Consider the following 288,358-nt stretch of genomic DNA (forward strand, 5'->3'; position numbering starts at 1 on the left):
GTTGTGGCTGAGGTCAAAGAGGTTGCTACCTGTGTTCTCCTCTAGGATTTTGAGGGATTCTTGCCTCATGTTTAGGTCTTTCATCCATTTAGTCTATTTTTTGTGTATGGTGTAAGGAGATGGTAGAGTTTCATTCTTCTGCATGTGGCTGTCCAATTTTCCCAACTCCATTTGTTGAGGAAACTCTTTTTTATGTTGAATATTCTTTCTTGGTTTGTTGAAGATTAGTTGACCATAGAGTTGAAGGTCTATTTATGGGTTCTCTATTTTGTTCCATTGGTCTATGTATCTATTTTTGTGATAGTACCATATTGTCTGTCTTGATGATTACAGCTTTGAAATAGAGCTTGAAGTCTGGAATTGTTATGCTACCAGCTTTGGTTTTCTTTTTCAACATTCCTTTGGCTATTCAGAGTCTTTTCTGGTTCCATACAAATTGTAGGATTGTTTGTTCCAACTCTGTTAAAAAAAAGTTGATGGTATTTTGATAAGGATTGCATCGAATGTATAGATTGCGCTAGGTATCATAAACATTTTAAAAATATTTGTTCTTCCAATCCATAAACATGGAATGTTTCCCAATTCTTTGTGTCTTTCTCGAATTCTCTCATGAGTTTTATAGTTTTCAGAGTACAGATCCTTTGCGTCTTCAGTTAGGTTTATTCCTAGGTATTGATGGTTTTTGATGCAATTGTAAATGGGATCAACTCCTTAATTTCTCTTTCTTCTGTCTCATTGTTACTGTTTAGAAATTCAACTGATTTCTGTGCATTGATTTTATATCCTGCCATGATGCTGAATTCCTATATGAGTTCTAGAAATTTTGGGGTGGAATCTTTTGGGTTTCCACATACAGTATCATGTCATCTGCAAAGAGTGAGAGTCTGACTTCTTTGCTGATTAGGATGTTTTATTTCTTTTTGTTGTCTGATCGCTAAGGCTAGAACTTCTAATACTATCTTGAACAATAGTGGTGAGAGTAGACATCCCTGCTATGTTCCTGACCTTAGGGGAAAAGCTCTCAGTTTTTCCCATTGAGAATGATAGTCGATGTGGGCTTTTCATATATGGCTTTTATGATATTGAGGTATGTCCCCCTACCCCTACACTGTGAAGACGTTTAATCAAGAAAGGATGGTGTATTTTGTCAAACGCTTTTTCTCCACTTATTGAGAGGATCATATGGTTCTTGTCTTTTTTTAAATTAATGTATTATATCTCATTTGATTTGTGGATGTTGAGCCACCCTTGCAGCCCAGGAATAAATCCCACATGGTCATAGTGGCTAATCCTTTTTATGTACTTTTTGGTAGGGTCTTTGTCTGGTTTTGGGACCAAGGTAATGCTGGCCTCATAGAAAGAGTTTGCAGACCTCATGTTTTGATCCATAGGCCACTACTGCATCTGTGTGTCCTCAGCTGAGTGGAATAATCTATGTCTACATTGCCATGCTCTGTGCTTATGGACAGATGTGATCAAATCAACATGGACATGTGACCTAGAACACAGTCAAAGGTCCAAAATCTCTGCCTAAATGGGGAATGGACTGACCCAATGAGATTCTCTGCCTCTAGAATTTCAGCTGGAAAGTCAGGGAGAATTGGGAGATTGGCAGAGGGAGTAGAAGTTGGACAGATCCACAGGGAGAGATAGTAGCAGCATAGGTGGAGCTGTGAGTAAGTCATGGTGATAAATCAGCAGAAGATGTGAGAGCAAAGTTTGGAAAGTAGATGCTATTCCCAGGCAATGAGAGAATTGCCTGGGAATACCAGGAAGCAGAGAACGAGGGAAGAGAATTAACATGAAGATCTACAGATCCCTGCTGCTAAGAAGTAACAAGTTACTGTTAGCCCTAAGCCTGTCTTGGATCCATTTATTCATTCATTGTTTTCTACCATTTTCTGTTGAACATCCAGCATATGCCAGACCTCGTTCCAAGCATTAGATGAAGTCCTTGCCCTTATGGATAAAAAAGTAAAACAACCTCATAGATACAGAGAACACATTGGTGGTTGCCAGAGATGGGTGATTGGGGGAGGGCAAAATGGGTGAAGGAGGTCAAAAAGTACAAGCCTCTAGTTATAAAATATATAAGCCATGGAGAAGTAATGCACAGCATGGCAACTATAATTCAGAATATTGTATTGCATATTTGAAAGTTGCTAAGAGAATAAACCTTAAAATTTCTCATCACAAGAAAAAATTTGTCACCATGTATGGTGATGGATGTTAACTAGGCTTATTGTGGTGGTGATTGTTTCATAATATATACAACTATTGAATCATTATGTTGTACACCTGAAACAAATATAATATTTCATGTCAACTGTACCTCAATAAAAAAATAGACTAAAAAATATATGGGACAGTTTGACATTTCTTACAAAATTAAACATACTCTTACCATACAATCGAGCAATCACACTCCTTGGTATTTACCCAAAAAAAAAGCTGAAGACTTGTGTCCACTCAAAAACCTGCACATGGATGTTTACAGCAGCTTTGTTCACAATTGTCAAAACCTGGAAGTAATCAAGATGTCCTTTGGTAGGTGAGCGGATAAAAAACCTGTGCTACTTCCAGACAATGGAATATTATTCAATGCCCCAAAAAATGAGCTATCAAGGCATGAAAAGACATACTGAAGAAAAATTTGAGTGCATAGTACTAGGTGAAAGAAGCTCATCTGAAAAGACTACATACACGTGATTCCAACTATTTGACATTCTGGAAAAGGCAAAACTATGGAGACAATAAAAAGATTAGTCATTGACAAGGGTTAAGGAAGAGGGAAGGCTAAATAGATCCCAGAGAAGGTTTAAGGCAGTGAAAACATTTTATATGACCCCATAAAGATGGATACATGTCATTATATCTTTGTCCCCACTCATGAAATGTACCACACCAACAGCGAACCCTAAGGTAAACTATGGACTTTGGAGATAATGAACTGTCATTGTGGGTTCATAGTTTGTGACAAATGTACCACTCTTATGGAGGATGTTGATGATGGGGGACACTGTGCATGTGTAGGGACAGGAAGAATATGAAAACTCTCTGTACTCCTGCTCAGTTTTGATGGGAGCCTAAAACTACTCTATAATATAAAGTCCAATAAAGAAATTCATGTTTTACAAAAAACTGGAGGAGAGATGACTCCAGATTAAAAGAAACTAAAGAAGCATTCCATAAGTAAGCAGGTAAGCAAGTATGTAAAGTAAATGAATGAATAAAGTAATGGAGTCATGAGTTCTAGGAAGCAAAACAGAGCTGGGTGTAGGGGAAACTATTTTTACTTAGATGTCAAAGAAGGCCTCCTTGCGAAGGTGACAGAAACCTGAATGAAGAGAAGGGGAAACCATGTGAATATTTTAAAAAGGATGAACAATCCAAGTGGAGGGTGGAGGGACTATGAGTGCGAAATCGCTGAGCCCACAGTGAGCTTACTCTTCAAAAACAGTAAGAAAGCTGATGTGGCTGAGGGAAGTAAGCAAAGGAGACAGGGAAGGAAAATTAGGTCACAAGGGTAGCCAGGCAAGAGCACTATGCCATGGGCCTCACAGGATATGAAGGACTTAAAATGTTACTATGTGTTGCCTTGAAGGGGCACATGAACCCCACTGTTTATAGCAGCATTGTCTATAATTGCTGTAATATGGAAAGAGCCCAGATGTCCATGTACAGATGAATGGATAAAAAAGATGTGGTACACATATACAATGGAATATTACTCAGCCATCAAAAAGAATTAAATCTTGACATTTTGCAATGACATGGATGGAAGTAGAGGGCATTGTGCTAAGCAAAATAAGTTAGTCAGAGAAAGACAATTATCATATGATTACACTCATATGTGAAGTTTAAGAAACAAAACAGATGAAAATAGGGAAAGAGAAGGAAAATTAAAATAGGAGGAAAATAGAGAGGGAGGCAAACTGTAAGAGACTCTTATCTATAAGGAACAAAGTGAGAGATGCCGGAAGGGAGGGGGGCAGGGGGCATGGAGTCACTGGCTGATGGACATTAAGGAGGGCACTTGAAGTAATGAGCACTGGGTATTGTAGGCAAATGATGAATCCCTGAATTCTACCTCTGACACTGATAATACATTATATGTTAATTTAAAAAATATCACTGTGCGTGTGATGGGGAGCAATTGGGGGATCCCTAGCAACCTTCTTAATTCCAGTGCCTTCTGGGAAGTCCAGCTGCTCTGTGGTTTCCATTCTATAAATTCCTGTCTCCCTTACCTTATCTATAGAGCCCCATTGTTTCCCATAAACCCTTTTTTCAGAAGAGCAGAAATGAGTTTCCTTTCTGTCAAAAAAGGAGGCCATCCCCAATGCTGTCATGATTTTACCCTGAACACCCCTTTCAGCTTTGCTTTCTTCCTCTACTCCATTTCTTTTTTTTTTTTAAAGATTTTATTTATTTATTTATTTGACAGAGAGAGATCACAAGTAGATGGAGAGGCAGGTAGAGAGAGAGAGAGGGAAGCAAGCTCCCTGCTGAGCAGAGAGCCTGATGCGGGACTCGATCCCAGGACCCTGAGATCATGACCTGAGCCGAAGGCAGCGGCTTAACCCACTGAGCCACCCAGGCGCCCTCCTCTACTCCATTTCTTCCCTCTCTCTAGAATGACTTTCTCCCAAGAGATTCTTTCCTCCCTCCTTTCCATCCTATTCTCCAAGGAAATTTCAAATCCCATTTGTGCAAGGGACATTGCCATGATCACTTGATGTGACATGGACTCTTCTCTTCTAAATTCCTGTTTGGATTATTTTTGGCCATATAACTAGTTATCCCAAACTGACTGTTTAAAAATTTTAAAGACAATTTATTATCACTCAGAAATCTGCAGATTTACTAGGTGTTCTGCCTCACAAGATGTGCCTGGGGGCTGGGACAGCTGAAGTCACCCGGAGGCTTAACTGGACTGAGCCATGCAAGATTCACTCCCATGGCTCAGCTGGAGCAGTTGACTACAACAGCCATTAGTGACATCTCATAGCATGGAAGCTCTGCCCATGAGGGAGCACCCCAAGAACATCTGAAGGAAGACATAAGTCTTCTGATGGCTTAATTTTGGGAGGCACCCAGAGTCATTTCAACTGAATTGTATTGGTCAAAGACCAGATTGGGGGTCAGTTTCAAGGGGAGCTCTAGCTCTTGATGGGGGCACTGTTGAGAATTTGCAGTTCTCTTTAATCCACCATAGCTCCTATCGTGCTTTTTCCCAAATACTGATTATAGCCTTTGTCACCTTTTGCCTCATATTATAATGATTTGAGTGTCTCTTTATCTTACCTAGTAGATTTTCAGCCCCTGATGAGAGATTACATGTTACTTAACCCAAATCAGTCCATGTAATAATAACAACTACCACCACCACATTTATTTATTAAGTGCCTACTATAAGTCTGACCTCATCTCATCAAACACATGATCTCATCGTATCTTTGCCCTGATAGGATAGACATTATCCCCACTGTCCAGATTGGGAGGCTGAGGCACAAAGTGATTCAGCCTTACCTAAAGCCAGATAATTGGTAAGTGGTCAAGCCGGGATTTGAACCCATTTAAAAGCTTATGTTCTTATTCCCTATCTTCTATTGTCATCTCACAATCTGTCTCGGCACCAAGGAAATGGGCTTAAGTCCATCTGTGTTGGTGTTACAAAAGCGACACTGAGCCGAAGTACAAAAGGGAAAGAAGAAAGCAAGCTGTACAGGAAGGGGGGAGAGGGAGGGGGGATGGAGTGGATGTCCGATGCTCTAGGTGGCTCCACACGCGGTCCAGAGGATCAGCACTGAGTGTCCTTCGCAGCCTACTAGACAGAGCGCAGAGCATTTGGGAGCTCAGCAAGAGTGAGAGTATTTATTGGGTTTGAGTGCCTGATTCGAAACTTTCCTCCCAGATTCCAATTTTCTATCTGCCAAGATAAGTGATGGAGGTTTATGGTTCATGTTCTAGCATATCCACCCAGGCCAGAGAACTACAACTTTGAATTTCTGACCTGCTTTCTCCCAGCTCAAAGTGAATCTAGATTTACTTCTCATCAGGAATAAGCACCATGAGATCCTAGTTTTAGAAGATTCTGCCTTTGTTCTGGGTATATCCATCTAAGTGCACATGGCCCCTCTTTGCAGAGAGGGAGATACTTAAACCTACCATAAGCGGAAATTTCGTGTCTGGGCAGATGGCAACTAAAATCTCAATGCTTTTTTACCTTAAACCATCTCTTATACTTCTATCCTATTAGAAACGTAAGGGCAGTGATGGGGTGGAAGTCTGAAAGGTCACTTCAGGTCCTGCCTGAGATCATTTGGGCTCCCACAGATTGGGTAGCTTACCACAGATTGGGTAGTTTATAAACAACAAACATTTATTTCTCACAGTTCTGGAGGCTGGGGTGTCCAAGATCAGAGTGCCAGCTTGGCTAGGTATGGGCTTTTTTTTTCTGGTCCACAGCCTGTGCCTTCTTGCTCAGTCCCCACCTTGTAGAAGGGGCAAGGGAACCCTCCCAGTGCCCTTTAAGAAGGCATAAGTCCCATTCATGAGGACCCTTCCCTTATGACCTTAGCATTTCCCAAAGGTCCCGTCTCCTAATACCAACACCTTTGAGGGTTAGGATTTCAGCATATGAATTTGAGGGGAAGACAGGACATCCAGGCCACAGCAGCTCCTCCGTGCACATGTGTGAACAGTCAATGCAAAAGATGCAGCCGAGATATTTTGGCTGCTCTCCCCCATAGCCCTCACACTCACAGGGCTGACCATCCTCTGCCCACATATGCACCATTCCTGAAGGACATCACCTCTGAATGGTGGCCACATTCTTGGCCATTACAGAGCAAGTGTGTCCTCACTACTTCAAGGACATAATTACAATACCTTTACCCACCTTGGGAACTACAAAAGTATTTCACTGGTCAGCCTACATTCTTAATTCTTTGTAGTCAATTCTCCTTGCTTTAGGTACATTCCTGAGACCCTAGAAGGGTATGATCTAGTCAGCTCAGGTCTGGGGACCCAGAGGATGTCCTTGGCTTAGTGCAGGATAGAAATCATAAGTCAGCTAGGAGAAAGTGAGAGCAGAGTTTTTTAAATAGTGTAAGTGATAGAGTAGAGTGGACGGAGTGTCTAGGAGACTCAGAAAAGAAGCAAGTCTTATTGTGGTTTGGGGCCAGGAGTTATATTGGAAAGGGGGTCCAGGGTACGTCTTCTTTTGGACATCCAAAGTACGGTCTGATCAAAAGCAAGTGTCAGGTATTATTCCATGAATCACTGAAGCTAGGGGGTGTTGAGGCCAGTGTCAAATGAGGTTTGTTGGAGGCTAATGTCCTGGAACATGCTTGGGATCCAGTTCTTAGATGTTATCATCTGTTGTTATCAGGTGTATAGATGGGGCCTAGGACGAAACTCAGAGAAATACGAACTTTCTCGCCTTCCCCTTGAGGAGGAGCGTAGCTTCTCTGGTTTACTTAGATGCGAAGTGAGATAAGAATGTGAGTAAATGGGGTATCGCAGAAAAACAGCAGAAATACAGCCTTTCTAGGGGCACTTGGATGGCTCAATAGGTAGCAGATCAGCCTTCGGCTTCCGTCATGATCCCGGGGTCCTGAGGTCAGGCCCAGCATCGGGGTTCCTGTGTAGCAGGGAGTCTGCTGCTCCTTCTGCGCCTCCCCCTGCTGTGTTCCCTCTCCTGCTGTGTCTCTCTCAGTCAAGTAAATAAATAAAATCTTGAAAGAAAGAAAAAAGGAAAGAAAGAAAGAAAGAAAAAAAAAAAAGGAAGAAAGAAAGAAAGAGAAATGGAGCCTTCCTAAAATGGAGTCCTGGGGCGCCTGGGTGGCTTAGTCATTAAGCTTCTGCCTTTGGCTCAGGCCATGATCCCATTGGGTTCCTTGCTCAGCGGGAAGCCTGCTTTCCCCTCTCCCACTCCCCCTACTGTGTTCTGTCTCTCGCTGTGTCTCTCTCTGTCAAATAAATAAATAAAATCTTAAAAGTAATAAATAAATAAATGAAATGGAGTTCCTTTTGTTTCTCTATCTCAGGCAAAAGGATACATCAGCCTATAAAAATATTGCCTCAAGACCCTAGAAAGTCTGAAATGATAGAACTCTGCCAAACAGCAGAGAAACCCATTCTGAAAAATGCCAACATTTTGTGTAGTAAGGTCAATAAATGTCATTGAGTCATATTAACAGCAACATTATCTAATGTGGACATTAGTCCTACTGAATATTTTCTCTCCGCTACTCCCTGCCACCTACCCGCATAACCACACTCCACACAGCAGCCAGGGCTAACTTTTAGAAATCAAAATCAGATTGTAGGACCCCTTGATAACGCATTCCAAATGTCTCCCAACACTTAGAATAATACCCAAGCATCTTACCATGTCCCAGAAATTTCTAGATGATGTGTCCGTGCCTATCTCTTCCACCTCCTTTCCCTCCCTTCTCCCACATTAACTGGTCCCAGCACACATGTTTCCAGTTTGTTCTTGAACACATCCCATCTGATCTGGCCACTGGGCCTTTGCACTTGCACTTCCTTCTGTCTGTTAATTCAAGCATCTGTTCAGGCAGGAGGCACCTCGTCAGAGTGCTCTCCACCATCACCTGGAGACCCTAGTCTCCAGGAGCTTTCATTCCCCTTTACTCTCCCATTTGTCTCTCAACCCGCCTTAACCTTCACTCTAGAATATAAACACCATGAGTGCAGGAGCTTTCTCTGTCTCCCTGCTGTGTCTCCAGGACCTTCCGGAATATTTGGCACACAGTAGATGCTCAGTAAATATTTGTTGACTCACTGGTGATCCTAGCTCCTTAACATTTTCCATGCATTTTAGAGACACTTTTGCATGGGGAAGATACTCAGAAACTTAATCTTACTTGGGAGGCCAGGAAAAGACTTGCTTCTCCTTAATTATTTAATTATCTTCAAAGCATGGAATTTCAGGAAGATTAAAAATCTTCCTTATTCCAGTTGTCACAGCTCCATGCTTCCAGGCCCAAGGGCGGGAGCTGTGACTCTGATACTGAGAGCTGGTGTCTGGCCTTGGGGTAGGGTCTGCATAGCAAGAAAGCATCCTCAGACTCTTACCACCAGCACCTTTGGAGCTTTTAATTAACAGGGTATTTTCTGTTTCTTTCTATTCATAGTCAGGATTTTGATGAACTTGTAAGAGGGAGCTTTGTTATGTGGAGGAGGTTGGAGGAGTGCTTGGGGCTGAGAGGGACCAGGGCTGCCCTGAGCTGCCCGGTGGAAGAATCAGTGGTGTTCCAGCTGTCTCAGTCAGGATCTGTGCTGGCCACACCCTGTGCAGGAGGACGGGGATGCACCGCTTGTTAGCTGCAGTGCGTAGCTACACTTGCTGGGATGCTCTGCCTACCAGACATTTCTGTCTGTCTACAGCATCTTTATGGACATGGGGGTCCCCACGTTTTCAGCAGGGGAGGTCAGCAGGCAGCAGTTTGCTCTGGTGTTTCATCATTTGGGCACCTTCATGTCAGCATTTGGGCTGCATCCAGGCTGTCTCAGCACTTCTGAACAACCAAGGTCTGGAAATAGTTCATGCACAGAGCTGGCTTGTGAAGGCGAGAGAAGGCTTCACAGCCAAGCAGCCGTGCACATCTGACCACTCTCCACTCTGTGGCCTGAGGTCCAGGCCTGGCTTCTCACAGCCACGTGCTCTGGACCTTTCAGAGCCAGGGAAGGTGTGGAGCAAAGTTCAGCATTTAGATGCAACAACACAGTGAGAAAGATTTGGGTTTGAGTCTTTACCGATATATAGAAGCCATCAGGCCTTAATATCTTTATTGTAAAATGATAAATATTATCTACCCCACAGCCTTTTTGAGGAGAATTAATGAGACGCTGAGCACAGTGTTTAGAATAGTAGATCTCAGCTGTTATTATTTGGGTCCAAGTGTGTATATGACACCTTAACAAGCTCTCTGGGCCTCAGTTGCCTCATCTGTAAAATGGGGGTAATGCCTCATGGTTGTGTGACCATGAAATGAAAGTCTGAGATACATGGTCAAGCACTGTGCAAACGCCAGCACGTTCCATCAGTGAGCTGTTTTCTTTCCCATCCAGCCTCGCCATGAAGTTAAGTTGACATTTTCTCAAAACCCCACACATGAATATGTCATCTGTCTTACTCATTAACAAACATAAAAGTATACAATAGGGAAGGTTGTATGCAAACGTGGGGAAGCTAAAAAAGAAGCAGAAGAAGAAGGAGAAGAAGCAGCAGCAGAAGCAGCAGCAAATAGCATTAAAATAATTACTGCATGAGTGACTGGACTATTGTTCCTCAGGGGAAAATATTTCCCAGTTTGTTTAGAATAGCAAAAAGAGGGGAAAAAAGACTTCATGGTTATTTCTAATCTGTCTCCCCCAGGGAAATTAAACCTGAGTTATGGGGTATTTTTCATAAAGCCAGAGTCTAGTATAAAATGAACAAGTTAAAGAACTTCTGTGAGGCGAGCCTAAGGGTATTGGGATGGGCCGTCCTTAGGGTACAGATGTCTGGACTCATGTCATTTCTGCCACAGAACTTCCTCTTCCTTGTGCCCCACCCCACCACCATGGCCCTCTGGCACCTGGTTATGCCCATGAGGAGTTACCTCACCTAGCTATGTTCCAGTCCCCTTGCAAGGATGTCCCAAGCTCATAGATGAAACGCTGACAACTCTCTCAGCCCATGCCTTTCCCACCAGCCCTCCTCACTCCTAGCAGTAACTGATGCTGCTAGGGGGATCACCGAGGCAGCTGGGCATTTGTATATTAAAGTCGCATGTTAATATACATAGTCTTGTTTCTGTTTGTAGATTTTTAAAAAAATTATACCAAATACTTTTACAGAACCCTGACTGTTTTTAGCTTCATCCTTTGTCTTCTGTCCTATGGGCAGTTTCAAGTGTCAGGGGCATTTCTTATCTAAATCTCTCCAGCACCCCCTTCTTGAAGGAGAATCCTCTTCTCTGTAAGGAACCCATTCCACTGGAGGCTAACACTTCCCTTCCCATTCACATGACCCAGAACTGACCACTCTCTGGATCCAGCGCTCCTGCCTATTGTGACTGGTTCCGATGATTCAGACCAAGCAAATCAGAATCTTCCTGGGACTTTTTTCTAATGTTATAATCAGCAAAAGCCATACCTTTCCTCTGGGGTGGTTGGGCTGGGAGGGTTTCGGCCTGAGGTTGCTTGTAGCCAGGGGATGAGGGCCTGTTTGAGAGACAGGAGATCCCTGATAACATTGCACACTGGATCCAGGCCTTCCCGAAGCCACCTAGGTGGGCATTGTGTGAGCTCATAAATACCTTCCATGCTGCTTTTTTTTTTTTTGAATGGGTTTCTGTCACTGCTAACTGAAAACATCCTGAACAATCCAGTCATATTAGCCTTGTGTTTTGAAAATCTTGAAGACTTTATAGGATGGAATGAATGTGGTATAAAGAAATGTGAAATGGAAGATAGCATGTGGGGTTGAGTTTGGAATATCCTTTTAAAAGAATACCTCTCATTTACTGCATACCTACTATTTGCCAAGCATTTTATATACTCTGTCTCCATGGCTTCATACTACCATCGTGCACCATTGTATAATATCCATTTTAGAGGGAAGAAAATTGAGGCTCAGAGGAACCAACAGACTTGTCAAAGACCCTCAGGGAGAAACTAGTGGAGCCAGGATTTTGCATTCAGTGTTTTGGTCAAGTAACCCATATCGTACAGAGCTAAGCCTACTGCTTACTCCTTCATCCAGCACTTACTGGACATTAGCTATTTGGCAAGCATGGTGTAGGCACCAGGGATATGAAATTAATAAGCTAGTGCCTGTTTTTCATCTGTTTACAGTCCAGCTGGGGAGACCCTCACTAGGGTCATTATTATGGATTGAATCATAGCTCACCAAAGATGTCTTGCAGTCTTAACCCTTGGTACCTCTGAATGCAAGCTGCTTTGAGACTAGGGTCTATGCAGAGGTAATCAAGTTAAGATGAAATCATTTGGGCCGGGCCTCATCCAGCATATCTGGTGCCCTTATTAAGAAGGAAGTTTAGACACAGAGACACACAGGGCGAGTGCCATGTGAAGACTGAGGCAGAAATTGAAGTCATATCCTCCGCAACCCAAGAAACACCGAGGACTGCCCGCTGCTGGCAGAAACCAGGAAAGAGGCATGGAACAGATTCTCCTTGCATGTTCTCAGAAGAAATCCATCTTGCTGGCACCTTGATTTGGGACTTCTAGCCTCCAGATACAGCCGTCCAGGGTTCCTCCTCCAGGAACCTCTATTTATTTGAAACTTGCCTAGGATTGATCTTCCTGTGGCCACCCAGCTGCTGCCGTGGGACGAGCCTCTGCTGCCAGAGTCCCACTTTCTCCGTCATGAGAGCAGGACGCACCCTTTATGACGACTCTCCCTTCACCTGCCCTCTAAACAAACTCTGGTCCTGAAGGCTGGCAGGGGCCCTCCTGTTTGCTTTGGACCAGAAAGTGCAGGGTAGCAACCGTCAGCTAATGCCAGGGCGTCAGCTGTCCTTTATATTCGAAGGCCGTCTGTTTCCAGGATGCAGGTCTCGTGATGTCGCCTTTGTGATTAATGTTGAAGCCATTTCTTGACGTAGTGTGTTAATAACACAGTGCAGGCACAAAGACTTTGGTTGCGCAATGTGACAGCCCTTTAATCTGACCGGTCCTCACCCCAGCTCCTTCCTGGGAGTCAGGTAGGCAGTGCAGATAGGCAAGAAGGTGCAAGAAGAGGGGAACAAAAGTCTGAATTAATCAGCGATTTGCCTAGGGTAGTGATTAGCTGTGATTTGGACCTGCTGCCTAGCATGTCAAGCATCGGCTCAAATTCCTAATTTTCAGCTTTTTCATAATGCCGATAGGACTCTTCTAATGACATGCATTCACCTGCTGATGTGTTTGGAGGGCAAAATACCAACTCATTAAAAGTGGGGAAGTCCCTACTACCTGAAACTTTCCCTGTGGGTGAACTTCAACTTTCCATACTCCCAAAGGGGACAGTGTCAGTCATAATTATCTGCAAGTAGGTGTCCTCCTGTCAATACCTCAAGGTCAAGACCCCAGTTTTGCTTTTTTTTTTTTCTTCTTTTCTTTTGGTACCTTTAGGAATGTCTAACAGAGTGGGGGCTTTTGGCATGCTGGTAGGCTTGAATAGTATAAAGATTTAAAATATGGCCACAGTGTCCTTAGTTTACTATGTATGGTGGTTAAGACTTTGGGTTTTGGGGGTTGGGAGCCAGACAGCCTGGATTAGGATGCTAGCTGGCTGTGTGACTTTGAGAAGGTCAGTTAACTTCTCTGAGCTTCAGTCTCTCATCTGTAAAATGAGTTGTTAGAAAACATCAATGAGGTAATATCCCTGAAGTGCTCAGCATTCAATAGAAAGGCAGCCATGTATTAGCTGGTGACTGGCAGAGGGCTGACCACCCGAGTTTGTTCGGTTTCAGAGCCCAGGCTATTTCCGACTTGAAAGCTCAGCCTGACTTCCATTGGAATTTCTCTCCACCATGGGACAGTTTGCCACAACCAGGTGCAGACCAGCAGCCACCTGCTATAGGAGCCACACTGGACATTGCTACATCCTTTCCACAGATGCCTGAGCAGAGGGCCTGAGCCCCCAAACTCACAGCCAAGAAGCATCCCCTACTCCCAACTAGTTGGTAATCCAGAAATCTTAGGAATGGCTTTGCCTCTTTGTGGGGATGGGTGGAACTAGAAGCTTTCCTGACTCCTTTCAGGTCTCTCTTCCAGGGCTTGTCATAGGCCCATGTTGTAAGGACAGGAGTGCCAGGAGGAAAGACGCATATTAGGGTTTTACTCTACTACCTCCTCCTCCCCCACCCCGAGGCACAGGTGACTGTGGTCTCAGATCTGGAAGCAGGGCTCCCAGCTACCCTTCTTCGTTAATTTCTCAGGGCTGCTTTCACAAGGTACTGTATACTGGATGGCTTGGAACAGAAATTGATTGCCTCATAGCTCTAGAAGCTGGAAGTCCAAAAATCAAGGTGTTGGCAGGACCAGACTGTCTGTGATGACTCTAGGGGAGAATCTCTTTGGGCCTCATTCAGCTTTCAGTGTCGCTGGGCGTCTGTGGCCTTATTTGGCTTGTGGTAATAGGCTGCCTGGTCACCTTGTCCCCTTGTCTCCACATGGTCTTCTCTCTGAGTGCATCTGTCCATGTGTCCTGGTTTCCTCCTTTTATAAGGACACCACTTGTATAGGATCAGGGCCCATCCTAATGATCTCATTTTAGCTTGATTACCTCGGTAAAGATTCTTTTCCAAAGAAGGTCACATTCTGAGGTTCTGGGGTGTTAGGACTTCAACCTAAGATGGGAGACATGATTCAATTCAACACACCATCTATGCTGGTTAATTTTATATGTCAACTTAGTTAGGCCACTGTGACCAGATATTTGGTCAAACTTCATTCTAGATATTTCTGTGATGACATTTTCTAGGTAAGACTAATGTTTAAATCAGTGGACTTGGAGTTAAGCAGATTACTCTGCATCCAATCAGTTGAAGGCCTTAAGAGGAAAAGACTGACTTCCCTGGAAGAAGAGGGCATTCTGCCTGCAATCTACCTGTGGACTCAGACCAAAATCCTTTCCTGGATCTTGCAGCCTATCCTGGAAGACTTTGGACTGGTCAAGCCTCCACAATCATGGAAGTCAATTCCTTAAAATAAATTCTCTCTCTCTCTCTATGATACTCTTTATATCTCATATAAAATATATGTACATATATATGTATGTACATACAGATGGGTCTATATATATGTGTATATACATATATATCTGTACTGTTTATAGACATACCTATATCTACCTGTCTATATATACACATATATAATATATGTATTATTATATATATAGCAAGCAAGAGTTAGTTAGCTCTGTTTCTCTGTTGGTTCTGTTCCTCTGGAGAACTCTGGTAGCCCATCCAAGGATCCCTGTAAACTAGAGGCCCTCCCTTCAGCCTCAGGATTTGGTGATTTGGTACTACAGTTATGGCAAGACTGGAGAAGCCTCACCTGGACAGTGGAGGAGGCCATGTGCCTCTCAACCCACCTCACTGTAGACAAACGATCCGTCAGCCATTGAACAAGCATTTCTGAACCTTCCATTTTTATTATTCCCTTAGCAAAGGAAGGTTGAACAGTTCAGTCTCAGCATGAACTGCTATAAGAGATGATGGGGAAGAAATGAGAAGAAATTTCTTAGCTTCAGAGGATAACACAGCTCTGGAAGCCTCTCTCGTATACAAGGAATTGGAGCAGCATCACTCTTTTAAAATATTGCAAAGCATTTTAAAGCCTATCACGTTGTTCAGTGTTTCGTTACCTATTGCTGTGTAACAAACTGCTTCAAAATTTGGTGTCCTAAAATTACACTATTTTATTTGTCCCTGACGCTGAGGGTCAGCCGTTCATGCTGGGCTCGGCAGGGTGGCTCTTCTGCATGATCTCTACGGGAGTCACTTATGCAGTTTCTGCCACCTGGCAGCATCTCTCGGATCTTAGCTCAGGCTTCTGTAACACAGATGCCACAGAAGTTGGGGTTTAAACAACAGAGATGTAATTCTCACCGTTCTGCACCATCCTGCAGCCTGGGAAGTCCACGATAGAAGTGCCAACCAATTCTGTTCCTGGTGAGTGCCCTTTTTCTGATTTTCAGAGGGACACCTTCTCACTGTGTCCCTTCATGGCAGACCCAGATGTTCTTCCATGTTCTTCTTAGAAGGGCACCACTTCCATTCTGAGGGCCCTACTCGCCTGACCTAACTATCTCCCAGAGGCTCTACTTCCTAATATCATCACACAGGGGGGGTTAAGGCTTCCAAATATGACTTGGGTGGGTGGGGAGGGACAAAGACTCAGTTTCTAGCACTAAGACTAGATGTTCCAAGATGGTCTTACTCACACATCTGACAATTGGTACTGACTGTTGGCGAGGCTTCTCTTTCCATTCAATCTCGTGTTTTCAACATCCTTAGCTAAGGCTTCCTCCCCTGGTGGTTCTCTGTTCTAAGAATGTGACAATGGAGACTTCAAGGTCCCTTAAGCCCTAGGCTTAGAAGTCACCAAAGCATCACTCCCGTGGTACTCCTTTCGCCAACAGGAGTTACAAAGCCTTCCTATGTTCAAGACAAGGAGGAACAGAAGCCACCATTTGGCAGGCTGTGGTGTAAAGTGACGTGGCAAAAGGATGTGTACGCACTGATGGGAGGTTTCATTACGGCCAACTTTGCAAACAACCTCCCACGTTCACTAAGCAAATTAAACTATTGAGTGTCTGGCTATGTCAGGGAAGGTGGCAGCACCATACTGATCAACCCCAGCGATCAGAGGGGCATCTCCAATGTGCCCTGACATGGCTCTATATTAGGCCATTTGATTGAGAACCCGGCATGGAAGTTTTTTTGGACTCTGCCTGATTCAGGGTCTAGTCTATCAATTTTTTTTCTTATGAAATTAGGTATTTGCTTCATCTCTGTTACAACACAGCCAGGAGCATCTGGCTGAGCCTGCTAACTTATGTTCCTAGATTTTCCTTGGCAGAAATTAATTTTTTTTCCTTAAGAAATTTTTTTTTTCTTTCTCGAGGCTGAGTCTTTGGGTTAATACTGGGGATCCACAATTCATAAATTTGTTCCTCTTGGTTCATTGTTTCAAAATGAGACTTTTAATAGATTCCAAAGACTTTATAATAAGAGTGCTGCCTCGTCACATAATGAAGTTACTGTGCACGTGGCTGACAGGTGGTAATTTATTATTATCCTTGTCCCTGATAAGAGTCATGCCATGCACAGTGGGTGTCTAATAAATATTAGCTATAACAACACAAATGAGGGAAGAAAGTTTGTCCTTTTGTGTCTCAACCAACCATTCATAACACATCTTTCTATTACTACTGTGTCTATTGTCTGTTAATTTTATCAATTATAGGTAGAGGGAGACTATAGCAGAGTGTCTTTATTATTGTTAGTTTAAATGTCCTAATTTATCCTGCCACCATGTTTTGCTTACTGTAGCAAGTCACAATATTTTTCTGTCCCTGCCGTGAAAGACTGCATGAAGTAAGTTGATCTTGCTAACAAGAGATAATTATTAGCTTCCTCAAGAATTTTACTGTCTATGCATTGCTAAGCGTTCCAGAAGGATTAATATTTCTATGAATTGTGGACAAGATGAGGTGGCAACCAAGAAAGATAGGGCTATTTTAATATTTGTCCTTGTTCCATTTGCATATCCATCACTGGCAATTTGTTAATGCCACCTGTGTTTCGGTCTGTGGTCACGTGGAGAATTAATGCCTCTCTGCCACCTAGTACACCCAATTCCAAAGTGAGAAGTGGACAAGTCAGAACATTGGACCGTTCTGGCATCACGGGGTTTGCATCCAGGAGGAACTTGTACACAGGGTGATGCTTTTCTGAAAAGTCGGCTGTGATGTGGCAGATTTGAAAGCACAGTTCATTGATGTTCAAGGATTTCTTCCTCGCATGAGCAGAGCTGTTCTGGCACTAGGAATTGTACAGGTTTTTTGTTTTTTATTTTTTTCCAGCCTATTTGTTTGTTTTTATTGTTGTTGGGAGCAGACAAGGGAAGGTGAAAGGATTTAAAATTCAGCAGAGGATTTCTGATACAGAGGTCAGTGGGGCTGGGGAGACTTTGGCAAGCTAAGGGTCGAAAAGAAGTGAAAGCCTCCTGAAACGTCCAAGCTTGTGTGTATAGCGATTACACGGGACACCCTAATCAGACTGTATATATGGGTGCATGAAACACACTGAATTCTCTGAAGACATTTCTTGTAAATTCTATTTAGGAAAACTTCAGGAAAACTGCAGACTTCAAATGTTGATCTATTAACTTCAAGTTGGAATTTGGCTGTCATTACTGAGCATTTGTGGAATACCTAGTCTGGGTATTCACGGGTCATTCACGGGTTCATTTCATCAACCAATAGATAACTGTTGAAGGTCTCCTATGAACCAGAGGTGTGGTGGGCTTCAGGAATATCAGATGATTTGCTGTCCAAAGAAGGAGAAAGACAAGCAGGCATACAGTTTCAATAGGGTGGGATTGATGAGAGGGCTCAGCACGCAGGGCTGTGTGCACGCACGGAGATGCCCCAGGCCCCCAGAGGGGTCTGGGTGGACCTCTCAGCAGGAAGGATCCTCTCTGGTGAGGCAGAAGGTGTGAGGAGAGGTGAGGCAGGAGGGATAAGCTGCTCCATGTCTGTGGCAATCAGACCCATGCTGTCAGCTTTGGCAGGTTGGAGGCTTGGCGGCCATCAGGAAGTAGCATGACCAGGGAGAGCTGTTCAACGCTACTGTGCTTATAGTGAGGAGGGTGGGGAGAGAGGTGTCTTAGGTTGGGCTGCCCAGAGGATGATATGGGCTTCTTGGGCAGGCAGTTTCCTGAGGAGGTGTTCGCAGGCAAAACCTCCAGGGGTGTGTGGGAAATGTGCAGAGGGCGGGCAGAGATGTGGTCTAACCTCAGCCTGATCCCATGGGAGCTGTGGGGCATGTAGGTCAGTCTTGAGCCTCATTCTCAGGCAATCCTGGCCATGGACTGTCTGTGTCCAGGGGTTGGTGAATCTCTCAGGGCTGGTCTCAAGACAAGGGAAATGCTATGAGCTCTTACCCACCCCAGTCAGCAGACGTAGTGGGGCACAAGGAGCAGCTACTTCCAGAGGGAGGGGTGTGCAGGGTAGGGGGCTCTTGATGTCCTCCACATGGGGGAGATTGCAGCTTGCCATTGCTGGTAAGGAAAAGGGAATCAGTTTTTGTAATGGAAAATGCATTAGGCTTTCTGAAGGGAGCCGCTAAGTACAGGGTGAGAACTATAGGACATTACTGGCAGTTTGGCTGAGGGTGAGACCTAAGAGGTGTATCTATCAATCACAAAGAAGAGAGCCCCACAATTCAGAATTAATCAGAAGTAGAGGGAGTGGGATTTGAGTAACATTGAGGGATAAGTGAGGCAAGGCCAGAATGCGGTTCTGCTAACATTCTGAAAATAAATAATTCTCTCCTATTTCTATCAGAGGCGCTCAAGGTAATTTGCAAAAATTTCAGGTAAGTTTTTCATGGGGCTGAACTGCAGGCAAAGCTCCCACTGACTTCACAGGAATCTCCCAGGGGACATGCAGCAAGGTGAGGCCTTGGTTCTGGGCAATTAAGACTTATGGCCCCCTTGTCAGAGCAGAAATCCCCACTCTTATCATTGAAATGCAGCAGCCCTGAGCCTTGTCGCTTCTCAGTGGCCAGCGGCCATTAGAAGCCCACTCAAGCCATCATTAATTTTGCTATCCTTCACTTTCTGAAATCAGAGGATGACTTCACTTTGATTAAGAGGGACAGTCACGTTATAATCAGTGGAGCCTGTGCTGGTCTGTGGCCTCCGAGCTGCCTGCCCACTGCTGGTACGACTAGTCCTCCAGGAAACAGGAGTTGGCAGAGATAGAGCCCAAATCACCATTGCTTCTGAGTCGGTGCGATTCTCCCCAGATGCCCCACCTGCACTTGTTTCTTTCAACATTACTGTCCTGTTCTACTTCCCTTCCTGGCTCTCTAAGACACCAAAGTGCTCGTTAAGTGGTCAGACCTGGACAGGAAAAAATGTCTCTAGAACACTCTTCCGATCCACGCTCTGGATCGGGGTACAGAGGTAGAGGTAAGTGATTTAGTTGATGTCTATGAGACTTTACCATGTGTAAGAGGCTGTGCCGGCAGTTAGGAAGGGGACGAAGAATTCTGTAACTTCTCCCTGATCCTCTAAGGGCCTAAAATCTTAAGAAGAGGCACATCTCTACCCAGAGTAAGATACTGACCAGCAAGGCTTAAGCAGGAGAGCTTTAGAGGCAGATAACCTGAATTTGAATCCTGGCTCTGCCACATTGGCTGAGTGACCTCAGACAAGTTATACAACCTCTCCGTGCCTCAGTTTTCTCATCCGTAAGATGGACATAACAATAACACCTACTTCATAGGGTCATTGTGAGGCATAAACACATTAATGAAAGGGTTTGAAACATGGTCATTACTCAACAAATGACAGCAAAGCAACAAATATTTATAGAGTATTGACTAGGGGTACCTGGGTGGCTCAGTCATTAAGCGTCTGCTGTTGGCTCAGGTCACGATCCCAAGCTCCTGGGACCGAGTCCCGCACTGGGCTCCCTGCTCTGTGGAAGGGCTGTTTCTCCTTCTCCCACTCCTCCTGCTTGTATTCCCCCGCTCTCTCTGTGTGTCAAATAAATAAGTAAAATCTTAAAAATGTATAGAGAGATATTGACTGTGCTGAGCGCATTGTATTCCTTATCTCATCTAATCTGTAAACAACTTACAAGGTGGGTACCAACCTTATCCCCGTTCCACCACAAGGAAGGAGAGATTCAGAGAAGTTCAGTAACTTGTACAAAGCCACAAAGCCAGAAGTGACAGAGCTGGGATTTGTACCCAGAGCCAAGGCACTTAGCCATCATTCTAGAATGTGTCTCCAATAAGAAAATAGATGAGGGCTCAATGCTTTAGGTACCCAGAGAACCAAGAGCTCCCTGGGAGCCAGGGCAGTCAAGGAAGTTTTCTGCTGAGTCTTCCCCTGGCACGTAGAAGGCTGTTTATTTAATTGGCCAATATTTGTCAAACGCTTAATGCAATCACACTCAAAGCTAGAGACACCGTGTGTAATACATGGGTTTCTACTGGTAGTTTAAAGGGGAAGAGGGAAACCATCAATTGCTACAATAGCAGGGATGAGGCTCTGTAGGGCCCATAGCAGGACCTTGAAGAGAAAGTGGCCAAACCCTTGAGAATGGGAAGATGTAGAAGAAAGGAGAGGGCAGGAGAGGACTGCCAAGGAGGTGAGGGCTTACGGCACAGGGGGAGCAGAGGCTCGGAGAGATAAGGCGACAAAAGGGAGCCCTAAGTGTTTACTTGGCTGAAGCCAAAGGTGAAAGTGGGTAGGATGGTAAGAAGTGACTGTCATAATCCACATCGCTTGAATACTCACAGTGTATTAAGCACATAGCACCATCTATTTTATTCTTTCCCTGGAGTAGGCAAACTATGGTCTGTGAGCCCAATCTGGCCCACACCTGTTTTTGTTTCTAGCCCACCAGCTGACAATGACTTTTAAGGGTGAACATTGACCATAGATTTTGATGATTGGGAACACTAACTTTGAACATTCATTAAGCAAAATGTTAACTCCCTCCTATCCTCTCCCCCAAAAAGAATTTCACTGTCTCATTAGTAGACCTGTATTATTTAAAAAGTGTCCTCGATTATTATTATAGTTTGAACTTTGTCAATAATATAAGTTGCAGAAATATATTTTCTCTCTAGTTTTAGAAGTACCTATATAATAGCCTTCATTTTGCATTTTGACCTACAAAACCTGAAATATTTATTACCTTGTCCTTTATAGGAAAAGCCTGCCAGCCCTTGTTCTTTCCAAATGCCCACAAGACATCATTTTATTTAAGGATATGGGGACTGAGGCACCGAGGATGAACTGACGGGACTCAAGTCCCAGAGCTAAGACGGGATAGGGATAGGGTTTGAACCCTGGTAGTCTAGTTCCGGGCCTGCACTCTGAACCATACCTCCTCCCAACGTTCGCAGAGCTCTGGGAAACAAGCTAAGCACCTGAACTAAGTAAGTCAAGGGGGTAGGGAATGGAGGAGGACAAAACTGCCCGGATGTGGGGACCAGCAAGAAGGAGGAGGCTCCCCTCGCTGACCTGGTGTGTGCAGGCCTGCACTCAGGCTATGGGCACAATGGAAGTAAGCCTTGTTTCCCAGAAGAGAACTTCTGATCAGGGGCATCTGACTTCTCTCTTGAATGATTGGGCTGACTCACAGGGTTGCAGGAAATGCAGGAGAAAGAGGGCTGGTGGCCAAGGGTGGGACAGAGGGGACGTTTGTTTGGTTTGGACTAGTGGCCCTGGGCCGGCTCGGGGATAAATATGTGGAGATGCCCAGGAGGAGGAGGGTGGATCTCAGGGGCCAAGAGGACAGTTGGGGGCCGTTAGCAATGGGGGGGTCGCAGCCTCCAAGAATCAGAATCCATACACTCAGGGAAGAAATTACTCCCCCTGTTAACAGGCATTGAAAAGTCTGCCTTCTTCGAATGGGGGTGGGGCATAGAGCAGCTTCTTATTTTTGAAGCCCTGGGACGGACTGGGGAGGGGGCCATGGTTCTGGTTCAGGGCATCTGGGAGAGGGAAACGAGGTTCTTTTTGAAATGAGTTATCCATGTCATCTTATGACAGCTCGCGTCACACACATGCACACACGCACGCTACAGAGGATCTTAAAAGACATTCTTTTTCAAACTCCAGTGTGTGTATGAATTTAGACGGAATTATCTGATTAGCTTCAGAGGCTGCTGACTTGAGCATGAAGATTTCCAGGTAAAAGCAGAGTGGAAATATATTCTCAGTATAATCGAGAACGCGAGGAGAATTTCCTTCCAGTGAAGTTTCAAAACACAAAGCAAGAAGCAGCCTCTGATTACATAATTCTTACCTGGGAAAGTAAAAATCTTTGATTATCTATTTATGCCCTGCCATACTCAGGGCCCAGAGGAAATCAGGCAAGCCTAGAAGAAACCAATTTCCACCTCTTCTCCCTCTCCTCTCGTTTCGTGGCCTCCGCAACCTTGACGAGCCGGCTAGCATGCACTGGGCAGATTCGCGGAGGTCCACTGAGGCAGAGGTTTCGCCTAGAGGCAAGCGCTGCCGGTGCTGGAGAGGCCAGGAGGAAGGGACCGGGGGTTGGTCTCCCTCCGCCACTGAGGGGATTCTTGGAGACCGAATGTTTCCCCAGGAGTTCTCAGCGCTGATAAAGCGAAAAAGACGAGGCGGTGTGACATTTTAGAGGAAGTGATGGTTTATCGAGGTCCAGGTGGGGTGTGCCCTGTCTTTGCAATGTTTGCCTTGGTTTTCCTTGAGGCCAGTCCTGATCTGTAAGGTGCTTGTGTGTAAATTATAAAAAGGTGGCCCTAAGAGAAAAAAAAATATTAAAAAGGTGGCCTGGCTTCCCAGTCTCCCATCCCAGGGCAAGCCTGAGGTGAAGACTAATGAATGGCAGAGCAGGGAGAGGAGGCTTGCACTTGTCTCCTTGGGTGAGCCTGGTGGCAGGGCAGACACAGCCGGCCCCGCAGTCCTGCGTGCCCTATTTATTCATTTGCAGAAAGAGCAGCATCTGGAAAAGGGATGCTGCAGGCACCTGGATGTGGCAGTTTCAACTAATAGCTTCACTTGTGTCATCTCAAACACTGATTCGTCCTTTTCCTTGGGTAACCGATGTAGAAGTCAGCCTGGGGACACCTGTCATTTCCAGCCCCCATTCTCCCGGCATTTGACCCTCGGAGGCACTTCGAGGAACTGAAGCCACACTCGGAGTGGCTCACCCACTGAATATATTATCCCTTTGGTGTTCTAAATGGAGCTTCAGATAGAATCAACAAGATCTAGGAAATTCATTAAAAGAAAGGAAAAAAAAAAGGGAGAGGCAACCTGGTCCCCTATCTAATACAAGAATGAGATTTTCATGAGATGTCTTTCCAAGAGAAAATGCATGTGCATAAATACACAACAGCTGTGTAAACTAAAACAATTATCTCTCCTGATTTGAAGGGAGCATATACGTAGGTAGAGGAGAGATTGGTATATTTACCTCTGAACCTGATTTGATTTTAATATCATTCTGTCACTTATGAAGAGTTCCCAAGTGCCTTGTCAGGAAGAGTCACTTATTAAGCCACGGGAAGTGTCTTAGAAAAACAGCAGACAGCGGAAACTGTGAGTCATTCCCCAGAACCCTGGTGGCCCCCAGCACCACCGGTTTCTGCACTGAGCTAAGAGTTGTGCCAACAGGTGTTCATGCTTTCCTGGCGGTCAGTATTAATCCCAGGGGAAGGAAGCATCACAAGGCACAGGCTGGTTTGCAAGGAGTTCACAGCCCAGTGGGGAAGGAGTAAGCAGATCCTTAAAATATGAGAGGAGATAAGGTTAATCCATTAGATATCAATTAGAAGCAGCTACCCCAAAGTTGTCCTGACAAAGTGTAGGTCTGTCTAGGGTGCATCAGACAGGAACAGAGAAGAACAGACATTAACTGAACCTCAGGACGCCAGGAAAATGTCGAGGCAGAGACATCTGAACAATGTCTTCCAGTATGAATACGAGTTTGAAAGCAACAAAGGGAGTCTTGGCACAGTCAAATGTTTGGAGACAGGACTGTGCCCAGCTAACAAGAACATAGTGAGGAATTCTGTGCAGCTGAACAGCATGGTGTATGCGAGAGGGACACAGAATGGGAAAAGGCAGGGTGACTGAGCCAGACCCCCAGGGACTGCGAGCCCCAAAGGTTTTCAGGCTGAGAAAGGCTCAGGTTGGTGTTTTGGATGAGCTCTTCTGATGCCCTCTCACTGAGATTTGCCTTAAGGGTGATATGGGGTGACGGTGTTGTTTTTCTCACTGACTCAGAAAAGTAATTCACTTCCTAAAGTGTTTGGCTTCATCTCAGGGGGTGTTTATACCCTAAAACACGCTACAAACTATGACTTGTGGGTGGTTTCTGGATGACCACCTATTTTTATAAATAAAGTTTTATTGGAACACAGCTGCATAGTTCCATTCTCTATTGTCTGAGCTGCTTTTGCACCATGACTGATTTTGAAACAGGGTTCAGTGACTGCAACTGATGACCCAGGGGCTTGAAATATTTATGATTTGATGCTTTGCAGAGAAAATCTGCTGACCCTTGCCCTGAATTCTTCGCCATCTCTCTTATCAGACCAGACTCTTCGGAGATCACTGTGAAGGCTTGCCCCATTACTTTTTGTGCTGTTCACCTCTGTCTTTATCAAGTGGCCAAATCCAGTTGCCAGTAGTGGGAAATAGAGTGGAGAATCATGCACAGAAGAGGCAGTAAGACACTGAGCACCAGGAAGCAGGTAAGTTTGCCCAACCACACCATTTCTGCTCTGCAGGGGTCCCTGAGTCTGAGATCAGGGACACCAGGTATATTGGTTTCAGCAGAGTTTAAAAACCTTTCACCATGTCCTTACAGGCAGGACAGAGCCAGCTAAGTGGTCATGTTGATGGTCAAACCACTCCCCCCGCCATATATAGACTACTGTGCGGACATCAGTCTTAGGGTGATCTCTTACGTGTTCCTGCAAGACTCCAGTCTTACTCCTGTCCCATTCAGCATTTTTATTGGCATAAATACATCTGTCCTTTAGTGTTATCAGTGTGGAGTTTGCCCATCTCTGGGGACTGGGGGGAAGCTCATAACCAGTATTGATACGTCAACGTCAGTGTTCCTAAAAATTCTAGAAAAGCTTGAGCAGTGACCAAAATATGCTATCTGCCAGAGAACCGTTTCCTCTATGGGAGGAATATGAAGCTTTAGGAGGTCCAGCCCTAACATCGATAGCCCCTGGGTCGAGAGTACAGTGAAGGTCAGCATGCCATAACCCCCAAAACGTAGAAGCTATAAATCAAGCTCACAAGCAGATAGACAAAATGTGTTCCATCCTCCTACTTTGACAAATACACTTTCTTCACCACCTAGAAGCCCAGACTCAAATTCTGATTTCTCTGATTACTGGGGGTTTTAATGCCAGAACATGGCAGCATGGGGAAAAGCAGCCCTAGCCCCCCGGCCCCCAGCTTGTGACCCATCTTCTCCTTTCTGACCTGCTCTTACAGTTCTCAGCACCTTATCTCCAGTTACTTCCTCTACACTGGTTTGCCAGTTAAAACTGTCCTTTGGTGTCATTTATTGGGCTCTGCCCTCTGGCTTCTCTACTTATACCCAGTTTCTGCCCCCATGGCTGATTAATCTGTTTCCAGTCTCTTCAGGTAATCCCAATTTAGTGCTTACATTTGGCACAGTTCCCGGCAATAGTGCTCCTGATGGATTCTTCCCAGGGCTAGGAAATAGAACCTGGCCAACTTTCAACTACCTTCTGGCTTCCAGGTCTTACAGGATAACTCCTCTCCCCCATCATCACCTGAGCTGATGCCTCTTGAGCTTAATTACAGAGGATGAACACGTACTTCTGCAAACTCAGGGCTACTGGGGGTGGGATGTATTCTTACCCACAAGTAATACATTTCTTTGAATGCTAGTGTTTTTATTTTCAAAGAGCCACTAAGAAAAGGTTTCACCGAAATACAATAACACGTTCCAAAAAATACGCAAAACAAATACAGAGCTTAATGAATTATCACAAGGCATATGACCTCCAGGTAAGCAAATACCCAGGCAGCCCTACCCTCACCTCTTTGTGCCTCATTATCTTCTTCCTGAAGGAAACCAACCATTATTTTAAAAAATATTTGTCTATTTATTTTAGAGAAGGTGTGAGCTGGGGGCAGGGGCAGAGGGAGAGAGAGAGAGAGAGAGAAGCAGACTCCCCACTGAGCATGGAGTTGGATGTGGGTCTGGATCTCACAATCTTGAGATCATGACCTAAGCCAAAATCAAGAGTCAGATGCTTTACCAGTTGAGCCGCCCAGGTGCCTGAAACCAACCATTATTTTGACCACTGATGTTATTGTTCAGTTTTGACTGTTTGGGGATTTTATATAAATGGAATCAAACACTCCTTTGTGCATGTCTTTGTCTATCTAACGTGATTTTGGGATTCATCTATGATGCTTTCTGTAGTTCTCATCTGGTAATTTTCATTGCCGGGTGTCTATTATACAATGCACCACAATTTACTTACACATTTCATTGTCGATGGGGGTGTAGGCTGTGTCCAGTTGTGGTTATTATGACCGGTACTGCCATGAATACTCCTGTGAGTACCATGGTGCTCCTGGACACAAATTTAGGATGGTTTATATCTAGAAGTAGATTACTGGATCCTGTGTTTTGCATATTTTAACTTAGTAGTTCCAAATCATTTTTCAGAGTGGTTGAACCAATCTGTACTCCCACCTTCTGACCACCTTTTCAAGGCGTTTGTTGTTGTTGTTCTTCTCCATGACATAGCTGTGTTTGTTTCCATGTTCAAAAATGTTATAAATTTTATGACCAAGATGGGAAATGATGTTTCTGGATGACATACCAACTTTATCCTGAGGTTTCCCTTGTCCAAGTTGGAGGAGTTCAACCAAGCTACTTCTTAGAGCTTCTTCATTCAGGGTCATGACTTTCTAGGCTTTCATCAAACTGTTTAATATTTATGGAACAGCTTCCCCCTCCTCTACCCGGTATAGCATCTGAGTCATATTGGCTGAATGTGAAGAGGATTCACTGTTGACCTTCAATCCATTTTGCCAAGATAGTATTTATCTGAACAATCTTATTTTGACTTACAGGTTCATCTATTTGTCACTTAGATAAGCTTCTAAGTCCTTTCAAGGAAATGGACCATATACTTCTTTAATACATACCTTTCTCATCTATAAGAATTCTTGGGACTCCATGGGGAGTAATCAGTATTTGCTAACTGACTGACTGGCTCAGTGTAGCTTAAAATCCATCTTTATTTTTATATGATAGTTTAAGTGATTTAATGAGTGGCTGTCACTAACAAGGCACTTGGGGACTATGCATAGAATGACACAATAATATAAAAATAAAGCTTTGCTTAGAGACTGATACATAGAATTGCCTTCTATGTACACATTGCTCTTTATACTAGAGGAGGCAATTCTTCGTTTGGTCAAGTGGAGTGGCTTTCATTGATAAAAGTTAAATCAGTCCACATTCCCTTTGACTGCCTTATTTGAATACTTCCCAAATCAGGAATCATATATAATATTCATTTCAGCAATGAATATGCAGGAAGTGCTGCATCTCTTTATTTAGGGATTTTAAACATTGCAGTCATGTTCATCATGGTGACTGTAGGCTTTTATATCTAAGACAGACTCATTTCTCAAAGTCATATTTAAATATCTCAAATGGTAGTGCTGGCCTTTTGGGTTTTGCACAATATACAACTGGAGAAGGAAAGTTGACCTCGCCCCAAAAATGTAAAGAAATGGCACAGCTGTGGATATTTCACGTTTAGGAATGGCGCAGTGGGATGAGGGAGAAGAAGAAAATTCTAGGAATTCTAGGGAAGCTAAGTTTGCAATGAGAATCTGGATGTTGGTTTCATCTTAGAGCAGAGTGTGGGAGTTGTTCTCTAACTTAATGATGCTCCAAGTGAAGTATACAATTTTTTTTTCATTTGCATCTTTTGTAGGCAAGGTTTCTCTTCTGCTCCTTGCAATAATCTAAATACCAAGTACTGACAGTCCAGATGCCACACACACACTTTCATATCTATGGCTCTGTTCTTGATTTTAGATCTTAGGATTGTTCCATTCATTCATTCGTTTGTTCATTTGTTCATTCATTCATTTGTTCATTTGTTTAATTAGATGATCAGGCAAGAGATACCAAGCACCAACTATATGACAAGTGTTGTGCTTGGTGCTCAGTGTACAGTGATGTGTCCTAATGGACACTATTCAAATAATTGTAAGACCTCATCAGTGTGAATACTTTGAAGGAGGAATGTGGTATGATAGAAATGTGTGTTAAAAGGATTTGACTTAGGTCTTGGAAGTGTCTTTGAGGAAGTGTTGTCTAGGCTGATATCTGTTAAATGAACAGATGAGTTCACTAAGTACAGCGGGGGAGGCGAGGGGAGTTTGAGGAAATGAGAACTGCTTATGCAAAGGCCCTGTGGTGGGAGAGAGTATGACTTACATGAAGATTAGAATGACGGTCAGTGTGGTAGGGGTAGAGTGAGCACAGTGAGGGCAGGGCCTTGGGATCTTAATGGAGACTTGTCCTTAAAAGTAAATTTGACACATGGGAGAGGATAGGTGGAGGACAGGAAGAGATCTAATTTCACAGTGGGGCCTGTGGGTCTCAGAGATATATGAGGAAGAGGGTTTTAAAAGTTCTTATTCTTGCCTTTACACAGTCCCTGGTCAGCAGCTTGACTCAATTACAGGTGTCCCCTGACAGCTGTGAGCTGTCAGGCAGGCTGGTCTCCCAGGCCTGAGTGGATAATAGGGAGGATGCTCAGGGGTGGCAGAGGGACATGCTCCACTGGTCCGGATCTGCTCTTTCCTCTGCGCACAATGAGCCATTTGGGCAGGAAGCTCCTGCTTGCTGCTTGCAGATCTGAATGTGTTTAACTGTAACGGCCTGACAGGGAAGCCTGGTTTTAACTTTAATAGAACACAAGGCACCCAACCAACTGGCATAATCTCTCCCCTGAAAGGTGATGTGTGGCCTTTGTGTGCTGGGGCTTCAATTTACAACCGAGATGAAATACAGATAAATTCAAAATATAAACTTTTTGACTCCATTTATAATGCTAATAATAAAATGCATCATAATAGCCTTCTCAGCCTCCAGGTAGTCAACATTTGGAGATGCAAAAGATCTGAAAAAACATGTTTGGTTCAAGCTATTACAATGCCTAGTGTTCTAAGACAACAATAAATCTTGAAGGGGCAGAATTCGGGCAGGGGAAAGGAAAGGGAAAGGCGACTATTTCCTGAACTTTGACCATGATTGTCATAGAGCAGGATTTCTCAACCTTGGTGCTGGGGACATGGTGGCCTGGATCATTCTTTATTGTGGTGGGCTGTCCTGTGTATTGGATGTTTAACATCATCTCTGGCCTTTGCGCATTAGAAGGCAATAGCACAGCACCCTGTCTTCCAGTGGTAACAACCAAAAATGTCTTCGGTCATTACCAAATGTCCTGTGGGGAGCAGTCACTGCCCCTCTCGAGTCCCTATAATACAAGAGTTATAACTAACACGCCGAGTGCAGAGGGTTTTGTGAAATAACAATAAGCATTGCCAAAAATTGGGAGATTTACATAAAAGCTTTAAAAAATATTATAAAGAATATGGCTAGAGGTTTTTCAATCCAGCTTTCCTTCTCACACTAGTGAGACACATAGCATATATATGAAAATGACCTATCGCAAGCCTTCCTCAGAACTCCCAACGAAGGGGCAAATCCCTACCTATTCATTGAGGGGAGCTGAGGTTGTGATTCTGCAAGTCAACTTTGAAATTTTAAGTTTGAAATGCACAAACAGTTTTCCCATTTCTTCCTTTGCAGCGGAATTAAAAAAAAAAAATGGAAGCGATTGTTCGATCTCTGTGCTCTTGAAACTTTAAACATTTCTCCCCAGCTCAGTTTTGGTGGGATATGGGAAAGTATTAAGAGCTCTAATACAATCATTCGAATGCTTAGCCAGAGTTGGGAGGAATTAGAAAGGCTCTGTAAAATTTCCCAAGAGGATGAAGTCTCTGACAGGGGTCCGATGCCCCCTCTCCTCTGTGGGGACAGCTACCACTGACCAGTGGGGTTACTACCGCCCAGCAGGACAAGGTGTTTGGCTGCAGCCTCTTTACCATGCTGTGTGTGAGTGACCTTGAAAATTGGCTAAATCTCCTTGGATCTCCACTGTCTTTTCTCTGAAAAGAGAAATAAAAGCGGTGACTGAATCCCTTGTCCGAGTGTTGTGAAGTTTAATGAGATCACAGTTGGGGAACCCGGCATTATCATTTGAAGAGTGTTACTTCTCACATTCAAGGCTGCCAGGCTTCCTCGGTATTTTGCCTATTTTCTTTTTGTTAAATTGGTTAGGTAGGCAGATGTTTCTTTTATATAATTGGAGATGCAAGATTTAGAAATGTCACGGAAGTACCTGTTAACCACCCTAAATTTGAATCTGGGGAGTTGAGATTAGACATACACAGGTTTAAACTTACTTTGTGTACATAAAAAAATAGATGAATTATGTAAATTTATTATATATGCAAAATATGTTTAAGCTCATCTCTAATATACATCATTGCTCTGTATATGCAACATATAAAAGAGATTCTATGTATGTATGTATGTTTGTTTGTTTGTTATAGATACAGCAAATGTCACTGAATAGATTTCACAGTACAAATAATAATAATAAAATACTGCCTAAAATATCAGCGATACCATGGCTTACACAATGGGAAAAAGCCTTTGGTATTTTAGTTTAGAAGGTATAAGCAATCTGTGTGAATGGAGTTAGAAGAATTTAGTTGGTGTGAATAACAGAAAGCTCCGGACAGAAGTCACTCCAGGCAACCCGCCTGTTTATCTCACGGAAGGAGAATTTATCTCTAGCCCCTGGAGGAATACAAAGAGAAGGCTTGTCTTGTTGTGCCCTCTCCTGTTTTGTGGTCTATGCTGTGGAAGTAGGAGGATTAGGCAGGAAAATGTTGGTCCGTTTATATTAAAGCTAAAGACCTATTCCTGACTAGTATTGAAATGAACCAGATAAACTGGGGTTCATCTGCAGGGGGAAAGCAAGTAATTACAGGAGATCAGCATCTCTAAAACTGGAGCATGATTCTGGAACATTCCAGTGGCAGCAGCATGGGATGTTTGTCTTATGGAAGGAGGTGGGAGGAAGAGACCTGTGAGTTTTCAATCAGACACTCAGAAGTGTGTGCCCTGGACAGTAAGTTTTTCCTCCCTGTCCAAACTGACACTAATAACCCCACATTTGTGTCACTTGCAAAGCACATCCCCGGCCACCATTTCCTTGAATCCTCAAGACAATCCTGAGAGCGGCTGTCATCATTTTCAATGGATAGAGCTGGCTCAAGGGAATTGTTCAAAGGCCCTCATTTGCAAACTGGTGGAGAACCAATTCTATCTCACACACCAACTCGCTTCTCTTTGAGAAAGAGAGATAGAGAGAAGAGAGGAAGGGAGAAAGGAAGGAAAGAAGGAAGAAAAGAAGGAAAGTAGGAAGGAAAGAAGGAAGGAAGACAAAGAGGGAGAGAGAGAAGGCAGGCAGCAGACAAATTCTTTTTAAAAAGAAGGTAAAATAAAATAAAAGTTGAAAGCCATCAAGGCTCTAGGTGGGGTTTGGAATCAATAGAGAGGTTTTATTTGCTTCTAGAAAAGCTTCTTCTCTTAGACTCCCCACCCTTCCCTTTTTCATCTTAATTTCCTGATGGTGGTCTTGGGCTGAGGCTATTTTCCATTTTAAAAAAGTAGAAGGCCTGTCTTTATCCGTGGCTCTCTCTCACACTGAAACTGGCCATAGGTCTGTTGGCCACATTTCCACGTTAGCTGTAGGGCGATGTGCTGCCAGGCTATCCGTACCTGAAAATGGCCTCTCCGAGGAACAGGCCTGTCCTGCTGCGTGGCTGGAGTCCATTCTACCAGTTTTAAGATGCAGTGACCAGAGGTCCATTCCCGTAACTGATCGAGAGCTCTTGGACCCCGGAAGGCAGGAATCTTTGCTGAGTATGGGGTTGCCCCACTCACCCCAGCAGCTGCGGTTTTCACTTCTGTTTTTGTTTGTTTTTCTTTTCTAATTCCTTTTTTTTGTTTGTTTTTTTGTTTTTTTGTTTTTAACCTCCACTGATCTGGCAGACACATTTATACTTTCCAGAAAGGTGTTTAAGCCACTTGTGGTTAAAGGTATTTTTTTTTTTTAAGTGTCCTGTCAGTGATGCAAACGATGCACTGAGGATATAATCTCAGAAAGTCAGAATTGTTTTAAAAACAACTTACTAAATGCTATTGCTCATCATTTGGCATTTGGCCTTTGCACTTTCACTTTATTTAATGCCACTTTTGATGTTCTTGATTTGAAATACTTCTTAATTTTCTTTTTTTTTTTTTTAAGATTTTTATTTATTTATTTGACAGAGAGAAATCACAAGTAGGCAGAGAGGCAGGCAGAGAGAGAGAGAGAGGAGGAAGCAGGCTCCCTGCTGAGCAGAGAGCCCAATGCGGAACTCGATCCCAGGACCCTGAGATCATGACCTGAGCCGAAGGCAGCGGCTTAACCACTGAGCCACCCAGGCGCCCCTTAATTTTCTTTTTTACTTTTATTTTAGGTGGGCTCCCTGGCCAATGTGGGGCTTGAGCTCATGGCCTTGAGATCAAGAGTCACATGGTTTTCCTGACTGAGCCAAGCAGGTACCGCAATACTTTTTAACTTTCATTTTTGTCTTGAAGGCAGTAATTTTTTTTAATGCACTCCATTTGACTTTCTTCTGCTAACACCCTCTCTCAAAATATACTGGATTTCTACATAATTCACCTCAATTTAGATGTCTGCCTGCTTGTCCCTCTATCTGTCATCATTTATCTGATTAACAAATGCTGCTTCGTCTGGAAGGTGCTAGGACAGATCACCATAGTGATCTTAGCTCCTAGAAGATGTCTCCTATTGTGTGGTCACCGGTGGGTATCACATGGGATTGCCTTTTCAAAGTGACACATTCATCGCTCACCAACCCGCTGGTCCTTTTCTGGAGTTATTTTGCTCCCTCTCCACTTCACTCAGATTTGAGACAGTTAATTATTTAATATGTTTGCAAAGCACATTGGGTTCCCAAGAGAAAGTGTGCCACATAACATATATAAATGAATAATTAATTAAAGTTTAAGCAGATTACTTGGTGAGGTTTTCCTTAACTGTCCCATTTGCCTAACGAGGTGTTTTGAAGTTCCGACTTCCTTTGGTACCTCACCCCTCCTCGTTTCCTGCGTCTTCTCCCTCTTCTTCTTAATTTCCTCCTGTTTACTTCTTGTTCCCCTCTGTCCATTCTATCAGTGCCTACCACATTGCGGACTCCCGGTCAATCGGTGATTTAGCGCCAGATCCACAGGTAAAAGCCTTCATTAACTTCAGCGGGCGTCATAAGCTCCTCAGAACTCTAGGGTGAGATTAATAATTAGATAATGAATCTAACGCGCTGTGAAAACGAGAAGCCAGGCTCATGAGATGCTGAGCACGGCGCGGTGATCAGTAGTCGAGAAAACCCTTATTTACTGACCCCTTTCCCCTGATCTGTTTCAAGTAAAACAAGAGATCCTTGATACTCTAAAAATTAATATAAATCAAATCAAATCCCTCCTGCCATCCCGAATCCTCTCAAGGGCTAGAACAAAACAAGGAGGTTGCCATTGAAGAGCACAGTTTGGAGGTTCGTTGGATTCTCTTTGAGGGAACAGCAGACTAATTTAGATCGCGTTTGAAGGAGTGGCATAATTGCTTATTGAATGTTGACGTTCAAATCCTAGTTATTCCTTTACCAGCGATTAAGGGGAATTAGGGAACAGTTCACGTCCATCCTGCTAAACCTGACCCAGTTTATTTACACTGTAATCTTACTTCAGAGCATGAGAGGTAAAATGAGCTGCTCTTATCAATTAATAGCTGGAGAAAAAATTAGATTTCAAGTTCAACATAAGAGCTATTTATTCCAAAGCACCTCAGAAATGAAGAGGGGCTCCCTGTTACACTGGAGAGAGGGGCTCTGAGTGGAGTGGAGGGGAGTGCTGAAGTGAATTTTTTTTTTCCTTTCCCTCTTAAGAGTTTGAATTACTGTGCAATCTTGGATTTTCTAGTGACCTGTGTTAAAGCCCTGGGGCTAAAGCAGACCTATAATGGATCTACTTCTGAATTGTTCAGCAGTATTGGAGTTTAAAACAGCGGTCGTGGTACATGCATATAATGAGGCCAGTGCTTCCTTCTCCATCCGAGAGGGCACTGGTCACAGCCCTTCACCACTGCTCAAAGTACAGAGGACAACAATCTCTTCCTCAGCCCCCTTCAGAATTCTCCGAGGCAGCCAGTTCTATCCTGAGCAGTCACTGAAGTTGCTCTAAGGATCTGAGATACCAGGTCAGTGAAAGACCCTACCCTCGCCCCCAAATCTCCCGTCTGGCTTTGCCCACCCCAACCTCCAGTGCCACATTCCACGGTCAGAAATTCATGTCTCTGGGTTCAGGCATTGTCTCACTTTCAAGCACCCCAGGGAAGTAGAACACATTCTCGTTATCAGTGATTAATAATTTAATGCTCATTCGACAAACATTTGTTGTTTGTTGAATTTATTCATAACATGAATTAATCAGCGTCAGGGAGTGAGAAGATGTATTGGAGTTGGGTGTTGCCTTTCTACTGGTAGACCGACCCCTCTGCACCTCGGGAAGCTCAGCTGGAACACCGAGGGGTTGGATCAGATCCTCCAAGCCTCTTCTAGCCCCAGCACTGCCTACCTCTAAGACAGTTGTGGGAATGGGCATAGACCATACAGTGGGGATGGCTGGGGATGGTCCCTGGGCATGAGGATGCTGGGGAAGAGAGACTGAGACTTAACAGAATGAGCGTAGAAACTCATCAGAGGGCTTGGGTCTTTGATGTGCTTTATATCAACCTGAACTCTTGGGTCTGAGTTCCAGAGCTCAGCTTAGAGTCTGGTACCCAGTAGGTACCCAATAACATTGCATTAAAAAATATAGGGAAAATGACAACACCTATATATTAGTTTTCTAGGGCTGCTGAAATGGAGTGCCTCAAATTGGCACAGGAATTTGTTTCACAGTTCTGAAAGGTAGAGTCCAAAATTAAGGCACTAGCAAAGTCGTGCTCCCTCTGAAGCCACAAGACAAGGATCCTTCCTTGCCTCTTCCAGCTTCTGGGAGTCCCAGATGTTCCTGGAACTCGTGGCAGCATAGCTCCAATCCCTGCCTCCATGTTCATATGGCCTTCTTCCTTCTGGGTCTTCACGCTGTCATCCCTCAGTATGTGTCTATGAGCAAACATCCATCTTCTTGTCAGGAACCCGGTCCTATTGGGTCAAGGCCTACCCCACAATCTCCTCTTCACCTGACTATATCTGCAAAGACCTTATTTCTAAATAAATATTTGTAGGCACCCAGGGTTAGGACTTCCAAAGTATCTTTTTAGAGAACACAATGCCACCCATAACAGGATTATTTCACAGGATTCCACAGGAATTGTTGAGAAATTGAACTGAAATATGGGGGATTGGAAAGCATTTACACAAATGTAGAATAAAGAACTCAGCTGGGATTTGAGCCTGGTCCTTTCTGCTCACCTTTCGGCTACCCACAGAGCAGTTCACCATAGGGACTCAGAAGTCCAGTTTAGGGGTGTGAAGATAAATAAGAGGAAGAGAATAGAAAACAAGGTCAAGGACCCAAGGATGAAATTCACTACCTCCTTAGGGTTGCCTGGGCCTCGTTCAGGTTCCAAGTAAGTGAGGTGACCTCAAATACCCCATGTGCTAACCCAGTCTTTCCAGGACAGGATCTGTAGGCAGACAACACGTATTCACTGAGGAATTCTCACACTGGAGAGAATGGAAGTCACTGATTTACACTCTGATTTACAGCTTTATGTTTTTTATTATTGTAGATTTGGAAGGTCACTTAATGAAGACAAGTTTTAATAAGCACCAGGAAAGCATTAAGCATTGCGTTATTCAGAAGGCAGATATGGTTCCTGACCTCCCAGATCATGGGTTCTAGAGAACACAAAGACTGCCATGTGTCTATTTTAAATATTTTTCTTTTCCCTTTCCTTTTTTAGGGGGGTTAGCACCAGGGAAGGGTTGCATTCTTAGGAACCACAAGTCTAATTTCCAATTCTGGGCTGAATAGTAATTTTTCCTGAAGGTTTGAATAAATCATCCAATCTGCTTCAGTTTCAACTATTTTCAGCATTTCTATTTTAATCATTAATTTTGGCTGCTTAGGACCCCGGAGACACTGAGCCCGTTTGTGACTTAATTTGGGATGGGAAGGAGGCAGGAGGCAGAAGATGCACTGAGAACCAAACAGGAGAAAATGGGCTTGAGCTACAGTGTGAAAGATTTGGGCCAGATGCAATGAACACTTTCTTGTGAGTGACAACTGCAATTCTTTGGTTTGCTCTAGCCAGGTGGATGATAGAATTCGCACAATTATAATTTGGGGAAGACAGAAGAGATTCTCACGTAAGAAAGAGAGTTTAATTTTCACTCTGATTTGACTACAAGGAAAGGAGTCTGATGAACTCTCCATCCTGGTAAATCATAGTACTCAAGATAAGAAGAAGAGCACCCAATCCATCCTGCGCTCCTTTTTGCTTTGAAAGCCAGGGAGCTCAAAGCTAATGAAACTGTTCAGTTATCAAAGTAAGATTAGCCTAGGGCACTGCTTCAGTTACCCACTGTGGTCAACAAACCACCCCTAAACTTAGTGGCTCAAAGCAACAATTTATTTTTACCTTTCATGGTTCAGCGAGTTGATGGGACTCGGCTGGGCAAGTCTTGCTTGGGAGTTTTAGTCAAACAGTGACTGGGTTAGAGTCATTTAAGGTTTGACTGGGGTAAATGTTCAAGACGATTTGTTTGTTCACATGTCTGGCCCACACGATGGCTGGAATGGCTGGAAGCCAGCAGAGCATCTCTCTCCCTCCACAGGCTAGCTTGGACTTTCTCAGAGCATGCTGGTGGTCAAAGTTGACCAGGGCAGCTGGCTCCTCCCGCCCCCCGGGAGGAAATACCCTCCCTACTCCAGGGTTAGTATGGAAAAGTGCTTCATGGGTAGGATCATCTTTGGAGGCATGCCACCAGAGGTATTTATAAAATTTTTTCTGTTTTCATAATTAAAAAAAATTATTTATTATTTTTTTTAGAGAGAAAGGGGGGTGGGACAGAGGGAGAGAGAATCTCAAGAAGACACCCTGCTGAGCCCAGAGCCCAATGCAGGGCTCAATGCCATGACCCTGAGATCAGGACCTGAGCCAAAATCAAGAGTCAAATGCTTAACCAATTGAGACGCCCAGCCGCCCCTCTATTTTTCATAATCTTATAAGGGCTGTATCTTTCTTTGTGAGCTTTTTCAGAAGTAGACAAGTGTGGATAACATACAAATGGCACTTTCTTGTCTAGGGCTTGACAAGCTGCCGTGTGCCCTCACCCATGCTTCCTTGATGGCCTTCCCAACGCCACATCAGTAGCAGGTTGGTGACTTTATCCCCAACTTAACAGAGGAGGAAACTCGGGTTCAAAAAGGGTTTGTGACCCGCCCGAGATAACATAGCTAGGAAGTGGTGGGATGGCCTTGGACAGAAGCTTTGGCATTGAAATATGTGTCCTTAACTCCATGAGGCCCTGCCAGACATCTAAGTTTGAAATCCAGATATGATCCCCCCGCCCACACATACACCTCAGAACACCTGTTGCCTCTCCACCACCGGTTGTCACACCAAGAGTGGAGCAGAGTAGTGGAAGCTGGAGTCTTTGAGCAAAGCTGCCTAAGCCAAAGTGGTTTGGCCCCCTCGTGACCATGAACCTGAAGTCTTTCAAATGACTCCGTTCCTTCCTCTGTAAAATGAGGCTGCTGCTGCCCGTGTCATGACGATTGAATGAATCAATGCATCAAAGCAACACTTGATAAGAACTTTAAAAAGAAATCTCCCAGGGGTGCCTGGTGGCTCAGTCGGGTAAGCGGCACGAGCGCTGCGCTGCCTTCGACTTAAGTCATGATCCCAGGGTTCTGGGATCGAGCCCCATATTGGAGTCCTTGCTCTATGGAGAGCCTCTTTCTCTCTCTGCCTGCTGTCATACCCCACCCCCCGCAACACTTGTGCGTGCACTCTCTCTCTCTCTCTCTGACAAATTAATAAATAAAATCTTAAAAAAAAGAAAGAAAGAAAGAAAGAAAGAAAGAAAGAAAGAAAGAAAGAAAGAGAGAAAGAAAGAAAGAAATCTGCCAGCCAAAAGCTGTAGCGATAAGTAGCTATTAAGAGAACCCTGGTCTGGTTTCCTCTTCTCTAGGCTATTCTCGATTTTATATGGACCTCACTAAGTATCCATATGTGTACAGCTGATCTTGACATTTCATTTTACTTGGTATTATTTATTACCAGATAGACTGAAAGCTCTCAGTCGATGTTAATGCCTGCCTAAGGATCACCATGTCAGCGGCAGGATGCACTTACCAAATCTGTCAGGACTTGTAGACAGCATCCGGTTCTCCAAGGTCTCACATGGACTCTCCTTCCTCAATTATTTACTCTCTATCCTAGGTGCCCAGTCAATATCCGCCCCCCCAACCCCCTTCTCCCTGTCCCAAGTGGATCTGTACATCCACACCCAACTTCCCTCCACCCCTCTTTTTCACACACATGTTCTTAACACGCTCACCCAAAGAGATCTTTCCAAGCACGGACACGTGCCCTTGACCTTCTGCCTCTCAAGGTATACAGAAATTTCCTTACACCCTCGGTATACAGATACTTCTGTGCTCACTGAGCCTAAAATGTACCCCTACCATCCCAGGTCCCCCAAGGATGGTGGGAAGAGTTTCGCAGTCACGGCCAGTGAAGCAGGGCTCAGACCTCTATACGAATGAGGAGGCCCTGGATCCTAGCTGCCCTGCCCCGGGATGCTCAGTTCACAAGTCTTGCCACCAGTAGGCTGAGGGGGCCGGGGAGAGGACTTCCCCTCTTTCTGGGCCTGGTGGCAGCACAAATAGCCGGGGTGCAGTCCAGGGCACCTGTGATAGCTGCTCCCTAAGGGGGCCAATGGTCCTGACTTGAGAGGAGGCTTGGCTAAGGAAAGCTGCCTGCTTTTTCCCAGCTCAGGGTCGGGGGAGAATTGAGCTGAATGTGCACCTATTCAGAAGGGCAAGGAGCCAAAAATAACTGGGAGCAACAGCATTTCATCTGACAGGCCCAGAAATAGAGCTCATTTAGGAGTACACCAAGGCTACAGAGTGGGTGATTCTGAGACCTTCAGCATTCCCACAGAAACGCATGGAAAAAGTCCCAGCTCACCCAAGGGCTTCCGTCCCCTCGGCACACAACTTCTCAAGGGTCCCACAGCCCACAGGAAAGGAGTCTGTAGAGTCACAGAGACATAAGGCTCAAAGGATGGGGTATGGGGATGAGGAGATGAGCATGGAATCTGGTGGAACGTTTTAAGGAAGGGAGGAGCAGAAGTACTTGGTAAATATGGAGGATTCAAAAAAGGAAGAACAGAGATAGGAATGGATTTAGGGAAGCCCAAAGCCTAGGTTTCTCAATTTTTCATAAAAAAAAAAAAAAATGGAAGTACTAAATGCTGAAAAAGGTTTTTGTTTTGTTTTTGCTGCAAACAGGATTTAACTGGATCCTGAAGGTCAACCTTGGCAGAAAAAAAGGCCATGGTTTTCCAATAGGGATGGGCAGCATGTTGCCTGACAGCAATCTTCTCTTCTGTTTTTGTTTTCTTCTCTTTTATGTTGAAGTCAAAGGCAAATGTCACAGTTCATTTATCTTTATCCCGCATATCTGAAGTTGCAGAAAGGAATGGAGGGAGTGGGAGTGGACAGAATTCCAGAGAACTCTGGAAAAGCCAGGTACTAACAGGAAGGAGATGGAGAAGATGACACTGACTCCTGAAGGAAAAAAAAAAAAAGGCAGAGAGGTGATAAGGGGGCAAGAAGAAAAGGAAGGATGGAAAGAAAACAAAATGAAAAAGGAAGATGATAGGGGCGCCTGGGTGGCTCAGTGGGTTAAAGCCTCTGCCTTCGGCTCAGGTCATGGTCCCAGGGTCCTGGGATTGAGCCCCGCATCGGGTTCTCTGCTAAGCAGGGAGCCTTCTTCCTCCTTCTCTCTCTCTGCCTGCCTCTCAGCCTACTTGTAATCTCTGCCTGTCAAATAAATAAATAAAATCTTTAAAAAAAAAAAAAAGGAAGATGATGAATCGATTTTATGGAGTGACTAAGTCCAAGAACTTTCTACGTAGAAGGCATGGGGGCAGTGCCCAGGGCTGATTAAGAAACAACCCCCGCTTCCAAGGAGCTTTCAACCCACTTGAGGAGAACAGGCCAACAGACCGACTAGAACAAGATGCAAGCTTAGCCAGCTGCCTAATGGAGCTGCAGGAGAGAGAGAAAGGACTGGTTGCTTTTTGACTGGAGGTCACTAGAGAAGGTTCTCTAGAGCTGGTGGCATTTGCCTGGGACCCAAAGGTTTCTGTGGGAGGGCAGTGGGCAGAAGATTTCCCCATTCTTATGTAGTGCCCTCCCTGCCCCTTCTTATAATTCAGACATCAGGTGTCTCTACACAGTCTCGACCTGAGACATCATTGGGACCCAGAAGTGTGGTTTCCAAGGGCCCCTGCATGGACCATGACAGCACGAAGGTAAGTTTCTACGGGTCCACAGCAAAATAAGAAAATGACCCATCAGGAGTTTTTCACAACTTATATTCAGTTTAAAGGACTTTTCTTTTACTATATTAGGTCCTTCCTAATTTTTTGGTAGTAAAAATACCCTGTCCTTTGGATGAAATAATGTTGATAAAAGACAGCATATTGGGGCAGGAGGGTTGTTTGTTTTAAATATTTTTACTTGGCAAGTGAATAGTTGCCCAAATGCATTGGTCCCTGAGATTTTACAGATTTTATTTTTAAAAACGATTTATTTATTCACTTATTTCTTTATGAGAGAGAGAGAGAGAGAGCGCGCGCATGTGTGCATGCAGGTGAGCAGGGGGAAAGGGCAGAGGGAGAGGGAGAAGCAGACTCCCTGCTGAGCAGAGAGCCTGAGTTGGGACTCGATCCCTGGACCCCAGGATCAAGACCTGAGCCAAAGACAGATGCTTAACCTACTGAGCCACCCAGGCTCCTGATTTTATAAATCTTAAACCATTTCAGCGTCCAAGAACTACTGGCTTTGGATACCATTCTATGCCCACTGAGGCAAGCACGTTCAGTGAAGTTTCTGTCTTTTCCCTGCAGCCCTAACCCCCTTCCTCCAGACCTCTGATTGCTCCAACCCAGAAGCCTTGTGGAGGGAGGCTACCACCCTCCTTCGGGACTCTGTCCTGTTCCACGTTGAAGTGTGGTGTTGCTCTCTCACGGTCTCTCAGAGGGGATAGGATAAACGGACTCACAGTAAGGCAGTAATGAGCCACACTGGATAAATACGGTCCCCAGGGACCTTCACAGTTTAGCGGAGCATTAACACTTAATTCAAACCAATAAATCGTAAAAGTGGGAAAGAATGATATTTTTGGAATGAACAGTCTTCTTCTATAATCAGACCACACCCTTCAAATTATTGATACAGACAGCTGGAGAGAAGGCAAGGGCAAAAACTGATCCCGGCTTCTGGATCGAAATGTCACAGACCGCTGTGAATAGAAATCCTGACCTTCTCTATTTCTGCCCCTCTCCAGTACAAAACTGATCAGTCAATCCCTCCACCGCCCTGCCCTGGGCCACAGAGCAAGCTGAACATCCCTTTTTGAGGACCGAAATTGTGTTATGGTTAGTCTTCTGCATGCCAGCTGCTTCTCACATTAAGGGATGACCAGTCACCTCTGGACTCTGGAGCCTTGGGTGGGGCCTGATGCACAGTAGGAGCACAGCCGAAGTCTAGTCAGTCAGAGATTTGATACACCAGGTTAAAAATAGCCCAGTGCCCTACAGGGTGCCTCCACAGTGACAATAGTCAGGGAAATTCAAACTCATAGGCTTCTAAAACTTCAATTCCATGAATCCTGATTACAAACAACTGGAGAAAACCATTTTGTTCCCTGAAGAACAACTGAATCCGTGGGCAATGAAGGGGGAGAGTACTCCAGAGAAGCCTAGGAAGACAGGTTCCAGAAATATTGTGAAGCCCCATATCCTGGAACTGGCCAACAATTTTCCTTCCACATACATTAAAATGTATAATTTATACTTTGACCTGACTCTCTTTCTCTCTGCATATATATATATGTGTGTGTGTGTGTGTGTGTGTGTGTGTGTGTACACAATCTGGGACAAGACACCAAATCTTTTATCTTCTTAGACACTCGATAGAATAAATGATTTTCCACATCACACAGGAGAATTGTTTTTTTTTTTTTTTAATTTTTTTTTTTTAATTTTATTTATTTGACAGACAGAGATCACAAGTAGGCAGAGAGGCAGGCAGAGAGAGAGGAGGGGAAGCAGGCTCCCTGACAAGCAGAGAGCCCGATGCGGGGCTCGATCCCAGGACCCTGGGATCATGACCTGAGCTGAAGGCAGAGGCTTTAACCCACTGAGCCACCCAGGCACCCCCACACAGGAGAATTGTAAGTACTTTGGGTCTATGGAAGTGTTGGAGACATCTGTCAAAAAGAAGCCCTCAGATGCTTTAAAGCGGTGGCCGCTGGATTAGGTGGGAGCAGAATGACCCTTTCTATCAGCCAGTGGTTCTGGAAATGGGGTCTGTGGACCAGCAGCAGCATCTCCTGCAACCTTGTTGGAAAGGCAGCTTTTCAAGCCTCACCAGGGCCAACTGAACCTGAATTCTAATGGGCTTATCCAGCAATGTATACTATCCTAAGTCCTCGCTGCGGTTCAGACGCACGCTGAACGTTGAGAACCACCACAGAAGACATTACCTTGCAGTGAGTGTCGGGGAGCCATGATCCTGACCCAGGACCACAGCCCTCAGGTGACTTAAAAAGAGAAAGGGATGACTTAGCTGGGTTGCTGAGTGTGCTGGGGCCTATCCTGAGATGGCTGAGGGCATATCCAGGCACAACCCCTGGGCACCCCACCTTCACTGCCAGCCTCCCCTGTCTCCTGGCTGGACTTGACCTACTGCTGTGGCATGTGCACAGGGCAAGGGCCAAATCCTTCCAGACTCCCAACTGTTCTTAGCTGCAATATGCACAAATCCACTAGTGCCTAAGGGAAGCTTTTGAGAACTTTCAAAGGTGGGTTAACTGTTAACTGTTTCAGAGCACCAGTTCCCGGCCCAGGCAGTTCTCTGAACCTCCTGACGCAGGCCAACGCTTCCCAGAGCACCGGGGAGGCCGCAAGCTGGAGGTCTTGTGGTCCAGCCGCGCCCCTCGCACTGGTGGCAGAACACATACCGCCAACAGCCAGTCCCAACCTGGGTCCCCAAGACCCAGTGCGTGCCGGGTTTATTTTTTAAAAGTGTTTGTGCACTTCACGAGCCTTACCCTTTCATTTAGGGCTTCAGTCAGATTGCATTGACCTAATTAATTCATTTTCTTTTCGGTCCAAAGTGGAAGGCGGGCCACAGCGCTGCAAATCCAATGCAAACCCGCTTTGAGCGCCGATACTCTGGACAATTAAAACAAAGAGCGGTGGCGGTGGCAGTGGCGGTGGCGGCGGCACCGCACAAAACCCTCGGGAAACATCCAGAACGTGCCGCGTACCAGCCGGCAGGGCGGGGCGCAACCTAGGTTAAAAATGTGCCCGAGGGAGGCGGCCCCACCCCTGCAGGTGGACAGGTGGAGGTTGGCAGGGGTCAAAATCCAGCCTTAAAGGACTAGAAGCGGGGCCGCCGCGTGGCGCAACTGCAGGGGGCACACTCGCCCCGCGCCCAGCGGGAATGGCGCCCTCGCCCAAAAGCAACGAAACAAAACCCATTGCACCGGCGGGAACTGGGCTGCGGGACCCGCAGGAGGAGTGGGTGGGAGCCGGAGAAGGCGGGAGGGGGCACTAGAACGGGAAAGGGAAGGAGGGGAGGGAGAGAAAGGACGGGGAGAAAAAGCAGAAAGTGGAAGGAAGAGGGGGTGAGGAAAAGAAAGGTGCGAGCGGGAGACCGGGGAGAGGGAAAAGGGGGAACGGAGGGAGGGGAAAGAGGGCTAGCGGACAGGAAGAGCGCCGAAGGGGGGCGGGAGAGGAAAGCGAAGAAAGGGAAAACGGGGGCGGGGGCGGGCGGGGAGCCGAGAGAACCGGGCGGGGGGCGGCGGCCAGGGGGGCGGGACCGGGGTCAGTCCCCACCTGCGGGGGCGCCGGCCGGCCCGGGAGGTGGCAGCCGGGATCGGGGGCAGCTGCGGGGAGGCGGGCTGGGCAGGGAGGGAGGGGACGGCACTGGGAGGCGGGGAGGAGCCGGCGCTCTGCTGGGGCTGCGAGGGCGGCGACGGCGGGAGCGGCAGTGGCGGCGGCGGCGGCGGGTCCGGCGGCGGCGGCGGCAGGTGGCCCCGCGCGCGGCGGCCGGCCCGGCCGGGGGCGGGCGGGAAGGTGGCGCCTCGGGCGGGGGCCGGTCCCTGCACCAGGTGACCTGCTCTGGCCCGGATCCGGGCGGCCTCGCCATGCAGCGGCGCGGCGCGGGGCTCCGGTGGCCGCGGCAGCAGCAGCAACAACCCCCGCCGCCCGCGGTCGGTCCCCGGGCCGCAGCCATGGCCCCCCCGAGCGGCAGCGTCCCCCCGGGCCTCGGCGGCCGCCCTGCCAGCGCGCTGCTCCTGTTCTGCTACCTGGTGAGCGCCGGACCCTACCCGGGTCCTCCCCTCTGCGCGGGGCCCCGGGGACGCGGGCGGGGGCGGCCGGGGAGCTCCGCGTCGCCGGGCGGTACGGCGCTGCTAGTTTGCTCGCTTCCTGGCCGCTGCGCCCCGGACGCGCCGGCACCTGGGATGGGGACCCGGGGCGCGGAGAGGGGTGCGTGGATCGGACTTGCAGCGTGGCGCTCTCGCTGGTCTCGGTTCCTCTCCCTCCCGAGACGCGCTCCAGAGCCGGGCGAGGTTCCCCTCGAGACCCCCCTCCCGTCCCCGGCTCCACCTGGAGCCTCGCCAGCCGCGTTTCCTCCCCACCCGCCGTGCGCGGCTCTCCAGCTCCCTCCCTCCCCGTCCTGGGCTTCCCTCACAGTCTCGCAGCTCCCTGCCTTCCCGTGCCCAACTTCGCCTCCCGCCTCGAACCTCCGTTTAGTTTCCGCCGGGTTCTCGTGGCCCGGACCGTTTTCTGCCAACGCGCTGGCGACGAACCCTCGCGTTTCCAGCGCTCTTCAACTCCTCCGTGGTCACTCCAGCCAAGTTGCGGATGCCAGAAAGAAATCGAGTTCTTTGTAACACGCTTACCGCCTGAGTGGCGACTTTAGCTGCGACTTGAACATTGTCATTTAAGAGAATACGCTTGGCTTAGGCACGTCAGTTTACCATTTGCGCTCTTCTTGGCTTGGGTTTCAGTCATCAACTAAATGGCAGTAACCTATTTTACAAAACCAGCTCATTTAGAATACCAGAATAATTTAGACCCTCAGAGAGGGGTGGGGGAATAGTCCTCAATTCCTTTGATGGCTTGCTTTCTTCTGCTTTGAAAGCTCCTAAACAATAGTAAATTTACCGGAGGCGACACCCTTCCTGTCCAGCCTACCTTATGTTCCAGGATCCTGCAGAAACCTTGGGTTATCTCGCCATATATTACTGTAAATAAATGAAATCGAAAATGCTGAATCATGAAACTGATGTAATAGGAAATTCACAGAATGCTTAAAATTGAGCAGTGTCATTGTCCAGAATTGTTCTCATTTATATGGTCTCACCGTTATTTGGAGTCTTCCTTTGTAGAGGCTAAAAACTGCTCAGGAGACATTGTCAGCCATCAGGATCTGATTCCAGAGAAATTGCCACCCAGCCCAAGTTTCTTTTAACACTCTTTACTTCTTGGCTGTTGCATTTCTTGAAGCAAGAGGGTGTAGAAATGCAAATTGTAATTCGGTTTTAGTGTCTACCTGTTGAGTAATCCATGCTTCTCTTCCCATTTTAAAGTTAACCAGCACCAAAAATTTGGTGGTTGGATTTACTTGCTGTCTTCAGAAGTTGTCAGTTAACATGTGTGGGTTAAGTATTATTATTTAATATTTATGCCATTGGGTTAGAGCTCACAGACTTATAAATATAACTGCCAAAACAAAAGACAGGGTTTCAGTTTAAACAGATGATCCCCATCCACAAGGCACTGGTTACCCACAGAGGCAGAAATGATGTAGTAGAATAATGTGTGAAACATTAATGTCCAGGTTGTCTGGAAAGTTCTACGCAGAAATCTGAAGACCTGGCAAGGAGAGACCACTTCTTGACAGTTCTGAGAAATCAGAGTAACAGGAGCAAAGCCCAAAGGCCTAGTGGTCTGTGGGAACAGAGGCAGATGAGGGAGCAAATAGAAAAGATCTGTTGGGACCGAGGGGGTTTTAAGGGGCCAGGTCACAGAGAGGGGACAGAGGTGCTATGCAGAGAATACAGTGAGATAGTGAGGTGGTGAGGTCAGGCCTCTAAAGAGAGAAATTATAGGACATACTGTAATGTGGGAACTAACCAGAGCACGTCTGAGTGTCTTGGCTGTTGGGGAAGGACTGGATTTTGGAACCACTGCGAAGAGGCAGTGTTGGTGCTTCCTGCTGTGTGTTTCCTTCAGGATGGGCTTCAGATAGGCAAGTGCACAGGAAAGTCTGGCAAACAAGCAAACCATTTTGCAACTGAATGAGAAGCTTTTGTCAAGCCCTGGGAAAGCAAAAGTGTGATTTGGAAGATGGGCTTCACCTTTTGTTCTAAAGGTCTGGCTATTTCCATAGGATTCTGCTCTAGAGGTATGTGCTATCTGAGCCTCTGGTGAAAGGTGAGGTTTCCTGACCTTGGAGAAATTCACTGTGCGAGGTGGGGAACATCTGCCTGAAGCACGAGATACAGAAAATGACAGGGAAAAAAAAAAAAAAAAAGGCATAATCGTGTCCATTCTCCTCATAGAGGAATACTGCCTAGAGAAAGTGATTGGTCAGGGGAGGTGAGGTGTGCAGTTGGAGAGTAGATGTGGAACAGAATAACGAAGCAGGATCTCAGGAACATGTAGACACTAGAGGGAGAAAGCTATCCCATAATTTGGAAACATAACTAATCATATTAGTTTGCATTGTACTAAGTTGTTTATATGCATTATCCAGTATTTTTTTAAAGATTTATTTATTTGAGAGAAAGCATGTGTGAGCGGGATGAGAGGCAGAGGGAGAGAGAGAGACTCCTCAAGCAGACTCCCCACTGAACATGGAGCCCAGTGCGGGGTTTGACGCAGGACTTGATCGTAGGACCCTGAGTTCATGACCTGAGCTGAAATCCAGAGTCGGGCACTTAACCAACTGAGTCACGCAGACACCCCCTCCATTCTCCAGTATTAGCTTTAACGACAACCTTGTAAAGTGGGAGCTGTTATGATCCTCATTCGGATGAGGTAACGAAGACTCCGAGAGGTTAAGTAAGTTGCCCTAGGCCACACAGGTAGTCCAAGATAGAAACCCAAGTCTGTCTATTTCCAGAAACCCAGTACTTAGGCACGCTGACGTACTGCTTTCTGTACGTTGCTGCGTTGTGCTCTTTCCTCTCATACATAGATGCGTGGGTCGTTACCAAACCTCTTACCATTAGCAGCCACTGTGCAGTTGGCCAGGATGTGAGGTCATGTCTAAAGGAGCCTAAAATACACAAAGCAGGAAGCACAGGCCGCACACTAGAGGCAGGATGTTAATGAGGAAAAAAAAAATAGGTGAAATCAGAAAATATTTGCCATGGAGGGATAAAAGATAGGGTCTCTCATCCGGAGGCACTGGGTGGAGGTTGGCACAAGGCATTTGTATGAATGTGTGTCTAGGTATAGAGCGAGTGTGCCTTGGAAGGCATTCTATGCATTGGCTGTGATTTGGGGGTCAATCACCACTCTGTGTCATCCCCCCCTGTGTTCTTGTTCTTTTGACTGGAGTCGAGAATGGTTTTCTGAACAGAAGCCTTTAAGCCCCTGCCCTCATGGGGAGCGTGCTTCCCAGAGCCAGGGTCCTGAGGCAATGGGCACCTTTCTTCCCCATTGGCTGGGACAGAGTCACCTTCAGTGGCAGCTCAAGAACAGTACTGTGACTGTAGCTAGGTTACTGCCAAAGCATGAATAATTGTGACGAGGCCTGAAAGATAAGTCACGGAACGATGCCAAGCAGATTTCTGAAAAGATGATCCCTGGTTCCAGCAGCTGCCAGAAAATTCTAAGGTCACCAAAGGTCAAGAGTCAGAGAGCCTCCTCACAAAGGGTGAGGGCCCGGAAAGGAAAGGGTAGCAGAATTGCTTCCACTGAGGTCCTGGGTGCTGAGTGCTATGGTCTGGGCAGGACTTGCCAGCAGACCCCTTCTGGCATTCCCGTACGTCATTGCCTCGTACCTTTCTCCAGACTTGGCCAGACCAGCGGAGGCGGCCCCAGCCCCATCTGGGATGGTGGCACTTGTGGAAGGCATTTCTGTCCTTTCCGAACGCTGGTCTCGAATGTATAATTTTTTCTTTAATGAGAAAAACAAATCTCATAATGGCTGGTATTGATGTCAGCCGTAGAGCGAAAATATTCAGAGTGGACGTTCGCGTTTGTTAGACAACCAGAGGACAAAGACGCAAGGGGGCATTAGTGGCACAAATGTATGTGGTGATTGTTAGCCGATCTCCAGTGGCTGTGACAGAATTCCCTATCAGTGGCCACAGAGCATGGGTTATCCCTCTGGTAGCACTGGTAAACTCCTTACTCTGTGTCTAACACAGGGCCTAGGAAGATCAAAACAAGGTATAGAGCCTCTCTATTATCTCGTTTGTACAAGAGTGAAAATGGATATTTGAAATACAGAGCTCAGCTTCAGACTTCCTGTCAGACAACAGAGGCCACATTCACCCTGACCAGAGCTCCTAAAAATCCCCCAAGCCATGGTGTTTGTCTCTTGCTTAGTAGACCTATTCCTCTTGGCAAAAGTGTGGGAATCATGAATTGGTTGAAGGAAGCAGGTGGAGGAGAGGCAGACGAGGCATAAAGAACCCAGGCAGTTCACAAAGATGGATAGACTTGACTAGACCATAAATAGCCTCAAGTGAATTACCCTGTTTATTGGCTCTCATCCTATTCCCCCGAGAAAGGACCCAAGGGACAGGAGGGCTGTGTGGCATGGAAGGGATGGCTGAGGACATTTTGCTTTGGCTGCTCTTATTTGTCCGACATCCTCATCCAAAGAAGAGCTTAACTGATCTGGGGTGTTGGCTCAGTGTGCTGTGAATATTTGTGGGTAAGATGATATCTACCCTCCCCAGGCACAAGGTATACCAACATGGTAGGATCTTAGCCTTCATCCTCCTGCCCTCCTCCACCTTCAAGATGAGAGTGAGCAAAGTCTCACTTCCCACACCTGTGGCCAGAAAGTGGGACTGGTGTAGAGGTCAGTTGGTGGGTCGAGGGCCTCATTTTGGGCATGTCTGGAAGGCAAGAGGGACACCATAATTGATTGTGGAGTCAGGAATTTGAATTTTGGTTCTGTTTTTGAGGAGCTGGTTGACCTTGGGCAAGTGACTCTCCCTCTCTGATTCCATTCCATTTCCTCGGCTGTGTCCCTCCCAGAGCTATTGTGAAGATTCGATTTGAAGGGAGTTCTATGAAGTTCTTTTTGAGAGGATGAAGTCAGAAGTAAATGAGAAGAGGGGCTTGCCGCATCTGTCCCAATGACCAGCTCACAGTTATTCAATGGAATTAAACCAGACCAAACCTTGGTTACCCTTGACTAGACCATAAAGAGCCTCAAGTGAATTACCCTTGAGTTAACAAGGAATAGCCTATCAAACAGTATTAAAGAGAGGAGGGGAACCGATTCAACCAGGAGTCTTCTCGTTGTCGTGATGGTATTTCTCCAGCCAGCTCTCAGGTTTGCGAAGGTATATTCATCAACTGGGAAGTATTGCCCAAGGCCCATCTTGATTTTGGTGTCCATACCGACATCACTGCCCATTCTGTTTAATTGCATGCGTTGTTGACATAAACAGGATTTTTGCTTGCTTCTAGTCAGCAGAAATTGGAAAAGTAGGCCTCTTAAGCCAATACTATGACCTTTTGACTTATGGAAAGTTGGATACAGCCAGTTTGGAGAGAAAGCACTCATGGGCAAGGTTTCCTTTGGTGATCGATGGGGTAGAATGGGCAAGAATGAGAAAAACAGATACTCTGTAATTGTTACAGGAACCCACCACATACATGTATTAGTGTAAATAAATTTCCCATGACAAGACGTGAATGATTTAAGATACCTCAATCTTTTGGTCCCTTCCTTAAAGAACAAGTGGTCCATATAGAGAAAAGAGCCAGCTTTCTCAGCTTTTTGGAACAGGGAGGGTTATTTGAATAGAATTTCTTATTGATTTTGTATAAGGGCATCAGATGCAGTCATCCTAAAAGAAGCTTAGATAGAATTGATAGATTTTTTTTTTCCATCCAGAAGATACACAAATTCATCTGTTTCTCGACTCCCAGTTTGAACTGAATGCATTTTGATCTTCAATTTGGGGTTTTTTATCACGAACATGACATCAACTGACCCATTTCTTTCTTTATAAAAATTTACAATACATACACAATTAGACAAACATGAGAGAATCTGTCTTGAGAGTGTGTGTGACATTGTCAAATTTGACTTTGATTAAGGCTTACTTCTGGTGTAAACAGATGTTTGAGGGCTCAGGCGTCTTTCAGAGCCCAGCTCCGTTGTGTGCAGAGCAGATCAGTAGCTTCCGAGGTGGAACATGTATGTGGCTGCCTAAATGGCCTAATTTGAGGGGCACAGAAATGCGCCCACTCACCTCCCAAGTCTTGCTTAAAGCTGCAGTGCATCTGGGCTTTGCTTTGAAGGCGTTATCTCCCCCAGGCTGGTAGAGAAATGCAGATATGTGACACCACTGAAGTCCTTTTTCATTATCACATTAACACTGATGAACTTGCCAGACAAACAGGCATCCAACAGGGGGTAGAGGGATAGGACATTTTAAACATTTAATTTGTATTTTTGGTGTGGAGAAATGGAAAGTTCTAGAAGATAGGGTGTTTGTCTGAAAGGTCTGGAGGGGCTTGATAGCTGAAAGAAGTCCACCCTCAATGGGTAAGCTAGGTGCCGGAGCACCACCTTCCCTGACCTCACAGTCCCCATATCAGCTGTGATCCCCTAGGGGCCTGGTGAGAGGCCAAAGGGTAAGGGTTCTTCCCAAGGACTTTAATTAGGCTAGATGAAAAAAGAGAAGTGGAGAGGGTCCCCATCACAAGAGAACTGGTGAATGTTGGGAAAGGATGGGGAGGACTCGGGATTGGATCAAGAGCCCCTGGGAGCACTGACCTGAGGCGGAACACAGAGGCTCCTGACAGAAAGGCTCATGCCCAGGATTTTACTTCACCAGGAAACACTTAACCAAACTCCTTCTGTGTGCCTCGTTCTAGTTGAGAAGCCAGAGACATAACAATGAATAAGACATGGACTCTGACCTCATGATTTCTAAGCAAAGGAACAACTGGGTAATTTCTCACTTCCGTTAATGCAACCTGGCATGTGAAAATACCTATGAAGGTTGGACACGTGTCATGCCTGTAGCTGAAACTCTTCAAGTTAATTGCCTTATTTTCCTGGCAGGAAACAGCTCATAACCACACACATGACTTGAGCCAGGAAATCAGCCTCAGCTTAATCAATATTTAGAGTCTGATGTGTTGCTAATCGGTGTTGGTTTTGTACATAACAGAGGTGGCCACAACTCATGGTGCAGCAGCTGCCCACTGGGTCCTCTCCAAGCCACAGGATGCTGGCTTCCTACATTGCATAGGAGCCCAAAGACTGAAGACCACCGTGCCTCCTTGAGGGATTTAGACCATGCCCCTATAGCCACATACAGTGAATTTGAAGTCCCGTTTGGGGCCAGCACACCCCCATCATATTACAAAAACATTGCCCGTCCCAGAAATTGTTCTTCTCCTGTATTCAGGCTTCTCCCCCTTCTTAAGTTCATCTTCCTCAGTCCATGAAATTTTTCTGTACCCAGCCTAGCACTAACTTCTCATCCCCTTAGCTCACAACTGACAGAAACAATAGCAAGATGTCAACACCATTGCGAGGGAGCCTTAGCAAAATAACAAATTAAGTGCCATCCACGGCACGTCTATGAAATTACGCCTAATTGGGTTATTCATCTCTTTTCTCTCACAAGACCATTCCTTTGGAAAGCATATTTTTCGTCATGTTGTGTTTTCTAAAACTCTTAAGTCTAGAATAAAAGCTTGGTAATCTAGAACAGTAGCCGGCAAGCTATGGCCCATGGGCATAGCCAGCTGCCTGTTTCTGTAAACAGAGTTGAGCTGGACCACAGCCGTACTCCTTTGCTTCCGAGTTAGTTGTCTGTGGCTGCTTTCTTGATACCACAGCAGAGCTAAGTAGTTTTTCACGGCCACCAAGTGGCCTGCAAAACCTAAAATACTTACCATATGGCCCTTTTTTACAGGAAAAGTCTGCTCACTTCAAATCTAGCATAGCACCATCCAGTAGAAATATAACATTAGTCACAAATATGAGCCACGTGTGTGCTCCCAGATTTTCTAATAGCTGCATTTAAAAAGTAACCAGTGAAATTAATATTAGTGATATGTTTTATTTAACTCGCTGAACCTCGATATGATCATTTCAACGTGTATTTGGGATAAGAAATATTAATGAGATATTTTGCATTTTTAAAAAATTGTCTTTGAAATCCAGTCTATATTGTACACTCACAGCAATTTGGAGCAGCCCCTTTACCAGCTCTTCCTAGGACTCGTGGCCTCTGTATCAGTGAGCATGAACCTGGATTTATTTTTCCTGCACTTGAAGCTTTGAAGTAGATAAAAATAAAATAATCTTCATCTGCATATATAGAGTTTACCTTTAGAGCTGACTTTGGAGGGAAGGGCCAGGAAGGAGAATACGGTCAGGTGTCCTATACCTTCTTTCTCACTTGTCCCTGCTGATCTCAGCGATGATGAACCCAATGTCCGGAAAGTCATGGGTCATCAAGTGAAGCTGAAACTAGTTTCAGCACGCTGCACTTATTTATGTGGGAAAGTGGACCATGCATGTTAACACTAAGATGTAAAGTAATGAACATTACTAGTAATGGTACTTTGCAATGAAATCTCGTGAAATCACGTAGCCTTTCCCCCAGAATTCTGTTTAAAAGAAGTATTAACCTGGAATTCTAGCATCAGCAATAAAAACATGATTTAAAAAAAAATACTGAAGTGGAGAAGAGGGCTGGGGCGAGTTTTTAAGGTATCATAAGAGTATTGAGGAAGAAGTGTTAAGTCATTCTTGGAGAAAGAACACGAGGTGATATTCAGTATACCACAGTATGTCCTAGACTCTGCCCTCTGTTGCCACATTAACTGGGCAAATGTGGAATTGAGTGACAGAGGCATGAGGAGCAGTTGGAATGAGGAGTGCCCCGCTTCTCTGTCTTCAGCTGGCCTCCCGGTGGGCTCATTGGCTGGATTCTCATGTTGAGAAGGGGGCCACATCTTGGCACATCTGGCTGAATGAAAAACCACTGCTTGTGGTCAAATGCTGGGGGTATCTTTAGTCACAAGAAAGCGGAATTCCACCTGGCAGCTCTTTATTGTCTTGCTGTTGTGTGCTGTGGGGTTGGGAACGTGGGAGAGGGAGTGAAAGCCAGGGGCTGGGCTCCTGGGCTTGCCTCTGGGAAGCCACCAGCTGGGCGATGTTGGAGAACATCACTTCTCAGTGCTCTTTGCCTTGGCGGAAGAATGGGGTGGGCTGGCTCATCACCAGGGGCTAGTCCACTCTAACAGTCACTAGTTCTAATTATAAGATTATTTTTATGTTTGTTTTCCCCCCTGTAATTTGGAAGTATAAATGAGAGCATAAAACAATTAAGCCTCTCATTGCGGGGGCAGAGAGTTTGGACTGTACCCACCTCTTTACATATTTCTTCCCACAGTTTTCCCATGACTAATCGAAAGCAATGGCCAGCCCTTCTCACTCCACCACTTGGAGAAGCTACATTTTTTATTTTCATCTATAGGACAGTTGCTTTTCTCTCCATCCTCCACCCCCCCACCCCAAATCTGCCACCCCCCAGTATTCATGTAGTACAAAATTCAAAAGATAAATAAGGCTATATAGCACACGTTGGTCTCTGAGCCTATCTCCTGGTCACCTCATCCTTCTCCACGTGAGCAAGCAATGCTATACATACTCAAGCAAATGTGTAGATATTTTTCCTTTTCTTAAGAAGAAACTCAAATGGCACTTCTGAACCTTGTCTAAAAAACAACAACAACAACAAAACTTCAAACTTTAGAGATCATTTCATTATCTGTCCATGAAGCTCTTCCTCGTTTGAATAGCTGCCTAGCACTCTAGGAGTGGATGTCCTATCATTTACTGAACCAGCTCTGTCTTGATGGACATATAGTTTTGCATCCTTTGCTGTTACAAACTTTGCTGCAGTGCAAACCTGCACATCCATCATTTTGCACAAATTTGAGTATATGGGTAGGATAAAATCCTAGAGGAGGAATTATTGGACCAGAGGGTGGGTGCATTTATATATTTGATGGATACTGCCTGACCACCATCTGCAGAGATCACTCTCACCATCAGTACATAAGAAGCCAATCTGGCCGGGACAGCCTGTTATCTTGGACTTTTTGATCTCTGTGAAGCTAGTAAGTTCAAACTGATTTCTTCAGTGTGGTTTCAACTTGCCTTTCTCAGACTATCAGTGGGAATTTACTTATTGATGAACTGTGTCATTTGCTTGTTTTTCTTGATTGTCAGCTTTGTTTCTAATTCGAGGTCAGTGCTTTCAAATAGAAACACTGTTCCCTCTTCCAGAAACTTCCATTGATTCTTCACTGTCCGTAGAAGGGAAGTCCGCATTCCTTGGGCTGGGGGACTCAGTGGCCTTCAGAGCTGTCTACCCAAAGAACTTTTCTTCTCTCCTCCAAGCCCAGCTGAAATACCATTCCTTCCATAAAGGCTATTCTAGACACATCCCCCCCTGCCCCGCCGATAGGATTACCTTCACCTGGGACTGTATTCCTTTAGGATTTGCTTATAGTTTGACAGGAGCCCTGATCATGTTCTGCCTGGGGTCACTGCTCTTTGTAAACACAATTCCCTGATACCCAGCTTCGTATCTTAGCCCCTTTTGCATCTCCTGTAACCCTCAGCAGGAATTGAAGAAAGGGGGCCTTATTTCTTCCTTCTTTGGGAAACTGACCTTTTTTCTTTAAACTTGTAAAAATATTCACAGCATAAAATTTACTGCTTTTATCACTTCAAAGTATACAGTTCAGGGAGTTAAGTACATTCATATTGTGTAACCATCACCACATCCCTCTCTAAACTCTTTTCCTCTTATAAAACTGCAACTCTGTGTCCATTGTACAATACTTCCCCATGATCACCTCCCCCACCACCAACTCCAGTCCCTGGCAACCACCATCTTCCCTCTGTCTCTGTGCATTTGACTGTTTCAGGTTCTTCATAGAGGTAGAATCATACAGTATCTATCTATTCCTTGTGACTGGCTTATTTTACTCAGATTGTTTCCTCAAAGTTCATCTGTCTTATAGCATGTGTCAGACTTCCTGTTCTTTTTAAGGCTGAATAATATTCCATCATGTGTACATATCTGTTTGTGTATCCTTTTATTCACTGAGGTCATTCCTACGTCTTAGCTATTGTGAATAATACTGCTATGAACATGGGTGTATGTCTATGAATGTATCTCTTCGAGTCTCTGTTTCCAACTATTTGAGGCTTTATAGCCAGAAGTGGAATTGCTGGATCATGTGGTAACTCTAGGTTTAATTATTTGAGGAACTGCTGCACCATTTTACATTCCCACCCACAATGCACCAGGAGCCCGGTTTATCTACCTCCTCTCCAATGCTTGTTATTTTTGTTTTGTTATTGTTTTGGGATAATAGCCATGCTAATGGGTGTGAATGGTCCAGAGTAATCTTTTCACTATTGTGTTTTGGATGCCTGAATCACAAAGTTATATTTAGAAGAGCTCTTTGCACCCATATATCAGTATCTTATGCTCAAAACATTGCCTTGATCTCATGACCAACTTCCAAGAATTCTTCTCCAAGGAATGTCTGTATTAAGAGGTCTTTTTATTTAGAGAACTGGAGAAATCAACACACAGATAAAATCTTTCTTGGCCCATGTAGCCCCATCCATGGTGAAAGAATCAGACAACACAGTCTGTGGTCCAGGCCTGCCTGTGTGTGATTTGGAGCAGTGGAAACTCCTGCTGGTCCATCCATCATGCATGCTTGTCCTGGCTCAGAACTCATGGGAGAAAAAGGGGCCAGGTTGGCATCCCTGTCATGTTCCCTCTTGGGTGCACTTTGAACTCTTCTCCCACACTTTGATTTGGCTGCGTGTGTCACTGTTTGAAGTCAGGACAATGGTCTGGAAATGTCTGAAGCTGGCTCATCTCTTTTTCACGCTAAGGCAGGCTCACCGCTCCTGGATTTGTTGTGAACTAGCTCCTCCATTTGGAAACCAACTCTGGAATGATTGCCACGTAGCTTTGAAAGGCCCATTTTGATCAGCAGATGCTACTAAGTCTGGGGAGAGACTTAAATGTGGCCTAATCTTCATTTGTGTGTGTGTGTGTGTGTGTGTGTGTGTGTGTGTTGGTTTTTCTCTAATTGGGAGTGGTTTTGCCGTCTCTTATGTTCCCCATTCAGTGCTTTTTGTAGAAAAAAGGAAATGATTCACATATCTGTTAATGTGATGATTTTTAAACTTTCTATACCCCTTTCTTTCTTCCTTCTTTTTTTTTTTTTTTTTCTTTCCCTTTCCAGAATGTTGTGCCGTCTTTGGGCAGGCAGACCTCCCTGACGACGTCGGTGACCCCCAAAGCCGAGCAGAGCGTGGCTTACAAAGACTTTATTTATTTCACTGTCTTTGAAGGCAATGTCCGCAATGTTTCTGAAGTCTCGGTTGAGTATTTATGCTCTCAGCCTTGTGTTGTCAATCTGGAAGCGGTTGTTTCATCTGAGTTCAGAAGTAGCATCCCTGTGTACAAAAAGAGGTGGAAGAATGAGAAGCATCTTCACACCAGCAGGACACAAATAGTACATGTGAAATTTCCAAGCATCATGGTTTATAGAGATGATTATTTCATCAGACACTCCATTTCGGTATCCGCGGTGATACTACGCGCCTGGATTACTCACAAATACAGTGGCGGAGACTTGAATGTTAAATGGGAGGAAAATTTGCTACATGCTGTAGCGAAGAATTATACTCTGCTGAAGACGGTCCCGCCTTTCGAACGCCCTTTCAAAGATCATCAAGTGTGCCTTGAGTGGAACATGGATTATATTTGGAACCTTTGGGCAAACAAGATTCCCCAGTGTCCTCTTGAAAATGGTAGGTCATTTGCCTTGCCAGGGACCTAATGCTCATTTCTTCAGATGGTTTGTATCACGAGAGGATGGCAGGAGAAGGTTCTTACACTGGCCGTGAGGAAGGGGTGGGGAATGGCGGGGACACTGAGTCTGTAGTTTAGGACTCTGGGGAGAAGGGGGGTCGGAGGTAAAAAGGTGATGAGAGAAGAAATAAAGAAGAGAGTAGACTGCATGGGAGAGTCACAGAGGTCACGGGGGGCCCTTGAGAGATTTGGTTCTGAAGTTGGAAAGGAGTGTTAATGCCACCGAAACAGACACTGGGAAAATCTTCTACCCCTCTCCCATCATGAATCCTTTGAGCGTCAGTTATTTTTAAGTGGAGCGTTTTGACCCAGAGGAGATGAGAACCAGAGGCACCTTTGTGCCAAAGGTGTTATCCCACAGTAGTTTTCAGCCCAGAGCCCCTGGGTTCAACTCCTGACTATGCCACTTTCTGCCTTGGCATTCTAGGAGCCTCAGTTTTCGGATCTGTAAAATGGGGATGATAAATAACAATTCCCTCAGAGCCATGTTGTGAAAATTAAACGAGATGTAATCGCTTAACGCATGATCAGCACTCAGCAAAAAGTAGCCACGATTCTGACAGAGTCCAAATTCTGCATCTTATCCTAAAAGCCACATGGTTTCAGCCACCGAAGGACCCATGCAGGAGGGGCTTGAGGTCTCTGGCTTGTGTGCTCTTAGTTCTCTCCATTGGTATGAAGGGCATCTTCCTATGTGGATGCTGAGGGCCTGCCGGCTCTTCTGCTGATCTAGCGATGGGGAGCTAACCTGGCCATGCTCCCAGGCATTCACCTGGTATCTGACAGTGTTTCCTGAGGTGTAGCTCCAGGACGAGCTGAGACAGAATCAGGTGAGGCTCTTGTTGTCAATGCAGATTCCCAGGCCCCATCCATATCCTTCTTGGTCAGGATCTGTGGAGTGCAGGGCCCTGAAACCAGCACTTTAAACACACTCCCATGACCCTGATGCATCTTTAAGCTCCAGGATCTCTGGAACAGCATCAGAGCTGGTGGGTTTTCAAACTTGAGTAACTGCGACTGAGCTCCCGTGGGTCTGGGATAGCAGACCCATCCGCAGTAGGTGCCTGACCCATCATGGTCTTTAAGAGGACTGCTTTGGGGCAAGATGACTTAAGAACACTGAGAAAACAATGGTGACAAATATTTCCTGAGACCACCCCAAAACAGCCCTGTATCTGTTGGGCGTTTTGAGAATCTGTTTAACCATATATTGTAGTTGGTCACAGGCCACTTGCCATAGAATGAATGCATGTGGCATTACAAAAAAAAAAAAAAAAAACAAACCCAAACCTCTTTATTTTGACATAATTATAGATTTGCAAGAAGTTTAAAAAATTGGAGAGGATCCTGTGGATTTTTACCCCAGCTTTCCCCTAATGGTGAGGTCTTTCATAACTGTAGCTCACTAGCAAGACAGTGAAAGTGACATTGACCTAGTACCTTTGAACTAGACTGCAGACCTTAAGCAGAATTCTCCAGTTTTTATGTGCTTTTGTGTTTGTGTAGTTCTATGCACTCTTACCCTGCACTTGGTCTGAATAGCCTTGTTCTGTGGCTGGCATATTCTATGTTTGTGTGGGGCTTTAAATACAGATAATGGAGAGGGAGAAGGCTAGTTCCTTTTCTGTGGGTATGTGGGTTGCTGGTAGGGTGGGGCAGGCAATTAAATGTCTGAAACCTTCAAGCTGCCAGCGTTTTGATGATTGGTGTACATCCCTCTTCCAGGAGGAACCCCATGCTGGCATCTTTCTGGAATGCCTTCCACAGGGAGACCTCATTTATTAAGGAGAAGGAAGCACAAGGCACATACGGCCAGCTTTGGTTTGCCTTCGATTTTGTCAGGGTGTAATGATTCCATTTCATGTGTGGCAAATCACATATTTCTCATTGAAGAATGACTAAACTGCAAGCTGGAAGTTTTCAAATGAAGTCGTTTATGAACTGGCTGAGGTCTTAGGGCTCTCCGCACATACCCTTAAAATACGAACCACCTTTCCTTTCTTTTGTTCTTCCTTCCCCTATTCACTGAGCTTCAGAATAGTGCGGTGGGATTTTTTTTTCTCCCCACCTTCCTCTAGGTTTTACTTTTGGGGTGAGAACGAAGCTAATAAAAGCATAATGCTGAGGAAAGCCTTCTCTAATCATTCACGTCACCTCAAATGGGGGCTGGGGTTCTCCATGCACTCTCAAAGCCAAGCCCTGTTTGCGTGGCTGTGATATGTTCACCAAAAAGGGGGACATTTCCTCTCCCTCTCTTTAAAAGAGGAATCAAAAGAGTGTGTGCAGCAGCCCTATGGAAAGTGTCCACGACCTTTGTTCTGGATACGGCTGAGCGATGGAAGGGAGCCAGGCCTCTGGCTCACTCTTAGCAGGATTTCTCTGTTCGGCTCTTGATGAACAAGAGTCAAGTCAGAACAACAAGATGGCATTAGGGAGCCAGGGTGGCGCCTTTCATGCCCGGTCCCCTTGCAGTCTGCAGCCAGCGCCAGTGTGGGGTGTGGGGGAACGTTTTCTGTGTCTAGTGCCTGGTGTCCTACGAAGGCTCCACGTCTGGCTTGCTTTCATTTTCTTTTTTCCTTTATAAAGAGAGAGAGAGAGAGCCAAAGTCTCCATGCCCAGGGCTGTTCTGTGAGTATTGTTAGAGTGCCCCTCCACCAAAGGTTCCCAAGGGGATAGCTGAGTGCACCCGGACACAGCCCTCGCCCTCACACCTGGCCTTTCTGGCCTTTTATCTCCTTTGCCAGGACTGTGCCCGGCCAGGCCATTGGTCTGATTTTTTGGTGCACACGCGGCAGACCCTTGTCTGGCCCTGCTGAGAAAACATACCCCAGATCAGAAGTCAGCAGGTCCTTTTAGGACACATGTGTGTCCAGGCTTGGCCACGTGTCCTTTTGGTGCACCTGTTCCTGCTACATTCTGGGCACATGGGCACCTGTGGCTGAACTTTCCTGGGGGAAAGGGACCGGGCATTAGCTGTTGTCCCTCACCAGTTCCCCGTGTGCCTGACTCACGCATGAGCTCATCGAGAAAAAGAAATTCACCACAAAGGCAACAAGCCTAGGTCCACCTGGGCGGTTCCCCCTGCCTGTCCTCCCGTAAGAGGTCAGCGGGTCCAGCGGCCTCCATCTTCAGACGACGTTGCATATTCAGTCATTCTTCATCTCGCGGATTGCTGTCATACTGGTGGATGTCACAGCCTGCAAGCGGCCCCCCAGCTTTGCCCTCACACCCCACAGGGCAGCCAGTGCAGACATGTCCCATTTATCCTACTCCCTGGAGGTGGTTCTTCCCACTGCAGTGAGGAAGAGCCCCCCGCACCCCCACCCTCCACCATGACCCTTACCATGGCCTGTACCAGGGGTCCCTGTCCTCTCTCTTGACGCATCTCCTGCCATGCTCGTCTTTGTCTACCTGCCCCAGCCACATGGGCCTTCCAGCTTCTTCTCATGCTGACAAGTTCATTCTCGCTTTAGGACATTTCTGTGACGGCTCCCTTCCCCTCACAGCTTGCTCACTGATGTCATGTCTCTGGGCTAACGTCATCTCAGAAGAGAAGACTTCCCTGACTCCTTTATCTCAGATGGCAGCCCCACCCCTGCCATTTCCACCCCCTTGTCATCTGTCGTTATTTTCCTGCATAGCCTTATCGTCCCCAGACATCGTAATTAAATATGCGTCGTTGCTTTGTTGCCAGTTGCATGTTTCTGGACCAGTACGCAAGCTCCATGATGCCAAGGTCTAGCCTTGTTTCGTGCAGTGCCCAGCACTGCAGTCCCTAGCACACAGCGGGCGTGCAGTGACTCTTCGTGAATTGAGTGATGAATGCTCTCAGCCAAGGGGCAAGGACCTTTTTCTCATATGCCTGCATGTGACCGTCACACAGGGACATCCCCACAGAGCTGTGTTGCCACATTAGGGAGCACACTGGGGTAGGGTGTGGCTGTGTGCCTTCTCAAGGCTCACACACACACACACACACACACACACACACACCGCAACTGCCTGGGGACCGCCCATCTGGGTTGTGCTGGTTAAGGATGCTGTCTCATGCTCAGAGATTCTCCTTTACAACCACACACAAGCCCACCTTTGCCCTCAGAGTTTGAGTCTGGGATTGCCCATACCCTGCCTTGACTTAATCAATTCCTTTTACAAAGGATAGCCTTCCCCACTGCCACACCACGTGGTAAAATCATGTCCATATTTTGGTAGCTGGCTCAAATTTCCACTGTTCCCCTGCTCACTCCCTTCCTTTCTTTTCCTTTCCTTTTCTTTCCTTAACCTTACATTACCTTGCCTTACCTCGTCTTACCTCCTCTCCTCTCCTTTCTTCTCTTCTATTCTCTACTCTTCTTTCTTTTCTCATCCCCACAATCAGAAATTAACTCTCTACCCTCTAGCCTTCCCTAGCCCTCTGTTGGTACCTGTCTTTCCATGCCATGTGTATCATGTTTAAGTCAACTAAACAAAGAACATTGAGCATCTACTATGTATCAATTTCTTTAGAGTCTGGAGGCTAGTAGATGCAGACATGGTGCCCTCTGTCTTTAGGTGCTTATGGGGGAGGGAAAGCCAGCTGCCAGTAGTAACAGCTACATTCTGTTACTGAGTACTCACCATGTGTTAGGCTCTGGGCTAAGTGCTCTATGTATCTCATTTAATCTGCCCAGTGCCTTACTATCATATTTACAGAGGGGGCTACTGACTCAGAGAGGGAGATTGACTTGTCTAAGGTCACACAGCTCTTCATGATAGAGCTGAGATTTGAACCCAGGTAGTTCCCAAACCCCACATGTAACTGTTATCCTATGCTGCTGAAGGATGTCACGAAGCTATTTATTTATTTACTTGAAGTCCTTCATTCATTGAAAAATGTTACGGAGCAGTCTTTAAGTGTTCCGAGCTTTGCTTTTTTCACAGAGGAGCTGACTTTTGAACAGAGACTTGAAGGCTGAGTAGAGTTTTCAGAGTCGGCAAAGGAGTAGGGGGAAGAGCGTCCAGGTGGAAGGGAAGGCATGAGCCACGGCACACAGAGAAGAAAATGCAGCTGAATGGCAGGATGGTGATGAGCTTGCATCTTTTGATGGGAGGGGTGACAAATAGGTTTCATCTTGCATTCCAGCTAGGAGGGATTGGGGTGGCCACCTAGAACGCGATGTTGAGAAGGATTCTGAGGCTGAGTCTGTGCTTAGTGAGAAAGAGTGGTAGGCAGATCGATTACCAGTGTCTGCCACATGGTGGAAATGCCGAGTAAAAACTTCATGCTCTGTGTTTGTTCACCCAGGTAGACTCTCAGGTGTGAGTTGGGCGATTCAGGAAATCAGACTGGAAAAGCAGGGAGGGGGCCACCTTTTGAAGTCTCTGAAATGCCATGCGGAGGTGTATTAAGCATTCTGCCCTGCTGTCCATCTATAGGAATGTTTTTCTGAGCTTCCAGCTTAGGTCAGCAACTGGGGGACATGGCAGCTTCCTTCTTTTCCACTTTTTCTTCCTTTCGCCAAAAACCCATTCTCATCTTCAGATCCAGTGGATTAGAAGTGTGATTTCTTATAACATAGTTCTATTATAACAAAGTCATGGAAGGGCTGAGTCAGATAGGGGAGCCAGGCTTTACCTGTCTCTGAGAAAGTACCAGGATGCAGTGAGACTATTTAAGTCAATGTCATGATGATACTGTTTATAACTATGGGAACAATGCATTTAGCACTTTCATTAAAAGAGAGAGAGAAAGAGCCTTAGTTCTTTTTTTCCCTCCAGTTAATCACGGTGGTCTCAATTTCTCAGTAATAACACCTATTAATGCCTCGCATCTGTGTGGCCCTTTATGATTTTCAGAACACTTTTTCCGTGCACATTGTCTCATTTAATCCTCGTGATAGTCCCGTGGGAAAGGGTATTATTCTCATCCTTTCTTTTCAGGAGAGAAAAACCAAGGCTCAGCTTCTTTTGCGGGAGTCCAAACTTTGCAATGCCGCCTCTCTGAAATATGCTAAAACAGCCCTAACCCAGGTTCTAAATTAGAAAGGAATACACTTTTTTTAAGCTGAATTTTTACTGATGTGAATCATCCTGTTTTCCTCACCCACTGGACTTTGTCTCTTTGAAGCAGATTGAATAGCCGCAGAGCCCAGGGCTGGGGAGGCCTCTGAATGTGGCTGGCCCCTGCCTGCGGCCTGCACGGGAATGCTCAGACCTTGTTCTCTACGTTTTTAGCCTAAAAAGGAATATATGTACCTGGTAAAACAAAAAAAACAAAAAACAAAAAACAAAAACAAAAAACAAAAAAACATAGAGTGTAAAAGGGATTGGAGGAAGAGCGAGCTCCCACTCACCCTGTGTTCTCGTCCTTTTCCCAGAGGCAAACGCACTCACACTAGTTTCTTGCATTTCTTCCCAGAAATGTTCTCTGCTCCTATAAGCCTTAAGTTGAGAGCCCCCATCTTCGTACATACATGGGAAGACCCTATAAACTCTGTCCCGCATTCATTAGCAATACGGCAGATTTCTCCCTAGCAGCGTGTGCCACCTGACCTCGTTCTTTTCAGTAGCTGCTTAGCTTCCTGTAGCCTGACAGCCCGTAATTTATCTCACCTGTCCCCTGCTGATGGTCACGCAGGTCATTTCTAGTCTTTTACCATTAGCAACAAGGTTTCACCGAACATCCCTGTACATGTATCTTGGTGTACACCTACGAGTATATTCGCAGGGTAAATTACTGGGAGTGAAATTTATTTTATTTTTAACACTCCTACTATTGAATATGGCACTGACTTCCTTACTCGCCCACTTCACTGCCTGGTATCCTTTGGGGGGAAGTTCTGACCTAAATCATACTTGCTAGAAAATTGAGCTTTAGTTCTCAGGCTTTTCTTTTAAAGAAAATGAAACACCTGAACACTCCTGCCTTTTAATGTCTTGCATTTGGAAAGTACTGTTGAGTTACCTGCACTCTGTCCTTTTCCAGGTTAGAACATCTTAACTTCTTTTCCTCCTGTTTCCACTTACAGACTTAGAGTTACTTTTTGCCTCAAGACTGTCTCTTCTCCCCAAATGGGTTGAGATCTCAGCTGCACCATTGTGGTTGTGTTTGAAGCACATCCCGAGTAGGGTTTTGTTACATGGACATGAAACTGTCTCCAGAGCAGGTGTCCACGTCAGAGCTCTCTCTGATCACCCTGCTGACCCAGAGAATGGGCTACATGACTGACCCCAGCCACCATGCTCGGTGGTGACGTTCAAAGTATTTAACAACCAATTATTAGACAGGGTCTCCTGGTCAGGCTCTGTAAGCGCTAGCCATAGTGCTGAAACAGGATAGTGCGGGAGCCCTTTCTACCCTGAAGGAGAGCCAGGATGGGTAGTGGTTGTGGAGTCCTGGAGGGTCGAGGCAGCACCCATCTCTTTGGGAAGACCTGGGAGATGTGATGTGGTTTAATAACAAGTCCATTGGTTTTTAGTAGGAGATCAGCTTTGACTCATTCCTGCATCTCTTACTAGCCATGCAACCTTCAGTGGGACACTAACACTGTTCTTGTCTCCAAATGAGGGAGTTTGTGCCATACAAAATTTAATGTCTCTTCTTGCTCTAAAATTTAAGGAAATAAAACAAGCAAGAATAGTCAAGGTGGTGGGTTCTAAATCTGAACCATCTTCCTGGTATTTTGTGTTTGTTGTCATGATGACTTTTTCCTACCTAACTTCTTCGTCAAAGAAGAAGAAATGGATTTGAGAGAAGCGTCTGAAGGAAGAGACTGTGATCTGATTTGGGCAGCATGGGACACATTACGGCATTGTGAAAAGAGCTGAGCAAGAGGGAGGCAGGTTCAGATCCTGACTTGGCCATATTGTGCCCATTTGTTCATGTGATCATTCATTCATTCATTCATTCCCTCATTATTTGTGGAGCCTCTGTCAGGTGTCAGGCACTGCTCTGTGCTCGAGGGATGGGATAATGATTGAAGTAATGTCCCTGTTTTCTTGGGGCTTACATTTTAGAGGAAACTGGGCAAGTCTCTTAACCTCTTTGAACCTAAACTTTGGACTTAAGTTTTTCTACCTGTAAATTCTTTCATGAGGAATGACACTGGTGCTGTTAACTCCCCATTCTAAAGCCCACGACAGCCATCACTAATCAAGCATGGTGCTCCAAGCAGCCACAATCACTTACTAGAAAACAAGCCTCTATGTTATCCTGGGCTAGCTGAATTCTAACATCCTTTCCTGCTCTGAAATTTCATTCTTATTATTTCTAACCTAAATGGAAAGGCAATATTATACTGAAGGAAAAATTGCTGTAGAACTCCAAATCATAGAACTATTCAAGCTGCAGATTTTACAAGAAAGCCACCACCGCTTTGGTTTTGTTGGGTACAAAAGGTATGTGTTTTTGTAAAATTTATTTTAGATCTTTCAGTCTAAGATTTTTTTCCTTCCACATCTTTTGCTGCAAGTTCTTCTGCTCAACCCGATTTACTTTGATCCCTGGATAAAGGAGAGGCTCATCAGCATTGACTTTTAACTCCTTTCACTTTGGAAACCTCTTTATGAAGCCTCCTTTTCCTGAAGTCAGGTTGGACAGAATCAAATCCTGCTCCTTTTGATAAATGTTTCTACTGCACACTAGGTAACTCACCAGCAATCACTAGCAGAAGGCCTCCTAGGGGGCTACCGTGGCCATCTGGTCTTTTATGTTCCAGTCCACACAGTGGAAGCCAAACCAAGGTTGGGCTGACAGCAACTGCATGGTGATTTTCTCTCTGGATTCCAGAGACACCTTTGCAGTATTTCCATTTCTAATCCCCTCTACCCATCCACATAATAGATCAGCAAGACTAGTGTCCCCAAATTGAGCTCAAGGTGTAAAAGGAAAAAAAAGTTTGCATTGTTTCTTTTGGAATCGATAGCTCTATCCTTCTGAGTTTCCAAATGCCTCTCCACCTCTCACCAAACGGAGATTTGTGGACACTGGGGACAATTTGGCTCTAGTTTATTTAATTCTATTAGGTATACACACAGGGTCTGAGATTATGAACACTTTGCTCTTGTGATTTCTAAGTTTTAATGAACCAGAGGTACCTCTCTCTAGAAGACATTTTTCTCCATTGAAGAGTGAGAGCTGGGGTCTGAAGTATCCCAGGCTGAGGCTCCCATAATTTGTGCCAATAGAGACGTTCGGTGACTTGCACAGAAGTTAACTCTTCCCTTTCCAAGAAGCCCAGGAAAATAGATGAATTCTACCATTTACTCACAGACATTTAAACCAAAGAGCATTTTAAGAAAGTTAAAAAGGTTCTTTATTCCTCAGTTGAGCTCAATGATTTTTTTTTTCTTTGAAGGGGGATGGGTATGGAAAATAAAAAATATATATATATCATTCTGGCCTCCTTTAAAGCAGTAGATATTAAATATAGATGAGATAAGTCAGTTCTCCTTTTAAGACTTATTAAGGACACCCTATCTTCTCTAGGGCCACAGGATTCTCCCACATTTGCTAAATAAAGTGGAAGGCTCTCTAGTTTTAAGGGGTTTGGTTGGTCATTTTGCCTAGGGTAGTATGGGGTGTATACTGGAAAGTCTGCACAGAAGGAAAAAATACCTTCTAAAAGCATGGATTCTGAAACCAAACTGCCTGAGTTTGAGTCCCAGCTCCATCTCTTATTACTTAATCCTCTCTAGGGCTCGGTTTTCTCATCAGTTGAATGGGGATAATAATAGCACCCATTTCATAGATGGTTGTGAAATTAAATGAGATTGCTCCTGGAATGGTATGCTTAGCACATTGCCTGGCACATTCTGTGTTATATAAACATTAGCTACCATTTTGGCAGCTATGCCTTCATTTCCTCATCTGCAGAATGGAGATAATAATGGGGATAATAATGATAATAATGAGGATAAGAATGAGGATTACGTGACTCTCTTCCTAGGTAGCTAGTTAGCTAAATGAGATATAGATCTATTTATAGCAGTGTGGAGGGTATGGAGGGCTACTCACATGATAACTGTTTCTATTGTTGCACAAATTGTGAATGTTTTCCTTAGCCTTGGAAGGGCAGCATGTGAAATGGTTAAGAACCTAGAACCAAGCTTGGACGTCATGTGGACTGGCTCTACTGTCATTAGCTGTGACCTCATGGGAGTTAGTTATCTTACCTCTAAGCTTCAGGCTTTTCATCTGTAGATTGGGACTCACACTACAATCTCCTTTACACGGTTGCTGTGAACACGGATTGAGACAGCTCTCTATAAAGGGCTTAGCAGGCACTCGGCATATCATCAGTGTTCAGTAAATGTTTGCTAATATTTTCAAATGCTTTCTTGTAACTGTTTGATGGGAGTTAGGCAGAGGGTTCCGGTAAGAACGTGATTTGGGAAGCAGCACTTTTCTGGAGATAACTGAAAGGCAGCTGTCTTGCTGTTCACAGATGTGGTCACCCTCCTGGGCTTTCTCTATGCCTCCAGTGGAGAAAACACAGGCATTGTGAAGAAGTTCCTGAGGTTTCACAACCGAGAGCTGGAGGCCACCCGACGTCAGCGGATAGATTACCCCGTGTAAGAATGGGCAGATGATGGGGGCTGGTGGGGCAGTCCTCTGTTTAATTTGAAGACAAGGCAGGCTCGTGGAATCCCTTAGGAGGTCACACCTTGGTAATATGTTTCGGGAAAATGTGGAGATCCACACAGCTTGGACAGAATTTTTGGCCCAAACCGTTCTTGAATTATTCTTCCCCCTAGCAGTCCTCAGTTTGCCTTGGACTTTCTGTGTCGGTCCCAAGAATGACACGAACAGGGGAACAAGGTGTGGGAGCCTGAGGCCTCGCAAGCTTTCGGGTGCAGCCCGCCACAGCCAGCGCCCACTGCTGCCTTCACTTTGCTCTTTTGGTCTTGAAAGATTGGATGAGCTGCTTGAAATCTCCCAACTTCTGATCTCCTCCATTGATTTCAGCAAAACCCAGATATATATATTTTTTCCTTCTGCTGAATTGAAGATGCTGAAAACAGTTCCTGGTTCACCTCAGAGTGGATGGATTTAGCAGAGTGATTTAATTCTTCCCATGCTGCTGGCTGTAGAAAGATCTTGAGTCACTTTACCGAGCGTATGTTCTTGCTAAGCTTCCTTGTAATAACTTATCTTCATGAGCTTGCTCAGCTGGGTGGGTCTGGAGGGAGCTGTGTGGCACCATCTGTTTGCGTATCTTACCAACTGATTCTGAGGCCAGATTAGAAAGCCCAGAAAATTCTAAAAGACTTGTTTGGATATATCCCCAAAGAACCTGGGGCCACGGCCACGTTAACCCAAACTGTGAATTGTTTACTGGGGTCATGGTGAGAACTCTGTGCGTTTGTTTTGACCTTGATTCCTATTTTGCCTGCAAAATGCAATTACTCCCAGCTCCACAACTTGGAACTGCTGGTCACTAAGACAATGTGTGGTGTCAAGCAAGTGTTGAGCTAATATTTGCTGAGCGACGGATGGATCACACATCTTGGCTAAATGTGTCCTAGTTAAGTTGACTACTGTTATTTTATTCTCACCCCACAAATCACAGATGTACAATACTTTTTTTTCAACTAAAATAGCCCCGGTCCAGAAATGGAACAATTAGATTAGTTGTTCCATATGGGTCAGCCGGAACTGTGATCCTGAACAACCTAATGTATGCATTAAAATAGTATCTACGTGTCCCAATTAACATATAGCGATGCCATTTGCAGATTACGACACTTTTCTACCTTAGGGCTTTTATCTTGGAAGGAAACAAGATTGCTCAAAAAAGCCTAATTATGTTTTTTTCTTTTAATCATTGAAATTAGCATAGCTTCTTATCAGATCACCTCTTACTAAAATCCAGATTTTTATTTTATGTCTGACTTTCTAAACCTTAATCAAGAATTTAGATGGCAAGCAAAAGGCACAGAAACAGAGTTTTTGGTGCAAGGCACAATATCTGCTAGTTTTGTACAATGATTTTTAACTCCTGTCTTTCGCAGTTTCAATAACTACCTCCTTTGTCTCAAAAATCAAGCTTTGCAAGCTGATCTCCCATGATGAACATGAAGGCAAATTCATCCCTTCATTGGAAAGAAAGCAATTTACTTGGTCATTGTTAACTATAATTACCTGTTCTTGGATGATATCAATCTGCAGATTTTTTTTTTCTCTCCTCACTCTTGTAGGTTTACTGTTTCATTGTGGCTTTATTTACTCCATTATTGCAAGGCCAATCTCTGTGGGATTCTGTACTTTGTTGATTCTAATGAGATGTATGGCACACCGTCTGTATTTCTTACTGAAGAGGGTGAGTATGAAATGGAACATTTAAACCGATAAACTGATATCGTGGTTTCCTTATGCTCTCTTGGCAGGTGTGTCGGGAATTAAGGAAGATACCGTCAACGTGGCGGTTCAGTGAGAGCGATGATTTTCAAATGCAGCTTCCCAGGAACGTCTTTTTTTCCTGGCAGCTGAAAACACGTGTCTTCTTTACAGAAAAATTCACTTGTGTGGTCTTTTGTTTGCTTTGTTCGTGTTTGCAGGGAGAAGGCCCATGTTCTGACTGTAGAGCTCCTTAGGCCAATTGTTGAAAACATGTAATCACTTCATGCCTTCCTAAGTTTTTGTTTTGTTTGTGTGTTTGTTTGTTTGTTTGTTTGTTTTTTTGTCATTTCTCACAAGTTTTAATTTTCCTTATAGGCCACTTGCATATTCAGATGCATCTTGTCAAAGGAGAAGATCTTGCCGTGAAAACGAAATTCACCATGCCTCTGAAGGAGTGGTTTCGACTGGATATCTCTTTTAATGGAGGCCAGGTATCTGTGTGCACGCTTGGTGAAACCCTTCATATTAGGCACTGCAGTAAAGGCAGGGAGCAGGGATGTCTGCGGGAGCAAATGTGTGCTAAAGGATAAGCTCTTTACAGCTCTACACGTCTCCGATCAAACTTTTATAGATGGAAGTTTATTTTATTTTTTTTTCTGATTTTGATAAAATCCCAGCCCATTTAATTAACTTCCAAAGTGCTTCTTTCGACCATATTGTGAATGAGTAAATAATATAGTTGCTCTCTGTCCACAATTATCTGAGCAATTCAGTTTTTGGTTTTTTTTCCCCCCTCTCAAGGGAGATAGGCTTTGTGGAGATAAATGTTAAAATAACATCAGTCATGTTTATACACTGTTATCAGATCTATGCCTTTTCTTTTTTTTTTTTTTTTTTACAGGAAATTTATTAGTTAGTTCAGCCAAGAAGTGGTTTGACTGTTTTTGGCAGTTACACAAGTGCTGACGTTTGGCATTAAACAAATAATAACCAACAAACCTAAGTGGTCGTTCTGGTGGGACAGAGGGGGTTTATCTACTGTGTACTATAAAACAGTGCACATAACTGTTTCAAACTCTCATAATGTAGATTTTATGGATTATGGCAAATCTGTTGTTATAATTGAAGACCATTCCATTTCTTGATATACTTGATGCCGATGTGCTACTTTTTTTCTCTCTACTTTACTTCCTCATCAGCTTTTCTTATTGATTTGTGATTTTCCAGTAACAGAAGTGGAAGAGACGTGTTGTTTGTCTCATGTATTAGATAATACACAGGCTTCCCTTGGTGTTTAGGTTCATCACATTTTCTTTTCCCGGGGAGACAAGAAATCAGGTCAATCCTTGTTGCCTCCCTAAGAAGAATCTGTAAAAGGTTAGCTGGAATTTTTTTTGTGTGTTTGTTGGTTTCCTTAACAATGTGAGGTGACCTAGCTCTAGACTATGGTCCAGCTTTCCATTTATATAAGGATTAGGATAGCATTAGAGCTTGGTTGCTGCTTGCTTCTGAGGTGAAGGTCAGCTCAGTACTCTGTGTCACTTAAATGGGTCTCAAATCATCAGAGCAAATCACAGATTTATTTTGCACCCTATGTATGCAAGGCTCTTTGCTCACGGAGCTTACTGACTGTTTATGGGAGAAGCATTAAGCAGGTGAAGGGATGTCATAAGGAGAGCTTAATTACCAAATGATTCATGTTAACTCAGGGAAGAGAGGTCGGGCTTTACGCTGGGATGCTCGGGGAAGGTTTCACAGAGAAGGTTCTTACAGATTGGGTGGAATTGAGTTGGAGGGGAGGGGAGGGAACATTTAGCACATCATTGGGGTTATCAGATAAACCAGGTTGGAGCAGAAATTGGCAGCCTGTAGAAAACTAATAGGAGAAAAAAAAAATGTCTGTAGGGCTAGAATGTCGGCAATCTTGAATATCAAGAAATCTGGATTTCTATTCTCAAGGTGGCAGGGCATCATGGAAGATTTCTGAGCCAGAGTAGAGCAAATCAAAGTAGTCCTTTAATTAAGGAGATGAATTTAATTTAGCAGAGTACACGATGGGGTAAGGATTAGAAAGACCAGATGGGGAGGAAAGAAAAAAGAACTAGGGTTGAGTGGGGTTTTTTTGGTTTATTTTTGTTTTTGGTAGACTTTTGCCTTTTGTCCTACTTTGTTTTCCATCCTATCTCATCTTCCTAATATATCTGTAAGTCCCCAAAATAGCATTATTGTTTTTCCACATGACATCCGCCACTCCGGTGGGACTGCCATCCTCATTGTTTGGACTAAATGGACCAGGGACTTAAAGCCGGTGGCTGGTTTAGAGAAACAACTGACTGGAGTCATTTTCTTCTCTGAGCCAACATGCTGCATATGGAGAATTGGGTTGGTTTTTATGTGTTAGTTTGTCTGTCATAGACACAGTGTTGTAGCCACACCTCTGAGTCCCTCATTAGCTCAGCACACGTTTCCTAAATCCTTGCTCTGTGCTTGCACTGGATGTTGGGGGCAGAAGGAGCTCCTTAGCTCCAGGGGCTTATGTTGTAGAAGCCGTCCAAGACACGTGAAGAATGTGTGACAGCTCACAACATTATCAACAAAAACATTGTCACCGTTGAAATGGCAGTGACGATTCTCCACGCTTAAGGAAAGAAAGTGGGGGACAGCAGTGCGTGAGGAACACTCAGCACCCACTTGTTTCTCCCCGTAAGTCTGTCATGGAATCAAAGGAAAATTTCATAAACCCCTTGTAGTATCTTACGCATTTCCTTCTCTTCCTATGCAACAAACGTTTGAGCAGAAGTACACCAAGCAAAACCATGGCTTGCAGCTTGGAAGTATCTGAACCCCACTGGGGGAAACTGTGTGATGGATATGGTTAGATGTGAAGTCATTTGGAGAAATTAAATTTCTTTAATCTTAAAATATACACAGGGCTAGTAAAGTGTTCATTTTATTTCTGCAGAAATGGATCAGGTAAAAGACTACGCAGCCCATTTTATGCGTAATTAATACCCAGGGCTGTATTTATGCTGTGAGGTGTTGGGGCCTAACTGATCTTGTGTATTTCTCCCACACAGATTGTAGTCACCACCAGCCTTGGACAGGATTTGAAAAGCTACCATAATCAGACCATTAGGTAAGGGCAATATTTTCTTTTTATTCAGCATGATGTTGGATAAGGATTAGGAAATCTTCTAACATTAGCCCTCAACCCTAATGTTCTTCCCACACTTCCTTATTCAGCTCTTGAGCGTGGACTGTGTCGCGTCTGCCCTATAGCTCAGTCTTTGCACTTTTTTTTTCCCATCTGCAACCTCCCCTCTCTTCCCCCACAACGTTTTTTTCTAAGCAAGAGGAACTATTCCTCTCTCCAGATCTCATTGTGAATTCTTCCTTTCATGTCACTTGATAATTCATTTTCTTTGAAAATTACCTCCTAGGAAGGATTCTGAAAAATAAATAACGTATTAATGCTGCTTATTGAGAATGGTTGGTAACTTTGGCCCTAGTATAAAACATAAAAGCAGACAGTCTTCATATTTATGTTCATAATCTAAATTTGAAATGCATGCCACTATTGATATTGGTGTAACTTTTCATCCTCATGTAACCATTCTCCACAAGAGTTACAGAAACTGAGAACTGGGTCCTTTGCCTTGCATTTCATAATTTTTACATTTGCTTCTACACTCCTGTCTGATAGCAGGGTTTCTAGTGGTAGAACCATGGGGCAGCCTCCTTTGGGCACTCAGGATACCTCAACATGTCTAAACCATATATATATTATATATATATATGTATATATATTATATATGCTATATCTATCTCTCTCTCTGTATATATACATACAGTCAAATGCTTAAGTGTAAAAAACAGACGCAAAAACTACCAGCTTTTATGTATAATTTAGGCATACGTGTATAATACACATGTACCAGCTTTGTCCGGGTAATTTTAAACAATGTATCAGGCACTTTGGCTGGGCATGGGGAAGCTCATGCCTCCCTATTGTAGTTACTTGACTACAACAAGCAAGAAGCTGTCTCTCTGTACAGGCTGGTTCACTCAGACTCCTCACACAATCCAGATTTTCTTGGAAACCAATTATTGAAGAAAGGAACACAGGAGAGGTAGCGACAAGGGAATGGGGGGCCGTACACCCTACTTTTCTCCACCCATCACCACCACCACCCCCTTCCCTCCCGTCCCGCCATTCCAGTTTACGTTTAAGTCAAACTAATGGCTTTTAGGCGCTGGGCCCATAGAACAATTCTTATTTTCATGGCCGGATTAAAGGATTACAGTTATAAGAAAAGGCTAAAGGGGTGTTATTCTTTAGCCTGCAAGGAGAAGGTCAGGGGCGACACTGACAGCTGTATGGGAACTGAGAGCCTGAGGTCTGAGAACAGAGGAGAAGCCTGAAAGGGGACCACGTGGACTTAGGCCAGTCAGAAAGAGTTCAATGGACATGAGTTTTGTTGTAGAACAGAGTTCAGAAACAGGAGAGGCTGGGAGTTTGCTTTGGAGAAACGATGATGCATCTGATGTCCCTGCTCTGCTCAGTGGGCCCCAGAAATTGAGGGTTTGCATTTGGGGATGTGAAGCCTGAAATAATACCTTCTCCTTTCTCTCCTGATACCCACTTCTGACCCCAGGACGTTTTTGACAAAAGATTGATTTCATAGGCTCTTTTTAATTCTCTGTGTAAGGGCTTCTTTTCACGGTGCATCCCAGGGACCTAGATGCTGGCCTGAGTGAACTGTAGATGAGAGATGAGAGTTGAGAGAACTGTAGAAAGATCACAGGGTGGGCCCAGGAGGTGGGGAGGGAGACCCAGGCCTTCCACATAGTATTTAAGGAGGTGTCAAAAAACTCGGTAATTGTATTAGTTTGCTGGGGTTGCTGGAACATAGTACCACAAGCTGAGTGGCTTAAACAACTGAAAATTATTGCCTTACATTTCTAGAAGCTAGAGGTCCAAGATCGAGTGTCGGCTGGGCCATGCTCTCTCGGAAGGGTCTGGGAAAAGAGCTGACCTAGGCTCTGAGCCTGCCAGGCCTCTCTCCAGCTTCTGACAACTCTGGGGGCTGGGGTGGCAGAGCCCCAGTCTTTGCGTCATTTTCCCTGTAACTGTGTGTATGCGTCCTTCACATTCCGCCTTATGTAAGGACACCAGTCATGCTGGACGAAGGGCCCATTCTGCTAGTGTGGCCTCATCTCAACAAATTACATCAGCAATGGCCCTCTTTCCAAATAAGGTCACATTCCGAGAGTCTGGGCATTCAGACTTTAACATAGGAATCTGGGGGTGGGTGGGGGAGGGGGAAGACACCATTTAACTCATAACAGTCATTGTGATAAATGACATTTACTATAATATTGTAAGAAATAAAAAATTAATGTCAGGAATATACAATGAACAAAAAAATAAAAGTTTTAAGTAAATACAGAATCCGTGTGATCATATAAGATCCAGAGAGGAGGACCAATGTTCAGATACAGACCAATTCAACATTCTTCTTAAAACATTGAAATGATCCCTTACCTGGTAATGGGGCAGTCCCCAGACCCAGGAGTGTCGCTGGCTACCTCCTTAGCTGCCTTTCCTGTACTCCTGGGACCTCACCCATCAATTCAAGAGCTGAAGAGTTAATGTCAGGCCTGCCTGGGATTCCTGTTGTTGGATATTTGGAATCTCATCCATCAGAGGGGTTTTAGAGTGGGCCAAACCTGTGAACTAAACATCAGATATTTCAGATGGTCATGGGTTTACTCCTTGTTGTCATAAAACGTAAGGATAGCTGCTGTCCTGCCAAGGTGGTGTGGAAAGATCCATAATTAAGTGCTCAGAAGTGCAGCGCTCCACACAAATGAAAGGCTGTCAGTGGCCCTGGGCGGGGGCAGGTAACAACTTCATGCCTGTATAGTGTTTATCCTTCCTTCATTTATCCAATATATGCTCATTCATCCAACACCTCGACCACACACCTGACCCAGTGCAGACTCTAGGAATAAAAGGATGAACAAAAAGGATACAGGCAGTCCTTACCTTAAGGAAGCTAAAAGAAAGGCAGAAAGGAAGAAAGAAGGAAGGAAGGAAGGATGGATGGAAGGAAGGAAGGAAGGAAAAAGGAAGGAAGGGGAAAGAAAAGAGAAAGAAAGAAAGGAGGGAAGGAAGAAGGAAAGGAAAGAGGGAAAAAAGAGGGAGGGAGGGAAAGAAAGGAAGAAAAGAAAAGAAAAGAAAAGAAAAGAAAAGAAAAGAAAAGAAAAGAAAAGAAAAGAAAAAAGAAGGGAGAGAGGGAGGAGAAGGAAGGAACGAGCACCAGTGGGAGAGACAGATCTTAAATTCATAAATAAATATAAAATTACACATCATGATGAATTCTGGAAAGGAATTGAACAGGGTACTTTCAAAGGACACTCAAGAGGGTCAGAATTTATAGCAGATCCCAAAGAAGTGACATTTGAGATGATGATTACTCTAAGGGCGGTGAGGGTCAACCCGTCCGTAGCTTTAGGTTTCCCTTATTAAAGAACTGCGGAGCTGGAGTTGTTTTCTAGTTGTGAGGGAGGTTTATTTAACAACATCAGAGATTCGTTCAGGCTGCTGGAGGCAGGCGGTAATAAACCCAGGTGGTCTCCCATGTCCAGATAAGCATAAAGATCGTTTGCCAGTGTGCCCAAGGTTTCCAAAAGGGACGGCCTGGGCTTTGGAACTGTCTAGCTCAGCTTTTATGTCCGTGAAATTGATGACCATCAAACAGGGCACACGCAGTACAAGGAAGCGCTTGCAACCCCTGGCAGCCACGGAGGATTGTAGAGGAGAAAAATGTAGAGGCTCTGAGGTGGATGGAGAGCAGGCTGGAGAGATTTCCTATTTGGAATCCAAATCCTTTTGGATTTCCAGACCCAGTTCCAAGATGGGAGAGGGCTTTCCTCGTACCCACACCAGGCAATTCTGAGACATCAGCAGGGTATCCAAGAATTCAACTCAAGACCAACATTGTCCATCTAGAGATAGCATCAGATACCATAGGGGAAGTGTCAGCCCTACAAGACGACCCTCACCCGACTTTAGATGCTATCTGCAAGCTCTGGAGATTGGAGGTTCCAATGACCTTCTCCTTAGGTTCTTTTGATTTGCTAGAGCAGCTCCCAGAACTCAGGGAAGTACTTACTTACATTTATTTACCCATTTATTAAAGGATCTGCTATAGGATACTAATCAATAGCCAGGTGAAGAGATACATGGGGTGACGGCTGGGAAAAGGGCACAGAGCTTTCATGCTCTCTCCAGGTGTGTCACTGTCCCTGGCCTCTGTGTGGTCACCAAACTTGAGGCTCTCCCCAAGTCCTTTAGGGTTTTTAGAGAAGCATCATTACATAGTCATGGTTGACTAAGACATTGGCCATTGGCTGGTTCAATCTGCAGCCCTTCTCCCCTCCCTGGAGTTCAGGGAGTGGAACTAAAACTTTCAATCCTCTAGTCACCTGGTTGGCCCACCTGGTCCAACTCTGACTTTGGGCAGAGTCACCTTCTTTGATATAACAAAAGACATCTTTATTACTTTCAAAACTTAGGAGATCCAAGGGTTTGAGGAGCACTGTGAGCCAGGAACTGTGGAAAAAGACCAAATACATCTTTCTTTCTTTCTTTCTTTTTTAAGATTTATTTATTTTGGAGAAAGAGAGGGAACATGTGCGTGCACATGCATGGGGGGCAGGGCAGAGGGAAAGAGAGAGAGAGAGAGAGAGAATCTGAAGCAGGCTCCACACTGAGTGCCTAGCTTGATGCAGGGCTCGATCTCACAACGCTGAGATTGTGACCTGAGCTGAAATCGAGAGTGGGAAGCTTAAACGACTGAACCACCCACGTGCCCCCCAATATTTATTTCTTATAAACCACAATGTTGCAGTTGTATTATGATAATGATTAAAAAGAAAACAAAAATTACAGTCTAGAACCAGGGGGACCAAGTAATTTATTAATTAGTTGAAAAATTCAGTTAAAGCAAAGATCCATTTAAAAAGATACCATAACCATTTTATTTTAATTAGAAAAACCCGGAAATGTATATTCATCCACCAGTCTTTCCAGATAGGGCCTTTCTTTTGTTCCAAATCTACCAATTGAAGTTCCCTGTGGTCTTCCTTGCATAAACGGCACCCAATTCCCATTTCTTACAAACAGAAAAAGAACAAAGACCCTCATGAAACTACCAAAGCCAAGATACGTCTAGATTTCTTCCATTTTTTTCCTAATCTTTTACAGTTGTCCTAATTCCACACTTTTAAAGCAACCGTTCTTTTCTGTGTCTACCCAAAATATTGAACTTAATCGTTACAGAGTGAACAATCCTTTCTTCCCGATCCATATTTTATTGAATGACATCATAGTTCATTAATCTGTATAATTACAATGACCATACAATTGGCACTGTCAGGTTTGGGAATAGACACTTCCCATTCTTACTAAGTTTGCATTCCTGCAGTGGATTAGGTTAATAATTATAACCGTAGTTACCAGTTATGGGGCCTGTTTTGTGCCAGGCACTGTTCTAAATGCTCTGTTTAAATATCCTCACAACAGTCCAGTAGGTAGGTACTATAGTCATCTTTATTCAAACGACGAGAAGACTCAGGCTCCTCCGAAGAGTGGGCTCTGACGGGGCGAGCATCCAGCACGTTGCAGGGATAGCCAGCAGGGGCGCTGGTGAGCTGGTTGAGCCGAGTTCTGTTAAGAGCGCTTCTATTGTAGAAGCCTTGCGTTTTGTATCCATCAAGAGCCAGGTTAGTGGTGACGGTGGCTGGAATGTTAAATCTTTCTACGGTCTTGAAAAACAAAATCAATTCACAGCTCTCGGAGATAATAACTTTGTGGTCCCTGTGGAAAATAAAGAGAAGGACCATCAAGCCCGAGATTCTGAAAAGAAAAATATCGGGAGAAGAAGCTCTCCTTTTCCATTTTAGCCGCATTCGTATAAAGCTAATTTCTAAGCGTTCATTTCTGCCGCCTTCTGTTGATGTTGTCAGAGTCTCATTCCTTCTCCCTTTCGTCTTCCTCTCCAGCCGGGTGAACCTGCTACAGTTCAAGTTCCTTGGTAACAGTCAGTACATCCCCTCTCTTGGGATAACCCCAGGTTGCTTGACTTTTCTGATCTAACTGCTGGTATCTCCCTCCATCCCTGTTGGCATCACCCTGGCCCATTGCTCTCACGACTCGCCGGGCTCCTGGCGGCTTGCCTGACATTTTGTTTTCTTTCCGTCTGCTTCCATCTGCCCTCTGTCTTCCCTGGCTCTTTCCTCTTTGCCTGACTTCTCACTTGATGCTTTTCTTGGCCCTCCCCCCAACCTGCTGTCCTTGTAGGTCTGATACCGCCTCCTTCACCTACCCTATTTTAGTTTTTAAATAGGCAATAAATGGGGCTATTTAAAAAAAAAAATCAAAATGATACGAAAAGATAGACAGCTAGATGTCTTGCTTCAAGCTCTGTCCCCGTCCACTCCATCCCCTACCTCCTACGCCCTGGGGAAATATTGTTATTAGGTTCTTGCAGTATGTACTTAACAGAGTTTTTAAAATGCAAATACAACAAAAAGATCCATTCTCCTCTTTCTTGGATTAAAAAGTATATGCTCATTTTCCACACTCTTATTTTACTTTTTTTCACTTTAATAAATTGGGATCCCTTTAGTACACAAAGCCCTCTGTTCCCTTTTTAAGCTATATATTTACAAAAGGCTCACATTTAGGGTCCATTGGATCGCCTGACAGACGCCTGGGTTGTCCAGTCTTTGGTGCATATAAACAAGACAGTAAGGAACAACTTTTTGCATTTGATTCTTGCTAGCCCATTTTGTCCCTTTTGTTTTCCTTCCTACTCCTTCAAGGCTTTCAGGACAAGGCAGATTTCCAGCACACCACCTGTGCTGAGCTCTGGCATTCAGCCTCTTCCTTCTCAGTTCGAATTTTCCCTCGGGTTCTGATCTAATAGGATATGCTGTTAGTTTTCCTTCACAGCCACCTTCTATCCATTCAACAAGGTAGGTCCCCCCCCCCCTTTTAGAGCAAAACATTTCCAATTAAGACTAGCGATTCCAAAGAATTCCAATCCCAAACCATTTTACCAATATCAGAAGCCGGCAGGTACTGAATATTTGTGACGGGCAATGCACTCTGCCGGGCACATGCCTTTACATTTCACGAATCCTCCTAAGAATCTAATTATTATCTAATTTACTAATGAGAAAACTTGGTCTCAGAGAAGGTAAGAGACAGGCCCAAGGTCACATGGTCGGTAAACAGCAGTTAGGATCGTAGCCCAAGTGTGTCTGACCCCACCACGGTCTCATCTGCTAGAATTCAGTGTGAAGGATGTGAAGAAATTTGGGGGTGTACATCAAGAAGGGTCAGTAAAAGAGTCTTTTTTAAAGATCTGCTTCAGATCAAGGGCTCTCTTAATTCCTTGTTCTTCCATAGCTTCAGAGAGGATTTCTATTATAATGACACTGCTGGATACTTCATTATTGGAGGGAGCAGGTATGTGGCCGGCATTGAAGGGTTTTTTGGACCCCTGAAGTACTATCGTCTCCACACTCTGCACCCTGCACAGGTGAGCCCCGGGCATCGAGAAGTTTCTGGGAGTTCAGGCATGATGGGCATGTGGCTGTAGGACGTGGAAGCTCATGTAAACAAAAGATTTACCCAAGCTGGACCTCGCATTGGCTCTGTCATCAAAAGTAATTAATATGGAGGCTTTTCCCCCAGCAAACTCGATAATAGATTTCTGTTAAGGTTTGGTTCATTTAGTACTCATGAAATGGAAACCATTTACTTCCTATGTTTTAATAACTACTAGCTTAATTATAGAGTAGATTTTTATCAGGCTGTTGCCTATCCAGTGATTAAGCTAATGAAAGGAGAGAATCTTAGTTATTTGGTAGAGCTTCTTTTATGTGCTATTATTTAAAGTATCAAAAGAGGAGACACTCTAGCAAATTAAAATCTTGGTTCCATTCGCTGCTGTCTTCAGACACGCAGGCCTTGGGCTCCCATAGTGGGTTGGCTGTACTTGTAGACATTGTGGAGGACCGAACCTACTATGCCGTGACCCTCACCTCCAAAACCCACCCATAGGTGGGCTTGTCCAGCTCTCCAGGTCAGCTCCCATGAGGCTGGTGCAGGGAGGCAGGGACTGCCTCCCTTCACAGAGGTGTCTTTTTCTGCCCTTTAAGGAGATCACCAGACACCTGAACAAGGAACCTTGATGCATTCCTGTGACCCTGCAAGATTTGTTCTGGGGAAAGCTGGAGTCATTAGGCAAAGTAAAGGAAGAAAAATGCAGAGCCCTACTATCCATGGGCACATGTCAGAGCCCCTATGGAGAGATTTCTGTGAAGAGAAAAACAAATTAATATATTCCTTTTGCAACAAATACTTCCAGAGCACCTACTATATGCCAGGCCCTGTGCAGATGCTAAGGCGTCCATGATGATGAAGAGGGTAGCTCTCAAATTTTTTTTGAGGGTGGTTCACATGAGAAATCTATGTAATAAAAAAAGAAAGAAAAGAAGAAATCTATGTAATGTCCTAAGCACACACATACATGCACACACATATGCACAAACCTGTATATATTATATATATGTATAAAATACAAAACTAAAATGAAGATTTTACTGAGTATACATGCCTTTCCCTTGTTAGACGCACTCTGCTATTTCATGTTCTATTTTTAAAAAATATTTATTTATTTATTTATTTGACAGAGACAGAGAAGATCACAAGTAGGCAGAGAGGCAGGCAGAGAGAAAGGAGGAAGCAGGCTCCCCACCGAGCAGAGAGCCTGATGCGGGGCTCGATCCCAGGACCCTGGGATCATGACCTGAACCAAAGGCAGAGGCCTTAACCCACTGAGTCACCCAGGTGCCCCTCGTGTTCTATTTTATTAGAAAAAAAAAAATCAGGAGCACCTGGCTGACTAAGTGGTTTAAAGTCTCTGCCTTCAGCTCAGGTCATGATCTCGGGGTCCTGGGATCGAGCCCTGCATTGGGCTCTCTGCTCGGCAAGGAGCCTGCTTCCTCCTCTCTCTCTCTCTGCCTGCCTCTCTGCCTACTTGTGATCTCTGTCTGTCAAATAAATAAATAAAATCTTTAAAAAAAAAAAAGAAAGAAAGAAAGAAAGAAAATCACTTCTGTTTACAACCTGTTGAAATACTTTCATGACCCTCTCATGGGTTACAACCTGGATTTTGAAAACCATTGAGTTGAGATAAGGCCTCTGTTTTGGAAAAGCTCCCCATCTGCGTCTTAAACACCAAAGTCATGAAGGAACACAGTACATGCTCTAATTCACATGCAAGTGTTTTTGGGTGGCTGAGGTGGGGACATTCGTATCTTCGCACACATGGCGGGGGCGGGGCTGTCAGGGAAGGTGCCCTGAAGCAATGACCTTGGACCTGACTCTTGGAGGTCAAGTAGGAGCCTGCCAAGTAGAAGGAGGGTTTGCAGGGCTTGGCCTCCCTTGGGGACTGAAGGAGAGAGGAACGTGATTGTCTAGGGACAGCATGTGGTGAAGGGAAAGAAGAGGGTGGAGGCCTGGACTCTGGGAAGGAATTTAAGATGCTCTTGCAGAAGCGAAGGTAGCACCAAAAGCAGCGAGAGGGAACCAGACCGAGCTAGTGTGCCCTTGAATTATACCCTCCTGCTGCTGATCCCAGAGTCGACAGTCTGTGCGCAGGCAAGCCATCTGGTGACACCAATGGGAGAAGAAAATCCGCCTGAACACGGCCTCAGAGGTATCGATGGGAGTTGGATGACAGTTGTTGTTCATTCGATTTTCTTGCCTTCTTGTAGATCGTTAATCCCCTCCTTGAGAAGCCACTTGCTGAACAGCTCAAATTATATTATGAAAGGTGTGCTGAGGTCCGAGAAATAGTGTCTGGGTACGCATCCACGGTACAGCAAGGGGGCAAGCAACAAGAAGCATGTGAGTACTGAGCTTCAGCAGGGCAATTGTTAGCTCTGCGTGTTTGTGTCAACATGCTTGGCTCCTTTCTAACGCGGTTAAAATAGAATAAATATGACCTGAGTGGCGGGAACAAATACGACGTGGAGCCCTCCACAGAGAGAGGCGGGGGACCCTGTATGTTCCACCTGGATTCCAACCAGACCAATGGCCAACAGGAACCCCACACCTGCCCCTTAGCTTCAACCATATGCGATTCCTTTTAAGAATACAAATGAGAGCGTTGTTGGGCCTCGTGTTGCTTTCTTCCCATCCATAATGGGATCTTTGGCCAGTCTAAGAAAATAAAAGTGAATTGGAAAATAAATTAATCATTAGAAATGTTTCCCCATCGGTGCACTTTTGTCTTGGACCATTAATATCTGAATATTAGCTTTCAGAAATGTTGAACAGCGACTTTGTTGTTTGGCGCTCGGTTTTATTTTTTTTAATCCTTGAAATTGATTCTTTCTGGAAGACCCTGTTAATAGCCAGCAGAAGGAATGCATTTCAAATAGACTGCTTTCAGGCCTGTTCATATTTGCAGAGGCATCCTTCACTCATACAGGGTGGTCATTGATTATAAAAATTGGTTCCTGGCCTGTCTTCTAATATTCTGGCTTGGATCTGCACTTGTAAATTTCTCTGTGCTTAGATCTTCTTGCCTGATACGGCGGCACTAGAGTTAGTCCCATATGTTCCTTCTGGAAGAGAAATTCCTGTGGGGCCTTTGCCATCCACAAAGACGAACGGAGTAGGGCGCTCCTGCCCACACGTCTCCCTCTCTCCGGAGCTGGACTTCCCTAGCCCAGGGAGTGCAGGGATGGGTGCCTCTGGAGCATGCCTCAGTCCCGGAGGGTTCACAGACCACAGTCTCAGCAAGGGAGGAGACGCAGCTATAGGGAAGCGTGGAAAGCCAGTGCCCCTGCCGTTTAATTTAAGAATAGGCAATCCTGGTCCCCAGCTGCTGCGGGTACAGCTGACTCATCCAGAAAATATGATGCTGTCAGAAGAGGGGGAAGATATATAGGAATAGTAATATCCCAAACAGGAAAGAAACTGATTTTGATAACTGATGTAATTTCAGGAGAGATACTCTGAGTTGGAAGGCCGTCCTTGCATGCTGATCTGTTTGGTGGCATTGGAAGGTTTTCCTAACATCCACCGCCTTGCCTCCCTGGGGGTCCTTGTGCTTTGCTCCTCAACTCACACTGCCAACAAAATGGCCTAGATATTGGCCTCCTGGGGAACGGTCCGAGGCCAGCTGCTCATTCTGTAGAATTATTCAACAGCCATCAGCAACTTTGGCACATTTCCCTTGGATATGGCTTTGAATTTGTGACCTCGAGGCAGAGGCATCAGAGCCAATGGCAAATCCCTAATGGACCCAAACCAACATCAAGGAACATTAAGTCTGACCTCTTATTTCTAGTTCCTCTTGGGGAGGAGGGATTTAGAAGGATGAGGCCTTCCCTCTTCTGAGGGGAGAGCTCTCTTGTGCTTCCCTTGCCTGCAGGTGACTTCCAGAACTCCTACCTGGACATGAAGCTCAGGTACGGGAGACCCTCCACGTGCAGAGCCTTCCCCTGGGAGAAGGAGCTGAAAGACCGGCACCCCAGCTTATTCCAGGCCTTGCTGGAGATGGGCCTGTGGACAGGTAATTGTGTCCGTGCCTCACCTGTGGACCCTGGCTGGGAAGGCTCCCTCTTTTCCGGTTTTGTTCACCCTCTTTGGTGATGTACGCCTCAGAGTGATTTTTTACCCAAGATTTCTAGGTTAACTTCACATTTAAATTCTGCCCTTGTATGTCCACAACTCTCAATGTATCTGTGCATACAGATACAAATACAACCCCAAACACAACAACAAATTTAGGAATCACTCCAGCCATTCTTTTAAAGCCAAGGCCACAAATGACAGGCGCCAGCCAGAGCTGGCCACCAAAGGCAATTGGTTTGGCAGGTACATGACTGTCCATTTTAAAGAAAAAAAATTAGTTGCCGGTATCTAAAAACTTGCATAAAAATGCAAATGTTTAGCTTTTCTTGAAAACCCCACAGATCTGGCAACGCTGGGTCTCCTACGTTAGCCTCGGTTCCAGAAGTGAGACCTGTCTATTCCCACTCCCTCGTCCCCCCGCCCGCCCCCCCCCCCCCCCCCGATCCAGCACCTCCCGCCTACTTCGTTCCTGGAGCTTACCTGCCTGGGCCCTCAGGCCTTGGAACTTGAGATCCTTGACATGAAGTACACACTGTAAACGGCATCTCGGGAATCTGTCTATAATCCCCAAATATGGCTAGTTTCTGCTTAGGCCCATCTCAGTTGGGGTTGGCTTAGTAATTAAGTGCATGCTGTAAGAGCCACACGGGATCTTGAAATGATGTCTGTTAGGAAGAGGAGGGAAGCTGGAGGTGTTCAGCCTGGGGAAGGGGAGATGAAGGGGGGTGATGATAACTCTTAGTGGTGAGAGGCAACCCCTTGAGTCAGGGCTTCTGTGTCACGTCAGGACTTCCTGACAATGTCAGTGTTCAACGGAAGAGAGTCCCTGCTGCAGACAACGGGCAAAGGGAATCTATGCTGGCCTGAAAGAATCCAAAGCATACCAGATATTTCTTCTTTGATTCATTCAATACTTGCTGAGTGTCTGCTCAGTTGCTTGGCTAGGCTTTAGAGAGAAGTAAAATAACACAAGTTCCTTGCCCTGAAGGGACAGACTTGAAAACAAAGAAAAATGGTGATGCATTTTTAAAAAAGATTTTATTTATTTATTTTAGAGAGAGAGAGTGTGTGAGTGTGAGTGGGGAGGGGGAGCCGTGGGTGGGTGGGTAGGGAAAAATCTCAAGCAAACCCCATGCTGAGCGTGTGGAGCCCAACACGGGGCTTGACCTTATGATCCCAAGATCATGACCTGAGCCAAAACCAAGATGGGATCTCCTCAGTGAGTTAAGTCTCTGCCTTCAGTTCAGGTTGTGATCTCAGGTTCCTGAGATCGAGGCCCACATTGGGCTCTCTGCTCGGCAGGGAGCCTGCTTCCCCCTTTCTCTCTGCCTGCCTCTCTGCCTACTTGTGATCTCTCTCTCTCTGTCAAATAAATAAATAAAATCTCAAAACCAAGAGTCAGACAGTCAACCAACTGGGCAACCCAGGCGCCCCTGGTGATGCATTTTTAATAGAAGTGGCGGGAATAAGTGGTAGAGTCACAAAGAAGGGAGTAGTCAGGAAAGGCTTCCTGGAAGAGGGGACAGTGGGATTGATTTTTGAAGGGTCAGTAGGTGTTTGCCAGATAAGCATGGTATCTGGGTATCAGAGGCAGAGTGGAGGCAGAGAGATGGGAATAACATCGCCTTTGAAATTATGTGCAAGGCGTTTGGGAGGCAGGAGAAGGCCTGGAGGGTCTGATTCTGCTTACAGTTCCGAAGGCGTCCTTAGAATTTGTGCTTCATCTTATAGGCAACAGGGGCCTGATGAAGGGTTTTAAGCAGCAGGCAGAGGTGCAATCAGACTTGGGTTCCGAGGTTACTCGGGTAACAGCGGGAGGTTGGGGGAGGTGAACAGCGGGGGGGGTGTGCCTGAAAAGAAGCGCATCCTTGGTAGTCTGTGGTCCAGGCCAAGGATGCAGGCCTGAATGAGACAGGGTGGTAGGGACAGAGCTAAAGGGCGTAAAGGGGTTGGCTCTTAAGGATGTGTGACTGCTTAGATGCTAGCAAGGAGGACAAGGAGCAGGAGGCGTGTGGAATCGGGTGACAGCGTAGCCTCTGCAACCAGGAGGCCCGTCTACAAGTTTAGCTTAGCATGTACTAGCCGGGTGGCCTTGGGCAAGTCACTCCATGTCCCTGTATCCCCTTCCTCACCTGTGCAGCGGGAATGATAACCACTCTCCTAGTGTCGACTTGATGAATTGATGCATATAAATTAGATGAAACAGAATTGGCCTATGGGACACTCGGAACAAGCAGTGTTTCTCAATCTTGGCACTAGTGACGTTTTGGACTGGGTAATTCCTTGTTGGGGTGGGGGTGCTGGAGGGGAGGTCTGTCCTGTGTGTCAGCTACATTTCTGGCCTCAACCACTAGACACTAGGATCCCTCTCTCCCTTCCCATGACCCCCTTGAGTTGTGAGGGTCCAGAGTTTTCTAGATGTCTGTAAGGAGGCCAAACTTCCCGACACTGAGAACCATTGCTGAGTGAGTGTTACTATTGTCACCCGGCAGAGACAGTCCCCAGGTTTCCGCTGCTCATGCTGGACGCGTGTGCTGATAGGTTAGGCTGTATGCGCTGAAGCCACACCCACATCAAAATAGGCTTTCTGAGATTTCTGATCATATTTAAATATAGTTTTACTGACTGGGTGCAGGAGTGAATCATTTTCACAACCCATTCTTTTTAAAGGAAATACTCTCAATAAAAATGGTTTCATGTTATTTTTAGAGCTCAGAAGTTTTGTTTATAAGAATTTAGAATTTTTTTCCCCCCTCCGTGGAGGCCTGGAAACAGAATCTAATTAAAAACCAAAATTGTGAGCTCCTACATTTCACGGTGTCCTGAGCTGTGGGACTGGGGGGAGCCGTCACCTTACAGCACATAGCGTGTTCTGCTGACGCCTGCTAGGCCTTCGGGGGTCATCTGTGGTGAGCAGGGAAGCCCCAAAGCCGGATTTGCCACTTACAGCCCACTGCCGGTGCCGAGCCAGCCAGTTGAGTGCCTCTGGGGCCAAGTCTGCTTGGGACTGCGCCAAAGAATGTCTCCCGAGGGGCTGTATCTTTCACCAGGGCCTCTGCCTCCCTCGGCACCCAGCTACCTGAATTCCTTCACCCCCTCCCCTTTCCTAGAGCCAAGGACCAGGCCGAGAGAGAGGCTGGGAAGGGTGGGCAAATCTCCAGAATGAACCTCAACCCCTCATTCCCCCTTCAACTCCAGTTTTTCTAGGTTATGCTGTCCTGTCCATAAGGACCAGGGAGCCTTCAGCAGAGGTCAGGCGCACACTCCTCATTAAAATTCGTCTCTCTACCTGGCACACTGCCCTTGCTTGGGGCTATCACAGTGTCCTCCTGCTCACCCTGGAGAGAGACTAGGGTTGAACATTGTGTTCAGTTTCTAACAAGGCTGAGCGAAATGCAGAACATTTGATTTTGTAAATTGAGGTTAAGAAAACAAGTTTATGTATTTTTTTAAAGGTATCTTTACTCTGGTCTCCTGTAAAAGGAATAGACGTAGACCAGTGTGGCCTTCTGGGTTCATCTTGCCGTAAGTGTCTGGCTGGATTTGGAGGCTTTGGATAACTCTAGTTAATAAGAACTATGTCTACATTCTGTTTTCTGCCGTTGCCCCGAGCTATCCCATCCTGTTCACTAGTAGACTTCCTTAGAACGTCCTTACCATATTACATTTTTTTTGTGTCTGAGATAAGCTCTGGGAATGGAATCAAGTATCAGATGCTTGGCGCTTGGAATTCTGGCTGTGGGAACTCCATGGAAGCAGGAAGAGAGACAAGGAATTTATTTAACTGTGTGAGAAACTTTTTCAGTTGCTCATGGCACAACCTTCCATCCATTTGATCAGTCCACAGATGTTGACCAAGTGCCCCCCGTGAGCCAGCACAGAACAAAAATGGGGCCATGTTTTGAATGATAGTTTTTACGTCAATAGAAAGGACAACTTCAGCTCCATTGTTCCTACCAAGGAGATGAATTTGTGGAATTTTTTTTTTTTTTTCCCCAGCACTTTGAAAAAAGAAAACCACTTAAGACAGTGGCTTGTGATTTCTGGTTCTTTGTGACAGAGTCATTTTTTCCTTGGCAGGCTGTCACACGTACACGGCCCCTCCACTCCCAGGCCACTACACGTGCGTGTTTCCGACCTCAGAGTATGGTTTCCCCGCACTGTGTGATTTCAGGCGGATCGTCTGCTCTCTCACTAAGCCAACAGCACCTTCAAAGGAGAGATGAGAACATTGCAGGGGGTGGGCAATCTGGAGCATTGGCTTCATCCACGACCAGTAGGGAGCAGATAACAGCATTCCCTGCTGCCAGCCTGGCGAGCTCAGAATTGGCCACCACCCCTCCCTCCGTTGTTCCCGAAAGTCTGAACTGTGTTTTCCTACTGCCGAAGAAAATTCACCATTTGTACCATCAGTCTTACAGGGCTGTCATTAAAAATATATTTTCTTGTGGTTAAAAATACATGTAATATAAAATTCTCCAGCGTAACCGTCTTTATGTATACTCTTCAGTAGTGTCAAGTGTATTCACGTTGTTGCAAGATCTCTAGAACATTCTCACCTTGTAAAACTGAAACTGTGCCCATTAAACAAGCTCATCCCCCCCCCCCACAGCTCCTGATAACCACTCTTCTACTTTCTGTCTCCATGAACTTGCCTATTCTAGATACCTCATAGACGTGGACTCATCCAGTATTGGTCTTCTTGTGACTGGCTTATTTCACGTGGCATCAGGCCATCGAGATTGTTGTGGCGTGTATCTCCTTCCTTTTTAAGACTGAACAGCATTCCATCATTTGTAGGTACCACATTTTGTTAATCTGTCGATGGACACTTGGGTTGCTTCTGCGTGTCTGCTGTTGTGAATAGAGCTGCTATTCCAGACTGAGCTTTCAATTCCTTTGGCTACAGACTCAGAGGTGGATTACTGGATCATATGGTAATCCTGTGTTTCATTTTTTGAAGAATCTTCATACTCTTCTTTGTAGCGGCTACACCATTTTACATTCCCACCAACAGCACACAAGGGTTCCCATTTCTCTCCTTCCTTGCCAACACATGTTATTTTCTGCTTTTTTGAGAATTGGCCATCCTCGTGGGTGTGAGATGTAATTTATGTTTGTTATTTATGTACTGGGGCAAGTTTGGTTCAATGGTGATTAAGGATGATGCCCTCCTAAATGACATAAGGCTATGAGAGAGCTTCATGGACAGAGAAGCACCGATATATATGACCATGAGGGATAAGGTCGCCTGAATAGAGCTCATCTCACTCTACCTTGAGTTGTAACTATTGGATCCTGTTTGTGTCTCTATCACTCAGGTAATCACACGCTTATGAGGGGAACACAAGTAGTGTAAGTCTCCCACTTCTACTTCCAGTCCACAGTGTCTGCAGTGGTAGTGCTAGCTGTGTTAGGTGCTTAGTTATCGATCCTTCTTCTGTATGACCCTACACAGCACATTTCTGTACCCTTCCCCTCCAAGAGCATACTTCATCCACCTGCATTCCTCAGCTAACCTACAAATAGTTTTCAAGTCCCAACTCAAATACCGCCCCCTCACACCACCTTTTCTGGGTCCCCAGGCGTGGATAACTTTTCCTCCCATGCTCCCCTTGCCATTTTGTAGATATTATCTTCACAGGACCTGTCCTACTGCATTATAATTGTGGAATTGCCTGGTTCCACAGTGGAGCTTCTAAGTCTTCAAAGACAGGAATGGGATCTATGTTTTCTTTGAAGTCCCTCAATAAGTATTTGTTGAGTGACTGAATGCACTCCAAATGAGTAAGTGATCTCATTTTCAGTACTAAAAATGTCTTCGTTGGGTCAGTGAATCACTGACTGGATGAGAAATTTGACTAGTTGACTAGTTGACTAGTTGACAGGTTCAAGGTCTACGCTGGCCAAGCCATGACACGAATCCAGACAGATTGAGGTCTCTGGGCTTATTCATTTTCCTTCTACATTTTTCTCACTTCTTGCACACTTCTTCAGCCTGTTCTCTCTTAGGAGCTGCTGTCCTGGCTCTGAGACACCTCTGCAAATACAGTTCTCTTTCCCAGGTCGGCCAGCAAGCTGCTTTCCAATTTCTCCCCATCAATAAAAATAGCCCAGAATCCTTCTTAGGCACACCCATTACAAAAGAATTCCCCAAATGTAGCCCTTGCGGTTCTCACTTTCATATGTCTGTTATTGAATTGCTGAAGTAGACAGGTGCCCGGATGTAAGACAGCCCCAAGCAAGGTTTGTGCAAACCCAGTTTGGCACCCATGCATTGGATCCCTCCAGCACTGTGGTGGGCCCCAGGGCAACCATAATGAAAGAACTACTCCAGCCCACACAGAACTCTCTGCCAAGTGCCAGGGGTTGCGGAGGAGGGAGGCTTCTTAAATGTTGACAGCTGATGTGCTAACCTTGTATAAAATGCAGCTGTCCCCACTGGTGGTTCCCACTCTGAAGAATCACAGGATGTGTTCCTTGTCTCCCAGAGTAGGCATACCTTTGAATTAAAGATGGCAGCGCTCCTCGGGGCACTCAGCTGCCATGCATATAGATGTGGCAGAAACCCTTCCTGCCTCCCGGCATTCCAGAGCCACTGCTCTGCATCTTGATTTCCTGGCTTGGCACGGAAATTCTCCTGTGCCATTCTGTCCCCAGATCCACAGCAGTCCAGACTCTGGGTGGCATCCAACAGGAGACCCCATGTTCAAGACTTCAGGACTTCTGATTGGCCACCCTCTGTGTCATTTCCTGGGGAACCTCCAATTCTTTAGGAAAATGGCTGCTGTTAGAGCATAGAAATTGCCCTATTAGCATTTGGGCTTTTTCCAATGCTAGGATAGTAGGATTCTAGGGTGTATGCTTTTTCATTATTTAAGAGGTGTGCTGGCTATTTCTTTTACTCTCCTGTTGCAACTCCCTCGTCAAAATGGAACCCTTAGAATTCCAAAACCCTTTGAGTGGGGCTCCAACATCCAGGGAGGAGAGATGGTGGGGATGTGGGATTGTTGGTAAGAGGCTGCGGGGATGCGGGGATGGGAGTGGATGTGGGGCTCAAAGCCAGAGAGCTGGTTTGGGTAGGAAGGAAGGAGGAAAGCTGCAAAGACTGAGTTGCAGGTGGGGTGCCAAGGCAGGGAGGGACAGGTGGGTGGGCCAGGTGAGCTGGCCAGCAGGCCCCTGTGGACATCTGCCCTGAGGCCAGAACTGTTTACTCCCTTCCCTCCCTTGGTTCTGGACAGCTCTGAACCCACGAGCTGTGGTTACAGGAAGTCCAAGGTCTGCCAGCAAATAGGTCTCGGGAGGAGGCCGGGTCTGAGGTGGGCTCGCCTCCCAGGCTGATGCCATCTGCATCTTGCTCCTTTTGTATTTGTTCCGGACTGGCCTGCTTTGCCCCAGGCTTAGGAGTGCTGAGTGCCGAGCAAGAGGAGGTCCCACGCAATATGCCAAGGGGATGCTGGCCTTAACTGGTTTGCTTTTGACTGTTCCTATTTTCCCCAACAATTGCAATGTATATTTGGAAACACTAAAATGCAGAGCACGGAAATGGTAGACATACAGTAATGTTTCTTAATAACACCAGGATACCGTGTCCTTTAAGAGCTATTTTCAGTGCCGTTCATTGAAAAACCCTCATCTTTATTTTTATTTAAGAAAGCATACATTATCGTTTTTTAAAACAAATACACAGAAGCACAAAGAAGAAAACAGAGAGGGCCACGCTGTTCCTGCCCAGAGGACCTGTGAGGGCAGCCCTGGGGGAGGAGGAGATGGAGAAAGGAGGGAGGGAAATTATGGGGACAAACCTGGAAAACTTGCATACAGAAGAATACAAGCAGTTTACTTTTTTTTTTTTTTTTTAAGATTTATTTATTTTAGGGAAAGAGAACTGGAGGGGCTGGCGGTGGGGGTGGGGGTGCGCAGGGGGAGAGACACAGACTCCCTGACTCCCCGATGAGTGTGGACCAAAGACTCCATCTCAGGACTCTGAGATCATGACCTCAGTCCAAAATCAAGAATCCGAAGCCCAGCCCACCGAACCACCCAAGCTCCCCAAGCAGTTTACTTTTGAGAAATAAGCCTCTTCCTTGGGGCTCTGGGGCTCATGGGATCAGGATACAGATGAAGAATATGCTGTTTTTTTTTTCTTACCGAGTAAACTGGGTGAGAACTTCCTTTTCTGGTTACATGACATTTTCTCCTTTCACTTCCTCTTCCCTCTCCAACATGCACTTTGGATGTGTTCCACCTTTTGGAAGCTTGAGGCTAAAAATGACTTTCCTATTGATGCCCCCATCCCTCTCACGAGGAAGGAGTCTGCCTCTCTCCCGAATGCTCCATCAGATGCCCACTCCAGCTCCCCAGCAAGGGCCCACCTTCTTGTTTTCTGCTTTTTGCCTCCGTTAATGATGAGCCTGCCCATGGCCGCCGTATGGTATTGGTATTGGTGTAGAAAAAAAAAAAAAAAAAACTGAGCAAAACAATGCCGCACTCCTGGGGAAATAGGAAGGGTTAAGGAGTTGGGGTGCTGGGCTCTTGTTTCTTAGCTTCTGGGGCAGGAAGCCAGAAAATGGGACTGTGGCTCCTTCTTCTATTGTGTGTGTGTTTGTTTCAGTATGCCCGTTCATCTCCATAAACAAGCATGTTTTTTAGTTACAGATCGTCTAGAAAAAAAATATGCATATGCTAAACCAGATGGGTGAAATTAACAATTTCATTAAACTAATTTTGAAATTGCCAGTTTATTCACCACTGGTAGCGTGGCTTTGCTTTTCTGATGCAGTTGGAACTTGAACTTTAAAGAATGTGCAAAAACAGCAGTTTGACTTTAGACTTTTTTTTTTTTTTTTTTTTTTGCAGAAACTTGTTTAGATTCTGCAGAGGAAATACTGATTGGTAGTATTTGGGGGAGGAGTTAGAAGTTTTAATATGCAAAAGAAATAATGAAGCCTTTTCAATCTGCTTCGCTTACAGTCTGCAGGTTTTTTGTGCTAAGGCTTTGAGTTTGGTGAAGGATTCCCCTTTTGCTCCCTGTTCTCCAGCAATCCCGGCTACCTGCGCACTCTTGCTAATGATTTCTGGGGTTCTGTGCCAGGGGTCAGCTGGGGCAAGTGTTTCATTTGGAGCTTCATTTGGTTTGAAGTCTCCTCTCTCCTCTGAGCCCACAAAGCTCGTGTCTGCGGGTACTCAGGCAAAACTGATCATCTTGGTTAGGTGTTTGGCAGAGCAGGTGAGGGGGAATGAATCATTAACAAAATGTTAATGTTGCTTTGCTCAGAATTTGCACAGAGGTGCATCTGAGATGAGTACCTATTTAAAAGTAAATGTATGAATAGGTAGGAGTAGGATTTATTTTGCAACTTCATCTGAGTGCTGCAGTGCATAACAAATCCAGTGGAGAAGGTTCTTATCCTGCCTAATGGTTGGGTAGAATGGAATTCTCTCAACTATTCAAAGGGAAAATCCAAAATGAGATCCCCAGACTCCTGGTGGAAAAGGGTGTTATTATTCAGATATATCCCAACAGATGAGCAGAGGGAAATGTTCAAGGATGTTCACTGCCACGTTGTTGGTTATAGCAAACTCACTGGAAGCAACCCAAGGGTCTAAAAATAGAGAACTGGCTGGGGACACAGCACTGCTACAGAATGCAATACTAGCAAAGCTTTAGAAAGAATGGGCTTCTAATAGCCGCAGACAAATACTCATGAAACATGGTTAATTTAAACAAGAAAGTTGAGGGTCAGAATTATAGAAGCTTTTGGAAAGAAAAGGCATGTGTATCAATACAGATAGTTGTGTATATGAGTTTTAGTCTGTGCAAAGGGAAAATTCTGGAAGCATACACACCAAGCCTTTAACAATGCTTGTCTTCACTATTAAAGAGGGATCGGGAGAGAGGGCACTTCTGATTTTATTTTATACAAATCTGTATTGTTTGATTTTTTTTTTTCATAAACAAGCAGCTATTTCTTTAGGGATTAAAAAATACAGAAAGAGAAGTAAATTCCATTTGTTCAGTGAGGTCATTTTTTCATGTTCAGCAAGCAGCTATTGCTTGGGATCGAGAGAGTAAAAGCAGACCCCGCTGTTGCTTTTTGGAATCTAGTAGATGGCTGGGGTGAGGAGTTCCAGGAGCCAGGAGATGAGACTGCCTTGGTTTGGGCAGGGGTGGGCTCCTTTCCCGCAGCTCAGCAGGTGGAAGCACGTGTCCCCCACTCAGGGGGCAGCCAGCCCTCTTGTGTGCTCAAAAGGACTGGCACCAGCTCGTAGCCAATGGCTTGGCTTTTGCAGTATCATCCTTGGATCCCAATGGCCTCTGTTTTTAGCATGGACTCTGCGAGGGACTTGCCCTTAAGTAAATCCAATCTCAGACCTGCCCATTTCAGTTTTCCCACATTGGAGATTCATCGCTGTTTACTCCTTAGTTGAGTGCTGATAGAATGGGTCTCTTGTTGCCTCCTAAAAGTTATTAGTAACATTTTTATTTTGGATAGAATGAAGAAAAGAAAAGAAACATGTTGGACATAACAACTTTTAGGCAGATGCAATTTTAGTCTTAAATAAGTTGATCATGTCTCTTTAAACCTAAATAATATCTATACAATCCTATATGGTCCTTTGTAACATATCATCTAATAGATACAAAGAATAGAAAGTAAACATTTGTTGCCTAAATTAAGGAACGAGAGAGATGAATGGTGTAGACATACTTTGGAAGACTGTCACCCTTACGTTATAAGGCCATATAACTTGCTGGTTTGGGCTTAAATGCTTATCAGATTTATGGGATGGTTAGGTGAAAGGAAATATCGTACAGCTGAAGGCAGTTGCATAGAGAAGGATCTACCCATATTGGTAAGGTACTTATTAAGACATCTGGTTGCCTATTCATCAGCAAGTCGGTGCAGCAGAGTAAGTAGGAACGGCTTTCGTGCCTCGCAAAGCTGAACTCAAAATTGGGCTCAGCCACTGGCTGGGTTTTGTAATGTCGGACAGGTTAGTTGATGTCTCCAGGCTTCAAACTCCTAATTGGAAAAGTGAGGACACTAATAATAGTCCTACCTCATAAAATTGTTCAGATTACATGACATAATTTACATAAGACACCTAATCCAGTATTTGGCATTTTGTAAGCCCTCCATAAAAGTTGACTCATTCCTTTCGTTGTATTTAGAAACCCTCAAGAAAAGCTGGAGGGAAAAGATAAGAAAGCACCTCAAAATAAGTTTCGTTTGCTCAACTCTTTAGAGCAGCACCTAGGAACTATTTCTGAGGTAAAACACGTTCTTCTTCCGAGAGTCTCAGAGAGAAAAAAAAGTCTCTCTGGAACTTTCAGTGGTCCTGATTTGGTGGTGAGTTACACTGAGTAAATTACTCTCTGGAGGCTCTTTCTCAGCTATATATAAGGCATATCCTTTTTCCCAGGATACTAGGCTGTCATTCAGTGCCAAAGGAAAAGCTATTTGCAGAATGACACCGTGGCATCCCCGAAGGGTTTCATTTACCTCCCTGGAAGGTGGTATATTTCAAGGCTCTGCAGAACAAGCCATATTAATAACTCAGGTGGTTTAATTGGCTTTTCCCTCTTCTTTCTAAAGCCACGTCGATCCCATGGTAATTAATTGTGTGTGCTGTGAATTGTGGTTATTTACAGTGCCAAAGAACCAGAATGAATCTGTATTAGAAATCGGCGGGAGGATATTTGAGAAGGCTGTAAAGAGACTCTCCAGTGTTGATGGTCTTCACCAAATTAGCTCTGTAGTCCCCTTTCTGATGGATTCTAGCTGCTGTGGATACCATAAAGCATCCTACTACCTCGCAGTCTTTTATGAAACTGGATTAAATGTGCCTCGGGATCAGCTGCAGGTAGAGTATTTCATGGGTTCCAGGAACATCAGTCACCCGCATTATATTTGCAGAGTAATGCTCTCATACCCCAGGTGGAAGATGGACCTGTTCATGCTCCGTGGAGTCCTTTAAAAATCTTGACACTCAAGAAAAACATCCTAGAGCTCCGTAAAGTACAGGATCTTCTTCTTTCAGAGAGTGAGAAAGGGCTCTTTCTTTCTGGACACAAGCTGGGGGATACGACGATGTACTCTAAGGAAGAGTTGGGGCACTCCTTCAAGAATAGGGGCCTCTCACCCAGTTCTTCTAACTACTTAACTCTTTTGGCTGTAGGACCATTATCCAGCATGACTGGATAGCTTAGTGAGCTAAGTGAAGTCATTTGGACCTCTAAGCAAGGACCACCAGCCTTCTACCATCAATTCAAAAGCCATAGCAGACTGTTTCCTTTGTGGTTCTGAGACCCAATTAATTACGCCATTTGCCACATTTGCGATCCCATTTATATAAGTGCTGCAAGTGGTTCCTGATTACTTTACGTTTTCAATTCTGCACACAGGATTGTTCTTCTTGGATTTGAAGAAATTTATGTTGTTTAAATCTGCCCAGGGAGTTCCATGTTCCTTCTATGTGACTGCTTTTTGTATGTCTCTGGCTTATTGGAGGTTGTGACTGATGGGATGCTTTCCTGAGTCCCCAAGCAGTCCCCCACAAAGGTAGAAGAGTGAAGAAGATTGTAGCCTTGTCTCTTTCACAAAGTGGCTGGTGGGCCATAGACACATGACTTCAAGTCTCTCTCTCCCCTCTTTCCTCTACTATGCAATGAGGCTGTTAGACCAGCTGACCTCCAAAGACCCTTCTCAACACTAACATTCTGAGAGTGTAAGGTTAGGACATGGCCACTATTCATATCATCTGCCGTAGGTGAGGTAGGTGAAGAGGACCAGGAATCCTTAGAACAGTTGACAGATACACAAAAAGATTCTATGAGAGAAATCAGGGGACAATCCCTGTTTTCATGGAGGGAAGGGCCAAAGTCAAGGAATCATAATATTAAGCATTAAGAAGGACAGAGAGCTAGAATTTGTAAACCATTAGAAAGTTGCTGTGGTTTCTTTCCTAAAAAATATTTTTAAAGGCCTGTTAACCTGTTTCTGGAATGACTAGGTTCATATATAGGAATAGGGCCAGATGACATTTAAGTGTGAGGATTTTATGACCTTTTCTACAATCCTGTGAACACTTGGTAAATTTCTTCCTAACAGGGCATGTTGTACAGTTTGGTAGGAGGCCAGGGTAGTGAGAGGCTGTCTTCAATGAATCTTGGATACAAACACTACCAGGGTATTGACAATTACCCCCTGGACTGGGAGCTGTCCTATGCCTACTACAGCAACATTGCCACGAAGACACCCCTTGACCAGCATACACTACAGGGAGATCAGGTAAGATAAAGAAGTGGGTGGAGATGGTTATAGCCCTGTTTATGGGGGCTTCCTGAACAATTTTATACAGCGTCTGCACCTGTGGCCGGCTCATTTTCAGGTCTTCAGAGGATGCGCATAATTGAATGGAGAGAAAAGCTATCTTGCACTCTCCAATTCATATTTCCTGGCTGTGTTCTTAGGCTGGATGCAGGAATATTCCTACACCCATGCATGAAAAGCTCTTCATGAGCCAAAGAACCACCATGGGAAGAATAGATTTGGCCCTGGACAGATTTCAATTTTGCAAAAAATGTGTACCAGAAACATAGACACCTTTTCTTTGTTCCAAGACCTTATAAGGGGGTGGGTCTGGAGATATTAGGGATTGGGTCAAATTGAGCAGGGGCAGTAAGCCAAGGGCTCCCATCAATGTGCAGCCAGCAAGCAGGGTCTGGTGTAAGGAAGCAAGCTCCATCCCCAGCTATGTTCCCAGGGCTGGGCACCTTGAGAAATATCTGTCCCCATCGTATGAGCCTTGTTAGCTCAGTGCTTCCAGGTGACTGACAGGTGATATTTGAAGCCTGCCTCAGCCAGATTAAGGTTACCTAACTCTAGCCTTTAGTTCCGTAAGCTTCCAAATCTTATTGACTCATTGGGCCAAGATATCTGTGACTCACATCTGCCAAAAAATACATAACATGTTACATTGGATCGACTGATGGTTTGTTTTGAGGACCATGAATAAAAGGGTGTAAGCAGAAGTGCTGGTGTAAGAATTCAAGGAAAGCTGCCTCTACTTGAGGCAGGTCTGCATTCCGTGGGAGTACACTATGGCGAGGTTGGCTTCTTGAAAAGTATTTGTATGTATGCTCTTTATCCAGGAAGGATTTAAGAGGTTTTGATGGTCATAGCCTTTGAGGTGGTCAAGTTGAGAGGAAATGCAAGCCACCTCTACCAGGAGTTGGCAATTTTTTCTCTGTAAGGGGCCAGATAGTAAATATTTCAGGATTTGCTCGTATAGTCTCTGCCAGGGAAAATATATGAGCAAATGGGAAACCTGGGTTTGTGCACTGTAAATAGTACATAAGCTGCATGGCTGTATTTGGCCCCAGTGGTGGCCATAAACTCTTGATTGCCCCTGCTTCTGTTTGGTGAGCCCAGGGGATATGCCCGGCTAGGTGAGGATCGTGGAACTTTAGCCTCAGTGGCTAACTGGGAAATTGTCTACTCACTGGTCCCCAGTGCTGCCCTTGGATTGCACTCAGAAATCCATAATGCAGCAAATTTGCACTTTGATGATTGGGAGTGGATGGCACCTAGAAAGGAAATAATGAAATCTACAGTGGCCACCGTATGGTTTCAAAATAAATGACTCAAAGGTATATGCTGTCAGTGACCATTAAAATTGAGTCGAACTATGAAACACCAAATGACCATCTATAGAGCCATTCTAATTCCATCAGAAAATGGTGATTTCTACTGAATAAACTCACATAATCTTGTCATTATTGTTTGTATTCCCTCAGTGTATATAAGCTACGTGAAAAATTGGACCTCAGTTTGACAGGAATTAATTTATGAATCCATAAAGTTGTTGTTGTTGTTCTTTAGAAAGGAATTATTCTGAAAAAAAAAAAAATCTGTACAAAAAAAAGAGCCACAAAATCATAGTGTGGTTATTCTACTCAGCCTAAATGTGTTAATAATGTCCTCTATGTATACATTATACTTTTAAGAATTCTAATTCAGCATAAATTAGCAATGGGGAATGGCATGTTGCTAACAAGCTCCTTTTCTTTTGAAGATTTGGCACATGCAATGTTACGATTATGAAAGAAAATGTTTAATTGGTCAGAACCAGGGAAGATGAATAGAGGAGGTCCATCTTGCAGCTGAAAGTCGTGTGATTAAGAATCACAGATAAGAATTACACAGTTAGGAGAGTTGTATCCTCACTCATTTTCTTAAGAATGTGTAATTAATGGCTTCTTGAGAATTTAAGCAGGTGTCATACATTGATTTAAATGTCCTTTTGTTGAGAAATCTATTAATCCACCAGCAGCACGTAACAAATGAGGAGATACGGAAAGCCAGACCTCTAATTAACAAACCAAGGATTCGTCAGTAACTCCTTCCTTAATTCTTGCTTCATTTTCTCTTTTATGTAACTTGTGGTTTACATCATTTCATCTTCTTTATTCATAATCCGCATCATGGTGACATGATTTAGCAGGACTCTGCCTCCGGTGAAAGAGAATGAAGCAGCTAGGTTTTGTTTGTTTTTGTGTCTTAATCGCAAATGAGTTTCTTTCATTCTCACTGCTCCTGGGAATTTGGTCCACTGGGTTTGGTCCACTGGGTTTGGTCCCTAGCTTCCTCACTGTGCACCTGCTAGAGGGGCAGGGGTCTCATCCACATCCCTGGTGTCAACTGCCTTCCACATACTGATGACACTCAGACCTTCTTCTCCAGCTGAGATTTTCTTTCTTACGTAAGAAAGAATTGATCCCCCATCTGCAATCATAACACACTGTGACAGCAACACGCCACCTCCCCTCTCTGTCCCCCAAAACTCCTCCATGGGTGACACCACTGTCCGTGGTGCTGGCAGCCAAGGAGCCGCCCTGTCCCCCATCATCCCATCAGTTACAGTCCTCCTACCTTTACCTGCCCATTTCTCTCTGATCCCCAATCCTGCTGCCCCAGGTGACATTTGGCCCTCATCATCTCTGCCCTGAGCCACTGGACAACCCCCTGGTCTGGGCTGAATCGTGTCCACCCTTTCCCATCCCCGTTGAAGCCCTAACCCCCAGTACCTCAGAATGTGACTCTCCTTGGAGGTAAAGGCTTTAAGGAGGTAACTCAGTTGAAATGGAATCATTGCAGGGGGAGGCTGGGGTAATATGGCTGGTGTCCTTACAAGAAGGGAGTAGGGCACAGATAAAAGAGCAGGATGACCACAGGAGGACACAGTGGAAAGGTAGCCATCTGCATGGTAAGGAGAGAGGCCTTAAAAGAAACTAAACCTGCTAATATCTTGATCTTGGACATCTAGCCTCTAGAACTTTGAGAAAATAAATGTCTGTGGTTTATGCTGCCCGGTCTGGGGTGTTTTGTTGTGGTGGCCACAGCAAATCAATCCACATCCTGACTGGTCTTTCTGTCACTGGACTTGTCCCATCCATTCTCTTCTCATTGAGGCCAAAGCAGGCTGTCCACAGTCGAGGGTCTCAACCTGGTGGCACATCAATTTACCTGGGGGTTTAAAGAATAGCTCGGCTCAGGCTTCACCCCGTGGTCTTGAAGTGGCAGACTGGAGAGGCCGGGGCATATGTGTGTATGTGTATGTGTATTAGTTTGACCTTTGAACAATGTAAGGGTTAGGGACCCTGATGCCCCCACATATTTAAAATATGGTTTATTTAAAATACTTAAAATTTTATAAAAATATTTAAAAGTCCACGTATAACTTTGACTTCCCTGAACTTTGATAGCCTACTGTTGACCAGAGCCTTACAGATAGCATAAACATCTTTTGTATATGTGTATTATATGCTGTATTCTGACAATAAGGTGAGCTAGACAAAAAGTGTTATTAAGAAAATAATAAAGAACAGATATTCATAATACTGTATTTATTGAAAAAAATACAGACTTGTAGGTTCAAGCCTGTGTGGTTCAAGCATATTTAAGAAGCTCAGATGCTCGTAATGTGCAGCCGGAGTTGAGAAGTGCTGACCCACAAGATCTCAGCTCAGCTGGTCGCTTGGCATAGGAGGCTTTCCCTGATCTGCCTTCTGTTTCTCCAGCCTCAGCTGTCAGTAATCCCTGCTCAGCCTGTCTACTCTGGTGACACCATACTTTTGGCCACAGGCTGCTGCTCACACCTCCTGGCCTGGTGTGGTCTCCTCTGCCTGGTTTGCTTTTCCACACTCGCTCCCCTTTTCCTGCCTGCTGACCCCCCTACTTGAACCCTGGACTCAGACATCACCTCCTCCTTCAGATGTCCTGTTATGGGGGGAACATGGTACCTGGGTATACCCCCGTGATTGCCTTTAGGATGGGTGCTAAGGACAGGGTCACAGAGCTGACTTCCCCAGGAGACTATAGGCTCCCTGACACAGGCTCCTTGTCTGTTCATATCTGAAACCCCAATGTCCAGCGCTGTGCTTGACACACCCATGGGTTTGCCGATGGGACAGTAGATGGGGTAAGAGTGTGGGTGCATCCAGTGACAAACGTGGAGTCATTACACTGTCCTGTTGACTCTCTGATGCTATTTGATGCCACCAGTGTTCAGTGGACCACAAGCACCAGGAGCTCTAGGCCCCTCTCACTTGGAGCCTTTCTGTCCCCTGGTTGGGAATCTGGGGTACTTATCCTTACAGCTGATATCACTCCATTCTTACTTGAATAAAAATCTCTAAAATGTTAAATTTTAACAAAGAAAACACACACCCCTTCTTGGGAGCCAGGCATGATAGCTGACTTTAAACATCCCGAGAGGCAGGTTCTGACTGGCGGTTCCCACCGGGCTTGTGGGAAGTAGCGAAGGCAGGCAGTTTAAGTGTAGGCTCCTGAGTCCCTGGAGGGTGGGGTGGAGGGGGATCTGGCTAAGCCGTTGTATCTCGCAACTCCGGAGAATACAGGGGCTCGGGAAAATGCAAGCTACCCAGTTGCAAAGTCGAGGTTTTCAAATTCCTGCCCTGTCTTCCTTTCTCTCTATCAAGTCTATCTCTGTCTCTGTCTGTCTCTCCCTCCCACTTCTCTCTCACACATTTCCCTTGCTCTGTCTCTTTTTTATTTCTCTCTCCTCCTCTCTTCCTGTCTCCACCACTTCCCTTGCCCTCCCCAACCCCTCCCTACCTTCCTATCTGCCCTGCCTTGTGCCCAATGGCAGACAGCTGATACGGTGTGAGCACGGCCCTTGTAGCCGGCAGGCTGAGCAGAGGGAGTGAGTGTAAAGCAGGGGGACGGGCAGTGTGGCGTCTCCTCTGACACCGGATGTGGGGGCTCTGAGGACAGCACGGTCTCCAGACAGTGGGCCCCCTCTGACCTGTTCAGCAGGCCGGGATCTGAAATATTCATTCTAGAGACCTTGATTTATAACACAGCAACAAACAGAACCCCTCAGAAGCCGCAGAAATCCCGGCACTGGTCAGCGTGGGGCCTCTCGGTCCCTGGCCGCCTCTACCCAGCTCTGGCCCCCACTCCTCACCCCGTCACTCTGCCCAGCACAGCTTCTCCCTGGCTTGGGATGTCTCCATCTGAAGCATCATTCTCCGGTCACAAAACATGGTTCGAATGAATGAACCACCATGCATTGCTTGTTTGTTGTGGTTGTTCCTTCATTGGATGTCCTTGTAGGCAGTGGGCTTTCACAGAAGGCCCCAGGCATGTGGCTCTGATGTGGCTCTAGTGGCCACCATAGTGATTCCAGCACCAAGGAGAAGCCATAGGGACCCCAGCACCACGGAGAGCAACCAGCTGCCTGGGAGTGGCAGACCATTAAGGTGTGGCCCCAGAACCAGTTTTGCCTCGTTTGGGTCCCAGGTCTGCAGTTCACTGGGTGTGAAATCTCAGATAGTTTTCCTCACCACTGTCTCCGTATAGCTTTTCACCCGTCAGGTGGGTGCCACGATGGTGCGCATCTCATGCAGTCACTGTAGCTTGAGTAAGTGGGTCCACATGACGTGCGCTTAGTGGAGCCCAGCCCAAGGTATGAGCTCTCTGAAATGTTTCCGACCCCACCGCCCCCTCCTCAGATTCTGTTTCTTCCATCTTCTAAAGCATAACATTCTCTAGAGAGACCGTCCCCACAATGGAAGGCCGAGAGCTGCACAGAACCACAAAGTCCACAGGAGGGTGGATGTTCTGAACTGCTGTCAGCCTTTGACGTGTTAGGGTGAACTAAGGACCTAACAAATGATGAGTTCCATTGCTGAGAGCTTAGCATATGCCATCCGCTCTGCGAAGCTCTGTGTATACCATCTCGTTTGATCCTCATGCAGCCCTATGAGGTCAGCTCCCATTTTACAGAGCAGGCAACTGAGAGACTCAGAGAAGCTAAAGAACTGCGCAAGGTCACACAGCAAATGAGTCATGGGGCCTCAGTTTGAACCTAGGCCTTTCTATTATAAAAAAATAATGGCTGACATTATAAAAAAATATAAAATATATTTTAATATAAAAATTATATTATAAAAAATATTATAAAAAATAATGGCTGATAGGTTGAATGCTTTTGATATAACAAGTACCATGCTAAGCTCCGTTTTGTGGATGCAGAGACTGAATCTCGGCTCAGTAAAGTTAGTGGCCCAAGGCCCATGGGTAGTTAGTGGTGAGTTAGAGTTCCCCTTGGTCTGATGTGAAAGCTTGTGCTCTTGATGGCCCCGTCCTGCTGCAAAGCTTGATGGCACGACCCAGATGAGTAGAAGGGGCTGGGCCAGGGGACAGTGATACAAAGGACAGAAGTGTTCCTTCTTCTTCAGAATTATGCCCAGCTGCCCCAGAATCCCCCATAAACATGACCTTTGCCCAGACCCTCCTCATGACACTGTTTGAATTCACTATGTCTCCGGGAAGACAACGGAACATTGAATTCACTATGTCTCCGGGAAGACAACGGAACAGTCTACCATTTGCTTCCTCTCAGATGTATGAGCCCTTCACTGGTGGTGAGGCCCGTGAGCCCCACTGCTGGCCAGCCCGAGTTTGACTCCTAAGTTTGAAGAACTAAATATATGATCTCGGATGAGTTACTTAACTTCTGAGCCTCAGTTTCTACATCAGAGAAATGGGAATATTGGCAGTGATATTCTTATAAGGTTGCAAAGAGTCAATGAGCCAGTCTTGGGCAAAGCATTTAGAACAGTGATATATCCTCAGTGAAACATCAGTGATATATCTTATCGGGATAGATGAGTGACAAAAGTTAAAGAGAAAGAAACAAAATGAGGAGAAGAAAAACAACCAAAAATCAAAATACCCAAGTTCTCCTGTTAAAAAAAGAATTCTAGCTGGGAATTCCATTATTTGAATAACTCAAGCTTCAGCCCAGTTCCAGGTTCATCACAGATAGTAGAGTGTCCCATGGAGTTGGAGCTGAAACGCCAGCTCATTGGCCACACCCTTGTCAGAGTCAAGGAGACAGAGTGGATTCTAGGGCTTTCTTGCTAGAGGGCAACACTATGGTGAGCCTGAAAGCACTCTGTCTTTGAAGTTAAGCCAGCCTGGCTTCTGTGCCTGCCCTACAAAGGGACCATGAGCTCATGGTTTCACCTTTGGGGCCTCAGTTTCTTTGCCTATAAATCGAGGACAGTAATATTTGGGTCGCAGCCTTTGGTGAGGATGAAGTGAGAAATAAAAATTTTAAATATCCGGCACAGAGATGGTTTCAGTAAAAGGTAGTGGGTGTCATTATTCGAACTGTTACTCTTCACTTGGTGGCCTCCCCAGGTGAGACACTGAGCAGGATGTGACACCTGCTGGGGGCTGAGCTCCAGCACCGTCCCCACTTTCCAGCTCCCACCCCGCCCCCTTGCCCCAAGAAGGGACCTGCCAGTTTCAGGAATGGGGCTGCAGGCCAGAGTTTGTGAATATAAGGACGTTTCTTAACTAACAAACAAAGAGGGTCAGAAGGGAAATCAGGCCTGGCTCCTTGTCCTCTGAGGCTTCTTTCCCAAACTCATGCAGATCCAATTTTTTTCACCATCTGCCCGTGGCATGTGCAGGGTGTGGGAAGCCCGTTCCAGTACCCCTCATGGCATTGTTAAATAGAGTTCATTATGTGTAAGGAGAGACCGTGAAACAACAGAACTGGTCTCTTGATAAACAGCCAAAATTTACACATCAAAATGAGTCTGATTTTCTTCAGAGGAGTCGGATACCTTGGAGGCTGTGTGCCAATTCAAAACATTTTGTGAACTCTCCCTTTGGGTTCATCCTTAGAGCCTCTAGCACATTCTTGCTCGCATCCTTAGAGTGAACATGCCCTCTTTTTTTCCAGGGTAGATTTAATTTTTGGAAATAGCCAAAAGACATTTGAAGCTGAGCCCGCTAAATAAAAAGGGTTAGTCATGCAGGATAATAACACTTTGGGATAAAAAACAAAAAAACAAAACAAAAAAAAAACCCAAGGTTATACTTAGAAAATATTGATTTACCCTTTTTGATGCTGTGTGTAATCTGGCTCTGAAATCAGTAGCGTGAAAGTGGTCTTCTGAACAAGCTTGAGCAGCAGAAGCAGAAGTGGAGGAAATTTTGCCCTCCCAGGGGAAATGCTTTGATAGGAACAAAAATGCCCATTTGGATAGATGTGATGTGATACATTCATTTCAGAAGAATCTGATCTCGTGGCATCGTGAGCACACCTCATATTTCAATTACTCGTATAGTTTTTACTTGAGCAATTGCTAGTTTAAGAATAACATCCTGGCTCTTGCATGCCCAAGTCATTTGGACATTTCCCTTCTCCCTCTCCTTTCTTCTCCTTCCTTTTTCCCTCCCTCCCTGTCCCCCCTTCCTTCCTTCCTTTCCAGGCGTATGTTGAGACAATTAGACTGAAGGATGATGAAACGCTCAAGGTACAGACCAAAGAGGATGGAGATGTCTTTATGTGGTTGAAGCATGAAGCCACCCGAGGCAATGCGGCAGCTCAGGTAAAAATGTGGTCCACTGCTTTGGAAAGCCTATCGATTATAATAGCCCAGGTTCTGCCACAGTAAAAAACAAAAACAAAAACAAAGAAACAAACCTTACTGGTTTAAAGCAACGTGGGTTAGTTTCTTACTCCCGCTACCTGTCTGTTGGGGTGAGCATGTGCTGTGCTCTCGTAGACCCCTCCCCGTGGAGCTAACGGGGGCGTCACTGCAACACAGGCTCCCATAGCCACGGCAGCAGGATTCTGCTCAGAAGTGGCACAAGCCATCTCTCACATTTTACCGGCCAGCGTAAGTCACGTGGTCTCTCTTGACTTCGGTGTAGTCTGAAGTCTGCACCCAGAAGGAGAGAGAGCTGCAAGGTTTGTAATCTGTCCTAAAGACTACCATCAGACACTTTAGGGCACTGATAGAAATAAAAAAGAAGCATCTTGGGGTGCAGGAGCGATTAGATGGGTATCAAGAAGAAGCCATGAATCCAGCTAGAGGAGTAACAGAAATCAGGTGAAGCATGACCCACGGACCAACCTTGGCTCTTGAGCATGTCTCGTTTCTTGGATGGACTTTTCGGAGGTACCAGGAAGGGCCGAAAGCTGGGAGAACTTTTTCTTTCTGACTTCTTGCCTTGACTGCACTATGAAGAGAAGCCCTTGATGGGAAGCAGCTTAGGCAGACTGAACCGGGAGGGAGAAAGCTTCCTGAAGAATGGCCTTAGCTTTTGCTTCGAGCGCCTAATGAGCCTACAGAGCGCCTAATGAGCATACAGTGTGGGGAAGGGCCTCTGGGTCTGCTAAGCAGGCAGAAGCCCAGAGATGGGAAAAAGAAAGAAGACAGAAAAGACAAGTGCATTGGCAAGCAAGCATTTCAGAGACCCTTTAGTGCTGACCTTCCTAGCATTGTCAGGAGATACTTTGCTGGAAGTTGTAAGTCCTTGAGTTGGGGTAGAAAGAAAAGGAAATAGAAGAAGCAGCAGAAAGGAAGAAAGACCACGAGGGTCCAGAATGGGGCCAGAATGTTAACAAACATTTCTCCGGCTCCCTTCTTGGGCGTCCGGCCCTAGCCTGCAGTCTTTCTAGCTCGGGAAGGAATTCCAGTGCCTGGTTCTGGAAATGCCTTGGTCACAGTCATTTCCCAGGTGCTCCAGGGCTTGGATGAACTTTCCTGTCCTTGTTCAGCAAATCTTTGTTGTGTAGCTTCCACGACCTTCTACGGAGCTTTGCTGAGTGGGGGCCAAAGGGAGAAAGGCAGACAAATCACATCGTGAGGTTCTGATCCCCAGAGAACTCCCAGTCTTGAGTGTCACGGTGGAATGAACCATGTGGACAAATGCTGGGGTGGGAGGAGATGAGTACCTTCTGATATGGATGTGCACACACCTCCAAGCCACTCATGAGGCTAAGGGGACAGCATGTACCTTCCAAAAGAAAGGTGCTTTGAAGAGAGGAGACAGTCATTGTTGACCAGGTTCCATCCGACTCTGGCCCTGGGTGCAGTAGACTGATTCACGTTCACGTCCAGACATGCATTGTTTCCCACTGGGGCTAAGGACTTGTATTTGCACAAGTTCACCTTTCAGGGCTCTAGCCTCCAGTTGGAAGAGGTCATGTGTCTGCCTAATTCCTGGTTCTTGATATGAAAACATTTTGAACTGGGTTTGTCCTTTCACCTTTTAAAGCCTTATGTTAAGCATTACACAGGAAAGTAATTATTCTCAATTTGCTACTGTCTTGAAGCAACGATTGGCCCAGATGCTGTTCTGGGGCCAGCAAGGCGTGGCCAAGAATCCTGAGGCAGCGATCGAGTGGTACGCCAAAGGCGCCCTGGAGACTGAGGACCCTGCGTTAATATACGACTATGCCATTGTGTTGTTCAAGGTAAGAGTCCCTCAATTTGGGCTGAAATTATGCAATTCTTATCAGGCTTCCGGAGCAGTTTCCCATAGGTGTGCAGGCAAACAAGGAGTCTGCAATTGGAGAAATTCAGTATATGCTTCGGTCACTCTTGATGGAAAAGGATATTTTCTGAAAAGGCAGAGTCAGAAATAGCCCCCTGGTCTCATTTTTAATCATTAGTCTTGTGTTTGGCACCTGAATTCTCTTTGCTTTTGCAAGAACGGTCTAGAGGAAGCACCCCTATTTTATGGATTGGAAAAAATGGCCAACCAGCCTCTAGAGGTACTGCAAGTTGTCATTGAATTACAGCTTAACCCAAGTGCCCCTTTGGGCTGGCTCCCAACAGTCTGGTCGGTCAAAAACAAAGATCTTGTTTTAAGCCATAGGAAAACAGGGGATGGGTTGAAAGAGCATTCGCCCAGGAGGCAGAGAATGGAATTCAGGTCCCTCCTCCACAGTCATCAGCTTGGTGTCCTTGGAGTTACTTGATCTCATGGGGAAATGGTGATGACCAGAGACTGAATGAGGTAACATAATGAATGGGCTTCGAGAAATGTAATATACTGTCTAACAGGAAATTTTCCTAGTTTGCACTGATAGAGCACGTATTACCTGATTTACACACGGGAGGCATTAGGATTGCTGTTTGTATATATATGTGGTAATCGAGGTAGAGAAAGGATTTTTAACTTGCTCAAGGTCACACAATTGGTATATTTTAGAGATCTGGGACTGAGATCCCGGCACTATGGCTTCAGAATCTGTGTTCTGCACCCCCAAACACAAGACATCAACTCACCAGCCTTGGAAAAGCAAAAATCTTTTGGTCTCGGTGTGGAAGCCCCTGGGCCCCATGTCATGCCCAAAGAAAGCAGCTGCCCTCAGATAGCGAGTGTCTTCAAAGGAGGGCATGGAGTCACGTGGCCAGGTCCATCTTCAGAACCACAGCTGTGACCCCTCACTGATTCATGGCTTTGCTACATTTTTAATCCTCTAACAACTTAAAACCTATTGGATCATACCATACAGTTTCCTAATTTAGGGTCTGGACTTTTCCTTTTTCAGTTGTCAAGTCAACATAGAAATGGTTTGACTCCTAGCCATATGCTGATGCATCCATGTGTTTATTCAATAAACACCCATTCCGGGCTGACCAAATGCCACACACTGTGCCAGAGGGAGGGACAGATGGATGTGTGTGCCGTGTCCCCGACCTCAAGGGGCATGTGCACTGGTGGGGAGGGCAGGCACAGAGAGGCACTGTCCGCCAGACCTGAGGCTGGCCCCTGTCAAGGCTCAGAGAAGATAATCATGAATCAGACGTTACTTCTGCCCACCAGGAGCTCACCATCTCGAGGAAGAGGAAAATACAGTAATAAATGACTCTGGAGGTGATGCAATGTCTGCTTTCCCAACCTTAAAGATTTTTGGTTTTCCTGCATTCTAACGAAGAATCCTTCAGGGGGGTGAAAGCCCCTTATTGGTATTTCAGTAACGGGAAGATATTACCTGTGGTCAGAAGGTCCCTTTAAGTGTGTTCCATGTGAAGGAGTCCCATGCAGAAGATGACCTTCCAAAATGTGAAGAACAACCATGTGCTCTGGAGCTCCGTGCGGGCATTCGCGTGTCGTATGATGGTGCCATGGTGACTATGGCTTGTCCAAGACAGTCCAAGCCGTCCCCTCTTCATGACACGAGGATAGCACTTTGACATTTACTGTAGCAGCTGTTTTCCATGAACTCACCCAGTGGACATTACTGAGCACTTACTATGTACCAGGACTTTACATTTCTCTCACTTAACAACTTCCAGGACAACTCAGATTTGGGCCTAGTGCAGAGGCTTTGTGCAAGAAATTATCCCACTTTGGTTTCCATAACAAATATTCTGGAAAATGTTTAGCACTTAGTAATCAGAATACCTGAATTCTAGTCGCAGATCTAACTGTGAGGCTTTGGGTAAAGTCATCCTCCTGTTTTATTCCTTCAAAGCAAAGAAGTTGATAAAGATAAACCTCGAGTTCTACCAGGTTCTAACATTCTGTCATCTTGTTCTTTCTGACGATTTTCCAGAAGTCCAAAAAGGTTGTCCCATGGCCCCATCCAGTTATTCCAAGTAGCCTCCATGTCCTTTTTCCTTTCTTCTTCCTCTCGATTAAATGAAGTAATGTTGCATTTCTGAAAAAACATTTTCATCTTCCAACTTTGCTTCAGCTCATCAGTTTCATTAAGTAGGTAACTTCAAGGCTTGGAGAAACTTGGTGTGTATAATTTGACTTTTAGTTGGACTCACAATTTTATTTGGGGTCCTGAAAAATACAGAGACAAACACATCCTGCACAGTTTCTATAAGGAGGTTATGAGTCATTATACGTTCTCAGCACAGAATGGGAACGCCTGGGAAGAAAGAGAGTGTGCTACTTATGAACTTGGAGCGTGGAGCCCATCTGCTTGGGTTCAAATCCTGCCTCTGCGTCTCACTCACTGTGAGACCCTGGGCAAGGGCTCAGAAGGGAACACTAGCAGCATCTTCCCAGGCTTGTGGTGAGGATGAGATACAGCAACACAGTGCTGGGCACACTTAAACTAACACAGGGATGTTTGCTTGTGCCGTCTTCAGTAGAGTTAAAAGCTATGTTCCTTGCAAAGCCCCCCACTCCACTCCAAAATTATATCACATGTTATGCCATCAACTGTTTCATCTATGACCAGGAAGACTTCATGGGGCACATGCCATGTATTTGTCAACACAGACGCTTGGTGAGTTTGGTAGCGCCGATGGTTTTCATCCAGCTGGCCTTGACCACCACCTTTATTGTCAGTCCTATGGTGAGAGAGACCATGAGGCCCTCTCTTGCCCTACCCTCAGACCTGCTGCTCCTCCATGCCATCCTCCCCACCTCTCAGTGTGATCCACAAAGTTCCTCTCTTGTAGCAAGGACCACAGAGCCATTTCTCTCTGTGGCGGTGCTCAAACCACTTCTGCTGGAAAAGCTTCATTTTGCAGGAGGAACCTTGTCCGTTTCTGTCAACATCTGAGGCGATGGAGGCCAAGGGGTCCTATCCCCTTCCCGTCTGGCTCCTGAGCTGGTCTGGACTCCCAAGAGGACCTGGGAAGGCTGCAAGGTATAGCCCAGTAGCTTCTGGCTGTCCATTGCAGATCAAGTGTGACATCAGACTCGCAAATGAGGCCATCTGCAGGAAACACATCCAGGATGACCAAACTCATTTCACTCTTCTTCAGGGCTTCTGTCAAATTCACAGGAATGCCATCCCCTCGGTGATGATGGGGGGTTTGTAGGAACACGGAGCTGCCAAGCTGAGATCTGCTGGCCCTGAACCACACGTACAAGCAAAATCATAGTGATGATGAGGAGGAGGATGGTAGATGAGCTCTGCATGTAGAAACGTTGAAGATAAGGCTTTTAATGAAGAAGGCTTGTGTTTTCTTTTTTAAGTATTTTATGTGGAGCACTGATACACCTCCAAGATGTTTCTGAAGGCGCTCTGCATTTATTTTCTTTATGCTCATCGCTGTTTATCATTGTTTAGGGTCAAGGAGTGAAAAAGAACAGACGGCTTGCTTTGGAGCTGATGAAGAAAGCGGCTTCCAAGGTAACACTTCTGCATATTGTCAGAGGGAAACATTTGCGCCACACACACCCACACGCTCACAAGTCTGCGAGAGTAAATGGCCATCCCGTGGCCCAGCCCCTAGAAAACGGAGTGAGGTGGGAGGGTCACTGCCATCGCGGTGATTAGTCACTTGGGAGCTGCGACACAGACAGAAACCCACCACAATGGGGACAGCAGAATTCAAAAGCTGAACTCACCTTCCAGTCAATAGAATGCAGGCCGATTTTGTTTGAAGGCTAAAATTATAATCACAGGCTGCTCTGATAACAAGCAGTGGGGAGCGGTGCTCCTTGGAACTGAATGGATATATAGATACGCCGCTGAATTAGGGAAACCAAAAGCCTAATTCCTCTAAAGGTTAACCCTGTTGTGTCCAATCCCTGTGCCCTGCCCGTGCTTTAATAATGAGGATGTTTAACAAGCTGACAGCCAGGTTTAAAAATTGCTTTGTTTTGGTCACTATTTACTCTAAGATGTTGTCAAGTTAGCCGGTTTCATGATAGCACTACAGAATGGAGGTTAAATATCGCTTGCGGGGGGGGGTGACGTGTACACGTACGTACAAGGCGTGCACACCCACACAAGCAAGCAAGCAAGCACGCTCACAGGTGCATGCGTGTGGATTTGCAAATAAATATGTAGAAACCGCTATAATTCTACAGCCTTGATGGAGTCCTTTATAGCCCTCTGTCTCTTGAAAGAGACCCCTCCCCAAGGCCGCTAATATTTGCCTCATCAACAAAGAGTCCTCAAGCTGATTTCCACCCCCTCCTCCTCCCCTGAGAAGTTCAGAGTCTCTTTTTTTGTGTGTAGAACAGGAGGTTGGAGCATGGAATAAACTGAGAGGCTTTTCGTTCACCATGGTGGTGTCAAGAGGGCACATGACCCAAGAGAAGGGAGCCCACTGAAGAGCACACCAGCTCCTGCCCCCTTACAAGTTAGAGGGCAGAAGTAGCGAGGCTGTTGAATGGTGGTCCTTGAGGGCCTTTAGTCCAAAGCCCCCTAAAACAGGGCTGTGATGGGCTTGCCATGGCAGGTGTGAAATTTGCATCTCTTCAGCCATCCTTAGTGGTGAGCTGATGTCTAATGTGCTTTGTTTGGAAGGGATTCTTTTTTAAAAATTGACATATAATGTATTATTTGCCCCAGAGGTATAGGTCTGTGAATCATCAGGCTTAGACATTTCATAGCACTCACCGTAGCCCATACCCTCCCCAGTGTCCATAACCCAACCACCCTATCCTTACCCCTACCCCCCAGCAACCTTCAGTTTGTTTTGTGAGATTAAGAGTCTCTTCTGGGGGCGTCTGGGTGGCTCAGTGGGTTAAGCCTCTGCCTTCCGCTCAGGTCATGATCCCAGGGGCCTGGGATCGAGTCCCGCATTGGGCTCTCTGCTCAGGAGGGAGCCTGCTTCTCCTCATCTCTCTCTCTGTCTCTCTACCTATTTGTGATCTCTCTCTCTCTGTCAAATAAATAAATAAAATCTTTAAAAAAAAAAAAAAGAGTCTCTTCTGGATGGGATCCGGATGAAGGGATTCTTAGCAGAGCTTCGGTGAGGATTGAGGAAGGCTGCGTTATGGCCTGGAGTCATCACATCCTTAAAAGTGTAGTGTGATTCTCACTTATTCACCCGGCAAGGGATTTTGAGGCCCCTAGTCTTTGTCAGGCACTGTGAGGAAGGTCCCACGCAGTTTGGTATTTGGAATGAGCGAGAAGTCACATGGGAGCAAATTTGGTGTTCAAGCTATGTATGTCCAGAGCAGAGTAGGATCGGTAAGAGAGAAGACAGGATTTCTTATGGGGCTCCAGATGCAATTCCTTGTGGAGTTCTGCAGATGTTTTGAGGGATGACAGGTGCATTTGGATAAGCTTGTGGCCCCTAGCTTTGTAACAGAAATCACTGTGATGTGTACATTCCATAGGCTTGTCCCAAAGCTGGCTCTTGCCACTTTATAGTATGGCCTGATCTGTTACATCATTGAGAGGCATTCTGCCAGACTTTCCAGGAGACCACCTTGCACCCTGTACAGCGTGCTGTCTGGGAAGAAGGCTTCCATGACTAGGTCCACAGCACTGACACCCTTCCCGACGTCAGCTGGCTTGGGAATCAGCTGTCTTAGGGGCCTGCAGATCCCAACCCTACTCTCCACCCTCAGGGTGTAGGATTTGGATTCCATTTTGTTTAGCACCTCATGTAAAGGGTGGCTTTCATTCGTTCGTCAAATATTTATCGAACATCTGCTCTGGGGCAAGCACTAATATAGGTACTTGGGACACAAAACAAAGATTCCTGCCCTCATGGAGCTTCTCTCTTAATTTATTTATTTTTTTAAGACTTTATTTATTTTTTTGAGACACAGTGAAAGCAAGAGAGATCACAGAGCTCCAGAAAGGGAGAAGCAGCCTCGCCACGGAGCAGGGAGCCCGATGCGGGACTCTATCTCAGGACCCTGGGATCATGACCTGAGCTGAAGGCAGAGGCTTCACTGACTGAGCCACCCACGTGCTCTAGAGCTTCTGTTTTAACGGGCTTTGTTCATTTCTTTCCCTCTGGTCTTTCTGGCAGCTGGGATCTAGGAAGAAATCTAGAAAGCATAGCTTTTTAGGATCTGTTGCAGACTGAGAAGTCTCAGCCTGGTATCTTGGCATCTGTTCTGAAGGGACACCCGTTCTTCACTAGTAAAAGGTGGTGAAAGAGATTTGGTTCTGTACTTGAACTCTGATTTAATAAGTCTCACAGGTGCAAGGCACTGTTTGACCTTCGGATCCTTTTCCCCCTGCTTCTTCATGGTTTGGTGGATCTGGCAGGAAGGGACACATGAGAACGCTGCATGCCCAGGTCTACACACAGGTATCTCACTGTGGGCCAGAGCCTCCTTCTGCAGCACTCACACCCCTGCGGGGCTTCCGAGCCCTCAACAACCAAGCTGTGAGCTGCCCTGTGGAAGCACGTGGGAACATCTGGGGAAAGCTCATGTGGGCACCTAATAGGACGAAATCACAAGGAGGCTCCAGACTCCATCCACACGAAGCACTTCCTTGGTACCAGCCTCAGGTCTAGACACAGTTTTAAAACCCTCCTTCCAGAGACGCCTGGGTGGCTCCATCAGTGAAGCATCTGCCTTCGGCTCAGGTCATGATCCCAGGGTCCCACATCAGGCTCCTTGATCAGCAGGGAGCCTGCTTCTTCCTCAGCCTGTGGTTCCCTCTGCTTATGCACTTGCTTGCTCTCCCCCTCTCTCTTTCTCTCTGACAAATAAATGAAATCTTAAAAAAAAAAACAAAAACAAACCCCCCTCCCATGCCCACCTCCCTCCCACTCTGCCTCAGCCCCCTCTGCCCCCACCCTCCCAACTCTGCCTGTCAGGACTGGGACTCTAAGTAGCCTCGAAGCCCCTGTGCTTTGCAAGTAGGCTGTTGCAGCTGCTTCCCTCAGAGAATTTGTTGATGTTTGGGGCAGAATAATCAACAGATGGGCAGGCGGGTCATCTAGAAAACTGTCCCAGTGGCAGGGGCTGTCAGTTCTCCTCTTGCAGGTGAGCGCTCATGAGTTGCAAGGTCACTGTTGATACTTCAGGGCAGTAAGAGTCCTTTTGGAGACGAGGGCTTTGTGGAAGACCCCTCAGATGCTGAGCCATGATTTGGGGGCACCATGACTGCGGAGCTAGAAAGCAGGAATCCTGGCAGGAGCCGGGTGAAACCCCCCTGGGGGAAGGCTCTGAGCAGGCTCGTGGTTTTTAACACTTAGCTTTTTTTCAGTGCCATCTGCCCCCAGAAAGAGATGGGAAGGGTTTTGCTCAGACCCAGGCAGAGTGCTTTCCCAACAATAGATTCTCTTTAGGTTTCATTAAAAACAAACAAACAAACAAAAATGTAATTTTTTTTCCTTGTTCTAAAATCTAGGGATTACATCAGGCAGTCAATGGCTTGGGATGGTATTACCACAAATTCAAGAAAAATTATGCCAAAGCAGCAAAGTACTGGTTAAAAGCGGAAGAAATGGGGAATCCAGATGCATCGTACAATCTTGGAGTCCTGTATTTGGATGGCATTTTCCCAGGAATTCCTGAAAGGAATCAAGTAAGGCTTGACACCAGCTGTGCAGCTGGTCACTGGCTCGTCTGCTGTGTGTCTGGACTCGGGGAGGTCCCATGGGTGATGCAGACACCACCCAAGGCACAGACCCTGTTTTCAAGCAACTCAAGGGTCCAGTAAGGAAGATAAGATAGCAGATGGCAAAGGATGGCATCTAGCCAAGTGTCACATGTGTGCTCATTGCTATGATCCAAGCAGTTCTGGACAGGGGAAACCGTGAAGATCAAAAGCAGTCAGGAAGTCTTCATGGAGGAGGAAGGCCTGAACTAGGGAGGAAGGGGAGGATGATACGAGATACAGTGAGTGAGAGGCAGTACAGAGATTGATCTCATTAGGAGCAAAGAGAGCTGGGTCCAGATGGGTTTGCCTGGTACGAGATCAGACTGAATAATAGTGAAAACAACAATGACAATCTTCAGTGTTTGCTAAGTACTTCCTCTGTGATGGTTACTCAGAAATACTTGACATGCATCCCATGTCATTCTAACCATCTTCTGGAATAGCTGCTATGATTATGTCCATTTTACAGAATGAACATCAAGGTTCTGAGAATGTATGTAACTTACTCATAGTCATATGCTTACTGGAGGCAGGACTGAGATCCTTGCAGAAGCTGGAAGCCCCTCTTTAGCTTGTTAGCCTATTAGCCCACTAATGCTATTGATGATGGTAATTATAATTTCTGCACTGTCACAGGCCACAGACTTCCTGAATGCTCACTCTATACCAGGCATTCTTCCAGGCACTAGGGATACAAGAGGCTTACATATATCTGGGGGAAGAATATTCCAGAAAGAGTAAACAGTCAGGGCAAAAGCCCTAGAGGAAAGGAGGAGTGGCATGCTCTAGGGATAGAAGGGAAGCTGGAGCAATGGGAGCAGGAAGCAGGGGAGGGGCGAAGTGGGGGAGAGAAGGTTGGGCAGGCAGATGCGCTGGTCATTGTGAGGTCTCAGCTGCTCCAAGGAAGATGGGAACCGCTGGGCCCCTTTGGACAGGGCAGTGATGTGCTGTGTTTTAAAAGGATCCTAGCAGAGACTAGGATTAAAGAAGACAGGAGGAGAGCAGGGGGTTAATGTATTGAATCCAAGTGAGGAAAGATGAGTGACCCCAGAAAGGGGATGGAAGTGTGGCTGGATTATGCATGTACTTTGAAGGTCAAGGTGACAGGGCTTGCTAATGGATTGGATGTGAGGTGTGACAGGAAGACAGGGTGACTCTGAAGTGTTTGGCATTTACCGAGGTAGAAGAGTGGAGGGGGCATTTTGTGGGATGGGCCAGACTGAGGCAGCAGCAGGTTTCTGAGGGAAGGAAACTGGAAGATAATTTTTGTGAAGCACCGTGCTAAGCCTTGAGAATCCATCTCATTTAATTCTTGAAAGAGCCTTTCGTGCTAGGTACTATCAGAAGCCACATTTTTCAGTTGAAGAAATCTTGCAGTTGGAGAGATGAACTACCATGCCCAAGGTCACACAGCTGGGAAGGAGCAGAGCTTGGGTTTAGACCCAAGCCCGTCTGACTCCAAATCCCTGGCTTACGAATGGCATCTAACTGCCTCAGAAAAACAATAGTGACCAGCAGAACATTCACGCTTCTAAACATTTGTCTTATTTTCCCCTCCACCTCTCTCCGCCTGCATAAGAGGCTGTATATTTTTATGCATTGCTAATGTCTGGTCACCCACACACATATATGCCAGTGTGGATTTTTTATTGTCATATTCTAATTCTCACCTTCCTACGGGAGATGCGGTCTTGGCGCATGAATTTGAAGAAGGGTATTAAGCAAGGTTAGGAAAGACAATGCCTGAATTTTCACTTGGCGTGAACCCGGCCTGACTTCTGATACATTCTTCTGTTTCATTTACAGGGGTTATGGGATTCATAGCTATGTGTTGTCTTATTTGTTTATTTGGCAAACTTGACAGAATAGTTTACTGTCAAGGTTATCACATCCAGAGGTCGGCTTCTGTGATGGGCTGTCTTCCTGGAGCTTGACTTGGTTTTCCTAAAGATATCAGAAGTGATTAGCTGGTGAAAATATCAGGGGTTGAGTGTCTCACCGTGTTGGCTTCCATGAAACCAGCCCAGCCGGGAGGACTCCTCACCAATGGAGATGACTCTGTTTATCTCTCTACAGACTTTAGCCGGTGAATATTTCCATAAGGCTGCACAGGGTGGACACATCGAAGGAACCTTGTGGTGTTCTCTCTATTATATCACAGGAAACCTGGAGACGTTCCCTAGAGATCCCGAGAAGGCTGTCGTGTAAGAACCTGTCAGCTGTTGTGTACAAAGGGAAAGCCATGTACTTTATTCACTGTGCCTGGAAATGGACTTCCCGTTCTTTGTTTTGCAATTTTGAATTTCACCTTTATTTTTACCTGTTGTGCATGCACAGACTTTCAAAAGCCACCTCATTCGACAAAGTGAAAATAAGTACATTTTAATGGAAACCCCAAAATAATAATTTGACATGGGAAAAGCAGAAAATCTGCTACCCCACCCAAACTACTTGTTCTCAAGAATAAGTCACTTTCAGTCTTTTCATTATCTCTTTACTATTGCCTCTCTCTTTCAACGACACACTCATACTATTTCTTATTAGTTTCATTACAGGCTTTGTCTAATGATGTCCCTCTGTGAAAGATAAAGATGTAGTTCCCTCTCATTCTGCCACCACCTGCTATCCCACGCATCCACACTTCCCGCCTTGTCCCATTTTCCCATTAATATATCATTACTTTGGTTTGATTAGTACTGAGGTGTCCATTATTAGGACCATGGGGGTCTGAGGTACAGCTAACCCATGTGTTAGGCTATGAGTACTTTCTCTTTCTTACACAGATTTTTGTGTTTATGGAGTAATAATTATACTTCTTAGTTCTTCAGGTGCTTAGCTTTCTGCATACTTATCATTTTTCATGTGCTTAAATCTCCGAATTCTCCCACAGTTGTCTAAATGTCTCCTCAGTATGTCCAGACCCACTAGGTATTTGATTAACTTAATCTCAGTGACATCTCTTCTGGAGTCTTCCCTCAGGACAGAGCTGCCCTGTCATCACTGTGGGGGGTTTCCTTCCCCTTCATCTCTGTCTTTTTGGGTTCTCCTTGCTGGACCCTATTTCTTCTTCTTTCTTGGTTTATGCCTATGCTTTTGTAGAGCACATCCTACGGTAGCTTCCTAGAGAATGGTGAACAAGAGACACATTTCTGAGACCACTGCATATCTGAAAATGTTTTATGGAGGTTGGGAAATAAGGGCCCATAAATAACATGTGGCCCACCCTCCGTTTTGTGTGACCCCCCAAGAGCTAAGAATGCTTTTTGCATTTTTAAAAGGTTGTAAGACAAGTGCACACACTAAGTTGAATACAAATAGAGACCCTGTGTGACTCACAAGGCTTAAAATATTTATTATCTTGCCTTTTACAGGAAAAAAAAAAACAAAACTTTGCAGACCTCTGCTTTAGACTACCCTCATACCAGTAGTCTGGCTTTACGAAAGGTTTTGTTTCATAAGACATTTGAGAGAAAATCCAACCTGACCTGAACTCACTGATAAAACTTGACCTAGACAGACTTGAAGATTTTATCAATATTAGTTAGGATGTTTGGTGTGAACATTCATATGTTCCATACATTTTTCTTTTGTTATTGATTTCTAGCTTAATTCCACTGCAGTCAAAGAATGAATTCTGAATTACTTCAGTCCTTTGGAATTTGTTGAGGCTTTCTTTATGACAGGATACGGTCAATTTTGCTACACTTGCTTTCTTTTGCTTGTTAAAGTTTTGTTATTGTTGTTGTTGTTAGAGTTATATCTTTTTCCAGCCTTTACTTTTAATCTTTTCTTCTTTTAATTTTAATGTGTGTATCTTCTAAGCAGTAAATAATTGAGTTTTATGTACTTTTTATTCAATTTGACAAGTTTATTTTTTTATTGGGGTATTTAGACCATTTACATTTAATGCAACTTACAGAAGTATTTTGTTTTACATCTGCCATTTTACTATTTATTCCTTATTTTTCTCATCCATTCTTTGTGCTTGTTTCCCTTTTTCTTACTTTTCCTTTACATTAATCAATATTTTTTAAAAAATATTTTTATTTCCACTTTCCATTAGCTTGCTAGTAATATATCCTTATAATATTCTTTTAGTGGTTGTAAGTCTAAAGATTACAACAGGCCAGTTCATTATTAGTAAAAATTCTCCAGGATAGATTAGAGAACAGAAAAAAAAAATGGAGAAACCTTAAAATAAATCAGTAAATACATTTTAATGGAGAGAGTACTAACTCTTGGTGAAGATGATCTATTTTCATATCGGCAGGTATTTTTCATTAGGTACATTTCATGTCTTTATTTCCATACATGATAATTCCTAACAACTTATAAGAAAAGACACTGAAAGCAAAGTTCTCAAAACACATCTTTCTTTACCTTCTTAATGTTTAGTTCTGGTTTGTTGCTGTGTAAAAATTCTAACAAGCAAAATAATCCCCAAGTGGGATTTATTGAGATCATATGAAGAAAAAAGCAATTATTTAATTTGCCATGGTTTGGGTATTTTCTCATTCCTTTTCTTTTCAGATGGGCAAAGCACGTAGCTGAGAAAAATGGCTACTTGGGTCACGTCATTCGCAAAGGCCTCAATGCCTACCTGGAGGGCTCATGGTAAGCTGGGGACCCACATTAGAATGAACTTTCTCAGCCCGCACCCTTCAATTTGTCAGTGTAGTCATATGAGATAGAGTCTTAAAATACAACCGAAAAAGCAATTTGCAGGGAAATCATGACCTCCCAGTAATGATATTCAGAGTATCACAGACTGATTGGCTGTTGATTAGAAAACATAGCATTTCCATGTTTAATTATACACAAAAATTAGTTCTCTAGGGGAAGTGTTCACATTCATCAAGTTGAGAGACACATGCATGTGTTGACTTTCCTTCCCTTCAAGCTTGTTCCTTTTGGTTTTAGAGTGGAGACACCACAAGCTGAACCTCTGCCTCTCCCTGGCAGGGCACAGAAAGTTCACAGGAAGCAGAGAGAGCAGTGTGTTTAAGGCTCAAACTACATCCTTCCACTGATATGTGACTAAAATCTTCTGTGGCCAAGAGCCTGGGATTACTGGAACTCACTCAGCAGACCTCAGATGTCACAGCCAAACAGATTTTCCATTTTAACTTTCTTCTGATAAAATTAACAAATTTTATCCTGTACGCTATGGGATGAGATACTGCACTAAGGACTTGGAGATGCTCCCTGTTTGCTGTGCCTTGATTTTACAAATAAGGGCACATCTTTCCAAACTGCAGACTCCACCAGATTCCATCTTTCTGTTTTCTTCTGCCAGCCCTGCCACTCTGTCTTACTTTTCCATTGGGCCATCTTTTCTTGGCTGGATTATTGCCTAAGTGATCTGGGTATTTCAGTACTAACTTAAAAGGGTATGCAAATCAGCATATATCCCATTGGTCCATTGCCTCAAAAACATTAGACCAGACCTATCATAGAGCATACTCTGACCTGAATCTTAATTAAAAATTAAAATACAAGTCCAAGAGAACATTATTTTCTCCTTTGGTCCATAGTGCCTGCATAATCAGCAGATAGCATGTCAATGAAAAATTTAAAGGAGGCAGGGAAGTAAACCCAATGAAAACAGCACCAAAAGGAATGTTTGTTATTATCATCCTGCGAAAGTTTATTATCTGTGGCCTCACTTCACACAACTGGGAAAAAATTTTAATGAAATTATTATTTTCCACTTGATACACCTTATAATTTTTCTGGTGTTTTATTTTGTCTCCCAAGTGAGCTTCAGTTTGTAAAACTCCCAAATTTGAACTTAATTTATTCTCTTCTTCTCATCCTCCAAACTTCCCACCCTTTGTTCCCCACAAGCTTTTTAGGGGAGAAAGGGCATTCAAATACTGAAGTGCATATGTGGGTTTTCCCAAAGAAGGAGCACATCTGTAAACACCCCCACACACTCTCTCTCTCTCTCACACACACACACACACACACACACGAAGATGCTTGACACTATTTTTCCCATACAGTGTCTATTAATAGCTTACATTTCTTGCCTGCTTTTGAATTTAACATCACAAAGCATTTCAGGTAGCACATTTTAAAAACTGGCTGGGAAGGTCAAGATGAATTCAGATTTTTGTGACCTTTTGTCCTTCTTACAATATTCAGCCATAACACAAGATTGATTTTTTTTTTTAAGACTTTATTCATTTAACAGAGAAAGAGAGGGCACAAGCAGGGGGAATGGTAGGCAGAGGGAGAAGTAGGATCCCTGCTGAGCAGAGAGCCCACTGAAGGGCTCCACCCCAGGATCCTGGGATCATGACCCAGGCCATAGACAGACGCTTAACTAACTGAGCCACCCAAGCACTGCAACTCATTTCTTTCTCATGCTGGACTATCTGCAGTTTTCTCACATGGCCTGCATTCTGTAGGACCTCTGGATCTTTGAACTTGCTGTTTCTTCTGCCCAGAAGGCATCCCTAACTCCTTCCTCCCGTTAAGATCAGGATTGCTCTTGTTGATTGCCTGGTGATTTGCACCCCAGGGCCCAGCACCTGGTGGTACCTGGGAAATGCTCAGAAACAAATGAGTGCATGATCTAAGGTAAATGGAACAACCCTAACTCAAGACACATGAGCAGTATATAAAGGGCATGAAGGATTCTGTGAAGGAAAAGACACTATCTGGTTTGTAGGACTTAGATCAGCCTTCATGATGGGGGTAGCAGATGACATAGCCTTGAAGGGTGGGTGAGATTACCCCTTGACCATGCAGGGAACAGCATTTCTAGTGAAGGGAACAGCAGAAATGAAAGGAAAGAGAGGGGAAAATTCTGGATGAGTCTGGAAAATTTTAAGCCACTAGTTTGCCTTCAGGTAAGATTTGTAAAAGGGAGTAACAGATAACAAGAGCAAAAAGGTGCTGCTCTATGGAACTTTGAATGGCAGGTCATACACTTTTTACTGAATTTATGTGGCGGGGGGAGCTATCGATAGTTTGAGGAGAGGGTAGTGACATGACAGAGCTGGGTTCTGAGATGGCTAACTAGATGGCAAAGAGAAGGGAGAGTCTGAAAGGGCATGCTGGGTCAGAATCTGGGTAAAAAGAGCTGAGCATTTGAACTGGAGATGTGGCATAAGCCAGTTGAGTTGTTTTTTTCTACTTCTGTCATATAGTAGTTGATACGTATGAAGTGATATGTGATACATATATATATAGGCTCTCAGGCATAAGGATAAAATGAACATCTGTAGCCCTATGTGAGAAAATGAACAGGATGCCTGGGTGGCTCAGTTGGTTAAGCGACTGCCTTCAGCTCAGGTCGTGATCTTGGAATCCCAGGATCGAGTCCCGAATCAGGCTCCCAACTCCATGGGGAGTCTGCTTCTCCCTCTGTCCTTATCCTCACTCATGCTCTCTCTCACTGTCTCTCTCTCAAATAAATAAATAAAATATTTAAAAAAAAAAAAAGAAAATGAACAGTTGAAACCCCCTGCATTTCCCTCCCCAATTAAACCCATCCCACCCTTGGTCCCAGAACTGAGCATCACCCTGAACCTTGTTGTTGCTCTCCCTTTGCTTTCTTTATAGTCTTGTTCTACGTGGATTTATTCTTAAGCAGTAAAGTTCTTTGGCTTGTGTCTGAGCTTTCTATTATTAGAATCATATTACATATAGTTCAACTGTCTTTTTAAAAAACCTAACATTATGTTCCTGAGATTCTTATCCCTTGTTGCATGTATCTGTGCGCCATTCCTTTTTATTTCTGTCATTGACCATGCTTTACTTATCAGTTCTTATTTTAACACATTTGCGTTTCCCATTTTTTGTTGTTTTTAAGAACAATGTGGCCATGAACATTTTTTAGGTATATCGTGACATACGTAGGAAAAGTATCTCTAGAATATAAACTTAGGAGTGGGGTCACTGGCAGGCACCTTATAAGATACTGTTCACCTTTATAAGATAATGCCGGCTGCTTTCCCAAAGGATTTTACCAATTTACTCACCCGCCAACCATGTATACATTTTTGTGTCTCCATATCCTTGCCAATCTTGGTGCTGATGCTAAGTATTAAGTTTCAGTCTGGGATTCAAAGCCTTTTTTCTATCAATAGGAAGAAACATCTAGTATCCATGATAATGACAAAATCCTCGTCAAAATATATCTGAGGCAAAGTGCTTCTGTTTCCTCCCATTCTCCAAGTCTGAAGCCCACCCTGAGGTTAAATAGGAAATATAGGGATGTTGGCCTCCCCACACCATGATGGGGCTTTTTTGGTACCATCTATTCTGCTGTAATAGAACTAAATCATCCATCAATGTCCCAAGTCCATCCCCCTTTTTCATTTTCTGTGAGTGAATTCATTCTGGACGTTATTTTCCAATTACATGTGTCAGTTTGATGAGCTTCTGCTTTTCTGTGTTGTTCCAAGATTTATACGGGATAGTTTAAAAGAGGAGCGTGATTGAGAAAAGTGCTTTTTGCTGTATAGGCATAATACGGAAGATACTATTGTCATGCCTCAGGCTGTCCTCGGACACCGGAAGTCAGTGAAGGAGAGGCTGGCTGTCATGTTTCATTTCTCTGCCTTCCCCCATGTGTGTTTTATCTGTGAGCTATGTGTTTTATTGTCCTTTGTCTTAAATATGCCCCAAATATTTAACCCAGGAGGTTAGCCAGATTAGGGTGGGCTTGAAGCAAGACAAGTAGGCATGCCAATTTCCAGTTCAAAGAGATTCACCTTTCTGCAGGAGACCAGGGGTCCTGCGTTCCACGGGGATCCCAGGATTTTTTTTTTTTTTTCTATCTTTTCAGTTCGAGCTGCTTCATGCATTGGCAGAGAAAAGCACAAAGAAAATCGTATAATTGTTTGGGAAGCTGCTCAGAGGTACTCAGATTCACAATTCACAGCAAGCAGCCCAAGGGTTGATTATTAAGATGTATCATTATAAAATTCTCTATGTGTATATGCTGAGGCAGAACTGGAAGGATAACAAATATGTCCCTAAACGTGTTCTTTACCATAAATCCCCTCCTCTCCACGTCCACCCGCCACCCCCGTCCCTGCCAGAATGACTGCCTGGGGGACAACTTCACTTTAGTGCCTTGGAAAGAAAGCTTGAAGCTCTGGTGAGCTTCCTAAGCCTTGAGGAAATTCATGGAAAGGACAGTACCGCTTTGTGGCTTATCTTTGGGCTTCCTGCCCACAGTTAAGTGCTGCGTACGTGTTTGTTCCATGAATATAAATATAGAAATATCTGTAATTGATACTTCTGGGCACTCTCTGTTGAAACACAATTAAATAAGAACAAATCACTGGGAGCCTAAATGTGGGTAGGATTTCTGCAGAGGTGTCATTTCTCAGAAGTCTTAATAAGCTGAGAAAGTCTGGCCTTGAGAGTTCTAACCGTCCCCTGCGGATGGTGGCAGTGTGGGAGTGCACGGCATTGGAGAATTGCTTCTGCAGCCGGGAAGACAGAGGTGGATTTTTCTTCAGTGCTTCTGTTGACATTGATGTTTCATAGACATCTCTTTCTGAGGGATTTCCGTGTTTCCTTAAAGGAAATGCTTGGGAAATTCTATGACATTTCCTCTTGGCTTATACAATAATTGGACAGTGGAAGTCTTCCTATGAAACTCGCCCCCCTTCCCCTCCCCACCACCAAAGTCACTTTGGAGAGACGATCTGGTCTTTGTAAAGTTTGTCCTACTGACTTAGTTCCTCTGGGAAGTGTCAGCCTCATGTGCTCGCACACTCTAATCGTCTGCCCGACTGCTGTCAAAGAAAACGTCATTTTGATTACATTTTAATAATGTGAGCCATATCCCATTCAGCTACAGTAACAGAGGGACCTGGCCCGACATGTGACCTTGAGTTGGCAAGTCTACCCCCTCTCCTTCCTGTACCCATTCCTGGGGAAGACAAGCACTGGTTCCAAAGAAACGCGAGATTGTAAGACCTTGGGAATGGGTCCCTGTCGTAGAGTGATGGAGACTTTTGACCAGGCCTCTTTTATATGCCCTCCATCTGGGGTCTGTTCTGAAGATTCTTGTCACAACACGTGATTTTTGCCAGCTGTGTAAGAAAACGCCTGGGCATCTTTTGTGTTGTTCTTACGGCTGCCGTTGTGGGCTTGTTATCTGGCTTGCAGTGCAGGGGACAGCTGCCCAGCCAGCTTTGTCTTTCTTTAGCATGAGTCATGGCTAATTGGTCCACAGCCTTGGGTGTCTGGAAAGCCGAATCAGCTCCCTCAGCAGTTACGTGGCCCATGACCTGCACTGTATCCAGTTGAAGGTCTCACCGTCCTAATTTGATGCCCAGTCACCTCTCTCTGTCCCTAGGCAATGGGCCATCAGAAGCTGCTTTAACAGTGTAAAGAACAGGATTTCAGAATCAGCTCTCCTAATTTCCCCAGCCCTACCAGAAGCCAGTTTTGGGGTGGAGGTACAGTCAAGAAAGAGTTAACATCAGCTCCTGAGAATGCCAAAGAAACTTTAGGAACAATGATACCTGGTCAAAATAAAATGTCACTCATAACCTGGGTGACACAAAGAAAATGGAGGAAATCATAGAAGTAAAAAGAAAAAAAATAAAGTGACTCCATTTTCACTACCTAGAGGAAAATACTATGAGGATTTTGATAGACAATTTTTAGGTTTTATTTTTCTCTGCCTATATGCACCTGCATGAGCTTGTGAAGGTGTGCGATCGGTTTTATATCTGTGTTATAAAAACGGAACCGCTCTGTTTCTCATCCTGCTCTCTTTTTTTTTTTTTTTAACTGAATGGAAAATTTTGCATAAACATCTTTCTATGTTTTTGAATTCTCTTCTACAACATCATTTTTAATCGCCTCATCTGAATGTGGTTGCACTCTGGGGTAATTTAACTACTCACTGATTTTCAGATACTTAAGTTGCTTCCCGTGTTTCTTGTTCATATAAACAGCTCTGCCGTGAACTCTGTTGTCACTGAATCTTTGTGCACGTTTCTTGCTTCTTTAGAATAAACCTTCACAAGGGAGAACTGTTGGCTAAATGATGTGTGGATTCCTAAGTCTTCCTTCATTTAACGGTTGGAGTCACCTGCCCTCCCACAAGCATTGGCCATAGGGATATGTCCGTTTCCCCCAAACCCTTGTTTTTACCCTGTCTTGTGAATCTTGTGCCAGTCTTTCAGCAGATCAACAGTCCTCCGTCATTGTTTTGCCATCATTCACTATTAGCATTATCGAACATTTATTTTTTTCTCTGTGTGTTTGGTCATTGGTATCAAGCCCCTTGTAAACTCCCTCCCCTCTGCCAAACTTCTAATGCATCACAAAAGCTCAGCTCTAATTAAGCTTGCTTAGAATCCTAAGCCCCATGAAGCCTTTCACAAAACAGCGACCCGAACGAACGCACAGGGCTTTTTCTAAATGCCACTTATCTCTTCTAAGCTGGGATGGAAGGATTCAAGGACAGGAGGCAATAGACAACCCAGCCCAGCCAGCATGCCACACACCGTTCGGCCAGTAGAGGTAGCTGTTGCATCAACTAGCTCTCCAACCTTATCAGTGAGTTCAGCCTTTAAGATAGAAAATAAATCAGTGCAGGCAGTATTTTTAACAACAGTATTTATTTTAAAACACACACACACAACAAACTCATGATTTTGTGGCTTTAAAAAAAACTGCTTATTTCGTGCCCTCTTATGCTTGAATATAAAGCTCTCCGTGAATATTAGTAAGAGCCACTGTATGAAATTTATTATTAATCATCTATTTTTAGGCACGAAGCTTTGCTGTATTATGTTTTAGCAGCAGAAACTGGAATTGAAGTGTCACAGACAAATTTAGCACACATCTGTGAGGAGAGGCCAGTAAGTAAATGTATTCTTCTTGGAGTGGAAGCTCTAAGGTTAAGGATGATGAATTGTGTTTTATGAAGGCAAAATCAGTCACTTGGCTGAAATATATTAATGAATTAACTTTTTCTCCCCCTCCATCCCCTTAGGACCTGGCCGAGAGATACTTGGGTGTTAATTGTGTTTGGAGATACTATAATTTCTCTGTTTTTCAAATCGGTGCTCCTTCATTTGGTATGTATAGAAAAATGGGTGCTAAATTGAAGCATTGGAAGCTTTTAATCTTTAGTAACAGGGGAGAGATAACAGCTTTGTGTGAAGTATGATATTTCTAAACAATTAGGAAAGAGTGTGAAAAATCTCTACTATTAAGATCATGAGTAAACTGCTGTCAGCCTCTAGCAATGTACTTCTCCTCCTCTGTTGTCCACTGAATGCTTGAACCCACCATTTCTTCAGAGCTGGTGAGAATTCAAAAGAGAAAGCTATTCTGGAGAGATCTCCTGGGCCAGTCATTAGTGTTTTGCCCTCAGATACATCCCTGTCTTCCTGTGCTCTGCTCTGTATGAGAGGTTGATCCCAAGGAACTACAGTTCCTAGACTCCTGTGTTCTTGGGCATCTCATTGGTTTCAGCCCCATGGGAGGTGCCAGCAGGAGATTGCTGGGTGGGAGGAAATGAGAAGTCCCAGTATTTCTCCCCTTCTCTCTACTTTGGGCTGTGTCTCCAGCAATGGCTGTACACCCAAGGTTCCAGTTCCTGCCTGACAGTCTTGAAATCTTTTGAACTCCTTGGCATAGATTCTACTTTTCTGACTAGACACTGAGTGATATATACACCATTAGGCAAAACTTTTTCCAAGGGAAAAAAATAAAACATATGGCTTAAACAGAATAAAGAAATGCCCATCAGTCATAAGACTCAGGCAACAAAATTTCAGATGTCAAATAAAGTGCCCCAAACAATCTTGGCCAGTTGGACTGTCAGATTGCAGACTGGGATTTTCGCAGACCCATTTGGGAGAGCTGCCCAATAAAGCAAGAATATGTGTCTAGAAATGGTGGTGCTCCGCACAAAAGGTTTTCGTTCCCCCACTTCCTGACATACCAAGGAAACTGATGATGTGTGTTCAGGTCCTGGTAGGAAAAATTCTCAGTCATGCGACTGGGCCAACCCTTTAAAACATTGGTCTCAAATAAAACCACTTCACAAATGGGCCTGTGCTTTCTGTCCTGCAGCATATTTGAAAATGGGAGACCTTTACTACTATGGCCACCAAAACCAGTCCCAAGACCTTGAGTTGTCCGTGCAGATGTACGCTCAGGCAGCCCTGGATGGAGACTCACAGGTAACCCACAGAAAGGAGCACTGGGTGATGTCTGTTTGTGAGGATGCAAGACCTGGCTGGGGTCCTCCCAAGCCCTCCCATCTTCATCTGCTTCCCTGTTCACAAAGTCATTTCTCATCCATTCCCACAGGACATGAACCCTAATAGGGAACCTTTATGGAGCACTTGCTATGGTTGCCACACCATTTTCATAACCATCTCATGAAGGTGGAGATGACTATGACCACATTATAGTTATAATGGAGGATAGCAAGACTACAATCAGATGATAACTTGCTCAAGGCCAACCAATCAGGTAGCACGCAAAGCAGCCTGATCCTAAAGCCATGTCTGCTGGCTCCATGTCCAGGAGTCTTTCTACAAGATCCTATCAAACTAACTCACTCCATAGAAACTGAAGAAATAGGAAGTGTGGTCCAAATGACAAGTGATTTGCCCATAGAGTTGGACCAACACTTCAGTGATAGGAAGTTGCTCTTGGTGACTTTTGTCGGGGCGGGGGGGGGGGGTCTTATTTTAGAGGATTTTTAAATGTATAGAAAAGTTGCAAAAGGAGTACAGGGAGTTGCTATATACAAGTCACCCAGCCTCCCTGAATGTGACTATCTTGCATATAACCACAATACCATTATCAAACTAAGAAGTCAGTCTTGCTTCAGTACCGTTAGGTATACTTGAGGCTTTCCCCTGGATTTCACTCATTTTTTCACTAATGTTCTTTTTCTGTTCCAGGATCCCATCCAGGCTCCTACATCACATTAAGTTGTCCTATTTCTTTAGTCTTCTTCAATTGATAATAATTCTTCAGTCTTTGTTTGTCTTCCATGACCTTGATACTTTGAAAGAACACTGTTTGGGTATGATGTAGACTGTGCCTTAATGTGGCTGTCTTCTGCTGCCTCATGAATGGAATGAAGTTTTGCATTCTGAGCAAGGAAAGCACAGAAGTGATGTGTCCTTCTTTGTGTATCATATGAGCCACATGACGTTAGTATGTCTGATTACTGGTGTGGCTTGGTTAAGTTAGCTTTGGCTGGGTTTCTCCCCTGTAAAGTTAACATTTTCCTTTCTAATTTATATATACCCTAGGGAAATCTTTTGCAACTCTGCATGTATTCTGTTTCTCCTCAAATTTCTGTCCACTAGTTTTAGCATCCTTTAGTAGATCTTGCTCGCAACGATCATTGGTATGGTGAGCGATGATGATCCTGTTTCCTCTCTCTGACACTTGCTAATCAGAATTCTCCTGTGAGAATCTCAAGGGCATTTTCACAATGGAAGTCACAATGGTTGATGCCTCCTATTTATTTATTTATTTATTTGGCAGAGAGAGTGAGAGAGCACAAGCAAGGGAGGGGCACAGGGAGAGGGAGAAGCAGACTCCTCACTGAGCAGGGAGCCCAGTACCTCCAACCCAGGCCCCTGGGATTATAACCTGAGCCAAAGGCAGAAGCTTAATTGAGCCACCCAGGTGCTCCATGCTTGATGTCTTCTTAGATACCAGGTTTCTGGTGTTGTGCTTCAGGGTTTGATTACAGAGCAAAGGTTGGAATCTCATCCCTATCTTAGTTTTTGTTTGTTTGTTTGTTTTTGTTTTTTAAGGAGGTACGATATCTGAGTGTTTCTTTACTTGGGTTAAACACCCATGTCTTTACCACTTCATTGCTATTCCTACCCGGCAAGTCACTGAATCACCGAGTTGGTGTTTTCTCATTTGCAAACTGGGGTTAATAATAGTATTTAGCTCATAGGGATGAGGATTGAATGTTATTAGACATTCAGCACTGAGTACACTCAATGGACATGACCCTTCCTATAATTATTTCTTCTGGAATGAAATCAGAGTTGATGCTAAAAGGACTCGGTAGAGAGCCAACCTTTCTTCAATGATATCTGTTGGCATTCAAATTTAGGGGACCGATTTTATTTTCAATTCTGATGTTTATTTTTTGGACAAACAATGTTCTGCAAACATTAAAATGCAATTTTAGAGGAAAATAAAAATTAAAGGATGCAGCCCATTTCCATGGTGGGGGCTTTACTCCCTCCTGTCTTCCCATCCCCCTCCAGCTGCTGTCTACAAGCAAGCATGTCTCTGTAATGTTAACAACAGTGTCTGTGCCCCTTAAGAAATGCATCTCTTTTCTCATATTGCAGAGATGTGTGCATTTTACTGCATAGTCTCTGTAATTATTGATTATTCTTAGCCTCTGCCCCATATTTTGTTGTGCGCATGGCTGTAATTTATTAAGCTTTATCTTATTGGTGGACGTTTATTCTCATTTGCTAATTTATTCATTGATTTAGCACCTATTTATTCAGTCCTGCCATGTCTTAGACACTTCTTAGTGGTGAGGATGGGAGAGAAAAAGATAGACAATATTCTTGCCTTTGGGATTTATAGTCTATTAAGGAAGACGCGGAGGCCTTTTCCTGTTGTTTTACAAAGCTATCGAGTGCTTTAGTGGACACGGTCGTACCTCCATCTTTTATCTCCATTTGAATAATTTCTTTATAATCTGAGGGCTTGTATGACTGAGTCAATCAGTCGAAGTTGTCTCATGGCAAATGGCTGATGTGCTTTCTGGAAGGGTTTTCCAAGGAATACCTTACCAAGCAGTGGTTGAGTGTGAGAAGAGAACTGAAATCTTGTCAGCATGGGATGTTTTCATGACTTCACTTTTAATTATTCTAGTGAAATAATTATAAGTTGATAACTTCCTTATTGTTTTATGTCGCATTGGTTTGATTACTGGTGGCAATGCACATTTTTACATAGACTTTATGATCATTTACTCATGATATATGTGGATTCTCTATTCATGTTCTTTTCCTATTTATCTACTGGAGGTTTGATAATTTTATTTTTTTTTTAAGATTTTATGTATTTATTTGGGAGAGAGAAAGAGCAGAGTAAAAGGGAGAGCAGGAGCAGGGGAAGTGGCAGAGGGAGAGGGAGAAACAGACTGCCCTCTGAGCAGGGAGTCTGATGCAGGGATCAATCCCAGGACCCCGGGATCATGACCTGAGCCAAAGGCAGACGCTTAACCGACTGAGCCACCAAAGCATCCCTGATACTGGGGTTTTTTTTCCCCATTTAAATCATAATTAGTTTTTTATACATTTTCCCAGTAGATAATAAAGCTTAAGCTATTACATTGTACACAAATATTCCCCTAGTCTATTTTCCCATTTACTTTAATTTTGCTATTTTTCCAAGAGGCATTAAAATCATAAAAGTGATTTTTTTTTCTTTTCTTCTAATATCTCAAATTTAAGAGTATGTTCCTTTTAAAGAGTGGAGAAAGAGTCTATTTTCTCTGTGTTTGTAAGTGTGTGTTTTGTGTACATCTCAAAGATTCAACACTTTCATCTATTTAGAGGTTATTTGACAGAATAATGAAGGTAAAGATTTGAGGCTCTGGACCCTGTCTGCTTGCATCTGAATTCCAGCTCTTGCCCCTGTCCAGCTGTATTACCTTGGGCAATGTCCTTAACCTCTCTGTGCCCCAGCATCCCACCTATAAAATAGAGAGGCTAATAGTACCTATCTCAATTTACTGTTATGAGCATTAGGTAAATAAACAAGTATATATATATATATATATATATATATATATATGTATATATATATATATATGTATGTGTATATATATATATATATATAACTGTGCCTCACATATAGCATCACTCAGAAAATGTTAGCTGCTGTTATGTTTTCATGATTATTGCATAGGATGGTAATGAGAGGCCTGGTATATAGAACCTGTTGGAGGTGATTTTCACTGAGATCCTTGTCTGTTGCAACTGAAATGAAAGGTCAAAGGGAGGACATAAGTCATTAAAACATGACCATGAATTCTTTGAAGGGCAACAGTCCCATTTCACTTGTAAATCCCTAGTGGTAAGTAACACATCATTTTTGTTGATTTCTCTGTCCGGCCACATGCTCTGTTCCTGATGGACTGTGCCTCTCCCCAGACAGAGTAGCAGCTCCCCTTCTTTATGAAGTTCCTCTACTGTCAGGCTCTTAATTCTGTTGGTTTTTTACATTAGATCTGCACAGCCCATTAAAGCAGGTTCTACCTCAGAGGGTAGAGAACAAGGTGTATAACAGGAAGAGGTAGGGAGTTGTATCTGAGTGGAGCTGTGCCAAGAGGAGAGTGAGAAGTTTTCCACACTGGCCTGGGAGAGCAGAGACAAACCCCTGTATGTGACTTTGTGCAAGAGATTCTCTGTTAGAATGCAGTCAGGAGAACATTCTGTTCAATTTCTGACACGCTGATGGTATCCCAGAGCGTAATCTGTAAGTGATAGACATTGCCTTCAACTTGGTATTCTGGTTTGTTGATGACACAAGGGCACATTTTCCAGGGAGTTCTGTCTTGAGAGAGTGAGCAGGAAAGGACAGATTCCCCTGGTTGACTGGCTTCTGAGCAGATGGGACACAGCATCTTCTGAAAGCCTCCCGGTTCTCCTGCGAATAAATTTCTCAGATGCATATATTTAGGGAAACAATCCATCAATGAAGATGACAAAACCATCTGGCTCGAGGGACTTTAAAAAAAAAAAAAAAAACAAACCAAAACAACAACCAGAGGTTGTAAAAGTTTACATTCTGATGAAGGGTGTGTGTCTGGGGTTTATTATAAGGCGTTGATGAGTTTGGTTTGTGGCTTGTTTTCAGGGTTTCTTTAACCTGGCTCTGCTCATTGAGGAAGGTGCTATAATCCCACACCATATTTTGGATTTCTTGGAAATTGACCCAACTATCCATTCTAATAACATCTCTATCCTCCAGGAACTGTACGAAAGGTGAGTCTGGAGCCTTCTTTAATGCTGTGGAATATGGGGGAACCCAAGCGGGTGGTGTTCGCTTCTTGGTTAAAGTCAGTTTCTCTCTACATAACACCAGTTGTTATGAAAAGGGCTCAGGATTTGTTCTGATTTGAGAACACTCAGCTGGACCCAAACTATTTCCCTTTTTTAGCATCTAAGGCTTACTGTACAGAATGTGCTTGATCGGAAGTTAAAGTGCTGACCAAGGTTTCCCACCAGAATGGAAAGAATAATGTGTCTGATTAGACCGTGCCTTTCTGCAAGATAGGGAAGGGTTCTGATGTCTGCACTCTGGACCAGCACTCAAACAGGAGTATTGCTCTGGCGGCTCCCTGTCGGGGTCCTCCTTGACCCACTAGCTTTTTATTAAGGACAGGACTGATCTTTTCCAGCCAGGAGCCTGGACTATCAGGGTGGGCCCCAACTCTTTAGAATGGGCTTCATGTCTCTGAGTTTTCACCTCAAGCGTGCCTGTTTTCCCAAAGCAGGAGGGGAAGATTGAGGATCTGACAACACAGGTCGTGGGCGATGCCCCCGAGGTTTGCCGATCCCTCCGGATTCCCTGTCTTTTTGTCTGCAGGTGCTGGAACCAGAGCAGCGAGGAGTCCTTCAGCCCCTGTTCCCTGGCCTGGCTTTATCTTCATCTGCGGCTCCTCTGGGGCGCCGTCCTGCGCTCTGCCCTGGTAGGTGCCATCTCCCCCAGCCCTGCCCTCGAGGTCCCTGCCCTTCAGCAGCCATCTAACTTGTGCTTCGGATTCTGCAGATCTACTTTCTGGGGACCTTCCTACTGTCTGTACTGATCGCCTGGACCATGCAGTATTTCCAGTCTGTTTCAGGTAAAAATTTCTAAGAAGCTGGGGCAAGATAAAAATGGAGGGATTCTTTTTCCCTAACCACCCCACCCTCAAAAAAAAAAAAAAAAAAAAAAAGAGAGAGAGAGAAAGAGATGATCTCCCTCCTCATGCCTTTGACCATGCTATTTCCTTTCGTTAGATGGGTCCTTCATGGCGTGGTGGGCTCCCCCAGGGGGTACCATCATCTCTGGCTGATGGAAGGTCCCAATTACTGTTATATTTGTCAAAGTAAGCAAGGATTTTTTCTTAATAAGAAGCTTTATAAATTGAACAAAAAAAGTCTTCTCCCATTGAAAATACATCCAGCATCAATATCCTACGTCTATTGCCCTAAAACCCAGCTTCTGAAGCCCCCTCCAGCAGGATTTCTTCCTATTTATTCCAGTCAAGGAATCAATGATGTGGGATGATAAAGAAGCCCTCACAAAGAGTAAAAGTACCCAGCCATGTGGATTCAGAAGGAGGGGCTGAGGAGGAAGATGAAGTGACAGTTAGTTTAGTGTGATTTCCGCCGGTCACTGTTATTTTTCCAAGCTCATGTAGGGCCGTCGTTAAAGAGATGGACACCCACCGTAGCTTGGAGTAGCGGGCTTAGAGTCCAGGCTCGGCTGGTCATTAGTGGTGTGATTTACGGCGAGTTATTTCATCTTCCCGTTATTTCCCAATTTTCCAAGAGTAGAATTAGGTAATAATAGTTGCTATTTCCCAGGATGTTCGAAGGCTTCGGTGAAAAACACACAGGATGGTTACCAAAGTGACTACTGCAGGTAGTCGTGGCTGTTGTATTTACCTGGCGTATAAAACCCTCTGAGCAAATGTGAACTCATGTTCGTCACCCCTATCAGGACATACGATGGTGGAAGGCTTTAGTGCATCATATGGGATATCTCACACTTAGTAGGTACTCAAAGTTGCAAACCTCAGTCAGTGGAGAATTAGAATTAGGACTGGACATGGCATTGGAACACGTGCTCAGGCCCTATCCATGTAGCAGATAGTGAAAAGCGAAAGGAGTGCGTCTCGCCACAGATTTGATGGTGGGAAGGAAGTCTCTGTTGCAAGAGGCTAGTGCAGGATCATTTCCCTCTGATTTACCTGAGGAGGTTAACAAGGAGCCATCAAAAACTTGGCCAGATTTGATGCCCCGTCATATACTGGCTTATAAATTTTCCTCATGCAAATTCTGTCCCGTCCCTAAATTTGTTGCCAGGTAGAGCACATTTATTTTGCATCTTGTCAGTGTTTTCCATTTCAAATTATCTTTGTCATTTTTACTCTGTAGAAATATTGTTATGATTATTACAAATGCAATTCCGTTAGAGGAGCTGAAAATTGTCTTTATGATTTTATGCCAGCTGGTAGCCATGAAAATTCATGGGCTGGTGGAATTGCTTTTATCAGAAGTCATCTCTTTTTCCTGTCTTCCTGTCTGCATTATCAGTCTCTCCACATTCTCGCCTCCCTGTCCCTCCTACCCTTTGATAATTCTTTTTCCCCTTTGCTGAGTATCCTTTGCTCTTTCTCACGTTTTCTTCATTTTTTGCAAACCCATTCACTTCCTGTGCATGCCTCCCTCCGTGTTGCTGGCCTTAGACAAGTCTGGACAGGTTCTTAAAGTTAAGTTAATTCTATGCCCTTCATTTTACACGTGAAGAGATTAAGGCCAAACACATGAAGGGGTCTGCCCCAAATCACAAAATGATGTCCAAGAAAGGACAGAGGGCAGCAGGATTTCAAACTTTTTCAGACTCGTGATACAGTTGACCCTTCAGCAACTGGGGTTGGGAGGGGGGTAACTAGGGGCACCAATCTACCCTGCGGCTAAAATTCTGCATGTAACTTTGACTCCCCTGAAACTACACTACTGACTCCTGTTGACCAGAAGCCTCACCAAGAACATAAACAGTCGGTGAATACATATTCTGTCTGTTATACATATTACATTCTATATTTTTACATTAAAGTAAGTTAGAGAAGAGAATTCGTTGTTCAGAAAATCAGAAGGAGGGGAAAGTCCATTCAAGGTGCTGTCCTATGTTTATTAACAATAACACCACAAAACAACAAATATAACACAAAAAACAAAAACTTGTGTAAGTGGATCCATCCAGTGCAAACCTGAGTTATTCAAGGGTCAACAGTATTTTAAAACAGCAGTTACCATTCTGTCTCTGACCTTTGTTTCTTATATAAAAAATATTTTGTAGCACATTTCTGGGACCTTGAAATGAATGATAATTATCCTGTCTACCACAACACATATTTTTAAAAGTAGCACCCTAACAGCAATATAAAGGAGAAATAAAAAGAAATGAATTATAATAAAATGACACATATTTCAGTATGTAAATCATAGCCCCATACTTCTTTTTTTTTTTTTTTTTTTAAGATTTTATTTATTTATTTGACAGAGAACAGAAGTAGGCAGAGAGGCAGGCAGAGAGAGAGAGAGAAGCAGGCTCTGCACTGAGCAGAGAGCCCGATGCGGGGCTCGATCCCAGGACCCTGGGATCATGACCTGGGCTGAAGGCAGAGGCTTTAACCTGCTGAGCCACCCAGGCGCCCAGCCCCATACTTCTTTACTATAATGGCACATGAATCACCCCAGGAACTTGTCTAATGTGGATTCTGATTCAGTGAGTCCAGGGGCTGGCTCTGGGATTCCACATTTCTAACAAGCTTTAAGGTGGTGTCCATGCTGCAGTTCCATGGACCACACTTTTGACTAGGAAGGGCCTAAAAGTGTAAAAAAAAACCAAAAAAGTCTCCACATTATTCCCAAAACATGCTATAAGTGGTGCCTTCCGGCCCTGTTAGAACTAGTGTAAAGAGTTAAAATACATAGTAAATTATTTTCATATTTTTAAAGTCTTAAACATAAATGCAAATTTGTCAGTAACTTAGAAATAGGGGGAACCCGGGTGGCTCAGGCAGTTAAGCCTCTGCCTTTGGTTCAAGTCATGATCTCAGGGTCTTGGGCTCGAGCCCCTGAATTGGGTCCCTGCTCAGTGCATACTCTGCCTCTCCCTCTAACCCTCCCCCCTGCTCATTCTCTCTCTCCAGTGAATAATTAAAAATATATATATATTTTTTAAAAAGCCAAATTTTGAAATAGGAAGGTGCTCTCTCAGTGCCTGGGCAATGGGACAGGAGCCAGAGGGGTACAGAAGAGCAGGAGAGAGGGTCAGAGGGCAGAGTTGCTGGGATTGGTGCCTGGCCCATGACAGGGTTGATGCCTGAGGTGTCCTGCCCTGCCCTGGGGAAAGGGGTGCCCTCTAGCGGATGCTGGTGTGAAGCAGGCACAGGAATGACATCTGGGTGCTGAGTAACAGTTAAGAGGGACCGACTGAAAAGTTAGGAGCTTCCCTTAAATGGCCTTGTATAGGGCTTCTTCTCTAAGTGAGGCATCTTTGTCATTTCGCGATTTGCATTTTTCTGGTCAGTGTTTTTTTAAAAATTAGTGATTTATGGCCAAACTTCTAAATTGAACTGTCCTTCCATTTTGCTTTCAGCTCCAACTACCTTCCTTTTCCTCCTGAGTTTACATGCTCTGTGATATATAGTCCATACTCCAATGCGTTTGTCACACTAAATTGTCCCGTGTTCAGAAGGCTAGCAGTGTGAGACAGTAGCTAATACCACAGGCTCGGGAGTCGTGCTGCCAAGGTTCTGGCCCTGCCACTCACTGCATGACCTTGGGCAAGGAAGGGAGCCCATTTGTGCCTCGGTTTCCCTTTCTGTAAAGTAGCAGCAATAGCAATATACACCTACTTGCCATTGTAGTTGAAAGAAGCCAATAACCAGGTAACAGGGTGTAAAGTGCTTAGAACTCAACAAATGCTAGCCGGCAGCGAATACCCTGGGGGCATCCCACTTGCAGTTAAAGCACACCGACACCAAGTGGCATCTGTATTTACCCGGCTTGGCTGAACCAGTAACAGACCCAATTCCCAGAGCCCCGTGGGTTTTTCTGTGTCGTTAGACTCTTTCTAAAACATCAAACTCTTTTTTTAAAGCATCTGAAAGATATTGACCAGGCTTTCAGGAGAACCAAGACAAATATATGAAAAGTATCGCATATCTCTTGTGTCCTTTAAGGGGACTTCTTTTTGTCTCCTGGCTGGCGTTCTACCAGGCAGCTCAGTCTTTCTTGAGACCGATGCCTCCCAGGGGAGTTCTAGGATCCCTGGGTCTTGGGTGGCGCCAGGACCGCTCATGTGACCGCCAGCCTGATAGCAGAATGCACACCGCCCTGGGCCGCCTCTGTCCCTCCAAGTCCACTGGCTTTGCAGCTTCTGGTCACCAAGAAGTCCCATCGGCTCTGCGGTCCACCTTTTGTCCCCCCATGTTTTCTTCCTGAGATTGCTGAGGGGCCACAGTGAGGACTTTGCTGCCACCGGGACAACATAAAACCGGGCTCAGCCACTTTCCCAGGCTCCAGACACTCCTCTCCCTGCCTCGCTGAGTCTCTGAAGCGCTCTTCCTCTCCCCTCCCTGGTGGGGCTGCCAAGCATAATTGCCTTAATGGACTTGGGCTTTTGGGGGGGGCGGGAACCAACAAAAAAATTCCCAAAGCAAAGTATGTCTAGAACAATTTCCATTTCTGTCCCTACCAAACAAAAGTCCCCCCAGAGACCGAGAAAGCATGGGGCTGGCTGGCTGGAGGAAGGCAAAGAGAGGGCGGGGACAAAATGGAAGGTACCCCCCCCCCCCCAGAAAGAGTCCTGCCTTACCAGTCTTTTTTTTTTTTTTTTTAAGATTTTATTTATTTATTTGTCAGAGAGAGTGAGCACAGGCAGAGACAGAGAGGCAGGCAGAGGCAGAGGGAGAAGCAGTCTCCCTGCTGAGCAAGGAGCCCGATGTGGGACTCGATCCCAGGACCCTGGGATGCTGAGCCGAAGGCAGCCACTTAACCAACTGAGCCACCCAGGTGTCCCCTGTATTACCAGTCTTACCGGAAACTTGATGTCTCAGTAGAATGCACAGCATAGAGCAAGACCTGGCTGAACTAGCAGGCCCTGGGTATGACGAGGTAACCTCTTAAACCAATGTTGTTCTATTCAAAACAGCCAGAATTGAGGCCGAATCATTCTTTCTGCTTAAGTGGTTAGTGCAGTGGTCTTTGAAAACGAGTAGGATGATATGACCAAGATTAATGAAACTGTTTCTACTCTTTTCCTGTCATCTACATTTCCAGTGAACGAGGCTGCTCCTAAAATTACAGTGAAATCTCAGAAAGTGGCGTTCTTAAAAAAAGTAGTAGCTTTCAAGTCAGAGCTATTTAATGGAGAGATTTCACTTTTCTCATCACCCTTGGTGCTGACCCAATAGCTTTCCTCATGAGAAATGTTGAAATGACATGAATCTTATACTTGTCCTGGGATCCCGCTAGATCCAGAGGCCCAGGTGAAGTAGGCTACATCTTCTTCATTGTGAAGGATTTCTGGGGCTTCCCCCTCTCCCCTTGGACTCCATCTTTGCAAACATTCTATTAACTGGGGACTGACCCAGTATATTCCCTCATACTCTTTTCTTTTATCCTCCCATCTGGCCACCTGGCAAGCACAACCCTTTCCTACAATGGTCCACAACAGGGGTTGGCAAACCTTTTCTGCAAAGGGCCAGATGATAAACATTTGGAGCGTTGAGGGTCATCTCAACTACTTGGCTTTCATTATAGGGCTAAGGTGGCCACTGAGCGCGCATGAAAATGAGTGGGCGTAGCTCGTTTCTGGTTAAACTTTACTACAGATGTGGAAAGCAGAATCTCTTCTGTCACCTGTCACAAAATATTACTCTTCTCTTAATTTATTTTCAACCATTTAAGAATGGAGAAGCCATTCGTAGACTGCAAACTATCCAAAAACAGGCAGTGAGCCCTGGTTGGCCAGTGGGCTGGAGTCTGTCCCACCTTGGTCAACCCCGCTTAGGGCCAGCTTTTAGTTAGTCTCACTCACGTACAGAAAATGGTCCCCCTCCCCCAAGTGTCAGGTAATACAAAAATCAGTTCGATTTGGCTCTGGAATATGCTCTGTAGTTTTTGAAACAGCACACTTATTTTCCTGGTTACCTTGATTCCAGGCTGGTAATCAAATTAGCACGCATTTCAGGTGAGCAGACACAAAGAGGCCACTTTAAAATTATGATAGGCTGTGGGGGGCTTGTCCAGTGATTGCGAACCCCCGTTGGAAGGGGGAGCGTTCTCATGTGGATAATAACAGATTCACTGTAGAAACATCAAGCGTTTTTATTATGTTCTTTCTTATGAGAAGATTTAAATGGTGGCAATGCTAATTACGCATTCCTTCTACATTTACACATTGGCACTTTTTTGTTTTAATCAGAAAACTGATTGCTGATTTATCTTGTTACCATGGTGATTTAAACTTTTTTTTTTTTTTCCAGAGCTTGAAAGGGGGAAAAAAAAAATGCATGCCTTAGCACTTCGTGAACTCCCTCAGAGATCATCAGAAACACAAATCTCAGGCCCCAAGGGGGTCTCGGACACCATCCAATCTAAGTCCTTTAATTCACAAATGTGGACATTGAGATCCATGAGATGTAAGAATTTTAGTACTGAAATGTCTGCCACTCAGTACCTATCCCAAAGTCACTCCTAGTGGCAGATAAATGAGACTCGCCTAGACCAAATGGTCTTTGTGCCATGTCACTGGGTCTCATGCTCCCTACCTTGGTGAGATCACCCACCAGAGTGATGGCTTTAACCTAGAAACATCACATCGTTATATAATACCCTGGTTCCCCATCCTACCAATCATCATCACTGTCCTGTTCTTTCAAAACCATCTCCGGATCCACAAAATATTCTGTAACTCTGAGGAGGGGTTCCTAGGAAATTCCATATCCAGAACACCCAGAGGCTTTGGAGCTCCTTTCTGAAGTCTCTGGAGTGGCCTTGTGGAGATGGAACTCTTGAAGAGTTTATCTAGAAGTCAGATTGTCCATGTGGTGTCATCTTCTTAGGGTTGGTACACTGCAGGATGGACACTGGGCACCTTTACAAACAGTCCCACCTACTGAACGTGTCTAAGACTTGGGGACCGCTGAGCTTGAGTGAGATCCCCAGTTAAAGACCCATGAGCAGTCGTTTGCACAAACTCTGGCTACTGTGTTAGCCATGTGTCACACTGGTCCGCAAACTGCCTCCTCTGAGCACTTTGTATACATTAACTCATTTAGTCCTTGCAACAATTCATCATGGGTGTAGATACTTTTATTTTCCCCATTTTTTTTTCAAAAATTTTACTTATTTATTTGACAGAGAGAGACACACACACACGCACAGCAAGAGAGGGAACACAAGCCGGGGGAGTGGGAGAGGGAAAAGCAGGCTTTCCACCGAGCAGGGAGCCCAAGGCGGGGGCCCCATCACAGGACCTGAGCTGAAGGTAGATGCTAATGACTGGAGCCACCCAGGCGCCTCGTATATTCCCCATTTTTTTAAAGGCAGAAGGAGAGCAGGGTATTTGTCCAAGTCACATAACTGCTAAAGGAGAGTGGCCAGTTTCCAGATCCCACAATCTTATGAACCAGGGTGCCTCTCAGCCTCAGTCTAGAAAGCGGGGGTGCCCATTTCAGAGCTACTGATATTTGGAGCCAGATCATTCTCATGCATTGTAGGATCTCTGTGACCTCCCCGGCCTCTACCCACCCTCCGCCAGCAGCAGCCTGCTCTCCAGCTGTGACCACTAACAACATCTACCAACGTTGCCCACTGTCCCCTGGGAACCAAAATCGCCCTTTGAAAACTGCTGACATAAAGTACAAAACTTTATAAGCTTCCCTAATAGTTACGGTGGCTCAACCTTCTTACTAAAGGTAGATTGATAAATAATTAAACCTAATAATTATAATTTCTAAGACTTAGATGCATTTATTTAAATAACATAATTTAAACCAAATTTGATACTTCATCCAGCGAGAGTAAGAATGTGAATAAAATGAGCGCTCCTTTCTGATTGACTCATATAATTCATGGTTTTCGTTGTGTCAACACCTTGGGAAAAAAGAGATGACCACGGGAAACAGACCAGAGAGTCTTTCCCTTTCTCTCTCCCTTTCTTTCTTGCTTGCTTGTTCTCCCTTTCCCTTTCTTTCTTTTCTTTTTCTTTCTCTCTCTTTTTCTTTCTTTCCCTTCCTTCCTTCCCTCTCTCTCTCTTCCTCTCTCTCTCTCTCTCTCTCTCTTTCTTTTCTTTTCTTTTTTTTTTAATGCAGACATTTACCTGAACATCACAGCATAAATCCAGAACTCAGAATCCCAAGACGTCAGAACCATCAGAGATCCTTGAACATCTATTCCAGTCCTCCATTTTATAGGGGACACCAAAGCCCAAGGAACCTAGATAACGGGTGTAGAGTTACTCATCTTTTAGGGTCAGGGCCACTGGACCAGAAGCATCTGCCCTGGCTTGCTAGGGTCGAGGTGTGGTTGTTGTGTCCTGCATTGCACTAGTTTGAATACTCAATACCTGCTGTCCACGTGTCTCTGCAGCCAGCGGTTCCCATCCGACACCAGCCCGGGCCTCCGCAGACCCCACACCTCTCTCCACAAGCCCAGCTGTGACTCCAGCTACAGATGCCTCTGTTCAGGACCAGCCCACCGTCCATAATAACGCAGAGCCTCGAGAGTGAACTGTGCACTCCAGGTCTCTCCCGATATGAGAGAACCCCAACAGCAGCTGGTATTGGAAAGTTGGGGCTAGGGCATTATACTGAGAAACACATTACATGTCTTGTCAACTGGATGCGAATTTTGCACTTGATGTCTTTTTTTTTTTTTTTTCCATCAAATCTGATTACAGGGAAGTACCCAGTACAGGCAGTGGGTAAACCGAAGGTTATCAGACCAATATTAGGAACATCCTGATCACAGGGGTGTGTTGGCGAGGTTGACTGGATCACTGCAAAGTCCCTCCCTAGTGACTGTGTGTATGGGGGGGGGGGGTTATGGTTTGCTCTGTGGCGTGTCTGAATCCTTATACACTGAGATGTGTTTTAAGAATCTTAGCCACTTATTTGTCCCCTTTCATTAAAGAACCGAAAATTGTGACCTCTCTATCAGTTTGAGAATCTTTCGGGATGTGTGTTGGCCACAGCACTGCTCCTCCAGGTCCAAAAGGCAGATTTCAATTTGACTTCCAAGACCCAGCAGTTCTAAGACACCTTGAAAGAAATCGGTTGTGGCTGGAAATGCAGGGAAGGCAGCAGCTTTGGAAATGGGTTTACATTTTTCTCGACTTTTTCTAGGATCGTGCTTCTGAATCATTTAATGACATGGTTGGGTATCATTTCCTTTTCAATTGACTCCATAAAATACCACTTAGAAAATTCTTAGTATTTACCTGTAGTCTTCTCCATGAATTACCCATTAGAATAGAATGGTGGCAGTGGAATATGCAGGAAATAAGCCCTTAGCTCATAGTTCCATCCCTACCCTTATGCCTGCCTATTTTCTGTGTAAGGGGGTTGTGTGTGCGTGTGTGTATGTGAGAGAGAGAGAGAGAAGAAGAAGAGGAAGAGCAGACTGTCCGTACACTGTATGCTGCTAAGGTAGTAAATAAATCAGTAATGCAATATTGTGGGTCCAAACTACTCTTTGCACTACTTTATTTACAGTAGCAAATAAAAATTATTTTTATACTGTTGACTCCTGGGACGTGGCTTGCTTTCTTTTTCGTAGTTACTGTTGTCCTCCTACAAAGTCCATGGACCTCCTACAAGGTGCATGCATGTTCCTCAAGGAGGCAACAAAAAAAAAAAAAAAAAAGGAGAGTCCTCCTGATGAGAGGGATTATTTCTGGTAACCCATGACTGTTTACAGATGGAAGGGGACTACCCTCCAGGGATCCCATGCTCAAAGTCTGCCCCTGCAATGTCTTTATGGTACCGGATGGTATGTCAGGGCTCCAGGTATGTGGGGGCTCTATTTATATCAGTTCTGGGTGACGTCTGCCATCCATGCTCTTTCTCCTCTGTGTACCATGTAGAGTGTTCTTGTATTACCAAAGGTTGTCTTCCCTGCTTACGACAGAGCCAGACTTTGGAGTCAGATGGCCCTGGATTCAGATTTCAGTTCTGTAACTTTTGAGGTCAATAACCTTGGATGAGTGATGAATGCCCTCTGGGTCTTGGATTACTGTTTATAAAATAAGGGTAATAAATTCCACCTCTCCTGACTTGTCATGTGGCTTAAATGAGATAACTTAGGTAAAACCCCCAAGACGGTGTCATGAACATGATTGGTTATTATTTTTATTAGAAGGAAAAGTCTGAGGGGCATCTGGCCGGTGCAGCCTGTAGAGCATGCAACTCTTGATCTCAGGCTTGTAAGTTTGATCCCCACATTGGGTGTAGAGATTACTTAAAAATAAAATCTTTAAAAATATATTTTAAAAAAAAAGGAAAGGGAAGAGAAGTCTGACGGTCCGGATAAAGGGCTCTTTGCTTTACCTGGATCCTCCCTTCATGACAAACACTCACTCTTCAGCTGCTGGGATCATAAGATGTCAGACTGCTCACTGGGAATTGCCATCAGCTCTAGGAACCTGCCCAAGGTTATGTCCTTGCAAGAGCACCTCATGCCCAATGACATGTTGATGTAGCGCAGGCTTTCACAACCTCAGAAATATGGACATTTGGGACCGATGGCTCTCTATTGTAAGGGCGGCTTTGGGCATCATATGATACTTAGCAGCGGGATCCCTGGGCTCTACACACAAGATGTCACGCATGCACGCTTCCCCCACGGTGCGCGCACACACACACACACACACACACACAGTTGTGACAGCCGAAAATATTTTCAGACCTTCCCAAATGTTTTGGGGAGCGGAGTTGGGGGAAGGAATCACCTTGCACCACTCCTCACCTTAAGAATGACATATGTAAGAAAAAAGCTTTCTTGCCTTATTTTGGAAGAGTTCTGAAGGGCTATCCCAACTCCAGAACACCACCTTGGTGGCAACCTCATTGTAGTTCAATTTCTCCCTCTACCTCATTCTGCCTTCCTTGTTTTTGTGTAGGATTTCCTGACACTGGTCCCATAAAACTCCAGATGCAACCCTGCATCTTAGAGTCTATTTCCAAGGAACACAGCTGTATTAGTCTGCTAGAGCTGCCATAACAAGATGTCACAGACTGGGGGGCTCAACCAATAGAACTGTATTTTCTCACAAGTTTGGAAACTGGAAGTCCAAGATCAAGGTGCAGCAGGGCTGTTTTCTTCTGAAGCCTCTCTTCTTGGCTTTTAGATGGCCTTCTTCTTCCAGTGTCTTCACACAGTCTTTCTTCTGTGTGTGTCTGTGTTCTCATCTCCTCTTATAAGAACATTATTATATTGGATCAGAGCCCACCCTAATGACCTCATTTTACCTTAATGATCTCTGTAAAGGCCACATCTCTGAATACAACCACATTCTGAGATACTGAGTATTCGACTTCAATGTTGGGAAGACACAATTCATCCCCATAATACCAACCCAAGACACTGTGGGAAATGGTTCACTTCCAGAACACGGACTCATGGCAGCCATCTTGATCTGAGACAGTTGTCCAAACATGTTCATCTCCAGGTCATGCTGGAAAGAATTGGAGTTGCTCCAGGACCAAACTACTACAGGTGAAACTGGTAGGCAGGTCACACATCAATTCATGTCCCAGCTTAGGCACTTATTCTCTCAGGAGTTCTCAGCCTGTATGATCTGGGTCTAGCTCTTACCTTCTCAAGCCTCAACCTCCCTTCTCTCCTCAAGTTCTAAATTCACTTCCTATGAGGTTAGTGTAAGGCTGACTGGACTAGAACACTGTACAATGAAGTCAACATGGGGTGAAGGTGGGAGAAACGAATGGAAGAGTGAGGTCCAGAGTTGATGTTTGCTTACTTCCCTATTACTGTCTCCTCCATTTAGAACATTCTTAGACCAGGGTATGTAGACCAGCAGATTGTGAAACAGATCGCTTTCACAGCACACAAATGCGATTGTGAAACAGATCGATTCATAGCACACAGATGCGATTTCTTTGGCCCATCCAATATTTTTAAAAATTTGAATAATTTTGTAACATCTTAAAATAAAAGATTTAGGGCTTCTCCTAATAAAATCTGAACACATAAAAAAAATAGCTTTCATTGCTGCATGACAAGAATTAGCTGAAGCAAAGTGGATCTGCCTTTTTTAGATAGAGGCTGTACTTTCTTATTTACCCCAGTCCCACAGTTACCTACTGATTTATACCTCGGTGATTTAGCCCACCTAGGTATTTCAGTTTACAACCCATGCTTTAGACTTTCTTCTCTTTATTCTTAGTGACCACATTTTGGCAAAGCTGAGAGTGACTCCCAGATTCATCTACTGCTTAATCATTGTCAAGCCTCAGTTAGCTGGGGGAGTGGTAGTCTTTCTTTCCATTCTTTGGTAGAAGAAGATGCAAAGTTGTGACTCATTTGAAGTCCCATCAAAGTGTCTAAAAAAATGTGGGATAAAATGTCAATTTAAAAAAATAGTGTTTTTCTATACCAGCAGTATAGAATATTTAGTATTTCCTATACTAAAAAATACTAAATAATTAAAATACTAATTTCCTTTATAATAGCAACAGTTTTTAAATGTCCAATAATTAACCCAATAGTAAATTCACTAGATCTTTACAAAGAAAACTAAAAATGTCGAAGTACATAAAAGAAGATATAAAATACTATGCTGTGTCCATGGATCTAATAATAACATAAATATGTTAGTCTCCTCAAAATTAATGTGCACATTCAATATTTGTGTTTGTGAGGAACTGACATACTGCTTTTAAAACGTATGGAAGGGTGCCTCCCGGGTGGCTCAATGGGTTAAGCATCTACCTTTGGCTCAGGTTGCAGCCCTGGAATCCTGGGATTGAGCCCTGCATGGAACCTGACATTGGGCTCCCTCCTCAGAGGGGGAGCCTGTTCTTCCCTTTCCCTCTGCAGCTCCCCCTGCTTGTGTTCCACTCACTCTCTCCTTCTCTCTCCCTCAAATAAATAAATAAAATCTTTTTTAAAAAAATAAAATAAAATGTGTATGGAAGAATATAAGTCAATGCACAGGTAAAGAAAATTTGAAAAAGAAGAGGAAAGAGAATTGACTTACTAAAGATTGTTTTACTACAAAGCACAGTAAAGCAAACAGTGGGGGATGTTATGAAGGAATGGACAAATGGTTCAGAGGGGAACAATGGAGAGCTCAGGAACAGGCCAGTTAGATATGGTGTATGATAAAGTGTCATCACAAACCAGCTGGACTAAGAATAGAATATTTAGTAGTCAGAGTTAGGAAATTGGCTATTCACAGGTAGAAAAATAAGATGCACACTGTATGTCCTTTATACAAAAAAAAAAAGCCAAATTTAATTAAAGACTTAACTGTGAAAGGCAGACTTGGAAGGCTAGTAGAAGTAAATATAGGACAGTATTTTACTGATTTTGAATTAGAAATGATTTTTTAAAGAGTAGATAGATTTCTTTTTTTCAAAAGTGAAGGATTTTTGTTCTGATGACCACAGACAAAATTGGCAGATTGGTGACAGATTAGGAGAAGGCATTTGCACAAAAGGCATTTTGCACCACAAAAGATCAATAACTACAATGTGCAATGAGTGCACACTAATCTACCACAATAGAAAACCCAGTAGAAAAAATATTCAAAGCATATGATCAGATAATTAATGGAAAGGGAAAAATCTAACAACTCACAAGTAGATAAAAGGCAGCTCAATGTAACCTGAAGTCAAAGAAATACAAATTAAAATTAGAAGCTATTACTTCATATCCACATATTCACAAAATGAGAAAGACAGATAATAATAGTCTGAGATATGGGGGAATAGAAACTCTCATGCTTAACTAGCAGGAGGGCAAACTGGTACATAATATGGCAGTAATGTACTTAGTGAAAATGAATTGTTTATTACCCAGCAAGCCTACACTTAAGGATGGGCTCCACAGATGGCACAGGTGTGACAGGATGTGTATGAGAGAGGATATTTATCATAGTGCTGTCTCACAGAGCAAGGAGATGGAGCAGCCTGGATGTCCCTCAGTAGGACAGCAGATGCAACAGATGAATGTTAATGGAAAACAATACAATGGTCAGAAAGAAAGGAACTAGACTTATGAACAGCCACATAGAAAGATGTCAACAAATATATTACATATATATATTACATATTACATATATATTACATATATATGCATGAAAAAAGTAAGAAACTGAATAAGATCTGTATCTCAACACTATTTGTGTAAATTAAAAATCAAACTCCCAGAGAATATTATATACACGTGCATTTGTATACATACATAGTATATGTATATATTTCTGTGTGAGTATATTCATACTTTTTTTTTTTCCCCAGGTGCATAAGTAGTTCTCAGCCTTGGTAATATCCATATTTGGGGTTCTAAACATCTTTGTTGTGGGGGTTTGTCCCATGCATTGTAGGATGCTTGACAGCATCTCTGGTCTCTCTCCTAAATGCCAGTACCACATTTTCAGGACAACCAAAAACTTCTCCAAACATTTACAGGTGCCTCCTGGTGGAGATGGAGGAACTTCTGGAGATTAAGAATCATTAGCTCAAATAATGTATCACTGGCTCAAACTATTAGAGTGGCTAGTGAAGTATTCAGAGGTAGGGACTGGGAAAAAGGCTGTGGGCAAAGGAAAAGTATTACAATAAAAAAAAAGAGCAGTGGTGGTATGCCATGAACTGAAGAGAATGATTAATTCAACTTTGGGTACCTGAGGTCCAAATACAAGCAATGAAGAAACACAAAACAAACTAAAATTGGCCTTAGTGCTCAGGATTGGCAGGTGTTAGCTGGAGTTCAGTCTGTTACCATGTGAAAATCCTTGAAGGGAAAAAAAAACGAGTAGACATTATAATATTTTGGCTTTTACTGTGACTCTAGCCTTGGCTTTCCTTTACTAAGTCTGTGCTAACGTATATTTTGCAAAATCTCTGGTGTTATGAAGACAGTGTTGAATTAACCAATGGACAGACAAAGCACATGCTGTGATCAGCAAAGCAGAGAATCAGACACTGGTGAGAAAAAGTCAGCCCTGATGAAACTGCCTGGATTTTAAAATTAGAAAAAGCTAGAAATAAACCTTTAAAAATAAATAATATTTTCTAAAAGTAGCACATAACCAAAAGATAGAATGAGGAATAAAAAAGCTAGAGTAGCTTTATTAATATCAGGCAAAATAGATTTTAAGAAAAAGAGTGTTACAAGAGATAAAAAAAAAAAAAGGATACTTCATTACATTAAAAGGGACAATAAATCAGGAAGATAGAATAAATAGAAATAAGGAGAAATAGACAAACCCACAAAATGTGAACATTAACACACTTCTTTCAGTAATGAAACAACTAAAAATAAATCAGTAAGTATGCAGAAGACCTGAATAACAAAACACTTTGTAAGTGTTTTAACATAAAACACTATACCCCCAAATCACAAAATACACATTCCTTTGAAGGACACATGGAATGTTTATGAAGATAAACTATATCCTGAGTCATAAAACAAGTCTCAATAGAATTCAAAATATAGAATTCTTACAGAATATATTGTCTGACCACAGTGGAAATAAATTAGAAGTTAACAAAAATAATTCAACTAGAATAGCTGGAAAAGAAACAATACATTGTTAAACAAACCATTGATCAATAAAGAAATCTCAAAGGAAATTAGAAAATACTTTGAACTGAATAATAATAAGCACATAACATCAAAATTTGTGATACTGGATGGCATTAACTGTTTGTAAGAGAAGAGGTAGATCTTGGGGCACCTGGGTGACTTAGTTGGTTAAATGGCCGACTCTTGATTTGGGCTCAGGTCATGATCTCAGGGACCTGGAATTGAGCCCCAAGTTGGGCTCTGCACTCAGCAGGGAGTCTGCTTGAGGACTCTCTCTCTCCCTCTGCCTCTGCCCCTCTCCCTGCTCACGTTCTCTCATGCTGTCTTTCTCTCTCAATTAAATAAATAAATCTTAAAAAAAAAAAAGGAGGTAGTTCTCAAATCAATGATCTAAATTTCTACCATAAGGAAAAAGAAGAGCAACATAAACTCAAAGTAAACAAAGAAAAACAAAGAAAAAAATAATAAAGAAAGGAGAAGATATTAATGAAATTGAAACCAGAAAAGTAAAGAGAATCAATGAAATCAAAGCTGGTTATTTGAGGGAAAAAAAATCAATGAAATTCATAAGGCTCTGTAGAAAAGATAAAAAAAATTGCCAATATCAGAATATATGAATAATATCACTACAGATCTTACAGACATAAAAATATTAATAAGGGAATATCATGAAAACTTTACACCAATAAATTTGACATCATACACAAAATGGAAAATTCCCTAAAAGACATGAATTGACTGCCAAGGCTACTGTAAGAATAGATAATGTGAACAGTCCACAGCTTTTAAGGAAATTGAATTCACAGTTTAAAAACATTTTCAAAAAGAAATTTCGGTGCCCAGATGACTGTAGTGGTGAATTCTATCAAAAATTTAAGAAATGGGGAGCCTCGCTGGCTCAGTTAGCTAAGCATGCAACTCTTGATCTTGGGATTGTGAGTTTGAGCCCCACGTTGTTTGTAGAGATTAGTTTAAAAAATATTTTCTTTAAAAAAATTTAAGAAAAATATAATGCCAAATCTAGACAGGCTCTTTCATAAAAATTAAGCAAAGGAAATAATTCAGTATTTATTTTATGAGACCAACATTACTTTGACATAAAATCAGCCAAAGTAATACAAGAAAAGGAAACTAAACCACAGATCAGTAACTCTCATAAACACAGATACAAAAATCTCCAACCAAATATTAGCAAATTGAAACTTGTAATAAATAGGAAAGGTAATACATCATGACCAAATGTGGTTTACTCCAGGAATTCAAGGTCAATTTAATGATTGAAACCAATCAATGTAATTCACCATATTAAAAGACAAAAAATATAAAATAAGATCATCTCAATAGATGCAGAAAAGACATGTGACAAAATCCAACATTCCTTTATGATAAAAACAGGCATCAAATTAAGAAGACAAGAGAAATATCTCAGTTGCATGAAGGGAATCTACAGCAAAAGCTATAGCTACAGCTACATTTCCCTTAATGGGGAATGCTTCCCAGAAACAAAGGGAAGCATTTGTTCTCACCATTCTATTAGTATTGTACTGAAAGTCCTCTGTAAGATTTCTAAGAAATACACAAAAAAGATACCATAAAAAACTAAGTGACTTCAGTAAGCCTGTAGGACCCAAGTCAACATACAAAACCAGATTATATTTTAACATATTACCAAAAAACAATTGAAATGTGAAGGTTTTTTTTTTTTTTAAGATTTTATTTATTTATTTGTCAGAGAGAGATATGGAAAGAGAGGGAACACATGCAGGGGGAGTGGAAGAGAGAAGCAAGCTTCCTTCTGAGCAGGGAGCCTGATGCAGGGCTCAATCCTAGGATCCTGAAATCATGACCTGAGCCAAAGACAGATGCTTAACCACTAAGCCATCCAGATGCCCAGAAATGTGAAATTAAAAAAAAAAAAAAAAAAAAAAGCAAGCTATTTACAAGAGCATCTGATAATATGAAACATCTAGGGCTAAATTTAACAAAAGATTTATAAGATCTGTATTCTGAAACTAAGAACATTACTGAAAAACTTAAAGAAAAGCTAAATAAAATGAAGAGCTAGATCATGTTCATGGATCAAAAGATTTAATATTTTCAAGATGTCTATCTTCTCCAAATTGATTTATAGATTCAATGCAATAGCAATCAAAATCTCCGCAGGATTTTTTTTATTTTGGTAGAAATTGTCAAGCTGATTCTAAAATTTATATAGAAATACAAAGGACCTAGAACAACTGAGGCAATACTAAACAAACAAACAAACAAAAACAGAAAAAGAAAACCTAAAGGACTGACGCTACCTGATTTTAAGACTTATGATAAAGCTACAGTTATTAAGACAGCATAGTAATGCCATAAAAATAGACATATAGATAAGTGGCACAGAATAGAGATTTTAGAAATTCCCACACATGTATGGTCAATTGATTTTCAACAAATTGGGCAAGACATTCAACTTCTTTGGAGAAAGAATAATCTTTAATCTTTTCTTAAAAACAACACTTGATAGTCATAAGCAAAAAATTAAACCTGTACCTTACCTTCCACCATAGATAAAAATTAACTCAAAGTGGATCATAGATCTAAATGTACAGGGTAAAATTTTAAAACTTCTAAAATAAAATATTAGTAATATTGAACTGTCAAAGATTTTATATACAAGACACAAAAACATGAACTATAAAAGAAAAATATCAATAAATCAGATTTGATGAAAATGAAAAATTCTTGCTCTTCAGAACACTGTTAACACAAATGAAAAAAACAAGCCACAAACTGGGAGAACATAACTGCAAAAAAAGTACATGACAAAGGACTTGCATGTAGCATATGTAAAGAACTCTTACAACTCAATAATAAGACATGAAAAGTTCAATACAAAAAAAAAGGGGGTAGACGAGCTGAAGACACTCTTCATCAAACTAGCTATAGGAATGACAAATAAGAACATTAAAAATATACTCAGTATCAGTAGTCATTATGGAAATGCAAGTAAAAATCACATTAGATACCACTGTGTACTTACCAGCATGGCTAAAATTAAAAACTTTTATTGTACTAAGTGTTGATGAGGACATGAAGGAATTAGACTCTCATTTACTGCTTGTGGGAATGCAAATGTTACAACCACTTCAGAAAAAAAGTCTGGCAGTTTCTTAAGTTAACAGTGTTAAGTGTTCATTTAGTTAATTTAGTGTTTTCAGATAAAATAGAGAATGTTAAATTGGAACTTCACATAAATAATAAATAATTTTTAATACAGGTATGACCTAAAAATTTAACAAGATATATTTTAAAAAAGTTACTTGCTGTTTATCTGAAATTCAATTTAATTGGGTACTTTATATTTTTGTTTAGTAAATCTGGCAATTCTACTTCCTGAACAGCCCAATCATTCCATTCCTAGGCATTTACCCAAGAAAAATAAAAATGTATGTCCACTTGTATATATAGTGTTCATAGAAGCTTCCTTTGTAATAGCCCTAAACTGGAAACAATTCAAATGTCCACGAACAAAAGAAGGGATAAACAAATATGGTATATCCATATAACACATTACTACCCAATATAAAATAAAAGAGAATGAACTATGGATACACATAAGCTATGGATGAATATCAAATTAATTGTGCTGAGTGAGAGAAAGCAGACAATAAAGAGTACATACCAAATTTTTCCATTTACATGAAATTCTAGAAAGTGCAAACTTATCTATAATGTCAGAAAGCTGATCAGTGATCGCCTAGGGCAGGCAATGGTTGAAGTAAGATGCAGAGGCAAGGAAGATGTTTTTGAAACTTCTAGGAGTGATAGATACGTTCATTATCTAGATTTTTATTTTATTTTATTTATTTATTTGACAGAGAGAGATAACAAGTAGGCAGAGAGAGGGGGAAACAGGCTCCCTGCTGAGCAGAGAGCCCGATTCGGGGCTCGATTCCAGGACCCTAGGATCATGACCTGAGCTGAAGCAGAGGCTTTAACCCACTGAGCCACCCAAGCACCCTCATTATCTAGACTGTGATGATGGTTTCATGGCCATTTACATATGTCAAAATCTATCAGATTGTATATTCTTTACATATGTGCATTATGTTGTGTGTCAATGACACTTTGACAAAGCTATAAAATTTTGTTTTGAATTTTCCTGTGTGAATTTGTATATAACAGTGTGTGAAATTCTCCAGTGGATAAAACAAACATTTTACTTACTTGGAGAGAGAAGACCGACAAATATAAAAAGTTAAATAAAAGCACGAGCATTAAACAAGATGTAATTTGGGACAGTATTTGCAAATATTAAACCGATGTATTTTAATTTATCCCACAATTCATGTTCCTTTGAAACTTTCTCCCTCAGAGAGGGACCTAAATCTTATAACCAGAGAGCAGAAGAAAACAGATATTTGACTTCATTAACAGGATAAGGGGCTTGCCAACTAAGCCTGGGAAAAGAATGGGTTTCTTACATTTCTTATATCAAAGGGTAGATTTGGAGAATTAGCTCAAGAATTTTTCTATCAATGGTGGAAAGCCAATATTCCTTCCACTTGTGACAACTAGATACTATGATTGAAAGAGTATAATAAGAGGGAAAAAAAATCACACTTTAGAGCCAATGATGGGGAAAAGAAGAGAGGAACAGAGTTTGAAAGCAGATGCCATGGTCCTCCTTTTCTACATTCTCTCGACATCCTCTGTGTCCTGCCAGTCTTGCTGACCCTCTTGCCTGTACCTGAGGTTCAATCAGTGCCTTTGTTTGCTGTAGCAAAGAGCAAGAGCCTGAGGCTTCCCAGAGGCTTCTTAGCTTTCTGTGTGATTTGAAGATGAGCAGAAGCCTATGTGTGCCCTGAGGGAGAAATGGAGAAGGTAGCTGAAATTGCTGGCTGTCTTCTCTAAGAGGGGCTGCAGCTATGGGAATCTTTTTATTTATTTTGTTAAGGAGGCTCCGACATAGTAGGTTTGAACTCATGACCCTGAGTTCAAGACCTGAGCTGAGATCAAGATGCAGATGCTTAACTGACTGAGCCACTCAAGTGCCCTAGTTATGGAAATCTTTAAACATCGGTGAAAGCCAGAATGGCGGCCACTGGTGAGCAGCAGTTGGAGAAGATGGCTCTGAAGTACTGCCCAGGCCAAGGGAAGGGACCACACGTGTGCTGATTGCAGATGTTTGCTTCGGAAGCTGGCCCAATGACTAGATAGTATGAAGTCTTCACACACCATCGTAAGCATCCTACAGGTTCTACCATTCTACCATCTTACAAGGGAATTTGGGGAGTGGGGGGTGATTCTGAAAGAGGAAGCATTTTACCTAAAGAAACTGAACATCCCCCAAAGATACTCTGTTAGTTTATTACTTTGGAGTAAATAGTTCCCTCACCCTGCTCCCCCGCCACCCCCATCAATAATACCCAGAGGATGTGCACTCCAATGTAAGTCTAGATTATAGACAAACTAAAGAAAATTTATTTCCACTGCACATCTTTGTGTGAGGTACATACCTCTGCAACCCATTACCAAGATAATATAAGATATGTTTCAAGGCATTCAGTGATGGAGAGCAAGAGTAGTAGCCAGAAAGTGAGGAACAGGCACAGAGGTGGGGACTCAGTCCTATAGCCTGCGTAAGGTTTTAGGCAGAGAGGAGGAGCATGTCAGGTGGGGAGAGCTGCCTGAATGAGGGTCTGCAGGTGAGGACAGGCACATTCACCTCAGTAGATGAATGGTGAATGTAGGTGAATGCGGGGGAGAGGGGAGCAGAGAGCACACGTTGACCGGAGGGTCTCTGGTGCCCCACTTGGTTAGCATGACTGGGAACTCAGCAGTGTGTGAGCTCAGAAAAGGCTGTTCTGAACAGGCATGGACCTGCCTTCTGGAAAGTTTGCAAAAAGAAAGCCAGAGAACATGGCCACCTGAATGTCACTTGGTCTCTCAACAGGTCAAGAAGCTGAATGTGGTCATGTGATGGCTCCTGGGGCTTACAGCGTGGCAAATAGTTTCAACATGGTGCTGAGAGGGACTGGGATGATTCTTCAGAGGGCAAGTCTAAGGCACTAGAAACACCAAGGGTCACTCTCCTAGGAAGTCAATCTACGGAAACCAGGGACTCAGAATGAAGGTTGGCTGGCACCCAGGAAAGACAGCTCTTATCTTCTTGTTTCTATTCAGTCCATAAAGAATGTAAGCTGGCTTGATCCTTGAGAACTGGCCTGACTCATATTTCATGTCCCTTCCTGAGGCTGGGCTGCTCAGCCAGGCAGAACTTGCTGAGAGGTTGTAGAAGAGGAAGAGGGTTTCTCCTTGCAGCTCTGATGCCTGGACATGGCCTGCCCCCACCTCTCCCTTCCACATCCTGTCTCATGTGTTTTTAATCAGTCGACACTTTCAGGCACACTTCTCCCTCTGCCTCTCTGACCTGGGCCTCCTGCAGCAGGCCACATAGCCATGGGACAGACAGCATGCCTCCTGTCTGCACCTGGAGTCCCACATAGCTCAGGTGAGTGCTGGGCTGAGAAGCCCTATAGCTTCCCCCCATGTCACACAAAGCCAGATTGTATCCAAAAGGGTTCATCTCTGTGGAGAGGAAGAACAGAGTTGTTTGGCCAGGACCCTAGGCCAGGTCAAGTGGTGCCCAAACTGGTCATATGGAAGAGTCCTACTTTGGCCCCAAAATAAAATAAAGCAACAAAAAGCTTATACCCATTAGAACGGCCCAAATCTGGAACACTGACAACACCAAACACTAGCAAAGAGGCAGAACAACAAGTACTCTAATTCATTGCTGATGGAAACATGAAATGGTGCAGCCCTCTGGAAGACAGTTTGGTGGCTTCTTACAAAGCTGAATGTACTCTTAACATACAATCCAGCAATTGCATTTGGTATTTACCAGACAAATTGAGAACTTCTCTCTGCACAAAAACCTGCACATGGCCGTTTATGGCAGCTTTATGGATAATTGCCCAAATGTGGAAGTATCCAAGAAGTCCCTCAGTGGGTGAATGGATAAAGAAACTTTGGTAAGTGCAGAGAGTGGAATTATATGCAGAGCTAGAAAGAAATGCACTGTCAAGCCATGGGAAGACATGGAAGAAACTTAAATGCATAGAACTAAGTGAAAGAAACCAATCTGAAGAGGTTACATACTATATGATTGGAGCTATATGACATTCTGGAAGGGGCAGGACTATGGAGACAGTCAAATTTAGTGGTTGCCAGAGATGTGTGACAGGGAAGGACAGGGGATTTTTAGGGCAGTGAAAATGCTCCAGATGATACTATCAAGATGGATCCATGTCTATACTTTTGTCCAAACCCAGAGACCATATAATACCATGAGGAAACTCTAATGTACACTATGGTCTTAGAGTTACAATGACATGTCACTGTAGGTTCATCAACTGTAACAGATATATCACTCGGGGAGGGGGAAGTTGATTCTGGGGGAGACTATACAGCATGGGGACAAGTGGTAAATGAGAAATCTCTGTTTCTTTGCTTGAATTTTCCTGTGAGCCTGAGACTGCTCTAAAATTTAGTCTTAAGGCATCTGGGACATTCAGTCAGTTAGGATCTGACTCTTCATTTCTGCTCAGGTGATGACATCATGACCCTGAGATCAAGCCCTGCATCAGGTTCTGTGTTCAGTGTGGAGTCTGCTTGAGATTCTCTCTCTCCCTCTCCCTCTGCACCATTCCCTGCTTGCACTATCCCTCCCTTTCTTTAAAATAAATAAATAAACCTTAAAAGAAAAATTAGTCTTAATTTAAAAAAATAAATGATTAAGCTAATAGGGGGTTAATAACTGTTTAAATGAATAATGTTTACTTTTGAAGAAGAGTCACAGTATAAGAAAAATAGTACTCATTAGGACTTTAGGAAACATTTATAGGAATTCTGGGAGGCCTTATAATAATTTCATCACCAAAAGGGTGTGTGAGACCCACAGGTCTCCAGTCACCCACAGGTCTGCAACCACCCACAGCAGGCCCACCTGATGTACATGACTTTCAAGGAACCCTGAGCAACCAGCAGACCATCTGGGCTCAGTTCACTGGTCTCATTCTGTCATCTCTGAGCTGATGTTGAGGTCTGATATACAAGCATTGGCCTTTTTCACTCACACCAGACACAGAGACTTCAGACTCCCTCCTTTTCTCATTTCAACTATTCCATAATCCAGCTCAAATTTCTCGGCCTCTGGAAACTGGAAGAGAATTGACACTCTTCACTATTTGCCATTTATTTGGTACTTTCTGTACATTATTTTGTTTCTGTAAGCAGGGATCCCAGCAGGACCCCATCTATCCTTGAGAGTGGTTGAAGGATACCCCACCTCACAAAACACTGTTTGGAGACTTGGATTTGCATGGAAGCTAGAATGTCTTCTGGGAACGGATCTTGATTGCTGTTCATGCTGGGGTTCAGACAAGCCGGACAGAATTAAGGGCTGTGGATTGGCCAGGTCTTACAGAAGGCAGGGAAGAAATTGATCCTACGGACTCAGACTCAGTCAGCAAAAGGCCCAAAGGGCTGCACAGGAGAGCTAAACTGGGTTTGCTGTGGTTGCTATCAGAGGGCCTCTCCTTAACTCTGCAATTCTAGAACATTCCACACTTGAAAGTGCTGTTTTGCTAAATTCTGACAAACTTCTGACCAGGCTGTGTAGTTCACCGGTTGAGTATAAATGAGGGAAAGAGTATTTTCTATCCTTATAAAAGCAATTACCCTAAATCATGAATCTAGCACAGTGTCCCACTGTAGTACACTGCTCAGCAAGCAATAGAGAGTTGTTAAGTTTGTGAGTCAAGCTGTCCCACACCATAAAATTTGTGTCCTCTCCTATTTCTCAGTGAATCTCTATTGCAGCCCCACCAAACAGCAACTCTGAGCTGCTCAGCCAAAGCAGAACTCAAGCTTTGAGTGGTACCCTGGCAGAGTTTTAGGGACCAAGGGCTGGTGGGGGAGGGGGGTACCCCCCCCACACTGAGAAACATCAAGACTATTGATAATCTGTTTTTGAGGAGGGAATTTCATCTTGAGTAGAGGAGCTATTGTAAATCGGGGATCAGTATGAATGCACCTCAATTGTATCCTCAGGGGGTTGAAATCTGAGACTTTGGGTTTATATTCCACTTAATGTTCACAGTACCACTGGAAGCCAGACATATTTTCCCCATTTTACAGATGTAGAAACTATGTTGCTGAGGAGCAAACCACTGTAGAGCTCACTGAGATGCAGCCATAAGCAGCTCTTCCTCACTCAGGCACCTGTGGGTTGGCTGTGGTTTGGCTGATCTAGGTGGGACTCAGCTGGGCTTGTTTCTAGGCTGTGGGGTACATCCAGGCATGCTCAAATGTTAATCCCATACAAAAGGCTCAAAAATCCAACAGTGTAAGTGCATTTAAAGCCTTTATTCCGGGCTGCCTGGGGCTCAATTGTTGAACGTTCCACTGGTCATTTTAAGGTCACGATGTCCCCCGTGGTGGCATCGAGACTGGCATTGGGCTCCACGCTCAGCAGGGAGTCTGATTCTCTCTTTCCCTCTCTCTCTGCCTCTCCCCCAACTCTCTCGCAAATAAATAATTATATCTATTTGTATATTTATTTATTTATTATTTTTTAAGGTTTTATTTATTTATTGGACAGAAAAATACAGTGAGTGAGGGAACACAAGCAGGGGGAGTGCAAGGAAAAGCAGGCTTCCTGCTGAGAAGGGAATCTCCCTCCCCATGTGGGACTCTCCATCCCAGGACCCTGGAATCATAACCTGAGGGAAAGCAGATGCTTAACAGGGCCACCCAGACACCCCCAATAAATATATCTTTTAAATAATATATTTTTTAAATAAAAGCTTCATTCACGTCGCTTCTCCTAACACCCCATTGGTTAAAGCAAGTCACTTGGGTAAGCCATGTGGGCAGGGAAGCAGATGCTTTCTGTGGAAGAGAGAGGGGCGTTGCTTTCAACTCCTATTTGTCTGAGGCCAAAGCTAGAGATGCTTTCTCGCAGCCTCTGCTCACTGCCCCCTCTAAAAATTCTCTGGTTTGTTGTCTTTACCACTGAATGAAGCAATCAATTTCATACTTTCGCGCTGTTGTTCAGGTCTTTGTGCTTTGGCATTTGCTTGGTCTCTGCCGTGGGACTGTTGAGTATTAAAGCAGGGACACTTCTGGGTCACCCCCCACCCTGCATGATGCTGACACAGAGAAGGACCACAGTAAATAATTACAGAAGGACTGGTCAGGTGTATCATCATACCAAGAAGCCTGCGGTAAGTGCCACTTTGAGTATTCTGGCAGATTATGTGAAAACAAGCCCAAAAGAGTTGAGTGTGTAGCTGTGCCCCCCTCCCACCATGCTGGAGGAAGATGACAACTCTTTGTTATTTCTGAGGATCTGCCACCAGCAGGTACAGCTGGATTAATCAGCACTGTGTCCTCCTTGCAGACTTAATTAGCAGCTCTAGTTGAAACTCAGCTTCTTGTTAAAACTAGACTTTAAAAAAGAACTGTTCCAAGTTTCTATCCTAACTTTCAGTTCCATGTCATCAGATATGAGATGAAATCTCACTGTTTTAAATTGAGTTGTAATTGACATATAGCATTTGTGAAGTTTAACATATACAATGTGTTGATTTGACACACTTATACATTGCTATTTGATAGCTACTGTAGCCTTAGCCAACACTTCCATCACATCACATAATTATCATTTCTTTTTTTGTGGTGAGAACATTTAAGATCTAGTCTCCGAGTAACTTTCAAGTATATAAGGCAGTATTGTTAAAAATTAAAAATAGAACTACCATATGATCCAGCAATCTTACTTCTTGGTATATAACCAAAAGAAGTGGAAATAGGATATAGAAAAGATATCTGAACTCCCATGTTTATTGCACCATTATTCACAATAGCCAGGATATAGAAATAATATGTGTCATCAGTGAATAAATGGACGAAGAAGACATTCTGTGTGTGTGTGTGTGCGCGCGCATGCGTGCGTGCATATATAATGGAATATTATTCAGCCATGAGAAAGAAGGACACCCTTCCATTTGCATTAATATGGATGAAGCTTGAGGGCATTATGCTGAGTGAGATAAGTCAGACAAACAAAAATAAATATGATATCACTTATACGTGGAATCTAAAAAGGCAGAATTCCTAGAAACAAAGAGTAGAATAATGGTTACCAGGGCCATGGGGGTGGGGGAATTTGGGATGTGGGTCAAAGGGTATAAATTTGCAGTTATAAAATGTATAAATTCGGGATGCCTGGGTGGGTCAGTTGGTTAAGCATCTGCTTTAAGCTTGGGTAATAATCCCACGGTCCTGGGATCAAGTCCAGCATCAGTCTTCTTGCTCAGTGGAGAGTTTGCTTCTGTGTCTCTCTCTCCCCCTGCTTGGGCTCTCTCTGACAAATAAATAAATAAATAATATCTTTAAAAAATGCATAAATTCTGGGGATCTAATGCATAAAATCTCATTTTCTAAAAAGAGTCAAGAAATGGGAGTCAGAGTGATTCCAGAATGCCCTTCCCCTAGTCAACTGAGATGATGATAATGCAGGTTAATACTTAGCTAAGCACTCACTTAGTGTACAAGGATCATGCATTCACCACCTTTCTCAATCTTCATCTTCCTTAACCTTATAGTTATTACAACTGTGTAATATTATAATTATTACCCATTTGGCAGCTGGAGAAAATGAGTTTTGAAGAAGTAAAGGGACTTGCCCAGTGCCCCAATGTTACAAATAGTAGCTCTGGGAAATAAAACCCTGACCAAAAAAAAAATGCTGTGCTCTTTCATACTCATTGCTCAATCCCTACTGCATTCTTGTTTATTTTATTGAAATGATTTCAAGTGCTACAAAGTACAGCAAATAATATTCGTGTATCACTGATCAGTTTTGTAAAATGTTACCTTTTTCTTTTGTCTTTTGGTGATTGGTTTTAAAACACCAAAATACTACAGACACAGAACATGACCCACAGCCATCCCTCCTCTCTATTCAGGGTAACCACTTAAATTTAGTATTTTTAATTCCAGCAATTTTTTTTAATGTTTACTACATATGTAAATAAAGACAAACATTGTATAGAATTATTTTGAATGTTAAAAATTCTATTTACTTACTATCCTTCTAAAATGTGTTTTTCATCCCACCTGATGTGTTTGGGATTTCTCTATGTTGATACATCAGGAATATTGCTATATACTTTATTTTGTACTTATATCATTGGTTACTCATTCTCCTCTTGGTTTTTGTTAGGACAAAAAATACATCAGTGTATATTTCCTGTCTGAGTTTCTTCATGCACATTTGCCAGAAGTTTCTGTGAAAAGTACCAAAAAGTGATACTCCTGTGTTGAAGGGTATATTTTGTACCTGATTCCTGTGTGGGTCTCCAATGAGGTCATACCAGCTTCCACTGCCACTAGCAGGACCCGGGAGCCCCACATAGCTTATATCCTCACCCATACTTACTATTGTTAGAATTTTAAATATTTTCCAATTTAATGTCAGTAAAAGGCAGCTCATTTTAATTTATTGTCTTTGATAGTTAGAAGAATTGCATCTTAATACTCCATTGCCCAGTCATATTTCTTCTTCTGTGAATGTTTTGATCTTATTATCTGTCCATTTTCCTATGGAACTGTCTTTTTCTTATTGATTTGGGACTCTGGATACTACTCATTAGTCAGTTACATGTGCTGAAAGTATATTAATTCCCCTGGCATATGACTTATATTTTCATCTTTTTAATGACATCTTCAAGCATATAGCAATTTTAAATTTCAATGTAGTTAGTTTGCTCAATTTTAAATATGTTAATCTTCTATTTGAAAGGCAATACATACAGCTTAAAACTCAAGAGGTACAAAGAGCATATAGTGACAAGTTTTCTCTTGCTCTTCCTCAGTCACCCAGTTACCTTTGTCATCCTTCCAAAATTATTTTATGCACATAAAAACAAACTATAAATATATTCACCTTTGAACCCCAATATGAACATACTGTGTACACTGTTATGTATAGTGCATCTTAGGGTTTTTTTCACCCTTTATCTAAACCTTGAAGATGATTCCATATCAGTACTAAAGAGTTTACATTTTACAGCTCCAGTATCCCACAGTATGAATGTATTATAATTAATATTTTACCAGTTACTGATTAATACTTGGTAGTTGGCCAACTTTTGAGGAATAGAAACAATGTTGCACTGAGCAACCTATTTAACCTACAGAATATATGTATGTATATGTATATTATATATATATACATATATGTATATATATTTTTCCCCTATAAAGAAAAAAAATGTTCTTTTATGTGTGCATATGTCTAGGGAACAAATTCTTAGATATGGAAATGCATGGTCAAAGGGTAGGTGCAAATGTATTTTTGGTAGATATTACCAGATTCCTTCTGTAGGGGTTATAAAAATTTACTCTCCACAGCACTGGAAGAAGGTCTGTTTTTTATACCATGGGTGATACTATAAATCAGATTTCTGAGTTTATACCAACATGAGAGATAAAAAATAGTATCTCAGTGTGGTTTTAATTTGTGTTTCTGTTACTATCAGTGAAATTGAAATAAATAAAATATGTTTAGATTGTTTGAAAACCACTTGTATATATTTTTCTGTGATATATTTGTTCATATCAAATTATTGGTGCTTTATTGATTAGCAAAAGGGATTTTCTTTTTTTTTAAAGATTTTATTTATTTATTTGACAGAGAAAGACACAGCAAGAGAGGGAACACAAGCAGGGTGAGTGGGAGAGGGAGAAGCAGGCTTCTTACTGACCAGGGAGCCCAATGTAGGGCTTGATCTCAGGACTCTGGGATCATGACCTGAGCCAAAGGCAGGTGCTTAATGACTGAACCACCCAGAAGCCCCCCCAAAAGATTTTATTTTTTAGTGAAATCAGCTCTTTGTGATATAAGTTGTAAATTTTTTCCCAGATGGTTCCTTAGGTTTTTGACTATACTTAGGTGTTGTTGTTGTTGTTGTTTTAGTAATTTCGACACCCAACATGGGGCTTGACTTTACAATGCTGAGATCAAGAGTTGTGTGCTCTACCAGCTGAGCCAGTCAGGTGTCCCCCCACCATATTTCTCTACTTTTGTTTAATTCTTCTCTGATCTGTTGTAATCAAAATATTTCTCTTGTGTTTTCTTCTTAAAATTTGTAGTATTTTGCTTTTTTACATTTAGTTTTTCAATTCATCTGAAATTAATTATTGTTTATATTGTTAGGTATAAAAGTAATTTTAGTTAATTTCCCATATATTATATATAATTAGTTATATTAGTTATATTATATTATAATTAGTTATTAGTTTTATGTAATATATTTAGTTATATTATAACTATATTAGAGTACATATGTATATATATATACATATGTATGTATATATATATAATCTGTATCACTTATATATATTATATATATATAAAATATATATATAATCTTTATCACTTATTGAAACATCCTTTCTGGGATATCTGGGTGACTCCGTTGGTTAAGCTTCTGCCTTCAACTCAGGCCATGATCTCAGGGTCCTGGGATGGAGCCTTATGTTATGCTCCCTGCTCACCAGGGAGTCTGCTTCTCCCTCTCCCACTGCCCACCTCCCCCAGCTCATTCTTTCTCACACTCTCGCTCTCTCTCTCAAATGAATAAATAAAATCTTAAAAAAAAAAAAAGAAAAGAAAAGAAAAAGGAAACTCCTTTCTGTCCCAATAGATTGGTACTGGTACTCTTGAAGATAATAAAATTTTCATGAATATAAGGATCTATCTGAGTTCTCTATTCTAGTTTGCTTATCTATTCCAGCACTTTGTAACCTTCTTACAATCTGAACACACAGAAAAATATCATCTTCAAATTGTACACTGGAGTAAACAGAAGAGGCTGATGGTCCCTCCTGGGGCTTTAGCTGCTTCAGGCCCCACTAGGACTCCCCTAACCACCCTAAGGGCTGATTGGATCAATATCTCAGTACATTTTTAACACAATGAAGGGGCATCATGTCTATTTACCTTAATAACAAACCACTTTATTTCTATAATTACAGTTGACTCCTAAACAAAACAGGTTAGAACTGTACAGGTTCACTTACACATGGAGTTTTTGGATACAGTGCAGTATTGCAAATGTATTTTGTCTCCCTTTGATTTTCTTAATAATATTTTCTTTTCTATAACTTAACTTGTTGTAAAAATACTGTACATAATATATATAACACACAAATTATGCGTTAATTAACTGTTTATGTTATCAGCAAGGCTTCTGGTCAACAGTAGCTCCTAGTACTATAAAAGGATTATAAAAAGTTTTAGGGAAGTCAAAAGTTATGTGCAAATTTTCAACTACACAGGGTGGGGGTAGGGGATGGTGCCTGTAATAATAAATCTTGGTATTCATCTGGTAATGCAAATCACTCCTCTATTTTTTCTTCAAGATTGTTTTAGCTAATTCTTTTTCTGTCCCTTTGCTTTTCTAGAAGAATTTTAAAATCAGGTAACTTACAGATTAATTTTTGGAGACTTGAAATATTCAGTCTCCTTATCTATGAACATGGTACACATCATTTAGTCATTATCATCTTCCTAAGCTTTAAAAAGCTTTCAGTGAAGTTTTATAATATTTATTCTAAAGGTGTGACAAGTCTTTTGTTAGACCTATTCTTTGGTATATTATTGTTTTGTGGATATTGTGTATAAATCATTCTTTTCTCTCTTGTTTAAAGAATGAGAAGAACATGATAATGTCAATAATATTACTACTGCTACTGCTAACACAATAGTAAATATTTATCCTCTACATAGAAAACATTATTCTAAGGACTTTACATATTTAAACTTACTTGATCTTCAGAAAAACCTTATTTAGTAGTTTTACCATTATTCCCATTTTACAAATGAAGGAACTGAGGTGTTGACAAATTTTTCAACTTGCCCAATGTTGTCCAGTTGGTGGATGACAGTATTGCTTTGGAGAATGAATTTTTATAAATTTAAGGACACCAGAGGAGGAATCCAAGATGGTGGAGGAGTAGGAGACCTTAGTTTTGTCTGGTCCCAGGAATTCAGCTAGGTAACTATCAAATCATTCTGAACACCTGCAAACTTAACTGGAGATCTATGAAAATATTAGCTGCAACTCTATAAATAGAAAAGTGATCACTTCCTGCAAGAGTGACAAGATGGAAAATTTCACCCCTTAAAAGAGAACAAGAGGTAGTATTGACTCCCAGGGACCTAATCACTATGGATATAAGTAAGATGTTGGAAATAGAATTCAGAATAATGATTATAAAGATACTAGCTGGGCTTGAAAAAAGCACAAAGACACTACAGAATTCCTTTCTGGAGAAATAAAAGAACTAAAATCTAATCAAGTTGAAATCAAAAAAAGGCTATTATTAATAGGTGCAGTAAAAAATGGAGACTCCAACTTACAGAATAAATGAGGCAGAAGAGAGAATTATTGTTATAAAAGACCAAATGATGGACTAAAGAAGCTGAGAAAAAGAGAGCTCAACAACTACTGGATCACTAGGGGAGAATTTGAGAAATAAGTGATACCATAAAGCAAAACAATTATCAGAATCATTGGGATCCCAGAAGAAGAGAAAAGAGTGAGGTGGGGAACAGAAGAGATACTGGAGCAAATTATAGCAGAGAACTCCCCTAATTTGGAGAAGGAGTCAGGTATTCAAGTTCAAGAGGCACAGAGAACACTCCCTCAAAATCAATAAAAAATAGGTCAACACCTTGACATCTAATAGTAAACCTTGCAGATCTCAGAGACAAAGAGAAAATCTTGAAAGCAGCTCAGGACAAGAGGTCTGTAACCCACATGGGCAGAAACACACTGGCAGCAAACCTATCCACAGAGACCTGGCAGACCAGAAAGGACTGGCATGATATATTCAGGGTGCCAAAGGAGAAAATATGCAGCCAAGAATACTTTATCCAGCAAGGCTGTCATTTAAAATAGAAGGAGAGATAAAAAGCTTCCAGGAGAAACAGAAACTAAAAGAATGTGTGATTACTAAACCAGCCCTGCTAGAAATATTAAAGGGGATCCTTTAAGCAAAGAGAGCCCAAAAGTAACATAGACCAGAAAGGAACAGACAATATACAGAAAGAGTGACATTACAGGTAATACAATGGCACTAAATTCATATCTTTCAATAGTTACTCTGAATGTAAATGGGCTAAATACCCCTTATCAAAATACACATGGTATCTGATTGGATAAAAACAAAAAACAAAAAACAAAAACCAAGATCCAAGATCCATAGATATTTTGTCTGCAAGAGATTCATTTTAGACCCATAGACACCACCAGAGTGAAAGTGAGGGGGTGGAGAAGCATTTATCATGCCAATGGACATCAAAAGAAAGCTAAGGTAGCTAGCAATCCTTATATAAGACAAATTAGATTTTAAACCAAAGACTGTAATAAAAGAGGAGGAAGGACGCTATACCATAACTAAAGGATCTACTCAACAGAAAGGTCTAACAATTATAAATATTTATGACCCTAACATGGGAACAACCAATTATATAAACCAAGTAGTAACAAAATTAAAGAAACACATTGATAGTAGGGGATTTTAACATGCCCCCTCACTGCAATGGAAAGATCATCTAAACAAAAGATCAATAAGGAAACAAGGACTTTGAATAACACACTGGGCCAGATGGACTTCACAGATATATACAGAGCATTCCATTCTAAAGCAACAGAATACACCTTCTTCTCAAGTGTGCATGGAACATTCTCCAGAGTAGATCACATATTGGATCACTAATCACGTCTCAACTGGTACCAAAAGATTGGGATGATTCCCAGCATATTTTCAGGCCACAACACTTTGAAACTTGAACTCAATCATAACAGGGAATTTGGGAAGAATTCAAATACATTGAGGCTAAAGAGCATCCTACTGAAGAATAAATGGATCAACCAGGAAATTAAAGAAGAATTTTTAAAAACTCAAGGAAACAAATGAAAATGAAAACACAACTGTTCAAAACCTTTGGGATGAAGCAGAGACAGTCCTAAGAGGGAAGTACATAGCAATACAAACCTTTCTCAAGCTATACAAGCTAAACTTACACCTAAAGGAGCTGGAGAAAGAACATTAAAAAAGCCTAAATCCAGCAGGAAAAGAGAATTAATAAAGATTAGAGTAGAAATCAATGAAACAGAAACCAAAAGAACAGTAGAGCAGTTCAATGAAACTAGGGTTCTTTGAAAGAATTAGTAATGGTGATAAACCCCTGGCCAGACTTATTAAAAAGAAAAGAGAAAGGACCTAAAACAAAATCATCAATGAAAGAGGAAAGATCACAACCAACACTGAAGAAATACAAATAATTTTAAGAACATATTATGAGCAACTATATGCCAAAAAATTGGGCAATCTGGAAGAAATGGATGTATTCCTAGAGATGTATAAACTACCAAAACAGAAATGGGAAGAAATAGAAAACCCAAACAGACTAATAACCAGTAAGGAAATTGAAGCAGTAATCAAACGTCTGCCAACAAACTAGAGTCCAAGGCTGGCTGGCTCTCCAGGGGCTTTCTACTAAATATTAAAGAAGAATAACTATTCTTCTAAAGCTGTTTCAAAAATAGAAATGGAAGGGAAACTTCCAAACTCTTCCTATGAGGCCAGCTTTACCTTGATCCCAAAACCAAACAAAGACCCACCAAAGAGGAGAATGATAGACCAGTATCTCTGATGAACATGGATGCCAAAATTCTCACCAAGATACCAGCCAATAGGATACAACAGTACATTAAAAGGATGATTCACCACTACCAAGTGGGATTTGTTCCTAGGCTGAAGCGTGGTTCAAAATCCACAAACCAATCAACATGATATGCTACATTAATAAAAGAAAGGACAGGAAACATATGATGCTCTCAATAGATATAGAAAAAGCATTTGACAAAATATAACATCCTTTCTTGATTGGAAGTCTTCAAGGTGTAGGGATAGAGGGAACACACCTCAATTTCATAAAAGCCATATATTAAAAGTCCACAGAGAATATCATTCTCAATGGGGAAAAACTGAGTGCTTTCTCCTAAGGTCAGGAACATGGCAGGGATGTCCACTCTCACCACTTTTGTTCAACATAGTACTAGAAGCCTTAGCCTTAGCAATCAGACAACAAAAAGAAATAAAAGGCATCCAAATTGGCAAAGAAGAAGTCAAACTCTCACTCTTCACAGATGATGTTTTACTCTGTATGGAAAACCCAAAGGACTCCACCCCAACATTGCTAGAACTCATACAGGAATTCAGCAGCAATGTGGCAGGATATAAAATCAATGCACAGAAATCAGTTGCATTTTTGTACACAAACAATCAGACAGAAGAGAGAAATTAAGGAGTCAATCCTATTTACAATTGCACAAAACACCATAAGATATCTAGGAATAAAGCTAACCAAAGAGGCAAAGGATCTGTATTCAGAAAACTCAGAAACACTCACTCATGAAAGAAAGTGAGGTAGACACAAAGAAATGGAAAAATGTTCCATGCTCATGGACTGGAAAAACAAATATTGTGAAAATGTCTATGCTAGTTAGAGCAATCTATACATTCAATGCAATCCTTATCAAAATACCATCAACTTTTTCACAGAGCTGGAACAACTAATCCTAAAAACTCTATGGAACAAGAAAAGACCCCAAATAGCCAAAGGAATGTTGAAAAAGAAAACCAAACCTGGTGGCATCACAATTCTGGAATTCATGCTCTATTACAAAGCTGTAATCATCAAGATGGTGTGGTACTGGCTCAAAAACAGACATTTAGATCAATGGAACAGAATAGAGAGCCCACAAATGGACCCTCAATTCTGTGGTCAACTAATCTTCTACAAAGTAGGAATGAATGTCCAATGGATAAAAGACAGTCTCTTCAACAAATGGTGCTGGGAAAATTGGACAGCCACATGTAGAAGAATGAACAGGAGCCATTTTCTTACACCATACCCAGAAATAAACCTAATGCCAAATATGAATACAAATGAAGCAAAAAATTAAAAAAAAAAAAAGGAAAATGCCTCATCTTTATGAGTATTGTCAAAGTATTGTTAGATCTCCTTATCAGAAGCAGTTAATGAAATGTGGGGAGGCTATAGCAAGATCTCCCTCCCGGTTCTTTTTTTTTTTTTTTTTTTAAGATTTTATTTATTTATTTGACAGACAGAGATCACAAGTAGGCAGAGAGGCAGGCAGAGAGAGAGGAAAGCAGGCTCCCTGCTCAGCAGAGAGCCCGATGTGGAACTCGATCCCAGGACCCTGAGATCATGACCTGAATCGAAGGCAGCGGCTTAACCCACTGAGCCACCCAGGCAGCCCTCCATCCTGGGTCTTGAAGGGACTTCCAAAGTGGGTCAAGATGCTCTAGCAATCAATTAACAAACATGTAATGAATGGGAATCATGTGCAGGCTCTAGGTCCTTCTACACTCACTGAACTGGCTGATACCTGCTATTTTTAACTACGCAAGGGACATCAACTACTCAGGAGACATCCCAATCACAGAGGCCTGATTCCATAGGGGGTAGTGGTCCTGGAAAAAGGAGTACCACAACCGTAATACCATCTGTCCTCAGCTATGCAGACCGAGCAACAAAATAGACTAAATATATGTTTAAAATCATAGGTCTCATCCTCTGGAAAGCAAATTCTATCAAAACAATGAGATCTTAAATTCTTCTCCAGAGTCATGAGATATTTTTGATCTATTTTAATTTTTGTTTTAAAAATATATATATATATAGCCAATTAACTAAAGTAACATGTGAATTACAGCTAAATTTGAGTAATATGAGAAAACATAAAATCTCCATAATTTCCCTTGCTGAGGATGCCCATTGCTAATAGGGTTTACGCATCCAGGCTCTGGAGATAGTTGAATCTAGATTACCAGTCAGTATTGCTTTTTAAACGTTCCAACTTAATTCTTGTTTTCACCTAACAGAACAACTTTTTAGGTCAAAAAATTTCTTTTTCTTTACCATACTTCTAATGGCTGAATTATATTACATTATATGGATGTATTTATTTTTGGTTTATCCAATCTTCCCATACGGCATGTTTATGTTATCTCTGATTTTTGGTTATTATAAAAAATTCTGACAAAAAAGTCCTTGTAGTTAAATCCATAATTTCCATACTAATTCCCTTGGGATAAATTCATGGAAGTAGACATGCTGCATTAATACAGTTTAAGTCTTGCTGTATGCGGCTGGATTGGCTTGACATCTCAGGTTGGAGCTGGCATGACCACTCAGTTTAAGATGTTTGGGTTTCCAGCAGCAGTCACAGCAAACTCTGGCTTCAAGGGGTGAAGCTGCATTCCAGAACTCAGAAGCTGGCTTCCCCCTGCTGGCCTGCTGCATTAGAACCCATGGTTACCAGATTCTCCTCCAGCTTTGGTTCTTACCCTGAAGGATTAAAATCAGGAGCACTCATGGTCTGGTGGATAGATTTTTGGGGGGTGGTCCTCTAAACTCCAGAGGTTCAAAACCTAGAACTAGCTAGAATCTAGAACTTCTAGAACCAGGAGTGAGAACTGACAGATCCAGGTTAGAACCAGCTCTGAACATCTATAGGGGGTCTGTTTGGGGGAAGGCAGAACAAAAAGCTACCTCTTGAAATCATTGATTTTAGATAAAGGAGTCAAAGGTCTCTCCAACAAGTACTGACATTCTACAAAATACGAGTTCTGTTCTAGTTTACCAAAGGCCCGTGTGGTATTTCAGCCCAAGTGTCTTAAATATACATAGGCAAGAGAAGTTACAGTTTGAATGAATTGGGTCATTCTTAGCTCATTTTAATTTTCCACTGCAAGTGAACTTAACTTTGTTTCCACTCTTTACAAGAGAGGGTGTGGATCTGGGCTAAAATCCTGGTTTTTATACTTCTTAGAGATCTGCCTTGAGCGAGTAACTAATTTCTTTGTGCCTCAGTTTTCACATTGGTAAAATGGGCATCAGGATACCTACTTCATGTTGCAAGGATTAAATGAGAAAGCAAAGGTTGTGCATCTGAGGGTCTAGCATCCAGTAAATACTTAGAAAACATGAATCCTCTTTTCCTGTTCCCTTAGTTCATCAGCGACTCTGGTGTGGCATAAACATTATAAATCTAGAGTCTTCCCCAACTGCTTTATTTACAATTTCAGGTTCGTTGGCTATCTCAAATCAGCAGGAGGCCTTCTATAAGTGGAGCCATTCACTTACAATAACCAAGAAGCAGAAACAGCCCGAACCTCCACTAACAGATCAACAGATAAGCAATTTGTGGTATAGACATACAATGGAGTATCATTCAGCCACAAAAAGGTTAAAATAAAAATAAAAATAAAAATACATACTACAATGTGGATGAACCTCGAAAACTTTATGCTAAGTGGGAGGTTGGGGTACCAGGTAGTGGGTATTATAGAGGGCACGGATTGCATGGAGCACTGGGTGTGGTGCAAAAATAATGAATACTGTTATGCTGAAAATAAAAAATAAATTTAAAAAAATCAGAAACAAAGAGTCACATATTGTATGATTCCATTTACATGAAATATTCAGAATGGAAAAATCAATAGAGAGAGAGAGAAGACATAGATGATTTTAGGGGTTGGGGAAGGTATAATGGAGGAACTGCTTAATGGGAAAGGGGTTTGACTTTGGAGTGATAGGAATGTTCTGGAACTAGAGAGAGGTGGGGAGCACACAACATCGTGAATCTGAATGCCACTGAATTGTTCATTTTAAAATGATTAATTTTACATGACAGGCATTTCACCTTGATAAATTAATTTAAAAAAATCATGACAGGGCCAAACCGATTCCACCCAGAACTCAAAGCCAGGCTAGCATGCACCCAAACTCATAAGATCCTAGTCTACTACATTGCTTTCTCGGGTCAAAGCCACTCTCTGGGCCAGGCTCTTGAGGGGGACAAAGGGGAGAGAGGAAATGAGTTGGTTGGTTGGGTAGGAGGGGAGGGGAAGAGCCCCAGGGCAGAGGGAAAGCCCTGCAGGGGTGTGAAACTCTTGCTGACTGTGATCCCCAACACCACTGACTTTCTAATTGGTCTCAGCCACAGTCTTGATTTCTTTCATGAGACATTAATCCCAAGCACCAGACTGGGACCAGCCTGATGTGGCCTCGCTGTGCTACATTAACCTGCTGATTCGAAGGGAGTTCTAAAAAATTGGCCAGAAAATATGCATGGGAAATCAGAGCCCCTTCTTGGTCCTCAGCTTCCACCTCACCACACCCCATTCCCACCACATCCCTCAGTGCTGCAAGATAAGCCTCTCCTCGTGCTGGATGTGAGGGTTTCATGCAGATGGGTCGGCCCTGAGCATGTCCCTGATAGGGATAATGCCTTATCCTCAAACCTCCAAGTCCCAGTATTCCACTCAGAGGCTCCAGAGTTGTCTGGGTGGGTAATCAGTGATCTAAAGCTGGCCAGGGCGTGGAAGGAAGACCTCAGTTAATCAGCAGATGCTTTGATAGTTTAGGGCCAGGGCCAAGCAAGAGGTGAGAAAGGGGGATCTTTCCCTTGTTGGAAGGTTGAGCTGGGGGTGAGAGGAAGCAGAGACCCACACTTGAATCCTGAAATGTACCAGCCTATTAGAGAGCCTGTGTCTACTCAGCGTGGAAGGCAGATTTCTGTCCCTGAACAGTCTAGGTGCCTGGGACACCGATGCTCATGTCTTCCCCCAAGAATACCCCCATCACATCATGTCACTGGAACCCTAAACCTCCCCTCGCCTCCCCTCTTCCTCTTGCCCCCTGGGTCTGACGGCGCCTGGAAGGATGCACGAGGCGCTTGCTTGCTTGCTGTTTTACCAACAGCCGGAAAGTCTAGTTCTCTGTGTAAGGGACCACTCAGTTAGAGGGAGACAGCAGATTATAATCCCACTTTGGGAACTAAAGCACACAATTTCAGGAAGCACTTGTGATGAAGTCCCAGAACCTTAAGTCAGGTTCGGTGTGGTGAGGAGGTTCGGAGCCGACGACTAAAGAAAGAATTCTTAAGACGTCATTGGTGCAAAATGGTGGTTTATTAAAGCACGGGGACAGAACCCGTGGGCAGGAAGAGCTGCTGCCCCGGGTTGTGAAGGTGGGCATATTATATACCCCACGGTTGGGGGGGAGGTGGTAAAGGAATGGGGGATTTTGACAGAGTTCTCACATGCTAGGGAGGGTCTACAAGGTGCCGGGGGGGAGTCTTTGCCATTATGGCTTGATTAATGTCGTCTTTAGGTCAAGCACTAACATCAAGATAATGGGGGATTCTTGGTGGGGCATTATGATCTGGCTATCATTTACATTCCTTTCTACCCCAGTCTCCTCCAGTTTATGGTGGGAGGGGGACATTAGGGCTTCAGGAACCAAGAGTTATTCGCTTCTGGAAATTTGTGCTATTGATAAGGTAACCTCCCTGTTCAGGTCTCTAGGACATCTTGTAGGGCAAGGGAGATTCCTGTTCTGCAGGATTGTGATCCCTGCAAGTTAACTATTTATCATTTTATGGCAGTCATGGGTGCCTGAGGAATACCACACATATGGAGGGGAGCGGGTGAAGAGGAGGTGCAAGGCGCCAGCTTTTGCTTTGTCCTCAGCCAGCCTCCTGCTCCCTCATCATTCCCCCCTGAACAATTTTGACCCTTAAATCTTTAAGGTGGTTGAAGGTGGAAGGTCTCATCTTCTGTAACTTCTTCGTGCTGAATAGGGGTGTAGAGCTGTCCCTACCTGCTCAGGTCAATATTGGTCAGGGTAGGAACGTATAAGGGAGTTACAAAAGGTGGAGGCAGCTGAATCCAGCGCTGACAGTGAAGAGGCGTCCTCGCGCGCAACAAGGATCGTCTGTTGTGGTGTAGTCATTGTAGCAATGGAGTCTCGGCACCAAGTGGAGAAACATGGAACAAAGCAACATATTAGGATTAATAAGGCGATAAGAATAAGAAGCCCGAAAAGGAGATTTGACCATAGCCCTCCTCCAAGCCAGGAACTTAACCAATCACTAAAAGAGAAAGAAGGATCTTGTAGGGCCTTAATCTGGGTATTCATATCTTTTATTAGTCCTGTGACATTTTTGTGATAGTCTGGAATGTACACACAACATTCTGTCTTGATAATGCATGTGTGCCACCTTGGGCTGCTGTCAGGACTTCTAAGGCCATCCTATTTTGTAGGACTGCCTTGTGTATTTGTGAGACTTTGGTATTAAGGAGGGAGATGCCATTTAGTGGATCATTGAGTGCCTTTGTAGTATATTTATTAAGGGCTTCTACATGCCACATGACATCCTCTAGTCCCGCAGATGGAACAAAAATGGATGCTAAGTGATCATACCATTTAAAAACAGATTGTGTCCATCTTTGTTTCAAGTTGGGGAGATTAGCTGGAGTTGTAATGGCTTTAGTAATGCACCCATGGATCCAGGCAAATCCTAAAGTACAGCGACCTATCCACCCTGGAGGAAGCCAGGCCCACAGGTTAGTTCCACATATCCAGTGGGTTCCATTTGGAGCTGGCCATCTAATTCCAGGTCACCTTACCCAATCAGTAGCAAAACATTCAGTAGCCTGGAGTACTATTATTTGGGAACACATTTCTAATGATAGCCATCCTCGATACTGTGTGTTATTTGTCCAAGTATCCTACGTATGATTCTTTTGTTCCCAGCATAAAACTGCCTTTTAACTGAGCTGTCCAATCGTGGGTGTGAACCACAAATATGTATCCCGGATCTGATATATGCCATCTTCAGTATAGCGATAAGGAGGGTTTTATAACTTAGGCTCATATTTGATTGGGGAGTTATGGCTTGATAGCAATCCCCTTTCCTTCCAAATAGCTCCATGGGCATGTAGTACCAGGAAAGCATATTTGGAGTCAGTATAAATGTTAATTCTTAGACTTTGGCAATTGCAAAGTGCTAGTGAGCACTATGGCACACCTAGCTTTTCTTATTTTTTCTATGAAAACTACTGTCATCAAAAAACCAACTGTCATTCATATTTTTAACAGGGGCATCTTAAATCTGGCCAGATAGAGTAAGCAAGATCAATAACCTTTTTGCTCTATAGAGAAAGAAGTACAGTGGTCAGGTTCAGGCATACAGGTAACTAGGTTTAAAGTTTGACAAGTTTTATTTCTGGCATATCTGTTAATGTAGCCCAGTATTTAATAAGTTGGCCTCCATCATCCATTGGTGGCCTTTGGCTTCTAAGACAAATCTGGACCTGATGTGACATCATTATAGTCAAGGACTGTCCCATAGTGAGCTTTGAGGCTCTTTTATAGGAGGGCTGTTCCATGCTTAGCTAAAGCATCTATTTGCAATTGCACCTCAACAGAGGTGGCCTCTAGGATAAATATGACAAAGGGGTGAAACCAATAAGACCTTTGAGTGGTCCAACCTTAACAATATCCTGATTACAGAGGATCACTGGCAAGTGAGAAAACTTGTCAAGAGATAAGGGGAGTCCCCCATGGATCATTCAATCCACTCAAAGAAAGTGGGGTCATCCATTATCTCCACAAGTCCATAGTTAATCCTATGGAGTGCGATAGGTTGGCTTTTAGGCAATTTCATTATTACAGTTGTTTAATCAACTGTGGGGTCTGATAATATCCCCACAAAACAGTAAGATCGACTAAAGAAGCTATTGTACAACTTCTCTGAAGTTTACCTCAAATTGTTTAGCTTAGGTAAACATTTAAAGACAATCAAATCTAGAATTTAACATCCATAAAGGTGTGTTATTAAAACATAATTTTTCTCTCTAAAATAACCCTCATTTCCAGAGATAGCCAAATCAGGACTAATTCACTTGTGAAACAAGTCCAGTTTTAACAAACTTGGCCTAATTATTTACATAAGCTCAGTAAGAACAGTGACTGTGATCAATAGATCTTTTAGAATCTGCTTTGCTGGAACTTTGTATAAGGAATCTCTAGGTTGAACTTTTAGTAGCCTCTCCGGGCCAGAAGCCAAGCCCTGTACTTGCCATCAGATATGACTGCAATACCTGTTGATTTGGGTGAGTTCCTCTTCCTGAGACTGCAGCTACCAAGGAGTGACATTCTTTACTCACCTGGTGAGGCTGCTGGGAACTCTGTAAGCAAGGTATCAGGCCAACAGTCCCAAGGGGCTTTATGGCTCCAGGTTTCATAAAGTCAACCTTAGTTCCTTAAAGCTGTCTGGTCATATCTGAGTCTTTTCAAATATGACATCCCAGTCAAAGCCTTGGTAAAATAACCCGTGTTTCCAATTCTTTCCTGTTACAAGGAGAACAGATTCTTATTGAACTTATGCAAATGACTGATTGCCATGGAAGAAAGAATACTTACTGAGACCTTTTGGTTTCAGAGGGTTCAGATAGAGAGAAAATTTGAATGCCTTGAGCACTTTTACAAATGAGCACTTTTACATCTCTATAATTTACAGATAACTTAAGAAAAAGTATCCCTAGTCTGGAAGAGCAAACATTAGAGAGAACGAGCAATGTTTAAAGTAAGACAAAACATTAAGAGACACAACACTATAATCTTTTAGTTCATTTAGTCCCATGTTACTAATTCTGGTGAGTGCGGCTTTAGTCAGTTCTGGAAATTCTTACGCATTTCAGTTTTAGGATTTTCAAGCATATCAAATATCTGTATTTGTCCTGAAAGTCCTTTATAGGAATCTCCTTGAAGATAAAACTCATTTTACCAGAGAATTAAAACAATTATAAATGACAAAAACTCAGAATGGATATGGTTAAAGCTAAAGAGACACGGGAGTTTACAATTTAGCTGCAAGGAAATCAGGTTATTTCTGTGATACATAGCATTTCCATAATTACAGTATCAAGCGATGATCTCTCAAAACGTTAAAACTTTAGGAAGTGCGTAGAATCTCTAGAATAGTTATAGCATTTTCCCAAATGTAACCCAAGGTTTATCATTGGTTCAGTAGTACTTCATGAGCAACTTCACATACCAAGGAAAAGCCTGAGTTAAAGAGATTTACGATTTAAATCTTGTCAACATTTGCTAAAATCTTAGAAAGTTTTAAAGCACATGCCTAAATATAATTAGGGATGTTAAACACCTGATAAAACTGAACATAGAAACTCGTTTTTCTGGGCAGGCAAAGAGAAAACCATTTACATTTTCTTAACAGCAGATCAATTGATCTAAGAAAACATTGTCCTTTTGAACAGAGACAATTTCAGTCTTGTACCAATGTGTCCTTAAAACCCATTCATTTCAATCTTAATCCATTCTTGACCATAGCTAAAATTCCTTTTCTGAAGATTTCCCTTCACAAACCTTCTACAACTTTCCTTTGCATTCAGGTTTTGTCCCAAGCCATTTCCTTCCAAACAACCATCTCATTTAGGACAAAATTACCTTCCTTTACCTTCAACAAAATGTATTCCCATTCCTTAAATCTTTCTTACATATCTCCTACTTTCCTACATACAGAGTTTCCCTTTATTTCCATCAGTCTTAGTTACACTAAGCAGAACTTTGTATTCTTAGAAACACCTTTAGTTATTAACCAATTGTGAACTGTTACAACAGAATTCTTCAGGTGGCAATTTATGAATCAGTTAAGTGGCAAACAAGTTTACCAACAGATTTAAATACTCTTAGTTTCTTTGCAGTAAGAAGTCAAAAGCACAAACCTACATCCAGAAATTAACGACTTAGCATTTTATCCTATTTGGTTAAGACCAGATGTCCACAATTTAATTCCATTTGTCATCCAAGCAAAACTTTAAAACTTTCAGGTTACCAAAGACTTTGAAAGCTACTTCAGCAATTACCCATTAGAAATTTGAGACAGACAATTAACCATCAGTTTAGTCATTTCTTTGCTAACAAATTTTAATAAATAACATGAGCTTATTTGACCTTCAGTAAACTTTGATAGAATAAAAGCTTCACATTTACTGCTGTAAACTTAAAAGACAGGTCTTAATTAAACCAACAAACTTAACTTAGTTCCAATAGTGATTTATGTTCCACCTGGGCCCACTCCACTTTGAATGTTTACTTGAGACATGCGTGGGAAGATCTGGAGTGGGGGTGTTAGGTCCAGGGGGGGCTCTTCTCGCTCCTTGACAGTGAAGAGAGAAGGAGCCGTGGTGCATGATCTAGAAGCCAGTCATGCAGGCTGCACACACGTTGGTACAGAAACACGTAAGGGGAAAACAGAGGAAACAAAGTGCTGCCAGGAGGCAGAGAAGGGATTCCTGGTTTCGGAGCTCATAAGCCCCAACAGAGGAGCAGATGCCATGCTTTCCCACCAGCAAGGGGGGAGGGGTTAGGCAGTCCAAGTCAGGCCAGAGAACACAGGGAAACTTCCCCGAAACAAAGAGAGTTTCGGCAGCTGCTTGGGAATATTCCTTATGGTCTCTGTCTCGAGTTAGACCAACCCCAGTTGGCTCCAGTTATAGCCATTAACACGGGATGTGAGTGAGGGAGAAGCCCCCACATCTATTAAGAGAAACAGAGGAATAAAGCCAGAGTCCCCTTTGCTAGGGATGGCCCAGCAACCTGGGTTTACTAGAAGAAGGCTTATTTATGTAATTTCCATCCAATATGTCAGGAGAAAGTTTACTAGCTGACTCATTTGGGCAAACACATTCCGCAAAAGCCCCTTAGTCCAGGGTCCTGGTGCAGAGCAATAAAGGCCTAGGTATGAGCAGTGAAGGTATCCTAGGTCCATTTGCCCTGTTTCCTGCAGAGATCTAACTGATAGATCCCACTGAGGCCATGCAGTGTTACAGGAGCTCAGTCCTTTCCTAAGTTTTGCAATCCAAATTATTTCCAGTGGGTTAAAAGGCACCCCGAGGTAGAGTCCTTGGGAACTGAAGAAGCCTACTCAGGCCATGCTTCCAGAAAAGTAATGAAGGTCCATTACCAAATCCCCCCTGACTCCTGGGTAGCGTCCCACGCAGGATATGTCAGAGGTTCCTGTGTATCAAAAGCGACCAGAGGCGTCCCTCAAGATATCGCTATTGATCACCGTCATGCCTTAAAAGGCCCTGGAAGGGTGCCGGCGTCCCTCCACTTCCCCATCACATTCTAGGCTGCCAATGGGTGCCTGGTGAATGGACGAGGAAATTGTGCCATGCCAAGCCATTGTCTATCCTGAAGACTGCATACTGTTTTGCCATATTAACCCACAAAAACGCTAGAGAAGTTTGGCAAGGGGAAATTACCCAATTTCATAGCTTTAGGCGGTTTGCAGAAGACACTGACGAGAAACAGTAAAGATTGAAATCCATCATGGTCTATGCGACATTCCAACACATGTGGTTTTTGCAGCCAACTTCCCTAGGAAACGGTCCCCGGTTGCGTTTTAATTCAATCGGGTACTGGTTTCGGCCGGCTCCCAGTGGAGGTCTCGCGGCCAGAAGTGGCTAGACCGGGCATGTGGAGGGGATCACATTAGATCAATCAGGAGGAAACCTCACACGGGAGTCTTAAGATTGGCAGCCGTCCTGGTGACTTAGGTGGCTGTCCCGTGCCCAAGAGAGACAACTTTCTATAAGAACAGGAATAGAGTGAGGCCATCAAGTTTCTGGGTCTTATTGCCATTCCGGCCAGGGTACTAGCTTACAGCCAAAAGGCAGACGCTCTCCTCCCTGTGGAGTAGCCACGGGCTAGAGGATTACAGCCTGAGCAATTGACATGCAAGTGCTCCAATAAGACCATACTCCTTGAAAAAGCCCTGGAATGAGAGTACAGGAAAAGGAGAGAAAGTACTCACCAATTTGCACCGAAGCTCAGAGTCCAAATGTAAAGACTCACAAATCTCCTGGCTGGCTTGCCAAAAATGATGAAGTCCCAGAACCTTAAGTCAGGTTCGGTGTGGTGAGGAGGTTCGGAGCCGACGACTAAAGAAAGAATTCTTAAGACGTCATTGGTGCAAAATGGTGGTTTATTAAAGCACGGGGACAGAACCCGTGGGCAGGAAGAGCTGCTGCCCCGGGTTGTGAAGGTGGGCATATTATATACCCCACGGTTGGGGGGGAGGTGGTAAAGGAATGGGGGATTTTGACAGAGTTCTCACATGCTAGGGAGGGTCTACAAGGTGCCGGGGGGGAGTCTTTGCCATTATGGCTTGATTAATGTCGTCTTTAGGTCAAGCACTAACATCAAGATAATGGGGGATTCTTGGTGGGGCATTATGATCTGGCTATCATTTACATTCCTTTCTACCCCAGTCTCCTCCAGTTTATGGTGGGAGGGGGACATTAGGGCTTCAGGAACCAAGAGTTATTCGCCTCTGGAAATTTGTGCTATTGATAAGGTAACCTCCCTGTTCAGGTCTCTAGGACATCTTGTAGGGCAAGGGAGATTCCTGTTCTGCAGGATTGTGATCCCTGCAAGTTAACTATTTATCATTTTATGGCAGTCATGGGTGCCTGAGGAATGCCACACATATGGAGGGGAGCGGGTGAAGAGGGGGTGCAAGGCGCCAGCTTTTGCTTTGTCCTCAGCCAGCCTCCTGCTCCCTCATCACTTGTATGACCTCAAGAACGAGTGCCTCCTTAAATTTTGTGCCCTTGGTGCCTCTCTTGCCTCACCCCAGCCTCTCCCCTGTTGATACCCTGCCTCACCTGGTTCAGTAATCTTCACACCGAGATCAGATGCGATGACACTCAGAGGACAGATTCCCACGAATTTATCAGTCCAAGTGGCTGATGACTAGCACCGGAAGGTCAATTTATTCATTTATAGAGCTTGGTTATTTTAGGTAGCCACTGACTACCCAGCAGAGGCGGGGAGGAAGCTATTACAATAATACCAAACCCTCACCAAACTTCTACCATGTGCCACGCAGCGCAGCAAAATGCTGTCCACTCGATATCTCATGGAATCCCTGCAACAATCCTAGGAGACAGAGGCATGGATATAGGATTCCCATGTGACAGAGAGGAAACAGGGACTACGTGAGAATAAGGGATTTACTCGGGACCTTGTAGAGACGTAGGAATCCAGGTGTGAGCAGAGGAGAGCCTGGTGTGGAGCCCACCCGGGAGATGAGAATTGTCTGAGCTGGAGACGCAGAAGCAGCAGACAAGGGGGTAAGACCGGCTAGGTATCAGAAAGGCCAAATGGTCAGGCCAGCAGCCCCTGGCTGTGGGCAATGCCGGGAGGAAGGGGTTAGCGAAGACGGCCAGTTTTCCGGCTTTCCAGCGTCCACCACCTGGTGGGGGAATGACGACTGAACAGCCTTTGCTCTTCCGGACAGTAGAAGCTGGTATCAGAGACAAGGTGCTCCTTCCTGCATTATTTGGAAGCCCCAGTGAGTGAAGGACGAGATGGAAGAGTGAGAGAGCTTTTCACAGATTTATCAGGCAGCCGTGGGGCACACAGCCTTGGAACCTTCCACTCAGAGCCCCTCTAAACACTCTCTGTCCACGGGAACATGTGATTTCTCAGCCGGTTTCTCTGTATCCGTCAGGATCAAGTCCAAACTCCGCAGACTCCCGTTATCTCTACCTGAGCCGCCTTATCTCTCTGCAGGCTCCTTGCTCACAGGCCAGCCTGCAGCAGTTCCTCGAAGTTCTAAGGTCCCCTTCTGATCTCGGCCTTTGTTCCCTTTTCTTGGAAAGCACCTCCCTTTTCCCCTCCCCCCTAACAGGTCCTCAAGCCCTTTCAGGAATCTGGTGACAGTGATAGCTCAGGCTTCTGGGCTGTATTCAGAGATCACCCCCTTTGGGAAGTCTTTCTCCCCGCTTCCCCCACCCCCCCAATCCCAAGGCACTGGGTCCTCCCTCTCACCTCCTCAGAATCAACAGAACTGTGTGCTTATAAGCCTTACCATGCACCAAGCAGCACGCTTGGTGCTCTAATTATGAGTCTTGGTATTTTCCCAAGTACAGTATTTCCACCCCGGGACACATGAAATGTTTCTGACTCAGATGAACTTTAAAAGTTTGAATAGCTGGGTATTATAAAGGGCACGAATTGCATGGAGCACTGGGTGTGGTGAAAAATAATGAATACTGTTATGCTGAAAATAAAAAATAAATTTAAAAAAAAGAAAAAAAAAATGAATAAAACCAAGTCTTCTGGGAAGAAAAAAAAAAAAAAAAGTTTGAATAGCTGTGCATTTGCTTTAGTGTTCTTTAGAAAAAAAAAGAAAGAAAAGGACTCACACACTAAACCCAAGATGTCACAAACATTGCTGCTTAGGACAAAGCAAAAATGCCCGGCAATGTGAGGGGAGGAACCTGGCAGGGAGAGCAAACATTTTAAAGGGGGAGGGGCTGATATCCGAGGTTCTGGGAAATCGCACTTAATCCTTACAACAACCTTGTGAAAATGGTATCTTCACGTTGCTGAGGTAGAAGCCGGTGCGTCCCAGAGGTTAAATAACTTGCCTCTGGTCACCGACCCGCACTTGCAAGGAGGGCATAGGGTTGGCTCTCCTTCTGGACTGGGGCCTCCCCGCCTAGCAAAGCCCCCGCCTGGACTCTGTCTCCCTCTCTGGATGGTTGGTGGTCCTGGAAAACAGGAACATGCCTTTATCGTCTGTGCATCTTGTGCTCAGGACATGTCCCAACACAGCAGAACTGACTGCCTGAGAGACTAGTGCATGGTTTGCAAGACACTCACCTGCATTTTCACTCATTCTGGAGAAAGATTTTTTAATTCCTTTTTTTGCTTCTCGGGGGAGGGCACGGGGATCAAAGTCTCACCTTCAAGCCAGGAGCATCAAAGAGGGACCAAACTCCCCAGATGCCACAGAGGCCAGGGAGCTGGGAGTCTGGTGGGGCAGGAGTATAGGGGGTAGAGAAAGGAGGAAGAGAAAACTAATCAGGCCCTCCTCTGCAGACCCCAGGCAGGGGACCTTTAACCATGAGCACTTTTCTCCTTTTCCAGCTCAGAGCCCAGGGGGCCAAAGTCACAAGAACATCCTGTCCTCCACAGGCACTGACAGTCACTTGGGACTTAGATATTAAGAGCTAAAGCCTTGTCCTTGAGCAAGCAGACACTCTGTGGGTCAAATCCAGTTTCACAACTGACACACTTCCTGAGGGTCATTTGCGTTTTTCTTTTCTTTATTACATTTTCTTACTTGTAACGATATAATATAAGTTCTTGGTCAAACAATTGGGAGGAGGGAAAAATAGATAAGTATTTATACTTTTGATATATTCTTATATGTGTCTACATGATTATAAATATATAATATAAACATTTCTTTTTTAAAAAAAGATTTTATTTATTCATTTGACAGACAGAGATCACAAGTAGGCAGAGAGGCAGGCAGAGAGAGAGGAAGAAGCAGGCTCCCTGCTGAGCAGACAGCCCGATGTGGGGGCTCAAGCCCAGGGCCCTGGGATCATGACCTGAGCCGAAGGCAGAGGTTATAACCCACTGAGCCACCCAGGCTCCCCTAAATATATATAATGTAAATAAATATATAGCATATATAATTGTATATAATTTTCTTTATCAATATTTCTTCCCACCCAGAAATGCCTAACATTTGTATGTATAGACGAAGGAGGAGGAAGAAGAGGAGAGAAAGGTTGAGAGGCTGTTCCTTGACAGGGCAAGCTGGGTTTAAAAGGGTCTTTCTTACCTGTTGCCATTCCTTGACGGGGTCTTCCTCTGTAGACATCTGGGATGGAGTTTGAGGTCCTTGGACCTTGAGAGAGGGAGATGGGAAGAGGGCCTGACATCTGAGAAGCAGCAGCTGGCTGCCTACCACAGAGGTAGGACAGAGAGAAAGCCGGACAAGAAGGCACGCCAGGTGATCACAGGTGGCCCGCAGACTGAATTTCGAGAAAAGTTGTCTTTCCTGTGGTGCCCACTCAATGACATTTTCAAATTTTTAGGAAAGCCCGTGACTTTAAACAGCTAGTCTTGGTGCTTTGGGGACATGAAGGAAAGGGTGAAGTGACATTGAATAAGCAAGTAGCTGTGTATGGACCAGGAGCTAAGGGCAGGAGACAGAAGTCATAGCTTAGTGCACGAGGAAGGTGACTCATCACCGTCACAAGCACTCTAAGAGAGAGCCTCAGGAGTTAATCAGAGCAAACAGTGTTCATATTACCCCAGACAGAGGAGGGTGAGTTTTGGGGTTTGGGTTTTGTTTTGTTTTTGTTTTTGTTTTTCCCCAAATGCTCCTCTCTCTGCCCCTCCCCCCACTTGTGGGTGCACTCTTATAAATAAGTAAGTAAAATCTTATTTATTTGGGTGGGGGAGCAGAGGAAGAGGGAGAAGCAGACTTTTTTTTTTTTTGAAGATTTTATTTATTTATTTGACAGACAGAGATCACAAGTAGGCAGAGAGGCAAGCAGAGAGAGTGGAGGAAGCAGGCCCCCTGCTGAGCAGAGAGCCCCACGTGGGGCTCAATCCCAGGACCCTGGCATCATGACCTGAGCTGAAGGCAGAGGCTTTAACCCACTGAGCCACCCAGGCATCCTGAAAAGGCAGACGTTTTAACTACTGAGCCACATAGGCACCTCCAAAGAATGAGTTTTAAAGGAAATGTCTGGGGACACCTGGATGGCTCTGTCCCTTAAGCGTCAGACTCTTGGTTTTGGCTCGGGTTGTGATCTCTGGGTCCTGAGATGCAGTCTCAACTGGGAGTCCACTTGGGATTCTCTCTCTCCCTCTCCCTCCTCCTCTGCTCCTCCCCTCTACCCCTACCCTTTCCCTTTCTCCCTTCCCCTCCTCTCCTCATACTCTTGCTCTCTCTCTCTCTTTCTCAAAAATAAATGAATATGTTTAAAAAAGAAATAACTAAAGGAAATGTCTGGAGAATACAGACACTTTCGTATGCACACAGACACACACAGACACAATCTCTTTCTTCCCCCTCTCCAGGTTAATGCCAGGAAACCAGAAGGAAAAATAAAGTTGGCCAGAAAAAACTCCTGTTCGCCTTGGACTGGGACCATGTGTCCTTGAGAAAAGCTAGGCCGAGGGCCCCAAAGCCCACTGTCAGGCTGTCTGGGACGGAGAACTTTAACCAGTTGCAGAAACACTATCACACCCCATGCTTGGCCTCTGCTGTCTTTTGTAGCCTCTGGTTGCTGGCAAGTTGCTGCTTGACTCACTGAGGAATTTGAACTGCAGTATTCTAAGAGACAGTCACCTTCATCTCTGGATGCACAGAGACGTAGTCCAGGAAGCAAGGTTTCTTAAGAAGTCCTCGGCACCAGGGGTGGAGGGATGTGCACCTTGGTTTCAAGCCATTCCCTTTTCCAAGGACTCCCACCTGCCGCTGCCAACTCAGCCTAGCTCCTTCTCCATCTCTCGCTCCCTAGGGAGTCTTTTCCTTTGTGGTTGTTACCGATCTTTTCCTGATCATAAAATTGAGGTTATGCTAAATTGAAGGTTTAGGAAAGTATTGAAAAAGGTGCTCACTGTCTCCAGTAAAATGTTGCAAAGATCAGATTATATATATATATAATTTTGATTCCTTTCCTTTTCACGTTTCTTCCTGGAGAGGTTTATTTATTCCTGGAGGATGAGCAGAATTGGTACGATTGTAGTGGGTTTTTTTTTTTTCCCCCTTGGATTATTTAGGAACAGCTTTAATTTCTGGAATAATGGTAAATTGTTGTGGTGACACCTGAATCTTTGTCTTGTTCCTGATTTTAATGGGGATGGCTTTGCTGTGTCACTTTTGTTGTTGTTGTTGTTGTTGTTTTAAAAGATTCACTTTTAGAGACAGAGAGTGCAGGAAAGAGTGTTCAGGGAGGGAGGGGCAGAAGGAGAGAGAGCATCTCAAGCAGACTCCCCACTGAGCACAGTGCCCAACCTTGAGCTCAACCTCGTGACCCTGAGATCATATCCTGGGCCAAAATCAAGGGTCAGACACTTAAGCTTAACAGACTGAGCCCCTGAGGCGCCCCTGCTTTGCCCCTTTTAATTATGTTTTTTTTTAAGATTTTATTTATTTATTTGACAGACAGAGATCACAAGTAGGCAGAGAGGAAGGCAGAGAGAGAGGGGGAAGCAGGCTCCCCACCGAGCAGAGAGCCTGACACCAGGACCCTGAGATCATGACCTGAGCCGAAGGCAGAGGCTTTAACCCACTGAGCCACCCAGACGCCCCTATGATATTGATTCTTATTTATACCAGTCAGATTTTGGGCATTGAGACAGAGGTTCTTTACCAAGAAAAAGAAAGTATATTTCTAAAATCAAAGTTCACTATTTAAAAATAAATTTAAAATAATTAAAAAATGAAAATAAATGAGAAATGGATATTGAAATTTATCAAATTTTTCAAAAATGTCTGTCAAGAGGACAGATATTGATGAATTTTATGAGAATATTTTTCATATTAAACTATCCTTATATCCTTATATAACATCACTTGGCATTTCATGCACTACAGAGTTTATTTGCTGGAATTTTATTTAAAATTTTTGTTTCGATATACATAAATAAACATCATCTGTATTTTTTGTTTTAACTTTATTCTGAATTAGCCTCATAAACTGAATTGTGATGCAATCCATTGTTTTCCCTGTCCCTTGTTCAAGAACAAGTTCTTTATCATGAGAATTATCTACTCCTTCAATGTCTTTTTAAGAGTTTTCTCTTGTAATCACTTAGCCCATCATCTTTTGTGAAGGCAATCAACTTCTCTTTCATATTTATTGCTTTGTTTAGATTATTATCCATTTCTTCTTTTTTTTTAAGATTTTTTTTAAGATTTTTTTAAGATTTTACTTATTTCTTTGACAGAGAGATAGAGAGAGATCACAAGTAGACAGAGCAGCAGGCAGAGGGAGAGGGGGAAGCTGCCGGACTTGATCCCAGGACGCTGGGATCATGACCTGAGCTGAAGGCAAATGCCTAACCAACTGAGCCATCCAGGCATCCCTATTAGCCATGTCTTGATCCAAGTTCGGTACTTCACATTTTACTGGAGAAAGATAGATTTTATATGGATTTTCAAGTGTATTGCTGAGTTTTGCATAATTTAAAAAAATTTCTGTGTCTATAATTTTCACTACTCAGTTCCGTGTAGAGATTTAAAATGGCAGGACCACGGGGCACATCAGTAGTACAGTTGGTTAAGTGTCTGACTCTTCTTTTCCCTCAGGTCATGATCTCAGGTCATGGATCCAGCCCAGGGCTGGGCATGGAGCCTGCTTGGCAGTCTCTCTCCCTCTGCCTCTGCCCCTTCCCCCCTGCTCCTACACACTCTCTCTCTCCCTAAAAAAGAAAAAATAAAATAAAATAAATTAAAAATGACCTGACCTCAGGCTCAGAGGCCCTGGATTCAAATCTCCATTTTCTTACTTCCTCTTATGATGAGATTAGATAAGTTACTGGCTTCTAAAACGCAAAAATGAAAAATAGATATAATAGGATTTTGCACTTTATAAGGATGCTAGGAGGGGAAGGAGGGTAGGCAGAGTACTTAGCGCAATGCCTAGAACATGGAAATATTCAGTAAATGTGGGCTGTTTTAATATTGGATATTTGCATTTTTCCCACATTTTTTCCATTATCATATAAGCAAAACATTACCTATTTTTGTTTTTGTTTTTTACCTAAGACTGTCTACGTCTACAAAATTACTAGTGTATTTTTTTTCTGTTTTACCTTTGTCTTTCCTTTCTCTGGATTTCCTTCAGACTATTTTGCTTTCTAACTTCTGAAGCTTATTGCTTAATTCTGTTACTTTCCTTCTTGCTTATTTAATGGTGAAAGCATTTGTTGCTTTGAATTTGCTTCTCATTACAGCTTTGTCAGGCCCTATAGCATTGCTATGTAGTATGCTAATTACTGCTATGTTTGAAATATCCAACAGTTACATTTTGGTTTCATTTTTGACAGAAGAGTTTTTTAGGAGAGAATCCCTGTATTTTCATAGGGTTGAGTCTTTTTGTTGATTGTAGTTATGTTATTAATATTGGTTAGAGGATGCTCTGAATAATTCATGCTTTGGGGAATTTACTGAAATTTTCTTTGTTGAGTAATATATAATCAGTATCAAAGTGATCTATAAGTCCTAGAGAGTGTTTTGTTTATAAGAAAAAGGAATATGATATTTATCTATAAAATTGACTTTCTTGATTACATCATTCAGACTTTCTATCCCAATGCCATCTGTATATGCTATAGACAATATATGACTGAAAATTTTCTAGTAGCTGTGTTGAAAAGTAAAAAGAAATAGGTGAAATTGATTTTAATTAGCATATTTATACAACACCCTGTATCCAAAATATTATCATTTCAATATAAAATATACTAATGAGGGTGCCTGGGTGGCTCAGTGGGTTAAGACTCTGCCTTCAGCTCAGGTCATGGTCTCAGAGTCCTGGGATTGAGCCCCGCATCAAGTTCTCTGCTCAGCAGGGAACCTGCTTCCCCCTCTCTCTCTGCCTGCCTCTCTGCCTACTTGTGATCACTCTCTGTCAAATACATAAAATCTTTAAAGAAACATAAAAATAAAAATAAAATATACTAATGAAATGTCTTACATTTTTGTCTACTATTAATGTGTCTTTTACATTTGTAGCACTTCTAGATTCAGATATTAAATTGCCATCAGGAATCCTTGATCTATATTTAGATTCCATAAAATCTACATTTCAAAAGGTAAATTCAGATGCCTCTGTTGTTCTCAGTAGTCTTAAAAATTTGTCAATATTGAATCAAGTATCCTTTTTAAGAATTATATTAAAATTAATTAAAATTAAATACAATTAAAAATTCAATTTCCCAGTCCCACCAGTCACATTTCAAGGGCTCAGCAGCCACATGTGGCTACTCTCTGATGAACTGGGCAGCACAGCTATCCTTACTTATTTTTGCCTGCTAGATCTGCCAAATAAAGCTGTACTAAAATGCCCAACTACTTTTTGAGGAATTGTTAATGTTATTTACATGTGATAATGGTATTTGCATATTTTTTGGATTTTTAATTGAGGTGTAATTGACATATAACATTATATTTGTTTTAGGTGTGCAACTTCCTGATTTGTTAATGTACATATTGTGAAATGATCATCACCATATGTCTGTGAACACTGATCCCCTGTGTTTAAAAAATTCCTATATTTTACAAATATATGTTGAAATATTTACAAATAAAATTAAGTGATCTTTGAAAAGGGTTTCACACCATATGGGAAAGGAGAAAGTAGGCTTGAGTATAAGTGAAAATACAATGACTCTGAGTTGATAATTACTAAAGCTTAGGTCCACAGGTACTTAGGAATTCATGACACTTTTCAGTTTACAATTTTTATATATTTGATATTTTTCATAATACAAAATAAATTTTTTTAAAATTTAGATGAAATTTTTTCACTTATGAATTCTATCGAAATTTCCAGTACAGGGGCATCTGGGTGGCTCAGTCGGTTATATGTGGACTTTTGATCTTGGCTCCAGGCATGACCTTGGGGTTGAGGGATAGAGCCTCAGGTTGCGCTCCCCAATCTGTGCAGACTCTGTTTAAGATTCTCTCTCTCCTTTCTCTACCCTCCCCTGCTTACACCATCCCCTCAGTGAATAAGTGAAATCTTAAAAAAAAAATTTTTTCCTGTGCAAGGATGCGTGGGTGGTGCATCTGATTCTTGGTTTCTGCTCAGGCCATAATCTCAAGGTAGTGAGATAGAGCCCTGAGTCGGGCTCCACACATTAGAGTCTGTTTAAGATTCTCTCTTCCTCTGCCTTTGCCCCTCCAACTTGTGCTCTCACTCTCTCAAATGAATAAATAAATCTTTAAAAAAATCTCCAGCACATTGCTTTATGTATTTCAATGCTAGGTTATTTTATTTTTATAATCATAACTGAAAAATTAAATAAGTCTAACTACTTATATATAATCAGAACTCAACTTTATTTTTTTCCTGCTGATCTCTAAATCTTCAATGGGAAGTTCTTGCCTTCCTCATAAAAACTCAGTTTTTCTAGTCACTTTTAGTGACGTTAGGATTACTTTAAGTCACAAATTTAGTATGGTGGTTAAAGGTGGCTACAGATTCTTTGATGTTCTTTCTATGGAATGCTGGGGTCCACTCCTCTCCCCTCTAATTGGGGCTGTGCTTGCTTTGACCAATGGAATGTGGCAGAAGCGATCTTGTATAATTTCTGAAGCAAGGCCGTCAGAGCTTCACAGCTTTTTTCCCACTCTTGGTACACTCCCTTCTTTAATCCAGTCACCGTGTTCTGTGAAGCCTAAGCTGCATGGAGAGACCACATGAAAGAGAATCAAGACACCTGGTTGACAGCCCTCCTGAGCTCCCTGCCAGCAGCTGTGTGAGCGAGCCATCTTGGACAACATTCAACTGGCCAACAGAGTAGAGTAGGTCAACACAGCCTTTTTCTCCACTGCCACCAGCCCTTTTCCTCAGACACAAGTTGGGTAACACCATCTCATGTCCTCATTTGCTGCAGAGCACTCCAACCTCACCCTCTAAGGGTTCCATGAAGCCACCTCCCTAGACTTGAGTAAGGAAGGAAGCATGGCCATCTTGGATTGGTGCTGAGACAGAAAGATGTAAAGTGGTGGGGAAATGGAGGTAATAGTCACAGCCACCATTCCGTGCCATCGGCCTGGCCCACCACTGGCTGCATCTGCTCCTGCCTAAACTTCCTGCTCTGTTAAAAAAAAATTAAAAAAAAAAAAAGTCTTCTTTCTACCACATCTAGATTCTTAGTATCTCCTTTTTTTTCTTGAGGAGCAAAAAGTGAAAGTGATGGTAAGAAGAAGGAAGGAACAAGATTCCCTTACTGTTTCCAGCCAGAATGGTAAGGCCAGAGGTAAGATCAAGGCAAGGGATACAAACAATTCCCTGAGTAAATCTTTCCTCTTGGCTACTCGGAACTAAAACTTCAGGGGGAAGAAAGATGAGAGTTTTCTCCCTCCACCAGCAAGTCTCAAGTTCTCATCTGGTTCTGAAGTGATGTGTGGTGACACTATGGTGCTCTTTTCACCTCTATCCTGAATGTTTGGGGAGTGACTTGCTTGCTTTGATTTGTGATGTGTCCCACACGTACTTCACTGGGTGGTGAGGAAGAAAAACCAGGGTACTTGTGAGGACAAGGGAATTGGATTTGGGAGGTTGATACAGGAAGTGACATATTCAGCACATGTCTGCCACATTGGATAATCTTGAGTTCCATACTCTTGATTCCTTATTCCTGGACTGTCCCACCTCCTTTCTTCTAAGCTTCTTCTTCCAGAATGCCTTGACACTTCAACTCTGATATGTTTAGAACCTGCCCTATAATAACGGAGGTCAGTGAATAACAAGGCAGCATGATTCACCGGGTAGGACATTGGGCTCTATTTGAATCCTATCATCTGGGACCATCAGTTTTCTGAATCTCCTTCATTTAATGGGAATAAGTAACTCCTGTCTCTTTAAGGCTCTAGTGCCAGTCCATGAGGTGTTGCATGGAAAACAGCTACCTAGGGCTCTCAAGTGCTGTTGGTTGTGGAAGGTGGCCTCCCAAGCCTATCTGTGGTGTTAGCAGGGGTCCTCAAGTGCTCTGGAACATCCACAGCAGTCACAGTGTGGGCCTCCGAGTTATCTGATAGCTAAGTCTGGGGAAAGATGGAGTATGCTCAGCTTTGGAATGCTCAGTGTCCCATTTTATTTCAGTCAGCTGTGGTAGGTCTTTCAGGGCCCTACCCCATGGAGGAGGCCTGCACTATTCACCTCTGCCTGTGACTGGCGAAGTAAATTGGTTCATTCAACAGTGGAATGTTAAGAAGCTTTCTCCCACCCCTGAAGATATATAAGCCACATCTTGAAATCATCCCCCTTAGTAATAAAACAGATTATTTTCATCTCTATCTGTCCATCTTCTATGTCTTATTTTTCATTGATTCCAAATTCTGGAAGAAAAGAAAGCGCTGTTATTTACTGATTCCCTAGGACTTCAGTGAAGCCTTCTCTAGAATGTAGGACCACTACCTCAACCCCAGAAGCAGATCCCAGATCCCGTGTGGATCCTATGTAACCACACTGAGCTGAACACAAAGGAACAATTTTATTAACTGACAGCATAATTCATACTCTACTCACAGGCCGTCCATCAGCCAGTACCTGAGGATGATGTTTTTCTGTTAATATCACACACCAAGGACGTTAAGCTGAAACTAAAAATAAAGTAAAACATCGTGCTGGACCTGTAGATCTGCTCCAACCACTCCAGGTGACGGGAGATTTATTCTCTTGAGGAATTAAGCCAAAGAAGCCACTATAGGCAGGGCAGGTGATAAGAAACATTAGACTAAAGTAAAATTCTGTGCTTTGAACACTTGGTTCCATATCAGTTATCTAAAGCTGTGTAACAAACAACCTCAGAACTTCGTGCCTTAGAAATGGCCACCATTTTCTTAGCTTACAAATTGCTCAGCAATTTGGGATGGGCTTTTTGGGCTGGGGGTGGTGGTGTGGTGGATAAACTCCTACACGTGCCTGGGCTCAAAAACTTCATTTCTTTTGTAAACACTCTCAGGTAATTCAACCAAACTGGAGAGCAAAATAAAATAGGAATTTGAAAAAAACACGGTATCCATCCTAGCAAAGTAGCAAAGCCCAAGATGATGGACAGCTGCTCAAAAGGCAGACATACATGAGTCTATATGGGATTAAGAGGATAAGAATTTTAAAAACAAAGAAAAAAAATGAAAGAAAAGAAAGAAACCAAAAGGTTGTCATACATTTGTGGAGCAATTATAGAAAAAAAATATAGGTATGACAACACTAATGAAAAAAATTAAATAATGTTCTGCATCAACATAATAATTTAAATCATATTAATCAAAATAATATAAATATTGACTACTGATTTAAGAAATTGGTGGCAGTGGGGAGATGTGTCAGATAAACCTCATTTACCAAAAATCAGGTGAACAGATGCATAAGGAAAACCCACAACGGTCATATGATGATTATCGAGCAAAATACCAGAAGACAGCAGCCCAAGAGTTGGAAAGGTTGCTTCTGGAAAACAGACAGGAGTATGAGGAGGGATGGGGCAAGTGACAACAGCAACTTGTAAACTCTAATAAACTATTAGATTTTCAGCCTTGACAAAAATAATGTCAAAACCTTTTTTAAACAATGCCTACCTCTGCATCCTTGGTTGGGATTAGAGAGGGAGCCTCCCCTCAGAGGACAGTTTCCAAAGGGCTAAGTGCTTGTTTGCATCCTGTCTCCTGGCTGCTTCTTACCCCGACCCTCCAATTGTCCAAGTCCATTTGGAAGTGAATCACAAGATGCTTGTCCACGTTGTCCCGATAATGAATCGAGGTCAGTCTGGCCACTGGGTCTTGGGTTGATAGCTCTTCTGACTTGCCATTTCACCATGGAAATATGTAAAGAAGAAAAGCGCGCACAAGCAATGACAAGTACATCCAGTACTCGGCATGTCAGGTGTCCTATGGCTTGAGGCATGACCATATACCGAACACTTACAGTAAACCAACCCTGGGCTGAATAGTTAGATTTATTACCTGGTTTTCATTATCTTGAGGAGCCATGCACTATCCTCCTGTAGTTCAGATGAGGAAATTGACATTGAGGAAGGTTAACTGTTGTGCTAGTAAATGACATAACCAGGAGTGGGACCCATCTCTCCAGGTAATTCCAACCCTGAGTGGATGACCACCCTACAGTGCCAGCTTAGCCCTCTGTACCTGCTTCCACTGTTCTAGAGAGGTACTACTACCATGTATCGTCCTTCTACACACATTTATTTCAGTCAACTCTTCCTTAACACTGACTGGCATGGGGGGGGGGGGAGGTGGGCTTGGCCATCTTCCTGAGCTTACAGTCTCATAGGACCTCACATGAAGAGGGACCTCATCCTTGGCTCAAATGCTCTGCCATCAGCATCCTGAAAATCCAAATCTTTTAACTTTGGCTTGTCTGTGAAGTCCAATGGGACAACGGAGCATGTGTGGGAGCTTAATGGGCAATCCGTGTACCCACAGTCCCTTGCCACCCCACTCGTATAGCCCACTGGCAATGCCCCTGAGCACAGAATTCAAGTAGACCCACAACGAGCCTAAGGGCAGCAAGACCCCAAGCCAAGTACAAGTGTTAAGTCTGCAACCGAGTATCCCAGGATACCGACAGTCACAGGAAGACACACTTCCCATTTAAACCAGCACCTTCCTCAAGCACCACAAGAGAAATGACTGAGGAACTCTATTTACCCCTCCTCACTCATGTTTCCTCTCTGTTAGCCACTCATCTAGGCTGGAATGATGACATAAAAGGAAAGGTCAGCCTCTGGTGCTTCTCTTCATTGTCCTTACTCATCAGTAAGGTAGGGTATGGATGGACATAGACACGCACACATCAAGAGGAGAAATAAAAATGGAGTTTTATGCAGCATTCCTGCTGTTCTGGCAGGAACAAGATACACGTACGAGCGACAAAAGGAGTTGTGTGATTTCAGCAATCCCATGTGTGAGTTGAAAGCTCTCATGTTTACATTTAAAATGGACATTTCATGATATGAAAATTAATCGTAACATACATGCTAATAATTAAAATTTAAATCTTAGAAGCACTACCCATCAATACTTTAAAAGCCCTAAATCAGGAGAGATCACTGAAGGAAGGAGAGCTTTTGTATTTAGTGCCTATAATGGCACTTTTCCTCTGCTTCTGAACCAGGGGCCCCACAGATGACGCAGCTGACCCCAGTGATGGAGAGGTGGGTCATGATATTGAAGAGACCCTAATGTTTTTAGGAAACAGACCCAGGAGGCCCCTATTTCTCTGGAATGAAAAGCAATACAGTCCTTTGGATTTGTCTTTTTTTATTTCTCCCTTCCCACAACCAGTAAAAAAAAAAAAAAAAAAAAAAAAAAAAATTACAATCAACATGGGTACAAGGATCCAATTTAAAAAAAAAAAAAAAATCAGCATGCAAGAGGGCCACAGCCCTGCCCAGGCTTAGCATACATATTTACAGGGCGTGTGGCCCTGGGTGCAGCTACAGAGGCACATTGAAAAGGCGGTATTATGAAATATACAAAGGTGCTTTCTTTCTATTTTATCGTAGAACCCGGCCTCATTTCCAAATGACAGCACTACAAAACACAAATCACGCTACTACTTACTATGTAACTTACAAAAAATGCTGTACAGATGTGCGACTATAAATATATGAGTATAAATGGCTCTGTTTGGGAACTGGTATCTACAGGAGCTAAGGGTTAGAGGGCGGCTCAGTTCGGCATCCCAACCTGCTAAGTTGACACATAAGCCAGGATGGGGGAGAATGGGATCTTGGAGTGAGGCTGTGCGGAACTCTCTCCCCCAGACCCCTCAGAGGCTCCCTCCCTTTCCCGGGGGCAGACTGGGAGTGTTCAGCGTGAGAAGCGGTGGAGGGAGTAGGTGTAGACAGCAGGCCACTCTCAAAGGCACAAAGAAGGCATCAGGAGCAAGGAGGAGCACAGCCCATGGACCCACAGCCACACACAGACCCCTAATGCTACTTGATGACCACCGTTCTGGGGCTGTCTGGCCATGCCCTGGTTTCTGCCCTTTGAGAAAAAGGTTGGATCTCCGCAGGCATGAAGAGAAGGCAGGAAATTGGAGCTTGCCTATCTATGGGAACGCGAGAGAATGCTTGAAGAGTTTTTGGCTTGGATGGATGAATGGAAGCTGCCCACCGAAAAGCTGACCCAGACATCTATCTTGCACAGGGAGTGAGCAGGCAGACAGAAGCTATAATTGTCCCATGTCTTTCCTGGGATTCACGGTGGCAGCAGTGGAGGGGATCAGAGGGGCTTCGGATCTTATTCCAAAAGACTCAACGAGGGCAATTTTATCTGATCAAAAGGGTAGCACTGGGCTCTAGCCTGATGGTCAATCTGGCTTTTAGAGTAGCCGAGTCAAGAGCCCTAGGCTCTTGTACCAGATAAACCATCTCTACCCCAGTGCTCCCCATTCCCTAGCTCTCATCCTCCCAACTGCCCAGATCAGGATTTGGACCATTCACTTCTCGGAAAGATGGAGCCAACAGGGGAGCCAAAGTGCACTCTGAACCTCTTGGTAGCTCAGATGCAGCTCCTGCCCTAAGAACTTGGGCAAGGACACAGCAGGGAAGCTTAGGTGAGCCACACCTGTCTAGGTGAAGACACCCAACGAGGGACTTGTGGAGCTCTGGCAAAGGGTAAAGGCCCACCCTGTGGTCCTCACCAAGTCTCCACACAATTACACTATTCCCACACCCTCCCCACCCAAAGGGTCTGGTCTGGGGCAAGGGCTCCTGGGGGCAACTGCTCTTGGCTGAGGCAAATCTTTGGTAAATAAGAGAGATGGTAGAGTATTCTCACCATCACATACGCATGTAACATGTACATCTTGGAGAACCTTCCATAAATCCCTCCCTCAGGGGTTTTTTGGAAGAGGACTTCTGGAGTCTGAAAAACGGGTTCTGTGGAGCCAGCCAGCTGGGCAGGGCTGGGCAGTGTGATCATCTGGAGGCATTCTCTGTCCCAGTCTTTCAGGATTACTGAGCACATCTTGTAGGCGGAAGCTTGGGAGTCTGCACCGAGATGGAGCCACTGTGCAGGCTACCGGGCCAAGGGCCATGAAAGCGGGGGCTGATGTCAACAGCTTTCTGAGGAGGAATGGCTCCCCGCCAGGCAGAGGAAGGCCCGCGGAAACCGATGGGCTGCTGGGGGGCGCCCCCTCCTACCTCCGGGCCACCCCTACAAGGCGGTGCTGCTAGTGACGCTTCTGGTGCCCCCGGCCTCCCCCTGAGCCTGCGGGGGCCCATCTGGGGCCTCCCGGCTCATGGCCACGTTATCAAAGGCCTCGGGGACCTTGATGGGCAACTCAGGCTCCTCCTCGAGGTTCTGGCAGCAGCCACTGCAGCGGCAGCACGGTGGGCAGCCGCACAGCAGGCAGCACGTACGGCAGCAGAGCCGGCAGCAGAGACAGCAGCGGTTCTGGCAGCAGCCGGCGAAAAGGGAGATCAGGTCGTCCCAGGGCTTCAGCGAGTGCATCCACAGTGGCAAAAAGTTCCAGTTCTGGAGCCTTCCGGGCAGGATGCGCGGGCAGCGCGACTGCAGGAGATTGAGGACCACCACCAGGAGGATCACGAAGATGATCGGCACGCCCACACCCACCAGCACTGGCCAGCCGGCCAGCGAGAGGCCGAACACAGCCAGTGGGATCAGGAAGAAGAAGAAGATCAGGTAGAAGATGGCAAACCAGCGGTACTTGGAGGAGATAATGCCCAGGCCCTTGGCCAGGCGGATTGGCAGGCGGGTGAAGGGGATCGGGTACCATAGCATGATGCCCGAGATGTTGAAGAAGAAGTGGCACAGGGCGATCTACAACACAAAAGAGGGGACAGGTGAGTGGGTCTGGTGCCTGGGGGAGTCAAGGTGATGGGAGGGTGGTCTACTGGTCTACAAGGCATCCTGAGCAGAGGCAGGGGTCTTCCTGGTCTTCAGAGCACAGTTCAGAATGGGCCTGATGAGGAGGAAGGGAGGCTCTGTGCCCAAGTAGCCTGGCTCCAGAGGTCACACTCTGCTCCTTCCCCGTGTGCCCATTAGATGCCAGGCATCACAAGAGGGGCTCGGGACCAGTCTGTCTGATACATTAAGCAATAGCTGTGTGTGGTTGCTGAGCACATGACCACGTGGCTAGCCCACATGGTCTACATGAAATGGGCTGCAAGTCCAGAACACATACTTAGTGTCCAAGACTTAGTCCGAAAAAGAAGGTAAAACACGTTACCAGCTTTTAAATCGATTACAAGTTGAAAGGATAATGAGTTAAATCAGATACGTTATTAAAACGGATCTCCCTGTTTTAGTTTTTTTAAAATGTGGCTACTGAAAATTTCCAATTACGTGGGTGGCTCAAATTTATATTCTACACTCAGATTTCTGTCCAGACAGAGTCTCATGAGATCCTTAGAATAATCCTAATGAGATACGGTTCCTGGGTTTCTGATGATGGAACTGATGCTCAAGGTCAGGTCACCTGTCTAAGGTCACTTAGCCTGGAAAGGCAGGACAAGAATGCCAATGCCAAAGGTCTTGTCCAAGTAATCGAGCTGATCCAAGCAGGTCCTCCTCATTCTAAGCCCAGAGCACAAGCGACCTCCCAGTGTCCAAGCAGAGTTCCCCAAGTGGAGAGCAAGGAGATGGTAGTGTGGTATTTATGCCTCTTGAATACTCTTCCCACTGCTAACAAGTAGTGGCCACCCCACCTGTTTAAACCACCACCAGGGATGGGAGTGGTCTCATGGTTTTGAACACAGAAAAACTTGTCTTTTGTTCAAAACCATCTGCTTGCAAGCCCACAAATGGTACTTAGCTCCCCCAGAGCCCCCAGCCTGCACAGCCTTTCCTAACCTGCAGTGAGCTCCTCAGGGTATTGCCAGGGCTGGCCAAGGCAGCCAGAATGGCGGTGGTGGTGGTGCCGATGTTGGAGCCCAGCGTGAGCGGGTACGCCCTCTCGATGCTGATCACACCAATACCTGGTGGGAAGATACAGAAACTAGAGTATCAGCTTCAGGGGATGATGCGAGATGGTAATGGCAACAAGATGGGGAAGCCGAGGAGAAACTCACCGATCAGGGGGGTCATAGCGGATGTGAAGACGGAGCTGCTCTGCACGACAAAGGTCATGCCTGCCCCCACAAGGATGGCCAGGTAGCCGGTCACCCAGGCAAACGGAAATGGAAAATCTAGGAGACAGAGGTAAAGAAAGCTGTCACAGGTTTCCTAAGGAGGCCTGGATTGGGGGTCCAGCTGGCACCTCCAGAGGATCTGGGGGGGGGGGGATGGGCTGGGCCAGAAGGTCAGGTTGTATGGCAGCCTCCCCAGTGCCATGGCCAGAAATTAACAAATGGGATTTTTAGAGTCCTTTCCCCTTGCATATTCAGATGGTAGAGCCAAGAATGTGTGTGTGTGTGTGTGTGTGTGTGTGTGTGTGTGTTATGAAGGCAAATACACACCCCCCCAAAATTCTGATGTTGAAACCCTAACTCCCAGTGTGATTATAGCAGGAAGTGGAGACTTTGGGAGGTAATTAGTTCATGAGGGTGGAGTCCTTATGAATGGGTTAGTGCCCTTAGAGAACAGAGATCTTCCTTTCTCTCAACTAATGCCATAGGAGGACACAGTGAGGAGGCGGCCATCTGTAAATCAGGAAGTGGGACGTCACCAGAACCTGACCATGCTGGTACCAAGCCCAGACTTCCCAGGCCTCAGGACTCTGAGAAATACATTTCTGTTCAAGCTACTGAGCCTAGGATAATTTGTTACAGTAGCAGAACTAAGACTCCACCTTCCTACCACAAAGCACTTGGAGCACTGGGACCTCTGTTCTTCTGCCTGGCCTGGTCTCCCAGTACCATAGATCCTCCATCTTTGTGAAGAAGCATGGAGGCAGGACGGGTAGCTCAAAGTCCCACATATGGAGCTCTCAGGACTGCCCATACAGCTCAGACCCTGCGCACCCAGCAGGTGCCCAGAGTGACCCAGCTCAGCCACATGGCTACCCTGGGACAACCCTGGGAGGCGGATATTCTTGGCCTCATTTCACTGAGGTTTCACGGGGAGGTGATGTCCTTGGCCTGGCAGTCTCTCTCACCAGCCAGGATGCCATACTCATCAGCAGCTTCTCCTCGCCAGTGGGGCTGCGCTGGCTGCCTCAAGATGCTGACATATTACCCGCGATCACATTTTCTTCCCAGGAGTTGAAGGGACGTGGGGAAGAGGGTAGACATCTATTACCCTTTTCCTAAGGGCTCTTGACAAAGCCCAAAGCTCTGGGCATAGGAAAACCTGCTGGAAGGAAGTCTTGTCTCACAGATCTCTGGATTTGAGCCCCCTCTTCCTCAGGACCTTTCGAACATGACAAAAGCTAGTGCCTACTTCCCCAGACTCTACCCAAGACACCAAGGAAGATTTCAAGGGCAAATGGGATCTCAACTTCTTCAGCTTATTAGATCCAAGAGAGAAACTCCATGCAGAGGCCATTGCTAGATAAAAATCTAAAGGAGTCACCCCACACCAGGAGTAGCCATAGTTATGCCATGCCCTAGAGAACCCAGAATTGGCAGGAGGGGGGGGTGAGGGTACCTACCAGTGTTGAGGGTCTTCTTGATGACAATGGCCACCTGTCCCCGGAGCACAGAGCCCAGGAGCTTGACGATCATGATCAGGCAGCCGCAGAGGACCAGCAGGGAGACTAACAGCAGGATGGTGCCAACAACAATGTCCGGGAGGTTGGAATTCACAAAGATGTGCTGGCCTGAAAAGACCATGGAAAGCCCTTGTTAGGAGGGCCATTCCCTCTGCCCCCTGCCAAGGCCACTTGGTACTCATTCCCCCAACATCTTTCTGTATGACAGTAACAGAATCTTGATTGTTAGCTTGACCTATGGCAACCCAGAACAAAGACCACACTTCCTAGCTGCCTTCTACAGCGAGGTGTGACCCTGAGGCTTTGTTCTGGCCAGTGGGAGCCTCATAAGGCCAGAACAGGAGGTGAAATCCTGTAGCCGCAGAGCTAGTCTGGGCATTCTTCTACCGCTAACTCCCACACAATATTCTACTCGTGAAACTGAGGATACTTACAACGGAGAGTCTGAGGAGCAAAGTGGGGTAAGGATGGACAAGTCAGAGTTGGAGCTATTGCTAACTGGAAGCCTCCTTATTTTTTTGTAAGTCCTGCATGGCCCCATGATTATATAGTTTTACTGATGGATGGCTAGCACCAAGAACACAGGAGGTGAACTCATGGACACTGTGAGGTCAACCACACTTAAAATACTTGCTGCTCAGAATGAATGTGGCCATATGGTGGGGAGAGGAGGAAGAGAAGCAGGGATACACACACGGGCAGATAAGGAATGATAAGAATTAAAGATGTCGGGATGCCTGGGTGAGTCAGTGGCTTAAAACCTCTGCCTTCGGCTCAAGTCATGATCCCAAAGTCCTGAGATTGAGCCCCACATCGGGCTCTCTGCTAAGCGGGGAGCCTGCTTCCTCCTCCTCTCTCTCTCTGCCTGCTTCTCTGCCTACTTATGATCTCTGTCTGTCAAATAAATAAATAAATAAATAGATAAATCTTAAAAAAAAAAAAAAAAAGAATTAAAGATGTCTGGGCCAACATTCCAGAGGCAACAGTCTAGCTTCTTAAAGAATCAGAGCATCACATAGGCTCACTGCCTTGATCAGGGCTTTGGCTCCAGGGTCTTGAACCGGGCCTAATGGACAGCAGGGACTCATGATTTTAGGGTCAATCTATCTGTTCTGTTCCATGTGGGCCCTACATCTCCTGCAAATCTGGTGGGTGCCTCCCTAGAGCACAGAGGATACCAATGCATCCTGAGGGAGGACTCCGGAACCTATTGCTGAGCTCTGGTGCATTATGGGACTGCCAGAGGAACTGGGCCTCAAGACCTAGTTCCGCCCCCTACTGTGGGACCCTGGACCTGTCCTTGAGACTTAGTTCCCGCTGCTGTGAAAGTGCATAGTTCGTGACTTGGAATAATGCTGGTGTTCAGTGAATCCTAGTGCACCTTCACCTACTGGGCTCCATGCAGAGTAAGAACACTGTCAGCGGCCCCCAGCACCCATCCCCATGGCCGACACTGTTGAGACCCACTCACACTTGGCAATGTTTTCCTTGGAGGTCACGTTCTTGATAGTCCAGGTGTACAAATCATTCGACCAACAAAGCGAAGGCGAGGTGCAGTTCTCAGGCGAAGGGACAGTGACATTCATTTGAGTCTGAATGACAAACATTGAGAAATGGTATGTAGAGTCCACCCTACGCACTTTTGATGGGGACTAGCAGGCAATGTGGCAAGTAGGAGGGAGACACACATCAGCGTGTGTTTGTACGTGTGATGCACTGTTTCCACGGGTCCCTCCATCAGTGGGAACACAGGTGCCAAAGGTAAGCCAGGAGACATGAAAGTTACAAGCCAGGAATAATGTATCTGCAGTGCAGGGTGTGGCAGAATGGGCTGGGTCTGTCCTACTGCGTTATCTGTCCATCCAGCATTCAAAAACTTGTTTCCTTAAGGATTCTCACAGGCCAATATTTACTTCCTCTTACCTCTCATTTGCCCACACTGCATTAAAAGTTTTGCCTTAAGCAGAGGTTCAAGAGTTTGCCCATCTAGCAATATTCTTAGAAACTCACCACGTTGGTCAAAGTTTTGCACCAAATCTTGATCAGACTCTTGTTTATGGCGGCTTCATCATTCATTGCAATTTGGCTGATAACCTTCTTATCCAGCTGAGGAAGACAACAGGTGGGAGACTATAAGCATGTCCTCAGCACTGGGGAGGGACTCACATGAAGAAGGTTCTACTAAAGGGGCTTCAACAACATAAGCCCAACGGAGAGCCCCTGCTGGAGTGTGTCAAGACTCACTCCATCTGCACCCCCAGGATGGAGCACCGCACCTGGACGATAGCAGGTATTGGACAAAGGAATGATCATATCAACAACAGGCTGGCAGCTGGGAAACACACAACAGATGGTCATTGAGTGACAGCAAAACCCAGAAGGTAAGGGTGGTAAGGGGCAAGGTCAAAACTGACCCATTTTCCAAGGCAACAACCACAAAAAACCTTTTAAAATTTATTTTAGTAATATTTCAATGGCCCTAGGGAGCAGAGGGGCGAGATGGAAGGGAAGGACAGCAACCTTTCTCTTGGGATAGGAGTAGGGTAATACTTTTCCCAAGAGCCTATGGGTGCTGAAGTCAGTAGGGGGACTAAAATGGCCCGAAGTGTCCAATGGAGCCTTTTGAGTTTCAAGAAGCGCTTGTCACACGCTCCCACCCCAATAAAGATGATATATGTTGAAAGTCAAGGAAAACAAAAAGGCCAGTTACGATACCCAGTGTCCCCAGAGTCTCACCTCCCATGGCCTTTTTCAGAGGCATTATAGACCCTCATACTTCTCTACTATCCCTGCCCAGTTAGGAGAGGAGGGGAGTTAGGGAGTTAGCTCCTTGCTTTCCCTCTCTGAAGGAAGCTGGGTTACCTGGATTATGAGCTTGGTGAAGGGGTCTGTGATGACTTTCAGAAGTGCTGGGGCATCTTCTCCATTCTTGAAGTGAAAGGTCTCCACCACCAAATCGGTCAGGGTCTCCAGGTAATGGGTGGCTGCCTCCAGGGGCAAGAGCACCAACACAGACAGCCAGTTGAAGAAGTCATGGACAGTAGCTCCTGCAAATGCCCTATAAGAATCCCAACCCAAGCCAACAGTTGGATTAGTCAACAAGCAAGTAGGTACCAGTCTAGGCAGGTCATGGATGGCATTATCTGCTGGTGGGGTGGGGGGGTGGTCACCTCTCTGTCTATATTCACATTCTCACAGCAGTTCCCAAGTGGTTGATATCAATATCCCCATTTGGCAGATGAGAAAACTGAGGGCCAGCAAGCATAGAGGAATAGATGACCACTGCCTGGGTACTGGGTCCAAGACCCCTGGACTCCTACTGCCCAGTAGAGGCTTCCCCACCAAGCCAGATAGCACTCAGTTCTCTCTGAAGGGGGTGGGGGGGAAGGGAAGTAGACAGGTTATGGCCATAACAAGGAGCTCCGTGATTCATCCAGACCACTTCTGAATCACGCCATTGAGGACAATCTTCCTTTGGAAAGCTGAGGGTCAGTGGTATGGCGGTGACCAAAGCCATCAACTGAATTCTTAACTTTGTTAAAATCTTGAGACTCTGATGAACCGTTTGAATGGCCTGCACAGAAAACAGGTCAATATACACTACAATTTATATCTGAGAAGGTTTGCACGGTCCTCTGAATTCCATCCTATCTCCAGACTAACAAGTGAGATGTTTTTCCTCAATAAAAAAGTTTTCCTTTAAAAAGTATCTGCATGTTGGGCTTCTGGGTGGCTCAGTTGGTTGAACACGTGCCTTCAGCTCAAGCCATGATCCCAGGGTCCTGGGATCAGATCAAGTCCCAAAGACGGGCCCCTGGGATTGGATAGAGCTCATGGAACTGGGCAGGGAGCCTTCTTCTCCCGCTCCCTCTGCCCTTTTCCCACCCTCACCCCCCACTCATGCTCTCTCTCAAAAATAAGTAAAATTTTTAAAAAACAAAAAACGCATCTGCATGTGCATGTGCAAAAAACCACCCCAAACAAAAAAAAGGACTTGAACAGACAGAAGCTAATAAACCTGTGCGAGAAATGCTTAACTTCACTAGTAGTAAAATTTATTTACATTTATTTACTTATAAGTACAAATCTTTACCTTCCATATCAGCTAATATTTTAAAAAAGTAACCTTTTCTTCCAAGAGAAGGTGATTTAAGACATCTTCACAAAGTGATACAAATATTTCTTAGTTGTTTGGCAAAATGTTTTAAGAGCCTTATATTATAGGGGTCGGATATAGTCATTACTTTTCTGAAAACCCACGAGGTGTTCCAAACCACCAGGAAAGAATGATGCACATCTCCAAAGACATTACTGAAAGCAATCTATTAAAATAATCCAAACGAGGGCTGGGCTAGTTCAATTTTATTCCTATGTGCAGCCACTTTCATAGATCATGTTTATATTTGGCAAGTTTATATTTCATATGTAGCAGTGAAGAGCCCAGAATCTGGAAGAAAACCTAGACTGAGTCCCAGCCATGCCCCTCAGGGAAGTTATTTAACCTCTTTGTGTTTCTGTATTAATGAAATGGGGCAAAGAAAAGTCTATTCAGCTTCTTGAGAAGATCAAATTAACAGCCGGCCCTGGATAATGTTGTATCCGTTCTCAAGACCCTTGGGACATTTCATCAGGGACCAAAGAAGGTTAGCCGCGTCTGAACAGAAATGAGCAGCTCTGAGGACCTCTGCCACCTGCCAGCTCACCAGCTGATGAGGGATGTCATCTGCTGATGACCCAGCAGCCTGCTTACTGCTGTCTGCCCGACCTGTGCAGAGACCGCATCACGTAGACAAAGTACTTCTGTTTTAGAAACTTCTGGAAAAAGTCCATCTGTCAGAAGGCAGGCTGAGAACGTGCTTCATTTTCCCATTAACCTTTCGGAAGGAAGGTGTACCCTCTGCCTGTTTCAACCTGCCCCATTTTCCGATCTTCTGCACCCACAAAAACTATATTTTGCCTTTTATTGGCATGCAGGTAAAGTACAAAGGGAAGGTGGCAGGGGTTGAGCTCAGCCAAAAGAGGAAGCTTTAGGAGGTTATAATTATTTCTGACTCAGAGGGATAGTAAATCCTATCCTAACTGGCCTTGTTTTAACTACACCACACGGCAGGGAAGCTTCTAGCTAGGGCTTGCCTTTAGGGAGCTCTTGAATGCGTGCCACGTACCTGGCTAAGCATTTACCTGTAGGACTGGGTTTAGTCCTTTGGACAATGAAGGTGACAGACAGCCAGTGATCCTGGCGATGCTGACCACGGAGCTGAGTTTCATCAGCTGGTAAGTATGTGATTCCAACCCGCAGCTGCATTCTACTATGGCTACTTCTAGGAGCTCTAGCAATGACCAGCATATCTGCACTGGCTGATTAAAGGTAGTTATGAGGACCTGGCCCAGCAAAAGCTGATTCTGAGCCTCCTACCTTCTGAACTCATTCCGGTCTCCTGCCTGCATGAGCGCCACAATGGTGTTGGTGATTGAGGTCCCAATGTTGGCCCCCATGATAATGGGGATGGCTGCACGCACACTCAGCACTGGAAAACGGGAGAGAGAAGGTTAGGGAGTTAGCAAGCTTAGAAAGACAGCCTGGCCACATTCCCAATGTGGCCCAAGGCAGGATGACCTCAGTCAAGCTGGTAATTGCCAAAGCAGCCTTTCCTCATGATTTTGGGGTCAGCACCAGGCTACGAATCTGATGCAAGCTGGGACAGCTCACAGAAATATGCACGTGTACCCCCCAAAAATTTCCAGCACATAATCTCAGGGACTCCACAGAGAAGCCCTTCTGTGGAGCCCAGCTTACAAGTGCCTTTCTCAATTTCTCTATGCTCCCTATTACAGGTGCAAGGCCAGCTCAGGTGACAACAGGAAACAATGTGTAAGGACTTGTGTATTTATTATGGGAAATTTCTTTTTCTAAGACAAGTTAGTACACTACCACAATGTTCTAACATATGAAAGCAAAGCTATATATTTTTAAGATTTTTATGTATTTATTTTAGAGATAATATGAGCCAGGGGAGGAGCAGAGGGAGAGGGACGAGCAGACTCCGCACTGAGCACAGAGCCTAACCCGGGGCTCAATCCCACCACCTGAGACTATGACCTGAGCTGAAATCAAGAGTCAGACACTTAACTGAGGCACCCAGGTGCCCCAAAGGTAAAGTTATTTTGAAGAATAACTTTTTTCTGATTTAGCCCAGGAAAGTTCTAGTTAATTTTGCTAAAAATGCTGGTCGGTGCTGAAAATTAACCAGTTCAAATTGCCCTCCCCCCACCGAGACTCTATCCCAGCTTAGCCAGAGAAAACGATCAGCACGTTCAAGTTCGGAATGCCGGCTTCCCAAGCTCAGTGGTCCCCAAGCCAACGTGTGATGGGATTACATTTTTTTTACTCTTAGCACAGAGCAGTGATGGAAATGTTCCTCATCGACATGGCCCAATATGGCAGCCACTGGCCACATGTGACTATTGAGCCCCTAAAACATGGTTAGTACAACCCAGCAACTAATTTTTATATTTAAAGTAACTTAAGCTTAAATAAAATTAAATGGTCATATGTGGCTAGTGGCTGCTGGACTGGACAATACAGTTCCAGAGAATTCAGAGCCGAGTCTTCAAGCCTCAGGGACTATATTTTCAGACCCAACCACAGGAATGAAACAGGAGGCTGCCCAGGATAAGGCAGGACATGTCATAGTTGTGCAAGAAAGGAAGACACCAGTGACTGGCCCGGATGTATTCAGAACAAATTCCAGGCTTCCCAGCAAGACGGAAATGCCTGAAGTACGTCTGGGCCCACAGGTGCCTGGACTCACGTGAAGAGGCCACCATGCTGACGACGATGGAGGAGGAGGTGCTGGAGCTCTGCACCAGGACAGTCACCAGAACACCAATCACCATCCCAGCCACAGGGTTGGACATAATGGAGTTATTGCTGAAGAACTGTCCAGCCACCTTTCCTGAAGAAAACAAGTGCACAGTTTGGAATGTTAGGTGGGCAGTGGGTATACATTAGTCTCTAGACACAGCCAGTGAGTTGGGTGGGGGGTGGGAAGGTGAGGCCAGTCTCCAGCCCAGCTGGTACCTCCGGACTCTTACTTCCATGGGCTTCTTCCCAGCGCTGCCCTGGCACCATGTCTCCCCTTCTGTGACCGAGCTCCCAGTATACCCCCACCACCCAGTATATCCCTTCACCCTGTAGCCTCCCACATCTCTGCCATTCCTTTCCACAGCAAGCCCTCCTCCAGCCTTCTCTGGTCACCAACGGCCTCGACTCTACTTGGCCCAGTGTGTGTCAGTGAGTCTCCTGATGCCCTAATTCCCCGTTCAGATTTATCTCCCAGGAATGGATATTCTCATTCTTCTCTGTCCACATTATCCAACCCCCATTCTCCAGCTCCAGCCTAGCCTGAGATGCCCAAGACCACCAATCCATTCCCCAACCCATTTACGGAAGACCAGGGCCCAGAGGGTGGAGGCCACTTGTTAGGTACTCAGAGAATGAAACGCCTTGCTGATGCTGCCTTGGACCAGGGACTTGGCAGTGGCATCCAGGAGGCTGGTCTGCCTCTCATCCATCCCCACAAGTGCCCCCCCTTCCCCAGTTCTCCCAGGTAAAAAGATGAGTTCCCAAAGAAGGCACCATGGGGTATAGAAATCCATGGTTTTCCATGTAACTGGGATCTGAGTTTGGAACCCACTGTACCAGCTCTAGGCTGTGAAATGAAGGTCTGGGCAGCATGACCTCTTTCGGCCTCAGATGCTCCTAGTCAATGAAAAGAGCTTTGGGAAGGAAAGTGCAGGACCCCAGGTGGCATTCCAAGTGGCGGTTATCGGTGTCATCCCCTACTGGGGGAACAGAGGGGACCGAGCCCATGCTGACCTCACTCCTGGGTCCCCCACACACTGCACAGCCACCCTCAGTCCTGGAAGATGTTTTGACAACTGCCGAGGATACAGATCCACCAACTCTGGGACCCTTGTTCTTCTTCAGCTAAGGCCCAGCCCTGATTTTCCACAGTTGCTTTAGCTCAAGAGCACTCCTAGCTAATAATCTCTTCAGGTGGGAGGCCCAAGACAGCAGGGATCCCTGAGATAAGTCCCTCTGTCAGACAGCTTCCTGTCTAGGGTCCGTGGATGAACACAGGAGGCCGACAGCTTGGAATTGGCTCTAGCCCTGGCTGCTGGCCTAAAAAAGCCAACAGTCACAGCCTCTTTACAGGCATCAGTTTTCTCTTCTGTAAAATAGGGGTTATGACTTCGCAAGATGTCAGGGGACTTCTTGCCCTGAAACAGGCTGAGAGGCTGCAGCTGGAGAGGGCTTGCTGCACTGTGACCATGTAAACCCAGTACCACAAAAATCCCCTCACCCTAGATCTTTGTCCCTTCCATCCATACCTCCAGCCAGCTGGAAGGCACTGCTGAGGACATCCAAGGAACACACGAAGAAGTAGAGAAATCCCAGAAGCAGAATAAATTTCCCAATTCCTTGGAAGACACAGAGGATCTTCCCTTTGGTGTCTCTCTCTGGGGTAGGGGAAAAGGGATGAAGTCTGTTAGTGCCCGAAACTCCGAAGTTTGGCAGGGAGCTCAGAGGTCCCCCCTTCTCCCTTCTACACCCTCCCTCTAGGTGGCTATAAGCAAGGCCTAGAGATGCGACACAGCCATAACTGCAGTTTTCAAAGCAATTACCACTATAGTTCATTTAGTTGAAGCCTGTGGTGAGGTGTCTCTAAAGGATCAGCTTTGGAGAGGAGGGGTCCTGTGGGGTCTGGGGCACTGATAGACAAGCCAGACTCCATGCTCGGCTGAACCAGTGCTGCTGAGTGGGGCAGTTAAGGGCACTTGGCACCTGCTAAGTGTGGGATCAGAGATAATGGTTCTCCTAAGCACCTTCAAAACAGCACAGGATACTTTCTAGAACGTGGCCACAAGGTAGCAATCACAGGCTCCACTTGGGGAGGGTTGGGGCATGCACACATCCTGGAATGCTATGTCCTTGGATGCTATTTTCTCTGCTCCTTCTTACAGCGGTTCTCACTTCCTCTCTCCCAGCTGTCTGAGCTGCATACAGACCCCACACCCTGTACCCAGGAAAGAAATGCAGCATTTGCCTGCATACCAGCCTTGCTGGTTGTATAGTCTATGCAGGCATCTTCTGCAAGCCTTCCTTGATGCCCACATTTAGGTGGGGAGCCCCCCCCCAATCCAGGAGCTCTCAGTGAGGGACCCCGTCTGTTCACTGCTGCATCCCGAACACCGCTCCTGGGAGCCAGTCGGCCCACAGTGGATCATGGGGAGCAGCACAGTGCCTAGCGTTCCAACACTGGGACACTCACTGAGTGAGGGAGAACAAAAGGCCCCCTGGTCCTCACACTGTGCTTGGAATTGAAGCCTCCAAGACTGCCAGGTGGCATCCCTAGCCAGGACCTTTGTTTGAAGGGCATCAGAGCAAGGGCAAGAAAGAGGCCAACACAAAGGAGACGATACGATGGAGATTGTGAACCCAACCCTCACTGATGGGAGTCCCTCCTGCCTGCTTTTACCTGACCACTTGATCCCGGTGTCCCGAAGCTCAGGCAGGTCCCAGGGGTCTGCCACCTGGGTGGGCTCCTCTATCAGTGCCACAGTGGAATTGGATGGCAGAAGTTCGATCTTGGTCACAGGGCTCCCGGTGTCATCTATCCAAACGAGAAACAGAGGCCATGAGTCAGACCAGAGTCTCCAGGGGTCCTCACAAAGGCCAAGCTGAGGCAGGATGGGCAACACTTACTTTTGTTGGTCTCCTTGCCTTTCTCAGTTGTGGTGGGCTGCTGACGGGTGACCCCTTCCAAGTATTTATTGGGGTTGGGCTGGGCATTTTCCAGCTCAGGCCAAGGAGCCATGGTCTATGGACAGAAAACAGAGCTTATAGAAGCAGCCACTAAAAGGCGTCACTCTCAGGTGCTGTGTCAGGAAGAACCAGTGGCTGCAGAGATTCAGGAGAGATGTAGGGTGTCGTGCTCAAACAACTTTTAAGTGTGGGCTCTTGAACGCCTATTTCCACCTCTGGGTCTCCCTCACCTGCTCACCTCGGCTGTCGCTACATCAGACCCCATCTTAGTGTTTTTCCATTCTAGCCTCAAGTCAGCTGAACTTGCTTCGGTTTCTCGCACTTCCCTCTCTCAGCATCTGTCTTGACTCTCCTTCAGTCATCAAGGGGATGCAAACCTATCCATCTTCCACTCATGGAACACCAAGTCCTCAAGCCCTACGTTGGGTCCCTCATCTGCTTTTTATTTCTAAACTACAGGTCTGCGCCGAACCTCATCCAGGGGACATAATGTATGTGTAGATCCTCATATATGTTCTACCTGCCGGACCCACCACCAAGTCTTCTGTGAGCAGCGTGACCTGCCAGAGCTGGTTTGAATCCCAGTGGTGCCACTTATCAGTGTGTGTGTGTTTAGGAATGTCCTTTCATATCCCTGAGCATAAAGACATAAATGTCTCCCTATCTAGAAAATGTGCATAGTTCTTCATACTTTGCAGGGTTACGAGATTAATGGCGATACCTAGAAAGGGCCTGGCATCAGGCAGGCAATTAGGACTAGGCGATGCGGCTGAATTAATGACCCTTTGTCACATTCCTTCCAACCTTTGATAGAGACTTCCTCATAACCCATTTTCTCAACAAAGCCTTTCTTGCTTACACAGACAGGAAGTGTGGCTCTTGACACACTTGGAAGTCCACTCCTTGTGGTCCTTGTCCTTTGACACACGTTAGACAAAGGGAGGACAAAGGACTGGAACAAACAATTCACAGAAGAGGAAGTACAGGTGGCTAAAATACTACAAAATAAGAATTTGGCCTTATTAACAACCCAAGATATGCAAAATGGAACAGGGAGTTAAGTGTCAACCATCAGATCAGCAGAAAATTATTTCTTAGGTATACTATGCTATGCTAGAGAAGAGGCAGTGAGCGGAGCACCACTATAGAACGCTTCACTTTTTTAAAAACATCTCTAACCTAGTCATTTCACTTCTAGGAATTAAGAATCTAGAAACATTTTCTCCCAGAAAATACAAAATACCTCCCTGTTCCAATCACTTCTTTGAAGAGATGTTCCCAGAATCTGGGTCTGACTCCTTTCCTATTTTTCTTAAATGGATCTACTTCCTGCCTACCAAAATGTAAGCTCTACCCCTCAAATAGAGGCTTTGTCTAGATCTTCACTGTATCCTGGGGGTCTGGAGCTCTGCCTGGCACATCGGCAAGGCCCAATAAATGGGGATTGACCGAATGAACGGGATGCAGATCGAAAAGGCGTTGCCACACTGTCAAAGAGATGAAAAGTAAAAACATGGAAATTGTATTAACCACAGTCCGTCCATGAAGCATAACAGCATGCCACTGAAAAGGTGATGAAGAGCCAGAAGAAGATAAAAAGAAAAAAAAAAAAACCCAGGAAAATGCTATAGCTAAATTGTGAATAAAAGGTACTTCGCTGTCCTACTCACAGCATGTTCTTGTAGGCTCTGGTACGGCTGCACGGGATTCAGAGTGCGTGATGGGATTGTGGGGGACCTATTCTTCCTCTCTATGAAATTATCAAATTCTCATAAGAGATGTAGCCCAACCCCAGACCCACAAGTTGCAATGGTTCGGGGACACCCGTGGTGGCACTCTTCTTCATCCTAGTAAGCCAAGACCTCATCTGATTCTGGGTGTCCCCATCAGGAGGGGGGTTCATCTGCCTAGGGAATTTCGACTTTTCCAACGAACTGCAGGACATGACATGTTCTTCCACCATCACAAGGAAAAACGTCTTGCAGTCACCGGCTTCCATGAATACATAACCAGGCCTTTCATTTCAACTTAATGAGCATCCAACACAGGGCCTGGCACACAACTAGCCTCACATGCTTTTCACATAGGATGCTGGGACTGCCTGGCCAGCGAGAGCCTGTACTGACTGAGCCTGGCTGTGCTCAACCTCGCAGCCACCCATTCGGGGAGTTACTGTTCTCCCATTAGACAGAAGAAACTGGGGGATAAGGAGGCTAGGTAACTTACCCAAGGACCCAGGGTGTAGAGCTGTGAGCTCGGGTCAATTTGAATCCCGAGCCTTTTCTGGCAGCCACTCCTGGGCTGGGTGTTCTCTGAAGGCCACTCAATTGGTTTCTAGGCTAGACATTGCTTCTAACGTCTGGCCTTCTGGAGTTGCTGTGCCTGCCACAGGTTCGACTCCTCCCTCGGGCTCAATTAAATTCCTTCTTACAGCTGACCATCAAAGGTGGGGCAAACCCTGCTGTTCTCAAGGCTCGCTCGGGTGGGGCAGGGGATGGGCTTCCTGGAGTTGTGCTGGAAGGCAGCTATGAGGCTGGGGCCCTGGCAGGGGAGGTGGGAACTGGGTGGCTGGGGAGGACAACCTAGGCTGGTTGGAGAGAGCTCTAAGCTCAGCTCAAGGCCACTCTGCAGGTGAACTGGCTCAGGTTTAAAATAGCACAGAGATAAGAAAAGACACAGCCAGGTCCCCATGCTTAGGGAAGCATAGCTAAGGGGTCTACCTCTCCCAACACAGGATCCTTAGCCCCAGGGTTTTGGGGAAAGAAGCACTCTTGGGGATCCTCATTTCAGTCAGGCACTAGGCTGGGTAGCTACACAGCGCAGGTGTTCTGAATCCTAGGCCAGCTCTGCCTCAGATACTAAGGGCAGTCACTCGACTGCTCTGTGCCTCAGTTTCCCCTCTGCAGAATGGGGCTTATAACAGTCCATAACCCACTGGGTTATTAGACAGCTTCAATCAGTTAATTTCCGCAAAGTTCTTGAGACAGTAACCTGTCTGATCAAGTGGTTAAGGTTCCTCTTCCCAGCACCCCTGAGAGGAGTTAGTGTTATTCCCATTTTACAGAGGAGAGAGCCAAAGCACTCAGAGGGGTAGAGCCACTTGGCCCAGGTCCACAGCATGATTTGAGAGGGTCTGACTCCAGAGTTGGTCCTGCCTCTCAGCTCCACGTCTGGAACGCTCCTAGAAGGGAGGAGTCATGCAATAATGGCACCAAACGTGCACTGTATCTGATTAACGCCTCACTACCAGGCTCATGGAAAGACGCCTCAACACTCAGGCGGTAGAAGTCAGTGCCCCACTTCCACATGCAGAGCCCAGGGGAAGAAGCAACAGCTCGGTGGACTGGGTCTCAAAGCCCCTGCCACTCCAGTTTTTGGCACAAAAGCATTCACCTGCATCAAACTTCAGCCACCTCAGGGCCCCTTGGAGCAGTCAGCACTTCCCCATCACCCCAAACGTTAGCTTCGCTGTTTGCCACCCAGAACTGCAAGGTCGTCTCTGCCAGCCCCCACACCCAGCCAGCACCAGGACCTGCTGACTCAAGCTGGGAACATCACAGCTTGTGGTCTCCGGCTCCCCGTGCCACCTCACCAGGCTGGGCCCCAGTGCCAACCAACACACAGCAGCCTGTTTAACTGGTTTGGGCCCCAGTGCCTCCCAGGGGTTAACTTTGCCAGCACCCAGCTGTGATTGCACGGGGACTCCCCATTTCTTTACTGCCCGGTGCTCTCTAAATGATCCCCTCCTCAGGTCACACTGGCCTCAGTTTGGGACCCTGAATCCTCTCTGTAGGGTGCCACCCTCTGCTCTTGCCTGGGGAGCACCCCTCTTCAGAAGGCCCTCCCCCCATCTTTCAGTCCAAGCCCTCCCTCCACACTTGCCTGAGTCCCACGGGCTCCTCTGACCATCCCCATGTGCCAGGCAGCACTGCCTGTGTGACTCATAGGGCTCCCCCCCACACACACAGTCATTGATTTCTAAGAACAACCACCGTTTAACGAGCTCCAGCAAGGTGCCAGGCACTGTGCTGGGCCATGACACGTAATATCTCCTGCAATCTTTATGCGAGAAAGGGGTCATGCTCATCCCCACTTGCAAACAGGAAAACCTGGCGCACAGAGAGAGATTACGCCGCCACTTGATCAAAGTCACCAGGCACGGGAGGGACAGTTTTTAAACACAGTCAGTGAGGCTGGGGCCCTGATTTACAGTATCCTTGGCCACAATGTAAAGGTATTTTCCCGGAGCACTGGTTTTACTCCCGTAACTGGGCGGTGGGGAGGCTGAAGAGTGTGCCTAGTGGGTGACTTACACTGGACACAGGATATTTACATGGAGCCCATGCTCAGCCTTGGCACTCCTGACATTCGGGGCAGATGATGCTTTGCTGTGCCAGTGATCTTGTGTTATCGTAGGAGAGGCAGCATTCCTGGTCTCTATTCTCGACATACCTCTTCCCCTTAGTTTTGACAACCCAAAAGGTCTCCAGACATTGGCAAATGTCCCTTGGGGACTGAGAATGACTGGTCTATAGAGCTTCAGACTTCACATCCCAGCTACCTGGTTTCAAGTCTCAGCGATGCCATTTGCTGTGTGACTTTGGGCTAGTTCCTTTGCTTCTCTGTTTCCCCACATGTCAAATTAGGCTAACATGACCGAGGAAGGATTGTTATGCTTAAGGGTGTTATGTATTAAAAGTTCTCAGAATAGTGTTTGACACCTTGTTAAACCTTCTGTGGTTTTCAGCTATTGCAGTAAAATAATCAGGGACATTGGAATATAGAGGACAAGACTTCTCTGAATTCACAATTAAAAAGACAGGACACAAAACATTGCTTTGAGCTTGCAAGGGGCGACTCTGAACTACTCACAGATTTGCTAGGGGTTCCCATATACTTGGCTTATTCTGCTCCAGGGTAGCTTAAAGGAAAAATTTGAAAACCTATTATGATCTTCTACAACCTCTCCTTTTATAATCTTAATTCACTCTAGAATCATACTCCCATCTCTTTGCCATCTCTACAGCCTTCTCTACTGCTGTTTAACTTTGAGGCAAGACCCATATGTTAACGCTTTTTCTCCCAGTGCTCAGTAGACTACATGTCGCGGTGCTCCTCACATTTGGGAATGGAGGAGTCCACATTCAGGGTTTGCTGAAGGGAGGCACCAGGTCCCTGACTAGGAAACACATCAAGCCTGCAGTTTACCCACCTCCCCCACACCATAAGCTGGGTTGGACAAGATCTGCTGGATGGAAGACCCGCATCAAGAAACTGGGCCCTGAACATCACAGCAGCCCCACCTGGGAAACTCTCGTCCCCACTTAGGTCAGAAGGATGATTATTCGCCCATTTAAATTGTGTTTTCAGGGACTGGATTTCTGAGTGGTCACCAACTATCCAGCACATACAGAAACAGACACTTCACCCAGTCTAATGTTCAGGGCGCTTAGAGCACGGTGAGCAGTGGGTCAAGTAGACGCCCACTTGCGCTGGTGCAGAGGAACAGGACCTCCCGGCAAGGGCGCCTACCCACTGACGGGCCTCAAATACCAACTTACTCTGTGAGTCCTCTGCTGGCCTCATTCACCTCCAGGCCCTCGTTTTACTCTGGTTTTACTTCTGGTTGCCAGTACCACCAGAACGCAAAAAACAAACAAACAAACAAACAAAAAACCTATGAATGTCTCCACACCTTCTTAGAACTCTTGTCTTCCCTACTGCAATCACTCTTCTCAGCAGCACGGGCACACAGGTTCCACTCACCTCACCTTCCCAGGCAGCAACACCCTAGCTCTCATGCAGGCTGACCCCACGGTTCTGGAGGAAAGGGAGGCCCTAGAACCAACTGCCTGTGATAGACCCTGAGGCCGCTCCACAGGGCCCCTCCTCCCAGCCCCCCGGAGCTGCCAGGTCTGCTACCAGGATAGTGGCCGCCACACAGCACCAACAGTGGGTGAAGACCTGGTCTGCGGAGTCCTGCCACGGTGTGGGACCCTGAACCTCTCTGAGCCTCAGTTTCAACATCTCCAAAATGCGGACAATCCCATCTCCCTCCCTGAGCTGTTGCAGGATTGACTGATTAATGGGCCTGCGTGAGCCCCTGAGCAGAGGGCCTTGCAGAGTAAGAACGGAGAACTCTTGTGGAATGAATTGCATCATGTACAAGGCACAGCCCAAATGCCACTGGGCCCTAGACTGTAGGCTCATCCTTCTCAGTGCTCAGCACAGCAGCGAACCCTCTGTTAATATCTGTCCAATAAAGGAACCTAAAGCACAAGAGAAAGGCGCTAACACTGTTTTGTGACGGGGGAGTGTCCTATGTGATCCGTGACCTCATTAAATTTTACAATAACCAAGTTCTTTCCAGTTTACAGAGACTGAGGCATGGAGAAATTTAAAAAGTCCCATGGCTACCTGCAAATGGGGTCAGGACTGGAACCCAGGAAGGCCAGTTCCCAAGTAGGGACCCCTTCCACAGACCTCTCAGCCAGGGGCTGAGACAGATGGACCAGGAGTCCCCTGGGCTCCCTCCGAGCTGCATGCCACCAAGCTCCAGGGACTGGCAGGAGAGCTGGCCAGTATCAAGCTGGCCGATATCGTCCCCCTGCAGGGGTCCCTCCTACTTAATCCTTTAGAGGGCTAGAGATGCCAGCCAAGAATGCTGGAATGACCGGCTGCTGTGCCCACAAAGGCTTCTGGCCTAACGGAGACCTGGATTCAGCAGAGGCCAAACCTTTTTTAATCAAGAGTCTCAGCTAAGCAGGAAAAGGTGACACTGAATGAGCTGGGCAGAGGCCCCAACCTGAATCTCAGGCCCTTCTCCCAGTGCGGTGCCAGACACTGGCCTGTCTGGAACCTGCTTCTCTAGGAAGGGGCTCTGAGCAGCCGCTGGGGTCTTTGGCACCTTTGAGCACCCCCCAAAGTCTCTCTCCCCAGGGGATCCTCTGATCTAGCTGTTCCCTCGCCCTACCTTCCCAAGGGCACAGTCCAACACTCTCTTGCTACCTGCCAGAAAAAGCAGAGAAGCATCAAGTCATCCACTTTGTCTGTTTGGTACTAATACCCATAAAGATTTTTTGTTTGTTTAACCCCTAGACGCGAGGCTGGTGGGGTCTGAGCACACACCTACTCTCTTGCTCCCCACCACTCATCCCTACAACTGCACTGGCTTCTGCAGAATAACCCTTTGGGCTCAACTTCCCACGTCCACATGTGGACCGCCCCGCCTGCCAAGAGGAACTCCTCAGGCCAAGGAGAGGACACTTCTCAGACCTGGGGAACAGGAAAATGTAGGGCACTTGGCAGTCACCCAACCCCTCCACCAGGCATTGTTTGAGCTTCCCCAACCAAGACCAGTGCTGGTGCCGCCTGTACTCAGAACAGCAGCCGCCATTCCAGGTGGGAGGGGGAAGAGGCAGGGCAGCGTCCTGCAGAGAGAGGAGACAGGCCCACTGTCTCCTCCCAGGCAGAGGCCTCCAGCACCGCAGGGAGCACCCCACACAAACTAACCCGTCCCATCTCACATGCACTTCACTTCTGCAAATTTACTTCTAAGCACTTGTACTTTCATGCTAATTCTACCTAGGAAGAAAAACTAAGACACAAAGAAATTAACTGCTTCATGGTCTACAGACTCTACACCCTCAGGAACAATTCAAACTCAGGTAGTCTGAGTCCAATGTTCAATACGCTTCAGAAATCCTTTCAGATGTTGAAAGAATGACCTAGACTTCAAAAATTCCCAAGAGGGCAATGTCTACTTCCCCCCCCCCCCCCCCCCCCGCAGCTTCTTTCAGCCATCACAAGGCAAAATAATCCCAAAGACACAGTAGTGGGAGGCGGGGAGGGTGCGTGGTAGTTGCAGGGGGAGGTGCGTGGCACAGGAGACGGAAGCAATTGGTCTGGGCTTTGCATTCACGAATGGCTTTAGTTTAGACTTTTGACTACAGGCACGAACGGGGTTTTAAAAATACATTTATTCTATCCCTTTAAACCTGGGCTATATTACCAAACTACACCCTCAGGATGCACTTCCAGTGTACTTTTATGAACTTTTAAAATAAATCCTGCCATTCACTTTTAACTATACCAATTCTTGTGCATTGTGTTAGGGGTGGGGGTTAAAAACCCTCATGACTGAAACCACTTTAAACGTATCGCAATCTCTCTGCAGTCCTCTTTTTGCACTCTGGGGGCACTTCTGAATTTAGTGGGATGTCCTGACTACTTCCTGTTGATGCTGCCATTCCCGCAGTCCCTACAGTGGAGTTGGGGGGCGAGAAAGCGGGCAGGCAGGGAGGAAGTGGCTGAAAATGGTGTTAAAAGTTTATTCCAAATCACTGATCCCAAGAAGCTGTTTTCTTCATTAAATTGAATCCAGGATATTTTTATGTCAGCTTAGTGCCTAACAGCTGTAACCCAGACGTCCGTCCACCCACCACCGGGGACTTGTATCCATGAGGTGGTTGAGTGATTTGGGGTGGATTTTGGAAGGGGCAATTTGTTAAACATCCAAACCTTGTACAAGCATGCTCTTCCTGCCACCGGTTCCCGAAGTTACAAAAATAGAGATCATTATCAGCAGGTTGGCTGGCAGGAGCAGAGAGATTCAAACGCTCTGAACAACCTCCAATAATGGTTGCTCCTCTCAGGCACAACTTTTTCAATGCCCAACCCTGAACAACTTTGAGCTCAGGAGTGAGGGCGAGAGGAAGACAAACAGATCCCAACCAAGCAGAGCGAACATAGAAACTGCTTGTGAATAGAAACAGGGAGAGAGGGGATTCTGAGTGATGAAATCCACAAGCTGCCTCCGTGAAATCAATTATTGTTTGAGAAAGTTGCCACCTCCCTAAGGAAAAGGAGTTGATTCTAACACTCCTACCTCCGGGAATCCGAAGACTGAATTAATTCTGTTCTGTGTGCCACCTGTTTCTGGCCTAGAGATGCTGGGTGCCCTCCCAAGCCGACCACACCTGTGCATATTTCCTTGAACGCCATCCCCCACACTGCTCACCTGGTATCCTCTGACTTTGCAAACACTGAAGAACTGTGGGCTCTGTTCTCCCAACACAAGCTGAAAAGACCAGCCCTGTGCAGAGGGCAGCCTGTCCTGATGGGACCAGCAACCTAGACTGCATCCTGCAGTTCCTTTAGGTCAGTTAACTCCAAAAACAAGAATGGTGACCCATGGAAGTCACACTGGTGGGAATGGCATTACTGGACAGCCACACAAACCTAGAATTTTCAGCGCAGGAAAGGCTGGAAGAGGGTTCCCTTCCCCTTCTCACAAAGAGGGGGACACTAAGGCCCACGGGTTCATAGCCACCTGCTTTAGGTCACACTGCTAGTAAATGACCAAAAAAAGAGAGCCCTGCCGTCCTGATTCCTATGTGGCCCCTTTCATTCCCCCATTTTCCCCTCCCCAAGCCACGAATTTCAGTATATGTATCATTTTAGATACCCCCCCCACACACACACCCGTGGTTGACTAATAACAGGGTCAGCACTAAGAGCGTCCTCATGGGAGTTGTAACAGCAAAAGCAGTCACTCTGAGAACACAAATAGAATCTGATAATTTAGGGAAGGTGTATTTTGTCTTCAGCCCCAAACCAGCCAAGTTCCTGGAGGGGTGAACATCGAGGGCTATCTGAAAGAACCCAGTGTGGCCAGAGTAAATGACAGTTCTTTCCAGGGCAAGGAGGGAGAAGGAAGCGCCCTGGGCCGGCGGGTACTCACCAGCGCTCCTCGCGCAGTTAATGGACCGAAGGAGGCACCCAGGCGGAGCTCAGCCGCCGAGGCCTGAGTATATATAGCGAAGGTGTTGCGCAAAGAGGCCGGCGGCAGCGGCTGTCATCACGCCCCTCGCACATTCCAGGACCGCCTGCCGCCGCCGGGGCACTGCCTACCTGCCGGCTTAATGAGCCCATCGTGACCTCGCCCCGCTTCGGAGGAAAGCCAGGCGCCCAGGCTACGGGAGAACCTCACTGGGCCCGTGTGCTGAAGGCAGCGCTGGCCCCGCCCCCGCCCAGCGCGGGGCCGCACAGCCCGGCAAGTGGGGGGGGGGGGGGCTCGCCAGGCTCCCCCCACCGCGGCCGGCCCGCGGCCCCACAATCCCACCCCATCCCCTGCTCTCTGCAACACAAGACCCTGAATCTTCTAGTTTAGCTCCTGTGAGGCTGAAGAGGTCAGAGACGTTGAGACACAGATAAAAGCTAACTGGAAACTCAGGGACAAATCCTTCCAAAACAAAGCCAGGATTGTTTGGCCTTATCAGTCTTCGGGGTGCTTTCTGCCCTCCTAGCCTGGACTCTGCAGTTAAGACACTTGGCCAGCTGGAGCCCTGGGTCTGCCACGGGGCTGGGCTGGATTAGCCAGGCTGAGTAAGGGGAGAGGGGCTGATCTTAGCTCTAGACTGGTGCTCCTGCCAGTTCATCTGGGCTTTGGCAAACTATGTCCCTAATTTCACCCTCTTCTGCCTTGTGTACTCCCCATGTGGCCCCACAGCTCTGTCTGGTTGTGAGAGGACCTGTCCCAGGGAAAGCCTATCATGGCACTTACCCTAAGAGCTACCCAGTTAGGTGAGGGCTGACCCCCGATGATCACACAAACCCCTTGCGAGGAGGGACAGTAGCTTCCTTTCTAGTGGAGGCTTCTGGAAGGGTTAGGGGGCATGGCACAGCGTTACTCAGGTTTGCTAAGTGGAGATCAAACCTCGATCTTATTGCAAAACCTCCATCTTATTGCAAAACCCGGGCCCCTTCCCTCCGCCGCATAATCCTGGTTTTACAGTGAAGGTAAGTGAGGCTCAGTTTACCAGTAGCTCTGCTGCACACAGAGGAAGTGTGGAAGGACCCATGGGTTTAATCCCCAAACCAAGAGCCCTGTCCTCCCTCGGGAGGAGGAAATCAGCAGTGCTACTTCCTAGAACCCACTGAGAAGGACTGTCCCCGGGGTTGAGAAGTCGGTGGTTATGTACACTTAACTCTGGTTGGTCAAAGTGCCGAAGCCCAGTTTCTGGTTCTACCCTTTGCTCTCCCTAACTTCATGTGCTGCTGTGTAGAATGGGAATAATGTCCCGATCAGAGAAAAATCAGCTAAAATATTTAGAGCACATAGCACAGTTCCTGATGAGCACGAGAAGCACTCAGTACATATTAACCAGTGTAGTTTGCTCTAGGAACCTCTGGTGTTAGAAGACTGAGCCGGAAGCTCTGATTAGTCTCATCGGGAACCTCAGGACTGAGGTTACTTCTCCGCAGCCTCAGACGCTAGCTAGGCACATCAGTCCAAGGGTCAGGACTCAGTGCTTGGAGAGTGGGCAGAGAAATCAAATCAGCCCCGGGGCTGTTTTTATTCGAGGGATATTTTGCTAGTGGGTGCCAGACTTCAAAGCTAGTCCTTGGAGGCAGTGACCAACCAGCAAGTCTCCTCCGGGTGACTTCCAGAACACAGTCTTCTGGCAATGGTGGTCCATTGGCCCGTGTTCACTGAGCTCAGCTCCTCCTCCAGCCCTGGCCAGGCAGGCTGCAGACACCATCTCAGGGGCTCTCGGGGGCGGCCTTGGGCATCCATCCCAACAAGCCTCCCATGACCAATAATGGTGGGCTTTGCTGTGGGGCACAGGGCTAAGCGTGGTCATGTTGCCTTTCTGTCACTCCCAACGAGGAGCAAATAGATAAAATTAAAAAACAAACAAACAACAACAACAAACACACACACACACACACACTGAAAAGGGAAAGCTTTCCATTTTCTATTCTAATTGAAAAGGCAAAATGCTGGTTTAATCAGGAGGCTTTCTTTTCAGGTATATGCATCCCGGTAATTGATGAGGGATAATTATCTATTTGATTCTAGTTTGGGATTGTCTTTTTCCTATTTTTCCATAAAGTCTAGAAGAAATCTAGATGCTGTGTGTATGTGTCACTCCTGAATCCCTCCCTGTAGGGGAGCACAGTTTGCTATGGGGTATTTTCCCATTTTCATCCCACCTCGATATAACTCAGTATCATGCTTAAGAAGGACCTACGCATACTTTGCAAGGTCCCTGTTTACCCACAAACTTCTAAAAGTACTTTCATTGAGTGCTTTCTGTGCCTGCTATTGCCCAGTAAGGTAACACTGATTGGATTAAATGTATCAATGCAAGATCGAGGCCCACCCAGAGTCTTACCCTAGGCTACAAAACTCTGTGCTAATAATAGAGGCCCACTATCCTTACTGAGCCTCGGGGCCCAGGTGCTTCAGAATTCAGAACTTTCCAGTTGGGGAAAGTAAGATGAGAGACACTCTCTGGGGCCTGGGCAGCACCTTGCGATCAAACCTTCTGGTATTTTTTGCTGTAAAGATGTCCAAATAGTATACTACACAACACGACTTTGATCTATTCGTTCAGGCTAGGGTTTGGCTTGACAGGGGTTTTCACCTTGCAGACTAAAAATTTTGACTTCTCGGTACTGAGCGCTTACCCAAGTCCTATTCTGAGTACTGTACATATATCAAGTCATTACTTCTTCTACTAGGAGGAGCGAGGTATAGAGGCTGAGAAATGGGGCCCCAGAGAAGCGGAAATAACTCTCCCCCATGTGGCAGGACTGCTCCTAGTTGACAGGGTTCAAGTCCTAACCCAGTTATCAATTCCACCCACATTAACCAGCAAACATTTTCACTAATTTCCTATCTCCTTTTCCTTCTAGGGATGTTTGATTGCCCAAAGAACAGGTATGAGCAGAAAGCATAGAGAGTTCAGGAACACATACAGACATTAGATTTGCAGCCATTATCTTCTCAGAGCAGCAGGGTGAAGATGACCCACGACAAATGCGACCCAAACAGCAACACATCAGACCTGACCCTCTCCCGGGACACCCTACACACCCAAGCGTTTATCTAAATGTAAAAGCCAAAATAATTGGGACTTCTAGAAAATAACATCAACAAATACTCATGAACTCGGGGTGGGGGGAAGACTTCTTAAGTAGTGTACAAGATGCATTAACCATCAAGGAACAGATATTTTTATGACCGTGAAAAGGCCAACCAGAGCAGAGGGAGAGGTCTAGAGCACATAGAACTGACCAAGAGCTTATTTCAGAATATATAAAGAGTGTTCAGATATCAAGAAAAAAAATCTAATTTAAAAAATGTTCCAGTGACTGGAACAGGCCCTTCAGAAATGAGGATGATTCATAAACACACTAAAGGTGTTCTGTATCACAACTGAAGGAAACGGGAGAATTAAACCACCATTAGATTTAAACCCAGTGTCTACACCTCCAATCCCAGACACATGCCCAAGAGACATGGACACATATGTCCCCGAAAGACAATGTCACCCAAATTTGTCCTCAGCAGCACAGTGCATAAAATAGCCCAGAAGCCCACCTCCATTAATAGGATGGCATATTAACCAAAAAATGTTCCTACAATGTAATAGTATTAGGAAATTGCCATTTGGGGCATCAAAAGTGGCCAGATAACCTAGGATGAAAAGGAACCACTTGTTACGTGGAAGGAAATGGATAGGTGTTCTCACAAAGGTAGCTGCTTAAGTTAGAGAAACCAGACGTAAGGGTTCATACTGTTGGATTTTGGGTGTATGAAATTTATGGAACCAGCCCAAATGTAAATCTTAGTGAGAGACTATGGACTCTGAAAAACAATCTGAGGGTGTTGAAGGGGCAGGGGGTGGGAGGTTGGGGGAACCAGGTGGTGGGTATTAGAGAGGGCACAGATTGCGTGGAGCACTGGGTGTGGTGCAGAAAACAATGAATACTGTTAAGCTGAAAATAAATTTTAAAAGAAAGTTTAAAAAAAAAAAGAAAAAAAATCTTAGTGCTCAGGAATGCATGCTTAACTGGTATTACTGAGGAAAAAAGCAAGGACTTGCCATAGAAGTCACGTGAGGGTCACTGTGTTGGGAAGGAGGGGGTAAGACTGAGGGAGGATGCTGGAATTTCTGAGGCGTTGACAATGGGTTGTGGTCATTTGCTTTGTGATAAAACCTTGAGCTGTACTAATCCTATGTTTTTTCCTTTCCTGTGAATATCTCACAAATTAAAAAGCTTAAAAACACACACACAAAAAACCCCTGGTGGTCCTGGGGAGGGGTCCAGGAAAGAGATCGGGCTCTGGGTTCTATCAGGGACTTTGAAATCCTTTGAAGGGATTTCGTTTGAGCCACTGACAGTCCATGTCCCTGAAATATTTACTATGATCGTCCACATCTCTGGCACTTGGAAGGATAGCTGCTTCTGTCCCAGATGTTTAACCAGTTATGTGATCCACTTTTAAAACAGAACACACCGGACTTTGCCTCCCAGCACCAAATGGACTCCAACAGCCTCCCGATGACCTTTTGCAAAACCTAGTGACCATCTCTGTGTTTCTGAAGCACCTCAGAGCTGTTTTTCCACCTGAAACAGGTCCAGACAGCTAAGTTTTCAATTTTTCCTGTGTGTGTATGTGCATGCGTGCGTGTGTGTGTGCATGTGTCTGGGGAGGGTTTTGGTGATTTTTTTTTTTTAGTCCTTGTTGTTTGTGCGGTATTAGCAGTTAGGTCTGAGCTGGCTCTCTAAGTATACGTAGCAGGACCTGCCTGCATTATCATCATCAGAAGCCATCATTATGTTGCTATTTCTAACCTGTTGTGGATTAAGAAAACAGCTCACCTCATTCATTTATCCATTTAATTAATGGTCATTAAAACTGTGTAAAGCAAGAGGGAATGAGCCTGAAAGGTCTAATGGGTCTATTTCTGTGCATCTTTTTACTGCCCAGGCTTAACACCACTTTAGCTAATCCGAAAACATCTTACTACATAGTACCCAGCTAGATTCTAAAGCACTGAGGCCACCGACACTAAAATCCCATTTTATAAGGACAGACGGTAAGGGAGTAAGTCTGACACATTCGTACCATACAGAGGACCCAGGGTAAGCGGTGGGGATCGGATCATCACACTGGGTCCCAGGGCCTTTGGGGTGGCCAGGAGTCCAGCGCAGAGAAAAATGCGGCTTCCCTGCCATTCTGAGGTTCCTTTTGTTTCCGTCATTTATTCCTACCGCAGGGCCTTTGCTCTTGTCATCCCTCTGCCCAGAACACTTTTCTGAAATTTCACATGGACACTCCCCCTCATCATTCATGTGTCAGATTTTCACTGAACATTTCCCCTGCCTGCAGCCATTGTCACCTCAGTTCTGTTTCCTTTACAGTTTATCATAGGGCCTCTTTTTTTTTTCAACACTAGATCTCCAAAGAAATGTCTCCTTCCTGGGTTGAGGGACTGGGATTGGGAAACCAAATGGCTCCCTAAATATGTCACTTGACTTAAATTTTAAACCAAGGGGATTTAAAGCAATTCAAATGTATAACATTTGACCACATTACTTACAGTTAGTTTTTGGTTAATTACAATTAAAAAATAAAATAATCTTAAAATAAGGAAGAACTCACATCTTGGAACTTAAGCCTGAATGCCATCCTGGAGGTTCGAATCTCTTTTCCACTCTCCTTTGGGTCTGGATCCCACAGGCCTGGTTGGAGATGCCAAAGCAAGAGATGTGAGTGATTCCTGAGTGCCAGCTCACACAGAGAGATCTCCCACAGCCCATTAGGGCATCTCACATTCCCACCATAGGTGACTACCAAAAAATAAAAAGGGAAGGGTAAGTTCTAGAACCCAGTATGGGAGGGGTTAGGGGAAAAAGACGAAGTGGAGGGCAGTGCATATGATCTCAGATGATACTATCAGTGACAGTGGTGTTTAAAATTGGTCTCTAAGGTGCCTCGTTAGCGCAGTAGGTAGCGCTTGCGTCTGTCTCATAAAATTGGTTCTCTATTCTGCTTTACTCCTAGATGGTCTCATGACCCTCCTCCAGAAGTATTTTTTAGGTGTTCCTAAGAGGTAATGCTTATGGTGGCAAACAATTGGAAACCACTTATATGAATGTGTAACCACCTTTCTCCCATTGATATATTATAATGCTGTCACGTAGGCAAAAAAAATATAGTTATTGCTTTATGCGTACATAACGAAACCCTCATTAGGCCAGCCATGAGCCAGTGGGTTATCACTAAAAACAAAGAATAGCTAGGGGAAGAAACAGATTGGAAGGTATATACCAACCTTAACAGGGATAATCACAGGGTAAAATCTAATCATTTCTTGTTATGGATAGGACTAACGATACCTACTAATTTAAAAATAAGGAAAAAAAAATTTTTTTTATCCATCCATCTATTAGGAGATGTTGCCTATTTCTGAGTTGGGAATTTTCATACCCATTATGTGGGGAGAACTTTTAAACCTACCTTCCCCCACTCGCAATGAAAATTTGCTAAGATTGTTATCAGGAAAGGGCTTGGTAACTGTAGAGTTACACAGATGTAGCTAGTTGGACTGTATGGAAATAAGGAGCTTGCATACACACATCCTAATTTCCGGAAATGTGTAGGAAATAGGAGAGTCTACCTGTAACCCCCCAAACTTCCCCCAAATGTGTCTGCATGCGTTGATCAGGACTGGAATTTTTATCAGTTCTATGTCCTCTCACCTTACCTGAAAAGCTGCCAAAACACTTGGTAAATTTAAAATAACACAAACTCTAGCTCCATGGGTACCTAACTCTTATGCACGTAACAATCTAAAAGGAAAACAGTGGAGGCAAGGTGAATGAAGGGGAGGCCTGGCCTCTACCAGGATGACGGTCCTTTCTCTTCCTTCCTTCTTCCCCCATTAAACAACCCTATTACCCACCCCACACCTTACCAGCTAACCAAAGACACTTAGATTTCTTGCCCATAAAAATACTGTCCTCTCACACTGCTTCCTTCATGAAAGATCCATTTCCTGGCAATCCAGCGAGCCTCTCCTAGAGTCCCTGCCTCCCAGTTTACCTGCCTCTAGCCCAGTGTTGCTGCCTTTGGAGGAGTGAGACGCACTAGGGCCCAGGGAGGGAAAGGTCTTCCCTTAAAATAGTGCTGTTGCTTTTAGACCTCAGTCCTGCTTGGACGAGGAAACAGATAAAGCACCTGAACAGAGTGGGGCAGGAGTCTCTCCCTCGCAGGTGCTGCAAGTAGGAAACACACATGAGGAAGCCAGGTACTAGAGGACAGGCGCATTCTGTGTCGGGGGCGGGGATTGGGCAGGAAATGCCTTTTCAGGGCTCAGCTCCAGGGGTTGCATGAGAAGACACAGAGTGATGTTGCCAGATCTTTGGACTTTGCTGGAGAAGCCAGATAACCGGGTTTATGAAATGTACCACTAAAACAACAACAAATAACCAGACAGGACAAACAGAGCAGGTCTATAGACTGCCAGTTTTCATCCCGACACCAAAATATATTCTCAGGTGTGCAGACCCTGGCCCGGGGCCCTTCTGACCAGCTACAGGGCTGTGTCCTCTGAGGCCCTCTGGGGTCTCCTCCTGCCAATCTCCTAAAGCCTTTAGTGGGGCTGGCAGTCTTCACAAAGTAGAGGTGGCAGAGAATGTCTCCAGAGGGGAGGACGGCTCTCATTTCTCTTCTTCCACTCAGCACCCTGCCCTGAGTCACCCGGCCTGGGAAAACCTGGGTACCGATACTGATGGGAAAAGCCAGACTCTTGCCCTGTGCACTCCAAAATCTCCAGCAGCATGAAGCTGGCTAGTGACTGAAGCAAGTACAGAGGGGCACTGCCCGCCTGACTCTGAGCCATCAGGCTGGGCCTGGAGAAGGGGCAGTTGCGCTCTGCACCTGCTGGTGGGGACCCCACCCTGGGGCCAGCGGGCCCGCAGCCTGGTGCTCCCCTGGCCACAACCACTGCTACCAAGGTGGATCGTAGCATAAGATCCTGCAAAAGTGGCTCCAAGAATAACACCTGAACTAAACCACTTTGAACTTCTGCATTCGTTAGGAGTGTCTTCAAGGGCTCTCTGATGGTGCTGATCATTTTAGAATTGTCCAGTCAGGCCCACTGATAGGGAATCTATTCGCCTGGCTGCTGCCAGAATTCAGGAAATGTCAAATAATGGGTTATGTCTTTGTGAGAAAGCACTAGATTTCAAAGGATCAGGTTTCAGCGGAGAATTGCTAAAGGAACAAAACACAGGCTGGCATCATGAAAGGCTGTTTTCAACCTTGCTTAAATATGCATACAAATGTGCAGAGAAACCCTGGAAACGGAGACACAGAAATCATCGAGGTTACTACCTCTGACCATGGGAATGGGTGACTATTTGGTATGTGTTTATATGCTGCTCCAAAAAGGATGTAAGGCAGCTTAAGAACGGACAAAAGAAACTTGATTCAAAATGAGTGAAAGAAGAGGCAAAGAAGTGCGGGAAAGGAGGACTGAGGCAGCGGAGGGCCAGGCGCTACACATTAAATCCAACCCAGTGAAACTGCCATTTTTGTAGGTCAACGTCATGTGGTTCAGCTTCATACAGCAGGCTGATCTACACTTGCTGGAGCTCAGGCGCCTTGGGCTCTCCGTTTTGTAGTCCGCTAAGAGTGGTAAAAAGCCCTCGTTAAAGACCTTTGGTGTCCCATCAGGTAAAAACAAACTGGATGCTCAGGGCTTTCTTCCTTCTAAGACCATAGTTTCCTTCTGTAACCAGAGACTTCTAAAGTAAATTTAAAAAATTTTTAAAGATTTTATTCATTTATTTGAGAGGGAGAGAGAGCATGGGAGAGCTGGATAGTGGGGGAGGGGCAGACAGAGGGGAAGAAGCAACTCCCCACTGAGCAGGGAGTTCCACAAAAGTAACTGCCTTTTAAAGTTGAGGCTGGTTGTGAGTCCCCCCCATCCCTGACTCCTCAGATTTGGGGAAATTTTACTCCATCTCTCAAACAAGAAGATAATCTCTGCTCAACCCGCCTCCCATGTGGTTTTGTGTATTCAAATGAGATGATGGTAGGTGAAATTAGATGGTATGTGAAATTAATTAAGACTTGCAAGTCTTATGAATGGCACCATTTTATTTAGTGCTTGTAATGGTCCGGCATTGGGCTGGTGCCTAGTAAATCAGTCACAGAGGGTCATAGTGGAAAACTGGTAAATCCAAATGCTGTAGGTAAAGTGCCTTGCATGATGTCTGACACATAAGAGACCAATCACACGGTGACTGTTCGTCCTAGCAAGAGACACAAATGCTTTGCAAAGTCGAAACTAATAGATCCCAAATAAGTCTGTCGAACTTTGTAAATATTAGGCATTATTTGTTGAGCCAATGAATATAAAGTATTACCACACGGCCTGGTACAAAGTAAGGACTCAATAAATAACTATAATTCCATTTATTTCTTTTCTTATGGGTCTGTTCAACTAAGAGGCATAGACAGGATCTCAAACCCTTGCTTCTCTGGCTTTCAAACCTGGCCCACCAAAATCTATACGTATAATGAACACATATAGGTAGAATCTAAAATTATCAATTTAATGAATCAGGCCTCAGAGCCTTGAACTTTTTTATCTCAAGTTAGTTTTTTGTTTAAGTTAAAATGTTTCCTTAAAATCTCCTGCCATCCTCTATTGTTTCACTGCTACTGGGTAATTTATGCCAACCAACGCCTCCTCCCACTTCTCCTAGGGCTATAGATCATTCCTGTTTATTTTCTCCTGGAAACTGAGGTCCTCCACTGTCCCTTCTCCTTCCCAAGTAGCATCATCTCTATCCCAGAGATAGGGACCTTCCATCCTTCAGCCAAGAAGCCTCATGAAGCGCCTACTGTGTGCCCAGCTCTACATGAGGGCCTGGCCCTGCCTTCCTAGGGCTACAGTAATGGATTGTCATTGAGTAATTTAACTGATGCACGCCTCTGTCGTGTTCTCATGTTTGGCACACAGTAGGTACTCAGCAGTGTTTCTTAGTTTTCGATCTGTGTGAGGAGCCTCTCTGCTCTCAGCCTCAGCACTAAATCTAGCTGCTTGCGCATGACCTTCCTTCATCCTCACAGTGACTCAGTGACTGCATGAGTGTTTGCATTCTAAAGCTAAGAAATCCAGACCACAGAGGTCCATTACTTCCCCGGCCAGATGGGATCCACTCAAGTCCACCGAACTCCAAAGCCTCTGCTTCTGTCCGGGTCCAGGCACAGGCTCGGTTTGAAGTACCAAAGTCAAGGTGCTCCCTCTTAGGCCCGCGTCCACACATCCATCCATGTCCTGCAGGACCCCAGAAGTGTACTGAGATCTGCACACTCTGCTATCTGATGAGATTCTAGCTGGGACATTGTCTGTCAAACTTCCTCTCTCCACCTATAGACTCCTTTCTTCGTATTTTTTTCCTGCTTCCACCCAGTTGGAGCTGGCCTCCCTTCCTCCCCACCCCCCTTCACACAGATCTCCGAGTCCGTGATCTCTAAAGAGAAAGGACGCTCCATGTGCTGGCATGACTTGCCCGCTAACTTGTATGTCGGTCATAAGGGAGTGGTCGGTCTAGCAAGACTGGATACAGCTCAAATGGCCAAGGAAGTTTTGTACTTGCCCTGGCACTAAGGCCCAGAGTCAGGCCAGCTGGAGGGAGAAGCCCAAGGACTCAGAGGAGCGCCTCATCCTCTAGAGTAGCTCCTGAAGTGTGGTTCCCAGACCAGTACCACCAGCAGCACTTTTTCCCTGAGACCTGACTGGCCATAACAACCTCTCTGCCCAACCCTCTCACCTCCCCCTCCACCCTGATCTTCTGAACAAAGTCTGGAGATATGGCCCAGCAACCTCACAGGTGTCTCTGGTGTGCACTCAATTTTGAGAACTGCTGACCTGTAGGGTAGAACCCCACCTGTGTTCTAGCACAACGTCTACCGCCTCTGTCTACACCTCCAGCCTTATCTCACCCCTCTCCCTGCATCATCACCTCCTCCAGGAAGCCCTCTCCAGGGTAAGGGCAAACACTGCCTTATTAATCTTCACATCCCTGGTGCCTAGCACAGTGTCTGGTTCTCAGTAGCTCTGTAGTCAGAGGTTTGTTGAATAGTCACGAAATCAAAGCTGACGTGCGAAAGTGGGGCTCGGGGTGTGGTTACCATGGAGAAGGTGTGACCCCTGCCGGAACCAGAACTCTGGCCAATGGCTTAGGGCTGCAGCCACAGATCTTGAGTGACAAAGGCCAGGTGCCACAGAAAGTCTCAGGATAGTAAACGGATCCACGGATCTCCCCTAAAAGGGGCAGACACCACTGAGTTTCGGAGGAGGGCTGGGGTTGCTACTCCACTCACGTGTCTGAAGCCAGAAATTAGGACCTTTGGGTAAAATTCCAGGACTTTAGATATTGGCTCAAAACAACAACAACAATAAAAAAAAAAAAAAACATACAACAAAAACAAAAAAGTAACCCTCTAAAACCCAACTGTGGGCGCCCAACGAAGTCCATCTCAGAACAAATGCAGGACACAATAGATGTTTGTGAGCTTGCTACTGCCCAGCATCAGCAAAGCCCTTCCTAGAACTCCCAAGTTCTTAATCACAATATAAGGTGGGCAGCATGAAGGCACGGGGGCTTTGTCTCTTACTCACAAACTCTGGCCCAGGATCAGAGCTGAGCTCAGTCGACATTTGAGGAATGAATTAACGACAGAAGACGGCCTGACACCATCACCATCACAGTCCACCTTTGTACCAGTTCCCCCCTTATCTGAACTTGGCTCATCTCCGCCAGGAGGGCTCCCAAGAGCCCAGCTGATTTTACTCTCCCAAACACCCAATGCCCTCTCACTGCTAATGGCAATGTAGTTGCCTCTTGGGCTCTCTCCCGTGACAGAGGGGAGGGGCTCCTTGCCCACATGATGCATCCATGTTTACCCTGAGAGCAGGTTTCCAGACGGCCAGTGGTATGCTGGGAACTATCGCTAGTTACCGGCAACAATACAAGCTCTTTGTCCTTACAGGAACTCAGTAAAATTAAGGTATTTTCCCTCTACGGCTAGAGGCTTTGTATTTCCCGACAAAGGGCCAGGAGGTTGGCCATTCTCAACTGCTACCCAGACTTACTTCATTCTTTCTGATGTAAGGGGGTGGTGGGGACTCATGGAAGAATGCAGTGGGCTGTCCCTCCACAGAACAACCACAACCTGGTCTCACCCTATTTCAGGAAGTGGGCCTTTCCCATTTGGGGGTCACTGCACAAGACACAGTCTCTTCCCTTTACGTATGTCTGGCCAAATGTCTTTTTCCAGAAGCTTCCAGAGTAACCCCTCCTGATCCAGGCACTGTGTAACGTATTAACCCCCATCTTACAGGGAACCTGTCAGAACACTCTCCCTCTCCCCCAAATTTGAAGGGACCCACCTGTGTCTAACCCTGAGGAAAACTGTTCAGATAAAATCAGTGCTGCTATCACCTGAATGACTTATAGGAACAATGGGAGCACAGAATGTTTAAGTTGGAACAAACCTTAGAAATCATCTAGCCCAGTGATTTTTCAGCACAAACAGATAAAACAGATAACAACAGGATTGCTAGATCTGATCCTCCTCCCCCCTGCTCTGTCCTCTTTCCCATCTCCTTCCAGTCCTTGGATAACCTCGGGGCAGGGCTTGCACTGAAGAGGGGAGCTCCACCAAACTGCTGGGAGTCCTGAGTTTGAAAACCTCATGACCCATGGCAGGGTGGGGCGGGGACGAGGGTGGGGGGTGGGGAGACGGGACAGAGACGGGACTTACTGAAGATCCCTATTATCCAAGGAATCTATGGTTATTGTGAACCTTGTGAAATTTCCAGAAAAGGGGGGCAAGTTACCCTCCATGAATAGCCACCATGGCAGTTTGGGCATGTTTATTTTATTCCCAGCATTTGCTGGGATGTTGAAAACCAAAACCCAAATAAACTACACGTAGAAAAAAATAAAGACTTTCCTTTTTCTATGCATTAAAGTAGTTTATTTGGGTCTTGGTTTTCACCTGGGGCTGCATCCAACCAGAGAGGGACTTTTTCCAAATTCACACAGAAGTGGGAAACCAGTGTCCGTGGACTTCAGCTCCTCCCGGGCTGACTCCACAGCCCTGACACCACTCTGCTCAGAACCCCAAATGCCCTTCTGGGTGACCTCACTCAGAGGAGATGAGCCTAGTGGCAGATTCAGGGGCCCTTGGGAGGTATTTTGATGGGAAGGTAGGTACACTCAGCCCCAAAGGAGGCCAGAGTTCAACCACTACATGGTCGCCCAAGCATTCTGCAGCAGGTCAGAGGGAGGAGGAGGGCAGGCAGGAGGGCTCCAGCTTGTCAGGCTGCACACCCCTGGAAGACTTATGGATTAACGCTGAGTGGTAATTGGGGATCACTAGCTCTCCCTTCTTTGCCCTCAGCTGATGAACTGTTTCTAATCCTGCCCAGAAGACAGAAGCCTTTAGAAGAGACCATCCCGTCTCTCCACCAAATTAACTGAACCTCCTGACCTTGTATTCATATACTCTGCATTTCCTCTTTGCACCTGGCTTGATTCTCCTCTGACTCCACTCAGACTCCCCTAGATCCTCTTCCCTCTCACTTGCTCTAGGACAATTTCCCAGGCATGTCCCCCCACCTTTCCCAGCCCTCTCCCACAGCACTGAGGTCTTCCCTTAGTGGGAATGTTTCCCATTGGCATGCAAATGCAGGGCTTCCTGCTATCTTTAGAAACCTTCCCTCCTCCTTGAGCTCACATCCCCCTCTTAGCTATTTTATCCTCCTGATAGCAGTACTCCTTGAAAGATCACCCATACTCCATCTCCTCTTTCCTCCATCCCATACTTTCTTGAATCCATTCTAACCAGGTTTTTGCTCTGAATATGCCCCACTAGAAGAGCTCTTATTGGGGGTGCCTGGGTGGCTCAGTCAGCTGAGCATCTAACTCTACATTTCCACTCAGGTCATAGTCTCAGGGTATGGGGATCGAGCCCCGCCTGGGGCTCTGTGCTCAGCATGGAATCTGCTTGAGATTCTTTCTCTCCCTCTCTTTCTGACCCTCCCTCTGCTTGCTCTCTCTCTATATAAATAAAAATTAAAAAATAAATGAGCTCTTATCAAGGTCACCATTGTCCTCCATGTTGCCAACCCAACAGTCAGCTCTTAGTTATCTTTCTTAACCTTGTGACAGCGTGAGAAGTACATGATCCCTCTTCGTGACCTGAAATGCTTTCCTCCTACATCATGGGCCAGCCACTTCTCTCCTCTTGCTGGATTCCTTTCCTGACCTCTGCACACCCAAGTGTCCCACACAAGGGCTCAGTCCTCAGCTCTCTTCCACTCAGCCCTTAGGTCAATGACTTTCAGACTTTTCTGATCACAACCCAAAATATATTCCACATCCTGACTCAGGAGCTTTGAGCATGTATACACAGTTGACATAAAATGTTTTGTACAACAGTGAGTAACCCTACTATGTTCAACACTATTTGAAATTTTCTTTCTTTTTAAAATGCTGCTCAAGATCATCATCGGGTCATGCTCTAGTCTTTAAATGCCATCTGTATGCTGACAACCGCCAAATTTATCATCTCTAGCCTGAACCTGACCTTTAGACATGAATTTCCAAAAGCCTACTCAACAGTCCCTTCATTGGCACATCCCACCAGCCTTTCAAACTTGGCAAGCCCCATCCCTGGCCTTCTCCAGCTCAGCAACAATTCACCCAGTTGCTCAGATCCAAAACCAGGGCCTGCATTTGTGCCATTTTGACTTCTTCCTTTCTCACCCTACATCTGCTTTATCAGAAAATCCTTCTAAATGATCCACCTTCAAAATATACCCCAATGCAATCACTTCTCACCATCTGTTACCATACTAGCCTAGCTACTATCTCTCACCTGGACTCTTTCGAGTCTTAGCTAGTCTTTCTACATCTACTCCAACCCCTCTACAGTCTATTCAACGCAGCAGCTAAAGGAATCCTTGATATAAACTAAATCATGTCCTTCACTCAAAGCCCTCCCATGTGCCTCCATCCCACTTACAACTCAATCTCTAAAGTCTTTCCAGACTCTCCACATATGGCTATTCTAACCTCATTTCCTTCTGCTCCAGCCACATTAGCCTTCCTGCTGTTCCTCAAACTTGGCAAGTTTATCCCTATCCCAGGGCCATTGGCCTTACTGGTCTCTCTTCCTGCGTGGCACAGCTATTGTACAACGTGCTTCTTTGCTTCACTCAAAAAAGAACTGCAAGGTCTAGGTAGCCTCTTGTTTTGTCTTGTTTTCCTTCTTTTGACACTCATCATCATCACATAACGTATTTCTTACTTTTACCATTATCTGTAAGCCACAAGTTCCAAGAGGGAGGATTTAATTTGGTCGCTGGGCTCAGGGAGTGCCTGATACACAATAGGTATTCAATAAATATTTGTAGAAATAACAAATGATACTCAAATGCTGCATTTAAGCAGGTCAATGCAAGAATGATCAGATAGGGATAAGGACTAAGTGGGACTTGAGGCTAAATGGATGGAGCCTGATCTGCCCTAAAGCATTCACATGCAAAACAAAACTCGACAGGATGGGGGGGGGGGGACAACCTTGACTTAAAACACTCAAAACCTTAGAATTGGAATTTAAGATCTTTGAGACCTCCCTTATCAAACAAGTTGCCAACCTGCTGTTCAAAACTTCAGTGACTTGTCAAGGATAATTCTGCTATTTGGCCTGGAGCTAAAGTAGGTCAAGGGTCTTCTTGAGGGGTTATCTTTCTACCTGGAATGAGAATTCTTTTGAGGCCCTGTAGAAGCTACATGGAGTAGTTTAATTGTTGGAACACAGAAAAAGCACTTGGCAATCCATGCTTCAAGGTGTACTTACTTGCCCCATCAGGCGTATTGTGGAGAAGACCAGATCTAGAGATAATTTCAATCACCAATGACAAGGGTATGGCACTTGGCTAACCTCCCCCACCACAACCGGATGGTATGTTAGTATAAATTCTCTGCTTAGAACCAAAGTGGCTTTTGCTAAGGTTTCTGTACTCGAAGGCAAGTCAAATTTTATAATTCCAGATTCCATGAGGCTTCCTGTTCTCTGGCTGCCCTCTGCAACCTGAAAGAATCGGGAGCTGATAAGTAACTTCAGGCACTGGACTACAGGCCCTTGTAGACAATGGCTCCTTGGGGACCACCAGCTTGGAGAGAGGAGTGGCTTAAGGAAATGCTGATAGAATTGTTATTCTGTGCATAAGCATTCATTTCCCTATTTCTCCCTCTATTCTGCTATGAGTGGTTTTTTTTTTTTTTTTTTTTTTTGGTCATTAAATTTTCTTAAAGTTATTGACTCCACAAATCGCAGACGCCTCTTCTGGATTCTGCTGAGAGTTCTTTCAAGAGACACGGGTGGGCACCATGCCTCCCTACATACCCGTCCCCCATTTTGCAAAGATAGTTGTTTATAGGGACTCCAGAACTGGGTGGTTCCTTCTTGTGTTCATAATGTCCTGTGGGTACTTCCCCAAGGATGAAGTAGCTCCATCCACCCTCAAGGGCACCTTCCTCTCTCTTACCCTAAGTTCCCTAGAAAAGCAAGGCTACATAATTTAGCCTGGAAGCAATACCAGGGGTCCTCTTAAGGCTCCAAAATCCCACTCCCTGATTTTGCCTGAAGGAAGGTGTATTGGGAGCCCCTGCTGAATAAAGGGATTACCCCCAAGGCTCTGGAAATCACCATATTTGTGGGAGTGGAGTGAAAGGACAGTCCAGGGCTAAACCTTTGTTTCAAGATTTCTTTTCTTTCAGTGCCCATAGTTCCTGGCCACGCTGCTTTGAAAAATGAAGAGGTAGACCAGACAATGAGTGGTAAGCAGCGCAGCAAAGTTTATCAGGTGATAGTACCAAAGCTCCTGAGGAGGGAGGGGACTCGGGAGAGGGTTGCCCTTGGAGTTTTTAAGTCTAGGGATTTTTATGAGTTTGTTGGTAGACTCTTAATCTGATGAATCCTCCCTGTGCTGCCGCCCACCCCACCCAATCAGATTTTTTGTCCACACACTCATCTACCTATCATATTAGGTAGCTGGGTTAGGTAGCTAACAGGATGGGTTTTTTTGTTTTTTGTTTTTTGTTTCTTTTCCTTTTAAGAGTAGTTTTCCTCTTAGGAGAAAGGAACCTTGCCCCTGCAGGCCCTTCTTCCAACTATCTTCCATTACCTTCCGGGGCTTGGGTTTATCTCATTTAATCCTCATCACTTTATAAACTTGATCCCATCATTATCCACATTTTGCAGATTACCTAAAATCTCACAGCAAGTGAATGGCAAAGCATGGTGAACCCACAGTACCAAAACCTGTTGCTTTTCATCCCTAACCTTTGTGGCTCATAATAAACCTGAGTCAATTGGTCACTGAATCTACATGTTACAGATGAAAAACTCAGGCTCAGGCTCAGACAGCCTTCTGTGTTTTTCCCAAAAGAATTTAAAGTCAGTTTCTGGTCCAATCAGGACACAAACCCAGATTAATGACTACTCCACACAACCCCTCACGGGCCTAAGCATAAATCTGTGGACCCACGCTCTCCAACAAGGGTCCTCCCAATGGGGAGCTCAGTGACACACAAATACAACACTCTAGGCACAAGGACTCACCCCCACCCCCAACTCCCAACACAGAACCTGTCGGAGCTGGAAAATGGAGACTTTTTACAGATCCCTCAGACTTACTTTGACCCTCTCTGCCCAACAGGGCACCCCACATTCCACCACCTTCCCAGAGACCAGCTCTGTTCACCCAGAACTTGAGGAAAATAAGTATACTGTGAAAGACTCTAGATCCCTCATACCCCGTCTTCATACCTGAGAAGGATGGAGTCAGGAAGAGCCAGAAATTGCTGCTGCCTGAGGAGGAAGAAGACACCAGACCTTACCCAGGGTGAGCCAAGACATAGCCTCCCAATCCCAAGATATATAGCCTGCAGCCTCCCTTAATCTCCTTTACCCAGTTTAGGGTGGAACAGCCCCTCACTGCCAGCTCCCTCCCTAAATCCATTCATTCTGTTTTCTCCCTAGGGTTGCTTTCACCCTCCCTTGTTCAGCTTAGAGACCCGGCTTTGGGGGTGATTCCTTCATTCTGCTCATACTCATTGTAAGCCTCTTGCTGTGATGACCCATCTGAGCAGCCTAATCTGGTTCACATACATGTGCTCTGGGGCATTAGAAACCCAGGACACTTGGGCTAGCCCACTGACATCCCTGCTGGGGAAGAAGGTGTAAACATCAAGAAGACAATCCTAAAACTCATCTGGAATAACAGGGAAAGAAAGAATATGGAAGAACATTCAGAAGACAGTAAAGAAGTGAGATGAAAAAATGCCTTATAAGATATTAAAACATGCTAAAATGCCACCATTATCAAAATAGTATGGCAATAGCCTAGGAGCAAGATGATGGATGAATTGAATAAAATAGCCTTAGAAGCAGACCCCTGTTAAAATATGATAAAGAAGGCATCTCAAATCAACTTTAAAATCAAGTAATATTACTAAATTTTCTAGAGTAACTTATTAGCAATTTGAAAAAAAATTAACTCAGACACACTCATATCATCTATCAAAATTAATTCCAGATAGACTATAAAAGGCAGACCACAGAAAAATGATGAATGAGACAGACAAAAAGAGCTATAGATTTGACTGATTAGATAAAAAATTACAGTAAGAAAAAACATCCCTGCTCAGTAATAAACATTGAGTTGGTCGCCCTTTTTTTTAATTGTTCAAATTCATCTATGTTAGTAAATCAAACTCTAAGACTTCCATAAATACAAGCAGCAAGCAGGAAATCCACCACAAAAGATCTAGATCTACTAATCCAATCTTGAAAAGTGCCAATAATCTTTTGAACTACATATTAACACTAAAGGACACTTCTCCCTATTAGTATGATTTGTTTGAAACATTAATGTCCTGTTGCAGTGAGCAATGGTATAGATATTCTCCTGTATGACTGGTAATTCAAGTTGATACAGCCTTTGGGAGAAAGTTGGTACAGCCTTTGGGAGAAAGTTGGAAACGTGTTAAGAAACACAACATGATCATTACCCTTTGACCTAGTAACTCACATTAGGAAAAGATCCTAAACATATGTATTAAAATATTCATCACAGTGTAAAGAATAAAGAAGGCAGGGTGTCATATATCCCAAATGAGAGCATGACAAATATTCCACTGGGCAATTAAGACTATTTGCAGCCACTTTAAGAAAAAGAGCATTTATGACCCAAAGCAATCTTGAGAAAGAAGAACAAAGATGGAGTTATCATAATCCCAGATTCCAAACTATCCTACAAAGTCTCAATAGTCAAAACAATATGGTACTGGCACAAAAATAGATACATTGCTCCATGGGACAGAATAGAGAGCCCAGAAATAAACTCATACACATATGACCAATTAATTTACAACAAAAGAGGCAAGAATATATACAATGGGGGAAAAGGCAGTCTCTTCAATAAATGGTATTAGGGAAACTAATAGCTACATGCAAAAGAATGAAACTGGGTCATTTTCTTACACTATACACAAAAATAAGCTCACAAAGGGTTAAAGAGCTAAATGTGAGACCTGAAAAACATAAAACTTCCAAAGAAAATAGGCAGTCATCTCTTCAACATCAGCCTTAGCAATATTTTTTCTGGTTTTATCTCTTCAAGCAAGGGAAACAAAATAAAAAATAAACAATGGGGTCTATATCAAATTAAAAAGCAGAGTGAAGGAGGGGTGCCTGGGTGGCTCAGTCGATCAAGTGTCTGCCTTCGCCTCAGGTCATCATCTTAGAGTCTGGGATTGAGCCCTGCGTCAGGCTCCATGCAGAGCCTTCTTCTCCCTCTCCCTCTGCCCCTCATGCTCATACTTCTCTCTCTCTCTCAAATAAATAAATAAAATCTTAAAAAAAAAATAAAAAGCACAGTGAAGGAAACCCTTAACAAAACAAAAAAGTGACTGATTGAATTTTAGAAGATGATTGTAAATTATAAATCCAATGGCAGCTTAATATCTAAAATATATAAAGAACTCATAAAACTCAACACCAAAAAACCAAGTAATCCAATTGAAAGATGGGCAGAGGACCTGAAAAGATATTTTTCCAAAGAAGACATGCAGATGGGTCAACAGACACATGAAAGGGTATGCATCACTAATCATCAGGGAAATGCAATGAAAACCACAAGGAGATGTCACCTTGCATGTGTCATAATGGCTAGCATCAAAAAGACAAGAAATAACAGGTGTTGCCGAGGATGTGGAGGAAAAGGGAATCCTTGTTCACTCTGGATGGGAATGTAGATGGTGCAGCCACTATTATAAACAGTATGAAGATTCTTCAAAAAATTAAAAATAGAAATACCATACAACCCAGAAATTTCACTTCTGGGTAATTTCTTCAGATGTATGCACCCCTATGTTCATTGAATCATTATTTATACTAGCCAAGATATGCAAGCAACTTCTGTGTCCATTGATAGATGAATGGATAAAGAAGAAGTGATTATATATATATATATATATATATATATATATATATATATCAACCGTAAAAAAGAACTCTGACAATTCACAATAGCAGGGATGGACCTCGAGAGTATGATGCTGAGTGAAATAGGTCAGACAGAGAAAAACGATACCAGATGATTTCACTTGTATGTGGATTCTAAAAACCAACAGCAATAACAACAACAAACAAAAGAAACACACAACAGAAATATACACCTAAATATAGAGACCAAACTTTTCATTGCCAGAAGGTAGGGGATGGGGAGATGGGTACAATAAGTGAATGGGATTAAGAGGCACGAACTTGCAATTATAAAATCAACCAGTCACAAGGATAAAAAACACGAAATAAAGAATATAGTCAATAGTGTTGTAATAACTTTGTGTGGTGACAGAGGGTAGGTACACTTACTATGGTGAGCATTTCATTATGTATATAATTGCCAAATCACTATGTTGTATGCCTGAAACTGACATAATACTATCAGCCCACTGTACTTCAACTTAAAATAAAAAAAAATAGTGAATCATTGAACACTACATCAAAAACTAATAACGTACAATACGGCAACTAACTGAACATAATAAAAAATAGAAAAAAAATAAAATAAATTAATTAAATGCAAAAATAAAATAAAAATAGCATTTATAAAAACAAGATAAAAATGTTTGTGATATGATGTAACAAAGAAATCCAAAACAGAAATAGGTTGGGAAGTCTCAGGGTCATGAGTTCAAGCCCCACATTGGTCAGAGAGATTCCTTTAAAAATAAATCAATAAAAATAAAATAAATTTAAGAAATAGGTTGGGGGGCACCTGGGTGGCTCAGTGGGTTAAGCCTCTGCCTTCCGCTCAGGTCATGATCTCAGGGTCCTGGGATCAAGCCCCAAATGGTACTCTCTGCTCAGCAAGGAGCCTGCTCCCCACTCCCTGCCTGCCTCTCTGCCTACTTGTGATTTCTCTTTCTCTGTCAAATAAATAAATTAAAAATAAAAGAAAGAAAGAAATAGGTTGGGAAGGGGAAAAAAAAACAGGAAAGAAAACGGTAAATAAAAAAAAAAATACGGTGTATCCAGATTTATAAGAATAATGGTATGAAGGTGATAAGATTAAAGAGAACTTTTTAAATGCTTCTTATTTTTCCAGGCTTTCGTTGATGGAGTTTTTGTTTTACAATCCAAAGTCTTTTTTTTTATTTTCCCCTGATGTCTTTTAAAAAACATGGAAGTTCTATTTGATATATTTCATTTGACAAGTGTACTTCAGCAGTTCAAGGAAAGATGCAGAAGGTAAAAAGATAGGGAGGGAAACAAAAGACAGAAAAGAAAGAAAAAGGGATTGGGATCTATAGGACAGAAACAGGCAGAGAGAAGATGCCCAGACTGCAGGAGGGAAGAGGGCCAAGTGGCAGAGCAAGGGAGTGCATCAGACCCAGGCAGTGATGGAGTGCTCAGATGTGGAGAGAACAGTAGGATCCAGGAGGGAAATTTAGAAGAAACAGAAGTGCTGAGGCTGGGGTGGGAAGAGCCAGTTCACCGAGCTCATTTATCAATATGGCTTTTTCCAAAAATACAACTCTCCATATTAAAAAATGGGGGAGGGGTACTTGCCATCAAATTTTTAGACATACTAATATATCTATTCCTCTTTACAGTTTGAAAGCACTTGGGTTCTTTATAACTTTTCTTTTCTCCCAGTTCCCTGGAGACCATGCTCAGTTTCTGGTCTGAGAAGTAAGATTTCATTTTGCAGAGAGGAAAAAAAAGAAAAGCAACTTCAAGAATCAGCATCACCAACACTCCATATCTTGGTTTCTAACTCTAGGCACACCTGGTTCACACCTGCCCTGCAATCTGGCTAAAATTGGTCCACAGCTGGACACTGCATCTTTAAATTTCTTGTCCTAAGAAGATAGTCCTTGTTATTGACCATTGGATATACTTCTACTACTAACAACAGCTTTCTTTCTCATTCACCTGCAGTGTGACTCACGCACTCATTCTCTGCATCGGCTATCTAGAATCCTGACAACAGAAATAGCATGACTGAGCTCCTGTAGCATCAGACCCAGCTGTATGCCCTTCAAATGCATCTACTACCTCTCATCCTCACAATGACCCCATGAGGTTGGTACTATTCATATCCCCATGTTGGGGAGTAGAGTTAAGTAACTACTCCAAATAGGTATTATGTACCATTTTCAGGATGGGGAACCAAAGCTCAAAGAAATGAACTGACTCAAATGCGTGCACTGGCCAAGGGCAGAACCAAGGATTTGCAGAGGTCTCCCTGACATTGAAACAAACTTGAGGCCCTCGAGTGTGGTCCTAAAAGCACCCCATTTCCTGAATTAAACCCCTCTCTGATTGAAATAGCTAGAGCAAGTGACAATTTGACAAAAGGGACACTTGGCAAAGTCTGGGGACATTTTTGGTCTCATTTTTTGCTACAACCGGAAGTGGGGGTACTAAGGGCATCTGATGGGTATCCAGGAATGCTCTAAGCCCTGAGTACCCTCCACTGCACAGCAACCACACACACACCCCCAAGCCCGCAAGGAATGATCCAGCTCAAAATGTTATTAGTGCCAAGACTGAGAAATCCTGAACTAGCATGTTCTTCTGTTTACTTCAAAACTCAAAGAGGCTGCATTTTCGCCATATAAGCACTAAATCCCGTCTACTATGTGGCACTGCTCTCCTCTCCTGCTTACGAGGTTCACGGTGTCAAGAATAATTCCTCCTTTCAGGAGACACAAGAAAGGGACCTGAAGGAAAGTCTGATGATTGATTTCTTCTTCCAGTGCCCAGAAAAAGAGATGAAGGGAGTTTGGCAGAAGTTTCAAGGACCTGGTATGGCCATAAGGAGCCTGTGTGAAAAGACACAGCTGCCTCTTTGAATCTCATACAGTGTGGGGCACCTAGAAATCCTAACACATTTTAGGAAGAGGAGCCATTCCTTGAAATAATGTAGCCTTTTTGCCTGGTATCAGAGAAGCTTCAGCTAACAGTCGGGTTCAGAAACCACGCCCTTGGAATCCAAGTGATTTCCGGTCTTTTTTAAGCCCTCATCCATCTCAATTTTTCTGTAGTTTTGACAGTCTGGGTAAATGCTCTTTTCTGAGGATTCTGTCCACCCTCGGCTTCCGTGGCATCACGCTGTGCTGGTCGCCCCACCCTTACCCCACCTGGGCTAATTATGCGCCCCCTCTGATTGGCTGACGCTCACTCCCATGATTCCCCTCTCTCCCTTAGATCAAGTTCTCCGCCTTCTGTAAATTCAAGGAACACATCTCAGGGGGCGTAACTTGGGAGCTGAGGGTTGATGCTGTCCCGGGCGTGGCCCGCGATTTCTGAGAGCCAGGACTCAGGCAACGTCTTGACAGATTCCGTGAGACCTTGTGGGCTTTGAGCTGTCCGGTCCACCGGGTGTGAACCACGTAAAATCAGCAAGATTCCATCAAGTCTAAGGTGAAAGACACCTAAATGACCTAAGAGTAAACCAAACAAAAGCCCCATGCAATCAAATCTAATTAAAAATTATAATCTTATAGCAGTTCCTGGTGGAGATGCAGATTTCGGCGGTTAGACTGGGACCCTCTCTTTCAGAGTTTTGGGCCCCGGACACAATGACTGCCACAGTACAGCAGTGACGGGATTTCTTCCCTTGATGGGGCTGCAGAACTTATCCCCCGGGGAGGTTCAGAATTAAAAAGAGCTACAAAGTCCATCAAACTCTGAATGTCAAATAAATTTTTATTTATAATCTCTGTGTATGTGTTACTTTAGTTTCTTGAAATGTTAAGGACAGTCCAGCATATTTGTTTTTTAAATACACCAACCCAGTGATTTTAACTTAATACAGGTAATTGCATAATGGATTTAGATTTATGCATTTAAATGAAAATCTTAGTAAGTTTGTAAACCATATCGGAACTCTTAAGAGAAACTAAAATCCACTATGTTAAGGTTTAATTTGTTAGATTTATAAAAATTACTTGGGTATCTTGGAAGACTTGCTACCTTTGGTGGTTGCAATAGCGTAAAGAAACCAAACCAGTATATTCAAAGTATAAATAAAGTCTACGGTGTAAATAAAGTACTCTTAGAACCAATAGTTTAAGATGTCCATCAACAGATGACAAAGAAAATGGTATAGATATACAATGGAATACTACTCAGCCATCAAAAAATGAAATCTTGCCATTTACAAAGGCGTGGATGGAATTAGATGGCGCTATGCTAAACTAAATAAGTCAATCAGAGAAAGACAATTATCATATGATGTCACTGATACAATTATCATATGATGTCACAGAACAGCAAAGGGGAAGAGAGAAAAAAATAAGACAAAATCAGAGACAGAGACAAACCGTAAGAGACTCTTAACTATAGGAAACAAACTGAAGATTGCTGGAGGGGATTAGGGTGGGAAAAGGGGTGATTGGGTGATGGGCATTAAGGAGGACACGTGATGTAATGAGCACTGGGTTTTATATAAGACTGATGAATCACTGAGCTCTACCTCTGAAACCAATAATACATTATATGTTAATTGAATTTAAATACAAATAAATTTTTAAAAATGGTCTAAACTTGGGTAGAGTTCTTTTTAAATTGAATTAAGATATTTTTAAACTAAATTGAAGGAAATTAAGAGAGAAGAATTTTTAAAAATTGCAGCTTACACAAATTTAGAACATTGTAAAAGCTGAAATCTTTTCGGAACCAATCTTTCCATACACAAAAGCCAATCTCAAGGGCACACAAAAGAACAAACAAAAAAACACCCATTGGACACAGGGCTGATTTGAAATGCAAGTGTTTTCAGGGGTTTGGAGATTCTTCATATCCACAAGGGTCCTGGACCCAAGGATGTTTAAGAACTCCCCTTTGTGGCAACTGTGACCTGTATATCCCTCCCAACCCATAGTTCCTAACAGGGCACCACCTGACTGTTCCATCAGCAACCAACTCCCCACAGTCTGTAAGACAATCTTATAAGAGGGACCCTCCTAAACCAGTCCCTCCCAGAGACCTCTCTCTGCCCAGACTTTTGTCAACTTTCCTGTGTGCTCTCCTTTGCCCCAGATAGCCAACTAATGATCTAATTCTATTGATCTATCTGTCAAATTTTCTAATTCTATTGATTTCTGCAAGTGTATGATTCTATTGGTCAATTCTAATTGATTCTATTAAAAATCAGTAGAATTAGGAAATTGGTTGGATACTTCCTTTCCCTTTGCCACGAAGATCTAAACTGTCACAAAACCCTAGCAAGTCTTCCCTTAGAACATCCCCTGCTTGTTACCTTTGTCTCCATCCTATCTTCACCCTTTTACCCCCCTCACACTATCAACAGCGATGCAGGGAACTCAGGGTTCTCTCTGCCACCCTGAATGACTCAGATGTGTGGCTCCAAAGCTCTCCGTGGCTCTTTGCCACTCCTGTGGTTGGTCTCATCACCCAGGCATTGACTGCAAACTTCCAGACCCTTGTGGGCATCGCTCACTCCTGCCTCCACTCCTTCCTCCACATATGGGAAATAGCATTTGAGGGCCCTTAGCTCTGCCTCTGGAAACCCCATTTTCCTTAAGAACTTACAACCTCTGGCAAGACTCAGACCCTCTCTTACTTTGGATGACTGAGATAGCATGTCCATGATCCCTTCAGCTGCCATGCCCTCTGGCCCCTAACCCTCCAAGTTCTGGAAGAGTGGCAGCCATTTCTTCTCCACTTGTGAATCCTATGCAGGGAGGCCTTGCTCCCACTCATTTATGAAGCACCAACTACATGCCAGGCACCATTCTAAGTGTTGGGGGTTTAGTGGAGAATGAGACAAGAAGCTTCCTGCTATCAAGGAGTTTATACTCTGGAGGAGCAGGAAGGAAATGAAAGGCAATAAATGAACAAAATGCACACAGCTGTCTTCGCAGTGACACATACAGGGAGAAGAATCAACCAGAATTATGGGATAAAGAGGGGCTGCTTGGTGGGGGGGGGGCTAATTTCGATCTGGGTGGTAAGAAAGCCCTTTCCGACTTGGTGACATTTGTGCGGAGACCTGAATAATGAGAAGCAGGTCCTGGGGACAGCGTTCTGGAAAGAGGGGACAGCCACAGTGGACATGGGAGAGGGGACTTAGCACGTTGAGGGGGCGTTTCTGTGTGGTGACAGAGGAAGCAAGGCCACAGGCAGCCCGCAGAGGTGAGCGCTCTAGAGTATCAGAGAGTCTCCAGCAGAGGCGGGTGGGAGTTCCTGAGTGCACCCTCCGCCAGCTCTCCTGTGGCTGTGTGGGGAAAGTCTGTGGGTCCAGAGCGAAGCCAGGAGGCCAGCAGCGAGGACGGTACACAGTCATGCATGGGGGACTAGGTGTGGCCACGGCAAATTGAGGTGACCGATCTCCCCGGTTTGCCTGGGACTCAGGGGCTTCCTGGGACACGGGACCCTTGGTGTTGAAGTGGGAAACCCCTGGCAAGCCTGGGCAGTCGGTCATCCTAAGCAGCCATGTGTGAAGGCCAAGTCTACCTGATTTGCTGACAGATGGGACTAAAGGAAAAGAGAGTTTAAGGGTGACGGCCAGGAATTTAGTTAGAACAGTGAGATGGACGGCAAAGCCAATATAAAAACACTTGGGTGAGCGCCGGTGGTTCAGTGGGTTAAGGCTGCATTGGGCTCAGGTCATGATTCCGGGGTGCTGGGATCAAGTCCCACTTAGGGCTCTCAGCTCAGGGGGGGCCGTGCTTCTCCCCCTCACTCTGTGCGTGCTCTCCCTCTCTTTCTCTCTCTCTCAAATAAATAAATAAAATCTTTAGGGGGGGATAAAATACTTGGGAGAGAACTACTGTTATTCCAGATCTACAGAGATAAAGTAGATACAGAAATAGGCTTGCAATCAATAGCAAAATCACTCTGAAATCTCTTAATTGCTGGCTAACAGTCACAAATGAGCTGTCTTTCCCAGAAAGAGGGAATGCATCCATTTCCTGCAGATACGATGTTCTCAAAATCCAGAGGCAGATTGGGAGCTGCACCTGAGCCTGGCCTCCCCAACCCCCCGCAGCCTTGTTACAGATCTGCCCCCCTCCCCTCAGCAATTTGCAATGGCTGCAAATGTGGTGGGAGACCGGAGATGAGAGGTTAGGGGAGAAGTCCCATCGAGTCACAGCAGGAGCATCCTTCTCTGGCCCCTCCCCCAACCCCTCCCCCGTTCCTCCAACCCAGCGACAACTCTGCTTTGCGATTGCTTCTCCTTCCTCTGATCCTGGCTGCCAAGTAAATAAAGCCCTAAGTCCGCAGCCTCCACAGGTGATGGGCTTCTCGAAGCATTTGCCGGCAGAGTTGGTCCTCTCTCCTTCTGACACTAAGAGAAGACACCGCCTGGTACCCTGTGGCCTTCCTCCCATGGCCTTCCCCCCAACCAGCGGTGCTCTCTCCTGGAAGGGATACCACTTCCTGACTTTCCTTAACAAGCACAACCCAGTGCTTTCTCTGCTTTGGGTCAGCGACTCCCACAGCTCCCAGAGACTCCCTGCCACCTGCCCAAATCAACAAAGACCAAAAGGCACAAGTCCTTGAGTCCCTGAGGAGTCCCAGCTGGATGGAGAGAGGGCAGCAGAGCCTGACCTCCTGTCCTGCATTCCCCCCCTCTGCGTCCGGCTTGGCCTCTCCCACCCAAACACGTTCTCACATCAGGAGCTGGGATTCTCACTGGCCCTGACCTTCGCTTTAGCTACATTTTGTTATTCGGCTTTCGTGGATTTTTTTTACATTCATTGTGATTGTTTAAAATTACATTTAAAACCTTGTGATAGGGACGCCTGGGTGGCTCAGTGGGTTAAGCCTCTGCCTTCAACTCAGGTCATGATCTCAGAGTCCTGGGATCCAGCCTCGCATTGGGCTCTCTGCTCAGCGGGGATCCTGCTTCCTCCTCTCTCTGCCTCCCTCTCTGCCTACTTGTGATCTCTGTCTGTCAAATAAATAAATAAAATCTTTAAAAAAAAATAAAACATTGTGATAGTTTAAAATGATACTGCATCCATATATTATTTCCTTTGATCACTGAGATTTTTGGCACCCCCTTAAGTTGTGAGCCTGATGCGGGTGCCTCACTCACTTCACCCTAGCCTGGGGCCTTCTAGAATAGTTGGTCACCCTCAGAGGGCTCTAGGTAGTAAAGCCAGACAGCCAGACGTCAGATGCTGGTGTTGCTGTTCTCCATCCGGAGGACAACCTCTCTGTGCCTCTGTGTCCTCATGCTATGGGGACAGGGCAGCTACCTCAGAGTGTGGCTGCTGTGACTGTATCTATAGTAAGGTTGGTATGATGCTGGCACACGGCAAGTCCTTCACAACATTGGCCATGACAGTGGTCCATGGGGTTTCTGCCACAAGCTGACACTGCACCAACAAGACAGTGTACCCTGGTGCTTCTGATGGATGTAGCCTTGCCCTTGGGCTTGCCCTTGCCTCTGTGTTCTAGTGGAGAAGTCACCGAGAGGAGATAATATTAAGGATTATTTGTGCAGTGCAGGTGCCTGAGAACAGGCCAGGAACCTGTGTGGTCTCATTGTAATCCTCCCAACCAGCCCACAGAGGAGGTTCTTTCATCCTCTACATGTTTGTAGACAGGATGAGTCAGCAAGAGACCTGCCTGGATCCCAGAAGGAGCAAGAGACGGATTCAGAATCTGACACATGCCCTCTGCCTCTTGACGGCTCTGGAAGTTGCCCAGCACACCTAGGATTCAGGAGCTGCACACTCCCACTAAATGCATCTTACGTATTTCTTGGCACCACCAGCAACTTGTGTTCATCAGGTAGGTTCCTCCCCAAGAGGACCCTTGGCAAAAAAAAGAAAGAAAGAAAAGAAAAAAAAATAGATGACTAGTTATTGCTGGCTGCTTTCACGAGATGGAGCCGGCTGCCTGGGGACTGTCGGGTGGGAAGAAGACTTTTCATGCAGACCGATTTGTACTTGGAGCCATCTGAATATAATTATTACCTTTTCAAAAATAAATGCTAACATTAAAGTTCAAGACTTTAAAAAGAAAAGAAACACTTACAATTTATCCTCAGGAGAACCCCAGATTGGATCAGCCCTCAATGCATTTGGTTTCAAGAAAAATCTTGGCGGGTCCCCCAGAATGGTCTTCCCTGACTGGGGAGATGGGTGAGCTTCTCCAGAATTCATTCACTCCTTGGGCCCACATTCCAGATGCCCCAGATACATGATGCTCTGCTAATCTCAGATAAGCCTGGAAGGACACTGGGCCTAGAAGTTTCTTCTCGGGGCCCTAAATGATCCTAAGTCAAGAGCAAGCTTCACAGGACCGCTTCCAAAGAGGATGAGAGTCACTGCAGACGACTTGCAAGTGGCTGGGCTGCTCTCTCAGATCATTAGAGGGGAAAAAGGACCCCAACCATTAGCTCGCATTTGGGATGAACTGTGCAATCCAAGGTGACACCAAGTCCTCAGTTATGCAAAGGTAAGCTCAACTTCCTTCCTTTGGTTGCATGGCAAAACTCAGAATAAAGTGGAGTTTTAAAAATAAAACGTGAAGGATGGTTCTGGGAGTCGTGAGTGCCCCAGGCAAAGAATCCAGAGAATGAAATGCAGGTCCCAGCTCTGTCACCAGCCTGGGGCATCGGGTAAGGCTACATATCTCTCAACCTCTAAAGCCATGACATGCAGGAGATGGACTGCTGTCCGCTCGATCCTCTCCTGAGCAATACCATCTCAAGTCTGGGCTTGTCTTCTGACTCTCTGTCCTCTTCTCCTGCATTTGGTTGAAGACCCCAAGAATTGGAGTATCAGTCCACAGGCAGTGTGTGGGAGCTCTGCTCCCCAAGGCAGAGAAAGGGCCTTCCTTCCTTTTGTACATCTTCCTGCCGAGCACATGGTCCCAAATTCTGCACAAGCTAACTCCTTCCACCCCTCCTCCAACATCTCCTGGGCCGCCTTGATCAGTCACGTTCACTTCTGTCCCTTGTCCTCACAGTGACAAGTATCTTGACATCTTAGTCCTGCTGAGCTGGGACAGTCTCTGAAGATTGTTGATCTTGGGGTATCCCCAGGCTAGAGGTTGCTCTGGAAACCCAGAGTGCTGAGCTCCTACTGAAAGGCCGGTTAGGACAGTCAGGGACTTATAAATCCCACAGACAGTGGCTCACAGTCTATAAGTCCCCATGCTGGCCCTGCAGAGTGTTCTCCTTCCCTAGGCCCTCTCAAGAGCGAGTTTGCCTTGTCTCTGCTCTCTTGGCCTCAACCAACTGGACCAGACATAGACACCTGAACCTGAGCTGGACCACTCAGTTCCTTGCCTGGAGAATTGAAATTGTACTAAGAGACTCGGTCCCAGTGGGGCTGGGCCAGTCAAGAAATGCTGAGGCTGCCTGGTTGGCTCAGTCAGTTAAGCCTCTGTCTCTTGATTTTGGCTCAGGTCACGATATCAGGATCGTGGGATCAAGCCCTGTATCAGGCTCTGTGCTCAGCGCCGAGTCCGCTTGAGATTCTCTCTTTCCCGCTTTGCCCCTCCCCTGCTCACATGTGCTCTAAATAAATAAATAAATGGATAAATAAAATATTAAAAAAAAAAACAAATCTTGAGACTGTGGATAGTCATTTTCTACCTAGGATGCAGAGAAAGTCAGTTTTGGGGGAAATAGAAAAAGATGAATGAAACAGAGATATAAAGAGACCTCAAAATGGGACTTGGAGGTAGTCTCATGGGCATTCCTGTCCCTGGCTGTTCATAGTCAAGAGCTGATAAAGTGCAGGTTTGTGTGTTTTTGGCTGCCCAGTGTTCCTGCCAAAGCAGGCTTTCCTTTCCTATTGGAGTGTGACTTCTCTCTGTGAGTTGCCTTGTGGGGATGGGTCATTTCAGGCAACTGGGAGGGGGAGCAAGGTCCTCCTTCTCACCCCAGGGACCACCACATTTAGACATGTGTCCTGAGCTGCATAAACATACTGGCCTCCCCTAGAATGTGAGTATAGACAAGTGACCGACAGGGGCCATTCACCCCAGGCCCAGATGGGTGGCAGTCTGGAATGACCCAGCAGTCCCCACTGGACCTCCAGCTTTCGTCCCTCCAGACAGCCCGCCTCGGGTCCTGCCCCATCTGCAATCAGCCACAAGCTCCACGCACCATAACATCCTTCCGAAAATTCCCCTTTATTTTAGCAAAACCACACTTGGTTTCTCTTGTTTGCAACCAAGAGGGCATGACTGAGAGTCACAGTGATATCAGTAGCTTCGGTTCCATGAGCCAGCCCGTGTCTTTCCCCCTGAAGTGAGCCTCCGTGGATTTCCATTTCCTGTGGCCAGGAGTCCTAACAGCTCGAAGGACGGATCCGGGACAAGGCCTTTTCACCTCTCTGAGACTTTGTTTCCTCCTATGGAAAATTAAGCTACTAACTCGTACTGTGCAAAGAAATTGGAAGGATAAAATCACAACAACAGTAACAAGTGATGAAGAGCAGATGTTAGATAGTGCTTAAGATATTCCACGAGCTGTTCCAAGGGCCGGCAGAGTAACTTGTTCAACCCTCACAGCAGCTCTGTAAAGTAAGTACTTTTAAACCTCATTTTAATGGTTAGGCAACAGAGAAGCAGAGAGGTTAAATCACTTTCCCAAAGCCACACAGCTAACAAGAGCCAGGGGGCCTCTACATGTGTTGCTGTTCAGGAAATGGGAGCTCTTCTTTATGCTAATCAAACAAGGCCTAAAAGTCACTTTCTGATTTGGGTAGCATCCCACCTAAGAACAAGGGGTGGCGCAGTCCTCCACCCGACCAATAGCTAACTAATTGTGGCCAAAGCAGTCTCAGAATGCAAAATAACTCCACTTCCCTTCTCCCTTCACATAGTCGTCCCAGGGACCTCAACAATCCCAGGGCTTCAACGGTCCCCTTTCTGTACCGTCACCCTACAACTTTGCCTCTGGCTCCGGCCTCGCCACTGAACTCCCAACACATCTGCCCCAAACCCAGCATTGGCTTAAGGTAAACATGGAGCCTCTATCCCAGGCCTGCTCTGTGTCCAGAGCTGCCTGCCTCAGTGAACCTTGTCACCATCTTTCGAGCTTCCTAAATCCACTGTCCACAGGTGGCTTCACTTTCTCCCTCACCCAAATCCAACCAGTCAGCCACTAAACCGAGTCTGTTCTGCCTAGATACTGCTTGTCCCCGCACTCCTGAGAGCAGACCACCACCAGCACTGTGGCCGCTTCACACAGCTGCTCTCTGCCAGTCTCCCACGCCCCCTCCCATCTGATCCCACAGGCAGCGCAACTGATGCTTTCAAAATACAAATCTGGCCAGTTGCTGTTCTGCCAAATTTTCAGTGCTTCCCCTTGACCCCAAGATAAAGTTCCACCTCCTTTTTATTGCTTCTGAGGCTCCCTGATCTAGCCTCTGCCTCCCCTTCCAGTGCTAAGATTTCCCCTGGAGATTTCCCTTCTGAAACTCCCTGCTTCAGACACACTAAACCTTCCCCTGGGTCTGGATTTTTTTTTTTTTTTTTTTTTTTTGCCATCCATTCACTTATTCATTTAACAAAAATTTCCTGAGCCCCTACTGTGAGCTGGGCACTAGGAGTACAAAAAAGCAAAGAGGATTTCTGCTTTTATGAGGCTTACACTGGTCTAGTTGACTTCTTTCTATCTTCAAGGGCTCAGCTTAAATCTCTGTTTCTCAAGGAAATACTCCCTTTCCCCTAATCAGGTTATGTTCCCTGGTGTGTGTCCCTAGATTCCACTCTTCCTCCCTGCCATAGTATCACCACACCTGACTATGGTTTAACCTCTCTTTCCTGCCAGATTGTCAACCCCATGGAGATAGACACTGGGCTTCTTGTTCACCCTTGTATCTTCAAGCTCGGTACCTAATAGATACTTAATAAGTACCTGATGAATGAATGAATGAATGAATGAAAGTATGAAGGAGTAGCATCATATTCAGCATATACACTCTGGTTTTCCTATAAGATTGTAAGTGTACTTTTTATTTATTTATTTTTAACGGGAAAAACCATGTTTATATTTTTCTTGTTTACATTTTTCCCCTAGCTGCTCCCACATTGATTTTCTATGAGTGTTGGTTGAATGGATGGACAAGTGTATTTCCACGTATGAGCGTTAGTAAGGATGGTCAACATAGGAAGGCAGCATCTTCTTTTTTTTTTTTTTTAAAGATTTTATTTATTCACCTGACAGAGATCACAAGTAGGCAGAGAGGCAGGCAGAGAGAGAGAGAGGAGGAAGCAGGCTCCCCGCAGAGCAGAGAGCCCGATGTGGGGCTCGACCCCAGGACCCCGAGACCATGACCCGAGTGGAAGGCAGAGGCCTAACCCACTGAGCCACCCAGGCGCCCTGGGAAGTCAGCATCTTTAGGAGACTGGGGCAAGTGCAGACCCTGGAATTTATGATTATATGATCTGGTAATTTTCCAGGTGGGCGTGGAGGTCCTCGGTTGTTCGTGCTTGCTGAACAATGGAATCTTGTGGGGAGGCTGACAAAATACTGATGCCCAGACCTTTCTCCCAGAGATTCCAATTCAGTCTGACTGGGTTGAGGCATGGGCCATGGGAAAAATGTTTCAATCTTCCCAGGTGATTCCAATGCACAGCCAGGCCTGGGAAGGTGTGGGGCCTCCTGGAATTCATAAGGTCTTGGCCAGATGTAAGTCTGCAGATGTGGAGAAAATCTGTCAGGAGTTCCTGGGTATTGCATGTGGACCAAGAGTTAGGACATAATCTGAGGTGAAACCCAGGGAATGAAGACAGAAAAAGAAGCCAGGGCCAATTAACCATCCCTCTTAGTTGTACACTTATTGAATGAATGAATGAATGAATGAATGAACAAATGAGTCTATAATGGGCAAGAGTAAGTCCTCTGTACTTCTGTCAATTCACTGGAATAATTATTTTATGGACAATCAAGCTAGTACCCATTCATAAGTGACCATGAAAAATATTTCTGAAAAGATTAAATAATATGAAACCAGTAGAATTTTCTGATATCATAGATCCCCAAGGAGCTGTAGAGTCATCCACTCATTCTCCCTTTCTCTTGCTCAACAACATTTATTGGACACCTATTATGTGTCAAGCATTATTCTAAATGTCAGGAAGGATCCAGTTTGTTTTTGTATCTATTCAAAATGTGCTGGAATTCTAACCACCAGTACTTCAGAATTGTACTTGGAGACAGGGTTTTTAAAGAGGTACTTCAGTTAAAACGAGGTCATTAGAGTTGTCCTCGTATGAACAGGACATTTGGACACAGACACCGAGTGAAGACTGCATCAAGACACAGGTAGAAAATGGCCACCTACAAACCAAGGAGAGAGTCCTCAGAAGAAACCTTCCTGCTGAAACCTTGCTGCTGATACTGTAATTTCAGACTTTCACTCTCTGGAATTGTGAGAAATAAATGTCTGTTACTGGCAGCTCTGGAAGTCTAACAGAGAGTGGTAAGCAAGACCAAGTCCTTGTTTTCTATGCAGATATTCACAAACATTTATTTTCTGAGGACTGAGTAGATCTGTCTACGGCTGTTTTTCAAAGCTATGGTCATAGTAGATTTTAATAAAATCCACATTCACTGAAAGCTTTCCTTAATTCACATTGACATTTCATCATCGCACATATTTTGTACTAGATAAAATCTCAGTTGGGTCTAGAATGTCTTCAACACTTCTACAACGTTAGCTAAACTCCTGTGGATGAACAATAGAAAGGAGGCTTCCAACCTAGAATCTCCCTAAGCTGGAATTGAATAACATCACTGTTATTTTTCCCATTATATGTGTTTTCAAGATTATTTCTGCGTAATAGCAAGTGATAATGATTTTCCATTTGTAGTGGTAGTAGGATATTTCTGTTTCAAAACAAAAATGTTCAGGCAGAAAACAAGTAATTAGATTTTAAGAATAAATATTCAGCAAATAATAGCAATGCAGTTTGTGCATAAGGCACAAATCATGATGTTGGTATGCAAATGATGATAGACTAGAAAACACCAAATGAGATGACACATTTCAGAAATCACTAGTTTATGATTTTCATTCATTCATTCCATTTTTAATTTTACTGACACTGAACACTTATTAGCTTCCAGGCATCATACTAAGCATTTTCTCATAGATTATCTTATTTCAGAATATATGAGAAGATAGGAACCCCCTCCATCCCACTCATTGCTTTGTCCCCAGCACCCGGTGTAATGCAAGGGCACTCAACACTTAGCCTTTGAGTGATACATGCACATTTTTGAGTTAAGGTCCATATATTAAAGGATGAATATTCAAATCCTAAGTGCAGACCACTAAGAAGTCGTTGAAATGAAGGGCCAGTTCTTGATTTTCTCTACTTCTTTGGGCTAGATTCTCTTTTTAAAAAATTTTGTAGTGAAGAAGGTGCTTTTTTTTCTTTTTTTTTTTTTTAAGATTTTATTTATTTATTTGACAGAGATCACAAGTAGGCAGAGAGGCAGGCAGAGAGAGAGAAGGAAGCAGGCTCCCCGCTGAGCAGAGAGCCCGATGCGGGGCTCGATCCCAGGACCCTGAGATCATGACCTGAGCCGAAGGCAGCGGCTTAACCCACTGAGCCACCCAGGCGCCCCAAGAAGGTGCTTTTTATTTCATGAGAGTATCATGCTTTCCTGAGACATTGGGTGAGCTGCCCTGGTACCTGAAATGGGCACTTCTTCCCATCTGTCCATCATCCATTCACCCACTTATCCATCTGTCTCTCCATTCATTTATCCATCATCCACCCATCCATCCAATAAAGAACTTTAGAGAAAAACTGGAAACCTACATTTCTCTCTGAGAGGACTCAGTTGGCATTTGCAAAGCAATCGATAGAACTTGCCAACACCAGGCAGGCCCTGGGGAGAGGCAAAGCTGGCTGGCTACCACTGCTCCCATTTCCACCTCCAGGCACTGTGAGGCCAGCCCTGGTGATTATAAGTTTGGAATTCGTGGCAGGATTTTGGGTTGGGTTCAGCCATTATTATTGTTATTCTTACCTGGAGTCACTGGCTCGGGTTAAAGGACAAAAACTCCCGCTCTTCAAAGCCAAGCTCACTTTACCTGGCATTTAGGATTTAGGCACATTCCAAATTGGGTAATAGGTTTTAAAACAAGATTATGAAATTCTGGCGAAAAAATCACAGCACACCTGCCTGTGGTCACTTTCTGTTTGGGAGATTAGAAGAAGGCAAGTCACACTTTCAAGGCCAATGTATAAATTTTCTATACTACTAGTGGAAGGTACTGGTTAAGCACTGCTGATTGGTTTCGGCTCTGTCTTACCAGCTCAATTGCTCAGCTATGGATGTCACCCCAAGTTCTTAAGCCAGTGTGCAAGACTCCATCTAATATGACCCAACCTAGATTTCCAGCATTGCTTTCCAACACTCCCATTCTGGAAACTTCCACTCCAGCTGATTGGTTCACTTACTTCTGAAAATGTCTCACATGGTCCTGCTCCCATTCTTTTGCTCCTGCTACAACCTGAGCTTTGATCACTCACATTCCTCTCCACTTAGGCTAGTTATAACCTCCTTTGGACTCCAAATCCTATCATACCTTTTCCTTAAATGTACCTCAGTGTACAAAGATCTCTCCTCAAAATTCTTAGCTCATACCGAGTTTCCAACCATTTGGAGTCTCAACAGAACAAACATTATGATACTTTGGTGTTTTTTCCATTATTGCCTGTAATGGTCAATGTTTATGTGTCAACTTGATTGGACTAAGGGATCCCCAGATAGCTGGTAAAACATTATTTCTAAGTGTTTCATGCATATGTCTTCAAGACAGATTAGCATTTGAATCCACAGACTGAGTAAAGATCACCTTCACCAATATGGTGAATTGCCAGAGGATGGATTAGAACAGAAAGGTGGAGGAAGGGTGAATTTATTCTCTCTGCTTGAGCTTAAATATCCACTTTCTGCCCTCAGACCTCAACACTCCCAGCTCTCAGGCCTTTGGACTTGGACTAAATTATACCACCAGCTTTCCTGGTTCTCTTGCTTGTAGATAGCAGATTCTGAGTCTTTTTTACTCCCAAGATCACATGAGCCAATTCCTATAATCTCCTCTTATATTCATCTGTCTTTCTCAGTGTAGATGATAGATAGATAGATAGATAGATAGATGATAGATAGATAATGATGCAAATATAAATATATTCTATTGATTCTGTTTTTCTGAGGGAACCTAATACATTGCCTTAAACTAACTTTATCTCACTTCCTGGTATAGCCTGGAAGCTCCTTGGTGACATAGAATCCTTTCAATTCTATGAGCTCTCCCAGGGCTCCAAAATGTCCCCTTTTCTCATGAAATAACCAGCATCGGTATCTGTTGCTTGCAAATAAAATAACCTCTAATTTGTTCTCCTCAACTAAGGATGGGAAGAATCTATTGAATTAATTTCAATAAATACCACCAAGTGTTTAAGTGTTAAGATGTCTTAACACTCACATATGTAGCCAGGAGATACACTTACTTCTCAGGCAGGACCAATTCACTTATATTTTATAGTCATCTGTCCCAAGCTCAACTACCCAGTTTCAATGAAATTATAAAGGAGTAGTAGGAGAATGGTTATTGTAGGTCTTTGATGATAGAAAGAAAAGAGCTGCTAGCCCAGCAAAATGAAGAGAGAAACACCATAAAAGACAGAGACAAAACTTTCAACACTCAAAATGATTTGTGTAGAGGAAAAAGGAAAAAACTCACGTACTCTAAAGGATTAAATGACAGTCCAGTATAAAAATCAACGTTCGTGATGATGCCCTGGGTCATTCAGAGTAGATTTAATTTTCTGGCACCTTCCACCTGCAGAAGTCATGAAACCAAATAATCCATTTCAGTCATATTTCTAACCCAAATGTGTAAATTAAAAATAAAAAAGCATGAGATGCCATAGAATGTTCGCACCCAGTGCTTTCACACATTCATTCAAGAAGTGTTCATTGAGTACCTACCACAGACCAGGCACTGTCCAGTAGGTGAGGACAGAGGGGTGGACATGGTGATGAGATCCTTACTCCACTGAAATTTACATTTCTGTGGGGAGGAGACCTTAAGGAAATATTTAAATGAACAAGATAATTTGGGATTATAATACGTGCTAGGATATATGGAAATACATCAGAGTGATGGATCAGAACAAGATAGTAGACAGTTCCTGGGGTGGAGGATAAATGATATTGGGCAGCCATGAATGGCCTCCCTGCAGATGGGACATGTGAGGTCATTCCCATCCTCCTTCCCTGCATTTGCTTCCCACCTTTCTACCTCCCAGAGATGCCTCTTCCCAGCAGGAAGACTCCTTGCATCAGAGAACCACTAACCAGCTTTCCTGAGGAAGGGAGAAAAACAACAAACAACCATATTCCTTTGCCCAAGAAGCATTTCAGTTAACTCCAGTCCTGATTTCTAGAAGGACCTTTTTGCCATACCTGGATGAACACACACTGACCGATGTCAGTCTCAAGGCTGTCCTAGGAAGGCCCAGGAAATACATCAGCAATGGATCACTGACTCTCAGTGGACAAGGCAGATCTATTCCCCCTGGCTTAGCAACCAAGACTCTGCCCCAACACCTAGGAACCAATAGCCAAACAACAGTTGTCACTGGTTTGGCAGAAAGTTTGAAACTGGTTTATCCCTTGTGTGCTCTACACTCAAGTCATCTAGAAATTACCTATGGCCAAGGCTTTTCCTGGCCTGGTATTTTGACACAAAGGCATGTGACAGGCAGACTCTTGGTGGTTCCTCCAGAGCCAGCAGCCCTCCCACTCTGGCTCCAAAGTACAATCTGTAACTCCATTCATGCCCTCTGACTGCCAACTTTCCCCAGGAAGTTTCCTTCTTTGTCCATCTGGACATCTGGCATCTCCTCCAAAAGGCTGGTTAAAAAAAATTCCACCTACTTCCAGCGAAAATGTAGGAGCAGATTCCAGTTTCACTTCACATGCCTCAGGAATGTGAGTAATCCCATTTAAGAAGATGCTTGATTAAGTTTTTAGAACCCAAATCAATTTGGTCATTCTTCAATGCCTAGAGTATGGCCGTCATGAGATGGAAACATTCCTAATCAAATACTGTCCTAGAGAGAAGTCTGGTTTGGCCAGCTCAACTGCACAGAGATGGGTTCCTGTAAGAAATAATAGTAGCAATTCCCACACAGGAAGTCTTTCAGGCCAGCTCAGATGCTCTGGCCGAAGGTCTCTGAGAGAAGCCACCAGGTGTAAGGCAGAGAGAAGGGCAGAGCTGTATTGTCAGATCTTGGTATAATTCACCTTCCCTTGCTGCCCACCCTTGAGGAGGAAGGCACCCAAGGACCAAATCCACTCAGCAATTACTTCTATGAAAACTGTGTTATCACATCATTTAACAGGTCAGTAGAAAAATCTCTCTCTTGCTCTCCCTCTCCAACTGCCACAGCAGCACCCTCCCACAGAAGGTATGAAAGGAAGCTGAAATGCAGGAGCACTGAGAAAGAGATGCTTCATTATTGTAGCTCCCGTGCCTGTCCCCCTAAATCAGGACAAGAAAAGCACACGAAAGAGGTGGCAACCCAAGATGGCGGAGTCCTTGCCACAACACGGAAGGGAAGAAAAAGACTCCCTTCAAGACAAGCTCTGGGTAATTTGAAAATACACAAAAATTCACTTGTTAAGTTCTATCAAAGGACTATTTCCCCCTGAGAGTATGGGTGTGATTTGGCATATATAAGTTCCCGAATAGTTTCCCTCCATCACTGCTGAGGTGGAACTAAGGGGTCTATAAAGTGTGAAATGAGAAGTGGACATGGTGTAGCTTAATGCTAGTTACCTCTTCAGGTGATGTGGCTGGGACTTCCCTATTTTTACAGCTGCCCAAATCAGAATCTGATTAGCAACTATTTTAAGACTGCATTATAGAGTTGGCCTCAAATGCTTTCTAAATAAGGCAAATGTTATGGGCTTCCACCAATATTTGCCTCCTGTTAATCATTTCAAGAATTTGTGTTGTGCACACAAGGTAATTATTAAGCAATTAACTCCCACTAAAGGTATTTTGGTTTTTTTTTATTTTAATTTAAAGATCTGGCTGAACTTGAGAAGGATCTTCCTTCTTCCTCCCCCAAACCCCGCACCTTTTGAGTACCTGAGTTCATCTGTTAGAATCTTAAAGGTATAAATAAATAAGTTACTAAAGACTCTGGTGATAAAAAGCCAGGGAAATTATTTCTCTTTAAAAAAAAATAGTATTAGGATGATTGCCTTTGATTACAGAACTGGAAACAATTAGAAACCTGACATTTCGTTTTCCCAAATTGTATTTTCATTGCTTCTGAGATGGAATAACCAATCTATTAACTTCATTCCACTTAATAGTTTTCCAATTCTCCATATTTCCAGTAAGGACTGGGGATTCTTTTGTGTTCTTCTGTGTGCTGGTTTTGTTGTTGTTGTTTGTTTGTTTTGTTTTGTTTTTCGTGGAGAAGCTCATGGTGGGGAGGAAGGAGAGATGTGATGTGAAAGTCAGAAGAGCATTTAAGGGGTATGTAGCTCTCCTTACCTTCAATTGCAGAATTTGTATTTGTATCTTACAAATTGTATCTTATCTTACAATTTGTATCTTACCTTCAATTTGCAGAATTACTAATAATCTGAATAATCTTATCCTCTAAACTGGCTTTCTTTCTGTGTTCATGTATCTGCTCCAAGTCAGAGACCAAGAAGTCATTTTAAGATTTTCTTTTAACTTTAATACCCACCCACCTCCAGTCAGTCACGAAACCCCAGGGCGTCCCTGTCTGAACTAACTGTTGAATCCCACCCCGCCCCTGCTCCAGGAGGAGCGCCAGATACCACTGCTGTCATTGAGGACCCAGTTATGTCTCACCAGGGCAGTGAGCAATCCCACTGGGCTCCCTTGGACCAACCTGGCCTTCCCTAAATCCAGCTTCGACCCTGTGGCAGTGGTACTTTCTAAACACAGTCAGAACCCCGGCTCTCCAGGCCCATGAAGAATTGCAAGAGCCCCTTGAGGACCCTTTGCTGGCTTCTAGACTGTGAGTGTCCTGAAGTTTGGGAATGAAGTCTTTCCCAGTGCCCCCCACACAGGGACAATGCTCAGTGTTTGTAGGTAGAAGGAAGGGGAGAGGGGGCAACGGGAAGCTCTTCAGCTTCGTGTCGTGGGTGAAATCACTTGTCATCTTGCATAGCCAACTTCTTTGGGGAAAAAAGGGCATTTCAGTGGAGGGCCCATTGTCAAGCATCCAAACTATGCTCTCATCTGGAAAGAATCCTTGGTAGCTGGATTAGCTTCATGTGCGTGTGACCCGAGGAGTCTCAGAGGACCCCCACACCGAGAGGGTCCCCATAGTTGGGTTAATGTCCTACTATCACTTCTTTGAAGTTCTTAATAAATTTTTAATTTTCCTTTTACACTGGGCCTTGCAAATTATGTAGCCAGTCCTGCCTGGTAAGTATGGAAGTCCTGGGGGCTGGGGTCTCAGATCCTCCTGCTTCCCAGGCCCAGGGGACAAAGACCAAGTCCCTGTCCCCTAATGCACATATTCACCAAGAATTCCTTATCTAAAGGCTGAGTACTTTTTGCACATCTATCATCTGCTATTTTTCAAAGCTATGTGGTCATTGATGAATTTAATAAAATACACATTTGTTTGAGAGAGCTCTTTAATTCACAGCAGCATGTCAACATTATAAATAGTTTGTGCAAGAGGAAAAGTCTCAGTTGGCATGTCCTTAACACTTTCCTAGCACTGGTCACATTCCCTTTGTCAATGATAGAGAGGAAGCTGCAGGCACAGAACCTTCCCCACGTATAACTATCTCTTTAAATTAAAAACCCTGGTACTTTCCACCTCAGGAGCCAGCCTCCCAGGCACATCTAGTCCCGTCACTTAGATGCTCCCACCCAGCTGATGAAGTAGTTAATAATAAGAAGCTCTCATGGGACCTCCATGGCAGTGAATTTCAGCAGGAGAAGCAAGGGACACTGGCCTTCCCTTGCAAATTTCCTCCTCTGCTCCTGCCCATGTTCCAGCCTACTCGTTTGGACACCCACTAATTGTGAGAGCCCTTATAGACTTCCAAGGTGATGACCACTATGGATTCAGCCTCACCAGGTACCCAGTCTGTCCTGAGCCCTTCATGTTTTCCTGAAAGGAGCAGCAGGGAGAGATCAGGAACACAAAGACTGATGCCAGGTCATTGGGTTCGAACCTCAGTTTCCATACCTGGAAGATGCCTATATGGAAAGTAGCCATCTCCAGCACTGCCGTGAAGTCAAATAAATTAAAGCAAATGCTATGCTCAGCCCCGGGCCTGGTGAGAACTGCTTGTGTTTGCTAGTTATCGTTATTCCTATATCATTTAACCTTTACAACAGTTGGTGAGGGAGGTTTTATTACCATTAGCATCATCGCCATCATCATCCTCATTTTGCAGATCATGGAAAGGCAGAGAGACGTTAAGGGCCTTGCCCAAGGTCACCCTTAAGCAAAGGGTGAGGCCATCAAAAATGGCCTGAGGTGGTCTGAGTTCAGAGCTGGGCTCTTACAACCACTAAGCACTACACCTTCCCCTTGGGACTACCTGGCTGACTGGAGTCCTTTGTGATCCCAGATAGTTTTCCTGATCAAATGCTTCTTTTCAATCCTGTGCCTGGTCCCAGACTCATAAGCCTGCCATCTTGCAATGGTGCTTACTGAATTGCATTTTGTTCTTCACGGAGTCCTGATTGCCAGTCCCCAGTTGACTGTGGAGGCTAGGGGTGGAAGTTCAGCATGGGGGTGAAGGTAGGAGTTGGAGGCTGGGACAAGGTGGTATAGGGGCAGAAGGGAATTACGTGATGGAACAATACAGCTCCTGTAAGAAATGTCGGGGATCAACATTTCCTACCTTCTCCTCATGTGTCTTCTCTCACTTCAGGGGCTGGACAGTTCAGAATTACACTTCCCACCTGGCGATTCACAGACCTGTACCCCTGGGGATAAAAATATATGTTTATAAAAAATTTTAAAAAGAAAAAAAAAGAATTACACTTCCCAGATGCCCATGAGTTTCTACCACCAGAAAGGAGGAGTGAGGGGGCAGCCACACTTCTTCTCCCACTGTTTCTCTTCACAAGTGTCCCTGCTGAAAGTCTGGTCTTTTTATGATCTTAAAAGGCAGTGGTGCTCTTGGTGGCCCCTTGTTTTGTAGCATGGTTCTCAAAGCTATTCCTGAAAACTCAGCCTTGTGCCTTCATCCTCTTGAATAATTCTGTAAACACTAGCAGGTCTTCTTCAGCTTAACCTGGCTGGGACCCTGAGTAGATCATGTCTGCTATGAAGTCCTGACCCATACAGCATCCAACAGGTGGAAACTTAACTATAACTCAGGCAGAACACATCCCATTATCAAACATTTCAAATATTTTTTAAAAAGTACAGAGAATAAGGTGACAAACATCCCTATATCCACCACTCAGTTTGAGAAAAAAAATTACGAATAAAATTGATGATGCGCCATTTCCCTTTTACCACGTGAAGCCCCTTCCTCTTGCCCCGAAGGCCTGCCATCTTGAAATGGCTACGTATGTGTTTACATTTTTTACTTTGCATGCAGCCCTACACCACTGACAGTGTGATCTGGCATGTAAGCTTCAGTAATTTTGCTGTTTTTACTCAACATATTTTTGAGATTTGCCTATACTGATATTTAGTCACCTCGTTTTATTATTTTTAATGGCTGGCTGGTATCCCATGTATGAATATATTTCATGCACAATTCCATGACAGTCTATTCTGCTCTTGATAAGGGATGTAGTTTAACTTTCTAGTGTCTTTTGGGGTATAGTAGTTCAAATATCTTCAGGACAGACAGATTCATGTATAATACTCTACTGATAATGGGGACTAGTGCCCCTGGTGACCAATGCATTCATATTTATGTCTTAAAACAGTGCACTGGCAAAACAGATCTTATCCTTGGAGCAGGATCACCCCAGGGCTCCCCTCTGCTATCTCCAGACATACCCCTGAGACTGTCCATGAACAGACAAGACCCTGGGACAGAAAGTAGCAGACTTGCTACCAGGAAATGAAAATCGAGAGGAAGTGGGTGACTAACCTCTGAAGTCCTAGCAGCCACGGCCCCCAGGTTCTGGGAAGATGCTGATGAGCTCACTGGCTAATCATGGAGAAATTCTAACACCTTTGCCAGGAATTCTGGATAAAATGTGTAGCTTGGCATGAATGATTCAGGAGAGTTTATCAACCAGGCCTTAAAATGAGTTACTTTGTCACCTAAAGTTACTGAATCATAAAAAATGGAGATACATTTCCTATGGTTCAGTTCAGGTCAACAAAAATACCCTTGTGGCAGAGGGGAAAGGAACAGCTTTGCAGCCATTGCTCCATGCGTGACCTTGGACCAAAAACTTCCTGTCTCAGAGCTTTGGTTCCTTTGTTTCTAAATGGAAGGTTAAAATAATAATAATTAGACATGGATGACCTGGTGCTCCATTCCCACTCCTTTGGGTAACAGCAGCCAGACTTCCTTCTGGGGAACCACCTCTCCCCCATTCATAGTCTACACATTTTGGGTGAAGCTTTCTCTCAAATTCAGAAGTGGACATGGGTTTCAAGCCTGGGTAATAAGATCACCCATGTCCCCTGCCCAACCATTGGTTCTGAGACAGGCATATGATGTCGTCAAAACCAACGAGATGCAACGAGACTTTTATGGGAACTACAAGGGGCTTTTTCTTGCTGAACTTGAATTTAGGAGGATGGGAACCTGGAGTTACAAGGAGTCACCAAATTTTGGCCAAGAATGAAGGCCATTTACCAGACTACATTGCTAAGAAGTAAAAATTCTTATTTGAGTTCCTGGATCATAAGTTGATGATCTTGCTGCAAGTTCCTGGATCATAAGTTGATCCAGGAACTCAGTGAACTTAATGAAGGCCAAGACCAACTTTTGGGATTTTCAATATTCTTTATTAATCTATTTAGGTGTTTTGCTTAAGCGAGCTTGAGTTGGTTTTCTGTCACTTACAGGATCTTATGTCTTGACCAACACTGTCTCTTTGGGAGCTATGAGGAGTGATTGAGATGACACGGGAGATAGCTACCATGGTCCAGATTCCCTCCCCCTGCCTGTTTTTGCTTTGATCCAAAGATATCTTCACTTGACTCCTTTTTACTTTTATGCAATCCTGAAATCATTCTGAGCTTCTAGAAACTATGATATAGTAGAAACTCAAACAAATTAAAGACACCTCACTTAGAAAAGACTACTTGGCAAAATAATAGCTTTCTTGAAATACTTAAAAGGCTGCCATATGGAAAAGAACTGGATTTCAACTTGAAGAGCAAAATCGGGTGATTGGGTGGGAGTTGGCAGAAGACAGTCAGCTTCAGTGAAGAAGGAGCATTTAACAACAAGCTCTGGATCGCACCTCTGAGGTACTTGGTTTCCATTGCAGGAGACCTTCGTGCCAAGAATGGACATTCACTTGTTGTGATTTATGGAAGGGACTCATACTTCAAGGAGACAGTTACCTGGAATGACCACCAAAGCCCTCTCACATTATGGGATGCTGGGGGTCTAAATAAAGTGCCAAATGATGACTATGCCCCTAATCTAAGACCATCCCTAATTTTTCCAGTGTAAGAGGGTTTTGAGCCATTGGAAGAGATAAACTTTTAGGAAGGTAGATGGAATAATTAAATGTCTATTTATACTTTTATTATACCTGACACTATAAGTCATCACACTTACGTGTATTGTAAAATTATCATATGTAAACTTAGAAAAGTTACGTTTTCTATTCTTACATTTAATGAAATCACATTCAAGTCTTTCACATGCACTTTGACATTTTTTTTATTACAATCCTTTTGAACCATATAATGTTGGATTTATTCTAGTGTTTAACTTTTAGAGCTGTGCACTTATGACTATGAAAAGCAACTCGAAGATAGAACTTCAGGCAGAAAAATACCTTTTTTATTGTGAGTTTAAAACTTTCTAGCCCCTAACCTCTCTGGTTTCATTATAAGTGATTTTTAAGAAAATGAGTTTTCTTAGAAACTCAGCTATTACCATAGAGCAGAATAAATCATCCTTAGGAACTAATAGAATATCCTCTGAATAAGGGGAGATATAAAACTTCATATACAGTGTGATCCAAAATATGACAACAACTTAGATATGCAAGTGCAAAGAAAAATATGAGAAGGAATATACCAGAAGATTAATAGTTCAGGTTATTATCTGAGCTTTGGTTATTATGCATGCTGTAGTTTTATTTTTCTTTTTTTCTCTATCTTTAAGTTTTCTGCTATCAGCATGAGTAACTTCTACAATGAGGAAAAAAAAAGAACTCGTGCTAAAAATAAATACCTGAGTGGCAGTTATAGAGTATAAATCCTTGTTCCAGATTCCATGAGGCTTATAAATGTAGCTGGACCAGAGGTCACAAACCCAAACACTTCCATGTAGCATAAATGACGTAAGTGGGGCCAACTATCATAAAGCAGGGGGTGGGGAGGGCTGTGGCAAATAGGACAGCTTGCCTGAGACAGGATGGCCGGTTATTGTCATATAAAAATATAAGCCCAGTAATATCAAATGCTCTGATACTAGATATTTATGTAAAAATGCCACCTCTTGCCAAAATTCATATTCAGTTTGCCCTTGTCACCGACCTCTAAGACAGGGTTTCCTTTTTGTCTGATTTCAAGATATTCAAACTTCTGTCTTTTCCTGCCAAACTACAGATTTTATAGGTTTTTTTTTCCTTAAAGATGTATTTATTTGTGAATGAGAGAGAGAGCATGAGTGGGAGCGGCAGAGGGAGAGGGAGAGAGAATCCCAAGCAGACTCCACACTGAGTGGGGAGCCTACTTTGGGGCTCCATCCTATACCCCTGAAATCAGGACCTGAGCCAAAATCCAAGAGTCAGATGCTCAAACAACAGTGCCACCCAGGAGCTCCCAAACTACAGATTTTAACTTCCCTGTTCCTCTTCAGTCTTCCTGGCTTTCACCATTAGCAATAGTTCCCAAAGTGTGTTCCACGGAACATGACTCCTATGAGATGTTCTGTGAAAAGAAGAGGAAGGGTTCCATGGTGAAATATGTCTAAGAAACACTGCTCTTACATTTCCCACCCAGAGATTCACAGTGGACATCATTTTAAAGCCCTGAAGCTGTCCTGCGGTTTACTAAGCAAGCGGACTTCGCTTAGTCTAGCATTTTCCAGACTCACTTGGCCATGGAATCTTCTGAGGGCATAACTCCTATTAACATGTTACTGCTACAGATGCAGTGGAACATGGAACACAGTTTGAGAAACACAGATTCAGGTTGTTTGCAGTTCTTGCGGGAGACTATAATGTCAATTAATGAAAGTCAAATTTCCTTTCTTTACATTTGGAAATGCTTGGAGTATTGCAAAAGAAGACCTTGGTCCATGTACCACCTAGTGACAAAAAGTGTGGTCCTCAAAGCCAGACTTCCTTGGTTCAAAGGCCAGGTTCTGCCCTTTTAGTGGTGTGAGGTTCTGCCATCTTAGTGGTGTGAGCTTTGGGCAAGTGATGTAACTTCTCTGTGCTTCGGCTGCCTTGACCTAAAAGAGAGATAGTTAGAGCATCCCTCTCAGAAACGTGTACAGAATGAACTGTGTGCAATGTGAAATATTCATGGCATATTGTAGGTGCTCAACAAATGTTAGTGACTGTTATGCTCACTTCTCTGCTCACCACATTGGCTCATACATCACTAATAATAATGGCTACTATTAATATATTAAGATTATCTACGTGTTTTAATAGCTAACATGTACTGGCAGCTTATTATGTGCCAGGACAAGAAATATTTTTTAAAAATAAATCATTACATGAGCAGGCAACAGACGCTAATTTACACCCTTGCAGTTTAGATCCTCACCACTCTGACTTGCTTGGCTATTCTCTGTATTAGAGAACATGACTTCCAGACCTACAGCATGAATGCCAGTTGCATATAGAAGTCAAGATCCCCCATGGCCAACTTTCTTAGAATGTGCTATCTGTGACATTTCTACCAAACTTATATATAGCTACTTGGCTCATGTTAACTTGGTTCCAGGAAAAAAAAAAAAAAAGGGAAGAAAGAAAACTTTCCTTGTTCAGATTCTGGGCTCCTAGCTTCTCGATAGGCTGTGTCATGGGTGAACACTGCCTGGTGCCAGGAAGAGGAAAAACTGGTTTGCTCATTCACGTGAAATATATTCATGGAAAGCCAGCTCTGCAGCCAAGAAGACAAGGGGGGTGTTGTGTCTGTCCATCTGGGGCAGTTTTAATAAAGGAACCTGAAAACCAATACTTCTTATCTTCCTCACCTGACAAAACTGGATGCCCCAAACCAGGCCCAGACGTCCTCACCTCAGATACTCTCATTTTGGAAGGCTTGGTTGCTAGAAATGAGAATCTGGGCTACCAGGTATAATACAAGGCACCCAGTGAAATCTGAATTGCAGATAAATAATAAAGAACTTTGTAGTATAAGTATGCCACATACTATGTGGGACATACTTATGTTAAAGAAAAGGACTCATCGTGGCCTGGAATTCAAATTTCACAGGGTGCCTTAAATGGGGTTGCAGGTTGGGATCCTGGAAGAGCATGTTTTCCCCGCAGGCACCTCCCTCCCCCGACACCCTACTAGGCTGCTCAGGGATAAAGGATGGATGCCATAGGCTGGGAGGAGGCATTTAGCAACCAGAGGCTGTGTCCGTTTGGGGTACAGGACTGTGTCAGGTGGTGTGGGAGACAGAAGGTCCCCAGGGGCACCTGGAGGCACAGTTGGTTAAACATCCAGCCTTTTGTCTCAGCTCTGGGCCGTGAGATCGAGCCCCATGTCAAGGGCTCTGCACTCAGTGGGGAGTCTGCTTGTAACTCTCTCTCCCTCTCCCTCTGCCCCTCCGGTTCATGCTCACTCTCTCTCAAGTAAATAAATAAATCGAAGAAGAAGAAGAAGAGGAGGAGGAGGAGGAAGAGAAGGGGGAGGGGAGAGGGAGGGGGAGGTGCTTCCCAGCCTCAGTGGCACATTGGAATCACCAACGTGGCCCTAAAAGCATCTCAGAGCACAGGCCACATCCAGATCAGTTAAATCAGAGTCGCCGAGGCTGGGACACAGGCTTGGGTACTTTGGGAAGCTCCCACGGAAGATCCCATTGCATAGCCAGGGTTGAAAACCACTGACCTTTGAGTCTTTCTTCCCCTCACACAAGTCACAGGTGATTTATCTTCTCCTTCGCGGAGCTTGCAAGCCTGTCACTCATCTAGCAAGCAGTCCCAGGAAGCCTGACGCCCCCTAAGTGCTGTGCCATGGTTTCCGATGCCACAAGGATTGCAGTTCCAAGCCCTGAACTCAGTTGCACATGACGAGGAGGGCCTTGAGCAAGAAGAGCCGCCTTTAGGGTTCTAAGCCTCAGCCTTCCTTTTGTAAATCAGAACCCCTCTAAGGCAGGGGAGGGGGGATGGTGCCTTGCAGGCAGCATGAGGATTAGAATTAGGGTAAGAGTCCCCAGCGAGGGCCTGGTTAGTTCCAGATGCTGCAGGAATGTCAGCTCTCATGCCGACCCCCTTCTGGGCTCAGGAATACCTCTCAGAGTCAGCATTGGGTGAGATCTAAATCAGAATCAGAAACTGTGTTTGAACCAGATCCCTACCCTTCCCCTCAAATGTCTAGGCACATTGTTTTCTGAGCAGCACTTAGGATACAAATATGGATTCGGGGGGGCCTAGCGGGGCCCTGAGAATCTGCATTTTGAGCGAGTTTCCAGGGAATGCCAGTACTGGAGGTGGGGTGGGGATCACACCTGGGGTACCAAGGGTCTCGAATGCTGATTCTTGGCTTTGGATTTCCTTCAGGCTCACATTGGGGGCCATATCGGACCCCACACCTGGCCAATTGATTCAGAATCTCAGTGGGACCTGAGCATAAGCATTAGAAAAAAAAAAAAATCTCCCATGTTGCCCTGGAAAATCCAGCCCAAAACCATGAATGCAAACAGCTTTGCTCTCATTCATGTGCCTCTATCCTATTGCCATGCTGTTTTAGAATAACATCTTCTTTCCACAGCTCTGCTGGAAATAGCTCACGTCTGGGTTGCCCCAGGCCCAAACCAGCACTGGGGCGATGGCCCCGAACTCCCACCAAATGGCCCCTAACTCCCACCAAAAAAAAAAAAAAAAAAAGAAGAAGAAGTAGGAAGAGAAGGAGAAGGAGGAAGAGCAGGAGGAGGAGGGGGAGAATGGGAGGAAGAAAAGAAAAAGGAAAAGCACTGCGATTTGTAGCATTGTGGGAACTGTGTTTATCATGCACATGGGGAACCCACTCATAGTTCTAACTCTCTTGAGTATTATAATAAATAATCTTCTGCAGGCTTCTTCTCCATTCCTAAAGCCCTTCCCTGAACCTCAGGGTCCAGGTACTGACCATACACGCTCAGCTCCCTCAGCCCGCCAGCCTCCTCCACTGGGAAGTGGGCTTTGCGCTTCTGGTCCCCTTGCCCTGGGGCTCCCCCACCACTGCCCCTTTCCAAGGCTGATGAGAGACAAGGGTAGGGGTGCATACCCCTGTGGGCCTGGAAATTAGTGTGTGGGAGGAGTCCTCCATGATCCACGGACGACATGCCACTGTCCATGAGACGTCATAATAGTGAGGAGAGTTTCTCCATCTGTGAAATGGGCTTTAGCGAGGCTGCCTGTTTACACAGGACCTGGGAGGAAAAGGTTTGTAATGGGGGCAGGATGCTGGCGAGTCTGACTGCTGTGGAGGGGGGTGATGGAGGGTGCTTGAGGAGCCTGGGGGTTCTGTCCCCCCTCACTGGACCGCAATCCCACACAATACAGGAGTCGGGGGAGCAGAGGATCAGGCTCATGGGTGAGTGTGTGTGAGAGAGAGCATGTGTGAATGTGTGTGTGTGAGTTTGTGAATGTACATTGGCAAGTGTATGTGTGTGTGGAGGTGAGTGTGTGTGTGTGGAGGGAGTATGTGCACGTGTATTCACTAGTAGCGTGGACAGATAAGGTCTTAGCCTTCAGGTCAGGAACAATTCATGTGTTTCCATCCAAAATTCCAAGAACTCTTTAGGCTCCAATCAGTTATCATTCATGTGATGTTGCTCTTCTGGTTTTGGACCTGTGCCCCACGGGACCCCTCTGGGTGATGGGGAAAGGAAAGTGGAGGGGCTGGGCTGTGGCTCACTGCACCTCCTTCAGTCCAAATTGCTCCATGTGCACTGTTTTTATAACAGTTTTCCTTCTAAGATCTCATTTGAAGCCAAGGGTCGGTGGCTTACAAAGGCCTCAGAAACACAGGTTGGGGGTAGGGGGGAGGACGCAGATAAAAAGGTTCTCCCCAGTATCACAACAGCATACCATTAAGCAACACAAATTTTAGGGACAGGTGGCCTGGGTCTTCGCTTTGTGATCTTCGACAAGTTGCTTAACATCTCTGTGATCTTTCCTAAACATGGATAATAACAGCAGCCAGCTCATGGGGTTGCTGTGAGGATTACACAAGTTTGTACTTGTAAACCACCAGGGGCTGTCCCTGTCATTCAGCGAGGGCTCTGAAATGTCAGGCATAGTTGGGAGCCATGATTTCCCTTTGTCAAACTTGTCACGTGCAGTGCTTCCTGATTCCCTGTACATGTCTTCATAGAATCTGTTCAGTGACCCTCTAAACTAAAAACTTACGTTGGTCCATTTTAAAGATAAGGGCCTTAAGGCTTGGGGAGGTCAGTGGAAGACTCAGAGTAGAACTCCTGGGACAAGAAGGGAGGGGCTGTTTCTTGGGCAAATATGGTCTCCCAAAGTCAGCTCCTTCCCCACACTCTGGCATCCTCTGCCTTGTTCTGTCCATCCAGGCAAGTGGCCACCTCCAGGGGTGAACTTGTCTCTCCCCCCAAAATAGTAAAAGCAAGAGCAGTAGTACAACCACAAGCAGTAGTAGCTGATGGCTGGCCAACCAGAGGGGACACTGGTGGCCAGAAGCAGATTTTTCTAAGCTACGCCCAACCATCTAAGTCAATGTTTCTCTAAATGTGTCCTATGGAGCTCTGTTTCAGAGCCTCCAGGGGCTCTCATTAAAACGCAGATGTCTTGGTCCCCCAAGTATTAAATCTCAATCTCAAGAGAAAAGTGCCAGGAATCTGAATTTAACAAGCATCCCAGTGTGGATTCCAAAGATAGAGCCCTTCTGTTCAAGCCCAGGTCAGGGTGGGAACAGGATGGATTCGTTCATCCAAACTTCTTCCTGTGTCTCCTGCCTCAGAAGCAGGGCTGTACCCCCAATCCTAGAACACTGGCCCCAGAGTAGCGGCCTTTACCAGCCAGGGCCCAACTTCACCTAGCAGTGCAAGACTTAGCCTGCCCCAAACAGGCACTCAGGTTCCACAAGGCTCCCAAGCCCTGGACTCCTCAGCTGCATCGGCTGGTCCTGGGTTTGTGGTCTGCCTCCACATCTTCTCCTGCAGGTGATTCTTCCTCTCTCCTCCCTCTTGTCAGGTGCAACCCCTTCTCGCCCATCCTACCATGACTCCTACCCTTTTCTTATTTGCAAAATGTAAGTATTGATTTCACATTATTCTGGGATTTCTTCTCAAGCAATATTGAAGCAGCTGAGGAGCCAACACCTGTTGGCCCCTTTTCTACATGTGGCATCCCTACCTCACACCGCCCACACATATTTTCAAGAAGTGATTGTGGATGGGAATCCCCAGTGGGTGCTGGAGGAAGCCATGCGCCCAAACAGTGGTTTCTGGGAGTCATGATTTGGCTCTCTTCCTCACAGAAGGCTACCATGACCTTGAACACAGAAAGGGAAGTGAATCAACTTCAGTGACAGTGTCAAGAATGGAAGTTAGGAGAGGACTTTGTTGGGAAGTGTATTGAAAAACTGAAAATGCAAAGATGATCTTCATCCAGGCATGTGTTGTACAGGCATGGATATAAGAGGAAAGCAGGATGTGACCCAGCATACTATAGGTGTGAGTCAGGGGCCTTCCAGAGGCATGAGTAGGATGCAGTGGAATGGAGTGAGCAAGGCCCTGGACTTTGGTGTTGGATCCGTCTGGGGCTTAATGCAGGCCCCTTGCAAGCCATGTGGCCTCAGGCAAATTCCTTGACCTCTCTCATCCTCAAGCCCCCATTTCTACATGGAGACAGTCACAGAAACACCTCATGGGTTTGTGGAGAAGACCAAACATGATTATGTGTGTGGGAGTATGCTTAGTACGGTTGAGTGGCACAGACTATGTGCTTAATAACGTACCCCAAAAAACCATGATTTCTAGTCTTTCTGGATGCTCAAAACTAACACCTCAAGGAGGGAGAGGAATTCTAGACCAAGTCATTGACCAAAAGGCAGTTGTGGGTTCTGGTTCTCGGGTGTGAAGAAGGCAAGGAAGCCATGTGACTATGAACAATAGTCATGTGATACATTAAATGCTTTATAATAATAGATAGTAAATAAATATCTACTGCCTAAGCCTAGGCACTTCCCCAACAAACACCAGCTTTGATTCTGCTCAAGTATTCAAGCCTGTTCTCCTACGAGGCTGCTTAAGCTTCTAGAGGGAAGTTCAGTGGTTTCACAAACAAGGGTATCAACCACTCCGGCAGCAATGTGGGCCTCAGCTATGGGCAGGTGCTTCTCCTTCAGTCCTCAACTCCCTCTGGAGCGTGTGCTGTGATGGCGCGTCTCCATCTGTCAACACTCGTGTTTGAAGGGCGGCCTGCCCAGAGTTCCCCCAGCACAGGTGTGGCCCAGCTGGGATTGAACCTGAGCCTGGGTGGGCTGCCAAGCATGCCGCCATTGTTGTCTCTGGATATCAGTCAAGTGGTCAAGGGAGGAGATGTTGCGAGGACAGGGAGAGAAGGAGAGAAGAGTCTCAAAAACTCTAAGGACAGGATCCCAAACAACCACCCCCAAATCATCCCCTCTGTGTCTGAAATGAAGAGGAGCAGTGAGGGTGAAGATGCGGAAAACAGTCAGGAAGCTTGCAGTCCGGGTCAGATGGGGTTCAATCTCTCTCTGACACCCTCCTTTCTCACATGACCCCTGTGATCTCCAAATCCCTCAAGAAGTCAAACACTTTGCAATCAGATTAAAAATCAAACCAAATGTTCCTGGCCAGGAGAAGGTGGAGTTGGCAAGGCCGGGGAATTAAAGGCAAAGTCCCAGAGCAAAGTTTGACAGTGACAGCCTGTTTGTCCAGGGTCGGGTATGCCTGTGGCTGGCCTGGGGTGGGGGAGGGGTGTGAACGGACAGGGTGGCAATGCACCTTCCTAGGCCGCTGCCCTCAGGGTTCCCCCTGCCACAACGACCTCCCGAGTGGGGACGGTGAGAGGGGCAGAAGATGCAGTCAATGAACCACAACCACAAGGGGTGACAGATGACTCAAGTGACTGGAAAGGAAGGAAAGGACTTGCCCCACTGACAGCGGCAAGGAATGAAAGAAGCCTGGCTGAACATTCTGCAGGGGATGCAGGAGTCAGTCAGGTGAGGGAACCCAAGCCTCTCCTGGTGGCTCACAGCCTGGGCACCTGGCTCCTTCACCCTGGAGGCACCTTTCCCACCCCACAGAAGCCCAGACAGCTCTGCTCAGGCCACCCTGGAGGAAACTGTCACGCTATCACATAGGAGGTGCGGAGAAGGTGCTGCACAGTGAGGTCTTCTGTAATTCTGGAAACCAGAGTTTAGAAGACCTGGAAGGAGGGAAAGAAGGGAGGGAGGAGATAAAGAAAGCAAGAAGGCAGGAGGCAGGAGGGGAGGGAAGGATGGAGGAAGGAAGGAGGGAGGGAGGAGGGATGGAAGAAAGAAGGTTGGTTTCAAACTTAGAAATGAATGATCACTTGTTTCCTACCAACAAAAAGGAGCATTCCAATCTAAATCTACCACAGCTTTCTTTAACTGGAGACTAGTCTGGTCCACTTAAGCTTATGTTTAGAGCTCATTAACTACATTACAGAAGGGCAAAAGGGAGGGAAAAAAAACCTTAAAATCCCAGGCATTTGGTCATCCACAAAAGACTATTAAATCCCCAACCAACACACTGATGGTATAGCTTAATGAAATGGGGGAAAGTTTCCTGATGGTGTAAACTATGGAAACTTTAGGTTAGGCTCAACTTAAAGGACTCACACATACATACCCCAAACCCTCAGGGTGATCCGAACCCAAAACATAAATATGATAAGACAAAGACTCACAATGGGTTATCAGTGGGTCCTGGAATCCTTTATGCCTTGGGAACAACTGTCTTTCCACAGAACTATCCTCAGAGCCACTTCATAGACCAACACACACTTGCCGGGGCAGCCCTGACTTTGCGGTCAGATACCTCCAGGTACAAAGTCCAGCTCTGCCTTACCCTTACCCTGATTGACCTTGTACAGGGGCCTTAATCTCCCTAAGGCTCAATACTCTGAGCTGTAAAATAGGGTTCACAGAGTCTTACAAATTCAAAGATGTTGAAACAATCATCGAGCACCTATCATATGCCAAGCCCTATTCTAGGCAATAAGGCCGCCCAGGGACCAAGATGAAGATCTGCCTTACAACCAAGGGAGGCAAGATGAACAAGAAATGTGTAAACAAACAGGGTACACCAGGTGGGGATGTTGGGAGGGGGGCAGGAAGGAGTGGGAGCACAACTGCTCTTTGATTTAGGGGGATCGGGCAAGGTTCGTGATAAGGACGCACGAGGTAGTGAGTCATGCATACATCTGGGGGAAGAGGGCTCTAGAGAAGGAACAGACAAACAGAGATCCTGAGGCAGGAGCCTGCTCATTGCATTCCCGTAATAAGGAGAGCATCACAGCTGGAGGGCAGTGAGCCAAGTGGGGTGAAGAAGGAGATCAAGTCAGATAGGTGTTCAAGCGGGAGGAGCAGAAAAGAAGATCTGGATTTTACCCTGAGTCAGCTGGAAAGCCAATGGAAGGGTATGTTTGGATTCTGTTTAGAAAAGATCCCCATGTCTGGTGCAAAAAAGAGAAGTGGGAAGGGACAAGAGCAGAGAGACCAGTCGAAGGCTATTGAAATACTGCAGGCAAGTGATGATGGTTTTTTTACGGACTTGGGCTGAGCACCTAGAGGCACAGAGTTGCCACTGATGGAAAGGAAGGAAACTGCAGGAGAGGCAGGTTTGCAGAGCAGAAATCAGCTTAGTGTTGGGTATGTTGATGTTTGAGCACTCTATTGGGCAAGAAGTGGAGATGCAGGGTCCACAGTTGGGCATATGTGCCCGGAGGTTTGCTTACGCTCAGCCAGGGACTAAGCATAGACAGAGAAGAGTTCAAGGACTCCAGGGCTTAGAGGTCAAGGACGAGAGGACAGAAAGTAAAGAACACAAGGTGTGGTGGTGAGGCAAAAGGAAAACCAGGATCTCCACTGGAGTCAATGCCAGGGGCCAGCAAGCTTTTTCCATAAAATACTACATAATAAAATTTTTCAGGGGCACCTGGGGAGCTCAGTTGGTTAAGTGTCTGCCTTTAGCGGAGGTCATGATCTCCAGGACCTGGGATCGTCCTGGCACTGGGCTCCCTGCTCAGCAGGGAGTCCGCTTCTCCCTCTCCCTCTGCTCATCCCACCCCACTTGTGTGCGCACACTCTCTCTCTCTCAAATAAGTAAATAAAATCTTTTTAAATTAAATAAATAAGTATTTTCTGCTTTATCTGGTCTCTGTTGGCACCACTGACTTCCACCACCATAGCATGAAAGCAGCCATAGATGATACGTAAATAAATGACTGTGGTTGAGCTCCAATAAAGCTCTATTATAAGAATAGGTGGCAAGGGGCACCTGGGTGGTTCAGTTGGTTGATCATCTGACTCTTGATTTTGGCTCAGGTCATGGTCCTGGGGTCATGGATTCAAGCCCCTCATCAGGTTCTGTGCTCAGTGCAGAGTCGGCTTGTCCCTCTCCCTCTGATTCTCCACACATCTCTAAAATAAATAATAAATAAAATCTTAAAAAATGAAAAACAAAAAGGTGGCAAGTTGAATTTGGCCTGCGCATTCTGGTTTGCCAAACTCTGGTCAAAGCAGATGGCACCTCAACAATTATGGAATGCAGAGAGAGAACTGAAGACGTGGTGTTGTGGAAGCTAAGTGGACAGTGTTTCAAGAAAGAGTGAGAAGTGGTAGCAAATGCTGCAGACAGGTGAAGTCTCATGAAGGAAGAGAATCAGCCATTGGCTGTAAGAATGCATTGGTCATAGCTGGCCTCTACCAGAGCAGTCTCCCTGGAGCAATGAGGGTGAAAGCCCAATTGAAATGGGTTTAAAAGAAGAGGGTAAGAGAGCATGGGCATGAACAGCTCTTTGGGAAAGTTTTAGTTCCTGGCAAAAAGGGGATGCTGGGTAAATGGTCATTCCTTTTCCATAAATGGACCCATGAGAGAGCAGTCATCAGTGATATAGAAGGACTGAGTTTCAACTCACTTGCACAGTGCTGGGCCTTTCAGTGATGGCAATGAGGCATTTTCACATTGCTTCAAGAAACTCACATCAGTTACTTGGATTCACAAGAGAAACAGAACCATGGCATCTAAAGTTGAGTTTGTAGCCACTGTGAGTCTGATGGTGTGATCTGCAGGCATCATTCAGAAAGGCCCTTGTGTTACAGATCTCAAATGCAGGCACCTGTCATTTATTTATGTCCTACCCCATGAGGGAAAAGACTGAAGACCAGTTTCTACACTGTGGTTTGACCAAGTCCACACCCAGACAGAATATTCCATTCTGGACTCAGAGAGCAGCCCACATAGTCTGTATGGCCAAGTGAGCTTTTCATGAACTGGGGTGAGTTATAGGCACGAGGGCCATCCAGTGAAAATCTTAAATTTATGTCACACGTTCTTTCCCTGGGAGCCCAAACTATTTCATACAAATTACCTCATTGATCTCCAAAGCCCTTGTGTGATATTTAGAATTATTATTTCTGTTTCATCTTGACACCCAACCTATAGGAAGGCAATAAATACTACATTCTTATGTTTATGATGTAGGACTGAGGACTATGTTGGTAAAATGTGTACTGTTGCTTTGGCCTCAGAGAGGAGCCCTGAGTGGAGAGATGAGAAGTTTGGTCTAATGGATGATACTGGGTATGTTTCCTGGACCCATCCACCTCTAGCTCCTGCTGATATGGGGGACCACATTTTGTGCCTGCTTCCTTCTGTGTTCCCCCTCACCAAATGACAACTCACTGGACCCAGAATGAATCTTACCCCTGGGGACAGTCCATCTGTTAGCTGACCTGATGCCCATGTCTATGCCTGACATGACATGATGTTCTGGACCCATGCCTGTCTCTCTTGGGAAAGCACACCCCTAATCAGATGCAAGGGGATAGAGAGGAGTGGGAACACAGAGAGAACCCCCATCACATTGATGGTGCAACTCAAAAACAAAGAGTCATGAACGTTTGGATGTGAGAAGTCCCTGGCACCATCTTGGATATAGAGATGTCTGACAGATCTGTTCTTAGGGAGCATGGACTCCACAACAGCTCCAGTTCTGAATTGTCCAGGAGATTCTATCTCCAACATGACTATACATATAGACCTTGAGACCAGTTCTTTTTTTTTTTTTTTTTTTTTTTTTTTTGTGGTGTTTGAGGTTAGGGTATGAGTAGAAGACTCTAAGGGATCTTTGTTCTTTGTAGCCAAATGTGCTCAACTCAAACCCTGATAAGGCCAATCCATAATGGCCAAGGCTTGGTAACACTAACTAGGAAACCATTTAAATAGCTTATTGCTCTTGAACTTCTGTCTGCTTAAAAACCAAATACCAGGTAAAGGGGGTAGAAGCAGGGTGCTCAGGGGCCCTCTCCTTTTCTCTGTCTTCTTCCCAAAGTTCTGCACTATTCTAGGCCACAGCTATTGCTTCAAGTGCAGAGGATCAACCTGCTCCAGGTCCTCATTTGTTTCAACATTCACTGAGGACCTATGATGAGCCCACCTCTCTAAACACTAGGGCCACAGGAGTGAATAAGATAGACTCAGTCTCTGTCCTCCAGGGCTACAATCTGGAAGGAGAAACAGACAATTAAACAAGTGATGCTGTGTGGCTCAATAGAGGATAATTGTGGGTAGAGGGAACAACAGATCCGGTGAAGCAACTTGCTATCTTGAGGAAATCATGCAGGACTTCCTGGAGAAAGTGGTGTCTATGCCAACACTTGAGAGAAAGCTTGGGGTTACTCAAGGCAGAGGCAGAAGGTTGTTCAGGGCAAAGGAAGCAACACTTGCAAAGGCCAAGCTAAACCGGAGTCCCTTAAGCAATCAGATTAAGGTAAAGCATACTGCAGGGTCCCTCTAAGGGATGGCCCAGTGGGAGACAGGACCAGACACATTCTCAGCTCCTTCTCATTCTTAGAGTCCTGATTCTAGGTGAAGCCTAGAATTCAGTCTGGGTCCACCTCAAAGCTGATCTAAATTTCCAACCTGTGCCCAAGTACCTTTCTGTCAGAAAAGCAGAGCAAACACCAAAGCAGCCCCTCTCACAGGGTCCCAGTCAACCAGGCCTATGGCAAAGAACACGGGCTATGGCCATATACTCCAGCATACCTGATGTCAGCTCAAGAGAGAACACAACAGGGACTGCCTTCCTTGAGGGGTTAGGGACCCCGAGAGTTGCTCAGAAGAGGGACAATGGAACATTTTCCATAGGGTTTCCCTTCTACCACAGAATGCCTCCTGGGGATATGTCTGGGGATTGGTTCCAACATCCCACCAGCCCAGAATGGGGAGACATGAGATCTGGATTTTACGTGTCCAGGAGTGTGTGTGTGGTACTCTGCTCTGCTGCAGAGAGAACAAGCACACAGGTGTGCACATGCACACACATGCACATGCACACACAGGCACACACACACACCCTTCTTTTCCACCTGGATGTTTTGAGTGAAGTGGGATGAACTTTATTCTAGAAGTCCTAAGTTCCTACTGCAGGTCAGGGTGGAGAAGATAGCCAGGGAGCGACCCTTGGCTCCACACCACAGAATTCCTCTCGGGCCCCAAAATAAGTGCTCCTGTGTTCCAGGTGGGTACTATTTTTATATCCTCTTTTATGGGTGAGGAAACTGAGGCCCGGAAAGGTAAAGTAAGCAGACTTCCATCACCCAGGTAGGAGGTAGGCAGCTGCGATAGAATTCTGCTAAAGTGCTACTAGAGGTCAAGGGTCAAAGGTCAAGCACTACATCTATTTAACTTCCTCTCTGTAGCCCTCATGTTAACATCATGGGGGGTCCCATGCACACACCTGGTACGTGGGTTTTCATGCTGACCCGCACGTTAGACAGCTCTTTACTTCTGCGCCCCCCATCCTTTACCTTGCGCAGCGGAGCCTCTCAACAGATGGCATGGCTTAAATTGCAAATATTTGTTGAATGAAATCATGAATGCAGGGGAGTTCATTTTGCCTTCCTGGGCCTTCATTTTCCACCTCTTCCCTTGGCTCCTTTATCAAAGTATCATAACTCCCAAGACGAGCTTACCTGCACACAAGTTCCTCCTTTCCTTTCTGCCCATCTTCACCACTGACGGGTCTTCCTCTCCCCACCTCTCCATACTCCCCAGGCCCAGCTGGACTCTGGACTGAAACTGCAGCTCTGCTGCTCACTGACTCTGCGACTTTGTGCAAAATTTATTAACCTCTCTGAGTCTCTGCCAAGCTAATAGCCCTAACTTCTAATAGCAGTGGATCAGAAAGAACAAGGTAGAAAGTCAGTTGACAGCGCCCAGCCCACAGTAGGTCCTCAAAGGATATTTGTTCTCTTCCTCTTTCCCCTCCAAGCAGAAACTTTTGGACTTTCCCTCTATCACTCCCTCTACTCAAACATCATTCCTTTTTTCAAAATATCTGGAAGGTGCATGGTTGTTTTTTTTTTTTATTTTGGCTTAGAACCAATTCTAAAGCACCACACAGTTGCCAAGCCATAAAACAATTAGCGATACTCTGCTATCAAATAATTAATTATCAGGAAGTATAAATGTGTGCCCAAGGCTCCAATTTACAAATAATCAGAGGGTTCAGAAGCTTGTAGTTCTCTTGAAGAATTGAAACAAATGGTTTCCTGGAAACTGGAGTGGTGAGGACACACAGCCAGAGGCGACTTCTACCTAAAGGCCATGCCACCAGGAAGTGGCCAACGGGATTTAGGCCTGACAAAGCTGGCATTGGATTCCAGTGACTGACATCTGAGGCCACCCAGTTCTCACCAGCAGTAAGAGCTCTGGGACAAGGCTCGTAAAAGGGTGAGTGGAAATCTGGATAGATTGAGTCCCCGTGCAAAATCAGGGTAGTCTTGAGGAACGAAACTCATGAGTTCTGTTTTTCCACCTTTGGCCCAAGGGGCATGACCACAATGGAAGTCAATGAGTCCAAGTTCCTGGAACTGTCCTACTGGTTATAAGGCAAGGTCTCCAGTTCTTCCTTCATTTCTCTGCCAACTAAGATTTTTCAGATCAGTAGTGGAAATATTCCAAGGGCCCTCTCTGCTCTATCTCTAAGCCTCATTCTGAGTACTTCAGTAAATGCTTTGACTCAGATGATTTGCCAAGAAGGACTCTTGACTTTGAATTTCCCCAACACTAAATGCTGTACTGAGCCTAAAGAGAAATTGACATGTTTGGGAAGTTAAAAGTTAAGATGCTTCAGATCAGTTCCATTTCTCTTGAGGGTCTACTCCATGAATGTTAAAGCAAATACATCTATGGTTTGTAATATGTTGTTCTTATGTAATCTCTCCAGACTTCCAACCTTTAAGGAAAAAGGCCAGCGATAAGTTAAATGGTTTCTATTTACTATCACTTAATAACACAACATTTGACTAGAATGTAATGGAGGTGACTTTTAGGATAAACACTCCAAAACTTTCCTAAGAGAAAGAGTGTTGGCTTCAGAGTGGTTACCTTCCGAAATACATTTCAATTTGGAACAGGTTGCAAGAGCTTAATCACATTCTGGAACTCCTGACTGAAAACTACCTTCAAGGCCACTTACAAGACACTCCAAAAATCTACTTTTGACCCCCAGATAGCGTTCCATGACTTGCCTACTCTGTATCGGTCTCCAGATTTGACCACAAATGGTTTCTGTCTATGTCCAAACATCAAATCCACCTTCAAAAGATTAAGCTTTGCCATGTTCAAGGGTATAAGGGTATCCAAAACATACTGCAGGCTCTAAAGATCATTCTCGAGGAAGAGTCCCTCCCTGTGAACAACGGAAGCATTGTTTGACAGTGAAGCTTTCCCAGGCAGTGACTTGCAAGACCACATTTCTCATTTGTAGGTCCCGAATCACTCACTACCAAACCCGGAAGAAGCAGGATGGCTGCACTGGGACTCCGTGATGGGTGGGTCACCGAGGACCTCCTATGAACGAGTACCTCCATAGCATTTATGTCCAGGCACTTCCCTCTCCACGCCCTAGTCCCAGGCCCTGCCTCAAGACGTTCCAGCTCCAGTGTAGGTTGCCCCCTGCAGCATCAAGGCTTTGTTAGAAGTATTGATCATGTTATATTATACTCACATCTTATGAACAGGGCTTGAAACAGTGATAATAGCAACAGAAAGAGAAAGCCACCTCATGCTGGATTTACCACCTCCCACAACCTGGTGGATGCTCAGTGATGTTAATGAAATGAGCTGGACGTGAGATGCGATACTACGAAATCTACTGTAACAGACAAATGCATTTTTCCTGTTCTCACAGCCAGGGTCAGCCACTGGTGCCACCATCCTGCCTTGCAGACTGCTATTAAACCACCACAAATGGGTGCTCTGTGAATTTTTTTTTTTTTTAATTTAAACTGTTACTAGTATTGATTTGTCTGAATACTGGCCTATTTTAAACATTGTAAAGTAATCTACTCAGTAGATGACCATTAAAATTCAGTTTCTGCCAAGTCGCAGGGAGAAGAAATGAGAAAATGCGCTTTGCCGGGGACTGGTCAAAGTTGAAAAGAAGCAAGAGTTTGGGACCAATTAGAGAGCTGAACTGATCTAAAGCAAAACCTCATGTGACAGTAAATTGGCCACCCTAGAAATCTTCAAGGAGAGGGGGAATGACCTTTCAGGGGATGGTGGAAGGGTCTCTGCACTGAGCTACCCAGCCTCCTGGTCTCTCACTGTGACTGGGTTTTTAAAATTCTATGCATTGGCATATCCGATGAAGATCTTCGTAACACACGTTTTCTTTGTTTCTTGGGGCTTTTTGTTTGCTTTTAATCAGAATTCTAAGCTCTGTTGCTGCCTGGAGTCTTCCTGATTCTCCAAGGGAGGTATAACCAATTCCCACTCAATGAGGACAGGTTTTGCTGTCGCACTGGGATTTCTGAACGGCCAATAGGCACTGATGGGGCAAAGAATGGGCCTCTCAGTAAATCTTCTCAAATCATCTATTAAGGAAAAATTCGGATCTGTGTTTTACGAAAGAGGAACCTGGAGTTCCAGGAGGTCTGCTGGCTTGTTCAAGGTCTCATAGCTTGCTGGTGACAAGCAGGCATTCCTCCTCAGTTTGGGTGACCCCAAAGCAATGCTCTTTCCATCCTCCCCAGGCGTGTGGGGCAGACGTGTTGTATAAATACCACACTGAGTCACCAATACGCATATCGTTACTTCACCTTCCCAATACAGTCTAACAAAACAGCTAAAGCTTATCAAGTGGCAACCATGTGCCCGGCTTAACCTTCATGAACTCATGTTACCCTAGAAAGGAAGTACTATTATTCTTCCCACTCTAAAAAAAAATTCTTAAAGATTTTATTTATTTATTTGCCAGAGACAGAGAGAGAGAGAGAGCATGAGCACAAGAGCAGGGGCAGTGGCAGGCAGAGAGAGAAACAGGCTTCCCAGGACCTTGGGATCATGACCCGAGCCAAAGACAATACTTAACCAACTGAGCCACCCAGGCGCCCCTCTTCCCAGTTAAGAAACTAAGGTATAGGGAGTTTAGGTGACTTGTGCAAGTTTCACATCTACTAAGTAGTAAATGTAGGGTTGAAACCCAGACTTTCTATCATCACTAAACACTCCCTCAACTTTAACCATGAGGCTCTTCTGCTTCCAGCGTCCTCAAGGATGAAGAATCACTTTACATTTCTTAAATTGTCCATAGCGCTTAGCACCGTTCTAGTTCCCAGCAGTGAATGAATAAATATTGTAGATATGGGAAGGGTCATGGAGGAGAGGAAATGACTGACGACTGACTAGAACAGCCTGACGCATGGTCAGAGATTAGAGATGTCTTAGGGCCGTTGGGAAGCTGTGGTTGTCCAAAGGCAGTGCTGCCTTTTCCTTCCAGACCCCTAGGCACAGGGGCTCCAAGGAGGAAAGGGCTTCTAAGCGACACCACCAGATCCAAAAAACTGGCTCTGCCTGTCCACTCTGATGCCTTTGAAGGATTAAATCAACCTCTTTGTCTCTTCAATCCATTCAATAAATACTTCCTGAGAAATAACTCCATGTCAGGCACCAGGGAGAAGCAGCAGGCCCTGCTGGGGGCAGGATGAGAGTTTACATATACTAGGTTAGGTGGAGCTACATGCTTCGAAGAAAGATAAATTCAGAATGACTGTGATGGGCGGCATGGGGTGGAGAGGAGTGTATATTAAATACAGAAGTCAGAGAAGATTTCTCTGCTGAGGGAAGCGTTGAGCAGAACCTGAATGAAGTGAGAGGGCAAGTGATACTGATGGGGAAAGAGTATTCAGGCAGCCGTGCAAAGGCCCTGGGGGATCAAATCAGAGTTGAAAGGGACTTGAAAGTTCCTATGTGGTTCTCCAAACTGCATCAGGGCAAACCTGAGTGATGTTTCTGCAACACACACAAAAGAGCATGTGCACAATTCAGAATAGCTTATACCTGTACAATATTTTATAGTCTTGAAGTGCTGCTATAGAGCAATCTCATGGGCCCTCACAACCTGGTAAGGTGGGCACGGAGCTTGTTTCACAAGGTGAATACACGTTAAGAGGCTGGCCCAAGGTCACACAGGTTTTTGGCAGGTTCAAATCCAGTACCTGTGCCGGCATTAGTCTCTCTTCAAAGCCAGGGCTCGTCCTCCTCCTACCCACTGGCCCAGAGCCAGCCAGAGCCCTCTAGATCCACAATAAATGCCACTTGATGCTGTTGCCGAGGACAGTCCCAAGGGGTGCAAAGGGGGCTTCCCAGAAGAGACGAAGTGACAGGAGCAATTTGAATCTGTCCCGAGCTAAGCAGGGTGTGGGGAGAATTCTCGGTATCCTACAGAGAGAAAGCCTAAGACCCAAAGAGGAAAGTGATCTCCCTAAGTTCCCAGAATGAACCAAGGTCTCTAGTCTATGCCCAGTTCCTCTGTACGACGTCCCTGGAGAAGAATGCATGTGTGTATTCACTTATTTGAAAAGGCACGAAGCCAGGTAGTTAAGAGTCTAAGGACTTGGTTCCTGAGTCAGGCAACCGGCCCTTGATTTGAAACCTTCCTACTTTGTGGCTTAAGTAGAAACATGTTTTTAAGACTCGGGTGGGGTTTTTTGTTTGCTTTTGTTTTTAAGACTATTTTTTAAGAGCAGTTTTAGCTTTACAACAAAATTGGATAGGAAGACATGAAGATTTCCCA

General features: G+C 44.6%; 2 protein-coding genes and 2 long non-coding RNA genes across 9 annotated transcripts; 1 reads left to right on the forward strand and 3 right to left on the reverse strand.

Moving 5' to 3' along the window:
- Positions 1-20,659: 20,659 nt before the first annotated feature.
- LOC309862645 lies at positions 20,660-32,643 on the reverse strand. Its single transcript, XR_014310624.1, has 2 exons — positions 32,213-32,643; positions 20,660-23,063 (listed from the first exon to the last, which is right to left on the reverse strand). It is a non-coding gene; the product is annotated as an uncharacterized lncRNA (long non-coding RNA).
- A 12,193-nt stretch (positions 32,644-44,836) lies between these two features.
- SEL1L3 (SEL1L family member 3) lies at positions 44,837-187,143 on the forward strand. 6 transcript variants are annotated; one of them, XR_014310623.1, is made up of 25 exons: positions 44,837-45,119; positions 57,325-57,895; positions 68,381-68,507; positions 70,134-70,255; positions 70,651-70,766; positions 73,353-73,411; positions 80,756-80,888; positions 83,131-83,263; positions 84,798-84,938; positions 96,657-96,868; positions 98,116-98,295; positions 106,821-106,940; positions 108,674-108,814; positions 112,385-112,447; positions 116,372-116,548; positions 118,700-118,827; positions 121,154-121,237; positions 128,379-128,469; positions 128,604-128,688; positions 129,692-129,801; positions 134,489-134,616; positions 135,221-135,323; positions 135,404-135,476; positions 157,133-158,213; positions 158,790-158,948. XR_014310623.1 is itself a non-coding variant. In XM_082726748.1 (24 exons), the coding sequence occupies exons 1-24, from the start codon at positions 44,955-44,957 to the stop codon at positions 173,607-173,609; spliced, it is 3,432 nt and encodes a 1,143-aa protein (XP_082582874.1). In that variant the 5' UTR covers positions 44,837-44,954; the 3' UTR covers positions 173,610-173,692. The 6 variants fall into 6 exon arrangements, 5 of the variants coding, with proteins under 5 accessions (XP_082582874.1, XP_082582876.1, XP_082582878.1 ...); XM_082726748.1 differs by lacking the exons at positions 157,133-158,213; positions 158,790-158,948 and adding an exon at positions 173,440-173,692; XM_082726750.1 differs by having other exon boundaries at positions 157,133-158,948.
- Positions 187,144-196,603: 9,460 nt separating this feature from the next.
- Positions 196,604-222,102, reverse strand: SLC34A2 (solute carrier family 34 member 2). The gene is made up of 14 exons (XM_082727741.1): positions 221,994-222,102; positions 212,192-212,306; positions 211,965-212,099; positions 210,817-210,945; positions 209,235-209,378; positions 207,839-207,950; positions 205,285-205,480; positions 204,433-204,528; positions 203,894-204,014; positions 202,363-202,530; positions 200,843-200,959; positions 200,625-200,749; positions 197,972-199,592; positions 196,604-197,941 (listed from the first exon to the last, which is right to left on the reverse strand). The coding sequence occupies exons 2-13, from the start codon at positions 212,301-212,303 to the stop codon at positions 198,966-198,968; spliced, it is 2,082 nt and encodes a 693-aa protein (XP_082583867.1). The 5' UTR covers positions 212,304-212,306; positions 221,994-222,102; the 3' UTR covers positions 196,604-197,941; positions 197,972-198,965.
- Positions 222,103-260,432: 38,330 nt separating this feature from the next.
- Positions 260,433-265,664, reverse strand: LOC309863172. The gene is made up of 3 exons (XR_014310910.1): positions 265,606-265,664; positions 260,671-260,767; positions 260,433-260,521 (listed from the first exon to the last, which is right to left on the reverse strand). It is a non-coding gene; the product is annotated as an uncharacterized lncRNA (long non-coding RNA).
- Between the last annotated feature and the right edge of the window lie 22,694 nt (positions 265,665-288,358).

The sequence above is a fragment of the Mustela nivalis genome, assembly GCF_964662115.1.
Source record: "Mustela nivalis genome assembly, chromosome: 4".
Lineage (NCBI taxonomy): Eukaryota > Metazoa > Chordata > Mammalia > Carnivora > Mustelidae > Mustela > Mustela nivalis.

Bases quoted from the DNA above. Each gene is read 5' to 3' on its own strand.
- SEL1L3 (XM_082726748.1), top strand. From the start codon at position 44,955: ATGCAGCGGCGCGGCGCGGGGCTCCGGTGGCCGCGGCAGCAGCAGCAA. The intron at 96,869-98,115 runs GTAGAGTATTTC...TCTTCCTAACAG, and splicing joins TGCCTCGGGATCAGCTGCAG to GGCATGTTGTACAGTTTGGT. The intron at 134,617-135,220 runs GTGAGTCTGGAG...TTTTGTCTGCAG, and splicing joins CTCCAGGAACTGTACGAAAG to GTGCTGGAACCAGAGCAGCG.
- SLC34A2 (XM_082727741.1), bottom strand. From the start codon at position 212,303: ATGGCTCCTTGGCCTGAGCTGGAAAATGCCCAGCCCAACCCCAATAAA. The intron at 210,946-211,964 runs GTAAAAGCAGGC...CCCCTACCCCAG, and splicing joins CACCGGGATCAAGTGGTCAG to AGAGAGACACCAAAGGGAAG. The intron at 204,529-205,284 runs GTAACCCAGCTT...TGTCTTCCTCAG, and splicing joins TCACCAAGCTCATAATCCAG to CTGGATAAGAAGGTTATCAG.